The following is a 288,358-nucleotide window of genomic DNA, read 5'->3' as shown; positions in this document are numbered from 1 at the left end:
CCAAGAGAAAGTAACATAAAATGATCAATTTCCATAGAAGAAAAGACTTTTCTTAGCCTTCCAAAAAGCAAAAGATCCAGTCATTTTCAAAATTTAAAGAGTAGGTAACACAATTATTTTAAATTTCAAGATATTTCCATAATCCTAAAATAGGTATATGAAAGAAGTACAAAATTGGTCTCAACACAACAGAAATTTCAACAAATACAGATTAAATATAGCCATGAATACAGCTGCAAAATTCCACACTAAAATACAATAAGAAGCCAGAACAACATTAAGAAAATTATGACCCTGTGGATTTATTTCAGGAATACACAGGAGGATCAGTATTAATCATGTGATAACTTCAAGGAGAAAATTCATATAATCATAGATGCTAATGAGGCATTTGACAAAATTCAGCAATCACTTATGAGTTTTAAAATAAAATCACAATAAATTAGTAATAGATTAGTACTTCCCTTAAAATGAAACCTGTAACTCTCATCCAAATCCACGGTTATGCTTAGTGGGAAAATACTGAAATCATTGCTGATGAAATAAAAAACAATTTAAGATGTCAGCACCATTAGTTAATGCTGTTATTGTACTCTCTAATTTCAAATAAAAACCTTTAGCATAAGAAAATTTCCTTCTTCATTTAGTTTGACACTTTGGTGTCTGAATTCCATTTATTTGATATTGAGGAGATGGGATTAAGATGATGGAATAGAAGGACTGAAGCTCAACTTCTCTCCTAAAAACAACAAAATTTACAACCAAATGCTGAGCAATCCTCAATCAAATGGACTGGAAACTTTCAAAAAGATATCCTACTCCAGAAGACAAAGAGGAGGCCACATCAAGAGGTAGGAGGGACGATTACACAATATAAGCAACCCCATACTCCCGGATGGGAAGCCCCACAGACTGGAAAGTAACTGTTTCATAGAGACTCACTCACAGGAGTGAGAGTTCTGAGCCCCACATCAAACTCCCACATGTAGGGATCTGGCACCAGGAGAATGAGCCCCCAGAGCATCTAGCATTGAAGGCCAGTGGAGGCTTGTGCACAGGAGCTCCACAGGACTGGGGAAAATGGAGACCCCATTCTTAAAAGGCACAGACTTTCACATGCACTGGGTCCCATAGGGCAAAGCAAAGTCTCCATAAGAATCCGGGTCAAACCTGACCACAGTTCTTGGAGGACCTCCTGGGAAAATGGGGGTGAATGTGGCTTGCTGTGGGGGAAGGACATTGGAAGCAAAGCTCTTGGGAATATTCAGCAGCCCATGCCTTTCCCTTGAGGTGGCCATTTTGGGAAAATCTGGCCCCACCCATCAGCACTGAGAAGCCCAGGCCAACAACAATCCAGGTGGGATCACAGCCCTGCCTATCAGTAAACAGGCTGCCTAAAGACCCCCCCCACCCCAGGCACACAGCCACCTCTAATCACACCCAGAGACAAAGCCCCAGCCACCAGAGGGATAGAATCAGCTACACCTACAAGTGGGCAGGCATCAGCCCCTCCCATCAGGAAGCCTACAGCAAGCCCCCATACAACTTCAGCCACAAGGGGGCAGACACCAGAAGTAAGAGAGGCTACAGCTCTATTATCTATAAAAAGGTCACCACACCAAAAACCTATAAAAATGAAAAGACAGAGAACTATAACTCAGATGAGGGAGAAAGGAAAAACCCCAGAAAATCAGCTAAGCAATGAGGAGATTCTCAGCCTCCAGGAAAAAGACTGTTGATGCTGAAGATGATGCAAGACACTGGAGATAAGCCAGAGGCAAAGATGGATAATTTATAGGAAACACTGACCAAAGAGATACAAGATATCAAACTTAAACAAGAAGAGATGCAAAATACAATAACTGAAATAAAAAATTCATTAGAAGCAGCCAACAGCAGAATACAGGAGGCAGAGGAACGAAAAAGTGAGGTGGAGGACAGATTAGTGGAAATCATGGATGCAGAACAGAAAAGAGAAAAAAGATTGAAAAAAAATGAAGAGAGTCTCAGAGAACTCTGGAACAACATTAAATGCACCAACATCCATATTATAGAGGTGCCAGAAGGAGAAGAGAGAGGAAGGGGACAGAAAAAATATTCCAAGAGATAATAGCCAAAAACTTCCCTAACATGGGAAAGGAACCACTCACTCAAATCCAGGAATACACCGAGACACATATTAATCAAAATGATCAAAATTAAAGACAAAGAGAAAATCTTGAAAGCAGCTAGGGAAAAGAAACAAATAATATACAAGGGAACCCCAATAAGTTTATTGGCAGATTTTTCAGCAGAAACTCTGCAGGCCAGAAGGCAGTGGCATGATATACTTAATGTGATGAAAGGAAAAAACCTCCAACCAAGATTACTTTACCCAGCAAGGCTCTCATTCAGATTTGAAGAAGAAATCAAAAGCTTCACAGATAAGCAAAAGCTAAGAGAATTTAGCAACACTAAACCAGCCTTACAACAAATACTAAAGGAACTTCTCTAGGCAGAAACACAAAGGCCACAACCAGAAACAAAAATACTACCAATGACAACACTCACCAGTAAAGGTATATATATAGTAAAGATACAAAATCATCCACACGCAATTATGCCACCAAAATCAGAAATCATGAGAAGAGGAGGGTACAAATGCAGGACACTGGAGTTGCACTTGCAATTAAGAGACCAACAACGTAAAACAATCTCTTATATATATGGTATTGAGACTAAAATTCCTACTATTTCCTCTTAAATTTGTATTTTACTAGTTTATTTTTGTTAATAAAGTTACCTTGCTTATCATTTACTTTTTGTATCAGCCATAAATCAAAGCCATTATAAGTATTATGTCATTAAGAGGTTTATTTAGAAATCAGAATTTGGAGTTCCCATCATGGCTCAGTGGTTAGCAAACCTGACTAACATCCATGAGGACATGGGTTCTATCCCTGGCTTTTCAGTGGATTAAGGATCAGGTGTTGTGATGAGCTGTGGTGTAGGTCACAGGTGGCTTGGATCCTGCATTGCTGTGGCTGTGGTCTAGGCCCCAGCTGTAGTTCCGATTTGACCCCTGGCCTGGGAACTTCCATATGTCTCAGGTGCAGCCCTGGAAAAAAAAAAAAAAAAAAAAAAAAGATTGGACCCCTAGCCTAGGAACCTCCATATTTCATGTGTGGCACTAAAAAGACGAAAGAAAGAAAGAAAGAAAGAGAGAGAGAGAGAGAGAGAGAGAGAGAGAGAAGGAAGGAAGGAAGGAAGGAAGGAAGGAAGGAAGGAAGGAAGAAAGAAAGAAAGAAAGAAAGAAAGAAAGAAAGAAAGAAAGAAAGAAAGAAAGAAAGAAAGAAAGAAAGAAAGAAGAAAGAAATTAATTTATGCCAGTGTGAGTGGAGCTACAGAAGTAAAGTTCTGGAAAGGGGGAACTGGAGGATCAGAGAAATAGTCACCATTCACAGCTGCCTGAAGTCCTGGCATAGAGGAAAAATTCTGAACTTGTGAGAAAAACCAAGTAGTCATGCACATCTGTCTACAATGTGGTCTCCAATGGGGATGTTTGTGGAAGTTAAAGGAAACTCCTGCCTCTGTGGTACCATGTTGGAGACCATGGAAACAGCAGAACTCTGCGGAAGGCAAATATCTTAGAGTTCTTTGAGTCTCCTTCAAAGACAAGATGAAGGATTTATGCATTAACCATATTATTCTATAAACAGCTGCACTATGTCCTAAGGATACCCCCTCTTTGATATTACTAAGATGATAATCTGGTTATTGCCTATGCTTGTCCCCGCCCACTGATCTTGTCACCTTCCTTAATCCCCTTAATAATCTCATCACCTTCCTTAATAAAAATCATGTGGGCTAAAGCCTAGGCACCTTTGCCTTTGTTCTGTGGAACAGAGCCTCCTGGTCCCCCACTTTAATGTTCTCGTGTGTTCTGTTATACCGTGTCATCCTCTTCCAGGATTCCCCGTTTCCCTGCAGTGCTGGACGCGGCAGTACTACCACCTCTGCATGTGCACAGCCATGGCCCTGGTGCTGAGCCCTAAGCCAGCAGTGGTTAAGAAGTGAGGGTATAGAAAAAACTTTGACTAAGAGCAGGAAGATGATAAGAATAAGCTAAGATTTACCACCTGTGTGTGCATGTTATCATCATGTCTGACCACCATGACTTTCCAAAATAAATGGCTTCTACTTCCTTCTAGTACTCTAGATCTTCCAGGAGGTCTTGTATTTGATCAACTCTACCAACTCTTCATTCAGCCATCACAGAATGAAGAGGATGCTGGGAAACAATTTTTAGACTTAGGCAATAAAAGTAATGCTAGTTTGACAACAGATAATCCAATACACATTTTTATGATTCCACATACTTATTTATCTATTACTTAATTTTTAAAATTTGAAATGATATTCTTTGACTTCCAGATATTTCTAAAGTAGTAACAGACTTGCTCTACTTTTCATCTTCTCTTTCTCTGTCTCACTTTGTAAATAGTCAACATTTTTCCATTTTTAGAGCATAGAAAATTTATATTTGGTTTGCCACCCTCAGCTCCATATTTCCTTTAGTCTTGGTTCTAAACAAAATATATTCAGAGTTCCTGTTTTTGCTCAGTGGATTAAGAACTTGACATAGTGTCAGTGAGGATGCAGATTTGATCCCTGGCCTGGCTCAGTGGGTTAAGTATCCAGCATTGCTGCAAGCTGCAGTATAGGTCAGATCTGCTGTTGCCTTGGCTGTTAGTGAGGTAGGCCAGCAGCTGCAGCTCTTATTGGACCCCTAGCCTAGGAACTTCCATGTGCCACAAGTGCAGCCATAAAAAGAAAAAAAGAAAAAGGAAAAGTAAATAAATAAACAAAATACATTCAAAATGCATGACTTTGCCATTACTTTCCAGTTACCCTTTGTTTAAGATTCACCTGCATGTAGTTTCCTCAATAAAAACTTTTAGGAGCAATAATTGTTAAGTACTTTGATGTGTTCAAAACAAGTTTGTTGAATTTTCACTTGAAGCACAATTTGGCTGGACATGTAAAACTTGGCTTATACATTTTACCTTACCTATCATATAAATATTGTTCTACTGTTTTCTGATGCTGAATACCGCTAAGGAAAAAATGAAATCTGGTTGATTTTTTTTTTCCTCCTCAAAGGAACTTGATATTTTGCCTTATCTTGGCAAAAGATTCTTTGTCTTTAAGGACCAATGCTTTTAAAACATATCTCATTATTGACCATTCTGGTTCAAAGTGCTTTGGCATATGACATGTCTTTTCAAAAATGTACATCCAAGCCTTCTTTTATTTCAGGAATGTTTCCTTGAATTATATGTTTCTATCTTCTGTTCCATTATTTTGGCTTTCTTCTTGGGGCACTCCAATTATGTGCATTTGATCTCTTTGCCTTTCTTGTGTATCTAACCATTCCCTTTAATTCTTTTTAACTCCACTGTATTTCTATTTTATTTTGGTCATTTTATCATTCTACAGTCTAGATTCCTTTCTGTATTATTCTTAATGATTATGTTGCTTTAATCTGCTGTCAATTTTGACTTCATATCTGTGTTTCTTTCTTGTTGCTGTTCTTGTTGCTCCTACTTTTTCCCTTAGTTTGCCAATGTACGTTTCCACATTTCCTGCTTTCTCACTATATTTCCCTAAAATGTTCAGTTTTCACTTTGAGGTTTCCCTTTATAGAAGTGATTATTTCATTTTTCTTTGTAGTTTATAATAAAATAGCTGGCTGGAATTTTCATCTGTTCTTTCTCATTTTGTGAGGTGGACTTTGAGAAAATCTTTTTCTAATTTTTTTTCTAGTAAGTTTTGTGTTAATGCTGAACCAGCTCCAGTTTTACTGGTTACTGTGGGAATAAACTAGATTTTCTTTGTCTAGCTATTGCAGGAGTTTCCTCAACAAAGTGGTTTTACTGGATTATCTAAGACATTTCACCACTGATCCGTTATTTTTTCATGCACTTTAACTCATTTGTCTTGACTTTTTTTTTTTTTAATTTGTTTTGTTTTTTTCAGATTCCACAGAGCTTTTTTCATGTTGGTCTTTCCAGAAACCTGTTGCTCCTGAAGGACTTTCCTATTTCTCTTCTCCCATGTGGTTTGTGCTACCTTGAAATACATTCAGTTTTGTGCCAATCTTAGCTAAATTTAGCAGATTTTACACTTAAAATCTATGGGGCATGTCTGTTTTCTAGCATCAATATAAAAGGAAATTGCAGGATTTTTTTATTTTTTAATTTGCCTTGTTATTATTTATTTATTTATTTATTTATTTATTTATTTTTGTCTTTTGCCATTGGTTGGGCTGCTTCCGCGGCATATGGAGGTTCCCAGGCTAGGGGTCGAATCAGAGCTGCAGCTGCCGGTCTACGCCAGAGCCACAGCAACACAGGATCCGAGCCTCATCTGCAATCTACACCACAGCCGGATCCTTAACCCACTGAGCAAGGCCAGGGAATAAAACCCGCAACCTCATGGTTCTTAGTTGGATTCGTTAACCACTGAGCCACAACGGGAACTCCTGCCTTGTTATTTTTATAAGATACCTTGGAATAAAATGAGAAAGAACTCAATCTCACATTTACTAGAAGTAAAAGTAAAGAATTTTATTTTTACTTTTGAAATACAAGAGTTTAAAAAGAACATGTGTTTAGGAGTTCCTGTGGTGGCTCAGTGGTAACAAACCTGACTTGTTATCGATGAGGATGTGGGTTCCATCCCTGGCCTCATGCAGTGATTTAAGGATCCAGCATTGATGTGAGCTGTGGTATAGGTCACAGACATGGCTCAGATCCCACATTGCTGTGGCTGTGGTACAGGCCAGCAGCTATAGCTCTGATTTGACCCCCAACCTGGGAACTTTCACTGGCCACAGGTATGTTTTATGGCCCTAAAAAGCATAAAACAAAATAAAATAAATCAATAAAATAAAATAAAATGAACACGTGTTTATGTTCAGGAGGCTGTGACTAAATTCCTTGCATACTATGTGCTCTTTTCATCTTCAGAACAATATCTTTCCTGATTTCATCTTGATATATATTTTATAAATCATTTTCTGTTCCACTGATTGGGTTCTGCCTTCAGAAGTACTAATTATACTTTACTGAGTCATCTCTTCTTTAACATCTTTATCTCTTTTATACAATGCATGCTTTGCATTTATCTTAACCCTTTCCTTCATATCGGTATTTTAATGTTCAATATTGCTATTTTATTTCATGTATTTAGGCTGATGTTGTATCTTCAATTTTTTCTTGACACATGTAATGGATGCTGTGATGCACCACCCACATGGCCCCTTCATGACAACTGTGCTGAGTTGTCAGGAGTTGTCAGGAATTGTCAAGAGTGCTGGCTGATAATGGCTTACAACTTAATTTCTAAGAATTGTCCTAGGCCAAAGAGAGCTTCTTCAACCAAAAGTTACACGCCTTCCTTCCTCAGGGAGAGTCTATATCAAATGTCTGGCCCAAGGTAGCCATCAACAAACTTGACCTGCCTGCCATAATTCAGGGCAACTTCAAATGGCCATTCTAGCTTCAGAACTCCCAGTGGGACTAGTTGAGGCCTTTGTTGCAAATGCATTGTAGTTTAACCTCTCTCTCTGCACAATCCTGCTTCCACTGTTCCCAAATATGCCTTGTCCCTGAGAGTATTTGTGTCAGGTTAAAGATGGCAACAAATCCTTTGACATTCTTATCACCAAGAGGTAAGATCTACGTTTCTTCCCCTTGAACCTGAGCTATCTATGACTAATTTGACCAACAGACTGTAATGGAAGGAACACTGCCAGTTTAGGACTAGTCTTTTAAGGGTACTAGGAAATTTGAGAAGTCCTGGGATTATCCTGAAAGAGATAAGAACTCAACTAAACAGCCTTCTATAATCCTTACTGCCAAGACATAAGGCATGTGAGTGATCTGCAGACCAGTTCAGTTGTCAAGTGACTATACCCTCAAGTGACTACTGTCAAAACCACAAGAAGAAAAGAATCACTTAGTTAAGCTCTGCCCTTAATCCTGACCAATATGGATATAAGATACAATAAAATGGGTTTTTTCTTAACCCATTAAGGTTTTTTTATTATGCAGTAGACAACACAAGCCACACTCCAAAATAAATATCTTATGCTCAGTCTCCCTTTCAGAGCTTGCATCCTAAGAAAGAAAAGTAAGGCAATTGATATGAGGTGTGATCCTAAGAAGCAGACCCAAAAAGAGATTCATAGCTGGATCATCACTGGCTGGCTGGCAATGAGGTCACCATCACTAGTGGTAAGTAGACAAGTAATGGTTCCTGTTATGTCATATCAGTGCTATTTTTAACATTTTTACCAGTGGATGATCTTGGATAGAGTACCAAATGAAGGGGTGCACCAGCAGTTTCAGTAGGTATATGAGAGATGCAGTGGGAGTAGTAAGTGTAAGAACTACAGAATCAGAGTATTTCTGGGCAATATTGATGCATTAGAGGAAGATAATAAAAGGCTAAGGGTTATTAAACATCAGTTGAAGGCAAAGTGTGAAGTGAGGGCCTTTTTGGCATCACATAAAAAGTCTAATTTCCTGTCATGGGAATGCAGAAAAAATGCTGTGGATGAGGCCTAGAACTTAATTATAAGGGCAGCAGAGTTCAAAAGAAGTTTGCATTGTCAAGTTCAGCTAGTCTGTTATGCCAAGGTCAGGTTCCTAATTAGAGAGATGTAGGGCACTGATTTGGATTGAACTCCCTGCATTGATGCAGTGAATACACTGAATCTCCAGATTCCCCTGAAACATCCTGCAGAAGTAACTCATTCCTCCCAATTAAAGGCTAGTATCTTCCATATTAAGAACATACAGAAAATGTTGTCTCTTAAAACAACACACAACCTTCACAAGCATCCAATCCCGAGCTCTATTCTTTTGGCCAATGGATTTTGGGCAAGTCACCCAGGTGGCTACTACTATAGTAGATGATAGAAGAAGGGATCAAAAGACTCAAGAAAATTGAGCATGCTACAGTGAATAAAATGCATGATACAAGAAATTCACTAATCTGCTTGTTCCATGAAAGAGCTCCATTTATTGAGAAGGTATAACCATTGTTGAGAAGCTCAGTGGTAGTTGTCATCTATAGCCTGGATTGTTATAGATCTAGAATCCTAATATCAATAGAGATGATAGGATTTCAAAATAATAGAGTCCAGGTGATACTAATTATCAGAAGCAAAATGAGCTTATTTATCATGAATAGCAGGAAGGTCTGAGTAGAAACCAGATATTCCTAGAGATAAGATAGATGAGGACAAAAAGTGTATGGCTTAGTTTATACAACACCCCCTCCCCAAAAAAGGGAAACTTCTCATCCTTGCCCAGTTTCTGAATATAAACCATTTCTCAGACTCAGAATCCAATGAATATAGTCGAGGCCAGGTACCCATAAGGAAGGACCCACAAATACCATGCAAGTGTGTCCTAGTGATTCTTCTTGCCTTTTCCCAAAGAAAACCAATGGAGATTTATTGAACACTGAACATTGTGGACAGATAAAAAAATAAATCAATTGAAAAACAGCAAGAAAGGACAGTAAAAGAAAGTAAATTTAGGAAAAACACAAAGAAAAAAATAGAAACAAAAATATTGATAATTATAGCAAATGTAAAATAGGCAATATGTTACAGTTAAGTCAAATTTTATCACTATATATATATATATATATATATATATATTGTCTCTGTCTTTTTAGGGCTGCACCTGTAGCATATGGAAGTTCCTAGGGTAGGGGCTGAATTGGAGCTATAGCTTCTGGCTTATGCCACAGCCACAGCAACACCAGATCCAAGGTGCAACTGTGACCTACACCACAGCTCAGGGCAATGCCGGATCCCCAACCCACTGAGCGAGGCCAGGAATCGAACTAGCAACCTCATGGTTCTTAGTTCAATTTGTTTCTGATGCACCATGACGGGAACTCCTCATAATATATTTAAAAACTAAATCTATATAAAGGATACTTAGGAAAGGTACATCCAAAACATAAGGTCACAGAAAGTTTGAAAGTAAAGAACTAATAAAATATATACCAAGTTCATACTTGTAAAAGTGAAGAGCATGCTAATCTATTATTATCAGACAAACACATTTCAGAGCAAAAAAAACTGTTATGAATATAAAGGAAAAATCTATTATGATAAAAATTTTAATCTACCAGGGTGAAGCAAAAACTACAAACGTGAATATACCAGATAACATATCCACAAAATATATGAGGACAAAACTTGACAGAAATACAAGGAGAAACTGATTAAGTCAGTGACAGGTACTGACACAAAAATAGACACATAGATCAGTGGAACAAGATATAAATCCCAGAAATAAACCCAAGCAACTATGAACAACTAATCTATAACAAAGGAGGCAAGAACACACAGTGAAGGAAAGGCAGTCTCTTCAAAAAGTGGTGCTGGGAAAACTGGACAGCTATATGTAAAAGAACGAAATTAGAACACTTTGTAGCATCATACATAAAGCACTTTGCTGTATAGTAGAAAACTGACAGAACACTGTAAATCAACTAAAATAGAAAAAATAAAAATCATTATAAAAAATGGATTAAAGACCCAACCAAATGTAAGGTCAGATACTATTAAACCCCTAGAGAAAAACATAGGGGGAACACTCTGACATATATCACAGCAACATCTTGTCTGATCCACTTCCTAGAATAAAGACGATAAAAACAAAAATAAACAAATGGGACCTAGTTAAATTCTAAAGCTTTTGCAGCAAAGGAAACCACTAAAAAAAAATGAAAAGACAACCCACAGAATGGGAGAAAATCTTTGCAAATGATGTAACAGACAGAGTCTAATCTCCAAAATATACAAACAGCCTATAAAACTCAACAACAAAAAAATAAACACCCCAACTGAAAAAAGGGCAGTATACCTAAATTCATATTTCTCCAAATACATACAGTTAGGCAGTAGGCACATGAAAAAATGCTCAGTATCACTAATTATTAGAGAAATGCAAATAAGAACTGCAATGAAGTACCATTTCACAGCTGTAAGAACGGCCATCATTAACAAGTCAACAAATAACAAATGCTGGAAAGGGTATGAAGAAAAGGGTACCTTCCTTCACTGATGGTGGGAATATAAACTGGTACAACCACACACACACACACACACACACACACAAATTTTATATATACAAATATATATATAAGTATATATATATACTTGTTTATATATGTGTGTGTGTATATATATATATGTACTTGTTTATATGTATATAAGTGTGTGTGTGTGTGTGTGTGTATATATATATATATATACACACACTGTTTTTTACTTTGTTTTTTTTTGGCCACCCCATGGCATATGGAGTTCTGAGGCCAAGGATCAGATCTGAGCTGCAATTGTGGCCTCGCTCAGTGGTTTAAGGATCCAGCATTGCCATGAGCTATGGTATAGGTCGCAGATGCTGCCCGGATCTGACCTTGCTGAGGCTCTGGTGTAGGCAGGCAGCTGTAGCTCCGATTAGACCCTAGCCTGAGAACCTCCATATGCCGCAGGCAACCAATCAAATTAGAAGTTTGGAAATTTTAGCTCCACCCTCATGCTCAGGATGGGTGAAGTGCTGGAGTTGAATCAATCATCAATAGCCAAAAGTTTCATCCATCACGCCCATGTAATGAAGCCTCCACTAAACACCCAAAAGGTAGGCTGCAAGGGCTTCCAGGTTTGGGTGAAGGCTCACCCAAAGAGGGCATGAAAACTCTGTCTTTTCCTACATACCCTGCTTTTGGCATCTCTTCCATCTTGCTGTTCCTGAGTGCTATCCTTTTACAATAAACTAGTAATCTAGTAAGGAAAGTGCTTCCCTGAGAACCATTCTAGCAAATTAATTGAATTGGAGAAGAGGGGTGTGGGAACCACCAATCTACATAGTCAGTCAGAGTCACTGGTGACAATTTTAATTTGCAACTGGCATCTGGGGGGGGGGAGTTTTATAGGACTGAACCATTAACCTGTAGGATCTGATGCTATCTCCAGGTAGATAGTGTCAGAATTGAGTTAAATTGTAGGACATCCAGCTGGTATCACAGTATTATTTGATATACAGAAAACCCACATACCTTGTGTCAGAAGTGAAGCAGTATTCAGAGAATATTGTGTTTAATGTAAATGAAAACATAGTTTTTCTTTACAACATCTAAAACCAATAATTTATTTTTTAAAAGCAGTATAAATATCTTATTTTTCCATGGACAAATAAATATCAGGAGAAAGAGACAAAGGAGATGAAAATAATCATCTCAGATTGTAAAACTGAAGAATATCGAAGGAATGAGGGAACAACTATTTTCCATTAGACACCCTAAAATAATTGTGCATTTTTTTCTTGAAATAGCTATACCTCATGATAAATTTTACAACAGAACAATACCTCAACAATACAATAAGTAAATTTTAAATGTAGTGGTTTTAGGAGATTAATTTTCTTAGATCATACCAGGCAAATCATCAAAGTTCTAACAAGTAAAGGTCTTTCCTCTAGTATGCTTTACTATTGCACTTAATATTAGGAGTAATAATCAAAGTTGGAAATGTTGTTGTAGAATGATAAAATGTGTCACATTTTAATGTCTTTTTTTTTGTCTTTTCAGGGCCACACCCATGGCATATGGACGTTCCCAGATAGGGGTCAAATTGCAGCTACAACTGCTGACCTACTCCACAGCCACAGCAACGCCAGATCCAAGCCCCATCTGCAACCTACGCCACAGTTCATGGCAATACCAGAACCTTAACCCACTTAGTGAGGCCAGGGATCAAACCCACCTCCTCATGGATACTAGTCAGGTTCATTAACCACTGAGGCAGGACAGGAACTCCTTAATGTCTACTTTTTAAGGGTCTTATACTGTGGCATGTCATAAGAAGCCCTGGGGTGAGGGGAGTTCAAATACCATCACCAATTGGGTGAACTTTGACAAAATCTTGAGTTTTCTCACTTATAGACTGGGAACAAATTTTGTATTATTTAACTCAGAGGGTTAACATGAGAAGCCAATATGGTATATATATGAAAGCAATTTGTTAACTCCAATGAACTACAATTTATAAACCATTATTATGCCAACAAAATAGCTGAATTTATTTAACATATGTGATGGTGACTTTATTTTCCTTGTACCCCCCCCCATTAAGGCATTATCGTTCTACATATACTATCAAGTTTAGCCTAAGATATATATTTTATTTTCAATTCTACTTATTTTATTCTTATAGCCAGTGGCTCCCAAACTTGAGCACACATCAGCATCATCTGGAGACTTCATTAAAACTTAGATTTCTGGATTCTCTCCAATGTTTCTTAATCAATACTTCTGGGTGGTCTGAGAACAACTGAATATTGTTGTTGTATGTATCAATCTGACTAAAAAAACCTGAATTTTACATATGATTCTTAGGTAATATGTTGTAAAACAATCTCAAATTTTAAGCCTGAAAGATATTTTGGATCACCAAATCCTAGATTTTCTTAAACTGGATTTCAGGATGTGGGTCAATTATTTTGAATTTGCTGAGGGTGTATAAAAATTGTGTATATAAGTGTACTTGTGCATTTTCTTACAGGATGCAAAACTTCACTGAATTCTTACGAGTCTCTAACTCCAGAAAAGTAAGAGCCACTGATACTTAAGCCCCCTCATTTTTTTCCTAATGTCACTTAGATTTAGAGAAGTACTTGACAACAATTACACAACTATTTTTTTTATAAAACAGGTACCAGGGCCTTTTGATTTTTAAATATTCTTCAACTTAGGTTTCCTGAAGCTAATGTCTTTTGAATGCTAGGCATTATTTCAGCCAATGATATACATTGAACATTTATTTATTTAAAGAATTTCATATAAAGACATTATCTTATATCCTAATAGCCTTGAGCTAACAATCTTTATGTTTCATTAGTGTCTTCTTGGGTTTTGTTGTTGTCATTGTTATTTCCAAGTTGTCTAGAGTCTTTGTTACATAGTGAAGATGAATTCTTCCCCTATAAACATTTATGAATGCACTCCTCAGTGACTTGAGCTACTAGAAGAAAAATATCATCCAGAATACCCTCATATGCTGTTAAAATTACCCCAAAAAGAATGATAGCCCTAAATAAAGATATAAACAAAGAAAAAAACCTGACTCCTAGGTGCTACTGCTGTTCTGTAAACATTGTGACATACCAAAAACATTGTGATATTCTTTTGTGTGTGTGTGTGTGCTTTTTTTTTGGGGGGGGGGCTGTACCCACGGCATATGGAGGTCCCAAGGCTAGGGGTCAAACTGGATCCATAGCCACTGACATATGCCACAGCAACAGCAACACCAGATCCGAATCACGTCTTCAACCTATACCACAAGCTCATGGCAACACCAGATCCTTAACCCACTGAGCGAGGCCAGGGAGCAAACCCACAACCTCATGGTTCCTAGTTGGATTTATTTCCACTGTGACATGATGGGAGCTCCATGATATCCTTTTTATTTCTCTAAATATTCTTATATGCGAATGAAAGAACTTGGACCATTAGTTAATTACTAAATCCCCTTTGCCTTATATAATCCAAGGCATTAAAAAAAAAAAATACCAGATGGTATTTATTAGCTTTCTAGCTCTTTTACCTAAGTATTTTCTACATTTGCCCTGCCTCGTTTCAGACCAAAATGAAAATTAAAATGGTATCTATGTGTGTAGCGAAGAATTACTCTTACTCAAAGAGAGATCCAGTCTTTGCCCTCAGCTATTGGAGGGGATCTCTAAGCTACTAGAATATTCTGCTTTTTATTTACCTAGGATCTTTGGCCACAAGACAGTCTAACAGTTGATGTACAATGGGGACTTTGGGTCATTCAGAAGTTCCAACCTCTGGAAGAACTGAGGACTAAATATATTACCTTGATCTCCAAGAGAGCTAGAAACCAAAGGTCAGTCATGCGGGCAGTACGTAATCAAACCCCAGTAACAACTCTGGATGTTAACGGCTCAGGTGAGCTTCTCTGATTAACATTACTCTGTGCATATTTTCACATATTGTGGCCAGGAGATGATAATGTCATTTATAACTCAACATAGAAAGCAAAGCTCCATGCTTGGACCCATCCCAAACTTGCCCTATGCATCTCTTTCTCTGACTGATTTTCTTTATCCTTTCTCTGCTATAAATAGAAACATGAATAAAATACTTTTCAGTGAGTGCTGTGAGTCTTTCGAGCAAATTACCAAAACTGAGCAATCTGGAAAACTCCTGAACTTTTAGTTGGTGTCAGAAGTGAAGAGTCTTTTATCCTCACACTCTGCAGTTTAGCTAACTCTGAATACTATGACAGTATATTGCTCTGTTCAGTATCTCTATCCATGTTAAATTAATTTATTATTGAATAAAATCAAAATTAAAAAACAGGTATTTCTAAAGTATTGTGGCTTATGTTATGAAAAAACGTCCTTCTATATATTACTTATTTCTATAAATCTAGATAAGACACTGTAGGAACTCCATGATTAATGGTCAATCAGGAGTTTTCTTTTTGAAATTTATTTATATATTGGCTTAAAAGTTATTTTCAATGTGCTGTAAGCAAATCTTTTAAAATAAAAGCAAAAACAAATGAGGGAAATGAATACTATCATTCGCCAACTTGTGTGTGTTTGTGACTTTTTCAGACCATCAGTTTGCTTTTACATACAGAAGAATGAATGAAAAACCATAAAAAAGAAAAAAAATCCTCTAATGGATAAACCATAATGATTTTACACTGCTAATTACTGTAACAATAATATATTCTAATTTATGAATTAAAAGGATCTCAGTTACTTTACAATGCTAAGTAAATAATCAGCACCTCCATAAACACTGTGATAAACCTAACTGTTGACCTTTCAAGGTTGGAATTCTTAATAGGACATGGAATAATGTGTTTTTAGTCCAGACCAACAGGCTGCAGTAAAAGCATTTATGAATAATAATGTTTGAAGTACTTCTCACAGAATGGAAAGAAAAATATGAGTGTTGACTCTGGCAGCTAACAGCAAACGCTTAACCACTGATCTTTCAGTGAAGAGATGAACAGAATCACAACTGAACATGCTGTATAATCATAACCAATGTTCTTCATAGCTCTTTACATTTGCAACACTTCACCAAGAGGATCATTTTGCACAAACTGAACAAAGTAATTGCCTAGATTTCGACCTGCATGACGGCTCTCTTCACAAATGGGGCTTCACAGTTCCTTAAATTAAGAAGCTACAAAAACAACAGCAGCAACAACAACAACAACAAAACATAAAAAAATGACTCACAAAATATTAAATGAACAGGGAACTCTTAAATACTGATTGTAAAACCAAAAGATAATTTTTACTCTACCAAATAGTTCAGGCAGATAAGAGCACATGGTGAGATCTCATCACTGAGGTATTTGATGTATGCCTCAAGGACCAATACATCACAGAACAGTAGAAATTCTTGGAGTCATATATTGTCAAAGGCTAAGGTCCAACCAAAGACCATGTTCATATTAAGTTTTCAACAAAATATACCCTATGAAGATCTGATAAAAAAAAAAAAAGATGTCCTCAAATGGCTCTGAATGCTAAAAAATGGAAATGGTTCGAGACATTATCGTCAAGTGGCTGAGGCAGGCGCCTGATTTACTCCAAGACTAGGTCAGATAAGGTGATGCTTCCTTTGAGGAGCAGCGTTACTGTGCACCCTACCGCTGTCATTTAAACAATCTTCAGTCAGTGACTTTCCCTGGAGGATCCTACTGGGGGTTCAAAAGGGGATGCAGGCTTCGTGTGGTCCCCTCCCACGGATTCAGTTGTTTGTGTAAAATAACTGCCTTGCCAAAGGCCTCCCTCCCAAAGACTCTGGTTTCCATTTATAAACGGGCAATTCAGATTTTTCAAGAATAAAATATTCATAATATTAGGATAATATTTTTAATCAAAGCAGTATAATTCAAGTAAAAATACTTGAATACCTAGTAAACTTACTAGGTAAGTTTATACCTAGTACCATGCAATATAACCATTAATTAGTAATAATGTTATATCATATCTGACTGCTATAAAATATTCTAAAAAATAGAATATTAAAATGTGATTAGAAAGAAAATTATGGAGGGAGGCACAAAAATGTCGAATGAAGAAATTCAAACTTAATATCTACATGTGCAATTAATCCATGGTTACATCATAAATAGAAGTCAGGTGTCACTTGAATTCTCATCTACTTGAGGTTTGATGAACACTAGAAGAAGTATAGAAAAGGAAGCACATTCTTTTTTTTTTTTTTTTTGTCTTTTGTCTTTTTGCCATTTCTTGGGCCGCTCTCGCGGCATATGGAGGTTCCCAGGGTAGGGGTTGAATCGGAGCTGTAGCCACCGGCCTACACAACAGCCACAGCAAGGCGGGATCTGAGCCATGCCTGCGACCTACACCACAGCTCACGGCAACGCCGGATCCTTAACCTACTGAGCAAGGCCAGGGATTGAACCCGAAACCTCATGGTTCCCAGTCGGATTCGTTAACCACTGCACCACGACGGGAACTCCAAGGAAGCACATTCTTAAAGACTACAGTTCACTCTCAAAGAACACAGATGCTGACAATAAGTTCTAACATTTGTATGTTTAATGTACTTGCTGTAATCATCTAAATAAATTAATAAAAATATAAATATATCACCTATGAAATAGAAGTTTTAGATAAGTGTTCTGTGATTTTGGCAATTTCATTTAAATTCACTATCATACCTCTAGATCTTACAGAAGAAATAATATACAAGGTAAATTAATAAACACAAGAATGTAGCAAATTTAAAAATACAGATTCAACAAAAATATAGCTTTACCAGGACTAGAGCTTATTTCACCAAATTAGGCCTTTATTTGATTAGTAAGATTTCATCTTCATCACCTTTGTATTCAAACATGATTCAACTAAAGAAACATTTACTTGTCATACCGGGACTCCAAAGGTGATCAAATTTGTTCTCAAAAGAGGTTCCAATGCAGTTAGGAAAATCAATATATACTAAAGAACTATGGAGTAACTTTATTTATGCTGGTGAGAAGTATGAAAAACAGAGTCATAGTACTTAATAATTTTTTGGCATTCTCTGGCCCCAGATAAAGCAAATATTTATAAGAAAACAAAAGAGTACCTCACAGGTGTAGTGCACTGTGTTAGGAAATATTATTGCCTATTCATTCATTTACTCATTTATTCATTCAATGATGTCTTTATTAAGCATCTATTTTGAGCCAAGAACTGCATATAAAACAGTAAATAAAAAACAAAAGCAAAGTTTCGTCCCTATAGAAATTACATTCCAGGCTAGATAAGCCTTTTCACCTTTTTCTCATATTTGAATCATCAATCTCTCCCTCACTGCCTCTTTCCTGAATTTGGCAAATAGCCCAGTCAGGACTCATCATAGTATCATACACACCTGGCAACAATAGCTGGTTCAGCATCAGGCATGTGGCCCACATAAAGATAATAAGACTCCTTCTCTGGAAATGATATCTCTGCTTAATTTAGTTCAATTTTCTGTCAATTAAATTCAATCCTGACTTATACAATAGGTATACAATAAATTATTAATAAATAGATAAATTTGAAGTGTTGATAAGATTTAAAGATAAATTGATGTAGCTCAGTTAAAGGCATAGAAAAAATAAGTCATAAGCAAACTTTAATAAATGTAAGATATAATTTAATAAATGAGTCACTTCCTGCAGAAAAAAAAAATTGAACTCTTTTAATCACCGGATTATTCCAATGGACTTACTCCTTAAGATAAGTAGGAAAAGCAGGACCTAATGTAATTTTCAGAAAACTGCAAGAATGAATAAATAGTGAAGAACTATATGTGAGTTTTCATGGTCCTTGCTGTTCCCTGTAACTCTTAGGCCAAGCTAAAAAGCACTCTATTGCCAAAGCAGAGGAGGAGGAAGTGGGATGGAGTAGGAATCTGGGGTTAATAGATGCAAACTATTGCATTTGGAATGGATAAGCAATGAGATCCTGCTGTATAGCTCTGGGAACTATATCTAGTCACTTATGATAGAGCATGATGGAGAATAATGTGAGAAAAAGAATTGTATATATGTGTGACTGGGTCACTTTGCTGTACAGTAGAAAAGTGACAGAACACTGTAAACCAACTATAACGGAAAAAAATAAAAATCATTGAAAAAATAAAATAAAATAAAAAGCACTCTACGCTGTTTCATGTGCTGCTCTTTTCAATTTGCAAAATAAGATCATTGGCTCCATAAGGACATTACCAAATCATCAAGTTTTTCTTCATCTCTAACATAGTAACTAGTTAAAAGAATTATATGTTCTTTAACCCCTAGAAATGAATATTTTGGTTAAAGGTGATGATGCAGGTTTAGAATGCATCATACTACCTAAAGCTTTGCACACAACCTGAATAAATGTTTTTAAAATATATTTACATGTAGATTTATAATTTATTTTTTCACTTAGAGTTATTAATATTAGATTTTTAAAGGAACTCTTTGTGAAAAAGTTCCAGAGGCTGGTTTTACACTCTTCTAATTCATTTTCTCAAGATATAAAAAATTCTCAAGAAGGATATTTGTCACGAAAAACTTGTGGCTAAGATAGAATTAAATCTTTAATAAATATAAATATTCAAAATCATTCTGTTTAACATTGGGAACAGTGGACATAACAAATAATTCTAGCAAGATCAGAATTGAAATATGGCATGCAGCTAAAAATCCCATTCACCATGGTTATTGTCACTCAAGAACAGGAATAGGTTCATGGCAGCCACAATTCTATCAGATGACCAACTCATAGTGGCTATCAGATGACCAACTCATAGTGGCCATCAGATATCAAAGCAATAGCAGAAAACTGATACTGTTAGTCTAAACTCTCCAACATGGAACTTAGAATTTGAACTAAGAGGTAGAAGACAGAGAACTTGTTGAGACGGGACATGATAAATTTTGATTCTAAAAGATGTCCAAACATCTTTGCTACTAAAGTTTCTGGAGTGTCCTTGTATCAAACCTTTCTACGTAAGGCTTTAGATCCCATGAGTTGTCAATACTGTCTCAATAAATTCCACTTTGTTCTTGGTTTCTGTTATTTTTGACTAAAACCATCTTAAATGTAAATATTTTATCCTATCATTGGCATTTTACTCCTAACATTCAAAGATTTCTTAATAATATTTAAATATTAAATTGAAATTTGTTATTAAAAGCTCTGACACTTCACATATGGTTTTTGAAGATTTTATGTTTGTCATACATGAAATAGAATAAAATGTCTTAGTCAATAATAAACATTCTGAAATTTATCCTACAGTAATATATAAAACAGGAGACATGGGAATTCTTTAGGAAAGGTAATATATAATCAATAACTAAACAAATAAATAAGTAATAAATACCGCAAAACTTTTTATTTAATAGTTCCCAAGATAAAGCCTCTTAGTTTTTAATCCAAATTTCAGAGAATGCACTTGTCAATCCCTAAAAAGATTTTGGTCAATAGTTATTTGGAAAAATTTTATGTTTTCATCCCCCAAATGCTTATAAAATACTTTTATGAAAATGAAGTGTAGGAAAAGACTCAAGTTACAATGTAAATACAACTGGTAGACTGTCAGAATCACACATAGATATAATACGGGTGGTGCTGAGACAGCAAGACAGTGTCATACTCCAAGTTACTCTTTCTTTGACATTGTATCTTGTCCGCCACCATGCTTGAAACATGACTATGCTTTTTGCTAATGTTGTGCAATTAGTACACAAATTTTTGAGAAAATGTTGAAGAAAATTATACATATAAGTGAGAAAGTGGTTAAAATGGAAGAAAAGATTTTTCTGTATAAGAAGTAACTAATTATTAATAACCATAAAAATGTATGTAGATCACAAATCAGTGTTTTAAACATACTAGGTCCTAACCAAACAGTTTGTTACTCCTATATAGGTTCATATTTTAGTTATATTTTGGGAAATTTGTTCAAGTCTTAGGGTTTATATGTAATATAGAATAATATTTTCTTTCTAAAATAATGAGGGAAAAGTTCTTGTTACTATCTTCATAAAGTATATTTATGTGAAGAAAGATAATTTTCTGCAATTAAGTTATTCTATATCATATATTAAAAAAACTATTTCCAAATTATATTATCCAGCATAAAACCAGGCCATTTTCCTCATTCATTTTACTGGGAAGATTCAGAAATAAAGATAAAAAATTATTAAAAGGTAATACAGAAAAGCTGTATCAATTATTCTTGTAGTAAGAAGTCAAATAAAGATCTCTATGTAATACAAAAAGGCATTTAAAAAATTATACATCTACTGTACTTTCGTGAAGAGCAGAAAAATTGTATGCTTAATGGTATAGCATTATAAGCATTTATATTAAAGTCAAGAGTAAGACAATTATCATCACTATTTTAAAGTATTTCAAAAGTGCATCAATGTAATTAGACAAGAAAATAAGGGAACAAAACTTTTTATTATTAGTAGTGATAGTTTGTAGCACTGCAAATAATAAAAAAACAGATGAAATTTAAATGAGAATTCTTTAATAGGGAATAGTACAAAAATCAAAACTTTTCACTTAGACAAACAATAACCAGTTAGGAAATATAAAAAAAAAAGGTTTTATGTGTAAGAGCAGAAAATATTAATATTTAATTACAAATTAGTCTAGAAATCAATATAACTATATGGAATAAACATTAAAATTCACTTAAGTATTGCAAACAATGGTTTGGATAAATTAAAAGAAATATTTTTTGATCATCACAACCCAATTTTATAGCTGTACAGCTATAAATGTAATAAAATTCATTGACTTGTAAAAAAAAGAGCCATGCCTAACACATGGGAGGTACCAAAAAAAAAAAAAAAAAAAATTACCTCTTGCAAAAAAAAAAAAAAAAAAAAAGAAATATTTTTCTCTTGTAAGAGTCAAATTCAATATTGTAAAGATTCACTGTTTCAAATGTAACACATAAATTAATATAATCTCAATAAAAGACCAACATATATTTCACTTTTCTTGTTCCTTTTTATGCTTTTTTAAAAATTAAATATAAAATTCACTTGGAAAAATCAGCATATAGACCATCCAAAAAAATTATTTAGTTTGAATGTGTGGTGAGGGAAAACTCTTTTAGTAACATATTAAAATATATTATGAAAGTACAGTAATTAAAACAATGTAGTTAAGCACTGGTATGGATGGATTAATCAATGGAGTAGACTATATTGATAGAGAACAGAGCTCTATTTTATACAAGGATTAAGTAAATGATGAAGCCCATATTAGTCAGAACATTCTTTTACAAGTGAAAGAAATACTACTCAAACCAGTTCAGTTCAGTAGGCATTTTTGGCTAATACCATGGAAATGCAAGATTTGTAGCTGGGTCAATGGAAATCACGGATTCTCTTGCTGTGAAGGTCCTTGGTGGTTGTCAGCAGAGCTTGGCACAGAGAAGGTGATTAATTATTTGTTTGCATGCATAAATTAAGCAGCCTGGATTCAGTGTCAAGAATGGGAATCAGGTACATAGTGGCAGAAAAGGTATAAACTTGATTCTTAGTCTCAACCATAAGGCAAGAAGTAGGATTGTGTCCCCAAATTTCCATGCCTCAAAAGAAATACAGAACTGGGATCAGAAGAGGAGAAAACTAGACACGCCCCGGGTTAGGTCTGGAACATAGAATTTGGGGAGCAGGGGAATGGATAGAAGAATAAAGTCTACAGACGTACAGGTTGAAAACTAATTTGTGAAACGTCAGGAACAAAGTACAATTTGGAGAGAAAATCATATTTATAAAAGAAAATTAAAATATTTATAAAAAGTAACATTATAAATCAAATGTATGCTATAGTAAAGAAAATAACTCTAGTTTGAATAACTAGAATTTTAAAGACCTAGTTTTTAAAGAACTAGTTTTAATAACTAGAAATTTAAAGACCTAATATTTATTAAGTGTCATGTTCCAGAGAACTTGCTAATAAATTTAGTGCTCAAAAACAACAGTTAGATTGACAATGTTATCATCCCCATTTTATGAGTGAGAAATTGAAACTCAGAAAGGTAAACAAGTTGTCCAAGATCACATAGGTAATGAATGGTAGAGCTGAGATTAAAAGCCCTAGCTCTTTGACTTGAGTCACATACATAAACTCTATCTACACTGAACCTCATGTATATGAATATACTTGACCTGAAATGATAACTAAATGCATTCAAAAAATAAATTTATTTTAAACTTATATGTTTCTTGTTACATATTTGTGTGTGTATGTGTGTGTGTGAGATCTCACATCACAACACTAGGGCTTAGAAACTTTCATATTCTATCATTGTTTTGCATGAAATCTAATCTGTTTGTGCTTCTACCCACCTAGCTGGTGAGAAATTCAGTCATTTTGGGGTCTCCTCGCCACAACAGCTCCATGGAATCATGCAAAATTTCTAGGTTTCTGCGACAGAACCAGGAAAAGTGCCCAGTCCGTACTTCATGATCGTTAGGACCTTTACTATTGCTCTTTTGGCCATGTTGATACTAGTTTAGAATTCTGAAAACTACCATATATCTGGAAAGTAAAGTTTTACTTGAGCGAACTGACTTAGAAATGGCTCTTAAACACCTCTTCACTCATCTCAAGCTCAGCCCTAGAAGTTTTTCCTACTGCTGTTCAGGTTTTAGCATTCACAACTGCAGGAACAGTCTGCATGAAATGTCCAACTTCTCTACCAGCGAGACAAAGTAAATGCCTGTTACGTTTTCCTAAAATCTTAGACTGCTGTCAGAAATGTTCTCTTCTCTATAGCTAAGCAGTGGTCTTGACTCAGATTCATCTAACTCTTCAGAGTCTTCAATTCTGTGTCATGGCCCAGGCCCCCCCAAAATGGCAGACAAAGAGGTTGTCCAGATACTAAATTGGGATCTCAAGGGACCTGTGGAAGCATACCCACAGGTGGCTTAAAGAAAGACAAAACAATCAAGTTTTCAGTGGTTATATTAAATCCCCATTTGTCCAAGCTGGTAGAATACAAAGTTGGATCTAAAATCCTTTCTCATGACCGACATCTCCTGAATGAACCACCAACCACTTCCCCCTCCTTCCCTTCTTTAATGAACTTTTAAAGTTGAAAACAGTTGGAAGAAGGGGTTCCGTTTCTACCAGGTGGAGCTCACAGTGGAGAGTTTACTTAGAGCAGGCCCTCCCCATGCCTGTTCACTCTGGGCCTGAGCCACATTCCCTGGGTTTATGTCTCCTCTGACCAAGGCCAAGTCTCCAAACTGTCTAGCCTCAGAATCAACAAGTAGAAACCTTTTAACCAGTCCTCTGGTTGGCATTTTAAAAGCTGCCCTGACCAGAAGCTTGTTCTAAACTACTCAGTCAGCCACAGCACTGGATACTTTTGAGAATCAAATAGTCTCCAACTCTGAGACTTTCGTCCCATTTCATCATTGTTAGTGTTCCATGATCTCAAATAATTTCCATTCCTCCAGCAGTGAATTCTTTCCAATGTTTTCTCAATTAATCCAGAATTTTTTTCCTCTTCAAAATCCTCAGTTTGGGAGAGTTTATCACTTTCTTTGTTGGAAGAGTAGTCTTCTCCACTTCTAGTCATAACATTTCAGTCCATGTGTAAATGATATTTGAGTTTGGAGAATATGGAACTTTCCATAAAATATGACAGGAGTCTCCAACTCATTTGATCTGAACTTTAGTCAGAAATAGTTTTCATGTGATCCATTACACAAATTTATATGTATTTATAGGTATACTAAATACATATAATAAAAATAAAACACAGACTCTTACTATATGTGATGTTACCAAATATTTCCATTTTATTCTATTGTATTTCATTTGATGTTTTAAACAATTAGTGTTGTGATTCTCTAAACTAATTTCATAATTCCCTAATGAGTACAAAAAAAGCAATTTAAAAAACACTTTTCTAGGACACTGAGGACGTTGGCTTTGTGTTCCTCTTTCAGATGGTAATGTTTATTTCTGAAATTTAGAAGACAAGGAACTTGTCTTCTAAATATCCTCTTTTATGCACCTTCTTCTCTGTAATCTCTTAAAAATCAGAGAGAAGTTAATTTGAAAAGGTTAACCTGTCTTCCGTAACTGACCATTCGCTCAATCACTACATAACTGTTCACAGTTCTTAAAATATTCTATAGTCTCCCTTCACATTTAATCTCATCTCACAACCAACAGGGCTTTATGAGAGCACCCACTATGCATTAACTCTCCAACACAGCAATGCCTACTATCTCAAAATTAGCTTCCCTCAATTTTCAGTATCATGTCTTCCTTATAAATATAGGCACAAAACTTTTTAATAATCCACAATTTGTCCCATAAATAATTGGTATTATTTTTACCTCATAATATTCAAATCTAAGAAATTTCATGTTGATTCATCTTTCTAAATCAAATTTCCTCCACAGTGCTACATAACTTGCTGGCAATAAATTCAGTTCAGTCAGTATTAGAACTCTTCCTCATGAAAAAAAAAAAAAATTCTGACTTTGTGTGATGTCTGAAAAACAGCCCATCATTATTTCCACCTTACCATGACTCCTTTAGTTTAACATTGCTGCAACTGAGCAGTGAGGCTGACTGCCCCTCAGGCACTGGTTCTCTCTGAGTTTAGTCAAACTCAGAGATTCATGTCACCCCAGTCCTCTCCACTGGCCCCCACGTGGCAGCACACAGCAATCTCCAATCCCATTCCCAACATGGGGTAATATGTGCCATCTGGACACAGGTTTTCACAGCAAGCGGAAATGCCAAAGCCCCTTTTGTAAACCTCATGTAACTTCATACTCTCGGACTAGCCACATATTTCACTCCCACTGAAAACTCACTTTCATTGCCTACCTCTCTGGGATAATTCAGCCTAAAAAAAATATTGTTCATTTCTGTCTTGAATGGTTACTTGTGGAAACTCAGACCTTTAAAAATATAATGAGGATTTCTGACTTTTAGGGAATGGGGTGAACGTGGAGAAAGAAGATGCTTTATTTTTTCCTCATAAGTTTCCACATCATTTGAGGTGGGTGGGTGGGGTGGGGGTGCGGAGAGAATGACAGTGTGGTAAGGAAGAGGAAGAGGGAGAAGGAACGAAAGATGTGTGGGGTAAATGGAAGTTCTTGCTATAAATTCATTTTAAGTACCTAAGACTACCATCTTTTGAATACTAAGGGAAGTTTAAAAGGGCGACATAGAAAAAAAGCTACACAAATTCTTTACAAATATTTTACTTTCATTTGATTCACTAGAATAAATATGAGATCAGAGATTATTATTTATGATCTTAATTTCTAAATTTGCTCCACTGAATACATATGAGATTAAAAATATATTAGCACATATAAATAAATACCAAGAGAATTATAAAATATTGTTTTGTATTAATCCAGAAAGAGAACATTGTTTACATTTTTGAAGCATATAATTTGGGATTTAATCAATTTTGCATTTGTGAGAATTCATGAGTGGACCTAGTCTAGATTAGAACAAGCACAACAGTAAACAGGATGGAAATAAGTTGTGTATTCTCATCATGTCCAGGAAATACAAACTCACCCTCAGCAACCAAAAGAACTGATAAACAAACAAGCAAATAAACAAATGAGAGTCCCCTCTGTGGCACAGTGGTTAAAGAGCCCACTTGCAGGGGTTCGGGTCCTTGCAGAGGTGTGAATTCCATCCCTGGCCCAGATCAGCAGGTTAAAGGATCTGGCATTGCCACAGCCAGGCTTGGATTCAATCTAGACCCAGAAACTTCCATATGCTGTGGGTTTAAAAAAAAAAAGAAAAGAAACAAACAAAAAATGGGACTAATTAGGCAAAGAATTTTCACACTTCCTTGACTAGGATGAAATATGAAATATCATTGGTAACATATATATTATAAAATATACCAGATCACCAACTCCAGCGATAATTATTGATTTTCTTCTCACACATGGAACAGAGATAGAATATATTGTTCTACTTTGATCAGTTGTGTTACTATTCTTATTTCTGTATGTATAATAGTGATAAGAATGAAATATAATGATTACATAAAGTTTCTCTCATTTTTTACTGACAGAGAGAGAGAAAGAAAGAGAGGAAGAGAGTAAAATAAAACTGAACACTTAGCAAACTAAAGACACTAAAACTTTTATTTTGCTTGCCATAGCAATTCCAGTGGTCTGACTCCATCTACATTTTTTCAATTGGTTTCTTTCATTTTTCAAGGTTAACTTTGCAGTGGTTTTTCCAAGCTTCTGTTTCATCTTAAGAGTGTCCAGTGTTTTAAATGATCAGCTTAAAATTATTAAAAACGTATTTGCTTTTACTACAGACAACAAAATTTTTATGTATGTGTATGTACAAACACACAGACAGCATGAATGTAGGCAGAATGAAAGGGAGAAAAGAAGAAAGGAAAAGTTTATCTTAGAGTTTGAATTGGTGTGGAAAAGCCCAATTGTTCGTACTAGTGCTTTAGCTCATTTTGAATTTATATTAATTTTGCTAATAACTTTGCAAAGTTATTATGCAGTAACAACCCGCAAATATTAGTAGCCTGTAACAATAAAGGCTGATTTCTTGTTCTTGTTACTTGTTCTTCAGAGTTCATTGTGCTTTGCCTCATATTGTCTTAACTCCTGCACCCGAGATGAAAGAATAGCCCTATCTTGCTCTTATGACAGAAAAGGAAGAGCAATGTTGTAACCATGCAATGTTCTTACAACTTACAGTCAAGAGTGTTATACATCATTTCTACTCATAATCCACTAGTTAGAGCTACTTACATGGCTTAATCACCATGCTGTAATGGGGGCCTGATGCAGGAGTACAACATTCTTTCAAGGAAGAATGTTGCAGGTCACATGACAATAAGCGATAATGTATTCATTCTTTCTCTCAACATACAGGGGGAATCAATTAGAAATAACAATGCACCTACCACAAAGTCCTTGTCAACATTTTTTTCCTTACAAATTCTACTGTGTTCTACAGTGACTTAGAATAGGACTACCTAGAGTTGATTTTAGAAAGAAGATAAGTTTATATTCAAAGTTTTAGAGAAATAGTATTTAAAAACATGGGAGTTCCCGTTATGGCTCAGTGGGTGATGAACCCGACTAGTATCCAGGAGGATGGGGGTTCAATCCCTGGCCTCACTCAGTGGGTTAAGGATTTGGCATTACCATGAGCTGCGGTGGAGGTTGCAGACATGGCTCGGATGCTGCATTGCTGTGACTGTGGTGTAGGCCTGAAACTGCAGCTCCAACTAAACCCCCAGCCTAGGAACTTCCATATGACACATGTGTGGGCCTAAAAAAATCAAAGTAAATAAATAAAATAAAAAATTAAACCGAAGATTTTCCCTGTGGTTTGTTTGCCATAAGTTGTCATAACTTGTTGAATAAAGTCTTCAATAGTACATGCATAAGTGAGTAACAAATAGCAGGAGAATAACTCTCAGTCCAGTTGTTTTTTACTACTTGCTGAAGAGGATCCACTGAAAATACTCCAGGGCACAGACATTAGAGTAAGTGGGGCTCTGGGCTCTAATATCTCTTCTGTACATACAAAGAGGTAGTGTTAGATATCCCTTAGATACACCAGAGAGTAGTAGGTCAGTCTTCATCAGTAACATCGATTACTTTATCACCTGCACTGAACACCAGCTGGTTCAGTGGAGAAAAACCTAGAGAAAAATCAATTTTACCAGTGCTGACTTCATTCCAGGCATGGAACTAATTAGGTATGAAGTTTATACCAATCTTTGCTTGAGAAAGTGTGGACATTTCTTTTTGGCTTTTAGGGCACAATCAGGGTCAGTAGTCCTTTCACTTTTGGAAGGGTAAAACCTAAATATAAGCTTGGAAGAAAGAAGAATGACAGTTTCCTTTATAGATGAAGCGAAGCAGTAAGTGTACGAGGATCAGAATTGCTGAGGGAGGCTACAGGCAAGTTGCCAAAGAAATGCTCTTATGGTTTTCTCTTTTTCCTAAATTGGTACTTCTCTGAACCACGCCTTCTCAGGATTTGTTCTCTTTTTCTCATTTGCTCACAGGGATGGACAAAGCTAATTTGTTTCTCCTTGTTCTCTCAACATAAAGGTACAAAGAAAATAATATGCAAAATCATCTTGTAGTATTTAGGTTAGAAGTTTGTCAGAAAGAAGGTTAAAAGTCATGGAGTTAGTAAAAGTGTTCATTTATATATACCACCTGCTTATTCTAATATGGATATTTGAGAAGTAGCTTTAAGCATATTTTCTAAATAACATATATATATATATCAGTCCTAAAAATATAGCTTTATTTTATAACCTTTCTAAAAATACAATAAACTTTATTATTTGACAGAGTCCTTTCTAAATCTTGATTTATTTCAAAATTAAGAATAATGCAATTTAATAATTCTGAACACAATGCAGCTTGTAGGTAACCCAGGAAATTATTTATACATAATGACTAAGTACTACTTAATATATCAGACATACTATCTGCAATAAAACTCAAAAACTTATTTTCTTGAATCTGTTACATTTACTAATAATAGGGCTTAATTCTACCTTAGTGAAAATACTATACTCCCTTTCAATGCTGTTACTTTTATTTTTTTATTTATTTTTTTTGCTTTTCAGGGCCACACTGGTAGCATGTGGAGGTTCCCAGGCTAGGGGTCTAATCAGAGCTGCAGCTGCCAGCCTATGCCATGGCCACAGCAATGCCAGATCTGAGCTGCATCTGTAATCTACACCATAGCTCACGGCAATACCAGGTTCTTAACACACTGAGCAAGGCCAGGGATTGAACCTGCAACCTCATGGTTCCTAGTCGGTTTCGTTTCCACTGTGCAACGATGGAAACTCTAATGCTGTTACTTTTAGAGATCTAAATATAGGTATACCTTTAAGGTGACCTAAGTTTTAGGCAAGTCTTAACTTAAATATCAAATGTAACAGAAATAGGAGTTTCTGTCCTGGCTCAGCAGTTAGCGAACCCAACTAGCATCCATGAGGATTCGGGTTTGATCCCTGGCCTCACTCAGTGGGTTAAGGATCCGGCGTTGCCATGAGCTGTGGTGTAGGTCATGGACGGGGCTCGGATCCCATGTTGCTGTGGCTGTGGCTAGGCTGGTGGCTACAACTCTGATTGGACCCCTAGCCTGGGAACCTCCATATGCCGCGGATGTGGCTCTAAAAAAAAAGACAAAAGACAAAAAAAAAAATATATATATATATATATTTATATATACACATTTTATATATATAACAGAAATAAATAGGTGTCAATTTTCTCCTCTTTATAAATAATTCAATATTTTTAAAATTGTAAATTTATTTTAAGTTGTAAAGCTTCACTTAATAATGTTTTCATTTTGATTAAATAGTATATCATTTCTTTGGGTGAAAAATATAAAACTTTAGGATTATTTCTGGAAGATTTTACATTATTTAATTTAATATTTAATTCATTTCCACTGGATAAAATTTCAACTTTCTAGGTTCTACTTTACACAAAATAATAAAAAAAATTTGTTGCAGTGATTTACATATTTTAAGCACACCAAGTAGTGAGAAAGTCCCTCCTTACATATTTGAGTTACAAAAGATGCTAATACAGAGGGAGCATAAGAAGAACAGAATAGCCACTTAAGATTTAAATACTGAACCTGACAAAAAAAAAAAAAAAAAGGAAGAGCAGAAGCAAAATTCAACAATCACTTTTAATAGCATTGTTTGAGAAATACGTGTTGTTCTACAAGGAAATCTTATAAATCAAAATTAATGATCCTTAAAATTGTAATAGAATTGTTGTTTCATTTACATTCTACTTTTCTTCAGAGCCATAATTCTTTAGCAATATTTCCTCAATAAATTATTTTTTTCCTCATAATAGTATCATCATAGATACCACCATATTAATATTGCTGGCAGTAGGTCTGCCTTTAAAGAAATATTAAGAGTTCTTTAGAAAAGGAAACTGATATAGACAAGAAACATATCTATATAAAGAAAGGAAGAGCATCAATAAGTGGGAAAAGACTGTATGCTACTATGGTTTAAATTTGTATTCCTTTGAGTACAATTAAAAGTAAATATTTCTTTTTCCAAATTAAAAGACGATCACTTGGTAGCTTTTTTCCCTTTCAGACTTTATAAACAAATAACATTCATTTAATTATTAAACAATTAACATTCCTACAGCTGAAATGTGTATGTTTCAAACAATTCTGCTTCAATTAGAAATCCATAGCCAAAATAAATAAATAAATCTTGATATAAAACCTGGAAATAAATTGGACTTCATGAAAGTTTTTTTCTATGCAAAAAACTCTATCAAATGTATGACAGGCAAGTTAAAAAGCAGAAGAAAATGTCTGCAAACTACATATTTAGACTATATAAAATACTTTTAAAAAAGTAAAAAAAATCCAAAAGATTCAATTAGAAATTGGGCAAAAGATGTAAACAGACCTTTCACCAAAGAAAATAAACAGATGGCAAAAAGCACACAAAAAGATGTTCAAAATCATTAGCCATTAGAGAGACAAAAATTAAAACAATAATGAATATTACTATAAACCTTCTAAGATGGTTACAATTGAAAAACAGTGATAAATATCAAATGGTGATAAAGATACAAAGAAACTAAACTTGTAATACACTGTTGGTAGAATGTAAAATGGTACAGCTACCCTGGAAACTAGTTTGGTAGTTTCTGATAAAACTATATAAACTCATCATATGATCAAATAATTGCACTCCTATACTCCTACACATTTACCCCATGGAAATAGAAGCTTATTTTCACATTAAGTCCTATACATAAATGCTTATAGCAGATTTACTGAAAATAACCCCATATCACGGGGAAAAAAAAAAGTTCGATGGGTAAGGGGTAAACAAACTGTAGTGCATTCATACAATGTAATACTATTCAGACATACAAACAGACCTAGTTACACATCCAACAACTTGGATGAAACTAAATAGGAAGCCAATATCAAAAGATTTACTACTATATTATCCTGTTTGTGTAACATTCTTGAAGTGGCAAAGTAAGGTCTTAAAAATGACAAACTTTTCTTTCTTTTTTCTTTGGTGGCTGCACTTGCAGCATATGGAAGTTCCTGGGCCAAAGGTCGAATCAGAGCTGCAGCTGAGGCCTATGCCATAACCAGGCCAACAGCGAATTTGAGCTGCTGGATCCTTAACCCAATGAGTGAGACCTGGGATTGAACCCACATCCTCACAAAGACAATGCTGAGTCCTTAACCCGCTGAGCCACGATGGAAACTCCAACAAACTGTTCAAGACGGAAACAGATTAGCTGTTGACAGAAGGTAGTGATGGTAGAGGTGGATGATGGTAATGGCTGGCATGAGGGAGTTCCTCGGTGGTAATGAAAAATTTCTGTACTGCTGTGTAGTTACATGAATCTACACATAAACTAAAATAATATAGGACTACACACACAGACACACATGAGTATAGGTAAAAACTGCTAAAATCTAAATTAGGTCTGTAATCTAGATAAGGGTACCGTACCAAGGTCAATTTACTGATTTTGAGATTAAACTATTAGGTGGAATATAAGCACTGGGGAAGCTGAGTAAAATGTACATGGGGCTCTCTTCACTAATCCTGCAACTTCCTGTTAGTCTGTAATTCTTTCAAAGTGAAAGTTTAAAAAATGTCGAATTTAACAAATTAAAATTTCCCAAACATTTGAACACTGATATAAATGAGTTTACTAAAATTCTTACATTTGCTAAATTTTCAAGTTTTAAATGCTTTAAGCACTATAAGAACTGGAACTTGCAGTGTCTTCATAGATGTAGTAAGTGGAAAATAGTATTGTGCCCAACCTAACATCTAGAAAAAGCCAGAAGATCTATTAAACCATGACTTTTCTTGAACTTATAAGAGAATTGAAGTTGCAAGGTGATCAAATAGCCTGATATCTGAGGAACGACAAGCACTTCCAAAGAAAGGATAAAAGCATTGCTTACCAGGGCAGAGCACAGCAAGGAGACAAAAGTGGGTAAGAATAATTTAGCCAAATTTGTAACAAACTGCTGAAATCTGAGTGTAGGAAAGCATGAGAGTATGGAGTATCTTAGAGCCAGGAACACAAAGGGAGTTTGCATTCCATTCATGTCTTCTTTACACACCTCATCATATGTGCAGGGCAGGGATCCATAGAAAGTCTAATCTGAGGTGCAGATCTGGGGGAGGGGAACAGTCTAGCTGTGGAACAATAGAAAATCCCACCTGGGATCCTTCTTCTCTACAGAATGAAAGTTTAAGCCACTACGGGGAGAGCAGCAAACTCTGTCCAAGTGAATAGATGAAGGGGAAGGGAACTGAACAAATTTCTCTCTACTCCTTCAGATTTATATACAGACAGTCCCAGACTTAACAATGTTTCAATTTACAATTTGGTTCACCTTAAAAGTTTTAGACTTTAAGATGGTATGATAGTGATACACATTCAGTAGAAACCATACTTAGAATTTTGATTTGATCTCTCTTCTGGAAGTATCTTGAAGCTTCCTGCCACTAGTTAAGATTACTTTGAAATCTCATTTGTTATATTTAAAATTTTAGGAGTTCGCATTGTGGCTCAGTGGTTAACGAATCCGACTAGAAACCATGAGGTTGAAGGTTCGATCCCTGGCCTTGCTCAGTGGGTTAAGGACCTGGTGTTGCTGTGAGTTGCGGTGTAGGTTACAGACGCGGCTTGGATTCCATGTTGCTGTGGCTCTGACGCAGGCTGGCAGCTATAGCTCCGATTAGACCACTAGCCTGGGAATCTCCATATGCTACAGTAGTGGCCCTAGAAAAGGCAAAAAGATAAATAAATAAATAAAATTTTAAAGTAACGTGTTGTGGTTGCCAAGGGGGAGGGGGAGGGAGTGGGATGGGCTGGGAGTCTGGGGTTAATAGATGCAAACTATTGCTTTTGGAGTGGATAAGCAATGAGATCCTGCTGTTGCATAGCACAGGGAACTATATCCAGTCACTTATGGAACATGATGGAGGATAATGTGACAAAAATGATGTGTATGTGTGCGTGTGCGTGTGCGTGTGTGTGTGTGTGTGTGTGTGGTGTGTCTGGGTCACTTTGCTTTACAGTAGAAATTGACAGAACACTGTAAACCAACTATAATGGAAAAAATAAAAATCATTAAAAAATAAATAAAAGTAATGTGTATGCCAATGATCAATAAAGGACATATTTATTACTTAAAGTATCAAATTTGCCCAAACATTCCTGTGACAGTGACCTGTGTGAAAGTATGCTACACTTATCCTGTGGTGTTACAGCATGCTGCAATGTATCTCCTAAAATATATACATCATTGTTTTAAAAGCGTGGCAAAAGCAATAGGTGAATTTTTCTACATTCTTTCACAGAGGTGAGAGTACATGCTTAGAAAGACTGGATGAAAAATAATGCCTCCAACTTTATTTTTGGGCAAAGATCTTTCATATCTGACCCTTACATTAACCTATGGCAGTCTGGCAGAGAAAGTACATTCATGTCCATTTATAAACAGATTAGGAAATTGAGACGCAGAGTATTGAAAGTGCACAGTTAGTCAGCAGTAGAGCCCAGAAGAGAATTTATTTTGTGACTCTGAATCAAATGCCAATTCTAATCCCCAGTCACCCTAGAATAGAATATTCTATAAAACTAATTGATCTTGGATCACATTCAAGAGAATTTTGTTGTACCCTTATTAAAAGGAAGATTTCCCCTTATAGGTCATCCCAACATATTCTCTGAGGTTTTCTAGTATAGTAAGTTTTCACATGTCAAATTAGCTAGGTGATAACCTTCTGTGGACACAGATGTGTTTTTCTTAATGCTGAAATGTTACTGGTTGTACTTAAAAGAATGAAACTGACCTGCCTAAATTCACTTGAGCAAAAAAGGAGGAAAAATGCCTCCCCTCCTCAAACCTCATTGAAAGTAATCAGGGAAACATTTTTCACAAATTATCTGGGAGTTCTTATTGCTATTTCCTTACCTTTTAGAACTTCAGTGGCCATATAGTCAAAGAACCTATCAGAAATGAGTAAAGACTCAATTGCATTCTTTTTTTTTTTTTTTTTTTTTTTTGCTTTTTAGGGTCAAATTGGAGCTGTAACACCCAGCCTACGCCACAGTCGCAGCAACATGAGATCCAAGCCACATCTGTGACCTACACCATAGCTCACTGCTGAATCCTTAACCAACTGAGCTAGGCCAGGGATCAAACCAGCATCTTCATAGATCCTAGTCAGGTTCGTTAACTGCTGAGCCCTGAAGGGAACTCCCTCAGTTATATTCTTGCTCTAAAGGATTACTCTCTGGTTGGCTATGTGTAAGATTCTAACTTGCTATAGTGCCACTCACAGAATTCTACACCCATTGCTACCAACTTCTGGCTCTTTCAGAGGTCCTACTTATCCAGAAGCATTAAGATTCTTTTATTTTTATTATTGTTTTTTAAAAAACACTTATCCCTTTGACTAGAGCCAGAACCATTGAAGTTTGTTGTTGATGAAAACCTGTACCTGATGGGCAACCTGGACATTTGACTGAATTTTCCACTTGGACTACCACAAAAGCATTATCATACTAGTCTCTGATTCCAAGGGCAGACTTCCTGGAGTATTCTGAATTAGATTCTCTTGGCCTACTGGGCACAGACAATCCTGCCAAGTTAGACCTGGACTCCTGGACTCCTGATTTACAAAAAGCACAGAGTAGAGTATTTGATATCCATGACCTTCTTTCATATTCACTGATAGCAAAAGTTGCTTGTTTTCCTCTGATCTTATTAGCAAAATTTCCTTTGAAAAAAACAGAAAAGGAGTAGAGATGATAATAAGAGAGTGAGATAAGTAGCTAACTTTGAAAGCAGTTTCCAAAAGAAATAAACAGGAATTTTGGCTTAGAAAGATAAAGTTTTTCAGGAATAGCATTTTTGTTTTCATTTTTATTTTTCTTGATAACTAAGTTGAAACAATTAGGAAGCTAAAAATTTAATCAGTTCTCTTGTAGGACATATAAATGCCAACTTATTTTTCACATTTTTCTTGCATATGTGATTTCACTGATATAAACCTACCAGTTACATTCAATTTTATGTTTCTATGTTTAGGGATAATATTCACCACTTGTGTGAATAAAATCCACAGTAAGAAACCAATGAAACCATGTATTAATGGTGCCTTAGAAACGTATTCCGAAAAGGAATAAGTAATTCTCGGACCAAATTGTGGTTGAAAAGACTAGCAGTTGCTAAATTTTGTTCAATATCAGAATCACCTGGGAATATTTAAATATTACAGATGTCTGACTCCCACCCTCACATACTTATTTAATTTGTATGAAGTGGAACCTGAGCACTGGGACTAATAACAGTTTTCCAGTTAAACAGCTTGTCTAGTGAAATCAAAACTGCACTTGAAGTCTGAAGTCCGGAGTTCAAATCTAGTCTTTTTTTGTCTATGGACTGTAGAGTTTTGAGTAACTTGGATGACCTCTCCAAATCTTTTTTTCCTAACTGTAACAATAGGATATTGATAATACATCTATCTCTCTTATAGAAATTCTGTGGAGATTAAATATTATACAGAAAGTCACTCTAGAAACTATTATCAAGTTAAATGTGAAGTGATACATAAACATGTTTTACATATATATATTTATATATAGAAATGTTATATATTATAAATTATATATAAAGAAATTTATATGTGAATATATAAAGATATTTATTATAATATTGGTACCAGACTACGGAGGCTGGCAAATTCAACCTCTATACAGTGGGCAGGCAGGCTAGAGACCCAGGAGAGCTGATGTTTCGGTTCAAGTCCAAAGCCCATCTGTCGTGGAATTCTTTCTCAGGGGAGAGTGGTCTTTTTGTTTCATTCAGTACTTTAACTGATTGGATGAAGCCTACTCACTTATAGGGTTCAATCTGCTTTACTCAAAGTCTACCAATTTAAATGTTGATCTCATCTAATATTACTCTTACAGATATAATGCCCTATATAACACCCCAAATAATGTTTGACCAAATACTGGGCACACCATAGTCCAACAAAGTTAATCATCATAGTATTATTAGTACCATTTTTAACAAGCCACACTGAAAAAAATCCCATGTAAGTAAATACATAGGATTTAAACTACAAATATGTAGGATTATAACTACTGAGTTGTATTCCTGGCCCTTTAGCTTAGCTTCACCCCAAATATGTTGACATGTATTGTGATTTGAAGGAAAACAAACAGAGCTCTCTCAAATCATCAGGGAAAAGTCATTTTAAGAGAGAGGGCTTCAACTTTAAGTGATTTATCCCCCCCTTAACTCCAGAGTTACACCTACGAAAAATACCTAAGTTAGATTTCAGTGGCACCCAAGACTGGCCATATGAGTAGGTGGTATGATCTGAGAAATACCAAGAGGCCCCACCTGCCAAATATATCTTCCCTTAGGGACATTCCTGGAATTTTCATCATTAGAGACAAAACAGAAAGATGTTTTAAAATGCACAGAAGTGTTAGCATATCATGGATTGGTTTAACAGGTTGACTAGAACATGAACAAAAATAGTTTTCAAGATGGAAAAAGTAGTTACTCTCTCATCTTTGCTCTGGCATTTTTTTTTTTACTTTTTTTTACCAGACAAATTCAGTCTGGCTAAATTAGCCTTCTTCTTTACCTGAAATATGATAGATCATGCATTATTGGCTATTATGACTTTATTACCTATTTCCTTACTACCTTCTCTGTAGATTTCTGTGTGGCCACGTTTTGCTGCCCATAATAGAACCCATAATAAGCATTAGTGATAGTTCCTCATTTTCATAGTAAATACTGGTGGAATTTGGTGGTTCCTTGTTTTTATAATTTAGAAAAAGCACAAAGTTCAGATTTTAACCTAAGAAACTGATACAAATTGCAAATACAGAGGGACCAAATTAATTAGTATACAATAATATCTGCAATTAGAGCTCAAACATGAAGGAGAGATTTTTTGAGGATGATTTCTCTAATGTTGTAGGAACATTTAAAAATTATTTATTTATTTATTTAAATATTCTACGCAGTCCTGGAAATCAAGGACAAGGTTTCTATACATCTTTAGCTCTTTAATCTCAAGCTAAGTGTTAATTTCTGAAACTCCACGGGGAAAAAAAATCACCTTAGTCCAATTTTAACAATAAAGATAGTTTCCCATTATCTTAAGATATATGTCTAGCAGCCTCTTCCCAGAGACTGCTTGCTATACTTCTTGACCTCATCAAGCTACATTCTAACTCCACTGTGACCTTGGCTAATGCCGCTGTTCATTTATCATTTCTTTCCATAATTCGAAACCTATCATTATTTCCAAACCCAACCCAGTAATCTAGTTTGCCTCTCTGAGTAATGGACATCCTAACATTATTAAAAAGGTGAGATACATTGCAGGATATCTTTGTTTTCATTTTTGGGGTGGTATTATATACCAAATCAAATGTGCTCTCTCCAGCTGTTCAAGATGAAGAAAAAATTGCTCTACAACATGACTCTTATGATGAGGCAGATTAAATGATTCACAAAATGTCTCTGGCTGATTGGAGCCTATGGCAATTCACATTGAGAAAATCACAGCTCAGTCTCATGACCTTTGAAACAACCTCCTTTTTTATCAAGTAACTAGTCTTCCTTTAAGAAACAGTTCTTGGTTTATTATTGGAACATGGGCAAGACTGAAAATCTGATAATGGAATGAGTACTTATGTGATTTGAGCTGTCCATCAAAGCTGAAAAACCTGTGAGGCACCAAAACATAAAGTTCAGCATGCCTAAATGTCCTTATTCATTAAGTAGAAATCAGATATATATACATCAGGCTAAAGCAGCAAACATTCTCACAACACAGAGAAACTTCCATTTTGCCCACGGCTGTCATATTGAGAATTAAAGTCCTGATGATTGAAAAACTGCAAATATACTAAAACCCATGGACTTGTACACATAAATTGGGTGAATATTGCAGCAAAAAGAATAAACCTTAAGGTATATAAATTTTAAAAATAATTTAGAGGACCTGAGAATCCCAGGATGGAATATAGAATGTTATAAAAGAACCTAATGTATTACAAATGTCTAAAGGAACCTAATTGAAGGGGGTGAAAGAAAAAAGTATTGAATTAAGACTTTACGAAGAATGGAAACTTAGTCTCAAAGGCAAAAAGAACTGTACATAAGCACTGTATTCTACCTGATGAAGTTGTTCCCAATAAGGGTACAAATGAACAATTCTGAAACCACAACACATGTATACCTCAATTAATAAGTACATAGCCGAAGATGGGAGTCAAGTTTCTCACTTGTTGAAGAGACTATAGATAAGTAAGGAGAGGAGGCTACAGCGATTCATGTGATAATGGTTCAGAGTTGGAGATAGTATAAATCCATGTTTTGGCTAATATAGATATATACACACAGACATACATATTATACACACACACAAACATATGTATATAAATATATATCTCACTGTGTCATTTGAGAGAGAGAGCACCCTTAATGCCTAAACCTTGGCTTCTAATACTCTTCTCCATTAAAAGGAACCTGGGATTCTTAAAAAAATGGCTGATTCTAGAACTGGGACAAGAAATATATAAAATGAGCCTGGAATATCTCCTAGTGCACATCCTCTTGTAGTGTATAAAGTAAGAAAGAATATAAAAAACAAAACCTCAGAATGATGAGTGGCATGACAAAAAGGATACAGGAGAAAAGATCCCAATGGCCAAATCTTGGAACAATTTGAACAGTAAAATTAAACTGTATTGGATTACAATCCAAGGAAAAAACAGAGTCCATAAATTCATGCTGATACAAACAAATGATTAAAAAATAAATAAATGGAGGAGTACAGTCATGGCTCAGCAGTTAACGAACCCAACGAGGACCCATGAAGATGCAGGTTCTATCCCTGGGTTAAGAATCCAGCGTAGCCGTGAGCTGTGGTATAGGTCGCAGACATTAAGGATCCCAAGTTGCACTGTGGCTCCGGCATAGGCCAGAGGCTACAGCTCCAAATTGACCCCTAGCCTGGGAACTTCCATATGCCGCTGGTGTGGCCCCAAAAAGACAAAAAGAGCAATAAATAAATAAATAAATAAATAAATAAATAAATCTCCTACACAGACTAATTATTATGTATTTCAACATATGATGTATATAATTCTGAATAGTAATTTATATAAATATATAGAAATATCAAACTATACACTAACATGTATATATACATGTATATTACTAAAATGAAAAATTGTTTTTAGATAATATACCCTCACAGAAGAGGCATATAACTCCTCACTCCTTAAGCAAGGGTTATGCATAATGACTCCTTCCAAAGAGTTTAATGTGGAAAGCAGGGGGAGAGAGTAACTTTACAGTGGAGAAACCTGACAAACACTAGAGCTTAAGTCAGGATCAAGGTTAACATTGACAATGATAAATCAAACTGATAATATGTAGCTTTAATATGATGTAATAAGAATAACACTTTATGGAGTTCCCGTTGTGGCGCAGTGGTTAACGAATCCGACTAGGAACCATGAGGTTGCGGGTTCCATCCCTGCCCTTGCTCAGTGGGTTAACGATCCAGCGTTGCCGTGAGCTGTGGTGTAGGTTGCAGACACGGCTCGGATCCAGCGTTGCTGTGGCTCTGGCATAGGCCGGTGGCTACAGCTCCGATTCAACCCCTAGCCTGGGAACCTCCATATGCCGCGGGAGCGGCCCAAGAAATGGCAACAATAACAACAACAACAACAACAAAAAGAAAAAAAAAAGACAAAAAAAAAAAAAAAAAAAAAAAGAATAACACTTTATCTCTATGGATTTCTCCAAAAAAAAATTATCTGAGTGTAAACATGAGAAAAACATCAGAACAATTCCAATTGAGGGATATTTTATAAAATACCATATTCTTTAAACTGTCGACGTCATCAAAACTAAAGTCTGAGGAACTGTCATAACCAAGAGGAGCCGAAGGAGACATGACAATTAAATGTAACATTATATCCTAGATAGGATCCTGAATTGAAGTCACCATGTATTTCTCCCCTAAAATCCAAACTGATGTAACAAACTCCTTACTTGACACTTCCTACTAAATGTCTAGTAGGCATTTTAAATCTAATATGTGCAGTTGGAACCCTTGCTTGACAACTTCATTAGTTTTCTATTGTTGTGTAACAAATCACAACAAACTGAGGAGCTTAAAGTAACACCCTTTTTTGGCTCACAGTTTCTATGGGTCTGAAACCTAAGTATGGAGTAGCTGAGTTCTTTGTCCATACAAGGCACAGGATCATACAAGGCACAAATCAAAGTGCTGGCTGGGACTGTGGTCTCATCTGGAGCTTGGCATACTCACCCAAACTCGTTCAAATTGTTGACAGACTTCAGTTCATTGTGGATGCATTACTGAGGCCCCCATTTTCTTGGTGACTTATCAACCACAGACAGCTATCAGCTTCTAGAGAGAGGCTGCCCTCAGGTCTTTGGTTTGTGGCCTCTTTCTCCCTCAGCATTTTGGTTTGAGGCTTGTTTGAGGCTCCAGGAGAGCATCTCTCTGATATTTCACCTTCCTTTAAAGGACTCACGTAGTTAGGTTAGGCTCATGCAAGATAATTTCCCTTCTTATCAAAGTAAAGTGAACTGATTTATAATCATTGGGCTGATATCCCATTCTATGTATTGTCCCCGTTGACACACAATAAGATTGTGTACAAGGCATGCACACAACGGGGTAGGGGGACCATGTTAGTATTCTACTCACCTCACCAACATATACTGAAACTTCTTTTCTGTGAGTCTTCCCATTACTAAATTGTTCAAGCCAAAAACCTCACTCCCTCACAACCTATAATCAAGCCATCCTGAAATTCTGTGAGCTCTACTTCCAAAACATAACCTGAATCTGCTTATGCCACCTTCTTTCTATTAATTCTCTCTATAGTGCTTTTTCCACATAAAGCAGAATGACTTTTCAAAATGTCACCCCTCTCACCTATTTATGACTCCTGTGCAATCCTCATCCCCCACAGGTGGAGACTTCAGCTCCTACCAAAGACACTGGGAACACCCCCACACCCACTCCCAAACACCGACCTAAGAGGACCCACTCTGGTGCTGTCCTGTAATCACTCTCTTTCTGCTTCCCTTCTCAGTGCTAATGGTGCCTTCATGTTTTCTCCCAGCCCTGCTCCTGTCTCTTCCTCCCCAGAGAGGTAGATCTTAACCTTCCTCTTGGCATCTTCCTTCACCTCTACCTCCCTGTTATTGGTGGGGGTGGACATATTACTTATATTTTACAAAGAGAATTTTACATTTATAGGGGAGGTAGGGGTCAGCCTGGATCCCTGCCTCTGTGTATAAATTTTACAGACCATGAGGAAAAATCATTTTTTAAATAAAATCATTTTGGCTTACCCTCCTTTGGCTTCATTTTCCACTTTGATTAAAAACCAGACTCCCAAACAAAATCCTTAAGGCCCTATGTGAAGGGATACAATTTAATATTTAAATGACTGACTAGAGGGGAAGCCCTGTGACCATCACAGGAAAGAATATGCCAGGCAAAGATGGCTAATAAAAAAAATTGTGAGGTAGAGATAAACCTGATATGTTTGAGAAACTGAAATAAAGGTAGTATAACTGGGATCATTTGCAGTGAAAATGTATGTCAGGAAAGACATAACATGAATGGTACCAATGTAATTTAGTATTGGTTTCCTCTGTCCATGGTTTAGCTGTTAGTTGCATGAGGTGCTTTGTAGATTCTTTGGAAATCTATGAACACTGACAGTTATACATCTCCACTCCGTGGTTAATCATGATGCTTCTCCTTATTATCTCTTTCTCCTGCAGTCACTACCTTTTAGGTAGGACTCTTGGAGTGGGTCTAAGCCAGCTGCAACAGGCTCTTTATTATATGGGACAAATTTGAAGCAGAAGAAATATGCCTCTTAAATTCACTCTTGGTGGAGTAGAGTTAATTTCCACTTGCATCCTCTAATATACCACCATAAACTGATCTAGCCAGACTTTGCTGTTTAGATTTCTTAGATGTGAATCAGACATTGTGAATGTCTCTATCCAAGCTGCAAGGAGCTCTTACTGAGTTTGATTTGTATTCTTCTTGATGTTCCTCTCACTTGACATCAGGTGGGTGGGAAGCCATCTACTCCATTTATGGGGGACTAAAAGTACCCTGACAATTCTTTTCAATTTCTACTTTCTGGCTGAATTATTAATCTTCACTTACATAAACACTGACTTTTCAAAAGGTAATTTTTAATTACTTGCCTTGTTATTCCTATATGAGGTTATATGGTGGGAATAGAATGTATACTTAAGGGAACAAATTCTGGTGCTATTTTGTTTGGGTATAACTCCTGGCTTTATCATTCACCATAAGTGTGACCTTGGCCTAGTTATTTAAACATTGTGTGTCTCAGTTCTTCTGCCTGAAAAATACAGTACATAATGGCATATATTTCATAGGGTTATTATGAGAATTAAATAAACTATAAATACATGCTTATACACAGTTCTATGCACACATCCAGCAGTACAGATACATACAAAAACAAATACACACAGAGCTGAGCATATATATGCTATATAGAGATTATATATCAGTATATACTGTATATCAGTATATGCTTATGTACACACACACACACACCAGTGTTTCTATGTTTATGTATGTATTCACATCTACAAACACTCTATGTACTTGTTATCTATTTTGTTCTCAATCTTTTAAAAATTTAAATGAGACAAAAAGTCTCATTTTAAGATGCCATCAAAAAGCATGAATAAATAAAATATGAAAAATTATAAGTATGTGTGTGTTGTGTGTTTCAAAAAGTCTGAAACGGAAATGAACACAAACTTTCAAAAAAATTAAAATACTAAAATCTTTTCTTTAACAAAATAGTTTGAGTTCATAATTTCCCCTATGAGAATGACCATTATTTTTTTTTTTTAGAGATTTTTTTTTTTTTTAATCTCTCCTCTAACCTCCCACTATCCCCTTTGGTAACCATAAGTTTGTTTCCTATGTCTGTGAGTCTATTCTGTTTTGTAAATAAGTTCATTTGTATCATTTTTTAATTTTAATATTTATTTATTTTTTGGTGGGGGGCTGCATGGGAGGCATATGGAAGTCCCCTGGCTAGGGTTGAATTGGAGCTGCAGCTGCTGCCCTAGGCCACAGCCACAGCAACATAGGACCTGAGCTGTGTCTGTGACTTATGCCTTAGCTCACGACAATGCCATGGAACCCACTGAACGAGGCTAGGGATCTAACTAGCATCCTACTGATACTAGTCGGGTTCTTAACATGCTGAGCCACAACGGGAATGCCTGTACCATTTTTTTTAGATTCCACACATGATATCTACCATGTTTTTAACAATACAACACTACATATGTTTTTCCCTTAATATTCAAATGTATTCATTACACTATCGCATTTGGTTTCACATGGCATTATAAAATTTTTACTCATTCTCAAGTGGGAAGAAGCTGAAATTAAGAAACATTGTGAAACTTTGCATAAGGTGACCCAATTAAAAACAAACAAACAAACAAAACAAAAAACAGAGCTAAGAATAAAAGAACACTCCAGCAAGTCCTTATCCAGTGATCTTTATCCATAGGACATTGCTCCCTAATCCAGGCACAGGAATAGTCTACCCATTCCGTGATGGCACAGCATTTTGTGTATATTTTATATGATATACAATTAGTATACTGAACACAAGGCCTGCGGGATAAGTTAAAATCACAATTCTGTTTTATCTCCAATGCTTCTTTAAAATGTATTCACTGGGGGGTAATCTTTCCTTCCTTTGGATAGAGTATTAGCTAGGTCTCATGACTTTCCACCTTACTCTTAGGTAATAAGCAGTCCTGTGACCTGTTAAGTTCCAAAACATTGTGCCAATTCCATAATTATAATATATACAATCCTGGTGATTGATCAATGTTTCAATAGGCATTTAAGTTAAGACTTCTCTTCTTCCCAAGGCTGAGGTCTTTTGTGTTGTCTTCCTCAACACAATGAAAATGGTTGGCTGTCTTTTGCTCTTTTTCTTTACATGCCTCACTCCTCAGTCACTGATTAGCAGCTTTCTCATATTTCTCCAAGGTCAAAGTGAGCAGAAAAAGTAAGAGAATAAAATGATGTTTTTTCTTTGGCTGATTGTGCCATATTCTCTGTGTCAAAGCTTATTCTCCTATGGGATGATTTTTTAGATTTTGGAGATTTTCATAGCTGTGGTGTTTCACTTTCGTGCCTGGACACCCCGCACTGAGCCTCTAACTTCCCTGAAAGCTCTCTCAGGTAATTTCAAGTGCCCTCAACAATGCCTGTTGATCCTCTTAGGCAGTCTTTAAATGGCTTTTACCCAGTTCTCCTTCCCACAATGGCCCATATCTGGTCTACTCACATATCCTTCACCAAAGGTTCTAGGAGAACTGGCTGTTCTCAAAGCAACAGCAATACTCTCCTGGTTCCACACCAAGTAGCTAATCAGTATTTTTTTCTTCATTCTCTAGACAGCATAAGTGAGCATTTGTTTCTAGGCTGTAAGGTCGCCTATTGTCAGGAAACACATATAAAGCTGTCTGAGGGGCCTAAATGAAGCCTACTCTTTCCAAGGTGAAAAGTCACTTTACTCTTTTGAAAAGAGAAGGTGAGGCTTCCTGCACCATTTTCTTCAAAGAAATTCTCCTCAAAGCATTGACCCTTCTCCACTGACAGTTTTTTAGGTCCCTGAGGTTTACAAAAATAGAAAACTGAGTTTCTGGATTTTCCTTTGTATGTTCAGAAAACAGGCAAAGGGTGAAGTCTGTCTCATATTCATATCATATCTCTTCATTTACTACTTCAATCAAACTAACATAAAACGATTCTCATTTCAACAACGTATTCTACATGTATTACATTCTGCTTTGTATTTTACATATTTTTGTAAATATTATAGTCTTATGTCCCCTATTAAATTGTATTCTTCCTAAAAGCAGATACTGTGATTTATTTATCTATATCATCCTTAGGACACATGGATCTGCTAAGTAATCAAGTGTTGAGTTGCCTTCATACAGATCAGCAGGGAAAGATGGCCAAGGACTAGGGCTTAGGGTTTGATGAAATACAACAAAACGTAAGAGTTAAGCAATTAACAATCAGACATTATGTTACGTAGCCTAAAAAAATACACTTTTATTTGCCAATAATATCTAAATTAAGATGAAAAAATTTTAAAAAATCAAACCATGAAGAAAAAGAATCAGACATGGATTTAAATTCACACTCTACCATTTGCCAACTAGTTGTATAACTTTGGACTTGTGGTTCACATTTTCGAAGTCTTGGATTTTTCATTTGCAAAGTGTAGATAATAAAGCCACTCTCATAAGTTTTCAGTTAGAAATAAGTGAAAAGCTATGTAAAAATCTTGGTTAGCTTGGTTATTACTATAATAATTATTAAATCATTACCCATATTTATAGAAAGATAATAAATCTCACCCCAAATAGAAATAGACTAACATTTGTTTTATAAATAAGTTCATAATTAAATAAAACAACTAAGCAATTATCTGGAAGATTTAGTCATTAAAAAGCAATTTTACTTTCATTATCTCAATTATGAGGTTAGTTACTTTATTCTTTACATACTTGTGATAAGGAAGGGAAGAAAGACAGAAAGATGGAAGGAAGGAAGGGAGGGAGGAAGGGGAGGAGAAACAAAGGAAGGAAGAAAGGGAGAGGAGAAGGAAATAAAGGAATGAGAAAGAAAGGTAGGAATTGCATGAAGAATATTAATGGTCAATACATTTTTTAATGATTTTATTATGTTCCTTCAGGTTGAAAATACTAGTAAACTATCTTCATAACGGAAAAAAGTTATGTGGCTTATACTTTCTTTTAACACTATTAATCATGGAAAATGTGGTAAAATCTGTATTGCTTTCAATATGGTATAATCTATAACAGTTAGTTAGCTTTTGTCCTCCAGGATAGTTTCTGACCACTTAATTCAAAAGCAACTCTCTAGATGGGATTCATCTATATTTACTTCTAATCAACATCAGTTACTGTTAATTAGTTAATTTAAATTGAATTTCCACTGATGACATTAAATAAGCAGATTAACTAAAATAGCCATTCCCTCCCCACCTTTGTACAACCAGTTGTAAGAATTAGCAAATCTTGCACCATTCACCCTTATAAATGATGTTGTAGCTTTGTTCTTAAATGGACCTGTATTTGGCCAGTGATTCTGGAAGACTGGATCATCTGACTGACTAAAGAGTTAAAACTCTGCTCATTTGCTTCCTGTAAACCTTTATGCTCTTGCATAAAGACACATGGGACAGAGCTGGGACTTCACGGCCTACAGAAAAGGATTGGGATGGTTTTGTATGTTTATACACATATCTATGTACAGCAGAATATGGTTTTTGTTGTTGTTCTTGTTGTTGTTGTTTTGGTGACTTAGTAACAAGACTATAGAAGGTTGTATATATCTTACTTGCCTCTAAAAATGGGTAGTTAAGTATATTTACCACAAAGAACCTAATAGCTGTATTAACAAATTGGGTTCGGTCAGTTTGCGTTAGAAAATATTAATACACAGTAGAAGTTGTAAAAGATAATAATAATAAAGCTAGAGATTTCTACTTCTTGAAAGGGAATCTGCTGAGAAATAGCTTTGACAATGATATTTGAAGTTAGCAGAGCTCATTATAGATAGGTTACTGATTTCCAAGAAGCTAAGAATCAAAATTAATTATATTTGTAGTAATGGAGGATGAGAAGTGCAAGAGGGATGAGTATAAGTAGAAGTACAATGGGTTTATTCTAAGATATGGTTTTACTGATAAGAAGTACTTGCGAAATACTTGGAATATCCATTTCTTATTCTTTTGTTTTCTTTCTCCATTGATTCATGCTGGATCAGAACTGAAGGATATTTACCCCAACAACACAACACATATCTGGGATTTAGGTATGGACAGATAAGATCCTAATTATAGAAAACAAAGACAAGTGTTTTAAGTGGCCAAGTTCACAACAAACTCTGATATGTACTCTTTTAAGAAACTAGAGCAAGTAGAATCAAGTCAGTAGCTTACAGCAAACTATGAAAACTGCCAAGGGTTGGGGTACCACTAGACAACTGGACATCACAATGTGAGTTCCAATGAGGTTATAAGACAGGAGGAATAAATAATAAAATAAAACTGGCTTTGGTAAACTGGCAGGGATTTTGGATGTTTTCTTTGAATCTTCTTCTTTATAAGAAGTATAATGGATCTGATTTCTGGTACCTGTAATTCAGGTGTGCAAAATTACTAACCTTATTTTTATATTAATAAACTTAATTTCTATTTTGTGCTCTCCCTGTGTCCATTCTGCTGGGCAATAAAAATAATCTTGGTAAATTTAGAGTAATCTCAATTATTTCAATTACTCACTCTTCTCCCTAGAAACCCTTCGCTGAAGTTGTTTCTAAGCTGTAAGGACCTTAGAAGGTACCAAACAATTAGCAGATTTTAAGCAGTTATTAATGGTTACTTCGCACTGACTTCTATTGTGATGTACATATTTTGTCTTGGTTTCCATCACTGGCTTATGCACATGTCAGGTGCATCCTCTTCTTCCTCAACACAAGCCCTCCTCCAGTCTATTGGTTTTCTGCACCATAACTGTGTTGCTCTTAGCTCATTTAAAAAGCATTCTTAACCTCTCAAAATCTATGGGATGCTGCGAAAGCAGTGCTCAGAGGGAAATTTATAGCAATACAGGCCTTTCTCAAAAAAGAAGAAAGATCCCAAATTGACAACTTAACCCTCCACCTAAACAATTAGAAAAAGAAGAACAAAAAAGTCCTAAAGTCAGCAGAAGGAAGGAAATTATAAAGATCAAAAAAGAAATCAATAAAATAGAGACTCAAAAAACAATAGAGAAAATTAATAAAACCAAGAGCTGGTTCTTTGAAAAGGTGAACAAAATTGACAAACCCCTGGCCAGACTCACTAAAAGAGGAGAGAAAGAACCCAAATCACCAAAATTATAAATGAAAAAGGAGAAATCACAACGGATACAGCAGAAATACAAAAAACCATAAGAGAACACTATGAACAACTGTATGGCAACTAGTTTGACAATCTGGAAGAAATGGACAATTTTCTAGAATCTTACAGCCTGCCAAAACTGAATCAAGACGAAACAGACCAACTGAACAGACCGATCACTAGAAATGAAATTGAAGAGGTCATAAAATCACTCCCTACACATAAAAGTCCAGGACCAGATGGCTTCACAGGTGAATTTTATCAAACATATAAAGAGGAATTGGTGCCCATCCTCCTTAAACTCTTTCAAAAGGTTGAAAAAGAAGGAATACTCCCAAAGACATTCTATGAGGCCACCATCACCCTCATTCCAAAACCAGACAGAGATACCACCAAAAAAGAAAACTATCGCCCAATATCATTGATGAATATAGATGCAAAAATTCTCAACAAAATCTTAGCCAACCGAATCCAACAACATACCAAAAAAATTATACACCATGACCAGGTTGGGTTCATCCCAGGTTCACAAGGATGATTCAACATACACAAATCAATCAGCATCATACACCACATTAACAAAAAAAAAGTCAAAAATCATATGATCATCTCAATAGACGCAGAAAAAGCATTTGACAAAGTTCAACATCCATTCATGATCAAGACCCTCGCCAAAGTGGGTATAGAGGGAACATTCCTGAATATCATCAAAGCCATTTATGATACACCCACAGCAAATATAATCCTCAATGGGGAAAAACTGAAAGCCTTCTCACTCAAATCTGGAACAAGACAGGGATGCCCACTCTCACCACTGCTCTTCAACATAGTTTTGGAAGTCTTAGCCACAGCAATTAGACAAACAAAAGAAATCAAAGGCATCCATATAGGAAGAGAAGAGATCAAACTGTCACTGTATGCAGATGACATGATACTATACATAGAAAACCCTAAGGACTCAACCCCAAAACTCCTTGAACTGATTAATAAATTCAGCAAAGTAGCAGGATATAAGATTAACATTCAGAAGTCAGTTGCATATCTGTATACCAGCAATGAAACATTAGAAAAGGAATACAAAAATACGATACCTTTTAAAATTGTACCGCACAAAATCAAATACTTCGGAATACACCTGACCAAAGAGGTAAAGGACCTATATGCCGAGAACTATAAAACTTTAATCAAAGAAATCAAAGAAGATGTAAAGAAATGGAAAGATATTCCATGTTCCTGGACTGGGAAAATCAATATTGTAAAAATGGCCATACTACCCAAAGCAAACTAAAGATTCAATGCAATCCCTATCAAATTACCCAGGACATTTTTCACAGAACTAGAACAAACAATCCAAACATCTATATGGAACAACAAAAGACCCAGAATCGCCGAAGCAATCCTGAGAAACAAAAACCAAGCAGGAGGCATAACTCTCCCAGACTTCAAGAAATACTACAAAGCCACAGTCATCAAAACAGTGTGGTACTGGTATCAAAACAGACAGACAGACCAATGGAACAGAATAGAGAACCCGGAAATATACCCTGACACCTATGGTCAATTAATCTTTGATAAGGGAGGCAAGAACATAAAATGGGAAAAAGAAAGTCTATTCAGCAAGCATTGCTGGGAAACCTGGACAGCTGCATGCAAATTAATGAAACTAGAACACACCCTCATACCATGCACAAAAATAAACTCCAAATGGCTGAAAGACTTAAATATACGACAGGACACCATCAAACTCCTAGAAGAAAACATAGGCAAAACACTCTCTGACATCAACATTATGAATATTTTCTCAGGTCAGTCTCCCAAAGCAATAGAAATTAGAGCAAAAATAAACCCATGGGACCTCATCAAACTGAAAAGCGTTTGTACAGCAAAGGAAACCAAAAAGAAAACAAAAAGACAACTTATGGAATGGGAGAAAATAGTTTCAAATGATGCAACCGACAAGGGCTTAATCTCTAGAATATATAAACAACTTATACAACTCAACAGCAAAAAAACCAATCAATCAATGGAAAAATGGGCAAAAGACCTGAATAGACATTTCTCCAAAGAAGATATACAGATGGCCAACAAACACATGAAAAAATGCTCAACATCGCTGATTATAAGAGAAATGCAAATCAAAACTACCATGAGATACCACCTCACACTAGTCAGAATGGCCATCATTAATAAGTCCACAAATAACAAGTGCTGGAGGGGCTGTGGAGAAAAGGGAACCCTCCTGCACTGTTGGTGGGAATGTAAACTGGTACAGCCACTATGGAGAACAGTTTGGAGATACCTTAGAAATCTATACATAGAACTTCCATATGATCCCACAATCCCACTCTTGGGCATCTATCTGGACAAAACTCTACTTAAAAGAGACACATGCACCCGCATGTTCATTGCAGCACTATTCACAATAGCCAGGACATGGAAACAACCCAAATGTCCATCGACAGATGATTGGGTTCGGAAGAAGTGGTATATATACACAATGGAATACTACTCAGCCATAAAAAAGGATGACATAATGCCATTTGCAGCAACATGGATGGAACTAGAGAATCTCATACTGAGTGAAATGAGCCAGAAAGACGAAGGCAAATACCATATGATATCACTTATAACTGGAATCTAATATCCAGCACAAATGAACATCTCCTCAGAAAAGAAAATCATGGACTTGGAGAAGAGACTTGTGGCTGCCTGATGGGAGGGGGAGGGAGTGGGAGGGATCGGGAGCATGGGCTTATCAGACACAACTTAGAATAGATTTACAAAGAGATTCTACTGAATAGCATTGAGAACTATGTCTAGATACTCATGTTGAAACAGAAGAAAGGGTGGGGGAAAAACTGTAATTGTAATGTATACATGTAAGGATAACCTGACCCCCTTGCTGTACAGTGGGGGAAAAAAAAAAAAAAAAGATTCAAAAAAAATAAAATAAAATTACCTACTGGATAAAAAAAAAAAAAACAAACAAAAAAAAAAAAACAGCATTCTTCTGCTCTTTAGGCTACACTGATGGAGCAAGAGATTCTATGAGGTCATCTTAATGCCACATCTTGAACACTTCATTCATCTCTACTCTTGTTTCTCTCCACATACAGGGGAGATGGGACGAGCGAGGGTAGAGAAATAAGACAGACATAAAGCTAGATACTTCTACGAGCTCCATTTTGGAAATACCAGGTCTTTTAGTCCTAGAATCCCAAGTTTATGAGTTTTTTCCATTATTAAACTAAGGAGTTGGGGAAACAAGTTACATAGGATCTCAAGTGATGCACCAATATCTAAATGTCCTTTACCTTCTGCTTCTTGTTCTCCTTGCCACCCCAAAACTTTTTCATTGTAGGTTGCAAAAACTGGTTTTGATCAATGACATGTTAGCGTATTATTGCACCTTGGATTTTGTTCTCCTATTATCTACTTTTTTGTGCTTTAAAAATTTTGTTTTTAATTTTTGCATTTGAAACTCGAACACTGATATTTTGGTTTTTATTATTGTTGTTCTGCTATTTCAGCCCTCTTAGAACCCATAAGCTCAGAACACTCTGGTTGCTGCTGGAATTGGGGCCAGAAAGGGTAGGGGAAAGAATACATGCAATAACCAAAACAGCATAAAAAAATTTCAAAATAACATATTGCTACATAATGATTAGATAATCATGTTTCTTAGAGAAAGTCTATATAATTTAGAGTGAAACCATATCATAAAAGCTCTATTATTTATTTCTAAGTCAAAAACAAGTGTTTTCTCAGTCTCTAGTAATCTAAAATAAGCCTTCAAGTTAGATTACATACTGGGTGCATCATCAATCTTGGGGCAGTTGTCACGATTTTTAAAAAGAATAAAAAATATTCAATCTCTTGTTGAAGGGGTGAATAATAAGATTGTCTACTTATTAATGATAAATATCATAATTTGAAGTTTCCTTACTTTTCTCATTCATGAAACTGAGTATTAATACCCTCAGTTTATCTCATTCAATTATTGAAAGTCCTTATTGAATAAAAGTTTTCATAAAATCTACAAAATGGACCTGACATTTATTGTACATATAAGCACGGTGATCAATATGCCCAAATTCTTTCAAATTGGATACAGTCTATACTTTCATAAAAGACTCCTAAACTGATCTTAACATTTTTGAATTTTTAAATTATTGAATTATAAAATTATTATATACATGTATTGTATATACATAATGTATGTATATATAATTATACATGTAACTATACATACATGTGTTTATGTATCTATGGAATATTTTTACTTTGTATATCTTGCAAAATCACACACATACCCAGCCACACACACATCAGCAATGGGATCCTTTATTTCATAGTTCTAATGTCAATTTCTAATTAAAGAAACACTTAAATACTGCTCCTCCATAACACAAGACAAAAAATAAAAACCTGTTTCAGTGGTTCTGTAGTCCGCTCTTAAGAAAATCTAGAAAAAGTGTTGTAATGTGAGTCAAAGACAGAACGTTGAAATTGATTCATATTTCACAGAGATCTGTAGAACACTGGGTCTAGATTGCAGCTCTTAGCCACTAGCCAGCTTTGCCTGCATTTCCATGATAGGCTCTGTCTTCACTTTTTAAAATACTAACAGGCTTCTAGTGGGTGGGATCAAATGACTGCCCCTCTCCCTTCACCTGTGAAATTTCAGAGCCTATTTGAAAAGGGCCATTGTTTCCCAGGAATGCCAGGCCTAGTCCAGGAAAGAAAGTCTTCATTTCAACAGGAATTTGGAGCCTGCCTGAGAAGGCCAGCCAGTTACTCAGTGAAAACTGGCAATTCATTCAAGTTCTGAATGGTTACTATCCCAGCCTTACTCTCTTACTTTCAACTCCTGAGCTTTATGACTAATTTTTTTTCCTTAAATTAAAAAGGCGTGTGCGTGTGTGTGTGTGCACGCATGTGTGTGTTTGCACATGTGTGTCACAGGTGAAAGAAGTATGTACGTAGTGCAGCATGTGCACAGGCAGTAGAAGCTGGTGAAGAAAACCTCTCTCCTCAAACAGTGAGTTGTAGCCCTGAGTATGAGACATAGGTTTCTCTGTTTCAATTTCTGCTCCTACATTTACAGCACTTGAGTGCATTCATGTGAATAAGCTCATATATTTAACAAGCATTCTGAAATAGGTTCCCAATAAAATATATTTGTACAAGAATACAAAACAAAGATACAGTACTTGTATTCAAGATCTGGACAGAAGGCCCCTGTCTGAAGCACATTAAAAATAATTTCTAAAGTAAAATTAGTACTAGAAGCCAAAAGAGTGTGTTGCTTTAAAAAAGAAACAAAAACCAAAAACCAAAAAAACAACACTTGAAACAAAGGTACAGAGTCAAATCTGTCTTGCTAAAGTCTACAGGGACTGACTATATGAGTTTTGCTATCTAATGTTCCTACTGTTTAGACCTCTGATAGTTTCTACAAAATGACCTGTAAATTTTCTGAGATTTGTTTATTCAAATAGTAAGACATTTAAGATCTTCAGAATTTTTATTAGAAAATCTACCTCTGCCTTTCAAACATTTCAAAAGATTACCTCAAGATTTCAAATTGACTAAATGTAAAAATCTTTTAAAATTTCAGTAATAATGTCAATGAACTTGAAAGCAAAGCATTTAACTTTATGCGTGATTACTAGCAAGAGAAAGAAGTAGTGATGCCAATACAGATTCAGGATAGGATTTTGGAAATATGTTTTCAAGACAAGTGCAAGCACTTTTGAATATGAACTGACATCAATTACTTTACTCAATATCTAAAAATTTTAGAAACTTTTAAAAATGATTCTTGATACATCAAAGATTTAATCTTTCATTTAACAATAAGGTACCAATAATTGATGGTGAATAACTACATAGTAATTTTTCAAAAAGAATGTTCTCAAATTATAAAACAGTGAAACAGAGGCTAATCAAATCAAAAATGACTTTTTTTTCTTCACTTCTCCTTCATCTGATGTTTCCTGTGATCTTGTGAAAAACCTGATGTTGTAACATTATTAGTCGCTGGACTTCAGGAAAGATGGTGCACAAAAGGAAGCTTGTCCTTTTGAGACCTGGTTTTGAATCAGTTACAGACGACAGAAAAATACTCTTTTGTGGCTGCTAAAGTTCAGGAATGAATTCTGGCAGTCTTGCCCAGTTCCCTAAAGTAGAGTCCACATTACCAACGTCTAATTGGCAGGCTTCACTTGTAACTCCCACTAGGGCTAGTGTAATGAATGGATTTAGTGAAAGTGTCCTGAGTCATCTGTAGAGTGGCTGGTCTGGGCACCAAGGCTCTTCCTTATAACCTCCCCTTGAGACATATCACTCAAGGAAAAGAGAGAGGCCTATGTGCTGGCATATTAGCACACAGGCTTGGTCATTTTACTAAACTGTAGTCCCAGAGAAATTTGTTGCCCACATCTGATCTAGAAAAGCAAAGGAGTCTTAGGAAAGGAAACATGTTCTTCTTACATCGTTTCATTCCTTAAGTTTCATTCCAAAATCTTTTATATTTGGCTTAAATATCTAAATATGGGTGAATGTTACTTCCTCTTGACCAGAGTATTCTTTAGGTAGTCAGGCAAGAAATTTGGCCCATTTCGGCCTAGAAAGCAAAGACTCAAAGTTGACCCAAGAGTCAGATTCCCATTCTGATACGGTGACATTCTGACACCAAACTTATCGCATTTTTCTAAGGCTTGTTCTATGTGGATTTACTTTCATTTATTAAGTAACTTGTACTCTTAAGTGTGAGCGGGATAATTTGTTTACTCCTCTAGTTTAGTGCATACAATAACATTAAATAATTAATACAGAGTCATTTTTGATCATCTTAATTCTTTTAAGCATTTAAGCCAAATTCTCTCTGAAATATTTTAGTGAAATATTCTCTCTGCCTCTTTAGTGAAATTCCACTAGCATCCCAAACCCAGCAATCAAAAATTGAATATTGACTGTTTTAGAGCCAATAATACTGTCTAGTTTATATTAAGAGTATAAGAGGAAGATTAAAAACAAAAATAAAATGCCAATCATGACAAAAATTAATGCATTTTTTACTAGTGTTGAAGAAAGTATTCTTACTTTCTACTAAAAGATAGATAAATTAATACAATTTGTCTTCTTAGTGAACATTCTCAACACTGATTCCTCTTAAATATATGAGGTATTGTAATCTGAGTTACACAAAATTGTATCATTAGATCACTCTCATTTTTTGTTACAATTTTTAAGTCCCCTCCCATTCCTAGAACCAACAATCAACACATACTACACTCCAATGTTTAAAATGAATAAAAAGATACAGAGAAGTCTCAATAACAAAACCTACATTGAAAAGTTATGTGCTTTGAACCTTCTCATCACCTTACCAGGGTTTCTGCATGGGCAGTCTAAAAGACAACTCAGCAATGTCTGAATGGAACTGCAAACAATGGCTCCTTCACAAGTGGGTCTTTAATTGATTACGGCTGTGTTTATGGAAGCAGAAGAGAATTTATACAAAATGACAGATTCACTTCATTTTAAGCGAGTTTTACTGGCATTCGCATGGTAAGGGTGGTTTTTCTATTGACTAGTCCTGCTATCTTTCCCTACATATATCCCCTTGATTACTATCCAACTAAATAAACATTAAAAATGGTAACATATAACTTTTTACTAGAATTATCTTCTCAGGTTTTTTTTTTTTAATGAGGTAAAGTTTACATTTCCTGAGATACAGCTCATGTTTACTAAATTCAAAGTCCAGTTTCCCTGTCTCTTTGCCATATAGTCTTATATTAAATATTAGAGAAAATAATTAAGTAATAGGAAATTATTAGAATTCAATTTAGGGAGGTCCCGCTTTTTTCAGTTTAAGTAATTGCAAAGATGGGAAATTTTAAATCATATGACTTGGCTAACCTATCCAAGTAGTAATACCCACTTTTATTATATAATTGTCTAAAAATACTGATTTTAAAATTGTGTTACATTTCTATAATGTCTTAATGTGGTGTGGTGCCATGGTCTTTCTAGTGATTTGGGACAAAGAGATTTTAAATTTTAACTATATTTCCTCCAAGTCCAAAGGCTTTTCATTTGTCTGTTAACAGTGACCTCTACAGGTCAACTACATCAACAACATAGCATCCCTAGGTAGGTGCTCTGGAGTCAAAGGTTTATTCAATGAAGTTGTTTAATCGTAATATTAAATTTAAATTATATTAGCCCCACAATGCCAATTTATATTTTAAATCTTTAAGCCTGACAAAAATCAACTTGTCTCAAAGTATCTGTGGACACCATAATAAAAGTCTATGAAAAGAGAAAATATGTGTATTTACAGTATCAATTTTGATAATTCTATATAAATAAATTGGGAAATATTCTATTATTGCTTAAGTTACATTTATCATTTTGAATTTTTAAGGTAAAACTCTTTATGACTCAAGTAGCCAAAAATTTAATTAATCTAATAACTAGACTTCCTAGTTTTAGTTATTTTTCTCTAGTTAAATGATATGTTCTAGCAAATGCTTAAAAACTATAATTTACTGTATTGCAACTGACTCCAACTTCTTATCCGTCCATCTACTTCCACTATCCTTTACCTCACCGGGCCCTGTTTTACTGACATTTGTTTATTTTCCCTATCCGCAGCCCAACACGTCAAACATTCTCTTGTCAATATCCTATACTCACTGACCCTATGTCATTTCATTGCTAAACATAACTCTAAACCTGAATAGCGTCTACCTGTCTGCCTTCTGTAGGCTTACTCTAAAGCGGAGGAGTTTAGTAGTTTAAGAATATGTTTAGGATCTATAAATAGTCCTCAATAAAACTAGGCAGCATCTTTGAAAATAATAAGATACGCTTTGTTGATTAAAAAAAAAGAAACCCTACTACTTAGAAAAATAAGCCTCTGAAATAGAGGAAAAAAGAATTATAAAAAAGTAGATATATTTTCCTAGCCAGAGAAATCAGGCAATAAACATAAATGTGAAGTGTCCAAGCTGGAAAGAAAGGAGTAAAACTGTCACTATTTTCAGATGACATGATATCACATGTAGAAAATCCTAAAGACTTCACCAAAAAACTGTTAGAACTAATAAACAAATCCAGTTAAGGTGCAGGATATAAAATCAATATACAAAAATAAGCTGTATTTATATACATTAATAATGTACAAACAGAGAAATTAGAGATATACATGTATGTGTAACTGGGTCACAATGCTGCACAGTAGAAAACTGACAGAACACTGTAAACCAGCTATAATGGAAAAAAAATTAAAATCATTATATAAAAAAGAGGAATTAAGAAAACAATTCCATTTACAATTTCATCGAAAGAATAAATACCTAGGAATGAATTTAACCACAGAGATGAACAACTTATACACTGAAAACTATAAGACATTAAGGTAAGAAAGCAAAGAAAATACAAATAAATGGAAAGACATTCCATGCCTCATGGGTTAGAAGAATTAATAGTTAAATGTCCATCCTATTCAAAGTAATCCACAGATTCAATGTAATCCCCCAAAATTTCAATGGTATTTTTCACAAAAGTAGAACAAACAATCCTAAAATGTATATGTAACCAAAACAGAATCCAAATTGCCAAAAAAATATGGAAAAAGAACAAAGCTGGAGGTATCACATGTCCTGATCTCAAAAATATTACAAAATTATAGTAATTAAAACAGTATGGCATTGGCAAATATCAGGCATATAGCTTAATGGAACTAAATAGAGAGCCCAGAAATAAACCCATGCATGTATGGTCAGCTAATTTATTACAAATGAGCCAAACTTTTATAGCTTTATATGTGTGTGTGTGTGTGTGTGTGGTGTGTGTGTGTGTGCGCACATGCACGTGTGTGTGTGTGTACTTTCAATAGAACTACATAAAATATTAAATTTATTATCATAGTGGGAGATTTTATCACACACTGATGAAATGTAACCATATACTGAGCCTTAACACTAGTCTCAAAAATTATGAAAATATTGACAACATTCATACCACATTATCTGATCCCAGTGGAATTAAACTGAACAAATAAATAACCTGCAAATAACTAAAAAATCATTATATGTTTGCAAATCAAGAGAAAGACTTCATGTTGTTTCATGGGACAAGGCAGAAATCTCAGTTATAATCAGAAAATATTTTTGAACTAATTAAAAATATTACATTAAAACTTGTGTGGTATAGTCAAAGTCATATATAGAAGAATAGTTATAGCTTAAATGCATATAGTAGAAAAATGGAAAATCAATAGCTGTAATAATTTAGAAAAGTAAAACAGCCAATTAGATACAAAGTAGAAGGAAAGAAGTAATACAGACAAAAACAAAAATTACAGAACAATAGAAAAGAGGACCAATATAGAAAAAGGATTTAAAAAAAAAAAAACTAACGAAATCAATAAAACATATAATATTTGTTGAGTCAAAAGAGGGAAGACTGAAAGAGAATTAGAAATGAAATGGGGATAGAACTGCACACACTGCTAGTATTAAAGTTATAATAAAAGAAATAACAATATTTTATGCCAATAACTTTTAAAAAGGTAGAATTGACAAAATCTCTAGAAACATCTTAATCTGAAGAATCTCACTTAAAAAAATAGAAAAGTTCCATGACTATTAAAGAAATTGGATCTTAGAGTTCCCATTGTGGCTCAGTGGTAATGAACCTGACTAGTATCCAGGAAGACAACAGTTCGATCCCTGTTTTTGCTCAGTGGGTTAAGGATCTGGTGTTGCCATGAGCTGTAGTGTAGGTCACAGACATGGCTGGGATCCAGTGGCTGTAGTGCATCTACAGCTTTGATTCAACCCTTAGCCTGGGAACTTCCATATGCTGCAGGTGAGGCTCTGAAAAGAAAAAAAAATTGAAAGAAATTGGATCTTGGTAAATCTTCCAATAAAGAAAACTTCAAGCTCAGAAAATTAGGTCAGCAAATCTATCAACATTCAGGAAACAAATAATTACAATCCTCTACAAATACTATTCTAGGGATAAAGAAAAGAGTAAGCACTCACATTTCCCTTTATGAAGCTGACAAAATTTGATTAAAAAAATATGGCAAGGATAGTACAAGAAATAATTGACTGGTTTATAGCACTCATAAACATGCATTCCAAAATTTAAAGCAAAATATATCCAAACTGTACCCTCCAATGTATTTAAAAAAATAAAATTTTGTGATCAGATAGGTTTACTCCGCAAACCTCCTTTAACATGAGGACAAAGTGGTTTGGACAAACCCACATTAAAGCCATTTTTTTCAGCTGGAAAAAAAAAATTACTGAAAATATAATAGATCAGTATCAAGTACCTAACAGAATAATAAAGATTACTTCTTGTTGTAGGATTATTTTATTTTATGTGAAGTAATACAACTTAAAATATTGTATGATAAATTAAGGATACATATGTAAACACTAGAGTAGGCACTAAAAAATTATAAAGAGGTATAACTAAAAAGCTATGAGAAGAATTAAAGTGGAATTTGAAAATCAGCTAAGATGATTGAATTGGGTTTAAAGGTGGGAATAGTGAAACAGAATTGGAAGACTACATAGTGTATATTCTGCTTAGAAATATTTAATTCTTTTAGCTCTCTTTTCATTTGGAATTGATTACAGTGACATATTACAAGTGGGATAAGGATTAATGTGTAATATTTATGTTTGCCAAACACTGAAGAGACTATATCTTTGGTGCCAAGGTGTTTGTCAAGAGACAAGAATATATCTTGGTCAAAGGAGCCACTTGTTGACCTATTCTTTCAGCTATTCTAAGAACATTGACACCATTATGGTTAATGGGAGGAAGTTGAACTTGGAAGTAAATGGGAAAGATGCCAGAATTAGATAGAATTTAAACTTTTAAGAAAATTTACTTGTTGCAACTTGGCTTGAGAAATCCTAATGACTACTTTGATGATAACTTGAAGAATGGCTTATGTCAATGAACTTGCAGAAGACATTGGAAATAAGAGTAACTAACACAAGGATCTCAGAGAAACGGTAACAATTGCAGAACAATCCCCAGACATGGGCAAGTAGGGTCCTTGTCTATCGGACCCACACGAGAGATGCCCCATACTTTGGAGTGACTGCCTTGTCAAGGCCATCTAAGCAGGGTTTCTCCAGTCCAGACCACTGTCCACAGGAACTTTGTTCCTGTTTTTCCCCTCTGGAGAACTCTCCAACTTTCCATCCTCTTGACCAGATGGCATGAGTGTTCTGGTATTTGTACCTAGAGAAACCATGGCTGAGCCCTGGTTCCTGAAGGTGGTTTAGCAGATGCATAATTTCTGCTGGCTGAAACAGTATTTCTTTAACAGGCTATTGTGAGATTGGCCTCCAAAATGGTGCTGATTTGATGATTTTTGATGACACACTCATGTCAATCACAAGCCACGTTCAAGCTATGGCTTACATTAGTTCCTCACCACACTTTGGTCTTCAGCTGTATATATGACCTTATGCATGGGCTATCATTTGCATGTTATTGTAACCAGAGTGCCAACTTTGGTCAACAAGGGAAGTAGGGGTGGCAGCAGACTTTGTTCTGTAAATCCTGCCACTCTCTCTGCAGACTCTGTTCTACATGTTAAGCCATTTTCCCAAAGTGATCATGCTATATCCTTTGAGATTTTTGAAACAACTGCTTGTAATGCTGAAGGGTTCTTCCAATCAATGTCCTCTCTTGCTTTTAACTGATGTGGTGATTTCATGCTTTTCCAGGTAAGTTTTAAGCCTTGCCAGGTGAGGTACAGATGATCATTGCACAAATGGGGCTGATACCATCACAGTGTCCTCGGTTCCTATTTCACCACAACAAAACATTGAAATGGCGGACATTTTACAAATTTATTAAAGTACATTTTCAGAGAGGGAGAGGACTCACGGGCAAGCAGGTTAAAAGGAGGGCCTGACTCACTCTGCAGTAGTCTTTATATCCCACAATGCAACCTGAATGAAGACCTAATTTGATCTTCTGGTTAGTTTTATTTGCATGGGGAACAGCTTATATGGTGGCCAGGTGAGGAATGGGTGACATTCCTTGCCTAGCAGGGAGTGAGCAGCCCAGGCGGTCAAGGTGGGGGAAGGGGCATTACAATGAGACACGGCCAGAGGCTTTGGGTTTAATCTCCTAGAAGGGGACTTGAAGCCTGCAACAGGACCACTCTATACTGCTCACAAGTCCCTCATCTCTCCTCCCCACTGATGCCAGTGCATGTAGATATGAAGCAGGAGATGGATGGGTCCCAGGCTGAGCAACTGTAATCTGTTCCCTGGGGACAGATAACTTCAAGATAAAAGATTATGGCAGGAGCAAGGAGGAGCTGAATCTTTTGGATAAAAGAAAGAGACCACCTATTTCTCATCCTTGAGGTCGAGACCTCCGGAACTACACACTGGCAGAAAGGTGCCTCAGAGGTCAGAGAAAGGAGGGGAACCAGACCATAGTACGTCCTGTCAACCTCCCCAAGCCTCTTGTGCTAGAATCCATCGTGGCTAAAAGATGCAAGTGCACATGGGGAGGGCCCTGAGTCAAACCAAAGCCAGATGAAGCAAAATGACTGGCCAGAGAAACCCGGAAGGGGGCTGCTTCCACACAAGTGATTTAAACACCTCCAAGTAGGTGTTGCTCTCTTCCTCTCTGGCTCTTTCTGTCTCTGTCTTTCTCTCTCCCTCTCCCCCACTCCCCTCCCAGCCTGCCTGTGCCTGTGCTTCCTCCACACCTATCGTCTCTCTCTTCTCTTTAAAAATAAACACTTATTTGCCTTACTACTCTGAGTCTCTTTGCCAAATTCTTTCTCTGAAGGGACAAAGTTGGGGACCTACATCAGGTGGTTAGGATTCAGCATTCTTACCTGACAGCCACCCAAGAACAGGGAGGAGTACAAGAATCTGCACTGAATGGGATCACCTTTTAGGAATGCAGTTACTGTGGTCTAAAGAGTTCAAGAGACAACATGGTTGAAAAGGGGTTGCTCTATGTTTATACGACAAAATTCCAACAATAAGTTTAATAAGATTGGAAAAATATTATGCTTACTGCATTTTTTGAGTAAGACTTGCATAAATGTCACCACAATGAAGCATATACTTTGAGAGAGGCATCGTAAGCCAGTATTCACAGCAACACAATGGATAATAAAGCATTGTAAGAAATGAAAAAAATAAATAAATAAAAAAGAGACAACAGGCTCAAAATGGAGTCACTTGTACTAATCTCCACATCAGTAAACCAAAACTGAACACCTAACTTCATTGCAGTTTTAAACTCTCCCAGGAATACAACTTTGTCAATCTGGAATCATTTGTTCGCACTAATAAGGTAATCTGCTCATTAGGCCCCTTCTCTCCCCCATAAAAAGATCATGTTGCCTAAAACAATCTACCCTTTGCCAGAGCTTCCTTTTCCCACCCTCTATGCTTATAAAGTCTTTCATTTTGCTCAGCTTTCTATTTGCTAGATAGGGTGCTGCCCGATTCTCGATCGTTGAATAAAGTCCATTAGATCTTTACTCGGTTGAACTTCGTCTTTTAACACCAACATTAAATAATATTGGAAATGCAGAGGCAAAAAGACTGAGACTGTTTCAGTAAAAATATATTTTAAAAATAAGTGTTGCTATCTTTTTCTTCTGGTGGGAGCTATGACATTAGCTGGAATCACACCTTTGACAATAATGAAAAGAAATAGTTCTTAAACAGGAAGGGATGATGCCTGAATGCTATGAAGAATCTTTATTTGCACTAGCTAGCAATAAAAAAATATGCATGTGCCTCTTCTCTAACTCCAATTCTAAATCTTCAGAATAAGCCACTATGTCTCCTATCGGCCCATGAATTTTATAGTTTTTAAAGTCAATTTACTTATTTCTATAGTGAGATACACCAGAAATATTCTTCTGGTGTCCCATACATCCTAGCAGTGGCCCTACTTTTTGAAAAAGGCTGGCGTGAGGATGGGTGTAAAGGAAGAGGAGAGTTAAAAGTTGTTTTTGAGTCTCCATATTTGATATTTTATATTAATTCCTCTTTTAATCCTCACAACTGGCCTATAAAATAGACATATAATTAACACTGGCTAAGAAAGAGAAACTCATAAAAGTTGAACAAGTGATCTTCCATGGTATTCTGGTAAAAATAAAGTAGGCAGCAGAGACATAAAAAAAGCCCGAATGGTTTTTTCTGTGATCACCAGGTTTTTTTCTTTCAAGGCAGACAATCTCCCTTCCGCCAATCATAATATATAAGAGATTATACAAATATTAGCTAACATTTAGACAATCCTAATCACATACCAGACATTGTTCTAGGTGTTTTACATATATTAACTTGTCATTAAAACATCCTAATGAGGAAGATACTATTATTACTATTTTCATCACCATTTTGCAGCAGAGACAATTGAAACAGAGAGGTTAGGTCATTTTTCTAAAGTCACAAAACTGGCTGGTGGTGAGTGGAATTTTAACCCAATCAGTCAGTCTTCTGTGTCTATGCTTTAATCACTATGCAATATAATCTCCATGCATAGAACAGAAGTGAAGAGTGCAAACTCTTGTAATGCCAGATCAGCAAAACAGATCAGCAAATACATGGGTATTTTAACACTGAAACATTACATATCCTTAAAGTTGGGCTTAAGTTTTTTTTTTTTTTTAAGTGCTTAAAAATACTGCATTATCAGATCAGAGAAGTTATAATAAATTATGACATTTTATCTAATCTAAGATGCTATCAATTAAATGTCCCACTATCTTTTATGATACAATATTATTAGCAAGTGCTCCTAGTCATATAAAGGTAAATGCTTTTTCACTTATAATTTTTATTTAAAACATTATTTTATATTTATTTATAGATTTTTAACATATATCACATGATTAAAATGTTAGTAAAAGAAATTAGTTTATTTCTAAAAAATTGATCATAAAGTCTGACTCTAGTATATCATGTTTTCAACTTGGAGTCATCGTTTTCCAAGTTTTTAAACACAATATCATTCTCTATTTCATCAAATTTTGTTGGTGATACAGCATTTCTTAAAAGACCCCTGCTTTGTTGTCTCTAAGATTTGTCTTTTGAGCTTCTGATATCCATGCTGGAAACTGTGATGCTAGAGCTTTTCTATTTGAAAGCTCATAGTATTATTTCTTCCTCAGCTGAATTACATTTTGCTGAAAGTTAAGCAGCTTCTGTTCAAAAACAATACAAAGTTGTTTTGTTTCGTTTTTTGTAACAAACGATGTTTCAGTGCTTTAAGAATATCTTGTGTGATTATGAATTTGGTCATTCTAGTCTCTTTAAAGACAATTTGATTTATATATTTCAATTGACTTGGTAATCTCTATTGTTTCAGTTGCACTTTTTAATGCATAGTAACAATACTTGTAATTACAACAATATACAGAACTCAGTAAATGAGTAAAACAGAAATAGCTATGTATATGTGCAGGCATTCCATAATTGACATTTAGTTGATAGGAGTTGTAAGATGCATCCTACTTTTGAAATATGTTAGTATTTGGGATAAAATGCATCTTCAGTTGGATAAAATGTGATAGCTTACCACATTGCTCATCTGAAGACATAAACATGTCTGTCTAACCCTCACTATCACTATCTTCACTATCCATAGCTTTCTCATCCTCCCTTTCTTTGCTTACCCAACAGGAACATTTTTAATTTCCCCCAACTTCATGGTTTAGAATAAAGATAGTAAGCTTCCAGCACTGGGATACCAGGAGAAACAGAGACTAATAGCAAAAAATGACCTGCATCCCTCACTGAAGTTAAGTATCCAACATTTTGAAGGCTATAATGTATTATAAGAATGTGCCCAGTTCTGTCTGGATCTGTATGGCAAGTCAGACTCATAGTGGAGAGTCAAGGATATTTTGCAAAATTCAAGAGCTGTGATCATTTTATCATTAACCCTTTGCTCTTTCCTCTAAAAGCTACTGAAAAGACTTAGGGAAAGTTTGGAATTAGAGTTCAACTGGACTCTTGTATCTCCAGAGTGAAAGGAATTAACTATACTTTTTTTGTAAAGTAACCATTAAGATCTTGACATGTACCCTTTTAAAGTCTGTACCTTTACATTTTTTTACTCCAATTTTAAAATACTATTTTAATACTACTTTTTCTCTGAATAAACCACACAGAAACAACCAAAGTCAATATATTTTTTAAAGTAGCTCAAGAGCTCACAGATAATAGAGTTTAGAGAATAAGAAACAAGAAAATAATTTTTGATTAAGATTTATTTATCAAACTGAAATCTTAACAATATTCCTTAACAAACTAAGTCATTCTCAGTTCTTAATAGACTAAATGGGAAAAGTATTGCAGGAATTTGGTCTATAATTACATTTTTAAGTACAATTTTTTAGTGATTTTGTTTTATCTTTGCAATAATACTATTTTGAGTATTTTTACATATCAGAGATTCATGGTAAGTGCTCAATAAATGTCCATTATTATTATTTTCAATTTTTTTCCTGCATATAAATCCTTGAGCTTTAACTCAAGAAAATTAAGTCTAATTAAAAGCATCTTAAAGAAAAGAATATTTTCCTATTTGCTATGTTTCCCCTGAATAGGGTCTATTACTGCTGATCTACAGTAGTTAAAGGATCTAGTTGACTTAAATACAAATTTAGCTTTTTTGAAATTTATGCACTTCCACTGAACATATTATTGTCCATCCAGATGATTACTTACTACAAATATCGAAAAGATTATCTCCTATTGCTATTATATATACGTTTTATAACAAAGTAGGAGTGAAGCATAATCTTTGTTAGATAAAATACTGTATTTGTAAGAAGTAGAAATAAAAATATTATTTTCCACCCCCTGACATTTTATAAGAATTAGGGAAAAAAAAATGCCCAAACTAGTTCAAATGGTTTAGATGAGATAGTGGAAAAAGAATTCATGAGAAAGTTTTCCCTATTAAATTGAATTAGCAATTGATAGCAGAATATTAGAAAGCTTCATTTACTTAAATGTTTATCTTGTTAAGTAGTATTGTTCTTAGAACTAGTAATTAAGCAAGTCTTCTAGGCAGAAGTTCAATATAAAAATTAGTGCCTTATTTTATCCTACTAAAAAGTACAGCATTATTAAGTTTTCACATTGTATTCTGCAATCACAAATCGTTAACTTTCTCAGCATGCTACTAAATAGTGCATTGTAAGCCAGAATGTGACTCTAATTAGCTTTAAATGAACTTATTTTAAAGGAACTGAATGGTATTTAAGAGTATTTGTTTGGTAAACACAGTATTTGAGGGATATTATTAAATATAAGAGAACATGTATGGCAATCAGTAAATGAAAAAACAGAACTGAATTTTTTAAAAAATTATATTGAGACATACATATAACATTAGTTTCTGGTGTACAACATAATGATGCAATATATGTATATATTGCAAAATGATCACCAGAATAAGTCTAAATTAACAGGTATCACCTTATAATTTTTTCTTGTGATGAGAACTTTTAAGATCTGTTCTCTTAGCAGCTTTCAAACATACATCAGGGTATTTTTATCAGCAGTGACCATGCTGTACATTGCATCCCCAAGATTTATGTTTTACATCTAGAAGTTTGTATTTTTTGACCAACTTCACCCATTTTTCCTACCCTCACCCTCTGCCTCTGGTAACCACCAACCTGCAGAACTAAATTTTTTCAAGCTATAAAAGCTGTACAGGAGTTCCCATCATGGCTCAGAGGTTAGCGAACCCAACTAGCATCCATGAGGACACAGGTTCAATCCCTGGCCTCACTCAGTGTGTTAAGGATCTGGTGTTGCCGTGGGCTGCGGTGTAGGCCACAGACACAGCTCCGATCTGGCATCGCTGTGGCTGTGGCACAGGCCAGTGACTACAGCTCTGATTAGACCCCTGGCCTGGGAACTTCCACATGCCTCGGGTGCAGCCCTAGAAAAGACAAAAAGACAAAAAAAAAAAAAAAAAAAAAAAAAAAAAAAACTGTACAAAATTTTTCAAATTTTAATATTAATGAACCAACAGTGAGCCACTTATAAAATGGCCTTACTGTTCAACAAAATGGATAACAGTTGGTGATAGGTAAAAGTAAAGAAAATGTGAGTAGGCTGACAAATTTTATGTTCTGTCAATGCCTTCTAGTCACAGACCACCAGGAACACACCTATAGCTGAACAAGTTAAGTTTATTGCTTGGTGCTGGGAGAGAGAATGCATATGACAGAGAACTGCGGGAGTTTGCAGTAAGGGGATGTTGGAAAACACTTATAAGATCAGAGCTATGGTTGGATGATTTGGGGGAGGGTGCAAGTGGGGATGCCCTGAATTTGGTTCTATCAGAAAGCAGGACAGTTTTCTAATTGGGTATCTCAATAAATCTTATTTGTTAAGAAAGAGAGACTAGAGTAAGGCTAAAGCTATAATTGGGCATTGTACAACAGGAATAAGAAGGTGGTAAAAGATAAAGAAATGAAGTAGATCAGCAGCAGACAGAAAAGTAGAAAGCAGATTTTAGAGTCCATAGGGCTTCTGAAAGTAACAGAGTGATCTCAGTTCCTGACATCCCCAATCCCATATTCATAAAGTCCAACATAAATCATTTTCATTCTTTGGGATCCTGAGACATTAGTGGTTTTATAATAAACAATATCTTACTTGACCTAGTTTAAGTTAGTTTCTGTACCTTGAAATCAAAAGAATTTGACAGAGTAGATGAAAAAAAATGTAGCAGAACATCTTAATATACTTCCTTTCCTATGGAAAAAAGGAACAGGAATATTAGGTAGAAGAGAACGTGTCCCTGCGAGCATAAAATTCAACTGTATTTTGTACTTCAGAGCTAATATGTTTTCTTTTGTATGACTAGTTGAAGTCTCATTTAAAAGCAGAAGAATGAGTCAGAAAGACTAGCAGAAGGGGACATCCAAGAGATTCCAAGCACAGGAGGATTCTGGATATGCTGATGCTGGTTCTGATATGCAGAAGAAAAAATTCCTCTAGGTACTAAGTAAACCCCCACTGACAGGAAATGAAGATCTCTGTCCAAAAACCATAAGGAATTAGACCCTACCAACAGCCTGAATGAGCTTGGAAGTGGTTCTCCCTAGAGGCTTCTCTTAAGAACTCAGCTAACCAACACATTGATTTTTGTTCCCTGTGAAATCTAGAGCAGAGGAGTGAACTGAGAGCTAAGGTAGACTTCTGACCTGTGAAATTGTAAGATAATAAATTTGGGTGTTTTAAGCCACTAAATATGTAGTAATTTATTACGGTAGTAAAAAGAAACTAAATACTATCTTAGACTATCTATCCCCAGTTGAGCATTCAGATGACTATAGCCACATAAAAATAACAGGTGAGCCCAGCCCAACTGCTTAAAAGTGATGTTTTAAGCCACCAAATTTTCAAATGATTTGTTAGGTAGTAAATAAATGACATAGAAAAAAGTATTGAGAATCGAGGTCTGGTGTATCAAAAATCTAAAGCAAATGAATGGCATTGGCCTAAAGACTGCGTGAAGGATGGAGCCTTGAAAAGCAGAGACGAAATTGTTGACAAAGGCTGAAAATGTGATGAAACTGTGATAGGAAACTAGAAATAGAAACTATGTGCCTAGATAATATATTTTAGCAAGAGTGTAGATAGTGAGAAAAGCAAAGTCAATCTTTGGGAAACAAAAACATTAAAGGGATTCAGAGAGAAAGAGGCTACAGTAAAGGAGATTGATAAGTAGCGTCTGAGGAAAAAGACTAGGGAGAGGACCAGGAAAGAATCGTTCAAGCGAATCAGTAATGAAGAAGGGGGCAGGAAGTTGTTTTGTGTGTGTGTACATCAGAAAAACTCTGAACGTATGTACAGTGAAATGATAATCATCTCTGATTGGTAGGATTACTACTGAGTTTTTTCCTCCATTGTATTAGTATTCTCTAATTTTCCTACTACAAAAATGTGTAAACCAAGGGTTTTTGTTTTTCTCCTTAAATTATTGAAGACATCTACAAGGAGTGTGCAGAAGTACTAAAACTCCACAGAGAAATAAATAACAAGGAAAAAGAAGTGTTCACTTGATTTGGCATTCAACAGATTATTCGCAAATTACAAAATCATTTTGGAGTTCCCACTGGGGCTCACGGGGTTAAGAATCCAACTAGAATCCATGAGGATGTGAGTTCGATCCCTGGCCTTGCTCAGTGGGTTGAGGATCTGGTGTTTCTGTGAGCTGTGGTGCAAGTCGCAGACACAGGATGAATCTGATGTTGCTGTAGCTATGGTGAAGGCCAGCAGCTGCAGCTCCAATTCGACACCTAGTCTGAGAATTTCCATATGCCACAGGTGCAGCCCTAAAAAGAAAAAAATAAACAAATAAAATATTTAAAAAATTAAAAATCATTTCATTTGAATTTGGAACATGAATAGAGGTTGAGGAATTAATGGGAGCATCCACTTCACAGAGATGCCATTAATTACTACACAAGAAAAAGTGGAGTGGGTGAGGAGCTTGAGCAGTGTCTGATACAATGTTAATAGAATAAGCATTCAGTCAATAAACATGAGATAATAATTCTAGGGAAGGATGGCAATATCCTTATCATGGTAGACTGGCTTCTTTAGCAGTCCTTTGTCTTCTCTTAATCTCAGTTTCTCATCTGTAAATCAAATATAGGGGACATCTGCATATATTCTGTCAGAGAGTGAAGAATTTGATATGTGCAAAGCTCAAGCTCTAAGCTTGGGCTTAGAAATATTTCTGAATTACTGAGTAAAGGAATGGAGAGAGCAAGCCTATAACATCCTCTATAAGAAGTTTGACTGTGAAATAAAGGAGTAAGCATAATCAAGGTACAGAGAGCTAAGGAAGAGTGTTTCAAGATAGGAGAAATCAAATATATATATTTCTTTCCTGAAGAGAATGCAACAGTAAAGAGTGATGAAGCTATGGAAAAAGAACTTACAGTTAATTTGTGAAATAATATTGTTGAAGAAATGGCAGTGGATGGGCTCTAAAGCATAGAGAAGGCATTTGTCTCAGTGATCTTTCATGTAAAACAAAAATAAATAAATAAGTAAAGGAAGGCATCAATATGGAGGACAAAATCTGTAGGAAAATATTTTTTGGTGTGTCCCAGCTTGAGTGCGCCTCCACCTGAAGCGTGAAGACTGTTAAATTTTGATCCACAAGTTTGATAGCAACAAAAATAATGATGATAATAATAATATTTTTGTTTTTCTTGGTGTATTATAAAAGCATCCCTTCCCCCACAAAAAGAGAAATTTAGAAAGGTATTTTACTGAATTAAAAAAATGAAAGATATTTACTTGCCTGAGCAGTGCTTTATCCAAACACCTTACCTCCAAATTATCACTAGGTCCCACATATCTTTATACAATTAAGCCTCAGTAATTTGAATTCCCACTTCATATAAACACTGGTTAACACAAGGTATGTGCTTGTTCCCAAGTACCTTGAATTAACATTTTGAACACTTTCAATTTTTTTGGTTCTGTAAAAGGAACATTTTAAAGGTATTTTTGGCAGGTGCTTTGGCTAGCTTCACTGAATCCATTCATTAGTACAAGGAGGCATTTTCCACTGGTTGCAGACCAAACCTAAGGTAAAGCCTACTGGGTAAACACTCCTGTTTACTTGTCACAGTAAATTATTTGATTTATAGTTGAACTAGTTTGCTATACACAATAGTTTTGTTTGAAAAATTAAAAAACAACATATAGGGACCAAGACGGATGGTTGGTAATATGTTAAGGACAATATAACACCATAATGTTTTAAATAAAGTAAATGATAATATAATTTGTATAGCTATATTGCAATTATCATTATCATCACTATCATTATTTTATTTTCATGTGGAGTAGAAATTTCTCCTAGAAAGGATTTAGCAACAATTTTGGTCATGCCTTTGTATTGACCAGGGTATTCCAGTGAAATAGAATCAACAGGATACATACAGACAAGATTTGTTTTAAGAAATTGGCTTACCTGATTATGAAGGTTGACAGGTCCAAAATCTGCAGGATGGGCTGGGTGCCTAAAGACCCAGTGGAGAGTCAATGCTGCAGTTCAAGTTGAAGGTCTTCTGTTACAGAATTCCTCCTACTCAGGAGAGGTCTGTTTTTTGTTCTATTCAGGCCACGTGATTGGATGAGGCCCATCCACATTACAAAGGATAAACCACTTTACTCAAAGTTCACCAATTTAAATATTAACTTCATCTAAAAACACCCTCACAGAAACATTTAAAATGTTTGACCACGTGTTTGAGCACCACAGTCCAGTCAAATTGACACATAAAAATTGTCATCATGTCCTTTCTTAATTGTAATCAAGTACAATGCAACTTTTAAGATTGGGCTGGAAGGATACTTGTCAGAAATAGAGTTGAGTGTAAAAAGTCTACCAGGGAGAAAACTGTCAGATGTCCATCTTCGCTTCAATCACTTATACACTGGAAAAATAAACTGTAATGCAAGGCATGCCACTCTGCCTGTCTTCGTCCTCCATCCCACTCCCTACCCCCTACCCCTACTCAGAAAAGCCACCAATATTAGTCTTATATCAGCCTTATTCCAAAATGCAGGCAGGCAGTAGCCTATCCTGTTTCTCCCCTCCTCTCACTCACCTCTCTCTTCTGCTTCCCTCCTCTCAATTCTTCTCTTTGGCCATCTCCAAGCCCAAGGACCTGTGATCACCGGCTCTGGTGAGGTTTGTTTGGCATCTAACACCTTACACAAGAGGGAATAAAGACATGACAACTGGCCCAGTCATGCAAGGGCAATAACAGCACCAAACTCTTTTCTTTTCTTTTTTTTTTTTTTTTCCCCTCTTTTTACAGCCACTCCTGCAAGTAGTTCCCAGGCTAGGGGTCAAATAGGAGCTGCAGCTGTGGCCTACACCACAGCCGCAGCAACATGGGATCCAAACCACATCTTCACCTTACACCACAGTTTGTGGCAATGCTGGATCCTTAATCCACTGAGCAAGGCCAGAGATAGAACCCACATCCTCACAGGGACAATGTTGGGCCCTTAACCGCTGAGCTACAATGGGAACTCCAGCAAGCTCTTAAGATGACTATTCCTTAATAGTCAGAGGATAGAATTTCTGATTTCTTACTCCCTGTACGAGTGCATTAACACACACGCATTGTGTAATTTCAGAGAGTAGTTAAAAATTAGGCCATGTAATTAGAATAACTCAGATGAAGAAGATATATACTATGCATTTTTATGGTATGTATTTCAAATATAGTATTACCAATGGTTTAAGACAGAATTTTATTCTCACACAAGTTAAAGGCCTATGCTGATATGGCAGTTGTGCTATACACGCTAATCAGAGGATAAGCCTTCTTCTATCTTGAGGTTTGTCAACCTCTGTCTTCCTAGATGACTCACTATTACCTCTACAAATTCTAGGTAATGGAGGGAAGGAAAGGCATTTCCCTTTAAGGGTATTTATACTTAAAGGAGGCAGAAATTACATATGTTCACATGCCATTGTCCAGCACATAAACACACTAGCTTGAAGGGAAACTGAGAAATCTTTTTTAGTCTAGATGACCTTATCAGTACTACAAGAAGAGGGAAACGGACGGTGGAGCATAAATAACCAGCAGTGTCGACAACACGTCTAAACTTGAGTTTAATAATTATAGATAGAGTGTACGCATGTACACTATTTACACCTGTATACACACATACATATTTAAAGGAAAAAGTAGATAGTGTGATCCATAGCTTGAAATTAATTAAAACTGTAATCATACATCTGCTATTAGGGTGATATAACTGTCACTAAGAATTTGCTGAATGTCTTAAGGCATATTATATTCATTTTGATTGATTCTGAAAATCTGTAAGCATTGGTAAATTTCTCTATTTATATAAAACAAACCATGAGGTTTACTTGTTAATAATCACGTGGAAAAATCTCTTTATAAATAAGTATCAACTATTGCCACAATTGTGCTTATAACAAACCACTCCAGAACTTTGAGATATACAATAATCATTTTATTCTTGCTCACCCATCTATGTGCTGGCTGGAGGTTGGTTGATTTTCTTTTTTGGGGGAGAGGCATGCCCATGGCACGCAGAAGTTCCTGGGCCAGGGCTCAAACCGGCACCACAGCAGTGACCTAAGCCACAGCAGTGATAATGCCAGGTCCTTAACCTCTGATCTACTAGGGAACTCCCAGCCTGGTTTAAACTGAACTTGGCTCCAAGCTGTATGTCAGGCCCAAGTCTGCTCCATATGTCTCTGTTGGATCAGTGGGACTAGTGGGTTATCTGGGACATGTTCTTCACTTGACAAAAACAGAAGCACAAGTGGGCAGACTCAACTACCGCATTATTTTTTCAGGCTTTCACTTGTGACATTGCTAGCAAAGAATTCAAGCCCAAAATTAAGGGCTGATGAATTACCTCCTGGACACCTTGAGGCATGGCAAGGGTGTTGATATATATTACCACTATAAGGAAGTGAAAATTGAGACCACTATGTCAGTCTAGTGTAAGATATTGTGCTATTCCAAAGTGATTGTAATTTCACTTTGTGTATTAGTCTTATTTCTATAATATAATTCATTTGTTAAATACTTACTTGGCTACAATTATGTGCAAGGCACAGACATTTTTCCAAAAAATTAAGACAGATCCCATGACTAATAGAAAATTAGTCTGCTGAAAGATTACAACAAAATTAAAAGCAATTATAGTATAATGTGAGTTCAGTGATAAAGATGTGGACAGCATAATACACATATATGAGGAGAGGAATCTCTTTCAGCCTAGAGAAATGGGAAGAGTATTGAGAAGATTTCCTGGAATAGATGTCTTAAAAAATCCCATGGGAGGAATTCCCATCCTGGCTCAGTGGAAATGAATCTGACTAGTATCCACAAGGAGGCAGGTTTGACCCCTGGCCTTGCTCAGTGGGCTAAGGATCCAGCACTGCCTTCAGCTGTGGTGTAGGTCACAGACGAGGCTCAGATGTGGTGTTGCTGTGGCTGTGGCATAGGCCAGTGACTACAGCTCAGATTCGACCCTTATCCTGGGAACTTCCTTATTTAAAAAAAAGAAAGAAAGAAAAAAAAAGTCCCATGGGGAGAAAGGGAATTAAATTTTATCAGTTTTCTTTCACGCATTAAAACTGCCCAAAAAATCTCAGAGGAATTTTACTCACATCCTTGGTTTTGCTGGGGAGGTTCTGCTTCACAAGTTCTTCCTTCTCCACTTGAAGCCAGTAGGAAGCCATGGTATATTCTTCTCACAGGGTTAGCAAAGAGCTAGAGGGACAGCCTGAAAGCATAAGCACAGTGTTCTGTCTTCTAAGATTCCACTGACCAAGGCAACTCACCTGACTGAGCTCAACAGCAAGGGGTTAAGAAGGAAGTGTCGCCTTTTATTGTGTGTGGCTAGAAATTGAGAGGTTGCAGGGCAAAGGACTACATGGAGGGGGAAAGAACTGAAGTAAATAATTCAACCTATCATACAAATACAAGTAAAATAATCACTAAAAAGCCAATTATCTACAAATACTGATCTATCAATCTATATCTATCAATAAATAAAAAATGAATATATAAAATACATAAATATATGTATTTAGTCCATTTCATGTGATTTAGTCCTTATCATACAGGCAGTATGGTTATGTTTGGACATTAATAAATATGTATTATTAATACACACCACACTAATTCCTACAGTACTGGGAATGATCACTGATTCCATAGTCCATAATGATAATAATGAACACATGTATTTAATATGTAGTTATAATTTTATGTCATTTTTCCATATTTTCACAGAATTAATTTGTAAGATAAATTCATAAATACATCAATTAAAACCTTTATTAAATGATCAGGACCATATTTGGTAGCTATAACATGGAATCTGATTTTGTAGACTGGCTTTATAAAGTGAAATACAGTGACCATTAACAGCTAACATTCCTTGAGCTCTGACAGGCACTTTATATAGACTAGCTCATTAAATCCTAACAGAAATTCTTGAGCTTGATACTAGAATTATTTTACAGATGAGGTTCAGAGAAGTAAAGTAATTCCTCATTATCACAAAATAATGAGTTTTTCCTTATCTATTTATGCCTATCTGTAGCTTAATATCTTAAACATAAATCTGCTTTTCTTCAATTACCAAATATTTCAAGCAATGATAATCCATATTTTTCCTACTAAACAATAATGCCCTTAATTACTTTATTCATTTACTCATTAGATGTTAACTGAGCAGTGAAAATGTACAAGAAATTACCACAGGAACCGGGGACAAAGATATTAAAAGTATGATATGGTCTGTAACTCTCATGAAGCTTTCAGTCTGAAAAGTTTAATAAATATGTCCTGACTGATTGAATGGCAGACTCATGACTGTGGGCCTGCCCATCTTTCACATTCAAATTTTGGATTCTCTGTTATGTGCTTGAAAACCACAAAACAGAGATTTTTAGAATTGTTCCTAAACCTAAAGATATATATCTGAATAAAGAACTGAAGAAATCACCTATAAATAAACTAAATCAATCGGTTAGATTTTTTTGATTGTAAACGACGTGCAACAAAGTTGGATGTCATTAAAAAAGTTAACGTAAAGAAGAAAACGTAGTGCCAGATCTGTCCTCAGGTTAGAAACAAAACTGAACTAGAAAATATCACACACACACACACACACACACACACACACACACACACACTAGAATACTACTCATCGAGAAAAAAGAATTAAATCTAGGAGTTCCATTGTGGCTCAGCAGTAACAAACCCAACCAGTATCCATGCAGGTTCGATGCAGGATGCAGGTTTGATCCCTGGCCTCGCTCAGTGAGTTAAGGATCCAGCATTGCCATGAGCTGTGGTGTTGGTGTAATTTGCAGACATTACTCAGATCTCATTGCTGTGGCTCTGGTGTAGGCCAGCAGCTACAGCTCCAATTCGACCCCTGGACTGGAAACTTCCATATGCCGTGGGTGCAGCCCTAAAAAGACCAAAAAAAAAAAAAAAAAAAAAAAAAAAAAAGAATGAAATCTAGCCATTTGCAATAACATGGATGGACCTAGAGGTCATTATGCTAAGTGAAATAAGTAACATAGAGAAAGACAGACACCATACAATTTCATTTATTGGTGAATCTAAAAAAAAAAAAAAAACAAAACAAATGAACCAAAAAAAGAACAGAAAGAGTCATAGATATAGAGAAAAAAATACGTGGTTGCCAAAGAGGAAGAGGGTAGTGGGATGAGTGAAATAGGTGAGAAATTAAGATGTACAAAATTCCAGTTGCAGACCAAGTGAGGGATGAAAGGAACATTGTGGGAATATAGTCAATAGTTATAAAACATCTTTGTATGGTGACAGGTGGCAACTAATTGTGATCACTTTTTATTGTACAGAACTATCAAATCACTAGGCTGTGCACCTGGAACTAACATAATGTGGGAGGTGAAAAAGGGATCAGGGAGTTCCCATTTTGGCTCAGTGGGTTAAGAACCTAACTACTAGCCATGAGGATGCAGGTTTGATTCCCTGGCCTCACTCAGTGGATTAAGGATCGAGTGCTACTGCAAGCTGCAGCATAGGTTGCACATGTGGCTTGGATTTGGCACTGCTATGGCTGTGGTGTAGGCCAGCAGCTGCAGCTACAATTCAACCCCTAGCCTGGGAACTTCCACATGCCACAGGGCAGCCCTAAAAAGGAAAAAAAGGGGGATCAGATTTTTTGTTACCAGCTGCTGTGGGTGAGTATGGAGGGGAATTGAATGGGTGGTCAAAAGGTACAAACTCTCAGTTACAAAAGTAAGTACTAAGGATGTACCTCATACAACGTATATTATATTTGAAATTTAAAAGAGTAAGTCCTAAGAGTTTTCATCTTTTTTTTCTTTAATTTTATATCTACATGAGATGATGGATGTTCGCTAAACTTACTGTGGTAATCATTTCATGATGTATCTAAGTCAAGTCATTATATTGTACATCTTAAACCTATACAGTGCTGTATGTCAATTTTATTTCAATGAAACTGGAATAAAAAATAATAAATGTATATATTTTAAAAAACATTTCACATCAATGTTGAGTGATCAGTAATAAGAAAAAATGAAAGTGGAATAAAAAATTATAAACGTATATATAAGGCAACTGCTGACAGCCATAAAAGGAGAAATCAACAGCAAAACAATAAATAGACATTTCTCCAAAAGAAGACATACAGATGGTCAACAGGCATATGAAAAAATGTCAATATCACTAATTATTAGAGAAATGCAAATCAAAATACAATGAGGTACCCCTTCACACCAGTCAGAATGGCCATCATTAACAAGTCAACGAATAACGAATGCTGGAGAGGGTGTGGAGAAAAGGGTACCCTCCTTCACGGATGGTGGGAATGTAAATTGGTACAACCACTATGGAAGAAAGTATGGAGGTACCTCAGAAAACTAAATATAAACTTCCACATGATCTAGCTATCCCACTACTGGGCATATATCCAGACAAAACTTTCCTTCAAAAAGATATATGCACCCCTATGTTCACTGGAGCACTATTCACAATAGCCAAGACATGGAAACAACCTAGATGTCCATTGACAGATGAATGTACATTAAGAAGATGTGGTACATATATACAATGGAGTACTACTCAGCCATAAAAAGATAAACTAGGGAGGCCTGTTGTGGCGCAACAGAAACAAATCTGACTAGTATCCATGAGAATGTGGGTTCAATTCCTGGCCTTGCTTAGTGGGTCAGGGATCTGGCATTGCCATGAGCTGCGGTGTAGGTCACAGACACAGTTCAATCCCACGTTGTTGTGGCTGTGGTGCAGGCAGCTACAGCTCTGATTTGACCCCTAGCCCAGGAACTCCCGTTTGCCTCAGATGTGTCCCTAAAAAGCAAAAAAATTAAAAAAATAAAAAATAAAAAATAAACTAATGCCCATTTGCAGCAACATGGATGGAACTAAAGATTCTCACACTAAGTGAAGTAAGCCAGAAAAAAAAAAAAAAAAAAGACAAATACCATATGATATCACTTATCTGTGGAATCTAAACATGGCACATATGATCCTATATATAAAAGAGAAACAGACCATGGCCAAGGAGAGCAGACTTGTGGTTCCGGAGGAATGGGGAATGGGATGGATAGGCAGTTTGGGGTTTTTCAATGCAAACAGTTATATTTGGAGTGGGTGGGCAATGGGGCCCTACTGTACAGCACAGGGAACTGTATGTGATAGGGTCACTTGCTGTACAACAGAAATTGAAGAAACACTGTAAATCAACTATAATTTAATAATGATGAAAAAAAAAAAAAGAATGAGGAATAGGGAGTTCCTATCATGGCTCAGCAGTAACGAATCCAACCAGTATTCGTGAGGATGTGGGTTCGATCCCTGGCCTTGCTCAGTGGGTTAAGGCTCCAGGGTTGCCATGAGCTGTGATGTAGGTCACAGATGCAGCTCGGATCCCACACTGCTGTGGCTGTGGAGCAGGCCGGCAGCTGTAGCTCTGATTTGACCCTTAGCCTGGGAACATCATATGCTTCAGGTGCAGCAAGAGGGAGGAGTAGAGGGTACAGATATGGAGAAACTTACGTCCCTGCTAAAATCATAACATTGTGGAAACAGCAGGTAAAGGATTTGAAGTTGAAACAATTAGGAAACACTTGTTAAAAAATAATACTAGAAAAGACCTTCTTATACACTGTTTTTTTTTAGCAGAAATTATAAATATTAGAAAAGGGCTCTGTGGAATGGCAAATGCTAAAATGCATCACTATGCAAAAGACCGTGCATCACTATGTAAAAGAGCTAGTTAGAGCACACAATGGAATGAAGGCGAATAAAATATATGCAATTTTAATTTTATGCTTACACTTTCATCTTCCTATCATCCCATCAACCTAGGAAACAAATATATGATGTTTTCCCCTACCTTGAGCCGTCATTCTTCAGTTTATGCAGGCTTAGTGCTGGTAACATTTGCCTTATCAAAGACCAGCTTGCCATCTAGTGACAAATACTGGTAATTACAGAATAAGGGCATGAGTTCTGTGCATACAAATTCATGCATTACCTCAAAATGTAAACCATTCTTTTTTTTTTTTTTTCCCTGCAAATATTTACAGAGTTCCTATTATGAGCTTGAAAGTAGATATACAATGGTTGGAAAAAAATTAACTTGGTCTAACAGTATAGCGTAAAAGACATTATTCAAATAATCACCAATTAAATGTAAAAATAAGGAATATAACAACTGCTAGAACACCAACTCTGTGCTAGATTAATTCATTTACTACTTACAACAAGCCTATTATATAGGCATTATTTTCATTTTATGGATCAGAAAACTGAAATAGATAGGTTAAGTAACTTCTCTTAGGTCACACAGCAGAGTAGGCAGTTTCACTCCCAAATCTGTGCTTTTCATTGCATCTGAATGTAAAACTGAAACTGTGATATATGTGAAAAAGAGAAACATATTATTGGACAACATGCATTCATTCAACAAATATTTACTGAGCTCTTACAGTGTACCAGGAGCTTGTGTCACATCAAGGAACTTATACCATATATCAAGCAGCTTATATCATAAACACCCATATGCATGAACACATAAATACACACATAAGCATTAATTTATAATTTCTAGCTGTTATACGTCAGGAAAGTAACAAGGCAGGATAAGTAATTAGTGATGGGTAGGTGGGAAGGCATGCTATTTCCAAAGCAGTTGTGGAGTTCTCTCTGAGGAAAGGACATTTGAAAGAGACTAAATAAATGTGAGGGATGTGAGCATCTGGAAGAATGCTGGAGAAAGTGATAGCAAACATAAAGGCCATTAGAAGGCATTCTACATTTTTCTTTGGCGCCTCCACCAACCATCCCCAACCACCACTGCAGCAAGAATGACTAAAATGAGGAGTGCAGGAAGCATAACAGTAGGATGTGAAATTGCGGCGGTATCCAGAAAAGCTTTAGAGGACATGGTAAGAACTTCATATTTTATTCCAAGTGTGATTGGGAAGCCAAAGTTTCAAATAGGAGAGTAATTTACATTTTCTAAAGTTTACCCTAGCAACTGTGAGTGGAGTATACTGTAAAGTATATAGAGTGGAAAATAAGAAAACTGCTTAGGAGGCTACCAGGTAAGAGAGAATGATAAAGAGGTGATAAAGTCCAACAATAAATCATATCGAACTCACAAATAACTATAATACAAAAGAAACTGTGTCATAGTAGAGGTCACAAAATACACAGGACATTAAAGGAAGTTCACTTTTAAATGAGGATCAAGAAAACATGAATTATAGTCAAATAATGGAGGGACTCAAAGATTTAGGGAAATAAAAATTGTTTTATTTATGTATTAACCTATTTATTCATTTTCTTCTCTGCACTTTCTTACACAGCTTCCAGGTAGTCTTCTAACAACTTATGTCACTTTCCATCTGTCAGTGTGATTGGTGTATGTCTTTTTAAATGCCCTTAAAGATTTCTGGGCACCAAAAACATTAAGAATGATAATAAATCTGCTTAAAGAACATCAAAATGTGATACATCCATAGTGTGACAAAATTATGTTTATGAATTTGCTACAGTAAGAGATTCTATAAAAGCATAACTGTGGAGCGAACTAAGGAAGAGCCAGTGTTCTCACTGCTTTGGGAGCAAGATGGTGTTGAAGTAAAATTTAAATAAGCAGTTCTTTGTTAGGATGAAAGCAGGCAGTGTTAGCAGGGCTGGATTAAGAAGTGGGTGTAGGGCCCTGTTTCCTTGTAAACTGTAAAGTTAAAATGAATGTGAAATCTTGTGTTTGAAAACACATTATCTGAAGTTTTGACCTTGAGTAAGAAATTGAGGCTACTTCAAAGTGGACACATAACTCAGTTCCCCAGGAAATATGGGGATGTTCCCATCTCACTAATATGATTCAAAAAGCAAAGTATGCCATTAGAGTTAATTAAAAAATGGTTTTTCTTGCAGTTTTACACTATATAGCTTTTAACATGATTTGATTAGAGCACAATTTTAAAATGCTAGTTTTGCTTAAAATGCTACAGTTCAATCTAAGAAGGCTACGCAGCAGGAGCACGCTGTAATGGCAATAAATGAATGAGGAGACCAGAGGAGCTTAGAGGTGAGCGGAGACAAACTGCCATTTGCTCAGACCACTTGTGAGATAGTTACAGCAGCTCTGAGCCTTCCCAGAAAGTAAATGAAATCCAAGCTAGCAAATCACTGAAGGAGAGAGCTGGACTCTATGTGGGTAAGGTCGAACTAAGAGGATCATTTGCTTGAGTGAATGGCTCCAAGTGATTAGAAGCATGAAGAGGAATCATAAGTAGCCAGCTGGAAAGTACATCAACAATATCAGGAAACTATATGGTACATATATTGCAGGGCCATTTTAAAAAACCACCAAAGTGCCCCATATATTTCAGTGATTGCCATGAAAGAGGAAAAGAACAGCCAAGAGAGAACGACCTCTTTTCCCTGAGCTTAAAGCAGAAACAGAAGGTGAAGTAACACAGAAAGAAAAGAGAATGCCAGCTTCCCCACTACAGGTTTCCTTAGAGAAGGGTATAAACTTAGAAGTGAGATTAATATTTTAATTGGACTGGTGGTTTATTTTTAAAATCCAAATCCCTGTCAGGGAAGGGAGGTCCAATGAAATATTTTTTAAGCTATAAAATAAAGGGTTTTTTTTTTGGAGAGGGGGGCGCGGTGGTAGGTCCATGAGGTTCAAGTAAGTTCAACCACCAAGCCAACTGGTTACACACAGATGCTTTTATTTCTATAAGATAGATTCTGCTGTGATCTGAATTATGTTTCCTTAAATTTCATGTGTTAAAGATCTAATGCCCAGTTTGATGGTATCTGTAGATGGGGCATTTGGGAGATACTTAGGTTTAGATGAGCTCATGAAGATGGGGCCCTCATGACAGAATTAATGCTCTTATAAAAGATAAGCCAGACACTCATTCTTTCTCTATCTCCCCACACAATATATGGTATTTTGTTAGACAGCCCAAGCTTCTAACGTAACATAGATTCTGAAAACAGAATTGCTGGGTTAAAGGGCATGTTTATATTTCACTTCAATATAAGGATTATTTTTCTGAAAGCTTGTGAAAAAATTTGCCCTCATATCACCAACATAAGATTTCATGTCTATGTAAAATGTTTTTACATAGGGAGTAAATCTACAAATGACTATTGTGAGATCCAAACATAACCATCTCTCGATAAGCAACAAAGAATTTTGGCATTTGGTCTTCCATTAGCGTGATAATTTTGCAATGAAACCTTTAGTCTACCTTCTTAAAGTCATCTTCTTTAGTGCAAATCAGTGAATTTACAATCCCTAGTTGCCATCAGGATGTATTTTAGTTTCTTGTAACATTAATTTATATGTTTTAACATTCAGTGACCATTAATCTACTTGTAAGGCACCATGTTAATGCTTGGAAAACGTGGAAATGAATACAGCAATTCCTATCTTCAAGGAGCGTACCAGAAATAAGTAAATTATGTACACGCTCAATTAAAAAATCTATATATGATTTCTACTTTAAAAATAAATGAGATGGAGACATAAATACTGCCTTGGGAAAAAGAAAAGTGTTAGTGTTTTAAAACTAAGTTTTGAGGTGGTTTACTACACAGCAACAGACAACAAAAATGCTGAAATACCTAATATATAAATTTGCTGAAATACCTGGTTTCCTGTTTTTTCGTTGCTGCAACATAGGATAGAAGAGGCAGAGATGGTTGTAGACTCACAAGGAACAATTTAGTGAAAAGGTATCATTTGAGCACCTGAAGTTAGGGAGTTAACATGCTGATATCTGTGGTAAAAGCATTTTTGAAAGTTTTAGCAAGTGCAAAGACCTGAGTCATGGGGTCTGAGGTATTCAAGAATAGATAGAAGGTTACCAGTATATCTATGGCAGAGTGTGAGGTTGGGGGGGATAACAGATGAAGTCAGAAAAGTAGTCTAATGGGAGAACCAGATCATATAAGCCCTTATACATCAAAAGCTTTTAGTCTAAATGGGAGGAAAAGACACCGGAGAGTTTTTAAGATTTAAAAGACTCACTCTATTGTGATAAAAATATATTGAAGAATATATTAAATATAATATTACATGTGTAATAAATTTAAAATTTATAAATAAAAAATGAATAAAAATTACATATGTACTTTATGTATTTTATATATGAATAAATGCAAAAAAGATATATTTTATGTTTATATTTTCTAAAAACAAAGTATTACATATTTATAGATGGAAACTTACATATTTATTTATACATTTATATACTGTTTATATATTTTACTAAATATAAATATAATATATAAGTAATTTTTTATTTGAGGAATTGGCCATGTGATTATAGAATGGTAAGTCCCATGATCTGTCATCGGCAGGCTTGAGCCCCAGGAAATCTGGTGGTGCAATCCAGCCCAAATTTGAAAGTCTGAGAACCAGGGGATGGTGTAAAACCCAGCCTGATTGCTCAAGATGAGCTGTCTCAGGTTAATCAGGGAGGCAGGAAAAAAAAGGAGTGATTCTTCCGCTTCTCCAACTTTAGTAGTATCCTGGACCTCAATGAACTGTATAACGCCCACCCATACAGGTAATGGAAGTCTACTGACTTCACCAATTCAAGGGCTAATCTCATCTAGAAGCACCCTCAAAGACACACCCAGACACACAAACTGAACCATCTCAACTATATTTTTTATGGTGGTAGAATGGACTTTGCTATGGTAAAAACGTTTTTTAATTAAAAAAATAAGTTAACCCTAAACGGTCAGTACATTTACATTAAAAAAGTTAATAAAAGTTATTTCTAACATAGGCAAATTTTGGAAGGAGTCAAGCATCTTTGTTGGACATTTGTCATCCATGCGGTAACTAGGTTGGTATTCTACGCTGTACTTACCTTACAGTTCTATGATCTCAATATGTGGGCTCCACGATCACTTCTTTCACAATCACTCTTCTGTACTATAGTCTGGAATTGGCACGTGTTGCTTTCCTTAACAGCCCACTAACCAGATTGAATCCCATGATTCTAACTAACGAGGGAGTTGGGAAATGAAGAGGAATACATGGAATAATTGCTGAACCTTACAGTCTGTTCAGGTGGCAGTGCCTTTTGAAAATCAAGATGAAACAGGAAACATGGTGGCAACTAGGGATGTTGTGAAAAAATTACTTAGACAATGAGGGCACCATGAGCTGAGAAAGTTAGGAAACCTCCGAGCTAAACCAAGCACAGGGAAAGGTGCAACTCAGAGCAAAGCACACCCAGTTCCACCTGAAAATGGGAGACATGAAAGCAAATTTTATCTTCTTATCCCTCAGGTCAAGCCTGATATGAAGGGTGGGTAAGAAATGTGACCTTAATGGAGTATGAAGTTGACATTTCAAACCAACTTGGACTGTTAGTAAACTGAAAGTGACCAAGATATTATGAAATCTGCCTGAACTATTATCAAGGGAAGGCTAAGGTGGATTTAATTGAGTACAATTAAAAGCCATTAAGAGAAAATGAAATTCTGTCATGTTCCTCTCATTGAGTTGTGATGTCTCTATTATAGAAAAGACCATTAAACTTATCTTGATGATTCATGTAGCAATACTTGACCATAGCAGGCAGTGGTAATATTAAAGTTAATCCATGCATGCATTCATTCATTGACTTTATGTCTAGTATATGCTAATCATATATATATTACACAGGAAAAAGCCTGCAAAGGACAGTGTTTAAAGTAGCATGCCCTATCCAACTAGTTTATCACTCTACCCTGGCTCTCTTTTTTTCTTTCCCTCAAAGTACTTATTTACTCTCCAAGAGGAACTCATTTACTTACATACCTGTTTGAGTCTGTCTTACTACTAGACTGTAAATGCCAAGAGGGATCACCTTGTTCTCCCACCTCTCAATTTCTCAACAATGGGTGCCCCCATGGATCAACACTGGTCTCCCTTGGATATTAATATCATATGTGTTGATGCTATACGTGTATCCAGTGTTAATGTTTCTCCAGAACGCCATACTTACACATCCAACTGCCTAGCTGAAACATGAATACTGATGAGGTACTTTAAATTTATGTGTTCCTCCCTCCCCTACAGTTCCTAACCTAGCTATACTTCACTCTTCTCATGCTCAGTGAATGACATTATCATCCTCCAAACTTCTCCTTAATTACTCTTCTTCAAGTTTATCAATTATAATTTCAAGATACATCTCAATTCCTATTTCTTCAGGTACTGTCACCAAACTATTTCTAACAGTGTCTTTTTCTTTGTTTCTTTAGGGCTGCACCCATGGCATATGGAGGTTCCCAGGCGAGGGGATGAATTGGAGCCATAGCCGCTGGCCTACACCACAGACACCAGACAGTCACATCTGCGACCTATGCCGCAGCTTGTGCCAATGCCATATCCTTTATCCTTAACCCACTGTGTGAGGCCAGGAGTCCAACCCACATCCTTGTGGATACTAGCATGGTTCTTAACCCACTGAGCCACAAAGGGAACTCCCTAGCCGTGCCTTTTGCCTGGGCTACCCAGTAGCCCAACTGGTCTTTTTGCTTTTACTCCATTTTTTCAGAATGCAACCAAAGAGAAATTTTCATATCTAAAATGTAATCATTACATACATATACACATACACACACACAAAGCCCTACTAAAAAAATCCTGTCCAATTGCTCTCCTGATAATCAAAACTCCAAACTAACCTACAGGGCCCCCAAGGCCTGGCTCTACACACATGACATTATGAGTGTGTTGGGAAGGAGCTTCCCCATGATTTTTAAATTCTTATCATCATTTATAGTCTGTTTGATCTATCATTTACTAGCTGTGTGACTCAAATCTCCTCGTACATTAGCGTCCTTAATTGTAAAATGGGGAGGAGTACCTACCCCTTAGAATTTTTGTGGGGACTTAAATTAGGGTATCTTTCTCTAGAGGACGCCAATTCTGTGAAATGTACCGTGCGCAGAACGAATCAGACTGCTATAAGTCTGATGATTCAAAAAAAACAAAACATGTCTCAACCTTCTGTTCCTTAAACTGAGCTCGCTTGGCTACGAGGACGACCCTAAGCCTAATAACTTGCCGTGTCTAGGCTTTACCAGCCCCGGACGGTAGGCACACCCTCAAGACCCCACCTGCCAATCATACTCAAGTTCCAGTCCGCCAGGATTGGAAACCCAATAATGCGCAGCTCGGGTCCCCGCTGGCGCCACGCCCAGACTCGCTCCTCGCTCGCACAGGCGCAGAAGTGACTTCTGCCCTTGGGGTTATTTCCTCGTTCGTCAAGGTAGCTGAAGTCCCTCCTACTTTCTTTGACAATTTTTTTAATCCTCACTCCTTCCTCCGGGGAATTTTTGTTTTTAATACCTTCAGCAGCTACCTGGAACTTGAATCATTTTACTTCCCCATCGTTGTGGAACCTCGCCCTGCAGTCTGAGAAAAGCGTCCTCGAAGTACCACAGGTCCGCGGCGTAGGTCTCGCGAGAAGACGGCAAACTCTCGCGTTTTTTCTTGTTTTCCATAATCCTTAGCGCGAAGTGGAAAAACACGCATTTCTCTCAGCTTCGGTTGATGACTGCAGGGTTCACGCCTTTACTCTGTTGCTGGTGCTCGAGCGGAAATGGCGGCCCCAGAACAGCCGATCCCGATGTCGAGAGGATGCCAGAGCTCTGCTTCGCTTTCTCCGCCGCGGGGCGACCGAACCCTTCTAGTGAGGCATCTGCCAGCCGAGCTGACCGCTGAGGAGAAAGAGGACTTGCTGAAGTATTTCGGGGCACAGTCAGTGCGCGTCCTGTCCGATAAGGGGAGGCTGGTAAGGGCGCCCGGTCCCGAGCCTCGGGGGAAGGCCTTTGGCTGGTGGCCCGGGAGAGGAAGTTCTGACAGAAAAAAGACGGAAAAGAGCGAGGAAGATGCCCGTGCGTAGTGGGGGCTAGCCAGTCCTTTTTCTTTCCTTTCGAGAAAGCTTACGTCCCAAGGCAAGTTTTAATTGGCCCGAGCCTGGGTTCTTCCCCGCGCTGCGGGAAAGGGCGAGTGAGAAGGGCAAAGCAGAAGGAGGGAAAATAAGCTCAGTTATATTCCATTATATCCGCTCATGCTGAGAATCTCAAAACTCCTTTGGATTTGGGAGTAATTCTCTTAGACTCAAGGGTACTCTGAGGAATAAGTAACAAAGCACTACTTTTTTTAAAATATTGGTTTATTTGTAAGCTAGCATTAAAACTTTCATCAAAATAGAAGAGAAAATAGGGTAAATTAGGAGAAACCTTGTTACAGGGTTTCGACTAGATTTTTGACGAAGATGTTCCTCATAAAGTTTCCGACGGACTCCTTTAGAAAACGATATTTTAAGACTATTAAAAGTTCTAACACAGGAGTATACACAGTTGCTTTATTTTCTTTTACACTTAAAGATGTTTCCGGTGGATTTCTCGCCATGAAAATAATAACGGTGATGTTATGTTTCCGAAAGATGGCCTGTGAATGGGGCAAAACATCAGTGGTTAACTCTCCCCAGGTGATTCTAATATGCAGCCAGGGTTGAGAATTACTGAATTGGAAGAAGAACCAGTTTTGCACAGTGTCATGTATACCAGCAAATATAAATATTCTGTGTGATTCAGTTTAAATACACTTAATTGGGTTATCTTGAATAGAGTAGACAAAATTAGGTATGCGGTATATAATCAATAAACTTGTAAAGTCTTGATTAACATTTACAGAAACTCAGCATAATGATTCATTTACTTTGTACTTATTTTCCTCTTATAGTTTAAAAATACCTAAATATAGTTTATATTTAAAAGTAGACTTCTCCCATTGAACCTTCATTTTAAGGAAAACTCACAAAAGGAACATTTGCTTCAGAAATAATTTTCTGTTGGTGAGCATTTTTAAATTGCATTTGGCTATATAGAGAAATGTTTAGAGCTTTAGATGTTTTATAAATGGAAGCTATTTTATATTTTTGGATGGTTTAAGAGTGGTATAGTAGTTTTTTAACTTATGGACTGTTGAACTATTTGAAAGCCTATGTCAAATGTGCTGTATGTCCACACTTTTATATGGAAAAAAGTTATAAGGCTTTCATCTCAAAGATGTCCATCCAAAACTAATTCAAAAGCATTGTACTGAAATTAGTAGTTAAATGGTGTCCCATCCTTTTCTGTAATTTTATTAATGTGTGGAATCACTGTCAACTGGTGTATCAGACTTCCTTAAGAAAAACTGAAATTATGTATGTACATATATGTAGTCTTTTTAGGGCCACACCTGTAGCATGTGGAGGTTCCCAGGCTAGGGGTCTAATCGGAGCTGTTGCTGCAGGCCTACGCCAGAGCCACAGCAACACCAGATCCTTAACCCACTGAGCAAGGCCAGGGATCGAATGTGCAACTTCATGGTTCCTAGTCAGATTTGTTTCTGCTGAGCCACAACAGGAACTCCTGAAATTATATTTGAAATAATTTGTACCTTAAATCTTTTTCAGAAACATACCGCTTTTGCCACTTTCCCTAATGAAAAAGCAGCTATAAAGGTATGGCTTTTTCTTCTCTATTAAAATTTTCTACAATTTTTCTCTTATCTAATCTTAGTTCAAAAATGAAACACAGTGTTAAAATGTAGTTTTTAAAAGCAAAAGCTTTTGTTTTTCCAAAGTTTGCCTCAAAGTCTACACTTGGTTTGTTAGTTGTTTTTGTCCAATGTTTAGGTATTTGGACATATGACTAGTAGATTAACTGGAATTTGAATTAAAACTGAATTGTAATCTCATGTAATTATAAGTAAGTTCTTAAAGGATGCAAATATTGATAATTATCTGTGTAACTGTGGCAAGGCAAGGTGTTTTAAATATTGAAGGGAATGTCTACATACACATATATATGAAGCATTTATGTATGTATAAAAATCTAGGGAATCATTCATAAAGGAGGTAGCCTTTAAGATAGACCTTTAATGATTAGTTGAATTTTGAAAACAAACAGAGCAGAGCCTTTCAGGTTTGAAGAATACTAAATAAACTGAGGTGCATGGAAAGTTCTTAGTGAAGCAAAAACTAAGGGTTGAGTGGAAATAGGGCTTGGAAGATAGGTTGAGTAAATTTGGGTGGAAGTGAGAGCAGGACTGAATTTTATTCAGTAGTTATTCCTAAGGCATTTGATACATTTGAGCTGGCCAATAATTGTAATCAGGTCTGTGAAAGTTATCTGGTAGAGATCATGTAATGGATTGGATGTGGGAAAAGATTAGAGGTAGAACGACCAAAAGCAAAATCAAGACTAGAAATGTTCAAATGGCCAAGGCAAGAGAAACGATCTGAATAGGGCAGTAAGAAGACAAAGGAAGCTATACATGTGGTAGAGATTGTGCTTGTCTGTCTTGTGATCCCTTTAGATGTTCAGTCGTTGAAAGAGAGGGAATACTTGGATAATTTTGGCCTGAGTTACTGGGTTATTACATGAGGTGAAAGGGACAGAATTCAGAGAAGGCAAAAGTAGGTAATGAATTGTCATGTCATCTCTTAACTTTGTGGATTCGCTAGGCTACTTCCATGGAAATGTAAAAAAAAATTAAAAATAAACATCAAGTGTTGAGGCAAGCTTAAAAAGAGTTTCTTCATGAATATGATTGCCCAGGGAAGAAGAGCCAGCAGAGACAACTGGTGAGAGACATTAAAAAGGAAGTAGAACGAGGAAATAAATTCTCATGGGTGCAAAGAGAAGCAAGATCCTGTGATGACATAAAATGTAGAATGAGCACAGTACTTTTTATTGTGAAACAATAAAAGTGACCCAAAGTTTCATCAGTAAGGGGAAGGAACACTTTATATTGTAGTATATCCATACATTGGACTACAACTATCAGAGAATAAGTCAAAAGAATATGTGTTAATAAGGAGTATAGCCTAGATAGAGTGCATGAATAAAGTTACAAAACATTATTATGTAACCCTGGAGTTTTGGGACATGAAAACTGTGTATATTAGTTTATGCATAGCACAGTATGTGGTGGAGCTATACACCAAATTGAATTATAAATGTTTTTCCTCTGAGGATGGGATTAACAGAAGACTCGTATTTAATGTATTTTTTTAGGTACAGGAAATTTTTTTTTTCAGTAAAGACTTTTTGAAATATAGCATAGTTATAGTTAACAGAAAACCATGTTGTTTTAGCATTGAGATTAACTTGTAGGAGAGGACATGGGACCAGTCATTGTCTTCAAAAATAAAAGGCCATGATTTTGAAAAGAAAAGAATGTGACATCCATTTGGAGAAGAAGAAAGGTGAAGCAATTCAACTCTGTTTCAGATAACCTCCACTGATACTGAAGAGGGTCTAGAGTTGATGTAGGGACTTGAAAATTATTGAAACATTTAAAAACTTGCTTTGTATAATGGAGTCAAATAAGGATGCATAAAAGTGGCAGAATAAAATTGTAGTGTCATTTAAGGCCTAAAATTCAATTTGTTTAAAAAATATTAAGTGCCTGCTGTGTGCTAGATCCTGCTGTTGATCTTGGGATATATTAGTGAATAAGACAATGATTTATGCCCTTATCGAAGCTTACATTCTCAAAAGCAGAGATAGACCATAAATAATAAACTTAATAAGTTGTTTAATATTTTAGAAAATGGCAAATGCTATGGAAAAAAGAAAAATAACAGTAGCACCAGGAGTGCTGAGTTGGGAGAGTTAAGCTATAGTTAAGGTAGTTAGGGTCATACTTTGAAGGAGTTGAAGGAAATTAGCTAAGGGAATAGCTGGGAGAAGTGCATTCCAGTAAGATTCGGAATAACTCGAATGAAGGCTCTGTGGGAGCATGCCTGTCATGTTCAAAGAAGCCAGTGTGTCTAAAGCAGAAAAAATGGGAGCGGTAATTGGGTTCAAGGTCAGAGAAGAAAGAGTAAGAAGTGTAGGTGTTGTAAGGGCCCTAGACTGTACTCTGAGTAAAATTGGGAGCCACTGGAGTATTTATTGTAAGTGTAGGTATTGTAAGGTATTTAAATTTAAAAGTATCACTTTGTGTTGAGAACAGATGCAAGGCAGGGAATAGTGGAAACGGGGAAATCTGTTTTGTACTGGTAATTCAGTCAAGAGATAAGGGTTTGGATTATGACAGTCATAGTGGAGATGCTAAGAAGTAGTTAGATTCTGGATATATTTTGAAGGTGGAAGGAAACAATTTCTTGTTGGCTTGGGTATGCAGTGTGGGAAAGAAGTGTTAAGGATGATTCCAAGATTTTTGATGTAAGTAAGTGAGGGAAGGTAGTTCCCATCAACTGAAATGGGGAAGGTTTCAAATAGAGACCCTTTGAGGGGGAGTGGGGAAAGAAGTGACTCTGTTTCTGAAGTGTTGATTTTATTTTTTTTCTTTTTTCTTTTTTAATTTTTTTTGGTTTGTTTTTTTGTCTTTTTAGGGCTGCACTGGTGGCATATGGAGATTCCCAAGCTAGAGGTCAAATTGGAGCTGTAGCTGCCGGACTACGACACAGCCACAGCAACAACCTACACCACAGCTCATGGCAGTGCCAGATCTTTAACCCATTGAGAGAGGCCAGGGATTGAACCTTTGTCCTCATGGATGATGGTCTGATTCGTTTCCACTGAGCCATGACGGGAACTCCCTGAAGTGCTGTTTTTAAAATGTTTGTTAGACACACTTCAGGGGAGCCATCCTGGACTTAAGGGGAGAAGTTTGGGCTGAAGTTATAAATTGGTAAATCATCAGCACCAGCATTCAAGATGCTGGATTAGAGAGAGAGGATCAGTAATAGACCTTTGGAGTAAGTATGTCAACTGTAAGAGTTAAAGATGACATAGGCAAAGTGATTGAGGAGTAGAAACCAATGAGCTAGAAAGAAAACTGTAGAAAACTATAGTGTCTATATCTCAAGTGAAGAACGTGTATTAATGAGGAAGTGATTGTGTTAAATGCAATGAAATGAAGACTGAGAGTTGATCATTGGTGCGGCAATACAGAATTTGTGCAAGCAGTGTCAGTGAACTGATTAAGGCATAAGCCTGATTGGAGTAAGTTAGAGAATGGATGGGAGGCAAGGAGTTTTACATAGAGGGGTTGATAACTCTTAAGGAGTTTTACTGCAAGAGTAATTTAAAGGGAGTGGGACTAATTAGTGGGATTCTAGATGAAAAAAATACTTTTAGGGTGGGGAAAATAAGTGTGTTTGTATACTGATGTGGATAATCCAATAAAGGACAGAACATAAGCAGTATAATCAAGAACACCCCATGTACAGGTCCAGAGAGTAGAAGAGAGGCTAGGATTTAGTATACATACCAAAACAACTAGGTTTAAATACAAATATAGATAGTTAATATGTGATAACAGATGGAAGGTAGAATATGTGGCTGCAAATGTTGGTGGATGAGGTGTTAGGATAGGAAAGTTCTCATCTGTTTGCTTCACTTTTCTCAAAGTAGGAAGCAGTATCCTAGGCTAAAAGAATGGAATAGGACTATTGTGAAGTTGAGGAGGGAAGGAAAAGTAGAAACTTTTTCCGTAGAGATTGGTAGAAAATAAATGAACTAAGAATATAATGTATAACTGCATGGCTTCAGTAAGAATCACCCTCAAGTTTGTGGTTGTGATTATGAATTTAACGCAAGACCAACCCAATTCATTGTTTGTTTTTCTAACCATTTTTAGCTGCCTGAGTGTAGGCATTGTTTGATTGAACCAGATCTTAGTTTTGTTAAGTGATAGGAAGCAATCCCTTAACAGATAATGAAAGCTTGGCAGCCTGAGATTAGAAATGAATAAGAAATAACAAAGGGAATGTTAACAGCAATAACAAAAAGCATGTATTAATTGTTTTGTATGTAGTCTCTAACAAATAATTTTTGGAATAGTTATCAATTTTTTTTTTATTTTTTCCAACTAAAGGCATTGACAAGACTCCATCAGCTGAAACTTTTAGGTCATACTCTAGTTGTTGAATTTGCGAAAGAGCAAGATCAAGTTCATTCACCATGTCCCTCTTCAAGCACTGAAAAAAAGAAAAGGTATGTAGATGGTTAGATTTTCCTAACATTTTAAAGTATTTTTTTTCAATCATTTTTATTGGTCTTAGATTGTTTTCAGACTAGCAAGTAAATAATTTAGAAAAATAAATGATTATATATCTCTGCTGAGTCTAGGACATTAAAGCAATGTATTTGTTTGCTCCTAATTGTGCATTAGGAATCTGTTTTGATTTTATGTTAGGAATTAATCAATGTAAAGTTGGAAGAGAGTAGGCTAAAAGTATTTAGCTCTAAGTGGAAGGATGGTAACTAGTATAAAGTCTTTCTTTTAGAGATAGCAAGGTGTCATGAATAGGCATGGGCTGGTATTTGGTTCCTAGCTGAAATTTTTTGTAGTTACGTATCCTTTATAAAATTGCTTTACACCAGTGGTTCTCAAAGTATAATCCCTGCTCCAGCTGCATCATCTAGGATCCTGACTGAGATATAGATTCTTGGGCCTTAATTTAGTCCTACTGAGTCAGAAATTTGGAGTGTTGAGGGTGGGAGGAGGATGAGACTCCAGCAGTCTGAGTTTTAATAAACCCTCATGAATGCATATTAAACAAATCTGTGTGACACAATTTTATATACCATGTGAAAACTTCAATTTTTTTCTTTGTTCAGTGAAATTTATCATAACATCTTCATAGGGTTGCTGTGAAAAATAAGTGAAAATGTGATGTGCCTTATATAATATCTGGAGTAGATATTCTTCTTAATTGGTGTTTGCTTAAGAAATAGTTGAAAGTTTTACGTATTATGGAAATGGAACTGTTTTAATAATGCCATGTTTGAAAAGATGTCTTTTTGTATGTAATTTTTCACTCTATTTCTAAAAATAAGGTCAACTTTGATTCTGTATTTCTTAGGTCTGATGATCCTGTGGAAGATGATAAAGAAAAGAAAGAACTTGATTGTTTAACCATAGAAAATGGAATTGCACCAAACCATGGGTCAGCACTTTTTGTTTTTATTTCATTGTTCTTTTGGTCTTCTTCTGGATAAGTGGGTGGGTAGTGTGGGTTGGAGGTGGGGGGGGCGTGTGTATTGCAAAGAAGATAATTTTTAAAGGCTATTTTATTACATATGAATGTTAACGTGTTAAACATTTTGAGTTATAAGAGTTTGTCACTGAATTTGGTCCCATTAAAATGTTCAGTTATAAGCTCTGATAAGAAATGCCATATTTTTCTATAATGCTATCAGAAGGCAAGTTTCTTTTTAAATATACTCATTTGGATCTATTAGGGAAAAAATACTCTTAGATTTATCATGTCATTTGAGTAATTTGCATGTTAATGTTTTTCCTAAGTGAGTTATTGATATGAAACTTTTTAAACCAAATAAGCATTTTAAATATATATTTTTTAGGCTGACTTTTCCACTGAATTCATGCCTCAAGTATATGTACCCACCACCTTCGAGCACAATCCTAGCAAACATAGTAAATGCTTTGGCGAGTGTGCCTAAGTTCTATGTACAGGTAAGTCTTCTAAACATTCTCTCAGAGTTAATACCAGGATAACTTGATAGGTCATTTTTCATCCTAATTCTCATACTTTTTTTTATAGTAGTATTAATTAGACTCATTCCTATAGGCAATGATATTTCAGTATTTTAAAAGTGTCTTAGTTCAGGCTGCTGTAACTGCCATAGACTAGGTGACTTTTAAACAATAGAAATTTTATTTCTCATAGTCTAGAGATTAAGTGGAGATCGTTTCAGTGTGCCAGCATGGTTAGGTTCCATTGAAGGTCCCTTTCTGGGTTGCAGATAGCTATTTCCTCTTTTATCCTCACATAGCTGAAAGAGGGTGAGGAAGTTCTCTGCTACGCTTTTTATAAGGGACACTAATCCCATTCATGAGGGTTCTACTCTTTTGACCTAATCACTTCCCAAAGGCCTCACCTCCTCAAACCATCACATTGAGGGTTAGGATTCAACATAACGAATTTTGGAGAGGGACACACACACTCAGTCCATTGCAAAAGCTAATGAAATAATTATTGCATTCAACTAAAGGCTTTGTATAAACTACAGCATGAACGTACTAATATGGTTGGTATTAATAATACTATAAATATAAGCTAATTTGGAAAATATAATTTATGGTAATTCTTTTTTACTTTTCTCTCTTAAAGGAAAAGGTATAGTGGACCCCTCAGCAAATTCTTGAAACTATTGACAAGAAAAGATACTTCTTTGAAGTACATCGTATAGATGATGATGATTATTTATTGTACTCTCTATTTCATAATTTCACAATAATTAGGGAAAAAACATAGCATTTCAGGTTTTTACATTGGAAGAACATGACTTTTTATTAATGAGAATAATAGCATTTATAGAATTTACAGTCATTTTAGGAAGGCCAATCTTCTGTAATGTACCAGTGCCAGAGATGCACTGGTTTAGTTGTATCCTGGGATTATAACGGCAAGAGATAGGCCTTCCTTTGCACTAAATTAATCAATAGTATTATTGCAAAGTTTGTAAGTACATAAAATATCAGCTGTGAATTGAATCATCGTTTTTCTATTTGATTTTAAATGCTTTACCACTTTATTTAAGGTGCTTCATCTTATGAATAAAATGAATTTGCCCACGCCTTTTGGACCAATTACTGCACGACCTCCAATGGTAAGAAATTGGAAATTCTTAGAAATTTAAAATCCTTAGAATTTTCAAGATTCAAAATTTTTTTTTCTGAGGTGAGATTATTGAGGCTAAATTTTTACAAGTGTTATGCCAGTGACCTCTAATGTGTATTGAAAATAAAGAACACATATAAAGTTAACATAGTAATAGTCAAGTGGAGAACTGAAAGTGGGAGAAAGCTAGAACATTAAAGAAATGCTTTTGGTAATAGAGGCCATCATTTCTGCCAGCGTTGTTCGGTTCTTTCACCTAGAACATCATGTTATTCTATAAGATAGTTACATTTAAGAACCTGAATTTCCGGAGTTCCCATTGTGGCTCAGTGGTTAACAAATCCAAGTAGGAATCATGAAGTTGCAGGTTTGACCCCTGGCCTTGCTCAGTGGGTTAAGGATCCGGTGTTGCCGTGAGCTGTGGTGTAGGTTGCAGATGCAGCTCGGATCCCACATTACTGTGGCTCTGGCGTAGGCCGGTGGCTACAGCTCTGATTAGACCCCTAGCCTGGGAACCTCCATATGCTGCAGGAGTGGCCTAGAAAAGTCAAAAAAAAAAAAAAAAAAAAAAAAGAAAGAAACTGAATTTCCTAAAATTTCCATTGTTTTGATTTTATTGTTAATATTCTGCATTAGCAGAAGATAAGAAACGTTGATAATTTTTAAATTAGAATTTACTATGCAAATCTGTCAGTAATTTAGATGGTAGGCTATGTTTGCTCTTGAGTAATTTTAGTTATTGTTTTGCTTAATACTCTTAGTATTTTCTTTAGATAACAGCAGTGAGAAATTATTATGAGGGCTAACATTTAAATAGAAAACTTGCTTCTGTTGTGTATTGGCTGCTTTTCTAATGTGTATACTATTAGCTTCATAATTTTTCTTTGTAACCACAACACCTCAATGCCTGGCACATTGTAAGGGTGTTATATTAGATGTAATATGCTAGCTGTAGTTAACAAATAAAACTCAAGTCTTAGTCACATAAGTTACATTTTACTCATGTCAAATCAATTTGGAAAGCAGGGCAAAATGATGTTTTCCTCCACTGAGTTATTCAGAGGACATAAGTTTTATTCACTGTGTGCAATCCCAGGTTGGTGAGGATTTACCATTGAGCCTTGGGATCAAGGAAAAAGAGAAGATGTGTGGGAGTTTTCTTTTGTGAACATTGCATTGGCTAAAACTTGGGTAAAATCTAATTGCAAGGGAGGTTTGGCAATTTAGTCCATTTAGTTGCAAAGGAATAAGAAACAGGTTTTGTCCATAGCTAGCAGTCTGCCAAGACATGTTCCATCATATGTGTTGAATATATAAAAGAAAATCATGAGGTAGATGTGAAAATCATGTATCTGAATGAAAATGGTTTTTTATTCTATGAACACTATAGATTGACACAGTATTTTTGCTTTTTTCTTTTAATTAGTATGAAGACTATATGCCATTACATGCACCTCTTCCACCCGCATCTCCTCAGCCACCAGAGGAACCCCCTTTGCCAGATGAGGAATTATCTAGTAAAGAATCAGAATATGAAAGCAGTGATGATGAAGACCGTCAAAGGTTTGTAATGTCAAATAATACTTGTTTAGATTCTAAGAAACATAAAATATGGGAAAAAGATTCTCTTGGTCTTCTTATTTTGCATATAGCTCTTCACAATTTGGGGTCCTTAGTTTGTCCATCCCCTCGAGGCATACATAATAGCTATAGATTAAAACCTGAGACTAGATACAAGACCTAAAGGAAACTTTTTCTATTCTGAGTAATTTTCTGGATTGATGATTATGGTATATGATTGATCCTTATTATTAATTCTGTATATTCAAATTTGCCTACTTGTTACAATTTATGTGTAACCTCAAAATCAATAATTACTGTGCTGTTTTGGTCTTCTGCATGTGCAGAATCGTGTAAAATTTTAGTTGATTGGCAATGCTTATTCCTAGATGAAGTAGAACAAGGTGAAATTCTGTCTTGTTTCAACTCATACTGTAACCAAGTGCCTTTTTCACTGTCTATTTGGTACCATGTTTTTTACAAAGAGAAGTAAATTGTTAGTAGTGTTCAGGTATATAATACACAGCATAGCCTAGAACAGGAATTGCTAAACGTTTTCTGTATAGGGCCAAAGAATTCTGTTATAGTGGGACAACAGCCATAGATGACAACTTAATGAGTGTTTCCATCTTTCAACACAACTTTGAATTAAAAAAAAAAAAAAAACCTACAGCTGGTCCTTTGGCTGTAATTTGTCAACCTCTACCCTAAAAGACTTGTGTTGGCAAATGATGGGAGTTTTAGGCATATAATGCACAGAAATAGCCAGATAGAGGAATGGTTGACATGAGTCAAAGCAAAGCAGAGAATCCAGGCAACATATACAAGTAATCAGCAGCAACATGGCTGTTATTGAGTCATCATCTACTTAAATAGTGGTTCCATATGTATTCTCTTTCTAAGGAAAGAATTGAAATCAAAGCATAGGTAGGGCTGAAACTACAGCAGTGGGAGTGAATATCTGTTTTGAATAGAGACATTTAGGAAGACTGACAGTTCTTGATAGACAACTTCTTAACTTGTTGCTAAACAAAGAAGAGTGTAGAATATTGTAATGAGTTAAATACTTAACCTCTTTAAATTGCATTTTCTTATAATGATGATAATAAATACATAGACTAGCCAAAACTTTTGTTGTTTTTTGTTTTATTTAGGTTTCCGTTTAGGGATGCAGTGTGGAATTCTACAATTAATTGATCTTGAGTCATAAGAACAAAGCCGTTTCATGAACCAGTCTCTGGTTTCATACTTCTCTGTTGTCTTCCAGAAATAGTATAAAACATTGCTACTATTTATTTATTCAGAAAATATTTATTGATTGCTTACCTAACTGTGCCTTGCCCTGTTGTAAAGGCTTAATGTACTTTAGATGAGCAGTTTGTGAATATAACATGTTTTGTATGACTGGATTTATAAAAATATTGGTAAACCATGGTTGTTAAGAGGTTTTAAAAATTTATAGCTTACGTTTTAATTTTTCCTCAAGGAAAAAGGTTTGCAGCCTATTTTAACTACCCTCTCCTCCTTCACTGCATTTTATCATGTTTATTTTGCTTTCAAATTTCACAAATTTAACCGGGAGAAGTAGAGCAGTGATTAGTGGTTTTTGAACTTCTGCTCTTTGGAAGCACTGTATCCTATCCTATGGAAGATAGAAGAAAGCCTAGACAAGATCTATTCTAAATATTATTCATGATCAAAATGAAATAAGCCATGTACAAGGTATCAGTTGTCACACATTGATTGATTAAGCTGCTTTAAAGTATAGTGTTTGAAAACTCTGTTCCCAAGTTATTTGTATGAATGATGCTATCCAAAAATTATGCACAGTATATTTTTTAAAGTACTGAAGTTCAGGGCTCTCTTTAATAATTAGAATATGAATCAAAATAATTTTCTCTCTAAGCTTATTCAAGAAAAGAACAGTAAAGTTACACAGATTATATTTAGTGTATCCTGTTCCACTTTTTGTCATCAATGTTTAGTCATTTATTGGGGCAACTAATAATTTTATTATAATGTATTTAAAAATTGACAAATTGCAATGTAGTGAATTCCCAGTTTCTTCAAACTAAGAAGGGAGATTTATAACTCGCATTTTTGTCAAATTGATTGTATCTTAATTAATGACTTAGAAATTATACTTGTTATATAAATTATTTTATAATTTAAGCCCAAATAGAAATTTAAGCTTAATAGAAACAGTAATGAATAGCTTATGTTTCTACATAACAGAATAGTTTTTACTTTCCCTTCCTCCAATGTAGAATGACTAAACTAATGGAACTAGCAAATCTTCAGCCCAAAAGACCAAAAACAATAAAGCAGCGCCATGCGAGAAAAAAGAGAAAAATAAAGGATATGTTGAATACACCATCATTTGCTTCACACAGGTAATTTTGTTTTGGGTTATAAAATAAGGTTTCTGTATGTACTTTGTCTACCTGCTTAACTCACATCATTCCTCAGTCTGGCTTTTATTTCATTTACCAGTGACTTCCTATTTGCCAAATTCACAAGTATTCATAATTCAGTCCAAGTTGATATTGCCAGCATTTGATACTATTAGCTACCCTGGGCTTTGAAATTGTCCACCATTAATTTTATATTTTCTTTTTTTTGTTTGTTTGTTTCTCAGCTTACTGCCTCTCTTCCATTCTCTTTTTATTTTCTTTCTTTTGTGCTTTTCACTCACTCACTCCCTTGCTTTTTATTTCTTTTAAAGATTTGGTCCCATATATCCCCATCTTCTGTTCATAGTTTTAAATTTATTGTTAATCTCATTAATTTTTATCATTCACCTATTGCAGCTAATAGATTCCAAATCTCCCTCTCTAGATTTAACCCCCTGAGATCTGAAGTCTTCATTTCCAGCTTCCAGGTGGCATACTCAGAGTGTCTTGTAGGCACTTAAGATATTATCCAAAACAAAAGTCATTTATTTTCCTTTCATTATCTCTCTTCATGTGCTTTCACGGTTTTGATAATGCTATCACCAATGTGCTTGTATGAAATTTTGTTAGTTTTTCCTAAATCTACTACTTGATGTTAAACATTTTTTTTACTTCAAAGTACCACACCATGTCAAAGTTCACATGACTTAGCAAACAGGACCCACCTTTAAATATTTATTGAATGTATGACAAGTTGCCTGTTAAATATCGTTTAGTTTGGAGCATACTTCCAAAGCTTAATGCCATCTTTTCGAAAAGTGAGTTAATAGTGTTATGAGAAAATTAGCCATATGCAGGTACAACTATTGCATTAGCAATTAAAATAAACGACATAGAAAAAGATATAACTAAGAATGAAAGGTTGCAAGAAAGGAGAGGTCACAGTCAGTTAAGAAACCTGGAAAGACTTTAAGAGGGAGGAGTCACTTGAACTGGCTTGAAAAATGAGAGAAGGGAAGAGACACCTAGTGTGAATGGTAAAGTGAATGTTTCTAGACGTAGGAAAATTTGTTGCGTAGGAATAGAAATGATGAAAGGGAAAGCTAAAGGGATGTGAAGATACCTGTCTTAAATGTTAGATTATGGTGTTTGAATATATTGAAGGAGCCGTTATAATATGATTGCCATTTTTAAAAAATAAAGAATTTGTTTCAGACTTTGTTATAATAAATTCTGCAGTAAATATGCAGATTTGGGCTGATGTTCAGGGTTATCGGTATGAAATAGGTTTATTAGATACAAGTTAACTTCCCACTGTCTTATCTTTTTTTTTTTTTTGGCTGCACCTGCAGCATATGGAAGTTCCTGGGTTGGGATGGAATCCAAGCTGCAGCTGCAACCTGTACCACAGCTGTGGCAACCCACTGTTCTGAGCCAGGTATCAAACCCGTGCCACTGCAGAGACAAGGCCAGATCTTCAACCCTCTACACCACAGCAGGAACTCCCCACTATGTTTTAAACCTTTAGTTTATAGTAGAGAAATTGCCAAAGAAATAGTATTCATTGATGTGTATTTTGTTTGAAATATATTGTCCTTTCTTTCCTTTTTGACTGATTACTTGACATTTTGCATTAACATAATTTTTTTTGAAATTGTGGCAGAAATTTTACTTGCCTGTCTGCCATGGAATTCTTTTTATTTTATTCATATCTTGATCAGTGAAAATTGCCATTATTTGTGATTTTAATTTTATTCCACTTTTCTACAATGTAAATTTAATTTGAGCTTATAACTATAAGTGGAGAAAGGAGTTTTTTTAAATGATCTTTTTACATTTTTTAAAGGAATGAGTCTTTAATCTTTGGGTTTTTTACATTATTATTTCATGTTAAGTCTAATATGTGTATTTCCCACCTGTGTGTGTCTTGATATCACAGTCCCATACTTTTAATCTCAATAGCAGCACTGAACAATTAAAAATTAATACAATTGACCCTTAACACAGATTTGAACTGTGTGGGCACTTACACAGAGATTTTTTTCAGTAAGTTCTATAGTGCTACATGATCTGAGGTTGTTTGAATCCCTGAATATAGAACTGTGAATACAGAGGAACCATGGATCTGGAGAGCTGACTACAAAGTTATATAGAGATTTTTGACTACTTCATTGTGGGATCCCTAGCAACTGTCATGTGAACCAAATTAAATTTTCCATTAACCACATTAAAAGATAAAAGTTTAATAATATATTTTAAATAATTATATCTGAAGTATTATTACAGCATATAATTAATATAAAAAGTTATTGAGATATTTTCCATTTCTTTTTTCACACAAACTTGTTAAACTCTGGTGTATATTTTTTACTTAGAGCATAACTACAGCAACATTTCAAGTCCTCTTTAGCCACATGTGACTTGTGGCTGGCCACTTTATAGCATAGCTATCCAATATATAGAATCTAGCATACAGTGCATAAAAGCTTTTATTAAACATAGAATGAACTTTTTTTATAATGGGTAAATATCCTGAAGTTTGGAACCAATAGCCCTAAAATCCTGTTTCTATCATTTACTGAGTGACTTTATGCAATGTCTTAACATCTGTTAACCTCAAACTCCTATATATCTAAACTAGGAATTTAATGATAACCGTATTAGTGCATTTGCTAGAATTGATTGGAGTATTAAATATAAGTTACTTTGTACACTGCCTATAGTGTATTTTAGATTTTAAAATTAAAGGTAAATATGAAGTAATATTTTACTCAGAATTTTCTTTGCAATTACAAAGTAACGCTGTGATTGTTTATAAACAGCAGTTTACATCCAGTGCTGTTACCTTCGGATGTATTTGACCAGCCACAACCTGTAGGTAATAAAAAAATTGAATTCCATATATCTACTGACATGCCAGCTGCATTTAAGAATGATTTAGAAAAGGAGCAAAATTCTGAAGAACAAAATTGTGGTAAGCACATTTTAGTTCTTTAATATGCTATGTAAAAATTCTTCTCAGTTCTTTGTGTTAGAATTAAAGTTTATGTTTCTATATTTTAGTATTTGTGAACTATGTTTTAAAAAATAGACAGTTATGTCTTCCTTAGTGGCATGGAATACTACCCATTTCAAACTTCTTTATAAAACTAAAATTGGTGCTTAATGGTAAGATTGTCACTGTTACCTTTTACTAGTAATGAACTCTAGGGTGAAATTTAGTCTGTTTTTTGCTGATTTTTACACTAAAAATACAAATTTCTTATATTGGTTTATTTTTCAGTGCTTGTTAAATATGATGTTTTATGGTTTTATTAGCATAATTGTATGTTAGGAAAACAGCAATGTGATTACCTTGTGAGTTGTAGATTTTATGTAATTTTGTTTTTATCTAAAAGATTTGGAAGTTTGTTTACCAAGATATTATTCTTTAGCTTAAAGATAATATATTGAAATTATGAGTTTTTTTCTGCATAGTTAATACATTAATATGATTTTATAATGGCATCTCTTCTTTAATTTTTAAATTTCAGAATAATACCAGCTTAAAGAAAATGTAATCGAAACAGGAGCACATAAAGTTTTAAAAAGTTAACACCTCAGATCCAACTGTTCCCTATTCCATTACTTAGAGATAATCATTTTTAGTAATTTGATATGAAGATCGTCCTTCCAGATTTTATCTTACTCTTATATAAAAACATTTTATTTTCCCTTCTTTTTTTAAATGGCCATCATGGGTTACTTTTTATGGCTGCATAATACTCCATGGAATAGTTACATCAATCTTTATCTAATCGTACTGTATTCATAGTTGAGGTTGTTTCCATTTTTTTTATTTTTACAGAAAATACTGGAATACACATTTTTGTACATATATCTGAGCACTTACGTGAATATAGGATAGATTTCAAATAAGTATTGAGAATGTACTGGGTTCAAAACTAATTGGTTTTAATTCCTGTCTCTTTGATGGTTAGTGAGAATGCATTGCCTTTTCAGACAGCTCCTTTTTGATTTCCATATTTAATATTTTTCTTTTTGAATGGTTTTCCTTCTTTTTTTTATTTTTTATTCTTATTTCCCCCAACACTTTTTTTTCCACTGTACAGCATGAGGACCTAGTTATACATATATGTATACATAATTTTTTCTCCCATTGTCATGCTGCGTTGTAAGTATCTAGACATAGTTGTCAGTGCTACACAGCAGGATCTCATTGTTAATCTCATGGCTAGTCATTCTTTGATATGAACTTTTTTTTTTTTAAGTTTAATTGACTCAAGTCATCCCATTCTCTGTCAGTGTATAATATCAATATATCAATGTAATGCTGAAGTAATGTTTTCAAAGTTTATCTTTTAAAGAATTTTTAAAGTTTTTTTTCTTCAAAGTGTTTAAAAAGTAAAACAGTTTTTTCTCTTACTGATATCTTCAGGCCACAATACAATACAAATTGTGGATTGTACAACAGTTGTTCTATATTATGAGGAGACTTTTATAATCCTAAATGTGGCATATTATTTGAATCATTTTCACAGCCATTTTAGAATTTGGTTTGGCTTTTTGAGTAGTATAACTAAAATTTTTTCTAGTGAATGTTTAATCCCATCTTCTAAACTTTCTCCCCTAAACCAGTTTTATTTTTGCTGAAGCTAAAATTCATGTTTTCTGAATGAAATCCATTATTCTGCTATTCAAAATTTTTTGAAAAGATCAGTGTTTTTGATTTTTCTAATCAAATGAATAGATAATTAAGTTCAAATACTTTTTTTTTTCCTTAACTGCTTATAGGACCAAGGTTTGATTTGCTTTTTGTTTTTTTTGTTTTGTTTTTTGTGTTTTTTTTTTAATGAAGAGGGGTATAATGGATTTTTTTTTTTTTTAGTATCCTCAAATGCAAGTGTCTTATGTTATGGTTTTCATGTATAGTGACAGAGCTGAATAGTCATGACGAAAACCATATGTCTTGCAAAGCCTAAAATATTTACTGTTTGAACCTTTATAGAAAAAGTTTGCTTACCCCTGTTTCAAAGTATTGAGAAAAACACCCAAGAGTTTTAATGTTAAAAGGTATCTTAAAAATGGAAATCAAAAACTATTCCGGAAGTAGGAATTTTCAATGGATAATAGTATCAATGTTCATTCTTAGATTTACCTGCTTCTGGAGTTGATGCATCCAATAAAGGATTTGGAAAAATCTTCCCCAAACCAAATTTGAGCATTGCAGAGGAGATTAAAGAAGACTCTGATGAAATGCCATCAGAATGTATTTCTAGAAGGGAGTTGGAAAAGGGCAGAATTTCTAGAGAAGGTAATTTAATGAAATGAACCAGCGCTTACTCCATTTTATATTTCTTTGGCCCTGTAAGAAACAGAACAAATCTCTTCATGTTATTTACCTTATTTCAAACACATACTTCAAACATCTCTAGTTAATGTTCTTAATCACCACTTTTGGTTTTTACTACCCATACTTCATAAGTAGGTAAGTATCTCTCAATAAAATGTTTCCAGTATATATTTGAAAAATGTTTTATTTTCATTCCTGAAACTTTTATGTGACATCCTAAATCAGTGTGGTCCACAGCCTGGAATTCTATATTCTGACAATTGACAGACCACCCAATACTGCCTGAGATGTATGCAAAGCAATTAGTTGTCTCAAAAAAGTAAAAGCCTTTCTTTATTAGTTTTATATCCTGACATGATACTCTTTTACTTCTCATAGATTTTTCCTGTTGTAGTGTTTTTTAGGAAAATATTTAGGGGTTTTAGATTGACATTTAACACATTGTATTTTTTCCCATAATAATAGGAACCAGACCCCCACCTCACATTTTTTTTTTTTTTTTTTCTTGCATTTTAGGGCTGCACCTGCAGCATATGAAAGTTCCCAGGCTAGGAGTTGAATCAGAGTTGCATCTGCGACCTACACCACAGCTCACAGCAATTCCAGATCCTTAACCCATTAAGTGAAGCCAGGGATCGAACCCCCATCTTCATGGATACTTGTCAGGTTCGTTACCCCTGAGCCACAACTGGAACTTCCCCAACTAGCAATTTTGATTGGAATTATTTTTGACCTAGTTGTCAGGAACAGATTATGGACATTATATAGGAGTGGCTGTAGAGAGATTCAGGATGCACAGTTTGTCGGAAATACCTGATTGTTACGTTTGAGTATTACATTCTTATATTTGAATATATTAATGCTTGGTAGTTTAGGAAACTGACTTTAGCAAAACAGTTACACAATTTATAGCGTCATAATTTGCTTCATTTTTTTAAAAATAACTCATCTTGAAGGTAACCTTTTAAGAATTATAATACTAAATATTTTATTGAATATATTTTAGTTGTTTTACATGCCTGAAAATTTTACACTTATTTTCATAATGTCACTTTAGATTTTTAATGGGTATTTTTATCCTTAGTAACTTTGCCATTAGTTTTTGGTTTTAACAATTTCATTGTGCATATTTTGTCTATTTAACAATTACATTTGAATTTTGTTATGGTTTTTCTTTGAAAAATTAATGAGCCTGTCTTAATTTTATATCTTTGTTTTGTTTTTATGTAAGAAATGGAAACACTTTCAGTTTTTAGAAGCTATGAACCTGGTGAACCAAACTGTAGAATTTATGTAAAGAATTTAGCTAAACATGTTCAAGAAAAGGTAAGTTGAATTTATATAAGTTGGTTTTATTATTTTGTGTGTGTGTGTGTGTTTTTTTTTTTTTTTTCCTGGACTTCCTTATTAGTCTTTCCTTGTTTGAAATTCTAGGACCTTAAATTTATTTTTGGAAGATATGTTGACTTTTCGTCAGAAACACAACGGATAATGTAAGTGAAATTTATGTTTTCAAATTACATTTTGTTTTTAATCTGTTTTCTTTATCATCTTTTCCCTCTGGAAAATTATATGAAGAAATTGTTCTTGCCTGTTGCACAATTAGCTTGTAGATGTTTAGAGCAAATGTCAGAAAACTTTAAATGAGCAGGTAATAAAAATTTAATATTTTTATGTTATCACAGTCGATACACTGTCTGTTGCAGCTACTCAGTTTTGTCTTATGAAAGCAACCATAAACAATACATAAATGAATATTAATAGCTGCATTCCAGTAAAACTTTAGCCACAAATAAAGTTTAATTCTGACCTCAATCTCTAGCTTTCAATCAGTGGTTCTCAAACTTTAACTTACATAAAAGCTTAGTAAAATCATTGCCTTGGTCTGTCCCTAGATAGTCTGGTTTTCTAGGTTAAGGTATAGGGTCCATGAATTTGTGTTTCTAATAAGCTCATGGATGATGCCAAAGCTGTCGTTCCAAAGATGATATTTTGAAAACTAGTGTTTTAATGATTCATCCAGGAATATATGACAGTCTGGCAGATTTTTTTTATATTTCTAATCTGGCAGAAATTTCTTTTGGTTGTGCTGCAGTTAAGCAAGGCTTCTAATTTTATGAAAGCAAAAGGGAGGGATATGATTTGTGAATGATACAAACATTTATGTTTAGAGTTAGAATTTGATTAAAATTTTATAATTAATTAACTCCAGAGTACGTATGACCATAAAATTAGAAGTAAAGAAAATTAGAAAATGTAAGGAGAGAGGCTTTTGAATGGAGGTAAAATAGAGAAGTCACTCTAAATAGGTAATTTTGATTTAATCTTCATGTGAAACTAATATTTTTAAAGTCTTATCTGGGATGTTAACCTTTTTATACAGGCATGCACAAGAAGCACCATATCTTAAAATTGTCCATTTATGTTCATTAGTGACAGATAGCTCTTCCTAAAAGAATATTTAGTTTCTTTTGCTGGTAATGCAAAATACTGGCCATTTTTCTTCTTGCTGACTTTGGATCCTGATCATGAGGAGAAAAAATAAAAACTTTAAAAATATGAATGTGTGGGAGTTCCCGTCATGGTGCAGTGGTTAACGAATCCGACTAGGAACCATGAGGTTGCGGGTTCGGTCCCTGCCCTTGCTCAATGGGTTAAGGATCCAGCGTTGCCGTGAGCTGTGGTGTAGGTTGCAGACGCCGCTCAGATCCCGAGTTGCTGTGGCTCTGGCATAGGCTGGTGGCTACAGCTCCGATGAGACCCCTAGCCTGGAACCTCCATATGCCGCGGGAGCGGCCCAAAGAAATAGCAAAAAGACAAGAAAAAAAAATATGAATGTGTGTATGTGTATATGTATCACATGTAAATATATACCTTATATGTATTGTGTGTATATTAAAAATGTGTATGAATATGCATCCTTTCTATTTCTAGTATTACCTGCCATTTGAATTTTAGGGGGAAACAAGTCTATATTGAGAAATCTGTACACATCAAAATAATAAATAATTGTTTCCTGTGGGACTGGTCATGTGATTTTTTTTAGAAAAAATTTCACTGCATTTTGGATACTTATAAAATTCTTTATATGCTTTTGCTAGTCTTATAGACTATCAAAATGGCAAGTAGTACTTTAGTTGTAAATTACAGTCTTTTTTTTAAGTAGTTTTAGTATGGTTTTCTCCCTCAAAATGCTGAGGAATGAGTACACTAGATTATAGAAGACCACACTTGGAATACAAAAATCTGGTTCATGTTTTTACCTCTAACTTTAGCTGTCTGTGTGACCATGAAGAAGTCACTCAGTCTCTGTAAAATGGTGATTTTGACTAGATCAGTGAAGTCTCTTCCTGATCTGAAATTCCATGTTACTTTTCTGTAGTTCCTGTCATGACAGCCCATCTATTCTCGTTTGTATACTTGTTTTTGTCACTCGAGTAAGTAGTTTTGAATTGAGTGCATGACATTTCGTAAAAGTAAATCTATGAAATAAAAACTTTAACAGTTTGCTTTTATAGTTGCTAATAATAAAATTTTTAAGTCACATGCATTTATAATACCTAAGAAAAGATAACCCAATTCAAACATACATTACCTATTATAGAATCAATTTTAGAAAGCCTGAGTAATTAACATACTAGTCAGATATTATAGTCATTTTTACTCCAAAATAACAAAATTTTAAATTGCTCAACACATTCCCAGAATTCATCAGAATTCTTTGACATTCTTTCTTTCTTTTTTTTTAAGGGCTGCACACCTGGCATATGGAAGCTTTCAGGCGAGGGGTTGAATTGAAGCTATAGCTGCCAGCCTACACTGTAGCCACAGCAGCGCCAGATCAGAGCCACGTCTGCCGCCAACACCACAGCTTACACCACCACCAGATCCTTAACCCACTGAATGAGGCCAGAGATCGAACCCCTGTCCTCATGAATACTAGTTGTGTTCGTTACCGTAAACCATGACAGGAACTCCTGCTTTGACATTCTTTGACGCCAAACCATCCTTTCTTCCTTGACTTCTAGGTTTGATATACGCTTGATGAAAGAAGGTCGCATGAAAGGACAAGCATTCATTGGACTTCCAAATGAAAAAGCAGCAGCAAAAGCATTAAAGGAAGCTAATGGATATGTTCTTTTTGGAAAACCTATGGTAGTTGTATCCTTCAAATCAGTCTGTTATAAGACTGTGTGGTTTTTAGGAGTAAAGGTATAATTGAAACCGTTTTTTATATAACCCTTTAGAAATCTCAGCAGCTGGCATTCTAGCTCAGTTATGGATATATTTAATTGAGTCAGATGAAAGTGTTTAGATTTTTCTTAGAAAGTAAGCATTATAAGGTTATTAAAATTAACCGAGTCTAATCATTTTACTTAATACAGCTTAAAAGTATATACATACTCGTGCTAAGCTAAAGAGACCACAGTGTCAAGAAGTACATTTAGAATCATTAAAGAAAGGTCAGATTCATTGTAGTTTATTATTTTATATTTTATTTTATTGTAATTCCCATTTATGCTTGAGAATTTTAATAACCAAAATATATCATTGATTAGCCAGCCTGCTTTCAGCAGCATTTAATCATGCTGCCTTCTGCAGTTAATGTACCTCAAACTAGAGATCACTGGGATAAATGAAAGAGCAAAGGTCCAGGTGTAAAAAATGGTTGTAAAAGAAAAGGTAAATATAAACTTTTTACCTCTTCCTCCAGATCCTGAAGCTAGGAGGCAGTCAACAAAAACTTCACAAATGACTGAGAGTAGGAAGACAAACTTAAAGAATAGATTAAAAACTGTACTCCTACATTAGGAAGTACGTAATAATTTAGAAAAGATTGCTTTCATATGAAGGAAACCTTAATTTTTAAATATTAGCAATTTGCTCGATCTGCTAGACCAAAACAAGATTCTAAAGAAGGAAAAAGAAAGTGCTAAAAGTTAATAAAGGTAAGTGTGGACATAATATAATTAAAGGACATGACCTTATTTAGATGATATTAAGGATGGATAAAAGCTTGATAGAGTATTCATAAATCTCCCAATTCTTAAATTTTAATGTGTATTATAATCATAGAGGATTTGGTAATATACAGATTACTGGGCTTCGCCTCAGCCCCATTCAGAGTTTGTGATTCAGTAGGTCTGCAGGGGACATTAGGCCTTGGATAGCCAGTCCTCCCCAGTTTTCCTATAATTAGAGGTTTTCCAGGACATTGGCCCTTAATGCTCACTCTAAAAAAGTGTTTGCTGAGTCAGGACAAATTGGTTACCCTTGATGGGACCTAAGAATTTGCATTCCTAATTACTGATTGTACACTTCTTAAAAATATATGCATATTTTTTGGGAATGAAGTCTTCTTCAAATAAGTAATTTTAATCCATATCTAATATAATGATTAAAAATGGTAGAATTAAGCATTAAACATAAAAGTTTATGTCATACTGTTAAGAAAGATACATGGAAAATATATTCCTTTTGTTTTTTATTTTATTTTAAATCTCTCTGCCCTAGTATACTGAAATGACATGAAATAAATGGGCCAGAATTTCTGATGAAAAAAAATTATATAAGGAAAATTTTCTTCAGTGTTCCTTTTGGGAGGTACCTTGAATATTTGGATATATTTGTTGTAAATTATCTATACGGGTGTAGTCAGAGCTTACAAATACCTTAGAAGAACAGATGAAAACAATTTTCAGTGTGTTTTTAAAAAATCATTTATTTGTAAACCTAACATCAAAAATAGAAAAAAATTAAACTGCATTCTGCTGTTCTTCTTTAGAAGCATTCCTGCGTAAATACTGCTGTAATACTGTCATACAAAGTGTATCCTTTCTTGTTGTATCCTTTTTGGGGCAGTGTTTTTTGATTTTTCCAGAAATGTTTTGTCTTTCCTCCACCCATTAATTCACCTTAAGCAATAATCTTTTACAGTGCATTGAAATGAAGTATTTCTAAAATTATCTGTTAATTAAGCAAATCTTTTACATGGTTTTTAGATTTGTTGTTGAATTTTCTATGCTGTCTTTTAGGTTATGTAATTTTTCCAGGGAAAGTTAGTGAATCAGGTCAACTTATTTACTTGGAGAATGTATACATTTACTTTAATACAGATTTTAGTCTTGTTTCTTTAATCCATGTATTTTCTAAGCCTAAAATTCAGTAACATAATGCTTTCTGTTTCATGATGTATCTGGTTTTAGGTGTGCTATATAATGTGTTGTAAAATTCAGGGAAAGGTTTTTTTGTTATTTTTTCCTTTTAAAAAGTACGTACGTTGAAAAGTGAAGTAACTGGATTTCAGTGTAAATTCCAAGTAAGAGTAGCAGACCTTACATCTGAGGTTTTACTATTGAAATCTTTGAGATAGCAAGTAGAAGTATCTTTTTTCCTCTTTCTTTTTCTAAACTAAGCAAAAGGAGTAAGAGTAACAGAGAGAAGACATAACATTGATTCAGGGTAGCACATTAAGTGGAAAGAAACAAATCTGGTAGGTATGTAAGTGCAGGGGTTTACAGACTATTTGATAATAAGAACCACACAAAACAGTGTGGTTCTCAGTCTTGGCTACATATTGGAATGATCTGTGGAAGTTTTTTAAAAATACTGATTATATAAAATGACGTAGTAAACTAAAAAATATACTTATGCCTGTGTTTCTTCCTCAGAGTTTTGATTTAATTGGTCTAGATTTCAACATAGATATTAGCGTTTTTAAATCTCAAAATTTTGATTCTAATATGCAGTCAAGGTTGAGAACTTCTGAGCAAGTTTCCTGGACTCTATCCTAGAACTGATAAATCAGAGTATCTGGGATTAGGACCAAGAATCTGATTTGAAAGGGCCCTTAGTAGTTCTAAGGACTGATTAGTTAGATTAAAATGGTTAGGTGGATTCAAGAATACCAACCTGGCCATCTAAATTTTTATCAGTAGGAAAATAAAGCATTTGAGCCTCTACACCTCTTTCTTGCAAATCCTGCTATTAGTAGTACCATGAAAACAACGCAAAATTCTGTTAGTATCACCCTGAGTATAAAAAGTTATAGATATTGAAATTGCTGTTGCTTTTTCCTATAGACTCAAGTAAAATATTATATTTTTTATAGGTCAGTTTCTGTTAACTGTTTAAACAAAATTTTGTTCTGACATGATTCACTAATTTTCTGAATATAAATGTTTTAGCTTTTAGTTATTTTAAAACTATTGAACTGTTTTATAATCATTACTTTTAATTAATTTTTATGGTGTTTTAGGTTCCTTTTGAATTCCATATCTTTCAAGTACTTTCCAGCTTTGGAGAGATGAAATTGACTACCTGGACGATGGAACTGTGCGTAACAGCTTTTAAAGTGTATTTAAAAATTAAATTTATACTCATTTAAATCAGGCTATTAGAGATATATCACATGTATTTTAATCATCTTCCTCACATAAAATAAATTATTTTCTTTCCAATAAAATAATGTTCTTAATTTTTCTTTGTTTTATGCATTAAGGAAAGCATAACTTGATAATTACATAATCTTTTTACTAAGATAATTTTACAGTACTAAATATAAATTTTACTTTATGATTACACATATTACCGTTTTTTCATTCCTACCTGCATATCAATGCACATATTTAACACACTTTTTTAAGGGTAATTTTATTTCTTATATCTTGTAATTATTTTAGGAGTGATTTTGTTTGGCTGTGAGTTTTAATGATTTTTTTTTTTTGTTAAATTTGATTTTTTTAATAGTGTGGGATTTTTTTGCAGGTTAGGAAGCTTATATTCTTGCCTACTTAGTCTTCCATTTTTTATGTATCAGATCAGAATGTCACTTAGTGGTGTAACTGTTTCCCATGTAAAATTTTTCTGTTTCCTTAGCGAAATTAGCTGTATTTAAGTAGCAAAACTTGGTATGTTTCATTTAATTTGTTCTGATACTCCCTTGTGAGTATATAATAATAACAGTTTTCACCTTAGAGTCACTTAGGTCTTTGCTAGAATAATGCTATGAAACAGTTTCTTTTTTTACTCATAGCTTTCTTCAAATAAGGTGAATGAAAAATTTAAAGATAGGAATTAGAGGAACCTTGGGACATGCTAATGTTTGGATAGCAAAGAGATAAGAAAACATTAAAGAATGACAAGAAATAGAGCCAAGATAAAGAATGTCAACTAGGAAGGGGTTATTTGTTAGTCAGATCTGTGGATGAAGCAAAAAAGAAGAGTTCTGAAGGGAACAATTAAGGAGTTTTGCTCTCCAGGGAAATAGTGAAATGACCTATTAATATAGAGGGGTATAGTATCAAGAAGGCTTTTGTTGTTGTTTTATAAAGATTGAAGAAATAACAGCTTTTTATGTTAATAGGACTAATCTAGTAGAGAAAAAAACAGAAACAGTGATTCAGGAAGGAGAGCAATATTGTTAGAGCCATAGACATTGTGTACAAATAGAAGGATTAGTTTTAAAGATGGGTCTGTACACAGCTCATTTAATAAAGTGGAAGGAAGGGCAGATAAGTAGGTCTAGATATTTTTAGTTTGGTATGGATGTATAGTAGGTACTTACAAAAGTTTTGTTATATTTTCTCAGTGAAATAGGAAGCAAGGTCACAAAGTAAGAAGATATGTTGGGAAGAAATGTGTTGGATTGATGAAAGAAAAAAATATGTATTTAGGAAAATGAGAGAATGAACAGATTCTTAGAAGGATTGTTAAATAGTACTTAAAGTGTCTGCTTGAGGTCCATGGTTAAGTTAAGTGAGACCAGTCAATGTGTTTTTATCTCTTTCCTCAGTTATATTTAACCTTGGTGCTATCCTTTAATAGACACAGGGAGTCTAATTTAACTGAAGTTGGAATTTTCCCAGGTGAATACAACAAAGAGGGAGAAGGGGAAAGATGTTGATGTAATCAAGGAAACAATTATAAGGGAGAGACATGGAAAGTAATCCTTTTAAGAGCAAAGTGAGAAAATGCTGGTGGTAGGTAGATAAATGAAATCCATTGAAATTGCAGTGTGGTGTGGTTGAAGATTGTATTGTAGTTAATTACTAGAGGTAGAAACTAGAAATTTGGGAGGTTGAAATAAGAGTAAGCAACTGAAAATGACAATATTAGAGTACAGTAATTAGTGACTAAGTTTTAGGATGTGAACATGGTAGTTGAATGAAAGCAGGGTCGTGGAAAGATGAATTCAAGAAATTGAGAAACCGTGTTGAAAGGATCATCTAAGTGGATTTTGAAATTATCAAGAATTATAAAAGGCATATTGAGCCAAAAGCAAAGTAAAATTACTTAGAACACTTAAGTCTGTCAGGTATACAAAAAAAATATTTTTAAAAATCAACTTAAAGCTTAGCTGTCCCCTGCCACAGTGACAGGAAATCAGCCTAAATAGTCTACTGAGAAATAGTGTGTTAACTGTGGTTTTACAAGTGTAAGTTCTAAATTCAAAGCTTGTATCTATAGCTTAATTGCTTTATGGCTTTGGGCAAGTTCTGTACCTTTTTTAAATCAATTTTCATGAGGATAATAAAGTTCTTACCTTAGGGTTGTTGTAAAGATGATTAGATTAATATATAATACTTAAAAAACAAGCCTGGTTTTATATATATATACATATATATAAAGTTTTCAATAAAATTTCAAGTTTTCAATAAACGTTAGCTCTCTTGGTGGTTGTGGTGGTTCCTCAGCTCACTCTAATTGTGAAGGTAATATAAAAAATTCTGAGGTCTTAGGTAAAACCATTTTTTTTCCACTTTGATTATCACTGAGATGCCCAGAATGCTTCTATGCCACACTTAGGGAGCACAAGACTATTTGACAAGTTTAGGATCTTTGGTGTCTAGGAATTAACCTTTTTATGGACAATGTATGTTCTGTCCCGATGATTACTTCATAAGCTGAGCATGTGACCCAAGTAAGTATAATCGGAAAGATTTCTAGGGCTTGTACAGAAACAGCAGTGCCCTCCTCCCTCCCTCATAGAGCTCTGGATGAGGCTGCTAACCATTATCTTGATGATAGCTTATTATCCATGAGTTTTTTAAAAAAGTCATCGTGGAGATGGAGAAGTACTTATAATTTGATCCCATAGCAAAAGCCCTAATAGCTAGTCTGTCATTAAATTTTTCAGTTACTATTTAAACAATAAATATATTTTTCTTTTTCTTTTGTTGGAGGGATTTGACACGCTGGCCAGGTGTAGATCACATGTGTCACCTCTGAGGTGAGAAGTTTCATATAAACCACTTGAAATGACAGTTAGGAATGGGCTTGTTTTTTGAAGGAAAAGCATAGCATTGTGAAATCAAAAGAGAAACTTAGGTATTAGGCAGCCAAAAGCAAATGTTTTACTACAGTATACAATAAATAAAACTCTTACTGCCATGTGGTTGTTATCCATTTATTCTTTTCATAAGGGCTGGGACCAGTGTAAAGAGAAGGAATCTCCTAGGGTGTGGACTTTAAGGAGGCATAAACTCTCAGAGTAATCCAAGAGCTCTTTCTCTCAGTCTAGTCTTGGTGCTGCCTCCTACTATATTAATAACATAAACAGAGTCAGCATAATCCTGTTTAAGTAAATCACCAAACAAAAGCAGTACCATTCAAGTAGCTATTTTAGATGATTTGAAAAATATTTATTATGCAAATGACACTCCTTCAAAATCAATGTCAAGAGAGATTAAGTCTTCTAAAGGAAGTAAGGGAAAGGAATTACTACCTATTAAGTACCTAAAATTCAAAAGGCATTGCATTAATGTTTAGATATAGTAATTATTTGACATTTGCCAACCTATAAGAACACTTCCTTTTGTGAGGAATGGAGAAGTTTCCTGCTGAACTTCAACTGTATATTAGTAGATATTGTAAAGTTTAGTTTCCTTTACTAATATTTAAGTTATTTCCATAAATTTAACCTTGGTGAAATGGGCCAACTTCTTGAAAGTGGCAAGTAAAACTTACTTGAGAAGTAGGTAATCTCAACAATTCTATATCTAATAAGTTTACTTTGTGGTTAAAAAATCTTCCTGAAGCCCTGGATAACTTCACTGATGAATTCTACCAAACATTAAATGAAGGAACCAACAATTCTATACAACAGAACACTTCTGAATTCATTTTAAGAGGCCTGAATTTATCTTGATAGTAAATAAGACAAAGGACGAGAAAAGTACATATCACTGTATCTTATTAGTGTATATGCAGAAATCCTCAACAATATATGAGCAAGTTGAATCGGCAATATATAAAAAGGATTATAAATCATGGCCAAATGAAGTTTATCCTGCAAAATGCAGGCTGTTGAACCTTTGAAAATGAATAAATGTTATTTATCAACAGACTAAAGAAGGAAAAGCATATGATTTTCTTAATGTAAAAAGTATTTGACAATTGAACATCCATTCTTAATAGCTCAGCAAGCTAGCACTAGAAAAGGGCGTCCTTAAGTTAAAAGTGTCTACAAAACCTCTTGGTGTCTTAATACTTCATTATTAAAGGCTAAATGTTTTCCTCCTAAGAAAAGGAGAAATTAGGCAAGGAAGTAGACACTCACTATTAGTATTCAGCTTCTCGCTGACAGCCATTGCATAAAACGAAAAAGAAAATCTTTGTAAATTGGAAATTATGAGGTAAAATTATTCCTTGACAGAGATGACGTGTTTATGTTGAAAATTCCAAAGGATTAAAACACTCCTACAACTGATTGTAAGATTAAAATAAATATGTAGAATACAATTGTCTATCTGTGCACTAGCAATGAGCAACTAGACATTGAAATTTTTGTCTACAATTACATTTGCAGTAGTACCAAAACAGAAATAATAAAGTCTACCAAAATATGTACTACACCTGTATGCTGCAAACCTTCCACCAAATTTTGATAATAAAAAGTGAGGAAGGCTTAAGTAAAGGGAGAGAGGTACTGTATACATGGTTCAAAAGACAATTATTATGCCATCTCTTCCCAAATAGACTGATTTCAAATAAAAAAATTCTAGCAGGATATTTTGTTGATATTATCAAGTTGACTTTCAAGTTTCTTTGGAAAAGCAACAGAGCTAGAATAGCTGACACAATATCAAGACAAAATTATATGACTTAGACTACAGAATTCTAAGTCTTACTATAAAGTTATAATAAATAGTGTCATATTTGGCAGAGAATAGACACATAAATCAATGGAACAAGAAAGTCTAGAAATAGACCCACACAAGTATGGTAAATTAATAAGCCAACTCAGTGGAAAAGGATAGTCATTTGAATATGAGATGTATTCCCCCCAAAAAAATGGTATCAATACATTTCTGTCACACAAAAATATTTTCAAAATAAATTTTAGGCCCAAATATAAAATCTAAAACTATGAAAATTATAAGAAAAAAATGTCTGTGGGACCTAGACGCTTATATATAACTTATTTAAGTTCTTATATATGTATAACATCAAAAGATTGATCCATTTATATATAAAAAAGGATAAATTGGTCTTCAAATAAAAATCTTGTTCAGAAGACACTGCTAGAAAAGAAGAGCAAGCCATAGAATGGGAGAAATCTTTGTAAAGCATGTATTTGACAAAGGAGAGTAACCAGAATATATAAGGAACTTATATCTCAGTAACAACAACAACAAAAAAAGCCAAAAATGGACAGTAAATATGAAGGCACTTCAAAGGTTTATGATGGCAAATAAGCAGATGGACATCATCAACCATTAGGAAAATATACAGCCAGAATAAGATGGCACCACATACTTATTAGAATGGCTTAAAATAAATTCTGATAGCACCAAGAGTTGTCCAACTAAGCTCCCATACATTGCTAGTGAAAGTACAAAATGATGTATCTGCTGTGCAAAACAATTTTGGAAAGTTTGTTAAAAGATTAAACATGCACTTAACAAGTGACCTACCCATCACACTTCTAAGTGTCCAAGAAGAACAAAAAAATTACATTCACTCTAAAACTATACATGAGAGAATTTTGGAAAGGTGGCAGAGTAGGAAGTCTCAGGAATCAATCTCCCCACAGAAACAACTGCACTGGCAGTACCAGTCTGATGTCACTGTTTTGGAACTTATGGGTCTAGTAAAGGCTTGCAACTTCCAGGGAAAGTCTTGGACAATAAAATTGTAGTTAATTTAGGTCAATTTCAGCTCTTAGCATAGTAGCAACTACCCATCCATCAAACTCTGCCATGTGGCAGGTAGCCATGTATGTATCCTGGAGCACCTTTCACACAGCTGGTTAGAGTCAGGGTAGGCAAAAAGGACCCTGAGCTCTAAATATTGGGAATCTATGTTCTAATCATTAATTACTGCTTTCTATCACAAAGGTTCAAAGAGGTTGGCAGCCATGGTTGTACATCCATTTTTGTAAGACATGCCTCTAAACTAATGAATGGACTTCCAGGTGAATAATAAGGCAGACACCCTATTTTTCTTCCCTTTTTTATTTTTCTCTTTTTCCCCTTTTGGGAGCCAGGCATGCTTAAAGACTAGGACATTCAAAAACAACTGCTCATATGGGGAAAATTAGACATTGACTACTAACTTCAGAAAAAGACACAAAAATCTAAGAGCTAAGATATTATACTTTAGTGATCCTTGGTGCAGAAACAGCATAAAACAATTTTTTAAAAGCAATAAAAATACTAATACTTTAAAAAAAGCCAGCAAACCATGTGGAAGAGGGAGAATCTGAATTTCAGAGTTATCATAATGTTAAATTCAAATGTCCAGTTTTCAACAAACAAAATCTCAAGGCATACAGAGGAACAAGAAAGTGTGGGTGATTCAAAGATAAATAAGAAAATAAAAATGAACTGAAACTATCCCTGAAGAAGACCTAATGACAGATATACTATACAGAAACTTTAAAATAACTGTTCTTAAAATGCTCAGGGAACTAATAGAAAATGTGGAGAAATGTGGTGGAAGGAGGAAGTAAAAGCAAAACAATGTGTGAATAAAATGGAAATATCTATAAATATCTAAAACCAAAGAATTCTTGGAGCTGCAAAGTACAGTAACTGAAATGAAAAATTCACTAGAGGTTTTCCCAGGAAGATGTGATTATGCAGAATGAAAAATCAGCAAACTTTCAACAATGGAAATTATGAAGTCCGAGGAACAGACAAAAGATTGAAGAAAAGTGAACACAATTTAAAAGTCCTATGGGAAACTGTCAAGCAGACCAACATACACATTGTGGGAGTCCAAGGAGAAAAAGGAAAAGACAGCTGATATTTGAAGAAATAATGGCTGAAAACTTCCTGAATCTGATAAAAGTTATGACTATTAATATATAAGAAGTTCAACAAATTCCAAGTAAGATGGACTCAAAATACCCACATCCAAACATAATAAAACAGGAGTTCCCTTGTGCACCAGCAGGTTAAGGATCCAGAGCTGTACTGCTGTAACTCAGGTTGCTGCTGTGGGGTGGTTTGATCCCTAGCCTGGGAACTTACACGTGTGATGGGTCCATCCAAAAAGGAAAAATAAAACATGATAAAACTTAAGAAAAATAAAGGTGAATTGTCACAGACAAAGGATTCTCAATAAGATTATCAGCAGATATCTCCAGAATCTGGCAAAACATTTTTCAAAAGTAAGGACATTTCTTAAAGTGCAAAGAATTTGTTACCACTATACCTGCCCTGCAGGAAATGCTAAAGGCATTTTTGAAGTGTAAAATGAAAAAACATGGCAGTAACTCAAAGCCATATGGAGAAATACAGATTTCAATAAAGGGAAATATATGAACAGTTATAAGTTAGTATTGTAACAGTGGTTTGTTACTATACTTGTTTGCATGATTTAACAGACTAATACATTGGAAAGACAATTGTGAGTCTATAAGCTGGTATTGTAACTGTGGTTTGTAATTCCATATGTTATTTTCTACATAATTTAAGGGGTTAATGCTTTAAAAATATTTATTTAGGGGCACGCAGTGTATAAAGGTATATTTGGGGACCTCAACAAACAAGATGACTGGAGACAGAGCTGTAAAGCAATTTTGTATGTTTTGAAATTAAGCTAGTATAAATTCTAAGGTTATAATTATAAGATGTTGAATGTGAACTCCATGTAAGCACAAGGAAAAGAGCTATAGAATATACACAAAAGGAAATGAGAAAGTAATTTAAACATTTCAGTACAAAAAATTAAATATGAAGGAAAACAGTAATGGATGGAATGAGCCCCCCCCAAAAAAAGATGGAAGGCATATAGATAACAAGCAAAATGACAGAAGTCCCTCCTTTTCAGTAATTAAGTATAAAGTCTCCAGTCAAAGCAAAACATCAAGATTGGGTGAATGGATTCAAGTACATGATCTAACTATGTGCTGTCTACAAAAGAGTCACTTTAGATTCAAAGATAAAATATGAAACTGTCAGAAAAGATATTTGATGTAAATAGAAACCAAAAGATCAGGTGTGGCTATACTAATATCAAAAAACTAGACTTTAGGTCAAAAAAAAGTTACAAGAGATTAAAAAAAAAAACAAAAGTTTCAATAGAGCAAAATGATACAACAATTATAAACATTTATACACTGAATGACCATCAAAATATATGAACAAAAACTTATAATGTTGAAGGGAGAAATAAATAGATAACTAAAAAATAGTTGGAGACTTCAGAACTGTAATTATGATAGTGGATAGTGTAATCAAATAATTGAGGAAATGTAGTACTTAACACAATAACCAATTTGATCTAGCAGACATATACAGAATGCTCCAGCCAATAACAGCATACATATTCATCTCAAGAGCACATGGAGTATTTTCCAAAAAAGACCATAGATGTCAGGCCACAAATTGTTTCAAGAGATTTCTGATTGATTGATTAATCTGTCTATTTAGGCCACACTCATGACATCTGGAAATTTCCAGGCCAGGGACTGACCAACCACAGCAATGACCTGAGCCATAGCAGTGGCACCTTGAGTACTTAACTGCTGAACCACCAGAGAATTCCTCAGTAGATTTTGTTAAAGGGATATACAAAGTGGCTTCTCTAACCACAATAGGATTAAATTAGAAATCAATAACAAGGAAAACTGGAAAATTAACTCTATTGTTGCAATTAAACAACACACTGTTGAACAACAATTGGTTCAAAGAAGAAACCACATGGGAAATTAGAAAATATTAGAAACAAACAACAACAACAAAACAAAACTACAGATGCATTGTAAATGGTGCTAAGGGGAGAATTTATAATCACTAACATTGAAAAACAGTTTTAAATCAACAGCTAGCTTTACAGCTTAAAGAACTAGAAAAAGAGCAAACTAAACACAGAGCTAGGAGAGGAAGGGCATATTAAAGATTAGAGGTAAATGAAATAGGGAATTAAATCATGGGGAAAACAATAAAACCGGAAGTTGATTGCTCAAAAAAGACCAACAAAATTGACAAGTCTATAGCTCCATGGACTAAGAAAAAAGGACAAGTTACTAAAGTGAGAAATGAAAATGGGGATATTCTACAGTGATAAAAAGTACTGTTAACAATTTTCCACGAACAAATTGGATAGCTGGATGAAATGGACAAGTTCCTAAAAATACAAACCTACTAAGGGTAAATTACAAAGAAACAGAAATTCTGGATTGAATACTAGAGAGATTGAATCAGTATCAGAAATCTCCCAACAAAGACAACCCTGAGGCCAGTGGCTTTACTCTTGATTTCTAGAAAATATTTAAGGAAGAATTAACATAAATTCTTATATTTTCACAGAAATTGAAGAGGAAGAAAAACTTCCTGATTGATTCTATGAGGCCAACATTACTCTGATATCAAAGCCAAAGACACTGCAAGAAAAATACAGACCAATATCCCTTATGAACACAAATGCAGAACTCAATAAACACTAGCAAAAAAAATTCAGCAATGTATTAAAATGATCATATATCATGACCATGAGAGATCTATTACCGGAATGCAAGGATGGTTCAGCATGTGAAAATCATGAAGTTCCCACTGTGGCTCAGTGGTTACGAACCTGACTAGTAAACATGAGGAGGTGGGTTCAATCCCTGGCCTTGCTCAGTGTGTTAAGGATACAGCATTGCTGAGCTGTGGTGTAGGTCACAGAAGCAGCTTGGGTCCCATGTTGCTCTGGCTGTGGCCAGCAGCCACAGCTCCCATTCAAACTCCTGGCCTGGAAATTTCCATATGCCACAGGTGCAGCCCTAAAAAAGCCAAAAAAAAAAAATAAAAATAAATTTTAAAAATAAAAAAAACCCTAACAACATGAAGGACAAAAACCACAAGTTCATTTTAATACAGAAAAGCATTTGACAAAATAAAATCCTTTCATAATAGAAACATAAAACAAGCTAGAAACAGATGGAAACTACTTCAATACAATAAAATTCATGTAAGAAAAACCCACAGTGAACATCATGGTCTATACTGAAAGACAAAGCATTTCCCTCTACTATTAGAAACAAGTCAAGGATGCCCACTTTTTCTACTTTTGTTCAACATAGTGCTGAAAGTTCTAGCCAGAACAATCAGGCAAGAAAAATAAATAAAAAACATTCAAATAGAAAAGGGAGAAGAAAAATTAGTCTCTGTTCCTAGATGACAATGATTTTTTTCAGTTTTATTGAGGTATAATGGACAAAAATCTAATATAAAGTGTACAACACAGTCGTTTTATGTATACATATGTTAAGGGGAAATTCCTTTAATAATATATATATATTAAATTCTTTTATATATTTAAAAATTATAAATTTAAAATTTTTAATATATATATACACACACTATTAATTTTCCTTTAACATATCCATCATATCACATATTTCCTTTTTTCTGTGCTTGAGGACATTTAAGTACTACTATCTTAAAATTTAAATTATGCCATACATTGTTATGAGCTATAGTCATCATGTTATACATTCGATTCTCAGACCTTATTTATTTTATAACTGAAAGTTTTTATCCCTTTACTAACCTTTCTCTATTTCCCCCACCACCTAGTCCCTGGCAACCACTTTTCTGTTCTCTGAATATGAGCTCCATTTATTTTTTTAAAAAAAAGATTCCACATGTAAATAATACAATGAAACCATGAGTATTTGGTCTTTTTCTCTTTGGTTTATTCCATCCCCCCCAATATCCCAAATGGAATATTGTGTGTGTGTGTGTGTTTATGTGTGTATACACACATCCACATATATTACATTTTCTTGGTTCATTGATCTGTTGATGACCCTTTAGTTTCTTTCCATACTTTGGCTGTTATGAATAATGCTACAACGAATCTGAGAGTACAGTTACCTCTTTTAGATAGCAGTTTTGTTTTATTTTGAATATATACCCAGACGTTGGATTAGTGGACCAAATGGTAGATCTGTTTTAATTTTCTGAGGGTCTTCCATATTGTTCTTCATAGTGACTACCTCCACCTGACAGTGCTCAAGCATTCTCTTCACACTTGCTGGCATTTGTTATCTCTTGTCTTTTTGATGATAGCCATTCTAATAGGTGTGAGGTGATCTAATTGTAGTTTTGATTTGCACTTTTCTGATGATTAGTGATGTTGAACAGCTTTTCTTATATCTGTTGCCCATTTGTATGTCTTCATTGGAAAAATGTATATTCACATAATTTTTTTTTTTTTGGCCACCCCACGGTGTCCTTTGCCTGTTTTTAGTTTTATTTGAGCTTTTTTTTCTTTTGAATTGTAGCTATGATCTTATTTACGAAGTTTCCTAAAGATTTCACACACACAACTATTTGAGGTCATAAATTTTAGCAAAGTAACAAGATACAAAATCAATATACAAAAATCTTTTGCCTTCTGTATGCTAATAATGAACATCTGAAAAAGAAATTATGAAAACAATTTCATTTACAATAGCGTGGAAAAGAGTAAAATACTTAGGAATTAACTAAGGAGATGAGAGACCTGTACAATGAAAACTGCAGAACTTTGCTGAAAGAAATTAATGAAGACATAAGTAAATGGAAACATCCCATATTCATGGATTGGAAGACATAATGATATTAAAATGTCAAAACTGTGGAACGTAATCTACAGATTCAATGCAGCCCCTATCAAAACCCCAATGACTTTTTTGAGAAATGGAAAAATCCATCCTAAAAGTCATATAGAATCCTAAGGGAGCTCAAACAGTCCTAGCAATCTTTCAAAAGAAGAACAAAACTGGAGTACGCACACTTCCTGATTTCAATTCTACTACAAACCTACAATAATCAAGACAGTATGTCATAAAAACATAAAGTCATAAAAAGACATATGAACCAATGAAATAGAATAGAGAGCCCAGAAATAAACCCTTATGTATATGGTCAAATAGTTTTTGATGAGATTTATTGAGGTAAAATGGAAAAGACCATTCAATGGGGAAAGATTCTTTTTTAATAAGTGTTGCTGGAAAAACTGGATAACTGTGTAATAATGAATTTGGATACCTAACACTCAATTTAAAAATTATCTCAAAATAGATGAAAGACCTAAATTTAAGAACTAAAACGATAAAATCTTAGAAGAAAATATAAGACAAAATCTTCACAGCATTTTATTTGGCAATGACTTCTTGGATAATGACACCAGAAGCACAGTTAACACAACTAAAAATAGACAAATTGGACTTTTAGAAAATACTTTATATTTCTACATCAAGAGATACTATCATTAGAGAAGAAAATTCAATGGGAATGGGAGAAAATATTTGCAAGTCATATATCTGAAAAAGAATTAATATCCAAAGTACATAGAGAACTACTAGAACTCAACAACAAAACAACCCATTTGAAAAATGGACAAAGAATTTTATTTTTTTTTAAGAATTTTTTTTTTTTTTTTTTTTTTTTTGCCACTTCTTGGGCTGCTCCCTCGGCATATGGAGGTTACCAGGCTAGGGGTCTAATTGGAGCTGTAGCCACCAGCCTACACCACGGCCACAGCAACACGGATCCGAGCCCCATCTGCTACTCACACCACAGCTCACAGCAATGCCAGATCCTCAACCCACTGAGCAAGGCCAGGGATCGAACCCACAACCTCATGGTTCCTAGTTGGATTCGTTAACCACTGAGCCACGACGGGAACTCTGACAAATAATTTAAATAGCCTTTTTTCCATAGAAGATAGATTAAAGCACAGAAGTGATGCTATTGATATTGATCACTAATCATAAGGAAAATGCAAAGCTAAACTATAATATGATACAACATAACTCATTAGGATGGCTACTATCTAAAAACCCTAGAAGGGGTTTCCCACTGTGATGCAACAGGTTTAGGATCTGGCATTGTCTCTGCAATGGTTCAGTTCAATGCTGAGGCACAGGTTCAATCCCTGGCTTAATGCAGTGGGTTAAGGATCTGGCATCGCTGCACCCGTGGCATGGGTTGTGTTGCAGTTTTGGCTCAGGTTTGATCCCTGGCCCAGGAACTTCCATATGCCATGGGTGCAGCTGGGGAGAAAAAAAAAAAAAAAAAAAACCAGAAAACAGCAGGTGTTGGTAAGGACGTAGAGAGACTGAAGCCTGTGAACTGTTGGTGGAGATCTAAAATGGTATAGCTGCTCTGGAAAATAATATGAAAAGAATTTAAAATAACCATATGATCCAGCAGTTCCACTCATGGGTGTATACACAAAAGAAGTGGAAGCAGGAGCTCAAAGTGATACTTCACCCACGTTTGTAGCAGCAATATGCTCAATAGCCGAAAGATAGAAGTAGTACATGTGTCCATTGTTAGATGAATGGATAAGCAACATGTAGTATATACATACAATGGAATATTATTTGGCCTTTAAAAGAAAGGAAATTCTGCAATATACTACAACAAGATAAACTTTGTGGGTAAACATTATGCTAAATGAAATACGTTAGTCACAAAAAGACCAATACAATATAATTTCATTTATATGAGTTACTTGGAGTAGTCAAAATTATAGGGACATAAAATAGAGCAATGGTTGCCAGGAGCTGAGGTCAGGGAAGAATAGGGAGTTTAATTGGTGCAGAATTTCAATTTAACAAGATGAAAAGAGCTACGGAGATCAGCGGTGGTGATATTGGTACAATATTATGAATATATTTAGTATCACTAAACTGTATGTTTAAAAAATAAGATGGTAAATTTTGATATATATGTTTACTGCAACACAAAAATTTGGACAAAAAATGTGCATGTGAAGAATTATAATGGCTTTATATATCATCCTCCAAAATGGAAACAACCCAAACATTCTTCAACTATTGTAATGCATCTATACAAAATGCTGATAATTGATATCTGGAACAGTATAGATTTATCCTAAATAATTCGTATTCAGTAAAAGAAGCCTGACTCAGTCACATACTATGTGACTACATTTTTAATGAAATTACTAAAGAAAAGTGATAGTACAGCGACCTGATGAATGATTGCCAAGAGGGTAGATTTGATTACAAAGTGAATTTTGGGGTATGTAGGAAATACTGTACGTTATAGTCTTTTTTAAAATCAAATATTTGGACCTCCCAGGGGGTGTAACATATGAGGACAGTTTTATTGTTCTGCATGTGTTTATCCAGTATTCCAAACACCAGTTGTTGGAGAGGCTATCCTTTCCCTACTGCGTGTTCTTTGCTCTCTCATGGAATAATAGTTGATTTTATATTTCTGGTATTTACTTCTAGGCTCTCTATTCTGTTCCATTGGTCCAAACATCTATTTTTGTGCCAGTCTCATAACTATTTTTATTAGTATACCTTTATAGTGTAGTTTAAAATCAGGAAATTTGCTATCTCCTACTTTATTCTTTTTCCTCAGGATTGCTTTCACTATTTGGGTTCTTTTATGATTCCATAAAAAAAAATTAGGATTCTTTTTTCTTTTTTTTAAGGCCACACCCACAGCATATGGAAGTTCTCAGGCTAACAGTTCAATTGGAGCTGTAGCTGCCAGCCTACGGCACAGCCACAGCAAAGCCAGAACTGAACCTGTCTGTGACCTACAGCACAGCTCACAGCAACGCAGGATCCTTAACCCACTGAGCAAGGCCAGGGATCGAACCCACAACCTCATGGTTCCTAGTTGGATTCGTTCCCACTGAGTCACAATGGGAACTCCAGGATTATTTTTTATTTCTGTAAAGAATGCCATTATTTTTCATGGAGATTGTATTGAATCCATCACTGGCTTTGGATAATAAGAATCTTTTAACGATATTAGTTCTTTTGAGGCATAAACACAGGATATCTTTCCTTTTGTTTGTGTCTTCTTCTGTTTCTTTCAGAAAAATCTTACAGTTTTTCTTGGGCCTGAAACATCTCATTTGGCACATTATACTAAACATTAGAAATTTAAAATTCTACAAAAATGTTCTTATTAGAGAAATCAAAGAAATATGAGGTGTAAGCAACAGAGTAGTGATACAACTATCATTAACTGTGAATAGCTTTTCTGAGGAGAACCATTGTAGGAAAACTGTAATGGGAAGTAGACATAACAGTTATTTCAAGTTCTTATTTTTTTGTTTTGTTTTGATGCCAAAGATGTCAGAATGTGCTTGCAGATTTTACTTCACACCTTTAAATACACTTTAGATGTGGATCCTTGGTTGATCCTTGGGTAGGAGCTTAGATGATTAGATATCTCCATCTATGCTGGGATGCTAATAAAATTTGCCAGATTTTGTCTGAAAGTGATCCTTTAACACAGTTTTAAAATACTTTGTGGAAAACACTTGTTATTTAAAGAACAGTTCAGAGGTAACTGATGAGGCAATGCTGAGAAGCTACTTCACACTAACATGTACTTTGCCAAAAGCGCTGAAGATTTTCTAAAAAGAGAGCGAGAGAGCAAGCAAGGAAGAAAGCAAAAGAAAAGAAAATGTGGGAAAAAATTGAAGGTGGAAAACATGGCTGGTTCCTTCTCATTTTCATATCCCGTAGGTTCCTCTGGGGGATATTGAAAATACTCCCCCCGAGATAGAGAAAGTATTACTAGAATTTGGGAAGAGTGGAATGAAAAGACAGAATGTCCAAGTGATGATAAGTGAAAGTGGGAAGAGAACCTGAGTTTGCAGCAGTTTGAATAGCAGCAGAGGTAAAGATAACCATACTTTAATAACACCAGCGTTACAGCAACCAAATGCCTCGAGCTTTTCCTGTGTCTCTGCACTGTGGTAACAGCTCTGCCTGTGTCAATCCATTTACTCATCGTAAGGGCTCTGTGAGGTACACGTTCCATGTTTTAGTTCACAGGTGGATTTAGAGATAGTACTTGCCAGGATCCCACAGCTGATAAGTGGCAGGGTCAGGGTGTACCTTAGAGGTTAACTCCCAAGGCCGTGTTCTTAACCGTTACAATTTTAACATTTGTAACCATGAGTCAGTGTGAAGTTCCAGTGATGCCCCTCTTCTCTAATTCTCAACTCTTTATCACCATCAGTCCAATATCATCCTCTACCTAGTCAGTCTTCTATTGTCTTTCTAATACACATCTACATGCAGCTAGTCTTTTGCCTTCCTTGCAATGTTTCTCTTCCTATTTGTTTGTGAAAAGCTTTTTGGGGAGGGGGGCGGGGAGGGAGGGAATTAAACTCCTCTCCCTGCTTTGAAGGCACCTTTTTATATGCTGCCTCCTACCTGCCCCATCTATGGACTGCTGGGCTTTGCCCCAAATTGTGATGGTGGATTCAACATCTCTGTGTGTACCTTGTTGACTCCTGAGGGCCCCGCTCTACAGGCCCGATAATTCCACCAAGTGGTTTGGCCCATGCATACTAGTTGCTTATGGATAGCAGCTGTTCTGACTGGCTGGTGTCTGTCCTAAAACAGTTTGTTAAATATTTCGTGTGCCGTTTCTGAAACCATCATTTGCTTGCTGGAAACTGCCAAATCTGTCTGTCGTCTTTTTTCTTGTCTAATGCTTTTTGATATGTCAAGCTCAGTATATCCTGTATTAGCCCCTCCGTTTCCCTAAACCAAGTCTGCCTCTAGATTGCACTGTGAGCATTGTCCTTGTCACTGTTCCACTCAGTAAACTTTAAATTGCAGCGTTGTTTTTGACCCTTTCTTTTCTCTATTCCCCTACTTCTGTAGAATTAGCTCCGCTACATCTACTGCCTCTCTCCTCTCGGTATCAATTAGTTCTTGCTGAATAGCAGTAATTTATGATGTCTCGCGTGTGTGTAAGTTGACTAGGTGGTTCTTCTGCTGGTTTGCCTCTGGAGTAATCATTCAGCCACAGTCAGCTAGAGGATCAGCTCACATGGTTGGGATGGCTTGGGACAATTAGAGCTCCCCATGTGGCCTTGCATCCCAGTTAGCGTCACAGTTCCCATCGCAGATTTTCAAGAGATCAAGACCCACTGTGCAGATGCTAGTCAGACGTTTATTGTGTCTTATTTGCTGACATTCTTCTGGACCAAACAAGTTATAAACCAATTCCATAGGCTGTGTAGGAAGAGATTCCACAAACATAGGGATGCTGGCAAGTGTCATTCATAGGGTGGCACTTCTTGTTACCATTTTACCATATAGTCTCCTAGTATTAATTGTGATTGCTGGAACTCTCCTTCAGATTTCCTTTTCCCTTCCTTCCTTCCTTCCCTCCTTCCCTCCCTCCCTCCCTCCCTCCCTTCTTTGTTTCTTTCTTTTTCTTTCTTTCTTTCTTTCTTTCTTTCTTTCTTTCTTTCTTTCTTTCTTTCTTTCTTTCTTTCTTTCTTTCTTTCTTTCTTTCTTCTTCCTTCCTTCCTTCCTTCCTTCCTTCCTTCCTTCCTTCCTTCCTTCCCTTCCTTCCCTTTCTTCACTTTCTTCCCTTTTCTTTCTTCTTTCCTTTTTCTTTTTTGGCTGCCCAGAGGCCTCTGCAGTTCCTGGGCCAGGACTCATATCCAAGCTGCAGTTGCGAGTTACGCCACAGCTGTGGCAATGCCACATCCTTAACCCACTGTGCCAGGACAGAGATGCTGCTGATCCTCTTGAGCCACAGCGAGTCTCCCTACTTCCCATTTCCATCACTACTCTGTTTTACTCCCATACAGGTGTTCCTTTTTTTCTGTCTCCTTTATCTTCGTCTTTCAATCCATTTGCTCTACTCCAAAAGCTCTAATCATGTTACCTTCCTGCTGAAAAACAAACAAATGGGTAGAAGCCTTCTCTAGCTGGACATAGCTTTCAAAAGAAAGCTTTCTTCTCCCTGACTTTAAGAGACCCCCGGTATAGCTTTCCTACTGTAAGCCCTATGTAAAAGGATGGGTCCTCCCTGTCTAACTAATGTTCTTCGAAGGTGTATTGATTTCCTGCTGTTCTCCTTGCCCAGTGGATGTATTGTTTTCTTAGGTAGAAGCCATATCACCTTATCTCTTTTGGTTAAAATCAAACCCACTCTTCAGGTCACTTTTACCTATTACCATGGATCACCAAGGATTTTCCTGTTAATGAAATACTAAAGCACGTTCCTCATGTCTCTTTAAGATAGTGATCATATCCTTCATTTTATTATTGTTATTTGTCTTTGTGTGTGGATGCGTCCTTTCTGTGATTTAACATGGGAAAGGTGCTACATCAGGTGTCCAATAGAAATATAATGAAAACCACATAAATATTTCTTTATTATTATTTTAATTTTTTTTATGCTGTACAGCATGGGGACCAAGTTAGTCTTACATGTATACATTTTTTCCCCACCCTTTGTTCTGTTGCAATATAAGTATCTAGACATAGTTCTCCATGCTCCTCAGCAAGATCTTCTTGTAAATCCATTCCAAGTTGTATCCGATAACCCCAAGCTCCTGATCCCTCCCACTTCCTCCCTCTCCCCCCAGGCAGCCACAAGTCTATTCTCCAAGTCCATGATTTTCTTTTCTGTGGAAATGTTCATTTGTGCTGGATATTAGATTCCAGTTATCATATGGTATTTGTCTTTGTCTTTCTGACTCATTTCACTCAGTGTGAGAGTCTCTTTTTCCATCCATGTTGCTGCAAATGACATTATGTCGTTATTTTTTATGGCTGAGTAGTATTCCATTGTGTATATATACCACTTCTTCCGAATCCAATCATCTGTCAATGGACATTTGGGTTGTTTCCATGTCCTGGCTATTTTGAATAGCGCTGCTGTGAACATGCGGGTGCATGTGTCTCTTTTAAGTAGAGTTTTGTCCAGATATTTTCCCAAGAGTGGGATTGCTGGGTCATATGGTAGTTCTATGTATAGATTTCTAAGGTATCTCCGAACTGTTCTCCATAGTGGTTGTACCAGTTTACATTCCCACCAGCAGTGTAGGAGGGTTCCCTTTTCTCCACAACCCCTCCAGCACTTGTTATTTGTGGACTTATGAATGATGGCCATTCTGACTGGTGTGAGGCGGTATCTCATGGTAGTTTTGATTTGCATTTCTCTTATAATCAGCGATGTTGAGCATTTTTTCATGTGCTCATTGGCCATCTATATATCTTCCTTGGAGAACAGTCTATTCAGGTCTTTTGCCCATTTTTCCATTGGGTGATTGGCTTTTTTGCTGTTGAGTTGTATAAGTTGCTTATATATTCTAGAGATTAAGCCCTTGTCGGTTGCATCATTTGAAACAATTTTCTCCCATTCTGTAAGTTGTCTTTTCATTTTCTTTTTGGTTTCCTTTGCTGTGCAAAAGCTTTTCAGTTTAATTAGGTCCCATTGATTTATTTTTGCTGTGGGAGACTGACCTGAGAAAATACTGATGAGGTTGATGTCAGAGAGTGTTTTGCTTATGTTCTTTTCTAGGAGTTTGATGGTGTCTTGTCTTACATTTAAGTCTTTCAGCCATTTGGAGTTTATTTTTGTGCATGGTGTGAGGGTGTGTTCTAATTTCATTGCTTTGCATGCAGCTGTCCAGGTTTCCCATCAATGCTTGCTGAACAGACTTTCTTTTTCCCATTTTATGTTCTTGCCTCCCTTGTCAAAGATTAATTGACCGTAGGTGTCAGGGTTTATTTCCGGATTCTCTATTCTGTTCCATTGGTCTGCCTGTCTGTTTTGATACCAGTACCACACTGTTTTGATGACTGTGGCTTTGTAATATTGCTTGAAGTCTGGGAGAGTTATGCCCCCTGCTTGGTTTTTGTTTCTCAGGATTGCTTTGGCAATTCTGGGTCTTTTGTGGTTCCATATAAACGTTTGGATTGTTTGTTCTAGTTCTGTGAAAAATGTCCTGGGTAATTTGATAGGGATTGCATTCAATCTGTAGATTGCGTTGGGTAGCATGGCCATTTTTACAACATTGATTTTTCCATTCCATGAACATGGAGTATCTTTCCATTTCTTTACATATTCTTTGATTTCTTTGATTAAAATTTTATAGTTCTCAGCATTAAGTCCTTACCTCCTTAGTCAGGTGTATTCCGAGGTATTTGATTTTGTGAGGTGCAATTTTAAAAGGTATTATATTTTCATATTCCTTTTCTAATATTTCATTGTTGGTATACAGAAATGTGACTGATTTCTGAATGTTAATCTTATATCCTGCTACTTTGCTGAATTTATTAATCAGTTCAAGTAGTTTTTGGGTTGAATCCTTAGGGTTTTCTATGTATAGTATCATGTTGGCTGCATGCAGTGATAGTTTTATCTCTTCTCTTCCTATTTGGATGCCTTTTATTTCTTTTGTTGGTCTAATTGCTGTGGCTAGGACTTCTAAAACTATGTTGAATAGCAATGGTGAGAGTGGGCATCCCTGTCTTGTTCCAGATTTGAGTGAGAAGGCTTTCAATTTTTCTCCATTGAATATTGCATTTGCTGTGGGTTTGTCATAAATGGCTTTGATTATGTTCGGGAATGTTCCCTCTATACCCACTTTGGCGAGAGTTTTTATCATGAATGGATGTTGGACTTTGTCAAATGCTTTTTCTGCATCTGTGGAGATGATCATGTGGTTTTTGACTTTTGTTCATGTTGTGTGTGACATTGATGGATTTGCATATGTTGAACCATCCTTGTGAACCTGGGATGAACCCTACCTGGTCATGGTGTATGATCTTTTTGATATGTTGTTGGATTCAGTTGGCTAAGATTTTGTTGAGAATTTTTGCATCTATATTCATCAAAGATATTGGCCTATAGTTTTCTTTTTTGGTGGCATCTTTGTCTGGTTTTGGAATTAGGGTGGTGGTGGCGTCATAGAATGTCTTTGGGCGTGTTCCTCCTTCTTCAGCCTTTTGAAAAAGTTTGAGGAGAATGGGCACCAGATCCTCTTTATATGTTTGGTAGAATTCGCCTGTGAAGCCGTCTGGCCCTGGACTTTTATTTGCAGGGAGTGTTTTTATGACCTCTTCAATTTCATTTCTAGCGATTGGTCTGTTCAGTTGGTCCGTTTCTTCTTGATTCGGTTTTGGCAGGCTGTAAGATTCGAGAAAATTGTCCATTTCTTCCAAATTGTCAACTTTGTTGGCACATAGTTGTTCATAGTATTCTCTTGTGGTTTTTTGTATTTCTGTGGCAATATCCATTGTGATTTCTCCTTTTTCATTTCTAATTTTGTTTATCTGGGTTCTTTGTCTCCTCTTCTTAGTGAGTCTGGCCAGGGGTTTGTCAATTTTGTTTACCTTTTCAAAGAACCAGCTCTTGGTTTTATTAATTTTCTCTATTGTTTTTTTGAATCTCTAGTTTATTGATATCCTCTTTGATCTTTATAATTTCCTTCCTTCTGCTGACTTTAGGTCTTTTTTGTTCTTCTTTTTGTAATTCCTTTAGATGGAGTGTTAAGTTGTCAATTTGAGATCTTTCTTCTTTTTTGAGGAAGGCCTGTATCACTGTGAATTTCCCTCTGAGCACTGCTTTTGCAGCAACCCATAGTTTTTGAGATGTGTCTTCATGATCATTTGTCTCAAGGTATTTTTCAATTTCCTTCTTAATTTCCTCATTGACACATTGGTTTTTCAGTAGCATGTTGTTTAGTCTCCATGTAGTACATTTTTTCTCATTTATTTTCCTGTGGTTGATTTCTAGTTTCATGCCATTGTGGTCAGAGAAGATGGTTGAAATAATTTCTGTGCTCCTAAATTTGTTGAGGTTAGCTTTGTTTCCCAATATGTGGTCGATTCTTGAGGATGTTCCATGCGCACTTGAGAAGAATGTGTATTCTGGGTTTTTTGGATGTAGTGACCTGAGGATGTGAATTAAGTCTAACTTTTCTATTGTTTCCTTTAGGATCTCTGTTGCTTTATTGGTTTTGTTTCTAGAGGATCTGTCCATTGGTGTGAGTAGGGTATTAAAGTCTCCTACTATGATTGTATTCCCATCAATTTCTCCCTTTATGTCTGTTACTATTTGTTGTATGTATCTGGGTGCTCCTGTGTTTGGGGCATATATGTTGATGAGAGTAATATCCTCTTCTTGGATGGACCCCTTAATCATTAAATAGTGTCCTTCTTTGTCTTTCTTTATGTCTTTTATTTTAAAGTCTATTTTGTCTGATATGAGTATTGCTACTCGGGCCTTTTCCAGGCAGCACCCAGCAACCCCGGCCCAGCTAGCAGCTCCCACCCTCCGGGGGTGCTGCAGTCCCATGGAACAACTACCCCGCCCTGCCAGCCCCCCTGCAAGAGCCCCCACAGCCCAGAAAAGCTAGAACAAGCTTGGCCCAGCCGTGCAAAATCTGCCTCCATTCTGAGGTGGTCCTTCCAATTCCAGCTGCCCTGGGGAAGAGCCCCTTGGGTTCTCAGTGGCCCAGTTAGCTGCTCCCGCCCTCAGAGGGCAGGCAGGCCAGGGCAGGGAAAGCCCCTGCTGTGGTCAGCTTCCCACAAATGGTGAGGCCAGCCCTCCAGGATGGCAAGCAGTCTCAGGTCCAGTGCGTGTGCATGGGGTAGGGGTTGGAGGGGAATGCACTGGGAAGCAGAGCTTTCTGATAGCTGGAGGGCAAGTGAGCTCGCTGTGGCATGGGAAGTATGCTGTGGCAGCCCACCCCTCCTCCTCTCCCTTCCCCAACACTGGTGCCTTGTCTCTCCTGCAGATCCAGCTCTTCTCCCAGGTTCCCTCTGATGTGGCTTTCCATTCCCCAGCCCTAAACGTATTGCTCCCTCCACCCGCAACGCTCAGCTTTCTAGACTCCCAGACAGTCTCTGCCCCGCCAATCTGACAGACCGCTTCCTAGTCCCCCAGTATGGTCTCTGCCCTGCCAGTCTGACTGACCAGATCCTAGTCCCCCAGGCAGTCTCTGCACCGCCCACCCTAGCCCGTTTCCGGGACTAATCTCCAGAGCCAAGGTCTCGTGTCCAGCCCCCATCGAAGCCTCTTGGTTTTTGGTGACTGTGCAAGTAGTTTGGATGATCTGTTCAGTTCTCACTCTGCTCTTCAGATCTCAGACTTACTACTGTGCACTTCTCTGCATCTGGAGATTCCTCCCATTTGGTTGATCTTTCCATCGGGTAGGTGACTTTCCAGGGTGTAGGATCCCTTTCTCCTCCACAGTTCCCTTTCGGGAGTGCATGTCCAGCCCCGGTTCCCTTTCTCTCACTCTCCTCTTTTCTCTTGTTTTACCCAGTTATGTCATGAGATTCTTGCCGTTGTTGAAGTTTAGGTTCTTCTGCCAGCGACAAATTGCTGTTCAGTGTGAATTGTTTAACCTCACACAGATATGGGTTTTTATTGTGTGTTTGTGGGAGACGGCAAGCGTTTCCCCCTACTCTTCCTCCAAGTTGCCTTCTCCCACATAAATATTTTTTTAAAAAATTTGTAGCCAGATTAGAATAAACTAAAAAAAAAAAAGCCCCTGGAAAATTTAATGTTAATAATAAATTTCATTTGTCACAACATGTAAACAATGTACAAATTAACTTTTTACATTTCTTCACCAACACTCTTCAAAAACTAGAGTACCTTTGACACACGTAGCACATATCTGTTCAGACTAATGGTATTAAAAACCATTTAGAGGTCAAATGAGCCATCGTGCCGTTTTTTTGCTAGGAATATTAAATATGAAATCTGCTCTTAATAAGGCTTATCCAGGATGACAGTCATGTAAATCCTTACTTTTTATAACATTAATCCAATATCAATAACATCCCATAGGTTAACACCTGCCATACAGAGGAGTACATAACTATGGCTGAGAATATCAATATAAGTTTCATAAAAGTATTTTTTCAACTGCATATGAAAGTAGGAGTAGTTACTAGCTATTGAAGGGTGATACAAGAAAGAAGAAAAGCCCTGGAAAGTCATGCAACAATAAAATTGCTTGTCAAATACGCAAAATGTTTATTTTTTGCGGGAGATGGATATTGGGGACTCTGCACTTGTGTTCTGCCCTTCTAACAATTTGAAATATTGAACTCCTAACTCCCAATGGTATGCTATTAGGCTGTGGGGTCTTTGGGAACAACTTAGGTTAAAGTGACGTCATGAGAGTGGAGGCTCCATGATGGGTTAGTGTCCTTGTACGAAGAGAAGGAGAATCAAGATCTCTGAGCTCCACACTCCGTGAGGATACAAGAAGCTTGCTGTCTGTGAACATGGAATGGGGCTTTCGCAAGACACTGGAGCTGCTGATAGTGTAGTCTTGGGTGTCCCAGCCTCTAGAAATGTGAGAAAGAAATATTTGTGCTAAGCCATCCAGCCTATATGGCATTCTTGTTACAGCAGCTGGAACTGAATGAGAAAAATAGGACACAGAGTATGTTCACAACGTGGGCTGGAGGAGGGACCGAAGGAGAGTGTTGGGATTCACAGAGTGCTCTCGGAACCCCTTCCACAAAGCTAGTACTTCCTCACTTTTCCTCATCTTAGTAAATGGTGTCATCAGATACCTGTTTCTTCAATTTTTCTCTTTCCCCCAGTCTTCGGTGCTAATCTATCGATAAACCGATTGCTTCTCCACCTCTGAGATATATTCTATCAGGGCCCTAGAGCAGCCACTTTCCTCTTTCGTGGACCACTACAAAAGCCTCTTGGCCCCCAGTCGTGTCCTCCTATAATCCGGTTTTTCACAGCAGAGCAAGAATGGTTTTCTTGGAAAGGAAATCAGAATCTCTTCACTCATCTTCTTTCAGCTTCAAAAGCCCTCTCTTTCCTTATGTTCTACAAGGTTCTACATGATCTGGCCTACCTCTCTGATTTCATCTCATTTTACTCTTCCCTTTATCACTCACACATTGTTTAGCTGCACAGATGTTTAAATTTTGTTCAGTGTCACTTGAGTATCCCATGGTTGTTCCTACCTTGGGCTTTTGCTGTTGCACTTTCCTCTATGGAGACTGCTGTTCCTCTGATCTTCAAATAAGTGGGTCCTTCTACTCCTTCCAGTTCTGGCTGACAATCACTCCCTCTGAAACAGCTTTCCTGACTATTTCCAGTCTAAAATATCCTGATGGGCCAGTCCTTTTCCCTTCTACTGCACCGTGGGTTCATGCTAGTTCTCACTGCTCTCTTTAACTTAGTATCGTTGTTGTTATCATTCCTTCCTGCTATGTTTTCCTTACCTTCCCCTAGAATGTAGGCTGCCTGAGAACAAGAGTCTTGTCTGTCTTGTTCATCCTTGTATCCTGAGTATCATGCCGGCATTTAGCAAAAGCACTCGGTCACTACCTGTTGGATGAATGGATTAGGTTTTTCCCACCGGTACGGTTATGTCTTTACTAGGATTTCTTGTACCTTACGAAGGAAAATAGACGTGGATTCATTAACTTAGTGTTTTAGCACATATAAGGGACTTTTTGTTAGAAGGAGAAAAAAAAAAAATCCATTCTTTCCTGCTACAGCCAGTGCATTTTCACATGCGTTAATGTAAGCGTGGGGAAAAAAAAAATCTGACTCCTAAAGTCGTGGTCATTTCACTTCCAGATAACTTCCTAAATCTTAGTGGAGAATCTCAAGTATCTAACAACTGGGGTAGGAGGTACCAACTGAACTGAGTTGAATAACATGTGTCTTTTTACAATGGAAACATTGCACGTGTTTACAGACAGTTAGGCAACATTGTGACTGTGAATTCAGTTGGCTCTAATTCCGCCTCTGTCAGTGAAGGACTTCAGAAATAAGATCTAATCCTACCTAAACAATACATGATTAAGGCCTTTCTATAGATAACATGCCAGATGTTTAAAAACTTGCTGTTCCCTCAGTAAGGAAAACATTGTCTGAAAAGGTCATTTAGATAGTATTCCTGGGAGATTTTCGGGATGTTCCTCACCTGTTTAGTGTAATTATCAATAGTTATTTTTGGAGTATGCATTCATGGTTTGTGCTCTAAGTATTTATTCATGTCAATATTTGCTTTGTAAAATATGCTTCTTGCAGGATTATAAATACTTGCCGGGAAGACCATTGACAACCTCAGAGCAAAATGAAGTTGTTTCTGCTGCTTTCAGCCATTGGGTTCTGCTGGGCTCAGTATGCCCCACAAACCCAGTCTGGACGAACGTCTATTGTCCATCTGTTTGAATGGCGCTGGGTTGACATTGCTCTTGAATGTGAGCGGTATTTGGGCCCCAAAGGATTTGGAGGGGTACAGGTGGGTATGGTTCGCAGTATAAATTGGAGATTTTGCCGTGCTTAGAGTAAAAGGTATTGCGATCTGTGTCTGTGAAGCTGGGACGTTAGTTCACAGGTTAAGTAGGCGAAGTAAAACAGTTTTCTGAAGAAGAAACACACGTGAAATTGTTGGCAACTCACTGTTTTATTTCTAATACCATATTTTTTAAGCAGGACATTTCCGCTATGATATTGATATTCTTACCTGGTTGTAAAGAACGGTGGCAGCATATACAAAGATTCAGAAAAGAAAAAAATAGTGTGTTACTGAATAGTTTCCAGGATGGTCAGCGATACAGAGTGAGCCATAATTTGATACTTATTAAGGTTGTTTTATTTGCAGGTCTCCCCTCCCAATGAAAATATAGTAGTCACTAACCCTTCAAGACCTTGGTGGGAGAGATACCAACCAGTGAGTTACAAGTTATGTACCAGATCAGGAAATGAAAATGAATTCAGAGACATGGTGACTAGATGTAACAACGTTGGCGTAAGTGAATTAAAGCTTCCTTTAAAAATCTTGTGTAGAGAACTCATTTCTCTCTCCTGTCTCAATTTCCTCTTGAGAAGAACAGTTTTCCTATACTTTCCAGGTCCACTGCATGCTTTAGCTCTAAACTCAAATGTGATTGTTGTCTCATGTTCGACATTGGTAAACATTTGTGTATGTGCCCTCTGTCTACTACAGGAGATATAAGTAAGAGTTTAAGGCCATGAACTTACTGATGAAGCAGAATATCAACTTTGACCCCATATGACCCTACACCTTTCTGGGGGACATTGTTTTGGAGTTAGAAATTGGAATTCTGGTTACAGGTTTTGCTGTTGCCTTAATGTGGCTTGTGTCCCCACCCATAATTTTGGGGTCTTCCTTCCTGTAGGTCCTTTGATGGTAAATAATGCCATAATTATTTTCTCTTAGAGGAGGAGCGTAATGAGCGAGAATATCTACTTTTCCTTCTTCTGACCCTACACAGGTGGTAGAAATTGGCTGCTTATTTCTAAGGACGACCTATGGGCATGTCAAAAGTCAATAATCGCTCCGGCCTCAACTGCTTCTTACTGACCACCATAAAAAGGCTGTGTTTTTTTTCGTGGTTATGGTAGTTTGGGGTTCTCTCAGTGTATCCCACACGCAGGTCGTTGGCCAAATGGCTAGAACGCCTGTGGGCCTTCCCAGTGATTTTCCCTCACACTTGACCTTTGCTCTTCTGGGAAGCTAAGGTATAAGATAAGGAAGAGGTATCTTAGAGTGTTGCTAACATGCGGTACACCTTGATCAGGAGTCTTCTAATTTCTGCCTCTTTAGAAGGTAACCTGAAATGGAACCTTTGACTTTCAGGTGCGTATTTATGTGGATGCTGTCATTAATCATATGTGTGGAAGTGGTGCAGCTGCAGGAACGGGCACCACTTGTGGAAGTTATTGCAACCCTGGAACAGGGAGTTTCCAGCAGTCCCATACTCTGCTTGGGATTTTAACGATGGTAAATGTAAAACTGCAAGTGGAGGAATCGAGAGCTATAATGATCCTTATCAAGTAAGTAAAAAAATTAAAAAAGCAAGAACTATCTGTGCTTCTCAGCAAGTAGCTTATTGCTCTCCATTTAAAAGCTATTAGTCCAGATTCCTTAGGAAAACAGGGTTCCAAGTCTGACTGTTAAAATGAGAACCTGGAGTTCCTCTGTGGCTTAGCATGTTAGTAACCAGACAGAGTGTCCATGAGGATGTGGGTATGATCCCTGGCCTTGCTTCGTGGGGTAAGGATCTGGCATCGCCCCAGGCTGTGGTATCAGTCACAGCTGCAGCTCTGATTGGACTCCTGGGCTGGGCACTTCCATATGCTAGAGATGGGGCCATGGAAAGAAACACAGTGAAATAAAAGGAATTTCAGGGCAATGCTTAAAATAGTGTTTTCCAAATTAAATTTCTCCCAGTGAAAAAGCTCATCCTCTTTACTTCCTACCTTCTCCATTTTCGTACTAGAAAATATTTTCCAGGCATGCGCATGTGAGGATGGCAGTCTCCTCAGAGACCAAGGCCTAGAATGCAGTAAAGGAATGTCTGTTAATGAGTAAATGAATGCATAGTCAGGTGAATGCTCAGGGAAAGATGATGTTTTCTGTATGAGTCACACCATTTTTGCCTCAGTAGGTCAGAGATTGTCAACTGGTTGGTCTTCTTGATCTTGCACTGGAAAAAGATTATGTGCGCTCCATGATTGCTGATTATCTAAACAAACTCATTGACATTGGTGTAGCAGGGTTCCGAATTGATGCTTCTAAGCACATGTGGCCTGGAGACATAAAAGCAGTTTTGGATAAACTTCACAACCTAAACACCAACTGGTTCCCTGCCGGAAGTCGACCTTTCATATTCCAGGAGGTACCTCAATGTGTATACGTGCATGGGAAACCCTGTAATGTAATTCGTTAGAAAAGCAGTAGCGGGTTTCACTGAAAGTACCATTTCTGTGTAGATTAGTGGCTACAGCATTTACACAGCAGGGTGTTGTTTAACCCCCTTCGAGTCAGAGGTAGCACATCTAGCTGTATGACAAGAGGTGTTTGATACAAACGCGGAGAATCTCCTTAGCTTGCAGACAGCTTGTGGCATTTATCAGCTGCCCAGAGAGCATTCGAGATGACGGGTGGTAATGCAGTTGTTGTCCTGAGCTAGTCTGTGTGACTCACTCTTGGCTCTAGCACTCTCAGCTGTGTTGGTTTAGGCTAACTAACTTCTCTGGGTAGCAATTTTTTTTTTCTCCAAAATTAATCGAAAGGGGTCATGGTAATGTCTTTGAAGGATTAAAGAGTTAATATTTATCAACCACGTAGAAATATCGTCATGCAGATATTAAGTGCTGCTATACGCGCGAGCTACTCTTATCATTGACATGTGAGACTACATGAGGCCAGTAATTCCACAGGACTACAGGTCCTTTTGTCCCATCACTTGTACTTTCTTAGCATAGGTGTAGCAAAGAAACAGGAATCTTGCTATAAGGCAAACCGTTAGGGGCATTTGGTGCAACACAGACAGTATAAAGCTATTGTCTGGGTAGTGTTTGTTTACCTTGTTAAAGTTCTTCCTTAACATGAGAGTTTCGTCTCCATTTCTACTAGGTGATTGATTTGGGTGGTGAGGCAATTCAAAGCAGTGAGTACTTTGGAAATGGCCGCGTGACAGAATTTAAATATGGTGCAAAACTGGGCACCGTTGTGCGCAAGTGGAGTGGAGAGAAGATGTCTTACTTGAAGTAAGTGAAATGTGAATTATACTTGGATTTACTTCACACATATTTGTGCCATACTCCAACACGGGTTACCTTCTCAAGGCAGATGTCTTTCACGGATTCATTGACTAATACTGTGGTATAATTCCCCAGACTGCAATTGATTATATTTCTTATTTAGAATGTCAGTCACAAGGAAGTATGTCTAGAAAGCCAAAACATAGAGATTTGCATCTGTGTATTAGAGGACTGTACTAGACTTGACCAATACTGGTAAATAATCTATTAGTGCTAGTTATTATTCAGAAGATTTAGTCGCTATAATGTGGTCGTACTGTAGAATTTAGATATATTAAGAAATTAATTTCATATATAAACTCTTTATCTTCTACGAATACAGTATGTAAGCCTTCTTTTATACCCACTTGTCATTCTGTAGAGTGTGATATCAATGTTCGTTCACCCTTTGGAAATCCACCTCCATCATCATATACCCAAACTATTGGAAACTAATTTTTGTCACACACATCTTCTACCTGTAACATGAATGTAATTGAAGTATTCCTACATATAAACATACATGGAATGTGTCTGAGGATTATATATCTATGTAATTTATGTTTCAAAGGCCCTACAGAATAATCATTTCATTAGAGGGTCCTCTACTGAAGGAAAGACATATTAGGTTACTCTACAACTGTTATGAACGAATGCATTTATTTGAATTTAACGTTCTATTGTTTGTTTTGTAGGAACTGGGGAGAAGGCTGGGGTTTCATGCCCTCTGATAGAGCCCTTGTCTTTGTTGATAACCATGACAACCAGCGAGGGCATGGAGCAGGGGGAGCATCTATTCTTACATTCTGGGACGCTAGGTAGGAAACACAGTTCCCTGATTTTGAAGCTACCTTTGAATGACGTTAAAATATTGTTTTCTTCTGTGATGATGGTATTCTGTGCCTTTTAGACTGTACAAAGTGGCAGTTGGATTTATGCTCGCCCACCCTTACGGATTCACACGAGTGATGTCAAGCTACCGTTGGGCAAGAAATTTTGTGAATGGACAAGTAAGTTTTGGTGTTGTCCAAAAAATATCTCTTTCTCAAGGAGAAGAGGTTTTACTTGCACATGATGCCGTGACATACACTACGTATTTTGTCAAATATTTAGGGAAGGCCAGCCTGTTGCAGGGCTCTTTTAGCAATACGGTGGATATTAAAAAATAAAAACGACAGGTTTCTATTGACCCAGAGTGGGCCAGCTATTTCCAGATATGGTGAGCCTACTTCCTGCCCCCAAATAACCCACTTGAAAATAAGGATACAGCGAGTAAGATAAGTATGCTTCTCATAAAGACCTACTTCATAGCACTGATATGAGGATGAAAAAGCCACACTTCCAACCCCTTTAAAAAGTACCTGCCCTCAGCACAGGGAGGATAACAAATATTTGTTAAATCCGTTTCTAAAATGTTTTGTACTGGCGTGCAGAGAATTTGCCTAGTTGAACGGAGGTTCAGTAGGGAAAACAGAAGAAGAAGGAAAGTGCGTGTCTTAAAGAAGAGCTGTTTGCAGTCTGTTCTAGGAAGGAGAAAGAGCAGAGAAGTTTTGACAATGTGGCAAAGACATGAATCTGAGCAGTAATTTTAAAAAGGAACTGAGACATAGAGTGTTGAAGTATTTGGAAAGTTAGAGGTAAACTTTGTCTTTAATCGGAAGATTTCACATGCAGCCTCAAGTAGCAACTTCATACCTGAATTAGAAAATCGTCTTCATTGCACCCAAGATAGGTATTTATCTACTTTCTCCTCGATCCCTTTCAAGTTAGGAAGCTCATTCCTTTGTGGAGGACCTCGTTTTGTTTTTAGCGAGCTTTACTATTTGGAAGATGTCCCCTTCTCCTGAGCCTATTTCCTATAATTTTCAGTAACTGGCCCTATTTCTGATGGCAGGAGTCATGGCATAAGTCCATTCTCCCTCTTCCCATAACATTTCCAAGACTTTTTAGGACTTCTGCATGCTAGAAACGTTTGATTTGTCCACTGTTTATGATACGGCATGATTCTAAGACACACTCTGATAACCTTCCTAGGCATAGTCTGTTGTTTATTTAATGATTAAAAGTACCAGTCGGAAGAATACAGTATTAGAGTTCCCTATGCCTGAGAAGTTAAAGATCCAGCATTGTCACTGCGGTGGCTCAGGTTTGATCCCTGGCTAGGAAGTTCCACATGCAGTGGGTGTGGGCTTCAAAAAACTGAAGAAAAAAGAGAACTACATTTAAAAGAGAAACGCACAATATTAAAAGTTTGGTCAGGTGTGTAAAGATTATTGTGGTGTTTTGATTAGTGCACTTACTCAACAAGGAGGAATGAAAGAAAGTAATATTTATTTAGCAGATTTTTTGAAGCATTTTTACATAAATTATTTCAATGTTATAGCAACAAAGCAAAAGCTTCATTTTAAGAAGAGCAAAATCAGGCAGAGAAATGATGAATATTATCTAAGTTTTCTTGGCCAGTTGTCATAGAACCTGCTGTTTCTGACGCAAAAGTCCTTGCCGTTTCCATGAAATTACATTATCTACAAGTGATGTTAAGAAATCATTGCAATTCCTTGGAAAGCAAACGAGAGAGTTAAAAAAAACCAAAACCAATCATACCCTTGTTTGAAATATGGGCCCAGAGGAGGTGAAGTTTGGAAGGAGAAAAGTAAAAATAATGAAGGAGTTGGATTCTAAATGAAGACACCATGAAGACCCCAATAGAACAGATTGAGTTTGGGGAACAGGCTGTGTTAAACATGCCGTCTTTTAAAATGATTTCTTTTTGCCAATCAAGGATGTTAATGATTGGATTGGGCCACCAAATAATAACGGGGTCATTAAGGAAGTTACTATTAATGCAGATACTACCTGTGGCAATGACTGGGTCTGTGAGCATCGATGGCGTCAGATAAGGTAAGACTACTTGTTTAGAGGTATCCTCTAATAATAAACCTTCTGAAGACTTTATCTGAAGCCATGGAATTACTCATCAATGTTTCCCATGCCATTTTCTCTTAGGAACATGGTTTGGTTCCGTAACGTGGTGGACGGCCAACCTTTTGCAAACTGGTGGGATAACGGAAGCAACCAGGTAGCTTTTGGAAGAGGAAACAGAGGATTCATTGTCTTTAACAATGATGATTGGTAAGTTGATACCCATTTGAAATAATGCTTATGCTTTTATATGTTCTTGGTTTATTGCTGTTTTCTTTCTGCTCACCTAATTTTTTCATAGGTGAAAAAATCTGATTTTTTCAGATTTTTCACCTGAAACATCCTCTAGTCAGTGGATTAAGAAAACATAGTGATGAGAAAAGGCCCAAAGAAAAAGATAGCTTTATTCTTTTGATCTGCTCCCCATAAGCCCTCTCCTAAGGGCTTTCTGTTCTGAGCAATTACTTTCCGTGCACTTTTGTGTATCATATGCAGATGGATAGGATGCCCGTGTATATGCTTACATATACACACTTCACACAAAATACACAAAGTAGTTAATAGAAAAGTTGCGAAATCCCTGGAAGAATGACTTACAGCCTTTGTTGAAATCAAGACAAATTCTGCCTCAGGACCAAAACACTTTTCTCTCTCTCTCTCTCTTTTTTGCCTATTCTGGTCTCTAGTGCTTTTGAGTTTGTCTAGTTCTGTTTTCACTGTCCTATCTCTCTGTGACAAATAATGTCTTTTAAAGTATGTATATAAAGAATATGTATGTTATGTTCAATGATCGATCTCAGGAGATCTTTTGAGTTTTAGTTCTGAGACTTCTCCTTACTGACTTTTCATTTGTGTTCCCTGAATTCTCTGCTTCAGGTGTATTGATTCCCTCACATACCCAGAAGTCCTCTTTGCAAGCAGTTGACATGTGTCAGTCCAGGGTCTGCCGCTACTCATGCTTAGCTCGTTGTAGCCCAAACTGTATTTTACTGATGAAAACTAAAACAAATTCATCTCTTTCTTGATCAAAGAATCCACGGCTGATTCTTTAATTTCTATCGTTTGTAGATGAGAAGAGCAAAATAGATTTATGAGAGGCTTTACCTTTGAAAACCATATACTGCTTCACAGAAATGCAAGCAACTTTTTATCTCCTCTTGAAAAGAATAAATTTTTGAGGAAATAATCAAATTTAAATTCTTGGAAGTAATCGGTATTTTCTTGTGCTCAGATGAGGACACATTTAAGATACTTGCGTTTACCATGAGAAGCACTTTTCTCTAAGCGAGGCGATCCAGTCCAATTTGCAATGATACTCTTCGACCTTAAATTTTACAAAATAATGTTCCCTACTGACTGGGAAATTGCTGTGCTTTATGTAAGAATAGTTTTGGCCCTGAGGAAAAGATTTACACCCACTGGAGAAGTCTTTGTGTTGTATTTTCTTTGCAGGGAGTCCCTGACTCCTTAGAGTTCTATGGCTCAGAGTTAAGCTGCTTGTTTTAGAGATGGCCCGTGTTCCTGCTTTTAATTGTGTTGAACTCAAGTTACATCTTAGCTTTTATTTTACAGGCAATTATCTTCAACTTTGCAAACTGGTCTTCCTGGTGGCACATACTGTGATGTTATCTCTGGAGATAAAGTTGGTAGCAGTTGTACAGGAATTAAAGTCTATGTTTCCAGTGATGGCACAGCTCAGTTTTCTATTAGTAACTCTGCCGAAGATCCATTTATTGCAATTCATGCTGAATCCAAATTGTAAAATTTGAATTAAATACATCTTCCAAGAGCAATAAGAAGTGTTTGTTTCCTTTCTTTATGTATGCGACATAAACTTCCTACAATTCATTAGTTTTTGGTAAAAGCTATCATCAGCAATAAACTGGGAAAACTCAGAAAAGCATGAAAATGACATATATGATTATAAGATGATCGCAAACAACAGTTTGTCACGTGGCAGAAGACTCACATTAACCTCTTTGTCAAAAAAGTTTCCACGAACTCAGAGAAGCATGCTGACAAGTATTTTTTTGGCCATGAACACAATCTGCCAAGCTGTGTCTCTCTCATGTGTGCCTGTATTTCTTCCATAAGGTGTTTCTAACCCTTGGGTAGGGGTAGCAGCTTTTATGATGATTCCCATACAAAGGTATAAGGTCTGGGTGTTTTTCACAATATATAGGCCCTTTCATGGTTTATTAGGTAAAACAATAAAAGACACTAAAATAATGCAATCCGTAATTCTTAATTTTATGGAGCTCACAGGACTTGTCTACTTTCATTATTTTCTCCTTTACTTTCCCTTTCTAATGGCTATAACCTAATGCTATTGCATGGCTCTTTGTCCCGCCTCTTAACCCCGTAATATCGGTGTGTATACTTCACTTTTTTTTTTTTCCTCATGATACTCTCACTGTTAATTCTCCTTCACCTGGACTTTAAAATGTGGAATTTATGAAGACGCTCGTCTAGGTCTTATCACTCTCAGTTTAGTTTTTCATGTTTGATTAAGAAAATAGAAACCAAAACTTAGGAAATCTCCACTTTTCTGCCTATACATCAATCTGTTTGTCCTATCACCTATCATTTTCTTACTTTTTTTTAACTCCATTCTTTTTTTTTTTCTCTCTTTCTCTAGACATACTGACTTTTTATTTACTCAAGCTGCCCAAGTTTCCTTTATCTCCTCAAGTTCAACTCTAGGAAATTCTGCTTCTTCTAACTTTGAAGGTTCTTTTCTTAATTAACTCCTATTCATCATTCAATCTTAGTTCAAAGGCCATGATGACAAGGACACTTACTCAGGATTAGGTCAAGTCTCCCTGTTATTGCCATGACCTTCAATACTTGCCTCTTTAGTGCTCACCATGATAGAGTCAGACTCTGTTTATTGCTCTTTTTTGAATCCTTTGTCTCAGGCAGGGTCTGGGATATATTATTTATGAAGTCAAAAATTCTTTGTAAAGTAAATTGAGATCATGAAAGAGAAGAAAAGGAAATATGTGTGTATATATATAATTTTTTTTTTGAGGGGAAACTTATTTGTAAAGGAAGGCCTAGCAATAGAGATCTTCCTCCCATTCTCTCTTCAATTCTTCCCCAGTTTAATTAACTTCTGATTACCCTGATATCTCATGTCATAAATGTCATGGAGTCTCATTGAAGCATAAAAAGTACAAGCATATCTCAGAGATGTTGCTGATTTAGTTCCAGTTCACCACAATAATGTGAAGACATCAATAAAGCAAGTTACATGATGTGTGTGTGTGTGTGTTTTCAGTGTTCTAGTGCCTCTAAAGGTTAAATTTACAATGCACTATAGTCTGTTAAGCATGCAGTGCCATTATATCTTTCTAATGTGCGTACCTTACTAAAAAAGACCTTATTGGGAAAAGAAGCTCTCATTTGAACCTTCAGTGAGTCATAATCTTTTTCCAGTAGTGGCGTCAAAGATCAGTGATCACAGACTGCCCTAAAGTTTGGGAAATTTTTGAAATATTGCAAGAATTGCCTAAATGTAGCAGAGAGACCAAGTGAGCACATACCATTGGAACGGTGATGCCCTATAGACTTGCTCAATTCAAAGTTGCCCAGACCTTCAGGTTATAAAGAGCACAACAAAACAAGGAGTGTGGTATGCCTATATTTGACAACGTTCCACATCTCTTCTTGGGAGAAACTCTCAGGAAATGAAGTGTAGAAGGAATATACTCAACATTATAGAAGTCATGTATGTCAAGCCCACAGATAACATCCTACTCAAAGATGAAAAGCTGGAAGTTTTTCCTTTAAACTCAGGAAAACACAGGAATGTCCATTTTCCTCATTTCTATTCAGCATAATATCGGAGGCTCTAGCCATAACAGTTAAGCAAGACAAAGACATAAAAAGGCATCAAGGTCAGAGATGAAGAAACAATTTTTTCCCTGCTTGCACATGACGTGCTCTTATATATGGAAGCTCTTAAGGATGCCACCAAAAATCGGTGAGGAGGCATAAAAGTCAGTAAAGTTACAAGATAAAAGACGAACCTGAAAAAATAAATTTGTTTCCATACACTAACAACAAACTATCAGAGACACTAAGAAAGAAATTCCATTTGCACAGCATCAAAATAAAACAGTATTTCGGAATAAATTTAACCGAGGAGCTGAGGACATTGATGGGAGAAGTTGAAGAAGACACAATAATATCCTATATACTTGGAGTAGAAGAGTCAATAGTGTAAAATGTCCATGCCACCCAAAGTCATCTACACATTTAATGCAATCCTTGTCAAATTCCCAGTGGCATTTTTCACAGAGATAAAAAAATATTCTTAAAATTCATGTAGAATCACACTCACACACACACCTTGAATATGAAAATCAATCTTGAGAAAGCCAAAGTTGGTTTCATCAGAATTCCTTATTTCAAACTAAATCTTAAAACTACAGTAATCAAAATAGTATGGTATTGGCATAAAAATGTATGCATAGACCAATGGAACAGAAGAAAGAGCCTAGAAATAAACCCTTATGTTTATGGTTAAGTTATCTTTGATAAGGAGTTCAATACTAGTCAATGGGGAAAGGGTAGTCTCTTCAACAAATTGTGCTGAGAAATCTGGATACCCACGTGAAAAAGAATGCAATTGGACCCCTGTTTTACAGCACTCAAAAGATTTATTTGATGGATTTAATAACTGAAAGGTAGAACCTCTCAGGTATCACCATAAAACTCCTAGAAGAATGTCTTTCCATTTGTTTGTGTCGTCTTCAATTTCTTTCTGCAGTCTTATAGTTTTTCTTGCACAGAGCTGTACTTTTCTTGGTTAAAATTTATCCCTAAATATTTTGTTTTTGGTGTTATTTTTAGCAGGGTAGGTTTCTTTCTTTTTTAGATGGTCCACCATTGGTGTATAGAAATACAACTGATTTCTGTATGTTTATTTTGTATTTTGCAACTTCTGTGAAACTGTTGGCTGGTACCCACAGGACGTTTGGTTGAGTCGTGGGGATTTTCATCATACACACTCACATCATGTGCAGATAGTTACAATTTTGCTTCTTGGAGTTGAATGCCTTTTATTTCTTTGTCTTATCTAATTGCCTTATCTAGTACTTCTAGAACTGTATCGAATAAGAGCATAAGAGTGGACATTTTTGTCTTGTTTCTGGTCTCAGAGGAAAAGCGTTCAATTTTTCTCCATTGAGTATAATGTTAGCTTTGTGTTTGTCGAATACGGCCTTTCTCATGTTGAGGTGTGTTCCTTATGCCCAGTCTGTGAAGGGTTTTATTGTTATTATTGTTATTATTGTTATTGTTATTATTACTAAAAGATGTCTTTTGCCAAATGCGTTTTCTGTTTCTATGATATTTATCTTTCGTTTTACTAATGGGCTGTATTGTATTTATTGATTTGTGTGTTGAACCATTCTTGCATACCAGGGATAAATCCCATCTGATCATGATGTATAAATATTTTAATGTGCTCTTGAATTCAGTTGGCTAATATTGTTTGGGGAATTTTATATCTGCATTCACCAGGGATATTGGTCTGTAGTTTTCTTCTCTTCGGGTGCCCTTATCTGGATTTGTTACCAGAGTAAAGCAGGCCTCATGGAATGAGTCTGGAAGTAGTCCCTTCTCCAGTTTTCTGGAGGCGCTTAAGAAGGGATTGGTATTATTTTTCCTGAAAATGTTTGGTTGAATTTACCTCTGACACTGTCTGGTTCGGGGGTTTTCTGTGTTGGGAGATTTTGATTTCTGATTCAATCTCTTACATTGTTATTGGTCTTTTCTGATTTTCTATTTCTTCCTGATTCAGTCTTGATAGGTTGTGTGTTTCTAGAGATGTTTGTATTTCTGTCTAATTTGTTGTCATGTAATTGTTCATAATTCTTGTTAATGAGTTTATATGTTTCTATAGTGGCAATTTTAATGTCTTTTATGTTCTAAGTTTATTTATTTGAGCCTTCTTATTAGTCTAACTAAAGGTGTGTCACTTCAAAAATTGGTTTGGAGTTCTTGTTGTGGCTCAGCCGGTTAAAAACCCAACATACGTGTCCATGAGGATGCGGATTTGATACCTGGCCTCCCTCAGTGGCTCAAGGATGTGGCATTGCCATAAGCTGCAGTATAGGTCTCAGATGCGGCTCAGATCCAGTGTTGCTGTCAGATCCAGTGAAGCTGTGGTGTAGGCCAGCAGCTGCAGCTCCTATGTGACCTCCAGCCACAGAAATTTCCATATGCCCCATACGCAGCCTTAGAAAGAAAGAAAGAAGGAAGGAAGGAAGGAAGGAAGGAAGGGAACAAAAAGAAAAGAAAGAAGGAAGGAAAGAAGGCATCTTTTGGAAGAACCAGCTCTTAGTTTTCTTGTCTCTATTTCATTCATTTTCTCTCTGATATTTAGTATTTCCTTTCTTCTGCTAACTTTGGGTTTAATTTGTTCTTTTTTTCTAGTTACTTGAGAGGTAAATTTTGATTTTTTTAGTTTTAATTTTTTGTGCTTCTTACTTCCTGTATTTATCACTGAAGACTTTCCTCCCAGAACTACTTTTGACATATAGCATAAGTTTGGATACATTTTCATTTGTTTTGATTTAATTTTTTATTTCCATTTTGATTCTTCTTCAGCCCATTGGTTGTTCAGAACTGTATTAGTTAGTTTCCATGTAGTCATAGAGTTTACAGCTTTCCTCTTGTAGATTTCTAGTTCCTTACCATTGTGGTCAAAAACGATAGTTGTATGATGTTAATCTTCTTAAATTTGCTACAATTTCCTGTCACATCGTATATGCTGGAAACTGTTCCATGTACACTTGGGAAGAATGTATAATCTGCTCCTTGGATGGGGAATGTTTTATTGTTTAGATCCATTTGTTCTAAAGTGTGGTTCAATCCAGTGTTTTCTGGTTGCGTTTTCTGTGTGAACTGTCCATTGGTGACAGTAGTGTACTGACATCCTTTACTATTGTATTGTGGTCTATTTCTTGCTTCAGGTCTTTTAGTATTTGCTTACTATATTTCAGAGCTCTGCTTTTGGGCGTTTGTCTGTTTACCATTGCTTATATCTTCTTGATCTATTAACCCCTTGGCCATTATATACTAACCGTCTTTGTCTCTTACTGCCATTTTTGGCTCGAAGTCTGTTTTGTCTAAGTATGACTAACCCAGCTCTTTTTGGTTTTCACTCACTTGGACGATCTCCTGTCCCTTCACTTTGAGCATACGTATGCCTCTTGACCTGAAATAAGTCTCTGCTCAGCAGCATATATTTGGGTCTTTTTTTTTTCTTTTTCTTTTCTCCTTTTCCTTCCCCAAACTCACTCTGTGCCACTTGATGGTGAATCCAATCTGTTTACATTTAGAGTGACTGTTGCTGTATAAGGACTTATCACTCTCATTATTTGCCTTCCTCTTATTTTTTATCTTATTTTTTCCCCCGTTTCTTTCTGTCTATTTTTGTAAATGAGTGGTTTTTCCCTAGCGATTGTCTCAGTACCCCATTTTTTATGGTTTTTGATCCTGTTCTAGATATTGCCTTGTGGTTTACCATGAGGCCTACACAAAGCATCTCATAGGAATAAAATAGTCCTTTTTTTTCATGATAACGACTTTCTCTTGCAACTATAATGGTTTTACTCTTTTATTCCTTTTATATTTTTGATGTTACAATTTCCTATTGCTATGCTGTGAATTCATCACCAAATTGTAATAGCTGAAATTTTGTTTAATGTGTTCCTCCTTTATACTTTATACTAGCATTAAGTGGTTAACACACCACTCTAATATAGAGTAACCAAGTTTTCTATTTGCGATAGGATGCCCGTGTATATGCTTACATATACACACTTCACACAAAATACACAAAGTAGTTAATAGAAAAGTTGGAAATCCCTGGAAGAATGACTACAGCCTTTGTTGAAATCAGACAAATTCTGCCTCAGGACCAAAACACTTTTCTCTCTCTCTCTCTCTTTTTTGCCTATTCTGGTCTCTAGTGCTTTTGAGTTTGTCTAGTTCTGTTTCACTGTCGTATCTCTCTGTGACAAATAATGTTTTTAAAGTACATGTAAAAAGAATATGTATGTTATATTCAAAGATCGACCTCAGGAGATCTTTTGAGTTTTAGTTCTGAGACTTCTCCTTACTGACTTTTCATTTGTGTCCCTGCATTCTCTGCTTCAGGTGTATTGATTCCTCACATAACCTGAAGTCTTCTTGCAAGCAGTTGATTCCCTCACATACAGAAGTCTCTTTGCAAGCAGTCCAGGGTCTGCCGCCACTCATGCTTAGCTCGTTCTAGCCCAAACTGTATTTTACTGATGAAAACTAAATCAAATTCATCTCTTTCTTGATCAAAGAATCCACGGCTGGTTCTTTAATTTCTATCGTTTGTAGATGAGAAAGCAAAATCGATTTATGAGAGGCTTTACCTTTGAAACCATATACTGCTTCAAAAAATGCAAGCAACTTTTTATCTCCTCTTGAAGAGAATAAATTTTGAGGAAATAATCAAATTTAAATTCTTGAAGTAATCGTATTTTCTTGTGCTCAGATGAGGACACATTTAAGATACTTGCGTTTACCACGAGAAGCACTTTTCTCTAAGAGAGGCGATCCAGTCCAATTTGCAATGATACTCTTCGACCTTAAATTTTTTAAAAATAATGTTCCCTACTGACTGGGAAATTGCTGTGTTTTCTCTAAGAATAGTTTTGGCCCTGAGAAACGATTTACACCCACTGAGAAGGTCCTTGTGTTATATTTCTTTGCACGGAGACCCGACTTCTTAGAGTTCTTAGAGTTCTACGGCTCAGAGTTAAGCTGCTTGTTTTAGAGATGGCCCGTGTTCTGCTTTTAATTGTGTTGAACTCAAGTTACATCTTAGCTTTTATTTACAGGCAATTATCTTCAACTTTGCAAACTGGTCTTCCTGGTGGCACATACTGTGATGTTATCTCTGGAGATAAAGTTGGTAACAGTTGTACAGGATTAAAGTCTATGTTTCCAGTGATGGCACAGCTCAGTTTTCTATTAGTAACTCTGCCGAAGATCCATTTATTGCAATTCATGCTGAATCCAAATTGTAAAATTTGAATTAAATACATCTTCCAAGAGCAATAAGAAGTGTTTGTTTCCTTTCTTTATGTATGCGACATATAACTTCCTACAATTCATTAGTTTTTGGTAAAAGCTATCATCAGCATAAACTTGGAAAACTCAGAAAAGCATGAAAATGACATATATGATTATAAGATGATCGCAAACAACAGTTTGTCAGTGGCAGAAGACTCACATTGACCTCTTTGTCAAAAAAGTTTCCACGAACTCAGAGAAGCATGCTGACAAGTATTTTTTTGGCCATGAACACAATCTGCCAAGCTGTGTCTCTCTCATGTGTGCCTGTATTTCTTCCGTAAGGTGTTTCTAACCCTTGGGTAGGGTAGCAGCTTTTATGATGATTCCCATACAAAGGTATAAGGTCTGGGTGTTTTTCACAATATATAGGCCCTTTCATGGTTTATTAGGTAAAACAATAAAAAGACACTAAATAATGCAATCCGTAATTCTTAATTTTTATGGAGCTCACAGGACTCGTCTACTTTACATTATATTTCTCTTTACTTTCCCTTTCTAATGGCTATAACCTAATGCTATTGCATGGCTCTTTTTCCGCCTCTTAACCCGTAATATCGGTGTGTATACTTCACTTTTTTTTTTTTTCCTCATGATACTCCACTGTTAATTCTCCTTCACCTGGACTTTAAAATGTGGAATTTATGAAGACGCTCGTCTAGGTCTTATCACTCTCAGTTTAGTTTTTCATGTTTGATTAAGAAATAGAAACCAAAACTTAGAAACTTCCACTTTTCTGCCTATACATCAATCTGTTTGTCCTATCACCTATCATTTTCTTACTTTTTTTTAACTCCATTCTTATTTTTTTTTCTCTCTTTCCCTAATACATACTAACTTTTATTTACTCAAGCTGCCCAAGTTTCCTTTATCTCCTCAAGTTCAACTCTAGGAAATTCGCTTCTTCTAACTTTGAAGGTTCTTTTCTTAATTAACTCCTATTCTTCATTCAATCTTAGTTCAAAGGCCACGATGACAAGGACACTTAGGATTAGCCCAATGAACTTCAATACTTGCATCTTTAGTGCTCACCATGATACAGTTGGACTCTCTCTATTGCTCTTTTTTGAATCCTTTGTCTCAGGCAGGGTCTGGCACATATTATTTATGAGTCAAAAATTCTTTGTAAAATAAATTGAGATAATGAAAGAGAAGAAAAGGAAATATGTGTGTATATATATAATTTTTTTTTTGAGGGGAAACTTATTTGTAAAGGAAGGCCTAGCAATAGAGACCTTCCTCCCATTCTCTCTTCAATTCTTCCCCAGTTTAATTAATTTCTGATTACTCTGATATCTCAGGTCATAAATGGAATCTTATTGAAGCATAAAAAGTACAAGCATATCTCAGAGATGTTGCTGATTTAGTTCCAGTTCACCGCAAAAATGTGTAGACATCAATAAAGCAAGTTACATGTTGTGTGTGTGTGTTTTTTTTTTTTCAGTGTTCTAGTGCCTCTAAAGGTTAAATTTACAATGCACTGTAGTCTGTTAAGCATGCAATGGCATTATAGCTTTCAAATGTGCATATGTTACTAAAAAGACCTTATTGGAAAAGAAGCTCTCAGTGAGTCATAATCTTTTCCAGTAGTGGCGTCAAAGATCAGTGATCACAGACTGCCCTAAAGTTTGGGAAATTTTTGAAGTATTGCAAGAATTGCCTAAATGTAGCAGAGAGACCAAGTGAGCACATACCATTGGAACGGTGATGCCCTATAGACTTGCTCAATTCAAAGTTTGCCCAGACCTTCAGGTTATAAGAGCACAACAAAACAAGGAGTGAGGTATGCTATTTGACAACGTTCCACATCTCTTCTTGGGAGAAACTCTCAGGAAATGAAGTGTAGAAGGAATATACCTCAACATTATAGAAGTCATGTATGTCAAGCCCACAGATAACATCCTACTCAAAGATGAAAGCTGGAAGTTTTTCCTCTAAACTCAGGAAAACACAGGAATGTCCATTTTCCTCATTTCTATTCAGCATAATATTGGAGGCTCTAGCCATAACAGTTAAGCAAGACAAAGACATAAAAAGGATCAAGGTCAGAGATGAAGATTTTTTTTCCCTGCTTGCAAATGACATGCTCTTATATATGGAAGTCTTAAGGATGCCACCAAAAATCGGTGAGGAGGCATAAAAATCAGTAAAGTTACAGGATAAAAGACGAACCTGAAAAAATAAATTTGTTTCCATACACTAACAACAACTATCAGAGACACTAAGAAAGAAATTCCATTTGCACAGCATCAAATAAAACAGTATTTCGGAATAAATTTAACCAAGGAGCTGAGGACATTGATGGAGAAGTTGAAGAAGACACAAGAAGCAGTATAATATCCTATATTCTTGAAGTAGAAGAGTCAATAGTGTAAAATGTCCATGCCACCCAAAGTCATCTACACATTTAATGCATCTTGTCAAATTCCCAGTGGACATTTTTCACAGAGATAAAAAATTATTCTTAAAATTCATGTAGAATCACACTCACACACACACCTTGAATATGAAAATCAATCTTGAGAAAGCCAAAGTTGGTTTCATCAGAATTCCTTATTTCAAACTAAATCTTAAACTACAGTAATCAAAATAGTATGGTATTGGCATAAAAATGTATGCATAGACCAATGGAACAGAAGAAAGAGCCTAGAAATAAACCCTTATATTTATGGTTAAGTTATCTTTGATAAGGAGTTCAATACTAGTCAATGGGAAAGGGTAGTCTCTTCAACAAATTGTGCTGAGAAATCTGGATACCCACGTGAAAAAGAATGCAATTGGACCCCTGTTTTACAGCACTCAAAAGATTTATTTGATGGATTTAATAACTGAAAGGTAGAACCTCTCAGGTATCACCAATAAAACTCCTAGAAGAAGTCTTTCCATTTGTTTGTGTCGTCTTCAATTTCTTTCTGCAGTCTTATAGTTTTTCTTGCACAGAGCTGTACTTTTCTTGTTAAAATTTATCCCTAAATATTTTGTTTTTGGTGTATTTTTAGCAGGGTAGGTTTCTTTCTTTTTTAGATGGTCCACCATTGGTGTATAGAAATACAACTGATTTCTGTATGTTTATTTTGTATTTTGCAACTTCTGTGAAACTGTTGGCTGGTACCCACAGGACGTTTGGTTGAGTCGTGGGGATTTTCATCATACACACTCACATCATGTGCAGATAGTTACAATTTTGCTTCTTGGAGTTGAATGCCTTTTATTTCTTTGTCTTATCTAATTGCCTTATCTAGTACTTTAGAACTGTATCGAATAAGAGCATAAGAGTGGACATTTTTGTCTTGTTTCTGTCTCAGAGGAAAAGCGTTCAATTTTTCTCCATTGAGTATAATGTTAGCTTTGTGTTTGTCGAATACGGCCTTTCTCATGTTGAGGTGTGTTCCTTATGCCCAGTCTGTGAAGGGTTTTATTGTTATTATTGTTATTATTGTTATTGTTAGCCTTTTATGACTGTACATGATGGGCTGATTTTATGCTCACTGAGGGTCACTACGAGTGAATGTCGACAGACGTTTGGGCAGAAATTTGTGAGAAAGTAAGTTTTGGTGTTCCAAAAATTTTTTCTCAGGAAAAGGTTACTTGCACATGATGCCGTGACATTTACACTACGTATTTTGTCAATATTAGGGAAGGCCGCCTGTGCAGGCTTCTTTTAGCATACGGTGGATATTAGAAAAATAAAACGACAGGTCTCTATTGACCCAGAGTGGGGCCAGCTATTTCAGATATGGTGAGCCTACTTCCTGCCCCCAATAACCCACTTGAAAATAAGGATACAGCGAGTAAGATAAGTATGCTTCTCATAAAGACTACTTCATAGCATTGATATGGAGGATGAAAAGCCCACTTGCCAACCCCTTTAAAAAGTACCTGCCCACAGCACAGGGAGGATAACAATATTTGTTAAATCCGGTTTCTAAAATGTTGTGTACTGGCGGTGCAGAGAATTTGCTTAGCCGAATGGAGTTCAGTAGGGAAAACGAAGAAGACGGAAAAGTGCTGTCTTTAAAGAAGAAGCTGTTTGCAGTCTGTTCTAGGAAGGAGAAAGAGCAGAGAAGTTCTTGACAATGTGGCAAAGACATGAATTGAGCAGTAATTTTAAAAAGGAACTGAGACATAGGAGTGTTGAAGTATTTGGAAAGTTAGGAGGTAAACTTCCTCTTTAATCGGAAGATTTCACATGCAGCCTCAAGTAGCAACTTCACACCTGAATTAGAAATCGTCTTCATTGCACCCAAGATAGGTATTTATCTACTTTCTTCTAGATCCCTTTCAAGTTAGGAAGCTCATCCTTTGTGGAGGACCTCGTTTTGTTTTTAGCGAGCTTTACTATTGGGAAGATGTCCCCTTCTCCTGAGGCCTATTTCCTATAATTTTCAGTAACTGGCCCTATTTCTGATGGCAGGAGTCATGGCATAAGTCCATTCTCCCTCTTCCATAACATTTCCAAGACTTTTTTAGGACTTCTGCATGCTAGAAACGTTTGATTTGTCCACTGTTTATGATACGGCATGATTCTAAGACACACTCTGATAACCTTCCTAGGCATAGTCTGTTGTTTATTTAATGATTAAAAGTACCAGTCGGAAGAATACAGTATTGGAGTTCCCTATGCCTGAGAAGTTAAAGATCCAGCATTGTCACTGCGGTGGCTCAGGTTTGATCCCTGGCTAGGAAGTTCCACATGCAGTGGGTGTGGGCTTCAAAAACTGAAGAAAAAAGAGAACTACATTTAAAAGAGAAACGCACAATATTAAAGTTTGGTCAGGTGTGTAAGATTATTGTGGTTTTTGATTAGTGCACTTACTCAACAAGGAGGAATGAAAGAAAGTAATATTTATTTAGCAGATTTTTTGAAGCATTTTTTACATAAATTATTTCAATGTTATAGCAACAAAGCAAAAGCTTCATTTTAAGAGAGCAAAATCAGGCAGAGAAATGATGAATATTATCTAAGTTTTCTTGGCCAGTTGTCATAGAACCTGCTGTTTCTGACGCAAAAGTCCTTGCCGTTTCCACGAAATTACATTATCTACAAGTGATGTTAAGAAATCATTGCAATTCCTTGGAAAGCAAACGAGAGAGTTAAAAAAACCAAAACCAATCATACCCCTTGTTTGAATATGGGCCCAGAGAAGGTGAAGTTTGGAAGGAGAAAAGTAAAATAATGAAGGAGTTGGATTCTAAATGAAGACACCATGAAGACCCCAATAGAACAGATTGAGTTTGGGAACAGGCTGTGTTAAACATGCCGTCTTTTTAAAATGATTTCTTTTTGCCAATCAAGGATGTTAATGATTGGATTGGGCCACCAAATAATAACGGGGTCATTAAGGAAGTTACTATTAATGCAGATACTACCTGTGGCAATGACTGGGTCTGTGAGCATCGATGGCGTCAGATAAGGTAAGACTACTTGTTTAGAGGTATCCTCTAATAATAAACCTTCTGAAGACTTTATCTGAAGCCATGGAATTACTCATCAAGTTTCCCATGCCATTTTCTCTTAGGAACATGGTTTGGTTCCGTAACGTGGTGGACGGCCAACCTTTTGCAAACTGGTGGGATAACGGAAGCAACCAGGTAGCTTTTGGAAGAGGAACAGAGGATTCATTGTCTTTAACAATGATGATTGGTAAGTTTGATACCCATTTGAAATAATGCTTATGCTTTTATATGTTCTTGGTTTATTGCTGTTTTTCTTTCTGCTCACCTATTTTTTCATAGGTGAAAAAATCTGATTTTTCAGATTTTTCACCTGAAACATCCTCTAGTCAGTGGATAAGAAAACATAGTGATGAGAAAAGGGCCCAAAGAAAAAGATAGCTTTATTCTTTTGATCTGCTCCCCATAAGCCCTCTCCTAAGGGCTTTCTGTTCTGAGCAATTACTTTCCGTGCCTTTTGTGTATCATATGCAGATGGATAGGATGCCCGTGTATATGCTTACATATACACACTTCACACAAAATACAAAGTAGTTAATAGAAAAGTTTGGAAATCCCTGGAAGAATGACTACAGCCTTTGTTGAAATCAAGACAAATTCTGCCTCAGGACCAAAAACACTTTCCTCTCTCTCTCTCTCTTTTTTGCCTATTTCTGGTCTCTAGTGCTTTGAGTTTGTCTAGTTCTGTTTTCACTGTCTATCTCTCTGTGACAAATAATGTTTTTAAGTACTGTAAAAGAATATGTATGTTATATTCAAGATCGACTCAGGAGATCTTTTGAGTTTTAGTTCTGAGACTTCTCCTTACTGACTTTTCATTTGTGTTCCCTGAATTCTCTGCTTCAGGTGTATTGATTCCCTCACATACCGAAGTCTTCTTTGCAAGCAGTTGATTCCTCAATACCGTAAGTCCTTTGCAAGGTCCAGGGTCTGCCGCACTCATGCTTAGCTCGTTCTAGCCCAAACTGTATTTTACTGATGAAAACTAAATCAAATTCATCTCTTTCTTGATCAAAGAATCCACGGCTGGTTCTTTAATTTCTATCGTTTGTAGATGAGAAGAGCAAAATGATTTATGAGAGGCTTTACCTTGGAAAACCATATACTGCTTCAAGAAATGCAAGCAACTTTTATCTCCTCTTGAAGAGATAAATTTTTGAGGAATAATCAAATTTAATTCTTGGAAGTAATCGGTATTTTCTTGTGCTAGATGAGGACACATTTAAGATACTTGCGTTTACCAGAGAAGCACTTTTCTCTAAGAGAGGCGATCCAGTCCATTTGCAATGATACTCTTCGACCTTAAATTTTTAAAATAATGTTCCCTACTGACTGGGAAATTGCTGTGTTTTCTTAGAATAGTTTTGGCCTGGAGAAACGATTTACACCCACTGGAGAGGTCTTTGTTTATATTTTCTTTGCACGGAGACCCCGACTTCTTAGGTTCTTGAGTTCTAGGCTCAGAGTTAAGCTGCTTGTTTTAGAGATGGCCCGTGTTCCTGCTTTTAATTGTGTTGAACTCAAGTTACATTTAGCTTTTATTTTACAGGCAATTATCTTCAACTTTGCAAACTGGTCTTCCTGGTGGCACATACTGTGATGTTATCTCTGGAGATAAAGTTGGTAACAGTTGTACAGGAATTAAAGTCTATGTTTCCAGTGATGGCACAGCTCAGTTTTCTATTAGTAACTCTGCCGAAGATCCATTTATTGCAATTCATGCTGAATCCAATTGTAAAATTTGAATTAAATACATCTTCCAAGAGCAATAAGAGTGTTTGTTTCTTTCTTTATGTATGCGACATATAACTTCTACAATTCATTAGTTTTTGGTAAAAGCTATCATCAGCAATAAACTGGAAACTCAGAAAGCATGAAAATGACATATATGATTATAAGATGATCGCAAACAACAGTTTGTCAGTGGCAGAAGACTCACATTACCTCTTTGTCAAAAAGTTTCACGAACTCAGAGAAGCATGCTGACAAGTATTTTTTTTGGCCATGACACATCTGCAAGCTGTGTCTCTCTCATGTGTGCCTGTATTTCTTCCGTAAGGTGTTTCTAACCTTGGGTAGGGGTAGCAGCTTTTATGATGATTCCCATTACAAGGTATAAGGTCTGGGTGTTTTTCACATATATAGGCCCTTTCATGGTTTATTAGGTAAAAATAAAAGACACTAAATAATGCATCCGTAATTCTTAATTTTATGGAGCTCACAGGACTCGTCTACTTTACATATTTTCTCCTTTACTTTCCCTTCTAATGGCTTATAACTATGCTATTGCATGGCTCTTTGTTCCGCCTCTTAACCCCGTAATATCGGTGTGTATACTTCACTTTTTTTTTTTTCCTCTATACTCTCACTGTTAATTCTCCTTCACTGGACTTTAAAATGTGGAATTTATGAAGACGCTCGTCTAGGTCTTATCACTCTCAGTTTAGTTTTTCATGTTTGATTAAGAAAATAGAAACCAAACTTAGAAATCTCCACTTTTCTGCCTATACATCAATCTGTTTGTCCTATCACCTATCATTTTCTTATTTTTTTTAACTCCATTCTTATTTTTTTTTCTCTCTTTCCTAACATACTACTTTTTATTTACTCAAGCTGCCCAAGTTTCCTTTATCTCCTCAAGTTCAACTCTAGGAAATTCTGCTTCTTCTAACTTTGAAGGTTCTTTTCTTAATTAACTCCTATTCATCATTCATCTTAGTTAAAGGCCATGATGACAAGGACACTTAGGATTGGTCAGTCTCCCTGTTATTGCCATGACCTTCAATACTTGCATCTTTAGTGCTCACATGATAAGTTGGACTCTTTTATTGCTCTTTTTTGAATCCTTTGTCTCAGGCAGGGTCTGGCACATATTATTTATGAAGTCAAAAATTCTTTGTAAAAAATTGAGATAATGAAGAGAAGAAAAGGAAATATGTGTGTATATATATAATTTTTTTTTTTGAGGGGAACTTATTTGTAAAGGAAGGCCTAGCATAGAGACCTTCCTCCCCATTCTCTCTTCAATTCTTCCCCAGTTAATTAATTTCTGATTACCTGATATCTCAGTCATAATATGGATCTTATTGAAGCATAAAAAGTACAAGCATATCTCAGAGATGTTGCTGATTTAGTTCCAGTTCACCGCAAAATGTGTAGACATCAATAAAGCAAGTTACATGTTGTGTGTGTGTGTTTTTTTTTTTTCAGTGTTCTAGTGCCTCTAAAGGTTAAATTTACAATGCACTGTAGTCTGTTAGCATGCAATGCATTATAGCTTCAAATGTGCATAGTTACTAAAAGACCTTATTGGGAAAAGAAGCTCTCAGTGAGTCATAATCTTTTTCCAGTAGTGGCGTCAAAGATCAGTGATCCAGGACTGCCCTAAAGTTTGGGGAATTTTTGAGTATTGCAAGAATTGCCTAAATGTAGCAGAGAGACCAAGTGAGCACATACCATTGGAACGGTGATGCCCTATAGACTTGCTCATTCAAAGTTGCCCAGACCTTCAGGTTATAAAGAGCACAACAAAACAAGGAGTGAGGTATGCCTATATTTGACAACGTTCCACATCTCTTCTTGGGAGAAACTCTCAGGAAATGAAGTGTAGAAGGAATATACTCAACATTATAGAAGTCATGTATGTCAAGCCCACAGATAACATCCTACTCAAGATGAAAAGCTGGAAGTTTTTCCTCTAAACTCAGGAAACACAGGAATGTCCATTTTCCTCATTTCTATTCAGCATAATATTGGAGGCTCTAGCCATAACAGTTAAGCAAGACAAGACATAAAAGATCAAGGTAGAGATGAAGGATTTTTTTTCCCTGCTTGCAATGACTGCTCTTATATATGGAAGATCTTAAGGATGCCACCAAAAATCGGTGAGGAGGCATAAAAATCAGTAAAGTTACAGGATAAAAGACGAACCTGAAAAATAAATTTGTTTCCATACACTAAACAAACTATCAGAGACACTAAGAAAGAAATTCCATTTGCACAGCATCAAAATAAACAGTATTTCGGAATAATTTAACCAAGGAGCTGAGGACATTGATGGGAGAAGTTGAAGAAGACACAAAGAAGCATATAATATCCTATATTCTTGAAGTAGAAGAGTCAATAGTGTAAATGTCCATGCCACCCAAAGTCATCTACACATTTAATGCAGTCATTGTCAAATCCCAGTGGCATTTTCACAGAGATAAAAATGATTCTTAAAATTCATGTAGAATCACACTCACACACACACCTTGAATATGAAAATCAATCTTGAGAAAGCCAAAGTTGGTTTCATCAGAATTCCTTATTTCAACTAAATCTTAAAACTACAGTAATCAAAATAGTATGGTATTGGCATAAAAATGTATGCATAGACCAATGGAACAGAAGAAAGAGCCTAGAAATAAACCCTTATATTTATGGTTAAGTTATCTTTGATAAGGAGTTCAATACTAGTCAATGGGAAAGGGTAGTCTCTTCAACAAATTGTGCTGAGAAATCTGGATACCCACGTGAAAAGAATGCAATTGGACCCCTGTTTTACAGCACTCAAAAGATTTATTTGATGGATTTAATAACTGAAAGGTAGAACCTCTCAGGTATCACCATAAAACTCCTAGAAGAATGTCTTTCCATTTGTTTGTGTCGTCTTCAATTTCTTTCTGCAGTCTTATAGTTTTCTTGCACAGAGCTGTACTTTTCTTGGTTAAAATTTATCCCTAAATATTTTGTTTTTGGTGTTATTTTTACAGGGTAGGTTTCTTTCTTTTTAGATGGTCCACCATTGGTGTATAGAAATACAACTGATTTCTGTATGTTTATTTGTATTTTGCAACTTCTGTGAAACTGTTGGCTGGTACCCACAGGACGTTTGGTTGAGTCGTGGGGATTTCATCATACACACTCACATCATGTGCAGATAGTTACAATTTTGCTTCTTGGAGTTGAATGCCTTTTATTTCTTTGTCTTATCTAATTGCCTTATCTAGTACTTCTAGAACTGTATCGAATAAGAGCATAAGAGTGGACATTTTGTCTTGTTTCTGGTCTCAGAGGAAAAGCGTTCAATTTTTCTCCATTGAGTATAATGTTAGCTTTGTGTTTGTCGAATACGGCCTTTCTCATGTTGAGGTGTGTTCCTTATGCCCAGTCTGTGAAGGGTTTTATTGTTATTATTGTTATTATTGTTATTGTTATTATTACTAAAAGATGTCTTTTGCCAAATGCGTTTTCTGTTTCTATGATATTTATCTTTCGTTTTACTAATGGGCTGTATTGTATTTATTGATTTGTGTGTTGAACCATTCTTGCATACCAGGGATAAATCCATCTGATCATGATGTGTAAATATTTTAATGTGCTCTTGAATTCAGTTGGCTAATATTGTTTGGGGAATTTTTATATCTGCATTCACCAGGGATATTGGTCTGTAGTTTTCTTCTCTTCGGGTGCCCTTATCTGGATTTGTTACCAGAGTAAAGCAGGCCTCATGGAATGAGTCTGGAAGTAGTCCCTTCTCCAGTTTTCTGGAGGCGCTTAAGAAGGGATTGGTATTATTTTTCCTGAAAATGTTTGGTTGAATTTACCTCTGACACTGTCTGGTTCGGGGGTTTTCTGTGTTGGGAGATTTTGATTTCTGATTCAATCTCTTACATTGTTATTGGTCTTTTCTGATTTTCTATTTCTTCCTGATTCAGTCTTGATAGGTTGTGTGTTTCTAGAGATGTTTGTATTTCTGTCTAATTTGTTGTCATGTAATTGTTCATAATTCGTTGTTAATGAGTTTATATGTTCTATAGTGGCAATTTTAATGTCTTTTATGTTCTAAGTTTATTTATTTGAGCCTTCTTATTAGTCTAACTAAAGGTGTGTCACTTCAAAAATTGGTTTGGAGTTCTTGTTGTGGCTCAGCCGGTTAAAAACCCAACATACGTGTCCATGAGGATGCGGATTTGATACCTGGCCTCCCTCAGTGGCTCAAGGATGTGGCATTGCCATAAGCTGCAGTATAGGTCTCAGATGCGGCTCAGATCCAGTGTTGCTGTCAGATCCAGTGAAGCTGTGGTGTAGGCCAGCAGCTGCAGCTCCTATGTGACCTCCAGCCACAGAAATTTCCATATGCCCCATACGCAGCCTTAGAAAGAAAGAAAGAAGGAAGGAAGGAAGGAAGGAAGGAAGGAAGGGAACAAAAAGAAAAGAAAGAAGGAAGGAAAGAAGGCATCTTTTGGAAGAACCAGCTCTTAGTTTTCTTGTCTCTATTTCATTCATTTTCTCTCTGATATTTAGTATTTCCTTTCTTCTGCTAACTTTGGGTTTAATTTGTTCTTTTTTTCTAGTTACTTGAGAGGTAAATTTTGATTTTTTTAGTTTTAATTTTTTGTGCTTCTTACTTCCTGTATTTATCACTGAAGACTTTCCTCCCAGAACTACTTTTGACATATAGCATAAGTTTGGATACATTTTCATTTGTTTTGATTTAATTTTTTATTTCCATTTTGATTTCTTCTTCAGCCCATTGGTTGTTCAGAACTGTATTAGTTAGTTTCCATGTAGTCATAGAGTTTACAGCTTTCCTCTTGTTGATTTCTAGTTCCTTACCATTGTGGTCAAAAACGATAGTTGTATGATGTTAATCTTCTTAAATTTGCTACAATTTCCTGTCACATCATATATGCTGGAAACTGTTCCATGTACACTTACTTGGGAAGAATGTACAATCTGCTCCTTGGATGGGGACTGTTTTATTGTTTAGATCCATTTGTTCTAAAGTGTGGTTCAATCCAGTGTTTTCTGGTTGCGTTTTCTGTGTGAACTGTCCATTGGTGACAGTCGTGTACTGACATCCTGTACTATTGTATTGTGGTCTGTTTCTTGCTTCAGGTCTTTTAGTATTTGCTTACTATATTTCAGAGCTCTGCTTTTGGGCGTTTGTCTATTTACCATTGCTTATATCTTCTTGATCTATTAACCCCTTGGCCATTATATACTAACCGTCTTTGTCTCTTACTGCCATTTTTGGCTCGAAGTCTGTTTTGTCTAAGTATGACTAACCCAGCTCTTTTTGGTTTTCACTCACTTGGACGATCTCCTGTCCCTTCACTTTGAGCATACGTATGCCTCTTGACCTGAACTAAGTCTCTGCTCAGCAGCATATATTTGGGTTTTTTTTTTTTCTTTTTCTTTTTTTCTTTTCCTTCCCCAAACTCACTCTGTGCCACTTGATTGGTGAATCCAATCTCTTTCCATTTAGAGTGATTGTTGCTGTATAAGGACTTATCACTCTCATTATTTACTTTCCTCTTATTTTTTATCTTATTTTTTCCCCGTTTCTTTCTGTCTATTTTTGTAAATGAGTGGTTTTTCCCTAGCGATTGTCTCAGTACCCCATTTTTATGGTTTTTGATCCTGTTCTAGATATTTGCCTTGTGGTTACCATGAGGCCTACACAAAGCATCTCATAGGAATAAAATAGTCCTTTTTTTTCATGATAACGACTTTCTTTTGCAACTATAATGGTTTTACTCTTTTATTCCTTTTATATTTTTGATGTTACAATTTTCCTATTGCTATGCTGTGAATTCATCACCAAATCGTAATAGCTGAAATTTTGTTTAATGTGTTCCTCCTTTAACTTTATACTAGCATTAAGTGGTTAACACACCACTCTAATATAGAGTAACAATTTTCTATTTGCGATTGTCTATTTTAACCTTTACCAGGGTATTGTGTCCTTTCCCATGTTTTTATGTTGTTAATTAGCTTCTTTGCTTTTCTACTTGAGGAACTTTTTTGGCACCCTTGCAAGTCATGTCTAACGGTGGTGAACTGCTTCAGGTTTTGTTTGTATGGGAAAGCCTTTATTTCTCCCATATATATGAAGGATAACTTAGCTGGATAAAGCATTCTCAGCTGGCAATTTTTAAGCTTTTATCACTTTGAATATGTCATTTCATGCTCTCCTGTTCTGTAAAGCTTTTGATGAGAAATCTACTGATAACCTAGTAGAGTTTCTTTGTAGATAACTTTCTTTTTTTCCTTGGACAATTTTAGTTTTCTTTCTTTACCATTAAATTTGTGACGGTTTCATTACAATGTGTCTTGGAAATGATCTTATTTTTTGCATTGTGATAGTAGGAAATTCTATAAGCTTGGTGGACTTGTATGTCCAATTTGTTCCCCAGGTTTAAAGTTCCCTCAGCTATTATTTTTTAAATAAATTCCTTGCCCCCTTTTCCTCCTCATCTCCAGCTAATATAACATTTACTCTTATATTTGCTTTTCTGTTCACATTCTTAAGGTTCATAGGGTTTTTTCATTTAAGAAAATATATTTGTTTTCTACCCTTTTCTAACTGAATCCTTTCTGAATTCCTATCCCCGCAATCACTTAGTCTTTCTTCTACCTCATAGCCTCATATCCAATGAGTTCTTCATTTCATTCCCTGTTTTCCTCAGTTCCAGAATTTCTGTTTGGTTTCTACAAAAAAAAAATCATTTTCTTTGGTAGAGAATCTCTTATGGCCATTAATTTTATTCCTGAGTTCACTGGCCAGCCTTTCTGAGTTTTCTTGTCACTTCCTGCATTTCTAATAATAGCTACTTTGAATTCTTTGTCAGATCTCAATATTCTGTACCTTTGAATTCAGTTGCTAGAGGATTATTTTCTTTTTTGATACCCTATTTCTTTGGTTTTTCTTAGTGTTTGGGAATATGTGCCTCTGCTTTTGCATTTGAAATAGCACATGCTTTTCTTCAATAAGTATTTGTTTATTTTTGCTGGTGCAGCTCAAGCCTGACAATTAGAAAATATTCTTTTGTTTTCCCAAAGGTGGCGCTATATCTCGATTTTTGAGAGTCTGTAGAAACTGGTTCTTGGGGTTGTTCTTGGGCACGTGTGAAAAAAGCTTGCTTCAGAGTCCAGGGAGGGAGTGGGCTTAGCAAGGGAGACTTTTGGGGGGTACCATAGCCTGGTAGGGAGATCCTAGAGTCGGGAACCCCAGAGCCCTGAAGCAGAGAGCAGGGAACATGTTCCTTCAGTGCCCTTTGATACTCTTGTCTGCCCACTTTCTTTTCCTTCTCATCCCCCCAGTCAAGGAGGTCCCTCCTCAGAACTCCAGATACTGCTGGAGAGAAATGAGACCTTCTAGATATAGCTCATGTGTACCTGGGCAGTCTTTCCCTCACCACTTTTGTTCTCTCCTCTTGTTACAGACAGGCAGCTACCTCTGCTGCCACGGTGGGGAAGGAGGTTGCCTTAGCAAATTCCTCCCTCCCTCCTCTGCCCCCAGACTTCTCTGTGTCCTGCTCCAGTGACATGCTGGCTTCTCCCACAAGGCTGCCTGCACCTCCACAAATTTCCTTATCGCGTATGTGTGTCCACTCAGTTGTGTGCTCTGCTGGTTCCCCTTCTCCCATTTGGAGCAAGTGGGAGAGGGCAGACTCATCCACTCCCGTTGTTCTGCAACCCCTGCTGGGGTCCTGTCCACCTGTTTTGAATGCACAAGTGGGTAGCAATCTCCTAGAGGATCTGGTATAAAATGAAGAGGACTTTTGTTTGGTTATAGATGTCTATTTAGTTGTAAGTCAAAGGGGGAGGAAGAAAAGAACAATTCATACCACCCTGTTGCTGATGTCATGGCAGTTTGGTTGCATTTTAGAGTGGTCTGATGGAAATGCTGGCTTATCTTGTTCTTAGGCCTTGTTTTCTGTATCAGTAACCTAAGATGAGATTTTTAGGTAAGTGGTTTCAAGTGATCATTACAAGGGACACTGACAATGTACTAGTGATAGATTTTTTTTTATAAATCTAAATTCCATAACTTTATATTAAAATGTTTTTACACTTTTTTGGAAATTTTATTTTCTACTTCAAGTCTGGAAACCATTGGACTAGTTTATTCCAATCGGATCTCTCCGTCTTAGCCCTCTGATCTTCTGGTTTATTGTTCCCTTGACCTCCTATATCGTAAGACAAAGACAGTGTCATAAAAGACTGCTTTGTGAATCAGAGCGCGTAAGGAAACTTATTGGTTGTATCAGTGGAGATAGAATAGGTTATGCTGCAGTGAAAAAGAGCTAAAAAGTTTCATTGCCTTACAGTAGCCAAGTTTACTTCTCATGTTCCTCTCTGACCAAAAAGCATACTTTTCATTAGTCATTTTACAATCTGTCCCATAAACATCATATTGATACATGTTTTACAATCAGAGAAGCCCCAAGTAAAACATTACTTCTGCTTGCATTTCCTTGCCAAAGCAAATCACATGGGCACTCCTGAATTCAAAAAGACAGAGGCGTATATTTCACCTGCAGGGAGAAGAACCAAATCTTTATAAACAATAATATATTCTGTGGGTGCGTATGAGATGAGGAGTAAAAACTAACAACAAAACGAATTTCATTTAGAGTGCAAATTAGAAAAACAGGAAATTTGAGAACAACCCTTACAATTTCTTCAGTCTTCTGCACATACTAATATTAGCTACAGAGGCATTTTCTGATTCCAAAGTATCCTCACATACAATGTTTTATTTTATTTTTTTATAACAACCCAGTGAGGGAGATAAAAAAGACAGAATAGTAGCTATGAGCTCACTCTAGAATTAGATTGCTTCGTTTTGAATTTCAGCCCCAACATTTACTAAAATATGTTGATGGGCATGAAGAGTTTCCTTATCTGAAGACTGAGTATAATCATCATTCCGTTCTGCATTTATATATGTGTGAGGAATCAAAGTGATACTACGTGGAAATGGCATATAGTAACACCCAATGCATAGAGTTAATTACTGTTAATTATTTATGTATTTTTATCATATTCATCAGCACTATTGCTCTTACCATTTTCTAAATGAGGACCTAAATGCAATCTCTAGACTTCATGTTTTCTCTGAGGTTCACATAGTAGACGGCAAAACTTGGATTTAAAATTAAATTTTTGGCTTAGAGACTGTTTCCACTCCAGTCATACTTATTTAATTTGACATCATCATATTCTGTGTCTTTAAGGTTATTTTAGCAAAGAGCTTTTTTCTTATAGATTGATATTGATGGTTCAGGGGAAAAAGACTAGTTGAGGCTGGGATGTTGCCAGAGGCCAGCTCTGGCGGCCAGGGAGTATACATCCCGATTGGAGAGGGACAAGGCGTCGGCGAATGTACAATTGTACAATTACGGAGACAGCCTCTTTGTCCCTTCTTTCAGGGCGCTGGACTGCTCAAAATTTTATTGGCAACAGTGGTTGATTATATAGACAGTTTTTTGCTGCAGATTACATCACAGTGTTAAAAGTACATTGGTTAACTATTACATGGTATAGCAGCTATGCATCGTGTTTTAAGATCTTTGTTTTAACTAAACTTAGTGGGTACAATTTAGGGGCAGTTAGGTACAATACATCATGTTTTAAGATCTCTGTCTTAACTAAACTTAGTGAGTACAATTTAGGGGCAATTAGGTACAATACATCGTGTGGAAAGGAGGAGACAGTACAAATCATCCCATGACCAGCCAGTCTTTACAATCTGAAGAGTTCACAGACACAAGAATTTGGCATTCACAAATCTTGTTTGTAGACTGGTGCTTATTCAAAGCGTTATGGCAGGGAGACAGTGTAAGTAAATATAAGCCAACTTAACTAAACTAGCTATCACTTAAAAGCTTTTAAAATCAAAGACAAAACTCACAGCTAGGTTTTTTGGATAATATATGGCTAACTTCTATGGGTCTCATAAAATCCTGACTCTAAAGTTTACTACATAACTAGTTAATAGATAAACACTATGTTTTAACTAAGTTGGATTAAAATAGGGGAAAATCCTTCAGGATGAAATTCTTACTATATTACTGTTGTAACTTTGTTAAATCACAAATCACCACAGGAAGATAAGAATGGGAAATAAGAATAATCAGTAAATAATCAGGAAAGACTGAGGAAAACTGAATAGCAGGTGAATAACAGAAAAGACTAAGTTATCCATGGAACAAGCCCCACGCAGCAACACAAAATGGGAATTTATCCTGGGAAATTTAGTTTTCCACCTATGTCAGCAGGCGAGCCTTATTGTCTTCTGGGGCCTGTCCTCGGAATTGTGCCCTACAGGCCGGCATCCCCTTGTTTAGGAACCTGCCCTCAGAATGGTACCATTCAGACAGGCCGCTTTTCCTGATTAGGAGACTGCCCTCGGAACTGCACCGTTCAGGCGAGCTCCCTTCCTCGGCTTCTTGTATCTTCTCGGCTCCCCGCACTGAGAGAGGCTACTGAGAACGAAAGAAGAAGAAAAAGAGAAAGCGAGCAACTGAAAAGGTACAGTGTAATTTGAAGAAGTGGCAGGGCAGCAAACTGAGCTAGAAGAGGGAAGTCGGTGATTTGCTAGGAAGCAGGAGTGATAATGGCCAATCTGGTGCTGTTGTGGTGTTTAGATTAGACTCTGTATGGATTAGGTTTGGAGAATTAAAGCAGGGCCATAACAACACCTATTGAAATGAAAATTATTCTAGGAAATCTCTAAAGATCTAAGGTCAGCATTTGTCCTAATTGAAGACAAAGCAAAATCAGAGCTGTGTGGTTCTGCTTTTTTAATAAATGAAAACACTGAGCTCTGGGTCTGGGAGATTGCTGACTTAGGGAAGTTGATGTGGTAAGTTATTTAAAGGTATTTTTGAATGTCATATAGCTCCCCCCTCTCTTTGTGTCTTGAAATAAGTGTTTTCTGACGTATGCTTTGCTATTGTTCAACTGTTGGCAGTTTATTTTAGGCTTGTTGACAACTCAGGTTTCAATTTCCAGCAGCGCAAAACGTATTATTTGTATTTGCAATGCATCTGGACTTTGGCTCAAAGTATTTATGTGTCATAAATCTGGTATGCAAACTTGATTATCTTTGCTTTTGCTTCTCTAATCTTCACATGTGACTTGTGAAGCTGAGCTTGAGTTTATTTTCCTTTTTGTTTCCTTTTTTTCAGGGATGACAGGATACTGTTTTGAGAATTTTGTACGTAATTCAGTATCAAATTTAGAAGATAAATTATGGCGTTTTTTGGTACAAGAAACTACTAACTCGACCAAGTACTATAGTAATAACACTACCTCAACCTCTAGAACATTGAAAACTGGCAAAATGGGAAGAAAGAAAAAAAAAACACTTGGAGATAAATATGTGATAAAATATCGAGTGTAACCGTGACATTGAAAGTATTTCCATTAAAATATTTTATGATGTTATTTGCTATGAAGATATTTAAGAGGTATCCGGGCTAGTAGCTATAAATGGTGAGGGAGGATAACTTGTCTCTTCTTGGTTGGCTTTAATTTATTTACATGTTAGAAGATATTTGTATCTGCCCAATCACATCTGAGATGTGAAGTCACTTTGGATAGAGGATATGAGCTTTGAAAATAGGTAACTACTATATCTATAAGTAGAAAGGAAGCTATAGAATTATACAAGTTTGTTGCCTACTTCTGTTTTTTTCTAACATTTTAGTAGATCTTCTTTATTTTATTTATGTCACCGTTTTGGTGCACTTTAATCAGGCTTGAAGCTAAGTCACTAAATTTATGGCATTCAGTATGTTAAGAGAAATCATGAATTTATCTTAGAGCCTATCCCCTGTAGTGCCACTTATATTGGGCACAGTGAATAAAATAACAAAAGCCTCTTATATAATACTGATTGAGCAAAAAACACTTGAGAATATCAGTAACTAACAAACTTTTTGATAGCTCCGAGTTAACAAAAAATTTTTCGTTCTTCACATTGCAGGTGTTTTGCTAAAACTTCAAATAGAAGCACTCCCTCAGGAGTATTGCTTTGGTGCTGAGATATTATCAAATATCCTATTTAATTTTTTTTGGAATTCCCAAGACATCTCATTTTGCACATTATAGTAACCACTAGATATTTGAATTTTTAAAAAAAGTTTCTTTTATGGAAATCCAGGAACTATGTGGTGTGAGCAACAGAGTAGTGATGCAAGTATCATTAACTGTGAATAGCTTTTCTGAGGAGAACCATTGTAGGAAAACTGTAATGGGAAGTAGACATAACAGTTATTTCAAGTTCTTATTTTTTTGTTTTGTTTGTGATGCCAAAGATGTCAGAATGTGCTTGCAGATTTTACTTCACACCTCTAAATACACTTTAGATGTGGATCCTTGGTTGATCCTTGGGTAGGAGCTTAGATGATTAGATATCTCCATCTATGCTGGGATGCTAATAAAATTTGCCAGATATTGTCCGAAAGTGATCCTTTAACACAATTTTAAAACACTTTGTGGAAAACACTTGTTATTTAAAGAACAGTTCAGAGGTAACTGATGAGGCAATGCTGAGAAGCTACTTCACACTAACATGTACTTTGCCAAAAGCGCTGAAGATTTTCTAAAAAGAGAGCGAGAGAGCAAGCAAGGAAGAAAGCAAAAGAAAAGAAAATGTGGGAAAAAATTGAAGGTGGAAAACATGGCTGGTTCCTTCTCATTTTCATATCCCGTAGGTTCCTCTGGGGGATATTGAAAATACTCCCGAGATAGAGAAAGTGTTACTAGAATTTGGGAAGAGTGGAATGAAAAGACAGAATGTCCAAGTGATGATAAGTGAAAGTGGGAAGAGAACCTGAGTTTGCAGCAGTTTGAATAGCAGCAGAGGTAAAGATAACCATACTTTAATAACACCAGCGTTACAGCAACCAAATGCCTCGAGCTTTTCCTGTGTCTCTGCACTGTGGTAACAGCTCTGCCTGTGTTAATCCATTTACTCTTCATAAGGGCTCTGTGAGGTACACGATCCATGTTTTAGTTCACAGGTGGATTTAGAGATAGTACTTGCCAGGATCCCACAGCTGATAAGTGGCAGGGTCAGGGTGTACCTTAGAGGTTAACTCCTAAGGCCATGTTCTTAACCGTTACAATTTTAACATTTGTAACCATGAGTCAGTGTGAAGTTCCAATGATGCCCCTCTTCTCTAATTCTCAACTCCTTATCACCATCAGTCCAATATCATCCTCTACCTAGTCAGTCTTCTATTGTCTTTCTAATACACATCTACATGCAGCTAGTCTTTTGCCTTCCTTGCAATGTTTCTCTTCCTATTTGTTTGTGAAAAGCTTTTTGGGGAGGAGGGCGGGGAGGGAGGGAATTAAACTCCTCTCCCTGCTTTGAAGGCACCTTTTTATATGCTGCCTCCTACCTGCCCCATCTATTGGCTGCTGGGCTTTGCCCCAAATTGTGATGGTGGATTCAACATCTCTGTGTGTACCTTGTCGACTCCTGAGGGCCCTGCTCTACAGGCCCGATAATTCCACCAAGTGGTTTGGGCCATGCATACTAGTTGCTTATGGATAGCAGCTGTTCTGACTGGCTGCTGTCTGTCCTAAAACAGTTTGTTAAATATTTCGTGTGCCGTTTCTGAAACCATCATTTTCTTGCTGGAAACTGCCAAATCTGTCTGTCGTCTTTTTTCTTGTCTAATGCTTTTTGATATGTCAAGCTCAGTATATCCTGTATTAGCTCCTCCGTTTCCCTAAACCAAGTCTGCCTCTAGATTGCACTGTGAGCGTTGTCACTGTTCCACTCAGTAAACTTTAAATTGCAGCGTTGTTTTTGACCCTTCCTTTTCTCTATTCCCCTACTTCTGTAGAATTAGCTCCGCTACATCTACTGCCTCTCTCCTCTCGGTATCAATTAGTTCTTGCTGAATAGCAGAAATTTATGATGTCTTGCGTGTGTGTAAGTTGACTAGGTGGTTCTTCTGCTGGTTTGCCTCTGGAGTAATCATTCAGCCACAGTGAGCTGGAGGATCAGCTCACATGGTTGGGATGGCTTGGGACAATTAGAGCTCCCCATGTGGCCTTGCATCCCAGTTAGCGTCACAGTTCCCATCGCAGATTTTCAAGAGATCAAGACCCACTGTGCAGATGCTAGTCAGACGTTTATTGTGTCTTATTTGCTGACATTCTTCTGGACCAAACAAGTTATAAACCAATTCCATAGGCTGTGTAGGAAGAGATTCCACAAACATAGGGATGCTGGCAAGTGTCATTCCTAGGGTGGCACTTCTTGTTACCATTTTACCATAGTCTCCTAGTATTAATTGTGATTGCTGGAACTCTCGTTCAGATTTCCTTTTCCCTCCCTTCCTTCCTTCCTTCCTTCCTTCCTTCCTTCCTTCCTTTCCTCCCTTTCTTCCCTTTCTTCCCTTTTCTTTCTTCTTTCCTTTTTCTTTTTTGGCTGCCCAGAGGCCTATGCAGTTCCTGGGCCAGGACTCATATCCAAGCTGCAGTTGTGAGTTACGCCACAGCTGTGGCAATGCCACATCCTTAACCCACTGTGCCAGGACAGAGATGCTGCTGATCCTCTTGAGCCACAGCGAGTCTCCCTAGTTCCCATTTCCATCACTACTCTGTTTTACTCCCGTACAGGTGTTCCCTTTTTTCTGTCTCCTTTATCTTCGTCTTTCAATCCATTTGCTCTACTCCAAAAGCTCTAATCATGTTACCTTCCTGCTGAAAAACAAACAAATGGATAGAAGCCTTCTCTAGCTGGACATAGCTTTCAAAAGAAAGCTTTCTTCTCCCTGACTTTGAGAGACCCCCGGTATAGCTTTCCTACTGTAAGCCCTATGTAAAAGGATGGGTCCTCCCTGTCTAACTAATGTTCTTCGAAGGTGTATTGATTTCCTGCTGTTCTCCTTGCCCAGTGGATGTATTGTTTTCTTAGGTAGAAGCCATATCACCTTATCTCTTTTGGTTAAAATCAAACCCACTCTTCAGGTCACTTTTACCTATTACCATGGATCACCAAGGATTTTCCTGTTAATGAAATACTAAAGCACGTTCCTCATGTCTCTTTTAAGATAGTGATCATATCCTTCATTTTATTATTGTTATTTGTCTTTGTGTGTGGATGCGTCCTTTCTGTGATTTAACATGGGAAAGGTGCCACATCAGGGGTCCAATAGAAATATAATGAAAACCACATAAATATTTCTTTATTATTATTTTAATTTTTTTTATGCTGTACAGCATGGGGACCAAGTTAGTCTTACATGTATACATTTTTTTCCCCACCCTTTGTTCAGTTGCGATGTAAGTATCCATACATAGTTCTCGATGCTCCTCAGCAGGATCTCCTTGTAAATCCATTCCAAGTTGTATCCGAAAAGCCCAAGCTCCCGATCCCTCCCACTTCCTTCCTCTCCCCCCAGGCAGCCACAAGTCTCTTCTCCAAGTCCATGATTTTCTTTTCTGTGGAAATGTTCATTTGTGCTGGATATTAGATTCCAGTTATCATATGGTATTTGTCTTTGTCTTTCTGACTCATTTCACTAGTGCGAGAGTCTCTTTTTCCATCCATGTTGCTGCAAATGGCATTATGTCATTATTTTTTATGGCTGAGTAGTATTCCATTTTGTATATATATCACATCTTCCGAATCCAATCATCTGTCAATGGACATTTGGTTTGTTTCCATGTCCTGGCTATTTTGAATAGTGCTGCTATGAAATTGCAGGTGATTGTGTCTCTTTTAAGTAGAGTTTTGTCCAGATATTTTCCCAAGAGTGGGATTGCTGGGTCATATGGTAGTTCTATGTATAGATTTCTAAGGTATCTTCGAACTGTTCTCCATAGTGGTTGTACCAGTTTACATTCCCACCAGCAGTGTAGGAGGGTTCCCTTTTCTCCACAACCCCTCCAGCACTTGTTATTTGTGGACTTATTAATGATGGCCATTCTAACTGGTGTGAGGCGGTATCTCATGGTAGTTTTGATTTGCATTTCTCTTATAATCAGCGATGTTGAGCATTTTTTCATGTGCTCATTGGCCATCTATATATCTTCCTTGGAGAACAGTCTATTCAGGTCTTTTGCCCATTTTTCCATTAGGTGATTGGCTTTTTTGCTGTTGAGTTGTATAAGTTGCTTATATATTCTAGAGATTAAGCCCTTGTCCATTGCATCGTTTGAAACAATTTTCTCCCATTCTGTAAGTTGTCTTTTCATTTTCTTTTGGGTTTCCTTTGCTGTGCAAAAGCTTTTCAGTTTAATGAGGTCCCATTGATTTATTTTTGCTGTGGGAGACTGACCTGAGAAAATACTGATGAGGTTGATGTCAGAGAGTGTTTTGCCTATGTTCTTTTCTAGGAGTTTGATGGTGTCTTGTCTTACATTTAAGTCTTTCGGCCATTTGGAGTTTATTTTTGTGCATGGTGTGAGGGTGTGTTCTAATTTCATTGCTTTGCATGCAGCTGTCCAGGTTTCCCATCAATGCTTGCTGAACAGACTTTCTTTTTCCCATTTTATGTTCTTGCCTCCCTTGTCAAAGATTAATTGACCGTAGGTGTCTGGGTATATTTCTGGGTTCTCTATTCTGTTCCATTGGTCTGCCTGTCTGTTTTGATACCAGTACCACACTGTTTTGATGACCGTGGCTTTGTAATATTGCTTGAAGTCTGGGAGAGTTATGCCCCCTGCTTGGTTTTTGTTTCTCAGGATTGCTTTGGCGATTCTGGGTCTTTTGTGGTTCCATATAAACGTTTGGATTGTTTGTTCTAGTTCTGTGAAAAATGTCCTGGGTAATTTGATAGGGATTGCATTGAATCTGTAGATTGCGTTGGGTAGCATGGCCATTTTTACAACATTGATTTTTCCATTCCATGAACATGGAATATCTTTCCATTTCTTTACATCTTTTTTGATTTCTTTGATTAAAATTTTATAGTTCTCAGCATATAAGTCCTTTACCTCCTTGGTCAGGTATATTCCGAGGTATTTGATTTTGTGAGGTGCAATTTTAAAAGGTATTATATTTTCATATTCCTTTTCTAGTATTTCATTGTTGGTATACAGAAATGTGACTGATTTCTGAATGTTAATCTTATATCCTGCTACTTTGCTGAATTTATTAATCAGTTCAAGTAGTTTTTGGGTTGAGTCCTTAGGGTTTTCTATGTATAGTGTCATGTTGGCTGCATGCAGTGATAGTTTTATCTCTTCTCTTCCTATTTGGATGCCTTTTATTTCTTTTGTTGGTCTAATTGCTGTGGCTAGGACTTCCAAAACTATGTTGAATAGCAATGGTGAGAGTGGGCATCCCTGTCTTGTTCCAGATTTGAGTGAGAAGGCTTTCAATTTTTCTCCATTGAATATTGCATTTGCTGTGGGTTTGTCATAAATGGCTTTGATTATGTTCGGGAATGTTCCCTCTATACCCACTTTGGCGAGAGTTTTTATCATGAATGGATGTTGGACTTTGTCAAATGCTTTTTCTGCATCTGTGGAGATGATCATGTGGTTTTTGACTTTTGTTCATGTTGTGTGTGACATTGATGGATTTGCATATGTTGAACCATCCTTGTGAACCTGGGATGAACCCTACCTGGTCATGGTGTATGATCTTTTTGATATGTTGTTGGATTCAGTTGGCTAAGATTTTGTTGAGAATTTTTGCATCTATATTCATCAAAGATATTGGCCTATAGTTTTCTTTTTTGGTGGCATCTTTGTCTGGTTTTGGAATTAGGGTGGTGGTGGCGTCATAGAATGTCTTTGGGCGTGTTCCTCCTTCTTCAGCCTTTTGAAAAAGTTTGAGGAGAATGGGCACCAGATCCTCTTTATATGTTTGGTAGAATTCGCCTGTGAAGCCGTCTGGCCCTGGACTTTTATTTGCAGGGAGTGTTTTTATGACCTCTTCAATTTCATTTCTAGCGATTGGTCTGTTCAGTTGGTCTGTTTCTTCTTGATTCGGTTTTGGCAGGCTGTAAGATTCGAGAAAATTGTCCATTTCTTCCAAATTGTCAACTTTGTTGGCATATAGTTGGTCATAGTATTCTCTTGTGGTTTTTTTGTATTTCTGCGGCAATATCCATTGTGATTTCTCCTTTTTCATTTCTAATTTTGTTTATCTGGGTTCTTTGTCTCCTCTTCTTAGTGAGTCTGGCCAGGGGTTTGTCAATTTTGTTTACCTTTTCAAAGAACCAGCTCTTGGTTTTATTAATTTTCTCTATTGTTTTTTGAATCTCTAGTTTATTGATATCCTCTTTGATCTTTATAATTTCCTTCCTTCTGCTGACTTTAGGTCTTTTTTGTTCTTCTTTTTCTAATTCGTTTAGGTGGAGGGTTAAGTTGTCAATTTGGGATCTTTCTTCTTTTTTGAGAAAGGCCTGTATTGCTATAAATTTCCCTCTGAGCACTGCTTTTGCAGCAACCCATAGTTTTTGAGATGTGTCTTCATGATCATTTGTCTCAAGGTATTTTTCAATTTCCTTCTTAATTTCCTCATTGACCCATTGGTTTTTCAGTAGCATGTTGTTTAGTCTCCATGTAGTACATTTTTTCTCATTTATTTTCCTGTGGTTGATTTCTAGTTTCATGCCATTGTGGTCAGAGAAGATGGATGAAATAATTTCTGTGCTCCTAAATTTGTTGAGGTTAGCTTTGTGTCCCAATATGTGGTCGATTCTTGAGAATGTTCCATGCGCACTTGAGAAGAATGTGTATTCTGGTTTTTTTGGATGTAGTGTCCTGAGGATGTGAATTAAGTCTAACTTTTCTATTGTTTCCTTTAGGATCTCTGTTGCTTTATTGGTTTTGTGTCTAGAGGATCTGTCCATTGGTATGAGTGGGGTATTAAAGTCTCCTACTATGATTGTATTCCCATCAATTTCTCCCTTTATGTCTGTTACTATTTGTTGTATGTATCTGGGTGCTCCTGTGTTTGGGGCATATATGTTGATGAGAGTAATATCCTCTTCTTGGATGGACCCCTTAATCATTAAATAGTGTCCTTCTTTGTCTTTCTTTATGTCTTTTATTTTAAAGTCTATTTTGTCTGATATGAGTATTGCTACTCGGGCCTTTTCCAGGCAGCACCCAGCAACCCCGGCCCAGCTAGCAGCTCCCACCCTCCGGGGGTGCTGCAGTCCCATGGAACAGCTACCCCGCCCTGCCAGCCCCCCTGCAAGAGCCCCCACAGCCCAGAAAAGCTAGAACAAGCTTGGCCCAGCCGTGCAAAATCTGCCTCCATTCTGAGGTGGTCCTTCCAATTCCAGCTGCCCTGGGGAAGAGCCCCTTGGGTTCTCAGTGGCCCAGTTAGCTGCTCCCGCCCTCAGAGGGCAGGCAGGCCAGGGCAGGGAAAGCCCCGGCAGTGGTCGGCTTCCCACAAATGGTGAGGCCAGCCCTCCAGGATGGCAGGCAGTCTCAGGTCCAGTGCGTGTGCATGGGGTAGGGGTTGGAGGGGAATGCACTGGGAAGCAGAGCTTTCTGATAACTGGAGGGCAAGTGAGCTCGCTGTGGCATGGGAAGTATGCTGTGGCAGCCCACCCCTCCTCCTCTCCCTTCCCCAACACTGGTGCCTTGTCTCTCCTGCAGATCCAGCTCTTCTCCCAGGTTCCCTCTGAGGTGGCTTTCCATTCCCCAACCCTAAACGTATTGCTCCCTCCACCCGCAACGCTCAGCTTTCTAGACTCCCAGGCAGTCTCTGCCCCGCCAATCTGACAGATCGCTTCCTAGTCCCCCAGAGTGGTCTCTGCCCTGCCAGTCTGACTGACCAGTTCCTAGTCCCCCAGGCAGTCTCTGCACCGCCCACCCTAGCCCGTTTCCGGGACTAATCTCCAGAGCCAAGGTCTCGTGTCCAGCCCCCATCGAAGCCTCTTGGTTTTTGGTGACTGTGCAAGTAGTTTGGATGATCTGTTCAGTTCTCACTCTGCTCTTCAGATCTCAGACTTACTACTGTGCACTTCTCTGCATCTGGAGATTCCTCCCATTTGGTTGATCTTTCCATCGGGTAGGTGACTTTCCAGGGCGTAGGATCCCTTTCTCCTCCACAGTTCCCTTTCGGGAGTGCATGTCCAGCCCCGATTCCCTTTCTCTCACTCTCCTCTTTTCTCTTGTTTTGCCCAGTTATGTCATGAGATTCTTGCCGTTGTTGAAGTTTAGGTTCTTCTGCCAGCGACAAATTGCTGTTCTGTGTGAATTGCTTAACCTCACACAGATATGGGTTTTTATTGTGTGTTTGTGGGAGAGGGCGAGCATGTCCCCCTACTCTTCCGCCAAGTTGCCTTCTCCCACATAAATATTATTTAAAAAATTTGTAGCCAGATTAGAATAAACTAAAAAAAAAAAGCCCCTGGAAAATTTAATGTTAATAATAAATTTCATTTCTCACAACAAGTAAACAATGTACAAATTAACTTTTTACATTTCTTCACCATCACTCTTCAAAAACTAGAGTAACTTTGACACACGTAGCACATTTCTGTTCAGAATAATTGTATTAAAACCATTTATTGGTCACATGAACCATCGTGCTGTTTGTTTTTCTAGGAATATTAAATATGAAATCTGCTCTTAATAAGGCTTATCCAGGATGACAGTCATGTAAATCCTTACTTTTTATAACATTAATCCAATATCAATAACATCCCATAGGTTAAAACCTGCCATACAGAGGAGTGCTTAACTCTGGCTGAGAATATCAATATAAGTTTCATAAAGGTATTTTTTCAACTGCATATGAAAGTAGGAGTAGTTACTAGCTATTGAAGGGTGATACAAGAAAGAAGAAAAGCCCTGGAAAGTCATGAAAGAATAAAATTGCTTGTCAAATATGGATAACATTTATTTTTTGCAGGAGATGTATACTGGGGACTCTGCACTTGTGTTCCGCCCCTCTAACAATTTGAAATATTGAACTCCCAACTCCCAATGGTATGGTATTAGGCTGTGGGGTCTTTGGGAACAACTTAGGTCAAAGTGACATCATGAGAGTGGAGGCCCCATGATGGGTTAGTGTCCTTGTACGAAGAGAAGGAGAATCAAGATCTCTGAGCTCCACACTCCGTGAGGATACAAGAAGCTTGCTGTCTGTGAACATGGAATGGGGCTTTCGCAAGACACTGGAGCTGCTGATAGTGTAGTCTTGGGTTTCCCAGCCTCTAGAAATGTGAGAAAGAAATATTTGTGCTAAGCCATCCAGCCTATATGGCATTCTTGTTACAGCAGCTGGAACTGAATGAGAAAAATAGGACACGGAGTATGTTCACGACGTGGGCTGGAGGAGGGACCGAAGGAGAGTGTTGGGATTCACAGAGTGCTCTCGGAACCCCCTCCACAAAGCTAGTACTTCCTCACTTTTCCTCATCTTAGTAAATGGTGTCATCAGATACCTGTTTCTTCAATTTTTCTCTTTCCCCCAGTCTTCGGTGCTAATCTATCGATAAACCGATTGCTTCTCCACCTCTGAGATATATTCTATCAGGGCCCTAGAGCAGCCACTTTCCTCTTTCGTGGACCACTACAAAAGCCTACCTGATCTCTTGGCCCCCAGTCGTGTCCTCCTATAATCCGGTTTTTCACAGCAGAGCAAGAATGGTTTTCTTGGAAAGGAAATCAGAATCTCTTCACTCATCTTCTTTCAGCCTCAAAAGCCCTCTCTTTCCTTATGTTCTACAAGGTTCTACATGATCTGGCCTACCTCTCTGATTTCATCTCATTTTACTCTTCCCTTTGTCACTCACACATGTTTAGCTGCACTGATGTTGAAAGTTTGTTCAGTGTCACTTGAGTATCCCATGGTTGTTCCTACCTTGGGCTTTTGCTATTGCACTTTCCTCTGTGGAGACTGCTTTTCCTCTGATCTTCAAATAAGTGGGTCCTTCTACTCCTTCCAGTTCTGGTTGACAATCACTCCCTCTGAAACAGCTTTCCTGACTATTTCCAGTCTAAAATATCCGGATGGGTCAGTCCTTTTCCCTTCTACTGCACCGTGGGTTCATGCTAGTTCTCATTGCTCTCTTTAACTTAGTATCATTGTTGTTATCATTCCTTCCTGCTATATTTTCCTTACCTTCCCCTAGAATGTAGACTGCCTGAGAACAAGAGTCTTGTCTGTCTTGTTTATCCTTGTATCCTGAGTATCATGCCGGCATTTAGCAAAAGCACTCGGCCACTACCTGTTGGATGAATGGATTAGGTTTTTCCCACCTGTACGGTTATGTCTTTACTAGGATTTCTTGTACCTTACGAAGGAAAATAGATGTGGATTCATTAACTTAGTGTTTTAGCACATATAAGGGACTTTTTGCTAGAAGGAGAAAAAAAAAAAAGTCCATTCTTTCCTGCTACAGCCAGTGCATTTTCACATGCGTTAATGTAAGCGTGGGGAAAAAAAAATCTGACTCCTAAAGTCGTGGTCATTTCACTTCCAGATAACTTCCTAAATCTTAGTGGAGAATCTCAAGTATCTAACAACTGGGGTAGGAGGTACCAACCGAACTGAGTTGAATAACATGTGTCTTTTTACAATGGAAACATTGCACGTGTTTACAGACAGTTAGGGCACCATTGTGACTGTGAATTCAGTTGGCTCTAATTCCGCCTCTGTCAGTGAAGGACTTCAGAAATAAGATCTAATCCTACCTAAACAATACATGATTAAGGCCTTTCTGTAGATAACATGCCAGATGTTTCAAAACTTGCTGTTCCCTCAGTAAGGAAAACATTGTCTGAAAAGGTCATTTAGATAGTATTCCTGGGAGATTTTCGGGATGTTCCTCACCTGTTTAGTGTAATTATCAATAGTTATTTTTGGAGTATGCATTCACGGTTTGTGCTCTAAGTATTTATTCATGTCAATATTTGCTTTGTAAAATATGCTTCTTGCAGGATTATAAATACTTGCCGGGAAGACCGTTGACAACCTCAGAGCAAAATGAAGTTGTTTCTGCTGCTTTCAGCCTTTGGGTTCTGCTGGGCCCAGTATGCCCCACAAACCCAGTCTGGACGAACGTCTATTGTCCATCTGTTTGAATGGCGCTGGGTTGACATTGCTCTTGAATGTGAGCGGTATTTGGGCCCCAAAGGATTTGGAGGGGTACAGGTGGGTATGGTTCGCAGTATAAATTGGAGATTTTGCCGTGCTTAGAGTAAAAGGCATTGCGATCTGTGTCTGTGAAGCTGGGACGTTAGTTCACAGGTTAAGTAGGCGAAGTAAAACAGTTTTCTGAAGAAGAAACACACGTGAAATTGTTGGCAACTCACTGTTTTATTTCTAATACCATATTTTTTAAGCAGGACATTTCCGCTGTGATATTGATATTCTTACCTGGTTGTAAAGAACGGTGGCAGCATATACAAAGATTCAGAAAAGAAAAAAATACTGTGTTACTGAATAGTTTCCAGGATGGTCAGCGATACAGAGTGAGCCATAATTGATACTTATTAAGGTTGTTTTATTTGCAGGTCTCCCCCCCCAATGAAAATATAGTAGTCACTAACCCTTCAAGACCTTGGTGGGAGAGATACCAACCAGTGAGTTACAAGTTATGTACCAGATCAGGAAATGAAAATGAATTCAGAGATATGGTGACTAGATGTAACAACGTTGGCGTAAGTGAATTAAAGCTTCCTTTAAAAATCTTGTGTAGAGAACTCATTTCTCTCTCCTGTCTCAATTTCCTCTTGAGAAGAACAGTTTTCCTATACTTTCCAGGTCCACTGCATGCTTTAGCTCTAAACTCAAATGTAATTGTTGTCTTATGTTCGACTTTGGTAAACATTTGAGTATGTGCCCTCTGTCTACTACAGGAGATATAAGTAAGAGTTTAAGGCCATGAACTTACTGATGAAGCAGAATATCAACTTTGACCCCGTATGACTTTTTCTGGGGGACCTTGTTTTGGAGTGAGAAATTGGAATTCTAGTTACAGGTTTTGCTGTTGCCTTAATGTGGCTCGTGTCCCCACCCATAATTTTGGGGTCTTCCTTCCTGTAGGTCCTTTGATGGTAAATAATGCCATAATTATTTTCTCTTTGAGGAGGAGTGTAATGAGCGAGAATATCTACTCTTCCTTCTTCTGACCCTACACAGGTGGTAGAGACTGGCTGCTTATTTCTAAGGACGACCTATGGACATGTCAAAAGTCAATAATCGCTCCGGCCTCAGCTGATTCTTACTGACCACCATAAAAAGGCTGTGCTTTTTTTCGTGGTTATGGTAGTTTGGGGTTCTCTCAGTGTATCCCACACGCAGGTAGTTGGCCAAATGGCTAGAACGCCTGTGGGCCTTCCCAGTGATTTCCTCTCACACTTGACCTTTGCTCTTCTGGGAAGCTAAGGTATAAGATAAGGAAGAGGTATCTTAGAGTGTTGCTAACATGCGGTACACCTTGATCAGGAGTCTTCTAATTTCTGCCTCTTTAGAAGGTAACCTGAAATGGAACCTTTGACTTTCAGGTGCGTATTTATGTGGATGCTGTCATTAATCATATGTGTGGAAGTGGTGCAGCTGCAGGAACGGGCACCACTTGTGGAAGTTATTGCAACCCTGGAAACAGGGAGTTTCCAGCAGTCCCATACTCTGCTTGGGATTTTAACGATGGTAAATGTAAAACTGCAAGTGGAGGAATCGAGAGCTATAATGATCCTTATCAAGTAAGTAAAAAAATTAAAAAAGCAAGAACTACCTGTGCTTCTCAGAGAGTAGCTTATTGCTCTCCATTTAAAAGCTATTAGTCCAGATTCCTTAGGAAAACAGGGTTCCAAGTCTGACTGTTAAAATGAGAACCTGGAGTTCCTCTGTGGCTTAGCATGTTAGTAACCAGACAGAGTGTCCATGAGGATGTGGGTATGATCCCTGGCCTTGCTTCGTGGGGTAAGGGTCTGGCATCGCCCCAGGCTGTGGTATCAGTCACAGCTGCAGCTCTGATTGGACTCCTGGCCTGGGCACTTCCAAAGGCTAGAGATGGGGCCATGAAAAGAAACACAGTGAAATAAAAGGAATTTCAGGGCAATGCTTAAAATAGTGTTTTCCAAATTAAATTTCTCCCAGTGAAAAAGCTCATCCTCTTTACTTCCTACCTTCTCCATTTTCATGCTAGAAAATATGTTCCAGGCATGCGCATATGAGGATGGCAGTCTCCTCAGAGACCAAGGCCTAGAATGCAGTAAAGGAATGTCTGTTAATGAGTAAATGAATGCATAGTCAGGTGAATGCTCAGGGAAAGATGATGTTTTCTGTATGAGTCACTCCATTTTTGCCTCAATAGGTCAGAGATTGTCAACTGGTTGGTCTTCTTGATCTTGCACTGGAAAAAGATTATGTGCGCTCCATGATTGCTGATTATCTAAACAAACTCATTGACATTGGTGTAGCAGGGTTCCGAATTGATGCTTCTAAGCACATGTGGCCTGGAGACATAAAAGCAGTTTTGGATAAACTTCACAACCTAAACACCAACTGGTTCCCTGCCGGAAGTCGACCTTTCATATTCCAGGAGGTACCTCAATGTGTATACGTGCATGGGAAACCCTGTAATGTAATTCGTTAGAAAAGCAGTAGCGGGTTTCACTGAAAGTACCATTTCTGTGTAGATTAGTGGCTACAGCATTTACACAGCAGGGTGTTCTTTAACCCCCTTCGAGTCAGAGGTAGCACATCTAGCTGTATGACAAGAGGTGTTTGATACAAACGCGGAGAATCTCCTTAGCCTGCAGACAGCTTGTGGCATTTATCAGCTGCCCAGAGAGCATTTGAGATGACGGGTGGTAATGCAGTTGTTGTCCTGAGCTAGTCTGTGTGACTCACTCTTGGCTCTAGCACTCTCAGCTGTGTTGGTTTAGGCTAACTAACTTCTCTGGGTAGCAATTTTTTTTTTTTTCCAAAATTAATCGAAAGGGGTCATGGTAATGTCTTTGAAGGATTAAAGAGTTAATATTTATCAACCACGTAGAAATATCGTCATGCAGATATTAAGTGCTGCTATACGTGTGAGCTACTCTTACCATTGACATGTGAGACTACATGAGGCCAGTAATTTCACAGGACTACAGGTCCTTTTGTCCCATCACTTGTACTTTCTTAGCATAGGTGTAGCAAAGAAACAGGAATCTTGCTATAAGGAAAACCGTTAGGGGCATTTGGTGCAACACAGACAGTATAAAGGTATTGTCTGGGTAGTGTTAGTTTACCTTGTTAAAGTTCTTCCTTAACATGAGAGTTTCGTCTCCATTTCTACTAGGTGATTGATTTGGGTGGTGAGGCAATTCAAAGCAGTGAGTACTTTGGAAATGGCCGCGTGACAGAATTTAAATACGGTGCAAAACTGGGCACCGTTGTGCGCAAGTGGAGTGGAGAGAAGATGTCTTACTTGAAGTAAGTGAAATGTGAATTATACTTTGATTTACTTCACACATATTTGTGCCATACCCCAACACGGGTTACCTTCTCAAGGCAGATGTCTTTCACGGATTCATTGACTAATACTGTGGTATAATTCCCCAGACTGCAATTGATTATTTCTTATTTAGAATGTCAGTCACAAGGAAGTATGTCTAGAAAGCCAAAACATAGAGATTTGCATCTGTGTATTAGAGGACTCTACTAGCCTTGACCAATATTGGTATATAATCTGTTAGTGCTAGGTTCTTATTCAGAAGATTTAGTAGCTATAATGTGGTCCTGCTGTAGAATTCAAATATACTAAGAAATTAATTTCAAATATAAACTCTTTATCTTCTACGAATACAGTATGTAAGCCTTCTTTCATCCCCACTTGTCATTCTGTAGAGTGTGATATCAATGTTCGTTCACCCTTTGGAAATCCACCTCCATCATCATATACCCAAACTATTGGAAACTAATTTTTGTAACACACATCTTCTACCTGTAACATGAATGTAATTGAAGTATTCCTAAATATAAGCATACATGGAATGTGTCTGAGGATTATATATCTATGTAATTTATGTTTCAAAGGCCCTACACAATAATCATTTCATTAGAGAATTTCATTGGAGGGTCCTCTACTGAAGGAAAGACATATTAGGTTACTCTACAACTGTTATGAACGAATGCATTTATTTGAATTTAACGTTCTTTGTTTGGTTTGTAGGAACTGGGGAGAAGGCTGGGGTTTCATGCCCTCTGATAGAGCCCTTGTCTTTGTTGATAACCATGACAACCAGCGAGGGCATGGAGCAGGGGGAGCATCTATTCTTACATTCTGGGACGCTAGGTAGGAAACACAGTTCCCCGATTTTGAAGCTCCCTTTGAATGACATTAAAATATTGTTTTCTTCTGTGATGATGGTATTCTGTGCCTTTTAGACTGTACAAAGTGGCAGTTGGATTTATGCTCGCCCACCCTTACGGATTCACACGAGTGATGTCAAGCTACCGTTGGGCAAGAAATTTTGTGAATGGACAAGTAAGTTTTGGTGTTGTCCAAAAAATATCTTTTTCTCAAGGAGAAGAGGTTTTACTTGCACATGATGCCGTGACATACACTACGTATTTTGTCAAATATTTAGGGAAGGCCAGCCTGTTGCAGGGCTCTTTTAGCAATACGGTGGATATTAAAAAATAAAAGCGACTGGTCTCTATTGACCCAGAGTGGGCCAGCTATTTCCAGATATGGTGAGCCTACTTCCTGCCCCCAAATAACCCACTTGAAAATAAGGATACAGCGAGTAAGATAAGTATGCTTCTCATAAAGACCTACTTCATAGCACTGATATGAGGATGAAAAAGCCACACTTGCCAACCCCTTTAAAAAGTACCTGCCCACAGCACAGGGAGGATAACAAATATTTGTTAAATCCGTTTCTAAAATGTTTTGTACTGGCGTGCAGAGAATTTGCCTAGTCGAACGGAGGTTCAGTAGGGAAAACAGAAGAAGAAGGAAAGTGCGTGTCTTAAAGAAGAGCTGTTTGCAGTCTGTTCTAGGAAGGAGAAAGAGCAGAGAAGTTTTGACAATGTGGCAAAGACATGAATCTGAGCAGTAATTTTAAAAAGGAACTGAGACATAGAGTGTTGAAGTATTTGGAAAGTTAGAGGTAAACTTCCTCTTTAATCGGAGGATTTCACATGCAGCTTCAAGTAGCAACTTCACACCTGAATTAGAAAATCGTCTTCATTGCACCCAAGATAGGTATTTATCTACTTTCTCCTAGATCCCTTCCAAGTTAGGAAGCTCATTCCTTTGTGGAGGACCTCGTTTTGTTTTTAGCGAGCTTTACTATTTGGAAGATGTCCCCTTCTCCTGAGCCTATTTCCTATAATTTTCAGTAACTGGCCCTATTTCTGATGGCAGGAGTCATGGCATAAGTCCGTTCTCCCTCTTCCCATAACATTTCCAAGACTTTTTAGGACTTCTGCATGCTAGAAACGTTTGATTTGTCCACTGTTTATGATACGGCATGATTTTAAGACACACTCTGATAACCTTCCTAGGCATAGTCTGTTGTTTATTTAATGATTAAAAGTACCAGTCGGAAGAATACAGTATTGGAGTTCCCTATGCCTGAGAAGTTAAAGATCCAGCATTGTCACTGCGGTGGCTCAGGTTTGATCCCTGGCTAGGAAGTTCCACATGCAGTGGGTGTGGCCGTTAAAAAACTGAAGAAAAAAGAGAACTGCATTTCAAAAAGAAATGCACAATATTAAAAGTTTGGTCAGGTGTGTAAAGATTATTGTGGTGTTTTATTAGTGCACTTACTCAACAAGGAGGAATGAAAGAAAGTAATATTTATTTAGCAGATTTTTGGAAGCATTTTTACATAAATTATTTCAATGTTATAGCAACAAAGCAAAAGCTTCATTTTAAGAAGAGCAAAATCAGGCAGAGAAATGATGAATATTATCTAAGTTTTCTTGGCCAGTTGTCATAGAACCTGCTGTTTCTGACGCAAAAGTCCTTGCCGTTTCCACGAAATTACATTATCTACAAGTGATGTTAAGAAATCATTGCAATTCCTTGGAAAGCAAACGAGAGAGTTAAAAAAAACCAAAACCAATCATACCCTTGTTTGAAATATGGGCCCAGAGAAGGTGAAGTTTGGAAGGAGAAAAGTAAAAATAATGAAGGAGTTGGATTCTAAATGAAGACACCATGAAGACCCCAATAGAACAGATTGAGTTTGGGGAACAGGCTGTGTTAAACATGCCGTCTTTTAAAATGATTTCTTTTTGCCAATCAAGGATGTTAATGATTGGATTGGGCCACCAAATAATAACGGGGTCATTAAGGAAGTTACTATTAATGCAGATACTACCTGTGGCAATGACTGGGTCTGTGAGCATCGATGGCGTCAGATAAGGTAAGACTACTTGTTTAGAGGTATCCTCTAATAATAAACCTTCTGAAGACTTTATCTGAAGCCATGGAATTACTCCTCAACGTTTCCCATGCATTTTCTCTTAGGAACATGGTTTGGTTCCGTAACGTGGTGGACGGCCAACCTTTTGCAAACTGGTGGGATAACGGAAGCAACCAGGTAGCTTTTGGAAGAGGAAACAGAGGATTCATTGTCTTTAACAATGATGATTGGTAAGTTGATACCCATTTGAAATAATGCTTATGCTTTTATATGTTCTTGGTTTATTGCTGTTTTCTTTCTGCTCACCTAATTTTTTCATAGGTGAAAAAATCTGATTTTTTCAGATTTTTCACCTGAAACATCCTCTAGTCAGTGGATTAAGAAAACATAGTGATGAGAAAAGGGCCCAAAGAAAAAGATAGCTTTATTCTTTTGATCTGCTCCCCATAAGCCCTCTCCTAAGGGCTTTCTGTTCTGAGCAATTACTTTCCGTGCACTTTTGTGTATCATATGCAGATGGATAGGATGCCCGTGTATATGCTTACATATACACACTTCACACAAAATACACAAAGTAGTTAATGGAAAAGTTGCGAAATCCCTGGAAGAATGACTTACAGCCTTTGTTGAAACCAAGATAAATTCTGCCTCAGGACCAAAACACTTTTCTCTCTCTCTCTCTCTTTTTCGCCTATTCTGGTCTCTAGTGCTTTTGAGTTTGTCTAGTTCTGTTTTCACTGTCCTATCTCTCTGTGACAAATAATGTTTTTTAAAGTACATGTAAAAAGAATATGTATGTTATATTCAAAGATCGACCTCAGGAGATCTTTTGAGTTTTAGTTCTGAGACTTCTCCTTACTGACTTTTCATTTGTGTTCCCTGCATTCTCTGCTTCAGGTGTATTGATTCCCTCACATACCAGAATCCTTTGCAAGCAGTTGATTCCTCACATACCAGAAGTCCTCTTTGCAAGCAGTCCAGGGTCTGCCGCCACTCATGCTTAGCTCGTTGTAACCCAAACTGTATTTTACTGATGAAAACTAAATCAAATTCATCTCTTTCTTGATCAAAGAATCCACGGCTGGTTCTTTAATTTCTATCGTTTGTAGATGAGAAGAGCAAAATCGATTTATGAGAGGCTCTACCTTTGAAAACCATATTCTTCTTCATAGAAATGCAAGCGACTTTTTATCTCCTCTTGAAAAGAATAAATTTTTGAGGAAATAATCAAATTTAAATTCTTGGAAGTAATCGGTATTTTCTTGTGCTCAGATGAGGACACATTTAAGATACCTGCGTTTACCACGAGAAGCACTTTTCTCTAAGCGAGGCGATCCAGTCCAATTTGCAATGATACTCTTCGACCTTAAATTTTTACAAAATAATGTTCCCTACTGACTGGGAAATTGCTGTGTTTTCTCTAAGAATAGTTTTGGCCCTGAGAAAAAGATTTACACCCACTGGAGAAGTCCTTGTGTTGTGTTTTCTTTGCACGGAGACCCCGACTTCTTAGAGTTCTACGGCTCAGAGTTAAGCTGCTTGTTTCAGAGATGGCCCGTGTTCCTGCTTTTAATTGTGTTGAACTCAAGTTACATCTTAGCTTTTATTTTACAGGCAATTATCTTCAACTTTGCAAACTGGTCTTCCTGGTGGCACATACTGTGATGTTATCTCTGGAGATAAAGTTGGTAACAGTTGTACAGGAATTAAAGTCTATGTTTCCAGTGATGGCACAGCTCAGTTTTCTATTAGTAACTCTGCTGAAGATCCATTTATTGCAATTCATGCTGAATCCAAATTGTAAAATTTGAATTAAATACATCTTCCAAGAGCAATAAGAAGTGTTTGTTTCCTTTCTTTATGTATGCGACATATAACTTCCTACAATTCATTAGTTTTTGGTAAAAGCTATCATCAGCAATAAACTTGGAAAGCTCAGAAAAGCATGAAAATGACATATATGATTATAAGATGATCGCAAACAACAGTTTGTCAGGTGGCAGAAGACTCACATTGACCTCTTTGTCAAAAAAGTTTCCACAAACTCAGAGAAGCATGCTGACAAGTATTTTTTTGGCCATGAACACAATCTGCCAAGCTGTGTCTCTCTCATGTGTGCCTGTATTTCTTCCGTAAGGTGTTTCTAACCCTTGGGTAGGGGTAGCAGCTTTTATGATGAGTCCCATAGAAAGGTATAAGGTCTGGGTGTTTTTCACAATATATAGGCCCTTTCATGGTTTATTAGGTAAAACAATAAAAGACACTAAAATAATGCAATCCGTAATTCTTAATTTTATGGAGCTCACAGGACTCATCTACTTTACATTATTTTCTCCTTTACTTTCCCTTTCTAATGGCTATAACCTAATGCTATTGCATGGCTCTTTGTCCCGCCTCTTAACCCCCTAATATGGGTGTGTATACTTCACTTTTTTTTTTTCCTCATGATACTCTCACTGTTAATTCTCCTTCACCTGGACTTTTAAATGTGGAATTTATGAAGACGGTCGTCTAGGTCTTATCACTCTCAGTTTAGTTTTTCATGTTTGAATAAGAGAATAGAAACCAAAACTTAGGAAATCTCCACTTTTCTGCCTATACATCAATCTGTTTGTCCTATCACCTACCATTTTCTTACTTTTTTTTTAACTCCATTCTTACTTTTTTTTCCCTCTCTTTCCCTATACATACTAACTTTTATTTACTCAAGCTGCCCAAGTTTCCTTTATCTCCTCAAGTTCAACTCTAGGAAATTCTGCTTCTTCTAACTTTGAAGGTTCTTTTCTTAATTAACTCCTATTCATCATTCAATCTTAGTTCAAAGTCCACGATGACAAGGACACTTAGGATTAGGTCAAGTCTCCCTGTTATTGCCATGACCTTCAATACTTGCCTCTTTAGTGCTCACCATGATACAGTCGGAGTCTGTCTACTGCTCTTTTTTGAATCCTTTGTCTCAGGCAGGATCTGGCACATATTATTTATGAAGTCAAAAATTCTTTGTAGAATAAATTGAGATAATGAAAGAGAAGAAAAGGAAATATGTGTGTATATATATAATTTTTTTTTGAGGGGAAACTTATTTGTAAAGGAAGGCCTAGCAATAGAGATCTTCCTCCCCATTCTCTCTTCAATTCTTCCCCAGTTTAATTAATTTCTGATTACTCTGATATCTCAGGTCATAAAAGTAATCTCATTGAAGCATAAAAAGTACAAGCATATCTCAGAGATATTGCTGATTTAGTTCCAGTTCACCGCAATAATGTGTAGACATCAATAAAGCAAGTTACATGTTGTGTGTGTGTGTTTTTTTTTTCAGTGTTCTAGTGCCTCTAAAGGTTAAATTTACAATGCACTGTAGTCTGTTAAGCATGCAATGGCATTATAGCTTTCAAATGTGCATATGTTACTAAAAAGACCTTATTGGGAAAAGAAGCTCTCAGTGAGTCATAATCTTTTTCCAGTAGTGGCGTCAAAGATCAGTGATCACAGACTGCCCTAAAGTTTGGGAAATTTTTGAAGTATTGCAAGAATTGCCTAAATGTAGCAGAGAGACCAAGTGAGCACATACCATTGGAACGGTGATGCCCTATAGACTTGCTCAATTCAAAGTTGCCCAGACCTTCAGGTTATAAAGAGCACAACAAAACAAGGAGTGAGGTATGCCTATATTTGACAACGTTCCACATCTCTTCTTGGGAGAAACGCTCAGGAAATGAAGTGTAGAAGGAATATACCTCAACATTATAGAAGTCATGTATGTCAAGCCCACAGATAACATCCTACTCAAAGATGAAAAGCTGGAAGTTTTTCCTCTAAACTCAGGAAAACACAGGAATGTCCATTTTCCTCATTTCTATTCAGCATAATATCGGAGGCTCTAGCCATAACAGTTAAGCAAGACAAAGACATAAAAAGGCATCAAGGTCAGAGATGAAGAATTTTTTTTTCCTGCATTCAAATGACATGCTCTTATATATGGAAGCTTTTAGGGATGCCACCAAAAATCGGCAAGAAGGCATAACAATCAGTAAAGTTACAGGATAAAAGACGAACCTGAAAAAATAAATTTGTTTCCATACACTAACAAGAAACTATCAGAGACACTAAGAAAGAAATTCCATTTGCACAGCATCAAAATAAAACAGTATTTCGGAATAAATTTAACCAAGGAGCTGAGGACATTGATGGGAGAAGTTGAAGAAGACACAAAGAAGCAGTATAATATCCTATATTCTTGGAGTAGAAGAGTCAATAGTGTAAAATGTCCATGCCACCCAAAGTCATCTACACATTTAATGCAGTCATTGTCAAATTCCCAGTGGCATTTTTTACAGAGATAAAAATGTATTCTTAAAATTCATGTAGAATCACACTCACACACACCCCTTGAATATGAAAATCAATCTTGAGAAAGCCAAAGTTGGTTTCATCAGAATTCCTTATTTCAAACTAAATCTTAAAACTACAGTAATCAAAATAGTATGGTATTGGCATAAAAATATATGCATAGACCAATGGAACAGAAGAAAGAGCCTAGAAATAAACCCTTATATTTATGGTTATCTTTGATAAGGAGTTCAATACTAGTCAATGGGGAAAGGGTAGTCTCTTCAACAAATTGTGCTGAGAAATCTGGATACCCACGTGAAAAAGAATGCAATTGGACCCCTGTTTTACAGCACTCAAACAATTTATTTGATGGATTTAATAACTGAAAGGTAGAACCTCTCAGGTATCACCATAAAACTCCTAGAAGAATGTCTTTCCATTTGTTTGTGTCGTCTTCAATTTCTTTCTGCAGTCTTATAGTTTTTCTTGCACAGAGCTGTACTTTTCTTGGTTAAAATTTATCCCTAAATATTTTGTTTTTAGTGTTATTTTTAGCAGGGTCATTTTCTTTCTTTTTTAGATGGTCCACCATTGGTGTATAGAAATACAACTGATTTCTGTATGTTTATTTTGTATTTTGCAACTTCTGTGAAACTGTTGGCTGGTACCCACAGGACGTTTGGTTGAGTCGTGGGGATTTTCATCATACACACTCACATCATGTGCAGATAGTTACAATTTTGCTTCTTGGAGTTGAATGCCTTTTATTTCTTTGTCTTACCTAATTGCCTTATCTAGTACTTCTAGAACTGTATCGAATAAGAGCATAAGAGTGGACATTTTTGTCTTGTTTCTGATCTCAGAGGAAAAGCTTTCAATTTTTCTCCATTGAGTATAATGTTAGCTTTGTGTTTGTCGAATACGGCCTTTATCATGTTGAGGTGTGTTCCTTATGCCCAGTCTGTGAAGGGTTTTATTGTTATTATTGTTATTATTGTTATTGTTATTATTACTAAAAGATGTCTTTTGCCAAATGCGTTTTCTGTTTCTATGATATTTATCTTTCGTTTTACTAATGGGCTGTATTGTATTTATTGATTTGTGTGTTGAACCATTCTTGCATACCAGGGATAAATCCCATCTGATCATGATGTATAAATATTTTAATGTGCTCTTGAATTCAGTTGGCTAATATTGTTTGGGGAATTTTTATATCTGCATTCACCAGGGATATTGGTCTGTAGTTTTCTTCTCTTCGGGTGCCCTTATCTGGATTTGTTACCAGAGTAAAGCAGGCCTCATGGAATGAGTCTGGAAGTAGTCCCTTCTCCAGTTTTCTGGAGGCGCTTAAGAAGGGATTGGTATTATTTTTCCTGGTTGAATTTACCTCTGACACTGTCTGGTTCGGGGGTTTTCTGTGTTGGGAGATTTTGATTTCTGATTCAATCTCTTACATTGTTATTGGTCTTTTCTGATTTTCTATTTCTTCCTGATTCGGTCTTGATAGGTTGTGTGTTTCTAGAGATGTTTGTATTTCTGTCTAATTTGTTGTCATGTAATTGTTCACAATTCGTTGTTAATGAGTTTATATGTTTCTACAGTGGCAATTTTAATGTCTTTTATGTTCTAAGTTTATTTATTTGAGCCTTCTTATTAGTCTAACTAAAGGTGTGTCACTTCAAAAATTGGTTTGGAGTTCTTGTTGTGGCTCAGCCGGTTAAAAACCCAACATACGTGTCCATGAGGATGCGGATTTGATACCTGGCCTCCCTCAGTGGCTCAAGGATGTGGCATTGCCATAAGCTGCAGTATAGGTCTCAGATGCGGCTCAGATCCAGTGTTGCTGTCAGATCCAGTGAAGCTGTGGTGTAGGCCAGCAGCTGCAGCTCCTATGTGACCTCCAGCCACAGAAATTTCCATATGCCCCATACGCAGCCTTAGAAAGAAAGAAAGAAGGAAGGAAGGAAGGAAGGAAGGAAGGGAACAAAAAGAAAAGAAAGAAGGAAGGAAAGAAGGCATCTTTTGGAGGAACCAGCTCTTAGTTTTCTTGTCTCTATTTCATTCATTTTCTCTCTGATATTTAGTATTTCCTTTCTTCTGCTAACTTTGGGTTTAATTTGTTCTTTTTTTCTAGTTACTTGAGAGGTAAATTTTGATTTTTTTAGTTTTAATTTTTTGTGCTTCTTACTTCCTGTATTTATCACTGAAGACTTTCCTCCCAGAACTACTTTTGACATATAGCATAAGTTTGGATACATTTTCATTTGTTTTGATTTAATTTTTTATTTCCATTTTGATTTCTTCTTCAGCCCATTGGTTGTTCAGAACTGTATTAGTTAGTTTCCATGTAGTCATAGAGTTTACAGCTTTCCTCTTGTTGATTTCTAGTTCCTTACCATTGTGGTCAAAAACGATAGTTGTATGATGTTAATCTTCTTAAATTTGCTACAATTTCCTGTCACATCATATATGCTGGAAACTGTTCCATGTACACTTGGGAAGAATGTATAATCTGCTCCTTGGATGGGGACTGTTTTATTGTTTAGATCCATTTGTTCTAAAGTGTGGTCCAATCCAGTGTTTTCTGGTTGCGTTTTCTGTGTGAACTGTCCATTGGTGACAGTCGTGTACTGACATCCTGTACTATTGTATTGTGGTCTGTTTCTTGCTTCAGGTCTTTTAGTATTTGCTTACTATATTTCAGAGCTCTGCTTTTGGGCGTTTGTCTGTTTACCATTGCTTATATCTTCTTGATCTATTAACCCCTTGGCCATTATATACTAACCGTCTTTGGCTCTTACTGCCATTTTTGGCTCGAAGTCTGTTTTGTCTAAGTATGACTAACCCAGCTTTTTTTGGTTTTCACTCACTTGGACGATCTCCTGTCCCTTCACTTTGAGCATACGTATGCCTCTTGACCTGAACTAAGTCTCTGCTCAGCAGCATATATTTGGGTTTTTTTTTTTTTTTCTTTTCTCCTTTTCCTTCCCCAAACTCACTCTGTGCCACTTGATTGGTGAATCCAATCTGTTTACATTTAGAGTGATTGTTGCTGTATAAGGACTTATCACTCTCATAATTATTGCCTTCCTCTTATTTTTTATCTTATTTTTTCCCCGTTTCTTTCTGTCTATTTTTGTAAATGAGTGGTTTTTCCCTAGCGATTGTCTCAGTACCCCATTTTTATGGTTTTTGATCCTGTTCTAGATATTTGCCTTGTGGTTACCATGAGGCCTACACAAAGCATCTCATAGGAATAAAATAGTCCTTTTTTTTTCCATGATAACGACTTTTCTTTTGCAACTATAGTGGTTTTACTCTTTTATTCTTTTTATATTTTTGATGTTACAATTTTCCTATTGCTATGCTGTGAATTCATCACCAAATTGTAATAGCTGAAATTTTGTTTAATGTGTTCCTCCTTTAACTTTATACTAGCATTAAGTGGTTAACACACCACTCTAATACAGAGTAACAATTTTCTATTTGCGATTGTCTATTTTTAACCTTTACCAGGGTATTGTGTCCTTTCCCATGTTTTTATGTTGTTAATTAGCTTCTTTGCTTTTCTACTTGAGGAACTTTTTTGGCACCCTTGCAAGTCATGTCTAACGGTGGTGAACTGCTTCAGGTTTTGTTTGTATGGGAAAGCCTTTATTTCTCCCATATATATGAAGGATAACTTAGCTGGATAAAGCATTCTCAGCTGGCAATTTTTAAGCTTTTATCACTTTGAATATGTCATTTCATGCTCTCCTGTTCTGTAAAGCTTTTGATGAGAAATCTACTGATAACCTAGTAGAGTTTCTTTGTAGATAACTTTCTTTTTTTCCTTGGACAATTTTAGTTTTCTTTCTTTGCCGTTAAATTTGTGACGGTTTCATTATAATGTGTCTTGGAAATGATCTTATTTTTTGCATTGTGATAGTAGGAAATTCTATAAGCTTGGTGGACTTGTATGTCCAATTTGTTCCCCAGGTTTAAAGTTCCCTCAGCTATTATTTTTTAAACAAATTCCTTGCCCCCTTTTCCTCCTCATCTCCAGCTAATATAACATTTACTCTTATATTTGCTTTTCTGTTCACATTCTTAAGGTTCATAGGGTTTTTTCATTTAAGAAAATATATCTGTTTTCTACCCTTTTCTAACTGAATCCTTTCTGAATTCCTATCCCCGCAATCACTTAGTCTTTCTTCTACCTCATAGCCTCATATCCAATGAGTTCTTCATTTCATTCCCTGTTTTCCTCAGTTCCGGAATTTCTGTTTGGTTCCTACAAAAAAAAGAAAAATCATTTTCTTTGGTAGAGCATCTCTTATGGCCATTAATTTTATTCCTGAGTTCATTGGCCGGCCTTTCTGAGTTTTCTTGTCACTTCCTGCATTTCTTTTTTTTTTTTTTTTTTAATTTTCCCACTGTACAGCAAGGGGGTCAGGTCATCCTTAGATGTATACATTGCAGTTACAGTTTTTTCCCCCACCCTTTCTTCTGTTGCGACATGAGTATCTAGACATAGTTCTCGATTCTATTCAGCAGGATCTCCTTATAAATCTATTCTAGGTTGTGTCTGATAAGCCCAAGCTCCCGATCCCTCCCACTCCCTCCCCCTCCCATCAGGCAACCACAAGTCTCTTCTCCAAGTCCATGATCTTCTTTTCTGAGGAGATGTTCATTTGTGCTGGATATTAGATTCCAGTTATAAGTGATATCATATGGTATTTGTCTTTGTCTTTCTGGCTCATTTCACTCAGTATGAGAGTCTCTAGTTCCATCCATGTTGCTGCAAATGGCATGATGTCATCCTTTTTTATGGCTGAGTAGTATTCCATTGTGTATATATACCAAATCTTCCGAATCCAATCATCTGTCGATGGACATTTGGCTTGTTTCCATGTCCTGGCTATTGTGAATAGGGCTGCAATGAATATGCGGGTGCATGTGTCTCTTTTAAGTAGAGCTTTGTCCAGATAGATGCCCAAGAGTGGGATTGCAGGGTCATATGGAAGTTCTATGTATAGATTTCTAAGGTATCTCCAGACTGTTCTCCATAGTGGCTGTACCAGTTTACATTCCCACCAGCAGTGCAGGAGGGTTCCCTTTTCTCCACAGCCCCTCCAGCACTTGTTATTTGTGGACTTATTAATGATGGCCATTCTGACTGGTGTGAGGTGGTATCTCATGGTAGTTTTGATTTGCATTTCTCTTATAATCAGCGATGTTGAGCATTTTTTCATGTGCTCATTGGCCATCTATATATCTTCCTTGGAGAACAGTCTATTCAGGTCTTTTGCCCATTTTTCCATTGGTTGATTGGTTTTTTGCTGTTGAGTTGTATAAGTTGCTTGTATATTCTAGAGATTAAGCCCTTGTCAGTTGCATCATTTGATACAATTTTCTCCCATTCTGTAAGTTGTCTTTTCATTTTCTTTTGGGTTTCCTTTGCTGTGCAAAAGCTTTTCAGTTTGATGAGGTCCCATGGGTTTATTTTTGCTCTAATTTCTACTGCTTTGGGAGACTGACCTGAGAAAATATTCATGATGTTGATGTCAGAGAGTGTTTTGCCTATGTTTTCTTCTAGGAGTTTGATGGTGTCTTGTCTTACGTTTAAGTCTTTCAGCCATTTGAAGTTTATTTTTGTGCGTGGTGTGAGGGTGTGTTCTAATTTCATTGCTTTGCATGCAGCTGTCCAGGTTTCCCATCAATGCTTGCTGAACAGACTTTCTTTTTCCCATTTTATGTTCTTGCCTCCCTTGTCAAAGATTAATTGACCGTAGGTGTCAGGGATTATTTCCAGATTCTCTATTCTGTTCCATTGGTCTGTCTGTCTGTTTTGATACCAGTACCACACTGTTTTGATGACTGTGGCTTTGTAGTATTTCTTGAAGTCTGGGAGAGTTATGCCTCCTGCTTGGTTTTTGTTTCTCAGGATTGCTTTGGCGATTCTGGGTCTTTTGTGGTTCCATATAAATGTTTGGATTGTTTGTTCTAGTTCTGTGAACAATGTCCTAGGTAATTTGATAGGGATTGCATTGAATCTGTAGATTGCTTTGGGTAGGATGGCCATTTTCACAATACTGATTTTTCCAATCCAGGAACATGGAATATCTTTCCATTTCTTTACATCTTTTTTGATTTCTTTGATTAAAGTTTTATAGTTCTCGGCATATAGGTCCTTTACCTCTTTGGTCAGGTGTATTCCGAGGTATTTGATTTTGTGAGGTACAATTTTAAAAGGTATCATTTTTTTTGTATTCCTTTTCTAGTGTTTCATTGCTGGTATACAGAAATGCAACTGACTTCTGAATGTTAATCTTATATCCTGCCACTTTGCTGAATTTATTAATCAGTTCAAGGAGTTTTGGGGTTGAGTCCTTAGGGTTTTCTAGGTGTAGTATCATGTCATCTGCATACAGTGACAGTTTGATCTCTTCTCTTCCTATATGGATGCCTTTTATTTCTTTTGTTGGTCTAATTGCTGTGGCTACGACTTCCAAAACTATGTTGAAGAGCAGTGGTGAGAGTGGGCATCCCTGTCTTGTTCCAGATTTGAGTGAGAAGGCTTTCAGTTTTTCCCCATTGAGGATTATATTTGCTGTGGGTGTATCATAAATGGCTTTGATGATATTCAGGAATGTTCCCTCTATACCCACTTTGGCGAGGGTCTTGATCATGAATGGATGTTGAACTTTGTCAAATGCTTTTTCTGCGTCTATTGAGATGATCATATGATTTTTGACCTTTTTTTTGTTAATGTGGTGTATGATGCTGATTGATTTGCATATGTTGAACCATCCTTGTGAACCTGGGATGAACCCGACCTGGTCATGGTGTATAATTTTTTTGATATGTTGTTGGATTCGGTTGGCTAAGATTTTGTTGAGAATTTTTGTATCTATATTCATCAATGATATTGGGCGATAGTTTTCTTTTTTGGTGGTACCTCTGTCTGGTTTTGGAATGAGGGTGATGGTGGCCTCATAGAATGTCTTTGGGAGTATTCCTTCTTCTTCAACCTTTTGAAAGAGTTTAAGGAGGATGGGCACCAATTCCTCTTTATATGTTTGATAAAATTCACCTGTGAAGCCATCTGGTCCTGGACTTTTATGTGTAGGGAGTGATTTTATGACCTCTTCAATTTCATTTCTAGTGATCGGTCTGTTCAGTTGGTCTGTTTCTGCTTGATTCAGTTTTGGCAGGCTGTAAGATTCTAGAAAATTGTCCATTTCTTCCAGATTGTCAAACTTGTTGCCATACAGTTGTTCATAGTATTCTCTTATGGTTTTTTGTATTTCTGCTGTATCCGTTGTGATTTCTCCTTTTTCATTTATAATTTTGGTTATTTGGGTTCTTTCTCTCCTCTTTTAGGTGAGTCTGGCCAGGGGTTTGTCAATTTTGTTCACCTTTTCAAAGAACCAGCTCTTGGTTTTATTAATTTTCTCTATTGTTTTTTGAGTCTCTATTTTATTGATTTCTTCTTTGATCTTTATAATTTCCTTCCTTCTGCTGACTTTAGGACTTTTTTGTTCTTCTTTTTCTAATTCGTTTAGGTGGAGGGTTAAGTTGTCAATTTGGGATCTTTGTTCTTTTTTGAGAAAGGCCTGGATTGCTATAAATTTCCCTCTGAGCACTGCTTTCGCAGCATCCCATAGATTTTGAGAGGTTGTGTCTTCATTATCATTTGTTTCAAGGTAGTTTTTAATTTCCTTCTTGATTTCCTCATTGACCCATTGGTTTTTTAGTAGCATGTTGTTTAGTCTCCATGGAGTAGGTTTTTTCTCTTTGCTTTTCCCATGGTTGATTTCTAATTTCATGGCATTGTGGTCAGAGAAGATACTTGAGATAATTTCTACGCTCCTAAATTTATTGAGATTCGCTTTGTGTCCCAATATGTGGTCGATTCTTGAGAATGTTCCATGTTCATTTGAGAAGAATGTGTATTCTGCTTTTTTTGGATGTAGTGTCCTGAAGATATCAATGAAGTCTAACTTTTCTATTGTTTCCTTTAGGATCTCTGTTGCTTTATTGGTTTTCTGTCTAGAGGATCTGTCCATTGATGTGAGGGGGGTATTTAGGTCTCCTACTATGATTGTATTCTCATCAATATCTCCCTTTATGTCTGTTAATATTTGTTGTATGTATCTGGGTGCTCCTGTATTTGGAGCATATATGTTGACAATAGTAACATCCTCTCCTTGGATGGATCCCTTAATCATTAAATAGTGTCCTTCTTTGTCTGTCTTTATGCCTTTTGTTTTAAAGTCTATTTTGTCTGATATGAGCGTTGCGACTCCTGCTTTTCTGTCATGTCTATTGGCGTGAAATATTTTTCCCCACCCTTTCACTTTCAATCTATATGTATCTTTTGTCCTAAGGTGAGTTTCTTGTAGGCAGCATATTGAAGGTTTTTGCCTTTTTATCCACTCAGCCACCCTGTGTCTTTTGATTGGGGCATTCAGTCCATTGACATTTAAGGTGATAATTGATAGATGATTATTTATTGCCATTTGAACCTCGTGTTCCAGTTGATTCTATGGTTCTCCATTTTTTTTTTTTTTTTTTTTTGGTTGGATGGTCTCCTGTTATTATCTGCTTGAGTGTTTTTTTTTTTCATTTTTTGCAAATGCAATATTTGGTTTTGGCTTGTGATTGCCCTGTTTTTTAAGTATGCTAACCCCTTCCCATAAATGTGTGTTTTAGCCTGATGGTCCTGTAAGTTCAACCACTTCATTACTATATTAAAATTAAGAAGAGAGACATACATATAAACAAAAAGGGTTATTTACCTCCTGTCATCCCTTGCCCACATTTTATGGTTTTGATGACTCTTTTTTATTTTTTTCTTTTTAATTTTATTTTGTTTGAAGCATGTTCATGATTAAATCTGTATGCTGGCTTATTTGAGTGACTTCTCTCTGATTGCAGTTTCCTCAGTCCTAGTTCTTCCTCTTCTTCTTCTTTTTTTTTTTCTTTTCTTTTTTCTTCCCTTTCCTTCCTTTCTTTTTGGTTTAGAGAAGCCCTTTCAATATTTCCTTTAACCTGGGTTTTGTGTTGCTGTATTCTTTAAGTTTTTGTTTGTTGGGAAAAATTTTTATTTCCCCTTCTATTTTAAATGATATTCTTGCTGGATAGAGTATTCTAGGTTGCATATTTTTTCCTTTGAGCACTTTAAATATCTCTTGCCATTCCCTCCTGGCCTGTAGTGTTTCTGTAGAGAAATCAGCTGATACTCTTATGGGGGTTCCCTTGTAGGTAACATTCTGTTTTTCTCTTGCTGCCTTGAGGATCCTCTCTTTATCACTAACTTTTGCCATTTTTATTATGATGTGTCTTGGTGTGGGTCTGTTTGGGTTCAGTTTGTTTGGGGCCCTCTGTGCTTCTTGTATCTTGAATCCAGTATCCTTTAGATTTGGGAAGTTTCCAGCAATAATTTCTTCAAATATATTTTCCATTCCCTTATCTTTTTCTACTCCTTCTGGAATTCCTATTATGCGTAGATTGGCCCGCTTTATATTATCCCACAGGTCTCTTATATTGCTTTCCAGTTTTTTGATTCGGTTTTCTGTCTGTTGACCAGATTGAGTGATTTCCATTATTCTATCTTCCATATCACTGATTCGTTCTTCTGCATTATTCATTCTGGTTTTTACTGCCCCTAGTTCAGTTTGCATCTCTGCAAATGAATGTTCTAGTTTTTCTTGGCTCCTCCTTATATTTTCTAGTTCCTTTCTGAGGGTATCTGCATTACTGTTCATATCTTCTCTTAATTCCTTCAGTATTTTCACTAGTTCTCTTTTGAACTCCAGGTCTGTCAGACTGCCGAGATCTGTTTCATTGTTGACTGTTTTAGGTGAGTTCTCCTGTTGGTTTGACTGGGGGTGGTTTCTCAGCTTCTTCATCTTGCTTGTTGTTTTCTTTCTCCTGAGGGAGTTGTGCTCTCCGTGATCGGGCAGTGTTTGCCTTGTCACTGCCGTGGAATATTTCCTGAGGGCTGGCGTTGTTGGTCAATCTTTTTTGAGGCAGTGTGGCTTTTCTGGAGTGTTGATGGGGCTAACAGTGTTTCTTTGAAGCAAAGGAGGACTTCCTGAGGGCAGACAGGACTGAGAGGTCCACACTGCGATGGTAGCAGATTTCACTTGGTCATGCAGAGCTTGCTCTGGTGTTTTTAGGTTGTGGGGTTCTTGCAGGGGGTTGGCGGTGTTGGGCAGCTGCTCTTTAGGGGTGCATCACCCCCTGGCGGCTGGAGCAGCTATCTGGGGCACTGAGAACCTGATAGGCTCTTCCCTAGGGCAGCCCAACTCAGAAGGACAGCCTGAGAATGTAGGCGGATCTTTTCACAGTCTGGCTGAGCTTGTTGCAGCTTTTCTGGGCTGCAGGGGGTCCTGCCTGGAGCTGGCAGTCCTATGCAGCTGGTCCACTAGAGCGTTCCCTGGGGGCTTGGGCGGGTAGCAGGGCCGTTGGAAACCGAAGAGGCTCCTCCCCGGGGCAACCCGACTCAGAAAAACCGTCCGAGAATTAGGCCGATCTATTCACAGCCTGGCTAAGCTTGTTCTAGCTTTTCTAGGCTGCAGGCCTTTTCTCGGGGGCTGGTGCTGTTTGGTGCTGCTCTGCGGAAGTGTAGCCCCTCCAAAGGGCAAGCAGGCCTGTGTAGGGACAGCCCCTGCGGTGGTAGGCTTCAGGCATTTGTTGAGGCCAGCCCTCCTGGATGGCAGGCAGCCCCAGGTCCCTGAGAGCGTAGGGCGTGGCGGGGGTGGGGGGAGGGGATGCACTGGGAAGCAGAGTTTTCAGCTGGCTAGCGGGCCTGTAAGCTTGCTGTGGCTTGGGGGTATTCTATGGGGACCCACCCCTTCTTCTCTCCCCTCCCCAGCACGGGCGCAGACCAGGCTCTTCTCCCAGGTTCCCTCTGATGTGGCTTTCCCCTTCCCCACCCCTGGAGTATTGCTCCCTTCCTCTGGGACAGCTTTGTTTTCTAGTCTCCCAGGCAGTCTCTGCCCCGTCAACTGGTTTCTAGACCTCCCAAGCAGTTTCCGCTCTGCCCCGCCCCCCTAGCCCGGGGACTAATCTCTGGAGCCGAGGTCTCGGTGCCCAGCCCCCACCCAGGCGTCCCCCGGCCCCCTCTCGGGGACCAACCTTCGGCGGCGAGGTCTCGGTGCCCAGCCCCCCTCCCAGGCGTCCCCCGGCCCTTTCTCAGGGATTAATCTTTGGAGGCGAGGTCTCGGTGTTCAGCCCCCACCCAGGCGTCCCAACTTCCGGTGACTCCGCCCGCAGTTCAGACGGTCCGCCGGGTTCCCGATCGGCTCCCCCGCACTCCAACCCACCGCCACACTCCTCTCTGCATCCGGAGACCTGCCCCCCCCTCCCGGCTCGTCCGATCCCTCGCCCGGTAGGTGACTTTCCAGGGTGCGGGATCCCTTTCTCCTCCGCAGTTCCCTTTCGGGAGCCCCCGTCCCACTCGGATTCACCTTCTCCCACTCTCCTCTTTTCTCCTGTTCTGCCCAATAATGTCACGAATTTCTTGCCGTTATTGGAGTTTAGGTTCCTCTGCCAGCGATTGGTTGCTGTTCTGTGCGAGTCATTTATTCTGCAGATGTGCTTTTTTTGTTGTGTTTGTGGGAGAGGGCGAGCGTGTCTTCCTACTCCTCCGCCATCTTGTCCCCTTCCTTTTTTTAAAAAATTTTTTTTTTTTTTTTTTTTTTGTCTTTTGTCTTTTTTGTTGTTGTTGTTGCTATTTCTTGGGCCGCTCCCACGGCATATGGAGGTTGCCAGGCTAGGGGTTGAATCAGAGCTGTAGCCACCGGCCTACGCCAGAGCCACAGCAACGCAGGATCCCAGCTGCGTCTCCCTGCGTTTCTAATAATAGCTACTTTGAATTCTTTGTCAGATCTCAATATTCTGTACCTTTGAATTCAGTTGCTAGAGGATTATTTTCTTTTTGTGATACCCTATTTCTTTGGTTTTTCTTAGTGTTTGGGAATATGTGCCTCTGCTTTTGCATTTGAAATAGCACATGCTTTTCTTCAATAAGTATTTGTTTATTTTTGCTGGTGCATCTCAAGCCTGACAATTAGAAAATATTCTTTTGTTTTCCCAAAGGTGGCGCTATATCTCGATTTTTGAGAGTCTGTAGAAACTGGTTCTTGGGGTTGTTCTTGGGCACGTGTGAAAAAAAGCTTGCTTCAGAGTCCAGGGAGGGAGTGGGCTTAGCAAGGGAGACTTTTGGGGGGTACCATAGCCTGGTAGGGAGATCCTAGAGTCGGGAACCCCAGAGCCCTGAAGCAGAGAGCAGGGAACATGTTCCTTCAGTGCCCTTTGATACTCTTGTCTGCCCACTTTCTTTTCCTTCTCATCCCCCCAGTCAAGGAGGTCCCTCCTCAGAACTCCAGATACTGCTGGAGAGAAATGAGACCTTCTAGATATAGCTCATGTGTACCTGGGCAGTCTTTCCCTCACCACTTTTGTTCTCTCCTCTTGTTACAGACAGGCAGCTACCTCTGCTGCCACGGTGGGGAAGGAGGTTGCCTTAGCAAATTCCTCCCTCCCTCCTCTGCCCCCAGACTTCTCTGTGTCCTGCTCCAGTGACATGCTGGCTTCTCCCACAAGGCTGCCTGCACCTCCACAAATTTCCTTATCTCGTATGTGTGTCCACTCAGTTGTGTGCTCTGCTGGTTCCCCTTCTCCCATTTGGAGCAAGTGGGAGAGGGCAGACTCATCCACTCCCGTTGTTCTGCAACCCCTGCTGGGGTCCTGTCCACCTGTTTTGAATGCACAAGTGGGTAGCAATCTCCTAGAGGATCTGGTATAAAATGAAGAGGACTTTTGTTTGGTTATAGATGTCTATTTAGTTGTAAGTCAAAGGGGGAGGAAGAAAAGAACAATTCATACCACCCTGTTGCTGATGTCATGGCAGTTTGGTTGCATTTTAGAGTGGTCTGATGGAAATGCTGGCTTATCTTGTTCTTAGGCCTTGTTTTCTGTATCAGTAACCTAAGATGAGATTTTTAGGTAAGTGGTTTCAAGTGATCATTACAAGGGACACTGACAATGTATAGTGATAGATTTTTTTTTATAAATCTAAATTCCATAACTTTATATTAAAATGTTTTTACACTTTTTTGGAAATTTTGTTTTCTACTTCAAGTCTGGAAACCATTGGACTAGTTTATTCCAATTGGATCTCTCCGTCTTAGCCCTCTGATCTTCTGGTTTATTGTTCCCTTGACCTCCTATATTGTAAGACAAAGACAGTGTCATAAAAGACTGCTTTGTGAATCAGAGAGCGTAAGGAAACTTATTGGTTGTATCAGTGGAGATAGAATAGGTTATGCTGCAGTGAAAAAGAGCTAAAAAGTTTCATTGCCTTACAGTAGCCAAGTTTACTTCTCATGTTCCTCTCTGACCAAAAAGCATACTTTTCATTAGTCATTTTACAATCTGTCCCATAAACATCATATTGATACATGTTTTACAATCAGAGAAGCCCCAAGTAAAACATTACTTCTGCTTGCATTTCCTTGCCAAAGCAAATCACATGGGCACTCCTGAATTCAAAAAGACAGAGGCGTATATTTCACCTGCAGGGAGAAGAACCAAATCTTTATAAACAATAATATATTCTGTGGGTGCGTATGAGATGAGGAGTAAAAACTAACAACAAAACGAATTTCATTTAGAGTGCAAATTAGAAAAACAGGAAATTTGAGAACAACCCTTACAATTTCTTCAGTCTTCTGCACATACTAATATTAGCTACAGAGGCATTTTCTGATTCCAACGTATCCTCACATACAATGTTTTATTTTATTTTTTTATAACAACCCAGTGAGGGAGATAAAAAAGACAGAATAGTAGCGATGAGCTCACTCTAGAATTAGATTGCTTCGTTTTGAATTTCAGCCCCAACATTTACTAAAATATGTTGATGGGCATGAAGAGTTTCCTTATCTGAAGACTGAGTATAATCATCATTCCGTTCTGCATTTATATATGTGTGAGGAATCAAAGTGATACTACGTGGAAATGGCATATAGTAACACCCAATGCATAGAGTTAATTACTGTTAATTATTTATGTATTTTTATCATATTCATCAGCACTATTGCTCTTACCATTTTCTAAATGAGGACCTAAATGCAATCTCTAGACGTCATGTTTTCTCTGAGGTTCAAATTGGATTTAAAATTAAATTTTTGGCAAAACGTGGATTTAAAATTAAATTTTTGGCTTAGAGACTGTTTCCATTCCAGTCATACTTATTTAATTTAACATCATCATATTCTGTGTCTTTAAGGTTATTTTAGCAAAGAGCTTTTTTCTTATAGATTGGTATTAATGGTTCAGGGGAAAAAGACTAGTTGAGGCTGGGATGTTGCCAGAGGCCAGCTCCGGCGGCCAGGGAGTATACATCCCGATCGGAGAGGGACACGGCATCGGCGAATGTACAATTACGGAGACAGCCTCTTTGTCCCTTCTTTCAGGGCGCTGGACTGCTCAAAATTTTATTGGCAACAGTGGTTGATTATATAGACAGTTTTTTGCTGCAGATTACATCACAGTGTTAAAAGTACATTGGTTAACTATTACATGGTATAGCAGCTATGCATCGTGTTTTAAGATCTTTGTTTTAACTAAACTTAGTGGCTACAATTTAGGGGCAGTTAGGTACAATACATCATGTTTTAAGATCTCTGTCTTAACTAAACTTAGTGGGTACAATTTAGGGGCAATTAGGTACAATACATCGTGTGGAAAGGAGGAGACAGTACAAATCATCCCATGGCCAGCCAGTCTTTACAATCTGAAGAGTTCACAGACACAAGAATTTGGCATTCACAAACCTTGTTTGTAGACTGGTGCTTATTCAAAGCGTTATGGCAGGGAGACAGTGTAAGTAAATATAAGCCAACTTAACTAAACTAGCTATCACTTAAAAGCTTTTAAAATCAAAGACAAAACTCACAGCTAGGTTTTTTGGATAATATATGGCTAACTTCTATGGGCCTCATTAAAATCCTGACTCTAAAGTTTACTACATAACTAGTTAATAGATAAACACTATGTTTTAACTAAGTTGGATTAAAATAGGGGAAAGTCCTTCAGGATGAAATTCTTACTATATTATTGTTGTAACTTTGTTAAATCACAAATCACCACAGGAAGATAAGAATGGGAAATAAGAATAATCAGTAAATAATCAGGAAAGACTGAGGAAAACTGAATAGCAGGTGAATAACAGAAAAGACTAAGTTATCCATGGGACAAGCCCCACGCAGCAACACAAAATGGGAATTATTTCCTGGGAAATTTAGTTTTCCACCTATGTCAGCAGGCGAGCCTTATTGTCTTCTGGGGCCTGTCCTCGGAATTGTGCCCTACAGGCCGGCATCCCCTTGTTTAGGAACATGCCCTCGGAATGGTACCCTTCAGACAGGCCCCTTTTCCTGATTAGGAGATTGTCCTTGGAACTGCACCGTTCAGGCGAGCTCCCTTCCTCGGCTTCTTGTATCTTCTCGGCTCCCCGCAGTGAGAGAGGCTACTGAGAACGAAAGAAGAAGAAAAAGAGAAAGCGAGCAACTGAAAAGGTACAGTGTAATTTGAAGAAGTGGCAGGGCAGCAAACTGAGCTAGAAGAGGGAAGTCGGTGATTTGCTAGGAAGCAGGAGTGATAATGGCCAATCTGGTGCTGTTGTGGAGTTTAGACTCTGTACAGATTAGGTTTGGAGAATTAAAGCAGGGCCATAACAACACCTATTGAAATGAAAATTATTCTAGGAAATCTCTAAAGATCTAAGGTCAGCATTTGTCCTAATTGAAGACAAAGCAAAATCAGAGCTGTGTGGTTCTGCTTTTTTAATAAATGAAAACACTGAGCTCTGGGTCTGGGAGATTGCTGACTTAGGGAAGTTGATGTGGTAAGTTATTTAAAGGTATTTTTGAATGTCATATAGCTTCCCCCTCTCTTTGTGTCTTGAAATAAGTGTTTTCTGACGTATGCTTTGCTGTTGTTCAACTGTTGGCAGTTTATTTTAGGCTTGTTGACAACTCAGGTTTCAATTTCCAGCAGCGCAAAACGTATTATTTGTATTTGCAATGCATCTGGACTTTGGCTCAAAGTATTTATGTGTCATAAATCTGGTATGCAAACTTGATTATCTTTGCTTTTGCTTCTCTAATCTTCACATGTGACTTGTGAAGCTGAGCTTGAGTTTATTTTCCTTTTTGTTTCCTTTTTTTCAGGGATGACAGGATACTGTTTTGAGAATTTTGTACGTAATTCAGTATCAAATTTAGAAGATAAATTATGGCGTTTTTTGGTACAAGAAACTACTAACTCGACCAAGTACTATAGTAATAACACTACCTCAACCTCTAGAACCTTGAAAACTGGCAAAATGGGAAGAAAGAAAAAAAAAACACTTGGAGATAAATATGTGATAAAATATCAAGTGTAACCGTGACATTGAAAGTATTTCCATTAAAATATTTTTTGATGTTATTTGCTATGAAGATATTTAAGAGGTATCCGGGCTAGTAGCTATAAATGGTGAGGGAGGATAACTTGTCTCTTCTTGGTTGGCTTTAATTTATTTACATGTTAGAAGATATTAGTATCTGCCCAATCACATCTGAGATGTGAAGTCACTTTGGATAGAGGATATGAGCTTTGAAAATAGGTAACTACTATATCTATAAGTAGAAAGGAAGCTATAGAATTATACAAGTTTGTTGCCTGCTTCTGTTTTTTTCTAACATTTTAGTAGATCTTCTTTATTTTATTTATGTCACAGTTTTGGTGCGCTTTAATCAGGCTTGAAGCTAAATCACTAAATTTATGGCATTCAGTATGTTAAGAGAAATCATGAATTTATCTTAGAGCCTCTCCCCTGTAGTGCCACTTATATTGGGCACAGTGAATAAAATAACAAAAGCCTCTTATATAATACTGATTGAGCAAAAAACACTTGAGAATATCAGTAACTAACAAACTTTTTGATAGCTCCGAGTTAACAAAAAATTTTTCGTTCTTCACATTGCAGGTGTTTTGCTAAAACTTCAAATAGAAGCACTCCCTCAGGAGTATTGTTTGGTGCTGAGATATTATCAAATATCCTATTTAATTTTTTTGGAATTCCCAAGACATCTCATTTTGCACATTATAGTAACCACTAGATATTTGAATTTTTAAAAAAAGTTTCTTTTATGGAAATCCAGGAACTATGTGGTGTGAGCAACAGAGTAGTGATGCAAGTATCATTAACTGTGAATAGCTTTTCTGAGGAGAACCATTGTAGGAAAACTGTAATGGGAAGTAGACATAACAGTTATTTCAAGTTCTTATTTTTTTGTTTTGTTTGTGATACCAAAGATGTCAGAATGTGCTTGCAGATTTTACTTCACACTTCTAAATACACTTTAGATGTGGATCCTTGGTTGATCCTTGGGTAGGAGCTTAGATGATTAGATATCTCCATCTATGCTGGGATGCTAATAAAATTTGCCAGATTTTGTCCGAAAGTGATCCTTTAACACAGTTTTAAAACACTTTGTGGAAAACACTTGTTATTTAAAGAACAGTGCAGAGGTAACTGATGAGGCAATGCTGAGAAGCTACTTCACACTAACATGTACTTTGCCAAAAGCGCTGAAGATTTTCTAAAAAGAGAGCGAGAGAGCAAGCAAGGAAGAAAGCAAAAGAAAAGAAAATGTGGGAAAAAATTGAAGGCGGAAAACATGCCTGGTTCCTTCTCATTTTCATATCCCGTAGGTTCCTCTGGGGGATATTGAAAATACTCCCGAGATAGAGAAAGTGTTACTAGAATTTGGGAAGAGTGGAATGAAAAGACAGAATGTCCAAGTGATGATAAGTGAAAGTGGGAAGAGAACCTGAGTTTGCAGCAGTTTGAATAGCAGCAGAGGTAAAGATAACCATACTTTGATAACACCAGCGTTACAGCAACCAAATGCCTCGAACTTTTCCTGTGTCTCTGCACTGTGGTAACAGCTCTGCCTGTGTTAATCCATTTACTCTTCATAAGGGCTCTGTGAGGTACACGATCCATGTTTTAGTTCACAGGTGGATTTAGAGATAGTACTTGCCAGGATCCCACAGCTGATAAGTGGCAGGGTCAGGGTGTACCTTAGAGGTTAACTCCCAAGGCCGTGTTCTTAACCGTTACAATTTTAACATTTGTAACCATGAGTCAGTGTGAAGTTCCAATGATGCCCCTCTTCTCTAATTCTCAACTCTTTATCACCATCAGTCCAATATCATCCTCTACCTAGTCAGTCTTCTATTGTCTTTCTAATACGCATCTACATGCAGCTAGTGTTTTGCCTTCCTTGCAATGTTTCTCTTCCTATTTGTTTGTGAAAAGCTTTTTGGGGAGGGGGGCGGGGAGGGAGGGAATTAAACTCCTCTCCCTGCTTTGAAGGCACCTTTTTATATGCTGCCTCCTACCTGCCCCATCTATGGACTGCTGGGCTTTGCCCCAAATTGGGATGGTGGATTCAACATCTCTGTGTGTACCTTGTCGACTCCTGAGGGCCCTGCTCTACAGGCCCGATAATTCCACCAAGTGGTTTGGCCCATGCATACTAGTTGCTTATGGATAGCAGCTGTTCTGACTGGCTGCTGTCTGTCCTAAAACAGTTTGTTAAATATTTCGTGTGCCGTTTCTGAAACCATCATTTTCTTGCTGGAAACTGCCAAATCTGTCTGTCGTCTTTTTTCTTGTCTAATGCTTTTTGATATGTCAAGCTCAGTATATCCTGTATTAGCTCCTCCGTTTCCCTAAACCAAGTCTGCCTCTAGATTGCACTGTGAGCGTTGTCACTGTTCCACTCAGTAAACTTTAAATTGCAGCGTTGTTTTTGACCCTTCCTTTTCTCTATTCCCCTACTTCTGTAGAATTAGCTCCGCTACATCTACTGCCTCTCTCCTCTCGGTATCAATTAGTTCTTGCTGAATAGCAGTAATTTATGATGTCTCGCGTGTGTGTAAGTTGACTAGGTGGTTCTTCTGCTGGTTTGCCTCTGGAGTAATCATTCAGCCACAGTGAGCTGGAGGATCAGCTCACATGGTTGGGATGGCTTGGGACAATTAGAGCTCCCCATGTGGCCTTGCATCCCAGTTAGCGTCACAGTTCCCATCGCAGATTTTCAAGAGATCAAGACCCACTGTGCAGATGCTAGTCAGACGTTTATTGTGTCTTATTTGCTGACATTCTTCTGGACCAAACAAGTTATAAACCAATTCCATAGGCTGTGTAGGAAGAGATTCCACAAACATAGGGATGCTGGCAAGTGTCATTCATAGGGTGGCACTTCTTGTTACCATTTTACCATATAGTCTCCTAGTATTAATTGTGATTGCTGGAACTCTCGTTCAGATTTCCTTTTCCCTTCCTTCCTTCCTTCCCTCCTTCCCTGCCTCCCTCCCTCCCTCCTTTCTTTCTTTCTTTCTTTCTTTCTTTCTTTCTTTCTTTTTCTTTCTTCCTTCCTTCCTTCCTTCCTTCCTTCCTTCCTTCCTTCCTTCCTTCCTTCCCTTTCTTCCCTTTCTTCACTTTCTTCCCTTTTCTTTCTTCTTTCCTTTTTCTTTTTTGGCTGCCCAGAGGCCTATGCAGTTCCTGGGCCAGGACTCATATCCAAGCTGCAGTTGTGAGTTACGCCACAGCTGTGGCAATGCCACATCCTTAACCCACTGTGCCAGGACAGAGATGCTGCTGATCCTCTTGAGCCACAGCGAGTCTCCCTAGTTCCCATTTCCATCACTACTCTGTTTTACTCCCGTACAGGTGTTCCCTTTTTTCTGTCTCCTTTATCTTCGTCTTTCAATCCATTTGCTCTACTCCAAAAGCTCTAATCATGTTACCTTCCTGCTGAAAAACAAACAAATGGATAGAAGCCTTCTCTAGCTGGACATAGCTTTCAAAAGAAAGGTTTCTTCTCCCTGACTTTGAGAGACCCCCGGTATAGCTTTCCTACTGTAAGCCCTATGTAAAAGGATGGGTCCTCCCTGTCTAACTAATGTTCTTCGAAGGCGTATTGATTTCCTGCTGTTCTCCTTGCCCAGTGGATGTATTATTTTCTTAGGTAGAAGCCGTATCACCTTATCTCTTTTGGTTAAAATCAAACCCACTCTTCAGGTCACTTTTACCTATTACCATGGATCACCAGGGATTTTCCTGTTAATGAAATACTAAAGCACGTTCCTCATGTCTCTTGTAAGATAGTGATCATATCCTTCATTTTATTATTGTTATTTGTCTTTGTGTGTGGATGCGTCCTTTCTGTGATTTAACATGGGAAAGGTGCCACATCAGGGGTCCAATAGAAATATAATGAAAATCACATAAATGTTTTTAAAAGAATTTGTAGCCAGTTAAAAAGAAACACACACACACACACAAAGAAAAAACCTGGAAAATTTAATGTTAACAAGAAATTTCACTTCTCACAACGTGTAAACATCATACAAATTAACTTTTTACATTTTGTCACCCTCACTCTTCAAAAACTGGAGTATCTTTTATACACAGAGCACATTTCAGTTCAGACTAATGGCATTTTAAGTGTTTAATAGTGAAGTGTTGCTTGTAGTTACCATGTTGGGCAACCTGTCATGAGAATTCTATGAGAATTCTAGTACAGTACAGAGAAGGTTGACTTGTGGTGGGTTGATTGTGAACTTCTGGCTTTATCACTTATATGAGCTTGGACAATTCATTCAGTCTCTCTGAGCCCTGGTTTCTTTTTGTATACAAAGATATTTCAAGGATTTGAACATATTATATAGTTTCTGACATAGTGCTCATTTATTTAAAAAAAAAAATCAATGCAGGCCTGACATAAGCTGAACCAGTACCTTGCATGATACCTGCAACTTAGAGTCTATTTATGAAAACCATTTATTGGTCAAACGAGCCATCGTGCTGTTTGTTTTTCTAGGAATATTAAATATGAAATCTGCTCTTAATAAGGCTTATCCAGGATGACAGTCATGTAAATCCTTACTTTTTATAACATTAATCCAATATCACTTAATAACATCCCGTAGGTTAAAACCTGCCATACAGAGGAGTACATAACTATGGCTGGGAATGTCAATATAAGTTTCATAAAGGTATTTTTTCAACTGCATATGAAAGTAGGAGTAGTTACTAGCTATTGAAGGGTGATACAAGAAAGAAGAAAAGCCCTGGAAAGTCATGCAAGAATAATATTGCTTGTCAAATATGGATAACTTTTATTTTTTGCAGCAGATGGATATTGGAGACTCTGCACTTGTGTTCCGCCCCTCTAACAATTTGAAATATTGAACTCCTAACTCCCAATGGTATGCTATTAGGCTGTGGGGTCTTTGGGAAGGACTTAGGTTAAAGTGATGTCATGAGAGTGAAGGCCCCATGATGGGTTAGTGTCCTTGTACGAAGAGAGGGAGAATCAAGATCTCTGAGCTCCACACTCCGTGAGGATACAAGAAGCTTGCTGTCTGTGAACATGGAATGGGGCTTTCGCAAGACACTGGAGCTGCTGATAGTGTAGTCTTGGGTTTCCCAGCCTCTAGAAATGTGAGAAAGAAATATTTGTGCTAAGCCATCCAGCCTATATGGCATTCTTGTTACAGCAGCTGGAACTGAATGAGAAAAATAGGACACGGAGTATGTTCACGACGTGGGCTGGAGGAGGGACCGAAGGAGAGTGTTGGGATTCACAGAGTGCTCTCGGAACCCCCTCCACAAAGCTAGTACTTCCTCACTTTTCCTCATCTTAGTAAATGGTGTCATCAGATACCTGTTTCTTCAATTTTTCTCTTTCCCCCAGTCTTCGGCGCTAATCTATCGATAAACCGATTGCTTCTCCACCTCTGAGATATATTCTATCAGGGCCCTAGAGCAGCCACTTTCCTCTTTCGTGGACCACTACAAAAGCCTACCTGATCTCTTGGCCCCCAGTCGTGTCCTCCTATAATCCGGTTTTTCACAGCAGAGCAAGAATGGTTTTCTTGGAAAGGAAATCAGAATCTCTTCACTCATCTCTTTCAGCCTCAAAAGCCCTCTCTTTCCTTATGTTCTACAAGGTTCTACATGATCTGGCCTACCTCTCTGATTTCATCTCATTTTACTCTCCCCTTTATCACTCACACATGTTTAGCTGCACTGATGTTGAAAGTTTGTTCAGTGTCACTTGAGTATCCCACGGTTGTTCCTACCTTGGGCTTTTGCTATTGCACTTTCCTCTATGGAGACTGCTTTTCCTCTGATCTTCAAATAAGTGGGTCCTTCTACTCCTTCCGGTTCTGGCTGACAATCACTCCCTCTGAAACAGCTTTCCTGACTATTTCCAGTCTAAAATATCCGGATGGGTCAGTCCTTTTCCCTTTAACTGCACCGTGGGTTCATGCTAGTTCTCACTGCTCTCTTTAACTTAGTATCGTTGTTGTTATCATTCCTTCCTGCTATATTTTCCTTACCTTCCCCTAGAATGTGAGCTGCCTGAGAACAAGAGTCTTGTCTGTCTTGTTCATCCTTGTATCCTGAGTATCATGCCGGCATTTAGCAAAAGCACTCGGTCACTACCTGTTGGATGAATGGATTAGGTTTTTCCCACCTGTACGGTTATGTCTTTACTAGGATTTCATGTACCTTACGAAGGAAAATAGATGTGGATTCATTAACTTAGTGTTCTGGCTATTATAAGAGACTTTTTGATAGAAGGAGAAAAAAAAAGTCCATTCTTTCCTGCTACAGCCAGTGCATTTTCACATGCGTTAATGTAAGCGTGGGGAAAAAAAAATCTGACTCCTAAAGTCGTGGTCATTTAACTTCCAGATAACTTCCTAAATCTTAGTGGAGAATCTCAAGTATCTAACAACTGGGGTAGGAGGTACCAACTGAACTGAGTTGAATAACATGTGTCTTTTTACAATGGAAACATTGCACGTGTTTACAGACAGTTAGGCACCATTGTGACTGTGAATTCAGTTGGCTCTAATTCCACCTCTGTCAGTGAAGGACTTCAGAAATAAGATCTAATCCTACCTAAACAATACATGATTAAGGCCTTTCTGTAGATAACATGCCAGATGTTTCAAAACTTGCTGTTCCCTCAGTAAGGAAAACATTGTCTGAAAAGGTCATTTAGATAGTATTCCTGGGAGATTTTCGGGATGTTCCTCACCTGTTTAGTGTAATTATCAATAGTTATTTTTGGAGTATGCATTCACGGTTTGTGCTCTAAGTATTTATTCATGTCAATATTTGCTTTGTAAAATATGCTTCTTGCAGGATTATAAATACTTGCCGGGAAGACCGTTGACAACCTCAGAGCAAAATGAAGTTGTTTCTGCTGCTTTCAGCCTTTGGGTTCTGCTGGGCCCAGTATGCCCCACAAACCCAGTCTGGACGAACGTCTATTGTCCATCTGTTTGAATGGCGCTGGGTTGACATTGCTCTTGAATGTGAGCGGTATTTGGGCCCCAAAGGATTTGGAGGGGTACAGGTGGGTATGGTTCGCAGTATAAATTGGAGATTTTGCCGTGCTTAGAGTAAAAGGCATTGCGATCTGTGTCTGTGAAGCTGGGACGTTAGTTCACAGGTTAAGTAGGCGAAGTAAAACAGTTTTCTGAAGAAGAAACACACGTGAAATTGTTGGCAACTCACTGTTTTATTTCTAATACCATATTTTTTAAGCAGGACATTTCCGCTGTGATATTGATATTCTTACCTGGTTGTAAAGAACGGTGGCAGCATATACAAAGATTCAGAAAAGAAAAAAATAGTGTGTTACTGAATAGTTTCCAGGATGGTCAGTGATACAGAGTGAGCCATAATTGATACTTATTAAGGTTGTTTTATTTGCAGGTCTCCCCCCCCAATGAAAATATAGTAGTCACTAACCCTTCAAGACCTTGGTGGGAGAGATACCAACCAGTGAGTTACAAGTTATGTACCAGATCAGGAAATGAAAATGAATTCAGAGACATGGTGACTAGATGTAACAACGTTGGCGTAAGTGAATTAAAGCTTCCTTTAAAAATCTTGTGTAGAGAACTCATTTCTCTCTCCTGTCTCAATTTCCTCTTGAGAAGAACAGTTTTCCTATACTTTCCAGGTCCACTGCATGCTTTAGCTCTAAACTCAAATGTAATTGTTGTCTTATGTTCGACTTTGGTAAACATTTGAGTATGTGCCCTCTGTCTACTACAGGAGATATAAGTAAGAGTTTAAGGCCATGAACTTACTGATGAAGCAGAATATCAACTTTGACCCCGTATGACTTTTTCTGGGGGACCTTGTTTTGGAGTGAGAAATTGGAATTCTAGTTACAGGTTTTGCTGTTGCCTTAATGTGGCTTGTGTCCCCACCCATAATTTTGGGGTCTTCCTTCCTGTAGGTCCTTTGATGGTAAATAATGCCATAATTATTTTCTCTTTGAGGAGGAGTGTAATGAGCGAGAATATCTACTCTTCCTTCTTCTGACCCTACACAGGTGGTAGAGACTGGCTGCTTATTTCTAAGGACGACCTATGGACATGTCAAAAGTCAATAATCGCTCCGGCCTCAGCTGATTCTTACTGACCACCATAAAAAGGCTGTGTTTTTTTTCGTGGTTATGGTAGTTTGGGGTTCTCTCAGTGTATCCCACACGCAGGTAGTTGGCCAAATGGCTAGAACGCCTGTGGGCCTTCCCAGTGATTTCCTCTCACACTTGACCTTTGCTCTTCTGGGAAGCTAAGGTATAAGATAAGGAAGAGGTATCTTAGAGTGTTGCTAACAAGCAGTACACCTTGATCAGGAGTCTTCTAATTTCTGCCTCTTTAGAAGGTAACCTGAAATGGAACCTTTGACTTTCAGGTGCGTATATATGTGGATGCTGTCATTAATCATATGTGTGGAAGTGGTGCAGCTGCAGGAACGGGCACCACTTGTGGAAGTTATTGCAACCCTGGAAATAGGGAGTTTCCAGCAGTCCCATACTCTGCTTGGGATTTTAACGATGGTAAATGTAAAACTGCAAGTGGAGGAATCGAGAGCTATAATGATCCTTATCAAGTAAGTAAAAAAATTAAAAAAGCAAGAACTATCTGTGCTTCTCAGCAAGTAGCTTATTGCTCTCCATTTAAAAGCTATTAGTCCAGATTCCTTAGGAAAACAGGGTTCCAAGTCTGACTGTTAAAATGAGAACCTGGAGTTCCTCTGTGGCTTAGCATGTTAGTAACCAGACAGAGTGTCCATGAGGATGTGGGTATGATCCCTGGCCTTGCTTCGTGGGGTAAGGGTCTGGCATCGCCCCAGGCTGTGGTATCAGTCACAGCTGCAGCTCTGATTGGACTCCTGGGCTGGGCACTTCCAAAGGCTAGAGATGGGGCCATGGAAAGAAACACAGTGAAATAAAAGGAATTTCAGGGCAATGCTTAAAATAGTGTTTTCCAAATTGAATTTCTCCCAGTGAAAAAGCTCATCCTCTTTACTTCCTACCTTCTCCATTTTCATACTAGAAAATATGTTCCAGGCATGCGCATATGAGGATGGCAGTCTCCTCAGAGACCAAGGCCTAGAATGCAGTGAAGGAATGTCTGTTAATGAGTAAATGAATGCATAGTCAGGTGAATGCTCAGGGAAAGATGATGTTTTCTGTATGAGTCACTCCATTTTTGCCTCAATAGGTCAGAGATTGTCAACTGGTTGGTCTTCTTGATCTTGCACTGGAAAAAGATTATGTGCGCTCCATGATTGCTGATTATCTAAACAAACTCATTGACATTGGTGTAGCAGGGTTCCGAATTGATGCTTCTAAGCACATGTGGCCTGGAGACATAAAAGCAGTTTTGGATAAACTTCACAACCTAAACACCAACTGGTTCCCTGCCGGAAGTCGACCTTTCATATTCCAGGAGGTACCTCAATGTGTATACGTGCATGGGAAACCCTGTAATGTAATTCGTTAGAAAAGCAGTAGCGGGTTTCACTGAAAGTACCATTTCTGTGTAGATTAGTGGCTACAGCATTTACACAGCAGGGTGTTGTTTAACCCCCTTCGAGTCAGAGGTAGCACATCTAGCTGTATGACAAGAGGTGTTTGATACAAACGCGGAGAATCTCCTTAGCTGCAGACAGCTTGTGGCATTTATCAGCTGCCCAGAGAGCATTTGAGATGACGGGTGGTAATGCAGTTGTTGTCCTGAGCTAGTCTGTGTGACTCACTCTTGGCTCCAGCACTCTCAGCTGTGTTGGTTTAGGCTAACTAACTTCTCTGGGTAGCAATTTTTTTTTTTCCAAAATTAATCGAAAGGGGTCATGGTAATGTCTTTGAAGGATTAAAGAGTTAATATTTATCAACCACGTAGAAATGTCGTCATGCAGATATTAAGTGCTGCTATACGTGTGAGCTACTCTTATCATTGACATGTGAGACTACATGAGGCCAGTAATTCCACAGGACTACAGGTCATTTTGTCCCATCACTTGTACTTTCTTAGCATAGGTGTAGCAAGGAAACAGGAATCTTGGTATAAGGCAAACCGTTAGGGGCATTTGGTGCAACACAGACAGTATAAAGCTATTGTCTGGGTAGTGTTAGTTTACCTTGTTAAAGTTCTTCCTTAACATGAGAGTTTCGTCTCCATTTCTACTAGGTGATTGATTTGGGTGGTGAGGCAATTCAAAGCAGTGAGTACTTTGGAAATGGCCGCGTGACAGAATTTAAATACGGTGCAAAACTGGGCACCGTTGTGCGCAAGTGGAGTGGAGAGAAGATGTCTTACTTGAAGTAAGTGAAATGTGAATTATACTTTGATTTACTTCACACATATTTGTGCCATACCCCAACACGGGTTACCTTCTCAAGGCAGATGTCTTTCACGGATTCATTGACTAATACTGTGTTATAATTCCCCAGACTGCAGTTGATTATATTTCTTATTTAGAATGTCAGTCACAAGGAAGTATGTCTAGAAAGCCAAAACGTAGAGATTTGCATCTGTGTATTAGAGGACTCTACTAGCCTTGACCAATATTGGTATATAATCTGTTAGTGCTAGGTTATTATTCAGAAGATTCATTAAGGATGAAGTCGCTATAATGTGGTCGTACTGTAGAATTTAGATATATTAAGAAATTAATTTCAAATATAAACTCTTTATCTTCTACGAATACAGTATGTAAGCCTTCTTTCATCCCCACTTGTCATTCTGTAGAGTGTGATATCAATGTTCGTTCACCCTTTGGAAATCCACCTCCATCATAATGTACCCAAACTATTGGAAACTAATTTTTGTAACACACATCTTCTACCTGTAACATGAATGTAATTGAAGTATTCCTACATATAAACACACATGGAATGTGTCTGAGGATTACATATCTATGTAATTTATGTTTCAAAGGCCCTACAGAATAATCATTTCGTTAGAGAATTTCATTAGAGGGTGCTCTACTGAAGGAAAGACATGTTAGGTTATTCTACAACTGTTATGAACGAATGCATTTATTTGAATTTAACGTTCTTTTGTTTGGTTTGTAGGAACTGGGGAGAAGGCTGGGGTTTCATGCCCTCTGATAGAGCCCTTGTCTTTGTTGATAACCATGACAACCAGCGAGGGCATGGAGCAGGGGGAGCATCTATTCTTACATTCTGGGACGCTAGGTAGGAAAAACAGTTCCCCGATTTTGAAGCTCCCTTTGAATGACATTAAAATATTGTTTTCTTCTGTGATGATGGTATTCTGTGCCTTTTAGACTGTACAAAGTGGCAGTTGGATTTATGCTCGCCCACCCTTACGGATTCACACGAGTGATGTCAAGCTACCGTTGGGCAAGAAATTTTGTGAATGGACAAGTAAGTTTTGGTGGTGTCCAAAAAATATCTTTTTCTCAAGGAGAAGAGGTTTTACTTGCACATGATGCCGTGACATACACTACGTATTTTGTCAAATATTTAGGGAAGGCCAGCCTGTTGCAGGGCTCTTTTAGCAATACGGTGGATATTAAAAAATAAAACGACTGGTCTCTATTGACCAGAGTGGGCCAGCTATTTCCAGATATGGTGAGCCTACTTCCTGCCCCCAAATAACCCACTTGAAAATAAGGATACAGCGAGTAAGGTAAGTATGCTTCTCATAAAGACCTACTTCATAGCACTGATATGAGGATGAAAAAGCCACACTTGCCAACCCCTTTAAAAAGTACCTGCCCTCAGCACAGGGAGGATAACAAATATTTGTTAAACCCGTTTCTAAAATGTTTTGTACTGGCGTGCAGAGAATTTGCCTAGTCGAACGGAGGTTCAGTAGGGAAAACAGAAGAAGAAGGAAAGTGCGTGTCTTAAAGAAGAGCTGTTTGCAGTCTGTTCTAGGAAGGAGAAAGAGCAGAGAAGTTTTGACAATGTGGCAAAGACATGAATCTGAGCAGTAATTTTAAAAAGGAACTGAGACATAGAGTGTTGAAGTATTTGGAAAGTTAGAGGTAAACTTCCTCTTTAATCGGAGGATTTCACATGCAGCTTCAAGTAGCAACTTCATACCTGAATTAGAAAATCGTCTTCATTGCACCCAAGATAGGTATTTATCTACTTTCTCCTAGATCCCTTTCAAGTTAGGAAGCTCATTCCTTTGTGGAGGACCTCGTTTTGTTTTTAGCGAGCTTTACTATTTGGAAGATGTCCCCTTCTCCTGAGCCTATTTCCTATAATTTTCAGTAACTGGCCCTATTTCTGATGGCAGGAGTCATGGCATAAGTCCATTCTCCCTCTTCCCATAACATTTCCAAGACATTTTAGGACTTCTGCATGCTAGAAACGTTTGATTTGTCCACTGTTTATGATACGGCATGATTTTAAGACACACTCTGATAACCTTCCTAGGCATAGTCTGTTGTTTATTTAATGATTATCTTAAAAAATACCAGTCTGAAGAATACAGTATTGGAGTTCCCTTATGCCTGAGAAGTTAAAGATCCAGCATTGTCACTGCGGTGGCTCAGGTTTGATCCCTGCCTAGGAAGTTCCACATGCAGTGGGTGTGGCCGTTAAAAAACTGAAGAAAAAAGAGAACTACATTTAAAAGAGAAATGCACAATATTAAAAGTTTGGTCAGGTGTGTAAAGATTATTGTGGTGTTTTGATTAGTGCACTTACTCAACAAGGAGGAATGAAAGAAAGTGATATTTATTTAGCAGATTTTTGGAAGCATTTTTACATAAATTATTTCAATGTTATAGCAACAAAGCAAAAGCTTCATTTTAAGAAGAGGAAAATCAGGCAGAGAAATGATGAATATTATCTAAGTTTTCTTGGCCAGTTGTCATAGAACCTGCTGTTTCTGACGCAAAAGTCCTTGCCGTTTCCATGAAATTACATTATCTACAAGTGATGTTAAGAAATCATTGCAATTCCTTGGAAAGCAAACGAAAGAGTAAAAAAACCAAAACCAATCATACCCTTGTTTGAAATATGGGCGCAGAGAAGGTGAAGTTTGGAAGGAGAAAAGTAAAAATAATGAAGGAGTTGGATTCTAAATGAAGACACCATGAAGACCCCAATAGAACAGATTGAGTTTGGGAAACATGCTGTGTTAAACATGCTGTCTTTTAAAATGATTTCTTTTTGCCAATCAAGGATGTTAATGATTGGATTGGGCCACCAAATAATAACGGGGTCATTAAGGAAGTTACTATTAATGCAGATACTACCTGTGGCAATGACTGGGTCTGTGAGCATCGATGGCGTCAGATAAGGTAAGACTACTTGTTTAGAGGTATCCTCTAATAATAAACCTTCTGAAGACTTTATCTGAAGCCATGGAATTACTCATCAACGTTTCCCATGCCATTTTGTCTTAGGAACATGGTTTGGTTCCGTAACGTGGTGGACGGCCAACCTTTTGCAAACTGGTGGGATAACGGAAGCAACCAGGTAGCTTTTGGAAGAGGAAACAGAGGATTCATTGTCTTTAACAATGATGATTGGTAAGTTGATACCCATTTGAAATAATGTTTATGCTTTTATATGTTCTTGGTTTATTGCTGTTTTCTTTCTGCTCACCTAATTTTTTCATAGGTGAAAAAATCTGATTTTTTCAGATTTTTCACCTGAAAAACCCTCAAGTCAGTGGATTAAGAAAACATAGTGATGAGATAAGGGCCCACTTTCCGTGCACTGTTGTGTATCATATGCAGATAGATAGGATGCCCGTGTATATGCTTACATATACACACTTCACACAAAATACACAAAGTAGTTAACAGAAAAGTTGTGAAATCCCTGAAGAATTCCTTACAGGCCTTTGTTGAAATCAAGAGAAATTATGCCTCAAGACTAAAACACCTTTCTCTCTCTCTCTCTCTTTGGCCTATTCTGGTCTCTAGTGCTTTTGAGTTTGTCTAGTTCTGTTTTCACTCTCCAATCTCTCTGTGACAAATAATGTCTTTTAAAGTACATATATAAAGAATATGTATGTTATGTTCAAAGATCGACCTCAGGAGATCTTTTGAGTTTTAGTTCTGAGACTTCTCCTTACTGACTTTTTATTTGTGATACCTGCATTCTCTACCTCGGGTATAGTGCTTCCCTCACATACCCAGAAGTCCTCTTTGCAAGCAGTTGACATGTGTCAGTGCAGGGTCTGCCGCCACTCATGCTTAGCTCGTTCTAGCCCAAACTGTATTTTACTGATGAAAACTAAATCAAATTCATCTCTTTCTTGCTCAAAGAATCCACGGCTGGTTCTTTAATTTCTATCGTTTGTAGATGAGTAGAGCAAAATCGATTTATGAGAGGCTTTACCTTTGAAAACCATATACTGCTTCAAAGAAATGCAAGCAACTTTTTATCTCCTCTTGAAGAGAATAAATTTTTGAGGAAATAATCAAATTTAAATTCTTGGAAGTAATCGGTATTTTCTTGTGCTCAGATGAGGACACATTTAAGATACTTGCGTTTACCACGAGAAGCACTTTTCTCTAAGCGAGGCGATCCAGTCCAATTTGCAATGATACTCTTCGACCTTAAATTTTTTAAAAATAATGTTCCCTACTGACTGGGAAATTGCTGTGTTTTCTCTAAGAATAGTTTTGGCCCTGAGCAAACGATTTACACCCACTGGAGAGGTCCTTGTGTTATATTTTCTTTGCACGGAGACCCCGACTTCTTAGAGTTCTTAGAGTTCTACGGCTCAGAGTTAAGCTGCTTGTTTTAGAGATGGCCCGTGTTCCTGCTTTTAATTGTGTTGAACTCAAGTTACATCTTAACTTTTATTTTACAGGCAATTATCTTCAACTTTGCAAACTGGTCTTCCTGGTGGCACATACTGTGATGTTATCTCTGGAGATAAAGTTGGTAACAGTTGTACAGGAATTAAAGTCTATGTTTCCAGTGATGGCACAGCTCAGTTTTCTATTAGTAACTCTGCTGAAGATCCATTTATTGCAATTCATGCTGAATCCAAATTGTAAAATTTGAATTAAATACATCTTCCAAGAGCAATAAGAAGTGTTTGTTTCCTTTCTTTATGTATGCGACATATAACTTCCTACAATTCATTAGTTTTTGGTAAAAGCTATCATCAGCAATAAACTTGGAAAGCTCAGAAAAGCATGAAAATGACATATATGATTATAAGATGATCGCAAACAACAGTTTGTCAGGTGGCAGAAGACTCACATTGACCTCTTTGTCAAAAAAGTTTCCACGAACTCAGAGAAGCATGCTGACAAGTATTTTTTTGGCCATGAACACAATCTGCCGAGCTGTGTCTCTCTCATGTGTGCCTGTATTTCTTCCGTAAGGTGTTTCTAACCCTTGGGTAGGGGTAGCTGCTTTTATGATGAGTCCCATACAAAGGTATAAGGTCTGGGTGTTTTTCACAATATATAGGCCCTTTCATGGTTTATTAGGTAAAACAATAAAAGACACTAAAATAATGCAATCCGTAATTCTTAATTTTATGGAGCTCACAGGACTAGTCTACTTTACATTATTTTCTCCTTTACTTTCCCTTTCTAATGGCTATAACCTAATGCTATTGCATGGCTCTTTGTTCCGCCTCTTAACCCCCTAATATGGGTGTATTTACAGCTCTCATGGAACTGTATAGTACAAGGGGCATGTTCAAGGTAAAAGAGGTTATCTAGGAACATAACACATCAAGAATGTCTATTGAAATTTTAGCTATTCAATTACTTGACTAAAGAACTTCATCTTCTGTTGATTCTGGTGAGGCTGGCTGTAGCAGCATCATTTACTTTAGTCCTTCCTTAAATCATTCCATTCTCTACAGTGCGACCAGAGTGATCTTTTCAAATCAGAAGGCCACTGCCATCATCACCTGCACCAGCACCTTTTCAAAATCCTATCAATGGATTACCACTCACCTTAGAATAAAAGGACAAATTATTAACAGGTATATAAGATCCTTCTGTATCGGAAATGTCACCTCACAAAACTCCCTTCTTTTTTTTTTTTTAACACAAGTTGTCTTATTTATTTATTAATGTATGTATTTATTTATTTATTTTGTCTTTTGTATTTTTAGGGCTGCATTCAAGGCATATGGAGGTTCCCAAGCTAGGGGTTGGACAGGAGCTACAGCTGCTGGTCTGCCCCACAGCCATAGCAACGTGGCATCTAAGCCGTATCTGCGACCTACACCACAGCTTGCCCAACGCCAGATGCTTAACCCACTGAGCAAGGCCAGGGATCGAACCCACAACCTCATGGTTACTGGTTGGGTTCCTTAACCACTGAGCCACAACAGGATTCCCAAAACTCCCTTCTTACCTTTTTTTTTTTTTTTCCCCCTCTACCCATGCTAACTTTTTAGTTAATCAAGCTGGCCAAGTTCCCTTTATCTCCTCAAGTTCAACTCTGGAAATTCTGCTTCTTATACTTTGAAGGTTCTTTTCCTAATTAACCCCTATTCATCATTCAATCTTAGTTCAAAGGCCACGTCAACATGGACACTTACTCAGGATTAGGTCAAGTCTCCCTATTATGCCATGATTTTCAATACTTGCCTCTTTAGCTCTCACCATGATACTGTGGGACTGTGTCTATTTTGCTCTTTTTTGAATCCTTTGTCTCAGGACAGGCTCTGGCACACATGATTTATGAACTGAATAATTCTTTGTTAAACAAATTGAGATCATGAAAGAGAAGAAAAGGAAATATATATCTATCTATCTATATATATATATAGATATATATATATATACACACATTTTTTTTGAGGGGAAACTTATTTGTAAAGGAAGGCCTAGCAATAGAGATCTTCCTCCCATTCTCTCTTCAATTCTTCCCCAGTTTAATTAACTTCTGATTACCCTGATATCTCATGTCATAAATGTCATGGAGTCTCATTGAAGCATAAAAAGTACAAGCGTATCTCAGAGATGTTGCTGATTTAGTTCCAGATCACTGTAATAATGTGAAGACATCAATAAAGCAAGTTACATGCTGTGTGGGTTTTTTTTTTTTTTTTCAGTGTTCTAGTGCCTCTAAAGGTTAAATTTACAATGCACTATAGTCTGTTAAGCATGCAGTGCCATTATATCTTTCTAATGGGCGTACCTTACTAAAAAAGACCTTATTGGGAAAAGAAGCTCTCATTTGAACCTTCAGTGAGTCATAATCTTTTTCCAGTAGTGGCGTCAAAGATCAGTGATCACAGACTGCCCTAAAGTTTGGGAAATTTTTGAAATATTGCAAGAATTGCCTAAATGTAGCAGAGAGACCAAATGAGCACATACCATTGGAACGGTGATGCCCTATAGACTTGCTCAATTCAAAGTTGCCCAGACCTTCAGGTTATAAAGAGCACAACAAAACAAGGAGTGTGGTATGCCTATATTTGACAACGTTCCACATCTCTTCTTGGGAGAAACTCTCAGGAAATGAAGTGTAGAAGGAATATACCTCAACATTATAGAAGTCATGTATGTCAAGCCCACAGATAACATCCTACTCAAAGATGAAAAGCTGGAAGTTTTTCCTTTAAACTCAGGAAAACACAGGAATGTCCATTTTCCTCATTTCTATTCAAGAGGCTCTAGCCATAACAGTTAAGCAAGACAAAGACATAAAAAGGCATCAAGGTCAGAGATGAAGAATTTTTTTTCCTGCATTCAAATGATGTGCTCTTATATATGGAAGCTCTTAAGGATGCCACCAAAAATCGGCGAGAAGGCATATTACTGAAGTTACAGGATAAAAGACGAACCTGAAAAAATAAATTTGTTTCCATACACAAACAACAAACTATCAGAGAAACTATGAAAGAAATTCCATTTGCAACAGCACCAAAAAGAAAAGAATACTTAGGAAAAATTTAACCAAGGAGGTGAAAGATCTTTATGCTGAAGACATTGATGGAAGAAATTGAAGAAGACACAAACAAGCAGAAAAAGGTCCCATGTTCTTGAATTGGAATAGTATGGATACATGAGAATTCCTTATTTCATACTAAAGTTTGAAACTGCAGTAATCAAAATAGTATGGTATTGGCATAAAAATAAAGCATAGAGCAAAGGAACAGAACAAAGAACTTAGAAATAAACCCTTATGTACATGGTTAAATTATCTTTGCCAAGGAGTTCAGACAATGGAAAAGGATAGTCTCTTCAACAAATTGTACTGGGAAATCTGGATATCCTCATGACAAGAATGCAGTTGGACCCCTGTTTTATAGCACTTTAAAATTTATTTGAAATGGATTTAGGGAGTTCCCATTGTGGCTCAGTGGAGATGAATCTGAGTAGCCTCCAGGAGGATGCAGGTTCAATCCCTGGCCTCGCTCTGTGGGGTTAGGATCCGATGTTGCCCTGAGCTGTGGTGTAGGTCACAGATGGGGCTAAGATCCTCAGTTGCTGTGTAGGCCCACAGCTACAGCTCCGATTCGACCCCTAGCCTACTTACCTCCATATGCTGCCGGTGCAGCCCTAAAAAGACAAAAAAGTGAAAAAAAAAAAAAAAAGAATTTAAAACTTAAATATAGAACCTCTCAGGTGTCATCATAAAACTCCTAGAAGAAAATAGGAAAAATATTTATGACATTGGTCTTCGCAATGTTTCCATGTATAATGCATCAAAAGCACAGGCAAAGAAACCCCCAAATAAACAAGTGGATGACATCACACTAAAAACTGAAAGCTCCCGCACAGCCAAGAAAGTAGTCGATGTAATTAAAAAGGCAACCTTTATGGAATGGGAGGAAATGCTTGCAAACCATTCTCTGATAAAGGGGCTACTATTCAAAATATATAAGGAACTCTTATAACTCGGGAGAAAAACCCCAAAGAATCTGACTTTCAAATGGCAAAGGACCTGAAAGTAGTTTTCAAAGAAGACATACAAATGGCCAACAGATACATGCAAAGATACTCAGCATCACTTATCTTCAGGGAAGTGCAAAGCAAAACCACAAGATATCACCTCACGTGTGTTATGATGTCATTATCCAAAAGACAGGAGACAGCAAGTGTTGACAAAGATGTGGAATAGAAAACCCAAGTCCACGGTGGTTAAGAATGTAAATTGGTACAGCAATTGTGGGAAAGAGTATGGATGTTCCTCCAAAAATTAAATGTAAAACGACTATCGGACCCAGCAATCCCACTCCGGGGTATATATCCTGAAGGAATGCAATCAATATTTTGAGTTGATATCTTCACCCCCAAGTTCATGGCAACATTACACACAATGGCCAAGACATGGAAGCAACTTAAAGTCTGTCCATAGTGAATGGATAAAGATAATGTTACATAGGGACTTGGAGGGCATTGTGCTGAGTGAAATAAGCCAGAAAAGACAAACACATAGTCTGTTGTAGTACTTACATGTGATATCTTAAAAAATGAGTCAAACTGATAAAAACAGCATGTAGAATCTGTAGTTGTCAGGGCCTCGGGGCTGAGGAAACGGAGAGTCATGGGACACAGGGTACAAACCTTCAGTTATAAGTTGACTCTGAGGATCTATTGCACAGTAGGGTGACACTTGAAATTTGCTTAGAAAAGGTCTTAGTAATTGTTAGCAAAGAAAGTTAACTCTGCAAGGTGACGAAGATGTTAACTAACTTGATCGTGGCAAGCATTTCCTAGTGTTTATGTATAGCAACGCATCCCATTGTACATTTTCAATATACACAACTTTATCTGTCACTTATTCCTCAGTAAAGCTAGAAAACAGAGCCGTGGGGAAGTCAAGTATCTTGGCAAAGCTCCATCATGTTTTGAGGATGTTTTGTTTTCTGAAATTTTAATTTTTGTCTTCTTTTCAGGGTCACACCTGTGGTATATGGAAGTTCCTGGGATAGGGATCCAATAGGAGCTGCAGCTGCTGGCCTGTGCCACCGCCACAGCAAAGCCAGATCTGAGCCATGTCTCCGACCTCTGCCCCAGCTCACAGCTCCGCTGAACCGTTTAACCCACTGAGCCAGGCCAGGAACCAAACCCACATCCTCATGGATACTAGTCAGGTTCTTACCCCGGTGAGCACTTTTCAGGATTTTTACATCATAAGATCATTCAACTTTGTGGTGAACTATACCCCTGGTATGTCAACCAAGTATGCTTAAGACAGCCGAAATGGTGCCACTTGGTCTGGATATAATCAATTGGAAACTTATTTTTACTCTGTTCATAGTGCTTTCTAATACTCTTCTATGCAATAACATGTTACCAGTTTCTTCATATAGGTGTTTCATTTTATCTGCAGAAGTAATTCTGCCTGTGAATACTGAGTTATGTCTCTTCTTGCGGAAAGCAAAATAGCTATTTGTGTTGAAAAATTATGACGTATGCTTAGACTCATTTATCACTCAAACCTGAACCAGCAAACATCGTGGTAGAACATGACGGATCACAGAGAATGATTGGGGCATTAGCTCATGCCTTTGCAGAGTCATCTTAATAGTCTGATTATTAGCTTCGTTGGTTATCATTCAGCTTCCAAATAAAGTGCAGCCAGATGCTGGGCCAATATGTCATTATTGCTTCCGAAAAGACACATATGTTTAATAAACCAAATTCCTAAAGAGATTACTTTTTGTGGTATGAAGAGTTAAGTGTGGTGATCTTTCACAAAGGATGAAAAAAATCTTTAGTTATTTAAACCAAAACTTTTAGAACGTGCACTTTGTTTTTATGAATATGTAAAAACAGATTCCTTCATCTAGTTGAAATCGACTGGAAACAATTTCAGTCTTTATATTCAGGGTTAGTTTAATTAAGTTATTTAACTGAATTTTCCTTCTGTCTTCTTTCCTCTAAAGTCTCTTTCCTTTAGAAATAAAGGGGAAAATAATGTCGATTTATCAGATGCACCTTACCACTTGTTGCAGAGAATTATAAAATTTTAGAAGAAATTGTTCAAGAGTGCCAATAAAAACAATGCTTAAAAAAAGGGGAGGCGGGAATGACATATTAAAAGACCTTTCAAGATCTTCCACAGGAAATTGGACAGATGGGCAAATACACAGTCTGCTTGCTCTTTTTGTCCTTGAACATAAGCTCTGGGGAAAAAAACAACCACCAAAAAAACGTGTGGCTAAGAGCCAAAACATAATCTGTTTTGGGTAGAAATGGGTGCGTTGGAAGTGTGAAGGTACAAAAAGTACCACTCACACACGAATAAAAGGTGGTAGCTGTTATTTTCCTGTAACTGCAACTGCAATTCTGCAAGATCCAATTCAGATTTTTGAAACTACTAAGAATATTTTTTGTCATGAAACGATTATATATTTTCATAATCAATTCAAATAAAGGACATTTTTGAATCACCTCTTTGACCTCAGTTTCCTCAGCCATAAATTGAAAATAATATCTAATTTTTTAGCCTGATGTATTAAATGAAATATCGTATGTAATATGGTAATCATTATTTCTAGCTAAATACATACTCCTTCATCTCAGTAAGAATATTTCATATTTTTTAAATTTAAAGTGTAGTTGACTGACAATATTTTGTAATTTCTCCTGTACAGCAAAGTGACTAAGTCATACACATATATACATTTTTTATCCTACTTTATATCATGGTCTCTTACAGAATCATGGATATTGTCCCCTGTGTATTCAAAGGAACTTTTTCTTAATAAGTTTTCTCATATTAACTTCCATCGTGTTATATCACAAGTGACTGGATATAGTTCCCTGTGCTATGTAGCAGGACCTCATTTTTTACCCATTCTAAATATAATAGTTTGCACCCTCTAACCCCGAAGAAAAGAATACGCTACAAAACATTAAAAAGTTTTTATAGTGTCTATTTAGTGTAGTCCTCCAGCACAGAAAAAAATTTCACTGTATTGGTCCTTTTCCTGCTTTTAATTTAAATTTTAAAAATTTACATATTTTATATCTAGAAAAATAGAGTAGGAATATAGAACAAACAACAACATCAGGCAAGATAAAGAGAATGTCCTTATTAGGCTCTGTTAAAATATTTGTTTCAGGAGTTCCTATTGTGGCTCAGGGTTTAAAAACCCAATACAGTGTCTTCGAGGATGTGGGTTCAATCCCTGGCCTCGGTGGGTTAAAGATCTGGTGTTGCCACAAGCTGTGGTATAGGTCACAGATGTACCTCAGATACAGTGTTGCTGTGCCATAGGCCTATGTTTCAACACTTAGCCTGCGAACTTCCATACACTGCATGTGCAGCCATAAAAAGAAAAAAAAAATTATTCCATTCTAAGCAAAGAATTGTATGGGAAGAGAAATTTTTCTCTCTTCTCCAGGATGCCTTCCTAGTTTGAAGTACTATGAAAAAACAAAACAAAACAAAACAAAACCACTCTCTGTTATTTAATTTACTTACCAAATGTTTGTTTCTTGAGCGCAATTTTGTAAATTTTTCTATTTTATTATGTGTTTCTCAAGCGCAGTCAGAGCCAATGACTATTTCGTTTACAAATTTGTGTTGAGCTTATGAAAATATTTTAATATAGTTGCTGCTTTAAAAACATTGATGATTGTTAGTCTGATGGTTAATAAATAAAGGAAAATTGACATTTATCCCCTTTAATAAATGATTTTAAAGTGTCCTAAAAAAATCAAAGTGTACTATTTTCCTCATTCTATCTTTATACGTTTATAGGTAAATAAAGTTGGTTAAGAATAAGGAAATAAGGAGCAGAATTATGTTGAAACAACTCATCACAAGGTGGCACTGCTGTTTCAAATATGAGGCTATCCTTTCTCTTTTTGGGGGTGATCTTTTAAAATATTTTAAATATTTTGAAAATATTTCATACTATCTTAAGGAGCTCAACTCTCAGATAAACTTTTAGAAAGTACCATCCACAATTAGTGTTACCTATTGGGTATAATTTATGCAAGTTTTCTTTTCTTTCCTCTTCTCTTCTCTTCTTTCCTTTTCTTTTTTTTTTTTTTTTAAATCAGAGTCTGTGAAGTTCCCAGTCTCAAACATCCAACTTGTTGGAATTTAGACATGCTAATCTAATCTAATGCCCTTAGGGGAAAAATAAGCAGACAGACATATTTCAGGCCCTAATACTTCTATTTTTTACTTAATTTCTTTAGTTCCTTGTTAAGAAAAGAATTCCATAAATGTCATTATTAGGTTGTGACAGTAAATTTTGTCTATCAAGTTAGTAATTACTATTATTTATGGGAAAGAGAAAATATTTAAGACTTGGAATTAGTATTTTGGAAAGAAGGCAGTGTCATAGAACTTATTATCAAAGTACATCTCGTATATAAAGTTGAAATCAAAACCGAGAAAAATACCATCAAGTACTTATATTCTCTGTAAGAAATATCCATTTAGGCTTATTTTCACTGACTACAGTCACAGTTTCAATAGCTATAGTATTACTTACAGAGTTTTATTTTTTACATGAAAGCAATACCCTCAGAATAAAGTATCTGAGCAACAGAAGCCTTAAAGTGAGAGGTTCTACTCATTAAGTGGGCTAGAAAGACTAATAAGAATAAACATTGGCAATCACCTTTATAAGCCTAAAGAGAAAAGAATAATACTAAAAATAACCTTCCTGCCTGCAGTTACCAAGAGAGATAGAAGTAATTTATTTATTTATTTATTTATTTATCTTAATGAATTTTATTACATTTATAGGTGTACAACAATCGCTACAACCAAATTTTATAGCATTTCTATTCCAAAACCCTCAGTGCATCCCCCCACTCCACAACATGTCTCATTTGGAAACCATAAATTTTTCAAAGTCTGTGAGTTATTATCTGTTCTGCAAAGAAGTTCATTGTGTCCTTTTTTTTAGATTCTACACGTAAGTGATAGCATTTGATGTTGGTGTCTCATTGTCTGACTGTCTTCACTGAGCATGATAATTTCTAGGTCCATGTTGCTAATTTCTAGATCCATGTTGCTAAAAATGCCATTATTTTGTTCCTTTTAATGGCTGAGTAACATTCCCACATCTTTTTCATCCACTCCTCTGTTGATGGACATTTAGGTTGTTTCCATGTCTTGGCTATTGAAAGTAGTGCTGCAATGAACATGGGAGTACATGTGTCTTTTCGAGTCACGGTTTTCTCTGGATAGATGCCCAGGAGTGGGATTGCTGGATCAAATGGTAATTCTATTTTTAGTTTTCTGAGGAATCCCCATACTGTTTTCCACAGTGGTTTCACCAACTTACATTCCCACCAACTGTGCTAGGGTTCCTTTTTCTCCACACCCTCTCTAGCACTTATTGTTTGTAGACTTTTGGATGATAGCCATTCTGGCTGGTATATGGTGGTACCTCAGAGTGGTTTTGATTTGCATTCCTCTAATAATGAGTGATGTTGAACATCTTGTCATGTGTTTTTTGGCCATCTGTATATCTTTGGAGAACCATCTGCTTAGACCTTCTGCCCATTTTTTGATGGGGTTATTTGTTTTTTTTTGGTATGGAGCTGCAGAAGGTGTTTATAAATTTTGGAGATTAATCCCTTGTCAGTTGATTCACTTGCAAAGATTTTCTCCCATTCTGTGGGTTGTCTTTTTGTTCTGTTTAGGGTTTCCTTTGCTGTGCAGAAACTTTTAAGTTTGAGTAGGTCCCATTTTTTTATTTTTGTTTTTATTGTTAATACCATAAGAGGTGGATCTGAGAAGATGTTGCTGTCATTTATGTCAGAGTGTTTGGCCTATGTTTTCCTCTAAGAGTTTTATAGTGTCTGGTCTTATATCTAGGTCTTTAATCCATTTGGAGTTTTTTTTTTTTTGTATGGTGTTAGGGAGTGTTCTCATTTCATTCTTTTCGATGTGGCTGTCCAGTTTTCCCAGCACCACTTATTGAACAAGCTGTCCTTTCTCCATTGTATATTCTTGCCTCCTTTGTCATACATTAGTTGGCTGTAGGTGCGTGGGTTGAATTCTGGGTTTTCTATCCTGTACCACTGATCTGTATTTCTGTCTTTGTGCCAGTGCCATATGGTTTTGATGACTATAGCTTTGTAGCATAGTCTGAAGTCAGGGAAGAAGTAGTTTAAAAGTACAGTTTTAGAAGGAATAGTGCAATAGCTTTTAAGCTTTGCAAACTATATGTTAAGGACTAGGTAAGTTATATTTCAAAGCCTGAATGAACTTGCTCATCATAGATAAATAGCTTCTGTGTTTGTGGATTTAGCTTGTGATTGGTCACACTAGCATACATGGCAGGATGCTATTCTTGTAGGTAAAACTTCTGCAGTTAATACGCAATAAATCATTGTTCAGAATAATTGTTAGTTACTGGGAAGTGAGAAGGAGTAAGAGGAAGAGGAAGAGGAGAAGAAAATAAGACCAAATGAAAAAGCAAAACCCTACAGTTAGAGAGTTCTGCACTAACGTCACCTTGTTAGAGAGCCCCTTCCTTGACTACTCACACCTCTTACCTTCAGTGCCCTGACATGACAGATAGAGACTTTTGTGTTGTCTGTCTTCCTTACCAGATTACAAACTCCATGATAGCAGGATTCATGTTTTGTTCACTGCCTTATCCTCAGTGTATCCACCATAATAGATTTCTTAATAAATATTTGTTCAATAAATGAATGTATTTTCATACATCATAGAATAGAAATATAATTGCATTTTTCTTAATAATAAGCAACCTGTAGTAGATATTATTAAACATGAATTTTAGGTGCTATTACTAGACAATGCTTGAAATCTGTCTTTAACCAACTAAAACTTGGATGTCCAGTATTGTTTTCCTCTAATTAATATGTAACATGAAAAAAATAAGAAATATGTAGAAGTTTGAGGAATGAGAATATTTGGGATGTGGCTACCCATGGGACTCACCAAGTGGCATTATTTTGGTAAATTCATCATTTTTTAAGTCTGGCTTTAGTCTAAGACATACAAACATTCAACCTTATTCAGTCTTTTTTACTGGAGATAATATTTTCCAAATGATAATTTAGTCCACTCTCAACTTCTCAAATTGGGGTGTGCTTGCCTCTTGGGAATAGCTGGCTAAATGCCATAGCCAAAGTGCTCTCATGGGGGTGAGTGCAGAAAGGTAAAATGAGACAGAGAGCTTCAGTCTAAGCCTAAGCAGAGTTCCCAACCATTGAATTTGAAGAATGTAACTTAAATATCTTTACACATTTTTTTTTTAAGGGCTATACCAGCAGCATATGGAAGTTCCCAGGCTAGGGGTTGAATGGGAGCTGTAGCTTCCAGCATATACCACAGCCATAGCAACACAGGATCTGAGCTGCATCTGGGACCTACACTGCAGCTTGTAGCAATGCTGGTTCCTTAACCCCCTGAGAAAGGCTGGGGATAGAACCCATGTCCTCATGGATACTAGTTGGGTTCGTTACCACTGAGCCACAATGGGAACTCTGTCTTTACATGTTTTATAGTTTACTTCTTAATATATTCATATTTATTTTAAAATAAAAATAATGTTCTGACCCTCTTACTGTCAAAAGATGATGCTCTGGTTTGCTGTTTTCTCCTGTGGCTTCAAATATCACTGACATAGAGCATAATAGAGTACACAGCTTGGCTTAAGTCATTTAAGCCAATGTTCATCCGTTTATGTATTTCAGCCACATATGTGCCCAATACTCTGCCATGTCCTTGGGAAAAATATGAGAAAAATAAGTTTATTGACAAACTAATAAATAAGTGCAATGTGGTACTTGCACAATGATAGATGTGGGTATAGGTTAGTATGGTAATTGAAAGAGTAGTATGTATCTGAGCCTGAGTTAGTGGAAATTTTATTAGGAGAAGCTTCCTAGATGAGCAGGATTCAACAAGCTGAAGAGACAGAGGAGAATGGAAGGGGAATAAAGAAAAAATTTAATGTATTTGCAAAATCCATCTTTATATAGAAGTAGACCTGTTACCATTATTGAGTTTGAACCAGAGTATTCCTGGAAAACACTTAACATAACTGAAGTTTGTTTCCCCCATTTTTTTCCTTTTCAATTAAAAATTGACCTTAGGATTTTATGCTGTGGTACAGTGGGTTAAGGATCTGGGATGGCCTCTGTGGCTCAGACGGCCGGCGGAGGTGGGGATTTGATCCCTCACACAGTGCAGTGGGTTAAGGATCCTGTGTTGCAGCTGTGGCACAGGTTGCAGCTGTGGCTTGGATCCCATCCCTGGCCCCAGGAACTTCCATATGCAAATAGTGCAGCCCCCCAAAAAACAAACAAACAAACAAAACCCCACAAAACTGATCTCGTTAAATGGTACTTTTTTCTTTAGAGATGTTAATACTTCAGTCTTGCTGGCTAGGAGTTATTTAGTATTTTCTCTATTGATTGCAAAGCACTCTGTCAATATATTAGCTGTTCTTTTTTTTTTTTTTTTTTTCTGAAGAGACAGAAGGGACTTTACATGTGTCTATCAGTTGTAAGGTGATCCAGATTTGAGAATGTTAAAATGTTTAAAGAGTATCAAATAATGAAGGAAAAAAATGTTTTCCTGTCTTTCCTTATTTTACCAGAGAGTATCGCTCCTCTGATTATACAGTGCTTAAATTTCAAAGGGTAAAATTATTTTATTTTCAAGCCTTTGGCAGCACTTTACTATCACTTCTATATACTAGGCTTATATTTGCCATTGTTAATCTATGTTTATCTTTGAAAAATTTCCCCTCTACATCTGCCTTTTTCTTTGTGGGTGAAGTAAGAAAGAAAAGGAAGAACATAATCGAAGTAAAATTATGTTGAAATATGGAAAACTTCCAATTTCTTGAGATTAGTGTTGATACTTTGGTACCATATTATGTAATCTTAAACAATGAAGATAATGTAACCCAATATATAAGGCATGCAATTAAGCTTATTTGGAAGTAACTACCTTTTCTCCCACCCACCTCTCCTGGTACACTGATATAATCAGTGTGACCAAGTGTACACTCTAGAGACTATAATAAGCTTAATAAGCCCCACATCAAACCTTTAATAAGTCCCAAACCAGTTAGCAGTATAGATCCCACCAAAAGAATTAATGGGATAGGAAATCTGAATATCTGACTCAAATAAATAAAGTAGTCTAAGATAATGGAGCATCATTTTGGTATGTCAAATTCTAACATGGTTCCCCAAGATTCTCTCTCCCTGCATATGGACCTGTGGATATGATAGGATAGTTATTCTCCTGAATAAGTTATCTTATATTTCACAGTTGACTTAAGAAAGCAAAGTTATCTTAGATAGATCTGACCTATCAGGTGAGCCCCTTAAGAAGAACAATTTAATGTGAGGGAGATTCTCTATTGCTGGCTTTGAAGATGGAGGAGGGCACAAGCAAGGAAGGTAGGAAGCCCCTAGTATCTTAGAGGGGTCTTTTGCTGACCCAGCAAGGAAACAGTGACCTCAGTCCTGCTATTCCAAGGGACTAAATCCTTCCATAGTCACATAAGCTCAGAAGAGGACTTAAGCTCCAAATGAGCATGAAGCCTAACAGAAACCTTGATTTTAGTTTTGATTTGAAACACTAAGCAGAGAGTCCAACTTCATTATTTTGGATTTCTCATCTACCTAGTTGGGAGGTAATAAATAGGTATTGTGTTAAGCCCTATTGATGATAAGTTATTATGCTGCAACAGAAAAATACAACAATCAAGAAGAAAAGTCTGAATAACTAACTAACCTCCACTTTCTTCCTGGCATGTACCAGCATCTCACCACATGCAGACACTTTTCTTGGGCTTCTCTCACTAACCAAAATTATTTTCCTTTTTGAAATAACACTAATGGTAATCATTAATATTATTGATTTCTTTTTTTGTCTTTTTAGGTCTGAATCCGCTGCACTTGGGGGTTCCCAGGCTAGGGGTCAAATCGGAGCTGTAGCCGCTGGCCTGGGCCACAGCCACAGCAACTCCAGATTCGAGCTGCATCTGCAACCTACACCACAGCTCACTGCAACGCCAGATCCTTAACCCGCTCAGCAAGGCCAGAGGTTCAAACCTATGTCCTCATGGATGCTGGTGAGATTCGTTTCCACTGAGCCATGAGGGGAACTCCAATGTTTATTGATTATGTATAACAGTTAATATTTATTGATATTTCAACATGCAGTACTAAGATATATGTGATTATATCATTCAGTTGTCTTACTGACCCTGTGTTGATGATACTCTTTCCTATTTCCACTTTATAAGAGATAACTGGAAGAATTAGATTCAGTACTGATCCTGATATGGCAATTTGTCTAATACCACACAGTGAGCTGGTATAAGAATCCAGATATTCTAGGAGTTCCCGTCGTGGCACAGTGGTTAACGAATCCGACTAGGAACCATGAGGTTGCGGGTTTAATCCTTGGCTTTGCTCAGTGGGTTAAGGATCTGGCGTTGTCTTGAGCTGTGGTGTAGGTCGCAGACATGGCTCGGATCCCGCGTTGCTGTGGCTCTGGCGTAGGCCAGCAGCTACAGCTCCAATTCGACCCCTAGCCTGGGAACCTCCATATACTGTGGGAAGTGGCCCTAGAAAAGACAACAAGACAAAAAAAAAAAAAAAAAAAAAAAAGAAAAAAAATCCGGATATTCTAATTTCAGACTCCATGTACTTTATTTTTTGTAATTTAAAATAATGTACAATTTTCTTTACATGTTATTCTTGGTAGTGGTGTACAACCACCACTGTAAAAGATTTAGTGATAATTCTTCAGCAAGATTCCCTCAACATATACACAAATTTGTGTAGGTAGTCATATAAAGAGGTTGTTTTATAAAAAATGTTTATTTTGTACTTATTTTCTCTATGTCCCCCCTTTCCTTTTCAACCAACTCTTTCCTTTTATTTACCTTCTTATCTTGTCTCTATCCTAAATACCTAAATAACAAATGGCCTGGCACATCCTTTTGCATGCTTGTGTTTTATAGATAAATAGAACAAAATTTCCTCGTGCTATATATCCATTAGCATTAGAGATTTTACTTCCATTTTTAAAAAAGTAAAATAAAACACTGAGGAAGAAAGAAAATATATTGTATATATGCATTTGTCTATCTTTTCCTCCAATGAATAAGTACAAGAATTTCTCCAGTTTCATTTAAATTTAGCCACAACAGAAAAGCTGAGAAGAAAAAAGCATAACTTGCAATGTACCAAAGTACAAGTGATAAGAATCCCTCTTTAACAAATAAAATGTTTTCATTTCCTATACCTATAGAATTGTGAATCAAAAAGTGAAATTGCACAAAAATGTATCAGAGGGAATTCCTGTCGTGGCTCAGTGGTTAACGAATCCGACTAGGAACCATGAGGTTGCGGGTTCGATCCCTGCCCTTGCTCAGTGCGTTAACGATCCGGCGTTGCCATGAGCTGTGGTGTAGGTTGCAGACGCGGCTCGGATCCCGCGTTGCTGTGGCTCTGGCGTAGGCAGGAGGCTACAGCTCCGATTAGACCCCTAGCCTGGGAACCTCCATATGCCGTGGGAGTGGCCCCAGAAAAGGCAAAAAGAAGAAAAAAAAAAGTATCAGAGAAATTGTCAAATGGTCAAATGGAAAATGGTGAAAGACAACATAAAAGTAGATACAATTTGAAACTAGCTACTAAGATCTGAACTTTAAAAGTCCTTCTATCTCATAATTCAGGAAGCAGAGGTACCCAGCATTAGCAAGTATGGCCCTGCCTTTCTTGGTTTCTCTCTTTTCTTCCTATTTTTCCCCAAAATTGGGCCATTGGGGTTATTTAAAGTTAGCCAGTATTTAGTGAGGGACTATAATATGCCGTATTATCAAATACAATTTTCTCATAATTTTGTGTAATGAAAATATTCCAATATACACAAAAGAGCAAGTATTATAATGAACTTCATTTACTCATATCTCAACTTTATCAATTATTGTTATTTTGTTAATCTTGTTTTATACATTGCTGCCTCCCATTTTTTGTGCTATAGTATTTTATTTTATTTTATTTTATTTTATTTTATTTTATTTTATTTTATTTTATTTTATTGTCTTTTCGTCCTTTTAGGGCCGCACCCATGGCATATGGAGCTTCCCAGTCTATGGATCTAATTGGAGCTGCAGCCGCCAGCCTATGTCACAGCCACAGCAACGTGGGATCCAAGCTGTATCTGTGACCTACACCGCAGCTCACAGCAACACCAGATCCTTGATCTGCTGAGCGAGGCCAGGGATGGAACTTGCAAACTCATGCTTCCTAGTTGGATTCGTTAACCACTGAGCCATGAAGGGAAATCCAGTGCTATAGTATTTTAAAGAAAATCCCAGACACAACATTATTTCCATTATAAGAACTTCCCAATTGTGTCAGAAGTTACAAATATAGCACATTTCATTACTTTAGACAAATTTATACTAAAGACAGTGCAATTAAGTAGTCATAAATATACATGAAATTATCAAAAATGTCTAGAAAACATGATACATTGCAATCTATTTGATTTCAACAAGAATTTAATGGTTTCTGTTACTGGGCTGAGAGAATATCTGGCTTCCAAAACAACTTTTGAACTTGTTTTGAAGCCATGGATAAGTCGCTTAGCAACACTGATTAAGGTTCTTGGTGTTGCAATGACAAATACTTCAAAGCAGAAGAAGAAATTTATTTGAATGATATTGGGGTATCTAGTGGAATAAAAAAACATTGAGCAGAGGTTCAGGGATGCAGTGGTCAGAGACTTGAGTCCTTATGGGGCTCTTATCTCTGACTCTGTTGGTTTCAGCCTTCTCTCTTGTTGCCAAGAAGTTTTTTTTCCCAAATGATGGAAAACACAGCTTCTAACAATTTTATAACTTAGAATTTATCAAAATCCAACAATCTTTGTGAAGGTACCAACTTCTGAAATAATCAACAGTGGTCAGGGGTAAATGAAATAAATTAAGATGAAAGTAAAAAAATCATTGTAGATAAAACAGGTGAAATGTAGTTTTCAGGAAATCTGGAGGAAAGGATGTTGTAGAAACAATCACATTCATATCCTCTGTGGGGACTAAATGATTTTATCTGTTAAAATGAAATATTTGAATTACATGATTGCTAAGGTACCTTCTAGTTTCTAATATATGTCTCTTCCAAAGTCCCTAAATATGCCTGAAGGAAGTTTGTTTCTTTGGAAGGGCAGAAGTAACTATAAATAAAAAATAAAATGTTCCACAATGTGAGTTTATCCAAAGTTCAAAACCATAGTATGTCATTTTAAAGCATACATCCTAAAGTGACAAGCCATTAATATGAAATTTTAATAAGAAACCAAAAGCAGACAATTTCATTTTGCATTAAATATATCTTAACTGTGTTATCCCACTGACATACCTCACTTATAAAAATTATGGAAAAGTAAATTAAAGAATGAGAATTTTTATGTAAAAAGATTTTGTTACTCATTGATGGTATTTCATATTTTGAAGCCCCAGATTTATCACATAGGCTTAATGTGCTCAGCATAGCCTAAAAATGAATGGAGTTTCACCTTAAAATCCCAATATAAATATTTTGGTGATATAGGTATTTTATTTCATGTTATTTTATTTACTTATTATGCATTTAGTGTCCAGTGAATAGGTTAGCCTCTGATAAATAAAATATTTATTCAGGAATTCCCAATGTGGCTCAGCAGCTTAAGAACCCAACAGTGTCCATGAGGATGCAAGTTTCATCCCTGGCTTCATTCAGAGGGCTAAAGATCCAGCAAACTAAGGCATAGGTCAAAAATGTGGCTTGAATTCAGTGTTGTCATGGCTGTGGCAGAGGCCTGCAGCTGCAGCTCCAATTCGACCCCTAGCCTGAGAACTTCCATATGCTACATGTGTGGCCATAAAAAGAGAAAAAAATTATTCAATGTAAAAATTATTGTATACTCTTCCATTTTGTTTAATTTTATATGAAAATTTCCAAGCATATACAAAAATAGAAAAAATCATACAATATACCCTGCTATATTATCACTGAGCTTCAGCTCAAATGCTTTCCACCTATTAGTAACAATGTAGAACTCCCACTTCTCCTATCAAAGTGTTGTCAGCAAAGTCCAGTTACACCAGAAGATTTAAATAAAACCCAGAGACTCATACATAATACAAAAATGTCCAGGTTTCAGTTGAAAATCAATCATCATAGTCCATATGAGAAAGAGCTAAATTGTGAAAGGAATGTCAATAGATGTCAACAATGAAATGACAGAGATGTTAGAATTAACTGAAAAAATTTTAAAGCAGCCACAATTAAAATGCTTAAAAAATAAATTAAAACACACTTAAGTGAAAAAAAAAAAAAGAATGCTCCTACTATGTGAGGAAAACTGATAGAACTCCTAGGAGTAATACATGAATTCCTCTAACACAGTTGGAGTCTTTACTATTCCTGTATCAGAAGTGTATAGCTCCAACAAGTACAAAATAATTTCATAGTTGAACTCAACACCACCATTGGCCAACTGTATATAATTGGCATCTATAGATCATTTATCCAACAACAGCAGAATATATATTTTTCTCAAGCTCGCATGTTAACATTTACCAAGATAGACCACATACTGGGTTATAATATACAACTGAAAATAATTTAAAGAATAGAAAACTACAGACCAGTGTCTGTCATGAACTTAGATGCAAAAGCCCTGAACAAAATATTAGCAAATTAAATCCATTGTCTTTTGTCTCAAGTTATGCTTTAATTTCCTGTTTGATTTACTCATTGACCCATTGGTTTTTAGGTAACATAGTTTCCATGTAGTCAGTTTTTTTCTCATTTTATTTCCTGTGTTTGATTTCTAGTTTCATGCCATGTGATCACAGAAGAAGACTGAAATAACTTCTGTACTCAAATTGGTTGAGGTTAGTTTTGTTCCCCAGTATGTTGTCAATTGTCAATCCCAGGGACTATTCCATGTGTACTTGAAAAGAACATATATTCCATTTATTTATCAGATATTTATTTATTTATTTATTTATTTATTGTATGGAATGTTCTGAATGTCAATTAAGTCTAACTGTTCTATTGTGTCATTTAGGATCTCTGTTGCCTTATTGATTTTCTGTCTAGAGAATCTATCCATAGATATAAATGGGGTGTTAAATTCTCCTACTGTTATTGTGTTGCTATCAATTTTTCCTTTTATGTCTGTTAGTATTTGTTGTATGTATTTGGGTGCGCTTATCTTAGGAGCATATATCTTGACGAGTATAATATCCTCTACTTGACACAACCCTTTTATCATTAAATAGCTTCCTTCTTTATCTTTTTTTATGGCCTTTGTTTTAAAGTCTATTTTGTCTTATACGAGTATTGCAATTCCCACTTTCCCATCATTTCCATTCAGATGAGCTATCTTTCTCAATCCCCTTACTTTCAAATTATATGTGTCCTTTGCCCTAAATTGAGTCTCTGTAGGAAGCATATTGTCGAGTCTTTTTTTTTTTTTTTTTTTAATCTAATCTGCCACTCTATGTCTTTTTATTGGAGTATTCAGTCCATTGACACTTAAGGTAATTACCAATAAATATGTATTTATTGCCATTTTAATCTTATTTTCTATTTGATTCTATGTTTCTCCTTTGTTCCTTTCTTTTTTGTTTGGATAATTTCCTCTTATTTTATCCTGTGTCATCTTCTTTTTAGTTTTTTGCAAATGTATTGTTTGGTTTTGATTCGTGGTCGCTCATTTTTCAAGTATGTTAACCTCTTCCTGTATCTGTTTACTTTAGCCTGATAGTCCTATAGGGTCAAACACACTCTAAGGGGAAAAAAAGCCTATATTTTCTTACTCCCCTTCCCCACATTTTATGGTTCTGATGTCCTTTTTTACTTCTTTATATTTATCCTGTTGCAATTCCTTGTGTTTATCATCACTTTCACAAATAGGATATTTTTTCTTTTAGATATATATACTGGCTTGTTTAAGTGATTATTTTCCAATTGCGGTTCCCTCTATCCTATATCTTCTTATTTCTTACTTGGAGGAGACCTTTCAGTACTTCTCTTAGAACAGTATTGCTATATTCTTTTAGTTTTTGTTTATCGAAGAAATTCTTCATTTCTTTTTAAAATTTTGAATGATAATCTTGCTCGGTAGAGTATTCTAGGTAGCAATTTTTTTCCCCTTTTTGATCTTTGAATATATCTTTCCACTTTCTTCTGGCCTGTAGTGTTTCTGTAGAGATATAACCTGATTATTGGTGTTCCCTTAAATTTACTTTTGTTTTTCTCATATTGCCTTTAGAATCTTCTCCTTAACTTTTATTTTGTTATTTTATTTTATTTTTTTGCCATTTTTACTACATGTATTATTGCAGGTCTGTTTTGGTTCGACTTGTTTGGGGCCCTCTGTTCTTCCTGTATCTTGGTGTTTTTTTCCTTTAGATTTGGAAAGTTTTCAGCCATAATTTCTTCAAATATATTTTCAATACCCTTTTTATTCTCCTCTGGAATCTCTATTACGCATAGATTGGCCCACTTAATATTATCCCATACATCTCTTATATTGCTTTCCTGTTTTTTCATTTGTTTTTGTTTCTGCTGCCCTGATTGGGTAATTTCCATTTTCCATTCCAAGTCACTTATTCATTCCTGTGCATTAATCATTCTACTCTTCAGTGCCTTTAACTAAGATTGATTCTCTGCAAATGGATTTTCTAATCCATTCTAAAGTAATCTGCATTACTGTTCACATCTGCTCTTAATTTCTTCAGTATTTTCACTACCTCTTTTTGAACTCAGTGTCAGTGACACTGCAGAGGTCTGTTTCATTGTTTGCTCCTTCAGGGGAATTCTCCCATTCTTTTAACTGGGAATGGTTCCCGAGCTTCTTCATTTTGCTTATATTTTTCTTATTCTGTGAGTTTAGGGAAAACAATTATCTACTATATTATTTTTCATGTTTATTTTGTGTTAATACTACAAATTGAAAAGTATTAAACACTTAATATGATTTATTTTTCAAAGGGGCACAGAGAAGACTGTCATCAGTTTAAAATAACAGAATTTATAACAGACTTAGTGGGGTTATGTTGATAACTTTATTATGCTTATTAGTTTATTTTTTATTTCTATATGCAATTTTATGTTATCAAAATCATAAAAGAGGAAGATTGCTCAGAAGGTAGAATTAAAATAACTGTGTATTTGGCTCAGTGTTTATAAAAACTCTGCATGAAAGTACATTTTAAAAAAGGTAAAATAGTTCCAGAATTGTAAATTCTAAAAGTAAGTAAAAGAGAGTCTTCCAAGAGTGCTTACAAATTCACAAAAGGTTTGCCCCACAAACCTTTTCACAAGACGTGAAGGCAGGGTGTTGAGAAGCCCTCCAAAACACATGTAGCACTACTAAGGAAGTGAGGATTGCTGTGGAGCTCTCTATTTGCCTTGGAAATGGTTCTTATTTTAAATGACTGAGGCTAATCAAAAAGCAAAACTCAGTAGGACTTTTCTCTCATTTTTTAGCCCAAGGACAAAGCATTTTAAGAACGTCTCTTCCCTACCACTTGAAGAGCAGTTTTTTTTTTTCCCCCACCTTTGCATATTATCAGACAAGAAGAAAACTAAGGGCGTTGTGGAACTTAAGCAAGAGAATCAGTGGTTCTAATATTTTTCGCAATATTTGTATACCATTAGATGCTTCCTGTCTATCTAAAAATAGCTTCTCTCTCCTATCCAGGGGAAGAATGTCAGCACTTTCCCAAGGTTTACCTTGGATGCCACTTATGTGTTTTAAAAACTTTTTTTAATCTTTTTTTTTTTTTTTTTAAGGGCCGCACCCATGGCTTTTGCAGGCTCCCAGGCTAGGGGTTGAATCAGAGCTGTAGCCCCTGGCCTACACCACAGCCAAAGCAAGGTCAGATCCAAGCTGAGTTTGCAACCTACACCACAGCTCATGGCAACACTGGATCCTTAACCCACTGTGTGAGGCCAAGGATCGAACCTGCGACCTCATGGATAGTAGTCAGATTCATTTCCATGACATGAACTCCTAAAAACTTTTTATTGTAAGATAATTTTAATCTTATAGGTAAGATTCAAAAATAGAACAGAGAATTCACCCAGGAAAAATGTCAAGTATCAACAATTTATCTCATTTTCCTTACCATTCTCTGTCTTGTCTCTCTCTGTATGCAAGCATGGGTACATATAAATGGGTATATATGTATGTGTGTTTGTGTGTTATGAATGTAATGTTTTCATCTGAACCAAGTTGCCATTTTTACCCACTATTTTTGCATGCTTTAGTATTTCCTAAAAGACTAAGACACTATTGTATGTAACCACAGTACAATTATTAAAATCTGAAAATCAGCAGTGATACAATATTATCAATAAATTCACAGACTCCATTCACATTTCATCAATTATCATACATTAAAAAGAAGTTTTTCACCCTATTCAGATCCAGTCCAGGCTCACCTATTGCATATAGTTGAAATACCCCTTGAGTACTTTCAGTAGTTCCTTAGCCTTCTCTTGTCTTTCATGACTTCTGTGATCTTGAGGAGTAAAGCCAGTTCTTTTGCAGTGTTCCTAATTTTGAGTTATCTAATATTTTCTCATGATTAAATTCATTTTCTTTTTTTTTTTTGCATTTTGGTGGGGATATCAGTGAAGTGATTTCTTTATATCATAACAACATGAGGTTGATTCCTTCATCACTTGGCTAAGGTGGTGTTTTGCTGGGCTGCTCCATTGTAAAATTAGTATTTTTCCCTTTTTAATGAATAAATACTTTGCCACTTGTATACCTATTTAAATATCTTTGACAGAATTCCAATTGTGGCTCAGCAGTCAACAAACCTGACTCAGCCATGAGGATGTAGGTTCGATCCCTGGCCTTGCTCAGTGGGTCAAGGATCTGGCATTGCTGTGAGCTGCAATACAGGTCACAGATGTGGCTTGGATCCTACATTGCTGTGGCTGTGGTGTATGCCAGAAGCTGGAGCTCCAATTAGAACCCTAGCCTGGGAACTTCCATATGCCACACCTGACGCCCTAAGGAAAAAAAAAAAAAAACTGAAATAAAATGAAATAAAATAAAATAAATATCTTTGTCTTCAGCAAAATTTTATCCATTTTAATATTCATTAATTGTTCATTCTTGTCTGAGAAAATTATCATTATAATAATTTACCAATTGTGATTTTTAAAATTCTTCTGCATTTATTAGCTCTCATTTTTATGTAAGGAATATTTCCACTTCCCTTCATTTATATATATATCTGTATTTAGGTATGTGTGTAATATATATGTACTGATATAAGTATAGGTTAGAAATTAGGGGAAAAATTCAGAGTTAAAATCTGGGAACAGTCTACTAGATTAGACAGTATAATTACAAAATTATTTTGGTTGGATTTCTTGCTTTCTTAGACTTAGTATAATTTAAAAACATAAGTTATTTGACTCTATATAAAACATTAGCTTTAGAAAGAAATATAATATTTCAGATTGTATTCATATTCACAAGGTAAAATGGATAATTAAAGAGATTGCTCTCTCTTTCTCTTAACCAATAAAAAATTAAAAAAAAACTAATTTAAATTAGCCAGATAAGTGATGTCCAATAGAAATGTAATGTGAACCACCTATGTAATTCCAGACGTTTTAGTAGTCTCAGTAAAAATATATAGAGTAAAAATAATTTTAATAATACAGTTGTTTAACCTAATATATTGATATGTCTACTATCTAATCAATATAAAACTTATTAATGAGATACATTGCATTTTTTTCCTATTAAGTCTTCAAAATCCTATGATTACTTTACACTTACAGCATGTCTCAACTCATATCACCACGTTTTATTGTCAAGTGCTCAATAACCACATGTGGCTTGTGGCTACTTCATTGATAAACTCAGGTCTACATAACTGAAACAAAAGGAATTTTAAAATCTAGAATATAGAAATACTTTCTTCATTTACCCACCTTACTTTGCATGTACAGACAGTGCTATTTAAGAATAAGAAAAGTAGAAAGCATAGATTATAATACTAGAAATGTTCCATTATCCTTATGATACTGTCAGAGTGAGATTAATAGAAATATCTGTAATGGATTAAATTGAATGGGATGACTAAATTAAACCTCTTTTTAAAAATATATATTTTAATTAATACTCTATATTATATTAATTTGTCCAAAACAAATCTATGTTTTAAATCAGTTTCTTAAAGGACTTCTAGGATATAGCCTTACAACTATGAAATACTAGTTTTTAACATATTGAAACTATTTCCCACATCCTTGAGTAAAAACTACGTGCATGTACATATACACAAACACACCGATACATACATATATACAAAGAAAAATTGTACCCATTGCACCCTCTCACCAAAATATGTCCCTGTTATTACTTTAGAATCAAATTATTTATAAATAATCCTAAGTCATTATTATTTTTTCCTGTACCCATATCATGTGGAAGTTCCCAGGCCAAAGACAGACTTGCACTAAAGCAGCGACTCAGCAGCTGAATGACAATGCTGGATTCTTAACACATTGTACAACAAGGGAGCTGCAAGTGATGCCTGTTCAAGACCCTAGTGGTGGCGGGCCATGCCCACCTCTGGAGTCAGAGATAACTGCGGTGGTTTGCCCCCACCACCTGTAGACCATGCAAGAAACATCCCCTCCCTCTTAGCCCACCCAGGAGGTGCTGCACAGGCTGCTCCTAGTTGCAGGTTTCCAGGGAAGGGACAGTGATCAAGCATGGGGGCACTTCCCAGAGAGTTTGGCAGTGGCAGCAGCAGTTGGGTGTGTTCCCAGGGGAGTGAGACCAACAACAGCAGGTTGTGTTTGGTCACAATGCTCTCCTCTGTGGTGCCCTCTGAGGTGACTGGGGCCACAGGTAGCGCCTGTTCATGGACCCTTAGGGGTGGCAGGCCAGACCCTCCTCTGGAGTCAGAGATAACTGCAGTGCTTTGCCCCAGCCACCTGCAGACCTTGCAAGAAGCATCCCATCCCAATTAGCCCACCCAGGAGGTGCTGCACAGGCTGCTCCCAGTTGCAGGGTCCTGGAAAGGGACAGTGATCAAGCATGGGGGCGCTGCCTGCAGTGACAGCAGCAGAGTGGGTGTGTTCCCAGGGGAGGGATAGCAACAACAGGTGGTGCTCAGTTGCAGTGTGCTCTTTTTTGCCGACCTCTGAGGTGACTGGTGCCGCAGGTGGAGCCTATTCACAGACCCTATTAATGGCGGGCCATAACCTCCCTCTGGTTTCTGAGAGGACTGCTGCGGTTTGTCCCTGCCGCCTGTAGATCACAGAAGAGGCACCACATCAAGCTTAACCCCCCATTGCTCTTAGCCCCCACAAAAGTTGCCCAGCCACAAAGCCTGCTCAAGAAGCGCCTAGTCTCAAGTAGCCACAGCAAGTGGCCTCTTACCACCTGCAGCCTGTGCCAGAGGTGCCCCGCCCTTTGCGAGCCGCGCATGTGCGGGGAGATTCCTGCGGTGGTCCGCCCCTCCTCCTCCAGCCCTCTCCAGCAACAGCGCCTTGCTTCTCCCGCCAGCCCAGACCTCCTCCCGGGTTCCCTCCGCTGTGGCGTTCCTCTCTGCAGCCCATGGCACACCGCTCCCTAGCCAGTCAGGCTGTCTCCACACAGCCAACCCTCGTCCTCTCCCTGGAATTTACCTCCGGAGCCTGAGCCTCAGCGCCCAGCCACCCCGCAAGCATCTCAGGCTGCGGTGTCCAGGTTGGTGGTCGCACAGATGGTCTGTGCGGTTCTCCCTCTGCTTTGCCCTCCTCAGTCCACCTGTTGTGCTTTTCTGGGTGACTTTGCGGTCCCTGATCTCCCCATCTGTTAGGTAGCTTCTCAGGGTGTGGATTCCTTTTCTCTTTCACAGCTCCCTGTCGTGAATGTTAGTCCTGTCCTGATTCGTTTTTCTCTTTCTCTTTTTTTTTCTTTGTTCTGCCCCGTTATGTGGAGGGTTTCCTGTCCTTTTTGGAGGTTTAAGTTCTTCTGCCAGTGTTCAGTAGATGTTCTGTGTGAATCGCTCTACATATAGAGTTTGTGGGAGAAGGTGAGCACAATGTCTTACTCCTCTGCCATCTTGATCCTTCCTGGATATGGTTTTTATTTATTTATTTTGGCCTTTTTAGGGTCGCACCTGCACCATATGGAGTTTCCCAGGCTAGGGGTCCAATTGGAGCCGTAGCCACCAGCCTACATCACAGCCACAACAACTCAGGATCCAAGCCACATCTGCAACCTACACCATAGCTCATGGCAACGCCGGATCATTAACGCACTGAGCGAGGCCAGGGATGGAACCCGCGTCCTCATGGATGCTATCCGGGTTCACTAACTGCTCAGCCACGAAGGGAACTCCCTTCCTAGATATGCTTTTTATACATGACTTCTACACTTCCTTTTGGGGGGGGGCAGGGAGCACACCTACAGCATATGGAAGTTCCCAGGCTAAGGGTCAAATCAGAGCTACAGCTGCCAGCCTAGGCCACAGCCACAGTCACAGGATTCAAGCTGCATCTATGATGAACACCACAACTCCTAGCAATGCTATATCCTTAATCCCCTGAGTGAAGTCAGGGATCAAACCCACATCTTCATGGTTATTAGTCGGGTTCATAACCTGCTGAGCCACAAGGGAACTCTCTACATTTCTTTTTAATGTATATGCAGTGAAGTTTCAAGAGGGTAGTAAACTTGTCCAAGATTAATGTGTAAGAGCTCTTTGATATCAAAGGGTCTGATTTTTCTTTTTCAGTTAATACTGCCTCCCTCTTTTACATACAATAAGGTAAATTGCCACCTGAGAGAACATGATTCGCAATATTCAGAGAAAGATTAGAGACTTACAAAATTTTGAAATACACGACATCTTTGAAATAGTCACTAAGTAGTCTCATCATATGTAATGGTAATAATATTTTACTCTTGAAGAACAGTGGATTTTTGTGGTATATAAAGCTCTTTCATTTCTTTTCTCATTAGCTTGTGTAAGTAATTACAGAGAAGGTAACGTTACTCTCAATTTAGAGATGAAAATGCAAACCTCTTAAATGTATCACAAATTTAAATCGTCCAGTATATACTCAGCATATCCATTGATGCATTTTTTTTTCAGATTCAGATTGTCCAGATTCATTTTCAAGATATTCTGTTCTTGTTTAACTGTCTCATGATTTTTATTTACATATCTTTTTAAAAATAAAGTATTTGTGGAATTCACTGGTGGAGCAATGGATTAAGGATCCAGTTGTGTCTCTGTTGTGGTATTGGCTCAGTCCCTCACCCAGGAACTTTTGGGTACTGTGGGCATGGCCATAAATAAATAAATAAATAAATACTCTGTAATTAGAAAGAAAGGTAACTGATTTTTTTTAGAAAGTAGCAGTAGGCAACTCAAGAATTTATATCAATATCCAGCATAATTTTTTTATTAATTTGTCTTTAAAAGACTAACTTGAAAATTATTAGATCTTGAGTATATTTTTATTTAAGCAAGTCTTTACTAGAAACCGTAGAGATTTACATGTTGAAAAGAATGCCATTCTCTGAATCTGCTATTGTGGATGGTCACATTATTTTATAGATTTATGAAGTGAAACTTTCTAGATTTTTTTTTTTTTTTTTTTGCTGAACTGATTTATTTTCCTGATGGATTCTCTTTTTTTTTTTTTTTTTCTGTAATGTATTACTCAATTAGACCAACAAATAAACTAGAACAGGTCAAATAACTTTTTTGTTAAAACTGAATTTATATGAAATAAAATGTCAACCTTATAATGCAAGATCATAGTAAATATCTTTTAATGTTTTTGATAGTCTTGAAATTGATGTAAAGCATCCAATTTATTTGGCTTTTGAGTATTATTTTCAACATTGACTTATGCTTAGAATTTTAAACAAGAATGGTAATGTGTATAATAATATTTCATGATACACTTTAAACTGAAAATGATTAAAGTATTATTCAGGCATTGGTTTTTAAGAGAATGCCGAACACATTTTGGTAGTTAATTATCACTACCTCACAACTGTCTGTACTTGGATGATCATCTCTGTTAGGTGTATAGGTCACAATTATTTTTGAATCCAGCAAAAAAAAGAAAACAACTCTCAGATACTCTATTTATCAATGAATTTTTTAGGTAGAAAACTCAGGAAAATTCTGCCTAGATCATTACGAATTGCACTCACACTCTCTTAAACTTTATCAGAAAAATAAGAAAGAATTTGCTGACTTTTGCTTTTTAAAAAGTTTAGAGTAACATGGAAGAGATTAACAAAACTTCCATGAGAGGCATTTTCAAAATAAATTGTTTCACTCAGCTATTCCTGGGTAACAAGCCACTCCAAACTTTTGAGGCTAAGCACTGATTAATCATTTTTTATTATTGTGTGTGTTGCCTGGGCTCATCTGAGTAGGTTTACTGCTCCGTGTGATAAAGCTAAGATTACTCATGGCTGCTTTTAGCCAGAGTGTGTCTGGCCTGGAAGATCCAAGGTGGCTTCTTATCCTTTAGAGGTTATCTCCATGTGATCTCTAATGATTCAACGGTCTAGTCTGTACAACCTTATAGCTAGTTGACTAAATTTCTAGTGGGAGCATTCCAAAAAGACAAATTCCAATACATAAATGCTTATCAATCCTCAGCTTGCATCACATTTGCAAATGTCCTGTGGCAAGAACAAGTCACAAGACCAATTCTAGGTTCACTGTGAGGGGACTTCACAAGGGCTGAAACACTGAGTGAGGGTCAAGGCTACTGAACATTTTTCCATGATCTCTCTGATCTCTGATCCATTCCTCTCACATGCAAAATGCTCTCTCCAAGACCCCAAAGTCTTATCCCACTAATTGTCATCAAGCTTAATCTTGAAATTCATCTAAACAATAATCTAAATAATCTAAATAATGCTCAGAGTGATTCCTTAGGTGCAATCAATTGGATTCAGTTGTGTACAGAGGCCTATGACCTGGAAAGGTAAATTACCAGCCCCCCACCCTCTGCACAGATTCATAAAAAGGTGAGATAGAAAAAAGATATGCTAGACACTCCCACTAAAAAGGAGAGAGGAAGTCGAGACACAGAGAAATTCTCGAATCCAGTCAGGTACATGCCAGAATTCCCTTGTTCCAGGGGAAGGGAATGTTTCTTGATTAAGCCCACATCTTCTGTTTGGGAGTGGCAACCTGTGTCCCTTGGCTCAACTCTCTGGGTTCTTTCCCCCTGGTTTTTTAGTAAAAAATTACTTTTGCTTGTAGCTAAGTAAATTTCTCAGCCTGTTTTCTGCTGTAGAAAAGTTGATGGCCCAAATTGTTTTGAACTGTCCCTGATAGTGTTTTCAATACTAAAGTCCCCTTTAAAATTGTATGGACTTTCTACATATCCATTCCACTGAACAAAAGTAACAGGGACATGTATTTTCAAGACAGATCTCCTTCTGCTTTGAAATATGAGTTGATGTGCTTTAAGGAAACAAACATCCTTAAAATTCTTAGGAGGCTTTTCTCTAGCTGAGGGGATCTAAGAAACACCTTGAAGCTTTCCTAGGTGCTAACAAAGGGTCTTAATAGTCATAGTTTTGATTTGAATTTTACTTCGAGGCCACATTTTTCTATTAGTACCTGGATTTCATTTTCACCTCTAGTCTTTTCTATTCTTTTGTTTTTTTTTTTAATATAATGATTTTTATTTTTTTACATTATATAGCTGGTTTACAGTGTTCTGTCCATTTTCTGCTACACGGCCTGGTGACCCAGTTTACTAATTTGATAACCTTTTATCCATTGAGAACCTGGGGATGAAAATCAATTTTAAATTCTAAATTCAGCTGATCTTATGTTAGAAATCTTTTCATTAAACTCTACTCGAAACCAAATAGTTCCTTCTTTCATTCACTTTTCTCTTATAAAACCATATCATAGGTAACTGTAAGAAGTCAATTGGCACTTTTGACATCTTGTCTGAAAAATCACCTGAATTACAAAGCCAGAATCACAAAGTCATTAGGTACATGTTTTATCTTACAAGTTACACGGTCATTATTCTCATTAATCTTCTATAAATATTTAAATTAGGTAAATCATTGTCGAGTTTCCAATAGCAATTTTCTCACTACTCTTCTAGCCAGGTCTTTGCTGCTTAGTCCCAAAGCCAGTGCCACATATTTTGTGTTTGTGTAATACCAGGACCTCATTTTATATATCACCAATGTATTGCTGTCATAAAAACACACCAAAAACCTTACTGATGTATGAGAACAAGTACTTATAAGTGTTTTCTATGATTCTGAGATCAGCTGATTTGTTTTTCCTTTCCACATGACATAATGGATATGACTCATGTGGCCTTATTAAAGTAGGAGCTCAACTGGGGCTAAAATAACAAAGTCATTTCATCTCCAGATTAGTCTAGTCTTTACTTCTTTAGAGATAAAATTTACTTACTGTAGTTTTGGAATGAGATTTTATATATATGTGTATGTGTAAGATTTTATATCTATATATAGGGTTTTATATCTATAGGATTTTATATATAGGATTATATATATATCTATATCTATATCTAGCTAAGTTCTCTGAAAAAACTGTGAAATTATTTACAAATACAGGTTTCTTAAATGCTTTAAGACTCTGAATAAATAAAATATTGTACCTTAGTGTTCCCCAAACTTTTTAGTATCCATATACCATGTGCTAGTGGGGAATGCTCAAGTCACCAGAGAGCCCATGGCATCCAGTGTCCAAGATGGTGTCTGATGATCCCTACCTCATGGTATTCACACTTTTGTTTAGTTCCCATCCACACTGTTCCAGGGTTGGTCTGTATAAACAATAGAATACATGAGAGGTGGTAGGATATCACTTTCGAGCTTACATTGTAAAAGACTCTGGTTTCCTTTTTAGGCACCTCCCCCTTGGACTGGCTTCTCTCTTATCACACTACAGGACTATGTGGTGGAGAACTGAAACCTCTTATCAACATCCATGTGAGTGAATTTAGAAGCAGATCCTTAACCCCTAAATGACTACAGCCCTGGCCAAGAGCTTGACTATAGAACTACCCAGCTAAGCTACATCTAGTCTCTTGACTCTCAGAAATTATGTGAGGTAATAACTGCGTGCCAGTTTAAGCTCCAAGTTTTGGGTTATGGATTTTGTCTAGGAGCTAACTAATATATAGACACAAAATACCTTTACTTATATTTTATGAAAGATTTTTGTATAATATATCTAGTTTTAATGTAAAATAAATCCTCTAGGTTACTCTATAAAATAAACTGATGCTTTAGGAAGATTTGCTCTTTTTAATCTTCATTTTGGGCAAGAGCCCTGGTGAAAACATCTAATTTCAAACATCTTTATATTAAAAATTTATAAAGTAAAAAATGCCTAGGATTATGCTTAATGGGAAATGTCTCACCTACGTGGAAAAAAAAACTGTATCTTTTTTCCTGAAAAATAAAAAAGATACAAAGAAGAGGAAAGATAAATTTTCTCAAATGTAATAATAAATCCAATGGAATTCTAAAAAAAAACTTGTAAAAGGGAAGTGGCAAAATATGATGCAAAGAGTGCTAGCTTTAAAATCAGAGCACGACACTGACTCTAACACTAATAAGTTCTGTGATAGAAAGCAAATACTTAACACTGTGCCTCAGCAAAGTCACTGCCTTTGAGTAGACAATCATAATGAATAGCATCATCCTTTTTACGGGGATGACTATTCTGAGAAATACTTTCACACTTACTCAAATACATATGTATTAAAAAACTCATACTATTCATAATAGCAAAAAATTCAAAATGATTTACATTTTTATTATTTGGACAATTTTTAAAGAAGTTAAAAGATCACTCACACTGCGATGTACTATGTGACCACTGCAAAGTATGTGCTTTTTATTATGTATAGTGATGTGAACATTGTCCATCTTACATTAAGTGAAAAAAAACCAAAACCAGGTGTGTACCTTATAATCTCACTTGTTAAAATAGTACTAGTAAAAATAACATTTAAAAAGATCTCTTACTCTCTCTTTGTATGTGTGTATATGTATATACACATATACATGTATGTGTGTACAGTGAAATTGAGAGAGCTGGATCTGTTTGTGTGTAAATCAGGCCAAGATGTGGGAGATTTCAGTTACCTTAGGGCAATATATTAGAGCGGTAGAAGGAGAGAGACTTTCCCTTTCTTCTGTTTATCAGAAGGGCAGTTTTTAGTTACAAGTTAAAAAATGAACCAAAATTTGCATCAGTGGGAAAAAAAAATTATCCCATTTGACAGGAAGAAGCTAGAAAGAAGCTAGGCTTCTGGATTTAATTAATTCAGTGGGTCAATTATGTTATTGAAGAACCACATTCTTTCCTTTCCCTTCGGCCTCTACTGTCTCTATCATTGCTCATCATGACGGTAGGATAACTGCCAACAGCAGGAAAGGCTCTACACTTTTTCAAGGAGGATAGATTCTCTTTCACTGAAGAAGATGGATTCCAACAATCCTCTTTTGTGATTTGGTCACACAGTGATTCCTAAGCCAATAGCTGACAATACCAGTGCTTTCAGGTTTGTTCAACCAATCCGGCTCACCCCTTGAACTCAAACAAGTTACCTAAACCATATTACGGCTGTTCAACCAAAGTGTCTGCCACAGCATTGCTTAATTTTATTAATATTTTTATATGATAAGATGTATTACTTTAAAAAATAAAGTTTTAGAAGAATTTTATATCTTGAAGATAAATATTGTGTTTGATAATCATCCAGTAGTCTGCTAAAATTTTATTTAAGTCTAGAAAGTAGTTCTAAAATTTCTTAGATTATTATAATAGGAAGTACCACATGGTAGGCAGAGATATTTATAACAATTTATGATGAAAATGAAGATCTTTTATCATTTGCATTTTGTAAGATGGTATTTGAAAGCTTACCTCTAATTTAAAAAATAGTGAAAGGGCACCAGTGTACTATTTCTTAGCTGTAAAAGCATAAGGAAGGAACATTTTTTTTTTCTTTTTCCTTTTCTAGGGCCACTTCCCGCGGCATATGGAGGTTCCCCAGGCTAGGGGTCTAATCCAAGCTGTAGCTGCCAGGCTACACCAGAGCCACAGCAACTTGAGATCCGAGCCTACATCACAGCTCACTGGCAATGCCAGATCCTCAACCCCCTGAGCATGGCCAGGGATGGAAACTGCACCCTCATTGTTCCTAGTTGGATTCATTAACCACTGCGCCACGACAGGAACTCCAAGGAAGGAACCTTTTTAATACTAGAAAACAAAGATGTGTAAGGTAACAAATTTCTTCTCACCTTATATAAACCTCTCTTACAGTTCAAAGAAGAATGAAAAAAAACTTGTTTCAAGGAGAATAAAAAGTCAAATGGTTTAAGTAACAAATGCTTGAATGCTAATTTGAAAAAAACTTTCTCAATGTAGTTAGGAAATACTATCAATTAGAATTTTTAATATCTAAGAGGTAATTTTTAACAACTTTCATATCTTTCACTGTGGATGAGGATATATAAAATTCAGGAGTTGAATGAACCAAGAGAGTCACAAAATTAACCAGATAGGACAAAATGCTAGGTAGTTATTTTAAAAATTCATTTGCTGCTTTCTATAGTAAAGTGGCTTTTAATGAATTACCTATGTATTTCCTCCAGTAGATTAAAGTTCTACTACAATGAAGCTACTGTTATGATAAATTAAAACTGGATTTCTTAGCTCTTTGGAGATTATAGGATGCCAATGAATAATATTATTATATGGGAGACAAATGGAAAAAAAATTTTTGAGTGATGAAGTCTTTCCTAATGAAACCAACAGCAACGTATATAGCAAAAATCAAGTGAATTTAATCAAGTTTATATGACCAACGTTGCCTATTGTCTCTAAATAAATAAGATTAATAATTTTCCCATGATGAAAATTTGCTTTAATTTTGTAATAAGAAATGGGGAAAAAACAATGCTTCCTGTCATTTCTAGTTCTTGTTTTGTCTGAATATAGTTTAGAGAGAGAGCATACTTTAAGAAAGACCGTATAAATACAAATACAATTCCAAATCATTTCTTAAAGCCTAGTGCCTGGTGAATATGGCAGGCATAATCATTGCTTTACAGAGCCCTCAACGCGTAGAAGTTCAGTCAGAATCCCGCAAGTACTTGATAAGAAGAGACTAAAATGTTCTTATGTTCTGCACCCAGCTTTTTTTTTCTTGATATTTTGTTAATAGCATTTCACAAATGCATCACTTCCAAATAAGAAAAGGAGGGAGTTCTCTCCTTGTAAGGGAAATCCTGAAATGGAAGGCCACATTCACATTCTTCCAACTGCTTCCTTACCTTTTTCTCCACAGAGACCTTCTTTGAGAAAGTTCTCCCAAACCTGTACCCTCTAGCCTGACCTGGTTTAAGTGCTCGTACTCTGAGCTTCTTAAAATCCTGAGACTAGAACTCCATCACTGTATCACCGGACAGATCTAGGATAATAGTTTTCTTTGTGAGCCTGTGAAATCACCGCTACTGATTTTGGAGTAGTAGGATTCTTTTTAATGAGGACATCAAAAATAGGTTTTAAAGTAGAGACTTTTGGAAGTAAAATACTTTCCTACAAAGTACACGGACACTTCGTAGTTGGAGAGGTTGGGAAGTGAAAATTACTTTTCACAGACTTGGCCAGAAGGTTCTAACATATGATTTGGACAGTGAAAATCAGATGAAAGCCTTCACTTTGCTGCTTTTGCTCATAGCAAACACAGTCATGGAGACTGGGTACATGAGTTAAGGAGCCCACAACCCAGCCTCCTAGCCATTAGTCACCCGTATTGTGTGGATGAGAGGCAGTTTGACAGCAGGGGCAGCAAAATTTACCCTGGATTATAACTTTGGTGTTGCACCCTTAAATTCAGGTTGGTCCTGACTTCTATTCCTGGCTTGTACAACAATTTTCTAAGCTGCAGTTTCCCCGAATTAAGATTCCTTTCTGCTCGACATACTTTGAAAAGATTTAACATTCTGCACTGAACCAGAACTGATACGTACTCTTTGTTTTATTCTTCACTTGCCTGGCTTTTCTCCTACTAGATAGCAAATACTTTTTATTAATAGAGCTAGAATTTACCTTTGTTCATTCTTTCATTCATATCACACTTACTCTTTATTTTATTTTTATCTCATTTTATTTTATATTATTTTTAGAGCCACACCTGCGGCATATGGAGGTTCCTGGATAGGGGTTGAATGGGAGCTGTAGCTGCCGGCCTACACTGCAGACACAGTAATGCCAGATCTGAGCCGCATCTGTGATCTACACCACTGTTCACGGCAATGCTGGATCCCTAACCCACCAAGTGTGGCCAGGGATCCAACCCACAATCTCATGGTTCCTCGTTGGATTCATTTCCGCCGCGCTATGATGGGAACTCCACTCTTTATATATGTATGTTCTGCAATCCCATGATACTTGAACACAGAGGTACATGATAGATATTCACTTAATTAATGAATTTGTCATGTCAGGTAATGTGTAAGGTACCAGAGATTCAGTGATGAGATAACTTAGCAATAATAAAATGATAAATTACATTTATTAAACACTTATTATGTATCAGGCTCTGCTTATAGCCTTTTACATGCACTGGTTTGATTTTCATTTTTTTTATGTATTTGCTTTTATGTTTGTTTTATAATCTTCATAACATAGCCAAGAGGAGGTACTAATTATCACCTCCCATTTCATGCATAAAATAACTGAAGATGGAGGAGGTTAAATAAGTTGCCTAAGATGACACAGCATTGCCATAGGTTGAATTTGAAACTAGGCAATCTGATTGAATAGTTTATACTCTTAATCAATACTCTGGGATCTCTAGTACAGTTGATGAGCAGATTCATAAAGAGATTTACCATATTGTTTGGTAAATTCCACAATAGATCAGCAGGATAAGAGGAAGCATCTGTCTGAAGGAAGAGAGACTTGGATACTGAAGAATGAAGGATTAACAGAAATTAGGAAGAAGCAGAAATAATAAAAAGATTCTGTCTTGGTGCAGTGAAGTACATATACTACAGAAGGAACAAAACAGAAAAACAGAGAAAGCGTTTCTGAGATACCAGGGAAATTACGATGGATGAGGTTTAGTGAGGAGAGGAGGAATAAAAAATGGATACAGAGAAGCAAAGAGGAACCCACCATAAAGAGTCAGGTTTAAATTTCTAGGGAATTAAAGATTTTTTACAAGGGCCACATAGTATTATTGAAGCATTAAGTAACATGTGAGAAGATTTCTGTTATGAAGAGATCACTTTGGAACAGTGTAGACAATTTAGAAGTTATCGAGTGGAATGAAATTGGAATTGAGATTTGCAGTAACTCAAGTAGAAGTAATCTTCATCTGTGGGCTCTCAGAATTCAGCACAAGGATTGACACCCAGTATGAGAGCAACTCATAGTCACCGAGTTGAACTGAGCCCGAGTGACCTGAGGCTTAATTATTTCTCAAAACTTACGCAGGTATCTGGTAGTAGAACTGGGACAAGAAACGAAACCAGTGCTTTCTTTTACCTTAAATGTAACCAGACTAATATTGGTGGCATATAAACCATTTGAAATATGAAAAATTTTGCTATGTGTGTTTAGAAATGTACTTGAAAAATACACACAGGTGTAAAGTTATGGCTATATCTCATTTTTTGTCTTCCCTTTTTATGCACTTATTTTCTGAGTCCAGGGCCTCAAATATTCAAGTTCCTACTTTCCCAGTGATCGCTGAAGTCACTTTCCATGCTAGGTACTCCTCCCATTTCCAAGGTTCTGTCTTCTAGTGCCAAAGGGAAAAAAACAGTGAGGTAGAAAAATAAATCTAGGCTGGGGGAGGGAGATTACTACCACCACGATTAACTATTAAAACATGCCTTTAGAAACCTAATGTAAAAATACACACACATGCACACATATGTGATTTGCTTCTTATAAAGACTCATAGGTGACTGTTTGTTGTTGTGCTGTGACATGTGTTCTTTTCTTTTTGCAGTTATTGTTTCCTGCTGAAAGGCAGTGTTCTCTCTGAGGTCCAAAGACTGACATTTCTGTGGACTTAATCTACATGTCCAAGGACACTTCAAAGGTTAAGTAAGTTCTGTTTCTATACCATGATCACTGAATTGTAAATGCTAGTAGCTTTAGGTTTTGACAAACTTGGGTCCTTCATTTTGAATAAAGATTCTACCACTACAGTGAAATATCAGATGTTGTACATTAGCAGTGGGCCATAAAAATCTATGGTATGGGATTTGCCAAAACAGGTTTTATGAGGATTTGGCCGGTTCTAGAAGTAGATTGACCTAAATATAATATGGCATATGAAAACAAATTATATATATATATATATATATATATTCTTGTTTGAAATTAAATGCCCAATAAATTTTAATCCAATTGCCTTGTTTTCAAGGATAAATCTAGGGCAATGTATTTGGAAAGAAAATTTTATAATTTACCTAAAAATATCCAAAGCTTTTTCCATAATTCTGTTGATCTTCAGGAGGTCAAGGGGTTATCTTTGCTTAGATAACGTATTTTATACTTTCTCTATTGTTAACTGCTTTGGAAAATACAAAACAAAATTAAAATTGAAAAGGATTCAAAGCACTTTTTATAACTGAGCATCAGAGACACCAGACTAGGATACACCTGCATATCAATGACTGTTCTTCTGCAGTTAACACCTGAGTTTTTCTATTTATAGAAAGATATCACAAGTTTAAACACAAAGGAAAATGGCTCACAAATCCAATAAAATTTGGAATGCACAACTACCAGCAATATCAAGGGATTTTCATCCAATATATTTGCCAACAAATCGATAGCATGAGTAAATCCTTCTTCATTGTGGTCAATCAAATGCTCACTAGTAGATACTACTGCCTAAATTAATATAATCTCAGGAGTAATTTGTCTGTGTCAAACCCAATACCACAGAAGCTTAAAATTCACATGTGATAAGCTGGAGGATATTTCTTAATAATGGTTTAAACCCAAGGAAATTATGTGAAGATTCTGAATTAAATGTTCCCGCATCAATTGGGCTCAGTTTAAATTGCTCTTGTCTCTAGATGGTATGTATCCTGCTGTCCATGTTTCTTTACACTGTACACTCAAATAAAATAGGAAATATTTTTAAAACATCTAACTTGTTTTACTAAAAATTATGACTTTATCTTGTAATTGTTTGTTGAAAAGATTATATTGAGTATCATAGCTCATTGAAATGGCTCTCACCACTCACACTTTCAGATTCAGATGAAAAGTCCCCATGTCTCTGAAACCTACAAAGACTCCGTGAGGAAAATTAGAGGCTATCTTTTTTATTTTTGTAGCACTTATCACACGATTTTGTAACCACTCCTTTTAGCCCTTGAGTGTAGTGTAAAGATATGGCACTTATTTTACGGAGTAATATGAAAGTCATATCAAGTATGCAAAGGAACCTAAGAACAACATCTGCCATACAGTTTAATGGTGGTATTGTTTATTTGTTATATATAATTTCACTTTGAATATCAAAAAAAATTTTTTTTTGTCTTTTTCTAGGGCTGCACCCATGGCATATATGGAGGTTCCCAGGCTAGGGGTCTAATCAGAGCTGTAGCCGCCAGCCTACGCCAGAGCCACAGCAACATGGGATCGAAGCCACATCTGCAAGCTGCATCACAGCTCATGGCCACGCTGGATCCTTAACCTACTGAGTGAGGCCAGGGATTGAACCTGCAACCTCATGGTTCCTAGTCGGATTCGTTAACCACTGCGCCACGAGGGGAACCCCATGGATATCAAAATTTGACACAGAAGATAGTCAAATGCAAAGAAAATCCATGTTAGATTATGCTTAAGTTGACACATCTAGAGTTGTGCACTGTGCTCTTCCCACTAGGAGGATTAATAATAAAATTATATTAAATTTTTGATCAGTTATTACCTACCGGGCACAATCTTAAAATGTATTAGAGTAATAGATGAATAAAGCAAAGTAATTGACATTAAGGAAACACCAGTTGAGTAAAAGAGATTTCCTACTCAGATATCTTAAAACTAATTAGAGGAGTTCCCGTCATGGCTCAGTGGTTAGTGAACCCGACTAGCATCCATGAGGTTGTGGGTTTGATCCCTGGCCTCGCTCAGCAGATTAAGAATCCGGTGTTGCCATGAGCTGTGGTGTAGATCACAGATGAGGCTTGGCTCCCACCTTGCTGTGGCACTGGCGTAGACCAGCAGCTACAGCTTCAATTGGACCCCTAGCCTGGGAAGCTCCATATACCATGGGTGTGGGCCTAAAAAACAGCAAACAAAGACATTAATTAGAAATGTATTCTATATGTATCATTTATTTACTGTCTCTATTGAATAATACTGGTGCTGAGAAAAAATAAAGCTAATGCAACATCCAAAAAACCTGTTTTTCCTCTTTAAAAAGAGAACTACAGTTATTTGGCTAGCTTGACTCAAATATAAGGACCTGACGTAAAATATCTTTATTCAAGAAGTGTAACATATATGACATATTGATACTTTGGCTGCCCATATCCGAGAGAGAGAGAGAGGAGAAACTGGCTTCCCATATCTGAGAGAGAGAGAGAGAGAGAGAGAGAGAGAGAGAGAGAGAGAGAGAGAGAGAGGGCTAGGACAGAGAAAGAAGGAGGATGAAGAGGATAAATAGGAAATGGAGAAGGAAAAGGAAAAGAAAGTAAGATAGAGCTCAGTTTTTTAAAAAAGGAAAATGAGAAGAGAATTAAAGGAGACTTGGGAGGAGAGATATGAGGGAAGAAAAGATGAAAAAGGAAACCGGAAAAGGAGATAGTGAAGAAGAATAGTCTAATGTAGAAGGAGGCAAATGCAGACACAAAAGTCAGGAGGAAACCAAAAGAATCAGCTAAAATAGTTGGTTCTAAGGTTTCTGAGTGTTGAAAAATGAGGAGGGATATATATGCAGGGTGAAGGCTTTTAGAATTATTTAACTATTTGAATTATGTGAATTTATACCTTGGATTAATATAAAATCTTATATTAAAATCCTCTCGTGACCTTTAACTTTTCCATTCACCAACCCTTTATCTGCTCCTTTTTATGGCAACGTACCTTAAATTTCTATAAGTGTTCTTACTTCATCTCTCCCATTCTTTTCTCAAACCGCTTCAATCAATCTTTAGTCTCCAACACTCTACTGAATTGGCTCTTGTCAAAGTCAGTGAGGACCTGCATCTTGCCAAAGCTGATGTTTCATTGCAAATTATCTTATTTGACTCATCAGTAGCCCTTGACACAGTTGACCATGGTTCCGTTCTTGAAATATTTCAGTGAAGTCCACAGTGACATTAACGTTTGACTGCTTTTTGTTTTATTTTGTTTTTCCTCTCTCTGCTTCTCTGGTGACTCCTTTTGAAGTCTCTGTTAATGGCTTTTCCTCCTTTGACAGATCTCGAAGTGTGAAGGACTCCAGCTCTTGGTCATTAGTCCCTTTCTTTACCCTTTCTACCCTTTCTAATTTTTCTCCCAGGGTGATCTACCCAGTCCTGTGACTTAAATTGTCAGAATATTCTAATGACACTAAAATTTATATTTCTAGATCAGACCTCTCCTAGGCTCAAGGCTGCTATGTTCCAGTGCTTAACCAATACTACTGTTCTCTTTAGTAGATATGTAAAAGCTAACAAGGCCAACACAGAAATAACAATTTTAATCTTTCCTCAATCTACTCCTGTTCAAATTCATTCTTCCCAAACCTTCCCCATTCCAGATTTTGGCGTAGTTATCTACTTTTTGCCCAGACAGAAATATGAGTCATGATTCCTTACACTTCACACCAATTCCTTCTGGATAGCCTGTCACATCACTTTACCAAATTATACTCCAAATCCAAATATTTCTCACTGTTGCCATTTCTCACTTCCATAATATGTTTTTCTAGGATTCTGAAATAGGATCCTAACTATAATTCTTTACTTTATTCTTGCCTATGTATAGTCTATCCTCCACACAGGAACCAGAAATACCTTTCTAAAAGGTCCTACCATTCCATACATAGATGCCTCTAATGGATTTTTATCAAACTCAAGCTTATATCCATGTTAATTTACCTAGTTTACATATTTCTATATAATTTGGCACCGACCTGACTCTCTAAGCTCATTTTTACTTCTTATTCACACATTCATCTAATACCTGTTTTAATCTGTTTGGGATGCTATTATAGACTACTATAGGCAGGATGGCTTGTCTGTCCAATCTGTCTTGACAGCAGAAATGTATTCCTCACAGCTTTTGAAGCTGCAAAGTCCAAGATCAAGGTGCTGCAGATTTGAAGTATAATGAAGAACCACTTTCTTATTCATATATGACTGTCTTCTCACTGTGTCCTCATATGGCAGAAGGGGCAAGGGAGCTCTCTTAGTCCTCTTTTAGAATAGCATTAACCCTACTCATGAAGGTTCTCCCCACATGAGATAATCACCTCTTAAGTGGTGCACTTCCAAATATCATTATATTAGAGATTAGATATAAACATATAAATTTTGAAGAAACATAATCATTCAGTCTATAGCATTGACTTTCTTTACACCCCTCAAACATTCAAGCTTATTCTCATTTCTTCCCCTTTGCTTTTCATTCTACTTTGAAACTTCTAGCAAATGTTTATAATATTCTCTATTTTTTTATTCATGTCTCAGTAACACTTCCTGAGGGAAGCATGACTACTCTAGCTAGAGCAAATCTCTCTTCTCCTTGCCCACATCATATTCTCATATTCTCAGCTGCATCTCCAATTCGACCCTCATCCCAGGAACTTCAATATGCTGTAGGTGTAGCTGAAAAAGATTGAAAAAAGAAGAAGAAGAAGAAATAAGACTCATCCAATCTTTCCAAATTGACTCTATGTCACCATACTTCTTTAATGTTTAACCAGGCTGTTTATAGCGATGCTTTATCTTTCACATCCTGTTTTTTGCTGAGTCTTTTCCTGCTTTTGATCAGCCACAGGTGAAAACTTAAGGTTTCCTCAAGCTCTGTTCTGAACATGAGTCCAGCAGAGAACATGTACATGTCTTTCTAAATACCCTAGTATACAAGGAAATATTTTCAATACCCTAATTCTCCAAATAATATCTCTTCCCAGTTTTCCTCTTTTGCTCCAGATGGAAGCAGGGTTTTTTTTGTTTTTGTTTTTTTCTTTTCAATGTTTTTGATCAGCCACAGGTGAAAACTTAAGGTTTCCTCAAGCTCTGTTCTGAACATGAGTCCAGCAGAGAACATGTACATGTCTTTCTAAATACCCTAGTATACAAGGAAATATTTTCAATACCCTAATTCTCCAAATAATATCTCTTCCCAGTTTTCCTCTTTTGCTCCAGATGGAAGCAGGGTTTTTTTGTTTTTGTTTTTTTATTTTCAATGTTTTTGAGAAATGTCCTCTATGTTGCCACTTTCCTAACTTCAGGGTGTTCTAGTTAGGAAAAAACAAGAAAGGTGCCTTGCATCAGTCCTTCAAGTAGCCCTCAGATCAGACAGAGAAACACAGTTCTTTGAGAAGAAGGTCCTATTATGCTCTCTCTGGAATCAGGGAAGCAGGATTTAACAATGGCAAGATGAACTACCATCTTCAAATGACAGTAGTCCCAAAGAGAGAGGTGGTGCAAAGACAAGCAAAATGACACAAAGCTCTTCTGTCATATATTGAATTCTCCTTTCTTCATTCATTTGTTTGATTGCTTTGGACATTTAAGTCCAAAATTAATCACTTTTTAAGTATTGATTCTAACAGTTTTTGCACATATTTTTTCCGTGTTTCTGTGGAGAGATGTACCTTTGGAAATACCTACTCCACCATTTGCTCTGATATTACTTCCTTCATTCAAAATTTAATCATATGCCTCTCATTAAGAATGTAATTGAACATCTCTTTATATGTCTGAAGGCCATTTTTATATCTTCTATAACCTGTGCTAATTCTGCCCATTTCTCTATCATGTTGGATATATTTTAAAGAAATAGGAGAGTTTAGAAAAAAAAAATTCAGTTGTCCCCAGCCTGGGTCCAGTCTTACCTTCTCTGCCTTGGTACAGAATCTCTAATTTTTATTTATTTTTCCCAGCTTTTAATTTGATTCTATGGATATATACCTATAGTAGAAATGTATTTCTAATATTTGACTGTAATTTTATTTCTCAATTAACCATACCTTTTTAAGAGTACAAATATATTAACATAAACAGAAAGAAGAAAATAAAATCATCTACAACTGCATAATCTTAGAGATAAGAGCTATAAGCGTGTAGGCATATAACATTATATACTTTTAAATATTAAATATCAAAAAAAGACCATAGTCATACAGATTTGTAATAGAGGATGATTTTTTGAATGTTTGATCAGCCACAATTGAAAACTTAAGATATAATTTATGACAACAGCAATATAAATGGGGAGAAACAGTGCTAAATAGGAATAGAAATTTTGTGTACTATTAAAGTGATATTAATACATATTAGATTGCTGTAAATTCTTTTTTTTTTGGTCTTTTCTAGGGCCACACCTGCGGCATATGCAGGTTACCAGGCTAGGGGTCCAATTGGAGCTGTAGCATCCGACCTATGCCACAGCCACAGCAATGCAGGATCTGAGCCACGTCTGCAGCCTATACCACAGCTCATGGCAATGCTGGATCCTTAACCCACTGAGCGAGGCCAGGGATTGAACCTGCAACCTCATGGTTCCTAGTCGGATTCATTAACCACTGAGCCATGACGGGAATTCCCCTAGATTGCTATCAATTCAAAAAGTTAATTTTAATGCCCAGGGAAGCCAATAAGAAAATAACTTTAAAAAAGAGAAAAGAAATGGAAATGAAAAAATAATAAAAATCATATACTTAAAAAAATCAAATAAGGTGTAAAACACAAATAAGGGTGTAATGGAGGAAATGATAAACAACAACAAAGGCATATCCAAAACAAATAGCAAAATGGTAGAAATTATTCCTTATAAATAATTCCTTTAAATTTAAGTGGATTCAACTGTCCAATTAAAAGGCAGAAATTGGCAGAATACATTTTTTAAAAATGTGATCAAACTATATGCTGTCTACTAGCGACTCAACTTGAAAGAAGAGGGATCTGTTCTACAATAAAGAGATCTTAATAGACAATAAAAAAGCCATGGAAGAAATTTTTTAGATCTCTATTTTAAGAAGGCAACAGTATAAACACATTTTAAAACAACTGAAAGTCTGATTGTGGAAATTTGATTTGATATTAGAGGATGCTAAGGAAAGGGACATCTTTATTTTGCTGGTCAGGATACCTGTAGCTTTGGTAAGTCATACCTAATACAAGATATTTAGGGATTGCTTTAACATACTTTGTAAGGAAGCAAATGATAAAGAAGGATAAAGCAAATATGACAAAATCTTGATAATTCTTTATTGATGATGGGTATAGTGAGGTTCATTATACTATTATTTTTACGTTTTACTACATTTATTTTAAAACACCAAGGCTGTGATTACTTCTGATCCCCTTCTCTACTGATTTTATCCTATGTTATCACCATCTCTCATCAGGACTATTGCAATAGCCCATAATATCATTCTCCTGTATCTACCAATGTCCACTTAATTCTGTTTTCAGGTAGAGTACTCCTTTGCTGTAGAAATGAAGACAAATCCAACATTTCCTTGTAACTCTGCCTTGACTTCGTGTACTGCTGAGAGTAAAAGTCGAAGTTCTTGCAGTATTCCAAAAAGCCTTGCTTGACTTTAAGTCTCTAAGCCCATTTGCACTGCTCCTCTCTTACTGGGTTCCAGTCACACTAGTCACCCTCCTCAAGCCAAAGATGTCCCCACCTTGGGACCTCTGCTCTAGCTGCTTCCTGCTCCTGGCATCCAAATGGCTAACTCCCTCACTTTCTTTAAGGTTTTGCTCAAATGTCATTTTCTTAATGAAATCAAGAGTAAACTTCCTTTATCCTGTCACAGCTAAAATTACATCCTGCCCCTTTCCACCTCAGACACGCTCTACGTCCTCAACCAGTTCAATTTTTATTCAAAGCATTTACCACTTTTGAATACATTTTTAAAATTTATTTTGTTAATTTATAATCATCTGTCTCTCTCTGATGGAATGTAAGCTCCATCAAGGCAGGGCATTTTATTTATTTGTTGAGTTAATTGTGATAGTTGATATAAGATATATCAGAAATAAATTTTTATTAAAATTGATAAAATCACTTTTTATAACTCAACTTTTCCAAGAGAAATAATTAGATGATGAAAGTTTATTTCAAAGCTATGTTTGGGAGTTCCCACCATGGCACATTGGAAATGAATCTGACTGGTATCCATGAGGGTGCAGATTCAATCCCTGGCCTCACTCAGCGGGTGGAGGATACGGTGTTGCCTTGAGTTGTGGTGTAGGTTGCAGATGCAGCTCGGATCTCCAGTTGCTGCAGCTGTAGCGTAGGGGGCAGCTGTAGCTCTGATTTGACCCCTAGCCTAGGAACTTCCATGTGTCACAAGTGCAGCCCTAAAAAGGGGGAAGTTACATTTGATCTTCATGTTTTCTCAATGTGATACCATACCTCTTTCTCATGATACCATACCTCTTTCTCATTAAGGAGAATCTACTTGCAGTCAGTATTAACCAAAAGAAAAAAGAATTATCTTTGAAATTGTAAACAAAATTTAAAGTGTCTAAAAAGGAGAAACAGTGCTATGCTTATCAATTTATGTAACAAATTTTAAGACATTAGATAAAGTATGGGAAGTTGAAATGAGAAAGTAAAGTAAAAACATGGCAGGCATTTTTCCCATTGATTCTTTGACAACAAGTTGTGATACTGCTGAGATGTGGAAGAAGAGTTCCAAAATGTTTATTTGTTTTGATTAGCCAACTAACTGAATGAATGATGGAGGACTAAATAGAAAATTCAGGAAAATATGTACATTATAAACCTAGACTTCAGCAAGCCACTTGACTCTCTGTCCCAATATATTTATGAACAAAATGGAGAAACTTGGACCTACTTAATAAAAACACAATTGGGTACTTTTCAACCGGTTGGACAAATACACCTCAAACTTATTAATACAAGCTTTAGTTATATAAACAAGCCTCTTTGGCTTTGGGTGTACTAACTCAGATGAATAGTAGCAATGCCTGACATTGTGTAAAATGCCTGCCTTTTATAGCTCACAAGGAGCTTAAGGTGAATTATCTCATTTGATCCTCCTCATCGTCTTGTGCTGAAAGGTGGGACGATGTAATAATCTTTATTTAACTAAATGTAGAAACCAATTTTCAAAGTGATTCATTTTTCAAATGGATGATTATTTAACTACATATAGATAAATTATTTTCCTAAAAAAATGGTAATGCATATGTTTATTAATACTTCAGATGACACAAAGCTAAAAGGAATGATTAACATGTTGGATAAAATAATACAAATTCAAAAACATCCCCAAAGTGGATGTATAAAACAAATCTAATAAGAAAAACAAAATAACTACAGATACATGCAGTAAACAGTGTTTTCTCTTTTGAGCATTTATTTCAGTTTGTACTGATATATTTATTGCTGCGATTATTTGGTCAATGTATGTTTCTAGAGGCTATATCGTCAGTGTGGTAAGAGTGTCTGTGCTCTGGCAATACATCTCCAGCACCTGGGGTAGAGTGTGGCACTAGTAGTTATACAACTAATAAATAAATTCAGCCCAACGGTTACAAAATGTCAAATATAAATTTCCTAATCAAAAGACCTATCGAGAGATTTATATCAGAAAATAAAAATATTAGTTGACAGAACAAAGGAAACATAAAAGAATGTCTGTTGTAATCTTAGCCTATGCTGCTGTTCATGATTCTAAACTCTACTCATAAAATCAGGGTAATGGCCAACTAGATTGTGTGCAGAAGAGCATATTGGAAATTACTGAAGAAAATTCTAGACATTTAACTTGAACATTTCTCTAGCTGAAGTAATTTTTAAACATTTGTAGGAGGGTGATGTGTAAGAAAGAGTCATATAATGAATAGTTCCATGGTGCAAGTTGGGTCAATAAAGATATTGTGGAAGGAAGCAGGTTTATTCTCTATAACATAAAACTTTTATAAGATATAAAAATAGAAAAACCCAACACTGTAGGAAAGAGTCTTGTGAAGTAAGGGAATCTGAGTCCCTGGAAGTGTTCACACAGATCTAGACAAACTTGCCAAAGTCATGACAGAGAATGTTTATTTTCTTGGGTGGAAATTTATCAGATTCCATTCTACTGTAACACATCCTTAATGAAATTGGTTATGATGTTTTTGAATATAAAATTAGTACCAAGCACTGGAGAAAATATACACACTCTATATACTTTTTGTATTTTGACCTCTTTACCTGATTTTTGGTACCAGGGATTATAAACTCTTACGTTTTGACAAATAAGATATGCTTTAATTTTTGTTATTTTCAACTTTAAAAAATTCGGGTTTTAAACAGAAAAGGAATTATATAGGAAAGCTATTTACTATATAAAAATTTAAAAAAACCTATTCAAATATATATGCATAAAGGGATTTTCTAAGTCTGATCCTGTCTAAAATAGGTTTCAGAGAAAAACCAAAAAAAAAAAAATTTTTTTTCTCATTCTCCCAGAAAATACACTTCCTTGTATTTGGAAATGTATAAAAGGAATTTTGTGACTTTATGAGTTAAAGAGTTCTGTCTGTTAGGTTTTAGCATTTGGATGCATAAAGTGGGACATTGATTCAATACTCATGATGCTAGCTTTTGCTTTGCTGTTCAAAATCATACTTTGCAGGCACATTCATTGGGAAATTCTTCCCAAAGTATATCTAAAAGGCTAAATGTTTCCCGCTGTGCTGAGTGCATTAATTCCCATTACCCTCTAGTGCCTTCCTATTGACAACCACCTGTAGAAGAGCAGCACTATGTTTATGTGTAAATAAAATAGGCTATATATGTGCTTTTCCATTTTTTCTCTGCAAAAAAGGTGTTTTACTCCTGCTGTTTAATGCATTTTGAACATGTGCTGTTCTATAAATTTAAAGCAAGGTTAAAAAAAAATTAAACAAGATTCATCTGGCAGCATTGGAAGTTAGTTTCATACACCTGGCACATAGTTTCCAAAGCAAAGTGATTCTATGGGAAAGAACTGCTTGATAAGCAACAGAACTAAAACAAAGATGAGCAGATGACAGTACACTGAGAAATAGATAAAAGCGTACAATATGATATTGCAGGAAGGTGGAGATGTAATGAAATGAAATGGAGCAAAGGGGAAACCAGACAGAATAAGGAGAAAAAAATTCATAAGTGTGAAGTCTATTACAGTACCAAATATCTTCCCAAGAAGTAGTTGAAACTCTATCCGTTGAATAATTTTGCAGTGGAAAATCAGACTGAGAATATAAAATGGTAAAAAACTTTAATGAGTGGAAGATAAGATGATAAAAATAAAGAAACAAATACAAATTCACTGAGGTGATTTTGAACATGATGGTTTTGCTGTTTCCCTCTCATTGACAATAATAATAATTGAATGATAATATTTAGAATTTATGAAAGATTTTTATAAATTTATAAAAATCATAACCAATAAAATGAATATGATCTAATCTTTGTAGATATGTTGAAAACTAAGACTTACAGTTGAGTCTCTGATGAGACTGCAGCCCCTGCTGATACCTGGATTGCAGCTTGGTTAAGAGCCTGAACAAAGGACCCAGGTGAGCTGTGCTCCAACTCCTGACCCATGGAAACTGTGAGATAATAAATGTGTATTGTTTTAAGATGCTAAATTTATGGTAATTTGTTATATAGAAATAGAGAATGAACACAGGCCTCAATGCTTAAAAAATAAAATGCTACTTAAAAGATTTTGTAAAAAATATTTACCTAATATAGTATTGAATAGAAATGAATAATGCCAGAAAACTGCTAGGTTTCATATTTGCCCCTATTAGTAACTTTGTAATCTAAGCCCTTTTTCAGAGTATAGTTTTCATTTCCGTATCTAAATTGGGACTGGAGCCTCTTTGTTTTTATAAATCTTACTTTAGCCTTTGGGAAAAAAATCAGTAAAATAAATGATTCCATTTTTAGGTTAAAATTTACATAAGATTTTTATGAGTAATAATCAGAGGTAATTGGGGAGAATCTCAAGTTTTTTCTTTGTTCTAAGTATTACTTAAATGTGCTTTAAGAATGCTCTGTTAACAAAGGCTATATATGAGTGGTGAAAAACTGAAAGATTTTTCTCTAAGATCAGGATGACCCCTCTTAACATTCTATTCAACATAGTACCAGAAATCCTAGACAGAGCAACTGGACAAGAAAAATAAATAAAAGGCATATAAATTGGAAAGGAAGAAGTAAAATTTTCTCTTTTTGCAGATGACTTGCTCTTTTACATAGAAAACCCAAAAACCATACTGTTCAATAATCTCACTTTGGGGTGTTTACCTACCCCCTGTATCAAAAAAAAATTCAGAATCTTTCTAATATTTTCATACCAATGTTCACTGAAGCACTATTCACAATTGCCAACACATAAGAATAACTTTTATATTCATGGATGGATGAATAAAGTGAAGTATATACATGTAATAGAATATTATTTGACCTTATAAATAAAGGAAATCCTGCAATATGCAATACTAGTTATTTATTGCTATAATATTGCTATACAGAAAGTCACCTAGAAATGTAAAATAATTTTTCCTCAGTCATCTTTATACAGATGATTGGAATAGGTCATCTTGCTGTAATTTAGCTCGGTTTGGCAGCAAACTGAGGTTTAGATCTGCTCCACATGTTTTTAATTCTCCTTGGAGTAGTAGACTGATCAGGAAATGTTAATTTCATGAAAATATGCCATAATTGAGGCGATATTTTTCTGAGTGTGGGTAGAAGGAGAAAAAATTTTTTAATGTTGATATTAGAAACCCTTCACAGAGGAAGGTAACATTTGATCTGGACATTGAAGGAAGGGAAATTAAAATTAGTCAATCAGAGAATGAAGGAAGAACATTCCAATTTTTGATAATGAGGTATAAGATTATTTATATTAGCTTAAAATGATTTATTATATTAGCTGAGATAAGAGGGTTTGTTTGAGATTTAGTAGAAAAAGCTTAGAAACTGGTATCTCAACATGCAGAGATGACTACTACAGAATTTCACAAACTCAGGCAAGCAGACCCTTCTGGCATAGAGATAATACATGTTAGAAAGGCTATAGCACATTGAATCAAAGGACACTCAATGACAAACTAGCTACTTGTGACCTAATAAATCTCACTGATGGTTTTGGTTTAGCCCAAATAATGTTCTTTGAAAATTTAAACTAATGATTTAAAATGGGGTAATTTCGCATAACAATCCAATCTCTGGCCATGTTGAGTTTTTAATCCATGAGAAGAGTTGTCTAGAGCTGTGTAATGAGTCTTTTATTAAAACAAACGTATACTTTCCAAGTTAGTTCAGATGTAATTGAGTCTTATCATCTCCTTTACCCAGAGATGGACTGTCAGTTGCCATTTATCATTAAGCATAAACTATTTATTTTTCCTGGTAGAAGAGAGAAATATTTATTGGTACTCTATCAAAAAATGGGAGAATTAGTTACCAAAAGAGACATATGTTTCAAAAACAATAGGAGGAAGAATTTTTTTTGAGGACTATTTCCCTGTTTAATTTGCAAGTGAGATGCTATATTAGACGATGATGATAATAAGAAGCCATTAGGAGTTCCCTTCATGGCTCAGTGGAAACGAATCTGAATTCAACTGGTATCCATGAGGATGCAGGTTTGATCCCAGGCCTTGCTCAGTGGATTAGGGATCTGGCATTGCTGTGAGCTCTGGTGTAGGTTGCAGACCTGGCTGGGATCTAATATTGCTGTGGCTGTGGCGTAGGTCAGTGGCTACAGCTCTGATTTGACCCCTAGCCTGGGAACCTCCATTTGCTGCAAGTGCAGCCAAAAAAAAAAAAAAAAAAAAAAAAAAGAGCAGCCATTAATAGGAGGCTGTTTAAAAGCTGTGGTGACCCTAGTTTTATGTTTTCTGCTGCTACCAACAATCTACCTAAATCTCAGGACAACTTATTACAATGTGGAATCAAAACGTTCCCCCAAATTAGAGACCCTAAACTCTGAGAATCTCAAATCTTAATTCAAAAAATTATGTTATTATCTTCTTTGAGTCCACCTCCCTCCTAGAAGCTACCTGTGCTGAATTTTTGTAGTCTATTAAAACAAGAGAGAAACTCAGCATGAACTGTTCTGGTCAAGGCTATTCTAATATTTATCTTTTGTTATCTCTCTTCCTGTAGCATCAACATCAGAGAAATGGGAAATGTTGGTTTCTGAGCAAATATATTGTATATTGGACCTAATAGAGTACAAAGAAATATCTCAAATTGAGCCTAACATCATTTTTATTTTTTTAAATTTTGTTTTATTTTTTCCATTATAGCTGGTTTACAGTGTTCTGTCAATTTTCTACTGTACTGCAAGTTGACCCAGTTACATGTACATGTATACATTCTTTTTTCTCACATTATCATCCTCCATCCTAATACCATTTTAAAATTTTTATTAAAATATAGCTGATTTACAATTTTCTGTCAATTTCTGCTGTACGCAAAGTAACCCAGTTGTATATATATGACTTTTTCTTTATTTCTCTCACATTATCTTCCATCATGTTATATCACAATTTTATATATAGTTACCTGTGCTATACAGTGGGGCCTCCTTGCTTATCCATTCTATATGTAAGAGTTTGGATCTACTAACCATAAACTCCCAGTCCATCTCATACCCTCTCCCTCCTCCTTCTCCTTGGCAACCGCAAGTCCGTTCTCTATATCTGTGAGTCTGTTTCTGTTCTGTAAATAGGTTCATTTGTGCTGTGTTTTAGATTCCACATATAAGTGATAATCATATGGTACTTGTCTTTCTGACTTACTTCACTTAGTGTGAGAATCTCTAGTTGCATACATGTTGCTGCAAATGGCATTATTTCATTCTTTTTTTATGGCTGAGTAGTATTACATTGTGTATAGATACCACATTTTCTTAATCTATTCATCTGTCAATGGACATTTAGGTTGTTTACATGTCTTGGCTATTGTGAAAAGTGCTGCTGTGGACATACAGGTGCATGCATCTTTTTGAATGAAGGTTTTGTCCGGGTATATGCCCAAGACTGGGATTGCTGGATCATATGATAGTTCTATGTTAAGTTTTCTGAGGTACTCCATACTGTTTTCCATAGTGGCTGTACCAATTTACATTCCCACCAACAGTGAAGGAGGGTTCCATTTTCTCCACATCTCTCCAGCATTTGTTATTTGAAGACTTGTTAACAGTGGCCATTCAGACCAATGTGAGGTGGTACATCATTACAATTTTGATTTGCATTTCTCTAATAATTAGTTGTGTTGAACATGTTTTCATGTGCCTGTTGGCCATTGGTAGGTCTTCTTTGGAGAAATGTCTATTTAGTCTTCTGCCCATTTTTCGATGGGGTTGTTTTTATGCTGTTGAGTTGTATGTGTTGTTTTTATATGTTAGAGATTAAGCCCTTGTCAGCTGCATCATTTGCAACTATTTTCTCCCATTCCTTAGGGTGTCTTTTTGGGTTTTTTAATAGTTTCTTTTGCTGTGCAAAAGCTTGTAAATTTGATTAGGTCGTTAGTTTATTTTTGTTTTTATTTCTATTGCCTTTGGAGACTTACCTAAGAAAATATTTGTAAAGTTGATGTCAGAGAATGTTTTGCCTATGTTCTCTTCTAGGAGTTTGATGGTGTCATGTCTTATGTTTAAGTCTTTAAGCCATTTTTGGTTTATTTTTGTTCGTGGTATGAGGGTGTGTTCTAGTTTCATTGATTTACATGAAGCTGTCCGGTTATCCCAGCACCACTTGCTGAAGGCATTTTTTCCACTTGATATTCTTGCCTCCTTTTTTGAAGATTAGTCAGCCATAGGTGTTTGGGTTTATTTATGTGTTCTCTATTCTGTTCCATTGGTCCATATATCTGGTTTTGTACCAATACCTCATTGTCTTGATTACTGTAGCTTTATAATATTGTCTGAAGTTGGGAATTATGCCTCCTGCTTGGTTTTATTCCCTCAGGATTTATTTGGCAATTCTGGGTCTTTTATGGTTCCATATAAATTTTTGGGTTGTTTGTTCTAGTTCTGTAAAAAATGTCATGGGTTGTTTGATAGGGATCACATTAAATCTGTGGGTTGCTTTGGATAGTATGGCCATTTTAACAATATTAATTCTTCCAATCCAGGAGCATGGAACATCTTTCTATTTCTTTGAATCATCTTTAATTTCCTTGATTAATGCTTTCTACTTCTCAGTGTATAAGTCTTTAACCTCCTTGGTCAGGTTTTTTCCTAGGTATTTTAATTTTGGGGGGTGTAATTTTAAAAGGTATTTTTATACTCTTTTTCTAATATTTTATTGGTAGCATACAGAAATGCAACCAACTCTGAATGTTAATCTTATATCCTGCTACTTTGCTGAATTCATTGATCAGTTTGAGTAGTTTTTTAATGGAGTCTTAGGGTTTTCCGTATATAGTATTATGTTATCTGCATATAGTGACATATGGTGGCAGACTGCACTCAGCTCTGGGGTCTGAGATGGGTGCAAAGCTTTGCATCTGCCTCGTGTAGCCCACACAAGAGGCTAAGAGCTGGTACATGTGCAGAGAAAGATGTTCCTATTGCCCCTCCTTCTCTCACCCTCCCCGACACTGGTGCTTTACTTCTCTGTGGGCCCAGTCCTCCTCCTGTATTCTCTTAGCTGTGGTGCTCTGCTCCCTAACTCTGGTGCACTGGTCCCTCTCCCTCTCAGGCTATCACCACACAGCCAACACTAATCTTGTCCCTGGAACTGACCTCCAAAGCCTGAGTCCCAACACCTAGCCCCTGCCTGAGGGTCTAAAGCTGTGATATCCTGGCTGTGGTACCAATAGTCTGTGTAACTCTCTCTGCTTTGCTCTCCTCAGTTTGGCTGCTGAGTTACTCTCTGAGGCTTTAAGTTTTCCCTTCTATCCTGGCTGATCTCCCCATCAGTTAGGTGGCCTCTTGAGGTATGGATTTTTTTCTTCTTTCACAGCTCCCACTCAGGAGTGCTGGTCCCATCCTGATTCCTTTTTTTTCTTCTCTCTCTCTCTTTTTTTCTTCCTTCTTAACTATATAAGGTTAAACCATGAATTGTGTGGTATAACATTTTCTAGAACTTTAATATTTTAATGATTTTAAAGTATACCATTATTAAATGAAAGAAGGAGCTTTGCTCCAAGCACAATCTCTCCTGTGATGTATCTTAACTTAGAAGACTGTGGACTAATTAGACACTCAGCATATGCCTTCCTATGGTTTCACTTACTCTATACTGGTTTCTATTCTTTAGTCTGAACTTGGTAGGTATGTTCTTTTGCCATTAAACTTTTTCTTTTGAAGAAATTGCTTTTAATTAGAAAATTTAAAAAGGGAAACACAAAAGCCTTACCTAGTACTGAGTCATAAAAAAACTGCAGCAGGTGGTTGTAGCCACATGATGTTCAACCTCATGCAATGTGACTTTTGCCAAGGACTCTGATTGCAATCCTCCTGAACTCAACTGCAATTCTTGTGTTGACTCTGTCCTGTAGTGCAAATCAATCACCAGGTACCTTTTGAGCTCTGGTGGACATTTAAAATTCCAAAGCCTGAATCCCACATACATTTACAGAAGAAGCAGGAAGGGAAGACACTCCCCAGTCCTGTACTCAATCCCAGCATGATATGCAATAATGACCTGTCAGGAAAGGAGGCTGTGTATCCTCACACTGTGAAATATCCTGAGGGACTTTCTTTATGAATTTGAAAAAAGATTCAGCAGGACTCTAGGCAAGAGCTCATGTACACAATTTCAAAAGTCCATCACAATCCTTTAAACATTTTTTTCAAGAGGTATCATTACCTTGGCATTTTTTCATCTGTCCTTTTAAAAAAATTACAAATGTGAAGAGAATGACCTGAAACAGACTCCTGGCTGCAAAAAATAGTCATCTGTTTTTTTAAGGTTTATCATTTCTCTTTTTACACTAGCAGGATGTTCTTTGCCTTTTAAGGATTCATTGATTTATTTTCATTTTTGCCCATTCATAATGCGATAGATATTGAATGGGTGATATGTGTGCATTAGTCATTGTGCAGAATTTGTTAGAATTAATTCAAAGGCTAAAACTAACCACATTTCATCTTTTCTTGGTAACTGGATGATCTTCAACATGCTAGAAAAATGGCACGTATATTTTTTGATACAAAGGCCACCTGGGGGAAAGAAAAACTTCTATCAGAAAAATTCATATGTACTTATATGATTTAAAACATACATGTAAATTGAGAGGACTTACAGGTTCCTTGGAGCCCTGTGTCCCTGGTTAAGTTGAGATGAGGAAAGCTGACAGTTTAGCAGGCAGGGTATTTGTTAGGAAGCAAGAGCTATGAAGAGGAAGATGAGGATGCAAGATTGGGCATGGGGATAAGTTGAGAGCTAAAATGCAGAACAAACAAAGCTTCAGGCAATTACAGTCATGTGGGAGTAATCAGACTCAAGAGCTAGAATGGCCCTTCAGGACTGTAGGAGTTGGGCCCTCCTGTATTGATCAGTCAAATTGAATGTGAGTTACCCAGGAAGCAGTGGATGTAGGCCACCACGTGGCTGGGGAAATCTGTGAAGGGACAGAAGGCTAAAGCCTGTCAATGACAGCCCTCCCAGCACCTGGGGTAACAAATTCTTTCATGAATGGGATCTGGGGGCTACCTCACAGTATTTATCAGACCCAGGTTATGAGAAACCCTGCCTTAAAATCTTCAGTTTTCTCTTTACAATTTTAACTACTGAAGTAATTTTCCGATTTTATTTCTAAAATCTAACTCAATGACCAATTAAGAACAATTAAACTATGATAGTTTATGCCTTATTTAGACAACAATATATTTTAGGTGTTCATTACTGAGTAGATTATTTCATTTATGTATTTTGAACTTATTTTAAACTTTCTGATCTTTTAAAGATAATTTTATTACAATTACATTTTAATCTATTGAATGTTTTTAAGCAGATGTTAAAATAACAAGAAAACTCTTAGAATGCAGAAAGAGCTGACCTCACCACTACAAAACTTGGTAGATCCAGAAGGGACTCTCTTTTGCCCTAGTTCCATTCGTGTAGCTAAATGACTGATAGGCATGGAGCGAAAATAGGAATAAAAAAAAAATAAAACAGATGGCATCATCATCCTCCTTATTATAAAGAAAATTAGTTAAATAAAAACAAGATAAAAGATAATAGCATACTTTTCACTTTAAAAAGTCATTGAAATAATGAAAATAATCTCTTCACTGTTAGAGATTTTCACTTTTATCAGTTTAGGTTTTCACTGAAATATTTTATGCCTAAATCTAATTATGCAAGGGGGAGAGTACTATTTTCAGTATGCCATATTTAATTCTCTAAAATGTCTTTGTTCGGTAAAGCCCTGAAGGGATGAATGATAGCCTGGCAGGTTTTCAATAAATAATGACAATTTATCAGTAAAGAGGCTTATTTTCAAGAGATGAATAACTTGATACAGCTTAGCATTAATTTCCAAATCCTGTAGACAAAATTGCATTGACAGAAATCATAAAATTTGCAGGACAAACAAGTTCGGGTGGGAGCCAAGGGTGTGGGAAAGAGCAAAAATACATTCTATTTTAGACATTTGCTTTTGAAGTAGTGTGGCACATTCAAGGAAAGAGATATTAAGCAGGTATCTAGAAACACACTTTTGGAGCTCAAGGGGTAAAGGTCAGGCTCACTGGAACAGAGGTGTCTGCTGTCACTAAATTAGGTGTTCCTGGGTTAGGAAATATGTCTGGTATCTTTCAGAAAGAAGTGATCAAGGAGGATGTGTCTCCACTCCAGTGAGTGGGCAGTGTGGTCTGTTGGAAAAATTAATATCCAGTTATATATAGTTCCATCACTCACTATTTGGCTTTGAATAACTCTCTCTGAACTTTAGCTCTCCCTGTTAGTAAAAATGGGAATATCAAAACCTATTAATGCTCTCTTAAAGAGTGATTTGGGAGTTCCTGCCTTGGTGCAGTGGATTAATAATCAGGATTGTCTCTTCGGAGGCACTGGTTTGATCCCTGGCCAGGCTCAGTACGTTAAGAATCCAGTGTTATACTGCAGCCGCAACTGTGGCATAGGTTGCAGCTTGGGCTCAGATTCCATCCCTGGCACAGGAACTTCCTCCATATGCTGCTAGTAAGGCTTTAAAAGCCAAAAAAAAAAAAAAAAAAAAAGAAAGAAAGAAAGAAAAATAAAGGAGTGACTTGGACTAAAGATGATAAATGTGAAAGCATTCTATAAATTTAAATGCTATTCAAATACACACCATCATAATAATAGTTTATGGGTGAATGTTTGAAATATTTAAACATAAAAGACAAGATGTAAATAATTCACTCACACAAAACATATATGTTGTATAAGACATTAAATTAGTGCTAGAAAGAGAAAAATAAATAAGACATAGTTTCTTCTCTCTAATGGTTCATAAGTTCTATCAAGAAAAATAGCCTATGTGTGGGTGTCAATTACAAGCAGACAGAAGGATGTTATAAGTGAATGAATGAATAAATAAATAAATAGATGCCCAAAGGAGAAGCATTTAATCCAAACTCAAATTCTCAAAAAGACTCTTGGCAGAATCTGTCTTAAAAATATAACAAGTTTTCCTTCAAATAAAGAAGAAGTGATGGAAAGTAAGAAATCCCAAGCCCAGGCAATTTCAAGAGAAAATGTTGAGCATGAAATGCTTGAGGGCAGTTGGCAAGAAATGAAGTTGGAGGAGGAAAATAGGAGTTGGTGGTCAGATAACCTATGTCATGCTATGTTACTTGAATTATTATGATGAGATAATATTTATAAGAGGAGGAGTATGGTAATTGGATTTGCCTTTTAGATGGAACCCTCTGGCAGTGGTGTGGAAATTTGATTTAAAGGAAAGGAAATTGGAATCAGGGAGACAGTTCTGGGAATTATAGCAATAGACTAGCAATAGATTATAGGGGCTTGAATTAACTTCGAAATTAATTTGGGTTTAAAATATCCGTGAGTGACTGAATGGTGGAAAGTGAATGAGAGGGAAGAAAGAAAAATGTTTCCCTGGTATCTGAATAGATGGGTCAGTCAACTACTGAGATAGAAAAATGTAGAGGAAAAACAAGTTTAAGGAAAAAGAGAATTTTTGTGTGGGTGTTTTGAATTAAGCAGTGTTTGTGTGATGTTTAGGCAGACATATAGAGCAGGAAGTTGGATATATGAGTCTGAAGCCCAGTGGAGAGAACCTCTTATGAGAGAGTTTGGGGCTAGAGATCAGATTTGAAAAGCATCAGCAGATAAAAAGATTAGATAGATAGATAGATAGATAGATAGATAGATAGATAGATGGATAGGTAATAAAGAATAGAAATATAAAGAGTATGAAGAGAATTGTGTAGAGGGCAATATTATGAAATTCGAGAAAGGATAAAATTAAGGGAAACAAACAAAGAGTTCTAATCCACTGTTGACCCAATCATATGACAATGATGGAGGTGTCAGTTTGTTGACAGAGCACAGGCAGAGCTGGAAGGGGTTAATTGGCTTTTTTTGTGAAATTTGATTTATGAATGCTGAATCTGAAGTATGTGAGTTTACAACTGTCACTAGGAAACTTCTCCATTATCAGAGAAAGCCTCCAAGAAAATGCAGTGTATTCCATACGTGCTTCTTTCTAATATTTCCACAAAGCAGCTTGTTATCTCTTTAAAACTTAAACTAATATCATCCTTTCCCTGCTCAAAAGTCTTTAATGGCCCCTTCATTGCACTTATCCTAGCCTTTTTTCCTCTTACAATTTGGCCTCTGCCAGTTTCTCTAGCCTCATCCTGTTCATTATTCCCCTTTGCTTATAAACTAAAATCTTTTCTTGATTTAGGTTCTCTTTAATAATATGTGTTTCTTTTTTCCCTTTAATTTGGAATGTTCTTTCATTCACATGTTTCTTTCTCTTTTTTAAGTCTTAGCTTAAATGTCACTTCCAGAAATGAGTTTCTTAAAAAACCATCATAATCCAAAACAGGTTCCTTCTATCTAATCTCTCACCACCTCATTCTACTTTCACTGGACTTATTATAGTTTGTAATTATATTGCTGATTGGTTATTATTTTTCTTGTTTGTTTTTCTTTTTATATATTCTTTTTTGCTTTCCTGAATTTTTGATTGATCATTTACTGTATATATTCTCTACAGAAGTATACTCTCCCAAAGGAAGGACCCATATCTTTGTGTTTACTTCTTCATACCCAGTGCCTAGCTTAATAGGTGTAGAAGGAATAAATAATAATGGCTGTATGCTTAAATGGATTTATAAGTAATTCACTTATCTTTATGGACATAGCTTGAGGATATATAGGAAAGATTTTTAAATTGCCGTGTTTTAAAATAGGACATTTAACCACATAATAAAACTGTATTACACTTAATTTTAGGCATTTAAAGAATTAGTTTGTGAACATTTCTTTAAAAAATAACTGATTTAAAAGCAGCATTACCTATAGTAGAATTTGAGATGCAAAACAAAACAAAAACAAAAGAAAAAACAGAGCTATTTTTTTGTAAGGCATAGAATTCTGTGATTGAAATACAAAACATTTTACTAATTCATCTGAGCTTCCTATTTAGCAACTTGCTAGGCTCTTTTTTTTAAAAGTTTTGTTGAAGTATAGCTGATTTACAGTGTTGTGATAGTTTCTGCTGTACAACAATGTAATTCAATCATGCATATACACATGTCCATTTATTTCAGATTCTTTGCCCAGATAGGTCATTGCAGGATATTGGGTAGAGTTCCCTGTGCTATTCAGCAGGTCCCTGTTGGCCATCCATTCCATATACAATAGTGTGCATACACCAATAACAAACTGCCAATCCATCTCTCCCCCTCCACTTTTCCCCGTTGGTAACATAAGTTTGTTTTTTAAAGTCTGTAAGTCTGTTTCTGTTTTATAAATAAGTTCATGTGTATCATTTTTTAAGATTCACCATATAAGTGATACCATATTATGTTTGTGTTTCCTGGTCTGACATACTTCACTTACTATGATAATCTCTTTTTGTAGAATGTACAATCAGAAACTCTCATGCTCATACATTTATGAGATAATGTAACTTTGTTGACTTAATAGGTCTTTACTATTTTACTTTGGCTCTTTCCTCTCACTAAAGTAACCACCCCCCAGTGTAATTTAGTCCTTTAATAACCTCAATAATTCCAATTCAACAAATCTTTAATGAATATCTCTTATGGGCTGAGAATATTGTAGTGCTGAGCACAGACTACATGATGGAAGTAGTATCTGTGCTCAAGATATTTATCATCTGTTTCAGGAAGACAAATGTGAACCTTTGAAATGTCTGCTAGTATGATATAGATTAACAGAATGAAAATGAATTGCAGCAGCCTAGGAAGCTGCATTTTCAAAAAGATGACTAGGATTTGGTAAATCAGAGACATGGGAGATGAATGACATTCTGTGATGAAAAAATATTTAGATGTCTCTGAAGGAAGATTGCCCCGGGAGCATTACATATGAATCAGGGCTGCTGACCGCAATAGAGCAGAGATATGCCCACTAGCTCTAAAGCAAAATTAAAA

The 288,358-nt window shown here is 36.7% G+C and overlaps 3 protein-coding genes, 1 long non-coding RNA gene and 2 pseudogenes across 21 annotated transcripts; all 6 read left to right on the top strand.

Annotated features, from left to right (window-relative positions):
- Positions 87,721-120,124, top strand: RNPC3 (RNA binding region (RNP1, RRM) containing 3). Of its 6 annotated transcripts, none has more exons than XR_002343546.1 (16): positions 87,721-88,285; positions 89,960-90,007; positions 94,378-94,496; positions 95,369-95,452; positions 95,871-95,982; positions 97,071-97,139; positions 98,577-98,713; positions 100,978-101,103; positions 103,926-104,077; positions 106,256-106,417; positions 107,688-107,782; positions 107,891-107,949; positions 110,485-110,617; positions 111,334-111,405; positions 112,242-113,791; positions 116,641-120,124. XR_002343546.1 is itself a non-coding variant. In XM_013997339.2 (15 exons), the coding sequence occupies exons 1-14, from the start codon at positions 88,094-88,096 to the stop codon at positions 111,391-111,393; spliced, it is 1,548 nt and encodes a 515-aa protein (XP_013852793.2). In that variant the 5' UTR covers positions 87,721-88,093; the 3' UTR covers positions 111,394-111,405; positions 112,242-116,848. The 6 variants fall into 6 exon arrangements, 3 of the variants coding, with proteins under 3 accessions (XP_013852793.2, XP_005663686.2, XP_005663688.2); XR_001308495.2 differs by lacking the exon at positions 116,641-120,124 and having other exon boundaries at positions 112,242-112,949; positions 113,715-116,121; XR_001308496.2 differs by lacking the exon at positions 116,641-120,124 and having other exon boundaries at positions 112,242-112,953; positions 113,715-116,121.
- Positions 113,715-147,968, top strand: LOC100522672 (annotated as a pseudogene). The gene is made up of 11 exons (XR_002343548.1): positions 113,715-113,791; positions 139,726-139,939; positions 140,303-140,449; positions 141,302-141,498; positions 142,113-142,343; positions 143,084-143,217; positions 143,946-144,068; positions 144,161-144,260; positions 146,033-146,151; positions 146,257-146,382; positions 147,745-147,968. The product of XR_002343548.1 is annotated as a pancreatic alpha-amylase-like (transcript).
- LOC100521789 (pancreatic alpha-amylase) lies at positions 144,242-193,676 on the top strand. Of its 5 annotated transcripts, none has more exons than XM_021090122.1 (12): positions 172,964-173,055; positions 175,245-175,395; positions 185,410-185,623; positions 185,986-186,132; positions 186,979-187,176; positions 187,791-188,021; positions 188,763-188,896; positions 189,636-189,758; positions 189,851-189,950; positions 191,723-191,841; positions 191,946-192,071; positions 193,456-193,676. In XM_021090122.1, the coding sequence occupies exons 3-12, from the start codon at positions 185,456-185,458 to the stop codon at positions 193,643-193,645; spliced, it is 1,536 nt and encodes a 511-aa protein (XP_020945781.1). In that variant the 5' UTR covers positions 172,964-173,055; positions 175,245-175,395; positions 185,410-185,455; the 3' UTR covers positions 193,646-193,676. The 5 variants fall into 5 exon arrangements, with proteins under 5 accessions (XP_020945783.1, XP_005663682.2, XP_020945781.1 ...); XM_021090123.1 differs by lacking the exon at positions 172,964-173,055 and adding an exon at positions 173,248-173,389; XM_021090124.1 differs by lacking the exons at positions 172,964-173,055; positions 175,245-175,395 and adding an exon at positions 144,242-144,260.
- On the top strand, positions 160,569-162,518 carry LOC110260364 (annotated as a pseudogene). Its single transcript, XR_002343549.1, has 3 exons — positions 160,569-160,710; positions 160,815-160,939; positions 162,299-162,518. The product of XR_002343549.1 is annotated as a pancreatic alpha-amylase-like (transcript).
- On the top strand, positions 189,932-227,645 carry AMY2 (amylase, alpha 2B (pancreatic)). Of its 7 annotated transcripts, none has more exons than XM_021088708.1 (12): positions 211,641-211,748; positions 213,931-214,081; positions 219,452-219,665; positions 220,028-220,174; positions 221,021-221,218; positions 221,833-222,063; positions 222,802-222,935; positions 223,689-223,811; positions 223,904-224,003; positions 225,780-225,898; positions 226,004-226,129; positions 227,425-227,645. In XM_021088708.1, exons 3-12 carry the CDS (start codon positions 219,498-219,500, stop codon positions 227,612-227,614), a joined length of 1,536 nt encoding a protein of 511 aa, XP_020944367.1. In that variant the 5' UTR covers positions 211,641-211,748; positions 213,931-214,081; positions 219,452-219,497; the 3' UTR covers positions 227,615-227,645.
- LOC106510214 lies at positions 253,048-276,508 on the top strand. The gene is made up of 4 exons (XR_002343545.1): positions 253,048-253,250; positions 258,433-258,515; positions 264,569-264,666; positions 276,222-276,508. It is a non-coding gene; the product is annotated as an uncharacterized LOC106510214 (long non-coding RNA).

Source organism: Sus scrofa, chromosome 4, assembly GCF_000003025.6.
Source record: "Sus scrofa isolate TJ Tabasco breed Duroc chromosome 4, Sscrofa11.1, whole genome shotgun sequence".
Classification (NCBI taxonomy): domain Eukaryota; kingdom Metazoa; phylum Chordata; class Mammalia; order Artiodactyla; family Suidae; genus Sus; species Sus scrofa.
The sequence above is the reverse complement of the archived record's forward strand: the minus strand, read 5'-3'. Positions and strand labels throughout refer to the sequence as shown.

Bases quoted from the DNA above. Each gene is read 5' to 3' on its own strand.
- RNPC3 (XM_013997339.2), top strand. From the start codon at position 88,094: ATGGCGGCCCCAGAACAGCCGATCCCGATGTCGAGAGGATGCCAGAGC. The intron at 88,286-89,959 runs GTAAGGGCGCCC...AATCTTTTTCAG, and splicing joins TGTCCGATAAGGGGAGGCTG to AAACATACCGCTTTTGCCAC. The intron at 90,008-94,377 runs GTATGGCTTTTT...TTCCAACTAAAG, and splicing joins ATGAAAAAGCAGCTATAAAG to GCATTGACAAGACTCCATCA.
- LOC100521789 (XM_021090124.1), top strand. From the start codon at position 185,456: ATGAAGTTGTTTCTGCTGCTTTCAGCCTTTGGGTTCTGCTGGGCCCAG. The intron at 187,177-187,790 runs GTAAGTAAAAAA...TTGCCTCAATAG, and splicing joins GCTATAATGATCCTTATCAA to GTCAGAGATTGTCAACTGGT. The intron at 189,759-189,850 runs GTAGGAAACACA...TGTGCCTTTTAG, and splicing joins CTTACATTCTGGGACGCTAG to ACTGTACAAAGTGGCAGTTG.
- AMY2 (XM_021088711.1), top strand. From the start codon at position 219,498: ATGAAGTTGTTTCTGCTGCTTTCAGCCTTTGGGTTCTGCTGGGCCCAG. The intron at 219,666-220,027 runs GTGGGTATGGTT...TTTTATTTGCAG, and splicing joins AAGGATTTGGAGGGGTACAG to GTCTCCCCCCCCAATGAAAA. The intron at 226,130-227,424 runs GTAAGTTGATAC...TTTATTTTACAG, and splicing joins GTCTTTAACAATGATGATTG to GCAATTATCTTCAACTTTGC.